This window comes from Sciurus carolinensis, chromosome 7 (assembly GCF_902686445.1).
Source record: "Sciurus carolinensis chromosome 7, mSciCar1.2, whole genome shotgun sequence".
In the NCBI taxonomy this organism is placed as follows: domain Eukaryota; kingdom Metazoa; phylum Chordata; class Mammalia; order Rodentia; family Sciuridae; genus Sciurus; species Sciurus carolinensis.
The window spans coordinates 85,521,915-85,810,272 of record NC_062219.1 but is presented as its reverse complement, the minus strand read 5'-3'; the positions used below and the strand labels follow the sequence as shown (position 1 = coordinate 85,810,272).

Below are 288,358 nucleotides of genomic sequence, written 5' to 3'. Positions count from 1 at the left end.
AGGAGGATCGCAAGTTCAAAGCCAGCCTCAGCAACTTAGTGAGACCCTGTCTCAATAAATAAATAAATAAAAGGACTGCAGATATGGCTCAGTTGTTAAGTATTCCTGGGTTCAATCCCTGGTACTAAAATAAATAGATAAATACCAATCCTATCATACTAGGGATCACCCATGTGACCTTCTTTTATCTTAAATACCTCTTTAAAGAACTACCTCAAATGTACACTCACATTCTGAAGTACTGGGATTAGAATTCAAACATGAATTTGGGAGGACACAATTTGGCACAGAAAAATGTTCTTTCCTCTATTTAAAATACTCTTTCCTAAGAACTTTCATGGTTCATTCTTCATATCATTCCATCCTTTACCTAATGTCACCTCTTTAAACAGGCCATCTTCTCCACCAATTCACAACAGCACACATACACTCTTCACTCTATGCCTTACCCCACTTTAGTTTTCTTCAGTACACTTCGAAGCACTGTGAAACTTTTTAAATTTCTTTATTTCTTCATCCCATTTCCAGCAAAAATGCACAAATGTTCACATGCACTTGCACACACACTAATGCATGATTTATGAAGATTTTCTTAAGAAGGGATTTTTAATTTGTCTTATTTATTACTGTAATCCCAGGGTATAGAGTTATACCAGGAATATGTAGGAATTCAACAAATATTTGCTTAATGAACTAACAATACTTCATAGATTTTGCAAAGAAACGTCCATGAGGTTTTTCTAAGAGCAGGGAAGCACTAGGTAAAATATAATTAAATAATCTCTTATATAGACCATGCACAAAATATGAATATGCTTGTTAAAATTAATGTTTGCTATTGGCAATTTAACAACAAAATTAACATAATGTGTTTTACCATGGTTGATGTAATTTATTAATAATATATTAATTTAAACTACATATTCTCAATCAAGAGTTATTTTGTGCCCTCAGAGGACATTTGGCAAAGTCTGAGATAAATGTGGTTGTCACAGCTGGGGTAAGGATGCTACTGATTTCTAGATGCCAGGGATACTGTCGAACATACAATTCAAAAGTTAGGCTGGCACAACGAAGAATTACTTGACCCAAATGTCAATAGTGCCACTGTTGATAAACTTTGCTCTAAAAATTTTTAAATAACAGAGAATATTTAACTAATTCATCCCTAATTCTTCCCACATTTTTGGCATAAATGATAAATCTTATGTAATAAGATCTTTTTACCTTAATCTTTTTTTAAATACACCTTTATCAAAAAAATTATATGTTCCCAGATGAAATTGCAAATTAATTAACTTAGTCTTAAGTTTTTCACTTTGTCCCTTCTGCCTTACCCCTCTTTTGATCCCTGTTCTTGTGGGCCATTAAAGGTCATTAATGTCTCCCACCCAACTCCATTTCCCAAAGGTCAGAGCTATCACTAGATGACTCTGGGTTTCACCAGATGCATACTGGGTTCTAGCCTCACATGGACTAAGTCCCAGATTGCCCAGCAAATTTCGTCCAAGTACCTAAGTCAGCTCAAAATGCTAGAACACTATGAACAAACTAGCATGGGAAAATGTATAGTTCTGCATTTAAGTTTCATTAACTAAATCTTACCAGGAAAGGATTAGGAAGAAGGTTTAGCAAGGTTCATATTGAAAGATCTGAAATGTTTATTAATCCCCTACAAACTCAACATAAGACCGTACTGCACTGGAACCTTAATGCCCCAATCCAAGAACATATTAGACCAACCATACGTTAGTTCATACGCAGTGTTCGGAATGTACAAGAAAGTGTTGGGAATCCAGAAAGACTGTGTTTGAATTAATTCCTATGGGTACATTGGCAAATCACTGTATCCTGAGGAACCACTAAAATGGCTGGAAATTCCAAAGCCACATTTTATATGGAACAACTAAAGAAACTTGAAATGTACAATACAAGAGAACATTTAGGATAGATAAAAATAATAGTCTCTAAGTGTTTGTGCAATGGATATCAAAAAAATTTTCCCCCTTACTTTAGAGGAAAGAAGAGCTAATAATACTGAATCAAAGTTATAGGGTCGGGTGGGGGGCCTGGGTTAGGCTCAATATGGAAGGATTTTATGACATCTTGGCAAAATGTACTGCTTCACAAATAGTGTGTTTCTTATTACTAGAAATATGCAAGCAGAGACCACGGGACTGCTCAGGGACACTGCAGAAAGGATTCCTACAAGGGGTAGAATGATTAGAAATCAGTACATGTCCTTCCAATTCTGAGATTCCACAAGTCCAACCTTTCCTTTATTGGAAACAAAATATTTAACTCTTCTCTCCCAAAAGAAAATGTTGTAAAATCAAATTTGTTTTTCTCTTTACTCTCAATAGCTATAAGAAAATCTTTAAAGATCTATATTAACTACCATATTTCAAACTTAAGACAATCACAGAAGAACAAGTGATTGAATTAGTGCCCTAGTTTGATGTTACAATAGAAATTATAGTTGATGTTATTTTTTCTTACATATTAGCATAGTTTAGGCATTAGAGTAACAGTACATAAAATGTTTAGTAACAAAATCCTGCCTTATTTATCTCTTTCTTATTTTTATTTAAATGTTTTCCTGGATATATTTTTTTCCAGTAGGTATGAAATTTTTAATTTAGATTACATTTTTTATTTAAGAGTTTATTAGAAAATAATCAAAAAGCAATTATTTAGATAAGAATAAATAGGTGGCAGGGTTAGTCACTAGTGACTGCTTTTTTTTTGTTCAATTAATGAGTCTATGTTTTCTTCATAGTTAAAATTAGAGTTTGAACTAGATAAACCCTAACATTTCTTTGAACTCTTAAATTTCATGATTTTACTTCATATCACAGAGAAAATTATTAAAAGCTACCATTATAATCCTGAAGATTTCCAAAAGTAATAAAAAGGAGATAGTCCAAGAAATCGAAGGAGTGGGACAGACCCCCGCTTCTTCCCCATCCCAGTGTTTCATGTGCTATTACCAACATTTAAAGATTTAACAACTATTGTGTGTCCCAATCACTCAAGAGCAGATATTACAGATTCTTTAGGGTCATTCATTCATATGGTTTTGTATGATAAGATAAGAAATGTGGGCAGAATGTGTATGTGCATAAGAGCAAGAGAAATAGGTCCACTTCACATTTGTTCTCTTCCTTTTATTCCATTCTTTTCCAAAGATCCACTACCCCACTGCAGTCAAAAAGAATTAAATTTCTTTGCCACAGGAAGAAGTCATTCGGAAATATCTATAGATATACTCACTGTGCTGATTAAAACTGGTTAGGGTACTAATTGATGTTTTGAATTTGGGTTTCTTCAATGCCACATCAATGTGACTGTAAAACCACATTATAGCCAAAGCCAATACTATAAGTTGGCTAGTGAAATAGTAGAAGTCACAGTAAAGGGTAGTCTTCTTTTCTTCACTAAATGAGACTGCTTTACTTTGATCAAAATAAATTTCCAACCTCAATGCCTTTGCATAGCATATATATTAGTCAACTTTCCATCACTGTGACAAAATACCTGAAATAAACAACTTAAAAGTGGAAAGATTTGTTTTGGCTTATGGTTTCAGAGATTTTGATCCATTGTCAGCTGAATCCATTATTTCTGGACCTGTGGTATGGCAGTATATCATGCAGAAATGTCCAATGGAGCAAAGATGCTCACTTCATGGTGATTTGGAGGCAAAGAGAGTGAGGAAGGGACCTGGGACAAGATATAGTCCCCAAGGTCATTCCCTGATGACTCACCCTCTTCAACTGGGTCCCACCTCCTTCAGTTTCCATCACCTTCCAATAATCCATTCAGTTATGAATCCATCAATGAATTGATCCATTCATGAGATTAGAGGTTTCATGATGCTATCCTTCCCCAAAAGCCTCACCTCTGCTTTGTTGCGTCATAGTGTAAGCCTTCAACACAGGAGTCTTTGGGGGAACATTCCAGATCTAAACTATTACGGCATATGTGTCATATACAATTGATTCAACATGGATTACTAAGAAGCTACATTTTTTTAAAAAATAGCCTTGTATTTTCTCATTGAAACTGTCTCCACATTATCTGAAAACTTAACAAGTTATACTCTTGACAAGAACAAATAATTGTACTCTAACAACTTCCTGGACTTAATAATGAAATGAACCATCATTCAAATTTTTCCTACCAAGAAAACTCACCAATATGATTTAAGTTGATAGTTTGTTGGCTATCTTCTACAATAACATGTGTGTCAGATTTTGACACCACAATCTACAATATCTGGACATATGTTAGATGCATTACTTGAAATTGAGAACTCACTCTATGACTCTGATGATGAGCTGGCCACCTCAGCTGGTCTCCCCACTATTCCCTAGAGGTCCACCCCATACAACCAGTGAACTACACTATATGAATGAGTGAACCCTAGGGTCCCCTGACTTTCAGTTGGGTTCACCAATAGGGAATTCAAGCAGGTGCTAGGAAGGATGAGAATAGAGTGACTCTAGGGCATGCATTCCCCTGCCTCCCTTCCCATAGGGTCATTTCAAGCTGGCTGTGATTCTCCACTGAAAACCACTAAAGATGGCTTTGCTCACAACACTCTCCTCCAAGTTCTGGTTATAGTTTCCTTTCCTGTCCCTTTAGGCACAAGTGATGGCAACAACTTCTCTGTGACAACCTGGGTATACTGTGTTACTCCTTTTGAATTTCCTACTCCACACCTTTGTCTCAGTAAATAGTACCTTTTAAAAACCATCCTGAATTTGACCTGAATTAATTTTTTATTTTTTTCTGGAGCCCAATCTTGTCAGATGCTTAGGCAAAATTTAATGAAAATGTGTAATTTCTTCTCAAAGAAGCTGTTTTGGGACTTAGTCATTCTTTTAACAATTTTTGTTTTCTCTTTTATTAGGTTCAGATTTTTATCAGTTAATTCCCTACCCCAATTTCTTTTGGTTTATTTTGCTGTTCATTTTTGTATTCATTTAGTAGCTAGTTATTTTATTTCACTTGCTTTTTAATAACAGTGATATATAGCATTTTACTTTTTTTTCTGAAGCCCACTGATTGTTTGGTTTCATTGGATTTGAATGAAGTATGCCTCTTCCAATTGGTTTCTAGAAAATCATTTATGTTTCTGTAGACTTTTTGGTCCATATATTATATAGCATTGGTTCTTAATTTTTAAGAATTCAAAATTGTTAGACAGGTTTCCAGTTTATTATTTACTTCTAATTTGACTAGTACATATGTTCTACAAAGTCTTACCTTTTTAAAAATCACTAAGAATTTCTTTGTGGTCAAGTATGTTATTATTTTGTACTGTGATGCCTATAAAAATATACTCTATTTAAAGAATATAAGATTTATGTTTTAAATATATCAACTTTAATAAATAAATACTTATCTTTATGCCTAATATATGGATCCACTTCTGAGAGACACTTAATAAAAAATCTTTCACTATTATTGAGCTCATATAGGTTTTCCCTGCATTTTTAACAGTTTTGACTCTGCATATTAATACTGTGTTGTTTTATGTGTGTGATTTTCTGATTGTTACATTTATTTCATCAATTTTGATTTATGCCATTACACAATATGCCTGTTTATTCTGTCAAGAAGTTTTAACTTTAAATTTTGTGTGGTATTAATACATCATTCCAGTTTTCTTTGGTTTGGATTTCCTTATATTGCCCAATCCCTTTATTGGAAAGAAAGAGAGAAATAGAGATTTTACTCTTAACATGAACTTCTTTGTGAATGCCTGAATCTGAATGCTATTTAACACAGCAACAGTTTCTGTCTCTTAGTGGATGAATTCCATCCATTCACACTTAGTTCAAGAGATGGTGTTGCTGATTTTATTCCCTTCATTTTACTCCATTTTTTACAACTGGTGTTTCTCTATCTTTCTTCTCCTTGGTTTTGTTAGGGTGATTAAATTGCTACTCATTCCTCTCTCCCCCATGTTAATTTAAAGACTCTGGCGTATTTTTCCATTCCCTTAATGGTTACAATCTCTGTCCCTGGTCTCTTAATCAGACACACATGTCACCATGATTGTTAGGAAAACAAAACACTACATTCCCATATCCCCATCACAGTGCTTTAATCCTACCTGCTCCCCACCTGCACAATATAGGGGTAACTTTTAAAAACACTTACATTCCCTCCACTCATTCTTCCTTACATAGTTCCCCCAAATTTTGAGATACTTCTATCTCGATTTTCTTGTCCCCACATACCAGTGGTGCTCTGAAATATTTTAGTGCTTACCATATCAAAATTTCCATAAAGGATTGTCTCTTCTATTTCAAGAATTCTCCAAGAATTTTTCTTCAACAAATATAAGGATAATAATAAGATAACATTTACTGAGTACATATCATGTGCCAGATCCTCTTCTAAGTATTTTGCCTTTAGTAATTCTTGATGCTTTGTGACCATTCTCTGTTATAAACCCTAAAATAATTCCCATTTTCTATTTTACAGATGAAGAAACTGGGGCAAAGAATTTTCTAATTTCACACAGCAACTACATGAACTAATTAGGAATTAAATCCAGGTATGCCGCTCAGAGCCTGTGCATTAACTCCTGCACCATACTGTCTCACTACCATGACTGTATGTTTCTTTATCTAGACTTAGGTACCTCCTTGTGTAACTTGTTGCTTAGTTATAGTCTTTTCTCTTGTTTTTTCCTCACATGGGGAGCTTGAGTGAAAAAATAACACCCCTGGTCTAAAGAGAAAACCTGAATCTGCTCTGTTCACTGAAAAAGCTACCAACAGCCAGTACATTTTGATGGCAAAGGGTACGCATCTAGGAATGTTCCGATGGATAAGAGAAATGTCTTAAAAGCTTCTAGATGAGAAAAAGAGGAGGAAGAAGCACTAGGAAACAGGGAGGGGTAAGAATGGGAAGAAGAGAGGAATTGGTGGAAAAGGAGAAACAGAAAGGGAAATCCTGAAATGAAATCCAAGGACCACCAGGTGGGAGGGTGGAGATTCAAAGACAGCAGACAGCAGGCACTGCTGTGATCACGCACAGCGCATGACAGATGCAGAACACGGAGGCATCTTGCCTGTTTCAAATTACCATAGACAAAGGAAAACGAGTCCTGACCATTTATGTTTGGGTTTCCACACAACAAAATATGCCATAATAGGTTTCAAAAAGAAAGAACTAGATTCAATTTTGAAAAAGAATCCCCAAACATAGGTTAATTACAGTTGTCCACAAATTATAGTGCCTGTTTATGCACGTGCTAGTGCCACAGTGAGTTTTGTGTCATCCATTTATATCTAACAAAAATACCTAAAATGATTAAAGTAAACCTGCACCTTGTTTTATGATATCCATATTCGTGGCAGTTTTAAGTATTAATTTAGACAACATAACTTTGAACTACATGAAAGTTTGAACTGGCACAAAGCAATATTTACTTTCATATTTTTATTCATAAAAGAGAGACTTCTGGACAAGTTCATCTTGTAACTAAAACTTCATAAAACATGTTTAATTTTCACAAATTACATATTATTTTATTAAAGATCTTATAGTATGCTATATAAACCAAAGATGCTAAATTCAATTAAAATTTAGTACATATCATCAGCGGCCATCAAAGACCTCGTTTTTCTGACTCGTTTACCGACTGGCCAACTCAACAAAATAGGCCTCGGCTCCCCCAGTCCTCCCTGGAATTAGTTAGAACTAAGGAATCGTGAATGCACTTATACTTACATCCATTCAAATGTAGATTTTTCCTCAGTTTACAAACAACTGCATTCAGGATGTTGATATTGCCCTATGAATTGAGTCACATCAGGGTCTGTTTGTACATTAACTTCTGTAATCCACTCTTCAACCCACTGATAAGACTGTGCACTGTTCCCACCCAAATGGTTTGATGAATTGCTTTCCACCAGTTTATTGCTTCTAAATGACACTTGATCCTTTATTTGATTGTGTAACAATTAATATTTTAGGATTCCCAGGAACAATCTAACAGCTACAAAGCCCACTTAAGAATAAGAATTATCGATATTGTTGAACTGAGGTATATACATAGATTATATATATAATAGTCCCACATACCACCAGTGCTTTGCCCTGTGACAGCAGAAGGAATCAAATTTCATGCTCTTTGCAAGTATTTTTCCTGAGTTTAAATTGTCTATGTGGCATGTTATAAACCAAACATTCAGTCAATCATTTTTTGCTTCAACACAGTTATTTTTGGTTTGTTACATAGATAAATACTGAGTCAACAAATAATGTTACCTTCAAAGAGTCTTAGTTCTCTTTCAAGTTAATCATTATTTGTCGAAATATGTCAACATATTAAAATTTAATTCAGGATTCTTTCTTTCTTCTTTTATGTAAAATTCTTCCTAAGATATTCAACTAAATATGTTTCTAATGAAATGCTGGCGGTAATGTCATAAAGTAGCAAAACCTTCCAGGCAGTCTGAGATTTTGTTTTCCAGGAAGCATGAAATATAAATGGGTGGAATGTATCTCAGGATGAGGAATATCAGTGGCATGCTTATGTAAACAGAGGAGATAACTTTTCCAGTTTGTTAATATACTAGATCTACAAGAGCACATGAACACAGTTGGCATTATATTATATTTTCTTATTCCCAGTGTGCTGAATTGAACACACTGTGTTCTGCCCTAAATTACTAACTCTTTCCCATTCATGGTTAGTCTGAATACTTTCATATAGCCACAGAACCACAGCTGCCAAAAAATGCATGTAGGCACACCCTCATATTCTTAAAATGGATATATTTACAAATTTTGGGCTCCCTCTTTTAATGTCTTAAGATGTTCTGCTATCAATCTTCTATTCAATTTCAAAATAAACTTGTCTGTGAAGTTGTTCAAGATTTAAAAGTGTTAGTGTTCCTAAAATCCAAATCATGATCTAAAAGCAATCTCACTAATTTTTTTTATTGACTTGTTGACATTTGTTCAAATTAGGGCCTTCTATCAATTTGGATGAAGGCAGATGTCTATCAAAGGCAAGAAGTATTTGGGGAGAAAGAACCTTTACTCTTAACACTTGCACAGCCCTGTCTTTTTTCCCATGGTCATTCTTTCCTACCCATTGACTTTGGCTGGTTGACACTTTCACATAAGGCAGGTAAAATGACCTTTGCTACTAAAGGTAATGAAGTCAGCAGTGCTGAGATCTCTTCACTCTCAGAACTGGGTCCATCGTGATTGATACATGGGGTCAAGTGCCAAAGTCAGGTTGACTATGACTAGCAGAAGTTCCCTCAGTTTATTTAAGCTGAGGATACTTGTGGTTGAACAGAAACTGCAGCAACCAGAAGCCCGCCAATACCTCTTTGTGCTTTCCTACTCATCTCCCATCTCATTCTCCATGTCCTGTTCTTATGCTCTGGCCTTAATTTGTTAGCTGCTTTTCCCATTGGCCAGTACTTTATGCAAAACACTTCATGAAACACTGGCCAAGCTGGGACTGGACACTGTTGGGGGAAAAGCCCAAGTCTAACACAATGCAATAACTTCTCTGAGCCTGGAGCAGAGAGCGCAGTAGTTCCAGCAAGATGGACAGCAGCAGCATGTGATGAGCACCCTGACTGGCAGATGCTGTGCAGGTCACCATCTCTGAAGCATCACAACAGGTTTTACAATGTTGCATGCTGTTGGGGGCTGTGCCAGCTAGAACGACACCTGATCACATTGGCAGTGAGGAGGTTAATTAACATAAGCACACTCAGGTGATTTATCACTGGCCGTATTAAGTCCACGCACACAACGTGTGTGCACAGGTGTTCCCTAGCGCGCCTGCTTGGGCCTGCTTGTTTTAACCCTTGCCATGATAGGGCAACTGGCGTGGCCCCGCCCTCCGCCTCCTGGAGGGAATATAAGTAGGCAGTGGGTAGGGGCGCCACAGTAAGGAGCAGCAGCAAGAAGAGCAGCAGCAAGCAGAAAGAAGCGGAGTAGAAGCCATTAGCAGAAAGGAAGAAGAAGCGGCAAGCAGATAGAAAGCACCTCTGAAAAGAAGCACCTCAGATAGACGCACCCTTAGTTCACAGGATGCAGGACACACCTTTAAGAAGAAGCAGCAGAACTAAGAAGAAATAGATCTCTGATAAGTGTAGAAGCCTCTTTCTCTAAAACTTTCTCTCTAAGCAAAGTTTCTCTTCCTGATAAGCAAAGTTTCTCTTCCTCTAAGCAAAGCCTATCTTTCTCTCAAAGTCTCTCTTCCTCTATATATTAGTGAATATAGGAAAAATAGTTTATTTCCAGGCCCCTCCAATAAATACCTGCGCAATTGTTGCCGCGGGCAGCAACAGCATGCCCTCCCTGATAGGACTTTGCACTCAGATTTTGAGCCATAACACATTGGTTACTCCTGGGTTTGGTCTATCTGATTTCCAGCAGAACTTCAAATACTGATTTTGGTTGATAAAGTCCCTATTTTGTTTTTGGTAGCCAGTCCACTGAGTTTCTCTGAATGGCTCTAATTCAGATAAGCACAGTTTGATACATAGGAATTCTAGCTCTTGGACCGGTCAGAGGTACACAGGGATAGTACTTTAGTTTTAAATTAAATTTCCCTAAAATCAGACCCCTCCCCAAACAAACATTATACTAAGGTAGGTATTCACAAAATGACATCACAGAAAGGGAAGTCAGGGGTTTTCAGTAAAGATTATGGAAGTTGCCTGAAATAATGGCTCTTCCTCAGTTCTTTCAGGTGGTGTAGAAGTGACAGTACAGTGAAATTTGATGTCTTACTAAGGTGACTTTAGGGCTGTGCTGCTCTCTTGAGTCATGTGCTTGTGTGGAGTTGATTTTAGATAGACACACAAAAGAGAATGAGTTAGAGAATTTCAATCTCCTAAAGAGAGCACATTTTTGTCTCCATTGTTTAAAATTTTATCCTCAGATATTAGATATTTTAGTGTTAGTCAAAGACTTAGCAGATTTCAGGGTAAGAAAGACACAAGTTAATGAGATAAAATGACTGATACCAGGTGACAAAAGATAAAGAAGGAACAAACCAGTTCTATAGACTGGATTCTCAGTCATTGGATGTTAACATATAGGAGAAGGTGATTCTCTTAGACTTTAGAACTGAAGGATAACAACAAATTAAGCAAGAATACTCAAATAAAACTTGATTTTATTCATGTATATAATTTCTTTTCATTTAAATAAATCACAATTCAAATGAAATATTCATAGCATGAATTCATAGCATGAATATTTTGCTATGCTCCACCTGAAAAAATACACTTTGTATTTAGACTTTTACCTTCTTGCCAAATATTAATGTATCTACAAATATAAAATATAAACACAGAGATGAATACATGCTCACCTACATTTGTAATGTTTAAACACAAAACAATCATAAAATTTAAGTCCCAAATATTAAGAATATCATGTGTGTTATTCTGGCTGTTGGCATGAACATTATGATCATTTCTAACATAGAAAACATAATCAAACAGGAGAGAAGTGAACACTGTAGACCCTAAAAGAAATTTAAGAAACAGGCTATAATTGTAACTTTAGGAGAATGCTTATGAAATTATTCCTCCATATACATAAACAGCTCATGAATCCTAGACAGATCAACAGAAGGAGGTAGTATGTGGTTACAAAAATACATGCAGATTTTGCTTCAGTAAAAACTACACAATTATAATTTTAGTGACCCTCTCCAAAACAACTGTTAGATGCACCACAGTGAATCAAAAAAGATGGAAAAAACCTTCTGTACAAGTTCTATATTCCTAAAGTGAGGCAACTAACTAGCAAAATAGATGTGATGTGTGAACTACTAAAAAGAATGAGGGAAGAGAAACAAACAGGGAGATAAAAGACACCCAGAGACCTTGTATGAGAACAAGTTTAGCAGATGAATCTAATCACTTAGTACTGCCTTTGAGAGTGTAAGATGATAGAAGCATTTCATCAAGGGACAGTCTACCATATGGTGATAATACTGAGTGAGGAATTGCAGGAGGCAAGACAGAGAATGAAGATTTGGACCTTAGCACTTCTGTCTCAAGAGATGGAAGCCTGCAGTCATAATCAATGGATTCCTGGATTGCCAATAAACTTCAGGGAATATCAAAAGATAATGTAGAGAGGGGAAGTGTAGAAATATTAGGAAAGAAAGAAGAAACTGAGAAAATAATAATCTGAGACCTGAACACAGAAAGAACCAAAGAACTGGTTTTTGTTAGTAACCCATTCTGCTTGGGTTTCTAGCCACTCAACCTTGCACATTTTAGTAATTCTACCTTTATATTAAATCCCCCACAAACATCCACATATGTTTCTCATTAGACCCTATCAAATATTAATCATTACCATCATCTTTTCTACCCTCCCAAGAGTCTGTGAATAGACTGTCTTCTCCAACCATGCTTAGCCAAAGTGGCTAGCAGGACCTACTTCACACTGATGTTAAGACATTTACGGAAAAAAACAACCAATGAAGACATATTGAAAAATATATGGTATCTAAATTAGCAACCTGAAAAAGTCTCTTCTTTAAGTTCAATGAAATGTAGAACATAAACAACTTCTTATATTTTATTTTTGGCTATAAGTAAAATTTTTATATGCAGACTGATTTAATTAGCTTGTGCTTTGACATGTTATTTTATAATGAAATTTTTGTAATATAATTAATTGCATAGATCTCTGGCATCCAGATTTACAGATATATGACATAAGTACTGCTTAATAATATAAATGAATCTTATAGGTAGACAGAAAAGGAAAGTATTGATATTAAAAGCTTATATATTTATCTAGCATGAACAAGAAAACATTCAAAGTTAGTAAAATGTTTAATCAGTAGCTAACAGTTGACTTTTTTCCCTCTGATATTTCCTGATGTCAAGTCTATCATGAAATAATCAAAAGAGGGGCAGAAGAATTCATCAAGCATCAAGTTAATCAGGTTAAACCTAAAAAGTTCAAACAAAACTCACTCCAGATATTGACCTCACAGAAGGGACAATGAGGCCATGGGTTTCATTTGTTGTTGTTGTTGTGTAATAGTGATTTTTTTCAATTTTTTATCTGTTCTTATTATAGTTATATATAGTTATTATAGTTATAGATGGCAGTAGAATGTATTTTGACATATCATACATACATGAAATATAAATTTCCCTTTTTGTGGTTGTACATGATGTGTACACTGGTCATGTATTCATATATGAACAAAGGAAAGTTATGTCCAATTCATTCTACTGTCTTTCCCATTTCCATCCCACATCCCTTTCCCCCATTCCACCCTGTTCAATCCAGTGAATCCCCAACACTACCCCCACCTATTATGAGTCTACATTCATATATACCAGAGAGAACATTTCACCTTTGGTTTTTTGGGACTGATTTATTTCACTTAGCATGATAGTCTCCAGTTCCATCCATTTACTGGCAACTGCCACAATTTTATTCTTCTCAATGAGGCCAGGATTTTTGAAAATATGATTGTTACCAAAATTTAAAAAAGAAGTTATCTCTATTAGTTTTTGCTGTATAACAAGCTACCATTACCCCAAACACCAAATGGTTATTATTCCTCATGATTCTGTGTGTGTGCTAAGTGGTTCTCCTGACCTTGGATAGCTGGTTGGATCTCTGCAATTCTATGTCAGGTGGAATGGCTTCCTTTCAAGGACTGTACTTGGCAGGTGGTTGATCTAGGGAGGGCCTTGGCTGTTAGGCCTATGTCAGTGCTGTGTGGTCTCATCCTCAGTGGGCTAATTCACCAGTCCCGTGCTGCTTTCAAAATTCAAAAGAACAACAAAAAAGAATAAGCTCAATGCACAATCACTTTTCATGTCTGTTTGCATCACATTTACTATTATTCTGTTGCCCAAAGCATAATCACATGGGCGTATCCAGATTGAAGAGATGCAGAGGTATATTCCATCTCTTTATCAGAAACACTGAAAGGTCATATTTCAAGAGAATATGGGTAATTTGTGACCATTGTTTGTAAACTATCACATGAACCCAATTATAAAAGTACAAATTTAAATTTATGTGCCACATATTCTTTGATTATCTGTTTACCCATCCCCCCCAAAAATAGTTTGCAATGGAGACATGTGAGTACTCTACAGTGCACAGTTCATCTTGTGGGAGAACTGATGATGACCAGCAGTGAGGACCACCCAGGGATTAGTAACACTGAAGGAAAATCTGTTTGCTGGTAGTAAAGAGTGCTTGTTTTCTGTTCACAACTTTTTCACCTGCTTTTACTCAATATCTCCTGTCCTCACTTGAAAACAGCAGTCAGTAACAATTTAATAAAATGAGTTCTCACTCTATAATTTCTTAATTAATACATGAGTTTCTCTAGTCTCCTCAATCTCGCTCATTTTTTTATATTGTTAATTGCCTCTTCCCATTATTTTCAAAAATCTAAATCCTAATTCCCTTCAAAACTATGATATTCTTGATATTTGGAGGTCTTGTGGTTTCATAAAAAACATTCATTCATTAAACAAATACTTACTGATTATTGAGTGTATCTTAGGTGTTTTTACTATGTGAGGCACTGGGATTGAGCAGTGAGAAAAAAATAAGATATTACTCCTATCTCATGAAGCTTGTAGATACACTTGTGAGATAGAAAAAACTTAAAGAACTGCACAAGTTAAATACAATTTCAGCTGTGGTATGTGTAAAATGGTGAGGTCTAAGATGATCTGACAATTCTTACTAGAGTACTTTACTAAGTTGGAAGGACAAGGAGTAGTTCCCTGAAAATTGTGATGTAGGCTTTAATAAAAATAACTGTCTGATAAGATGTACACAGTGTAATCATCTGGAAAAAAAAGAGACCTCAAAATAGCCAAAGCAATCCTTAGCAAGAAAAGTGAAGCAGGAGGCATCATAATACCAGACCTTAAATTATACTGCAGAGCCACAGTAACAAAAATTGCATGGTATTGACACCAAAACAGAATAGAAGACAGAGAGAGAAACCACATAAATACAGTCATCTAATACTAGACAAAGGCACCAGAAACATACATTAGAGAAAAGATAACCTCTTCAACAAATGGTGCTGGGAAAAATGGAAAGCCACATGTAACAAAATGAAATTAAACCCCTATCTCTCACCCTGCACAAAACTCAACTCAAAGTGGATCAAGCACTTAGGCACTAGAACAGAGACCATGCTCCTAATAAAAGAAAAAGTAGGACCAAATTTCCACCATGTCAGCTTAGGAACTAACTTTCTTAGTAAGGCAGGTAAAGCACAAGAAGTAAAATCAAGAACTGAACAGACATTTCACATAAAAAGAAATACAATTAATCAACAAATATATGAAAAAATGTTCAATATCTCTAGCAATTAGAGAAATGCAAATCAAAACTACAGTTAGAATGGCAATTATCAAGAATTCAAGCAACAATAAATGTTGCAAGGATGTAGGGGGGAAAGTACACTCATACATTGCTGGTAGGACTGCATATTGATGCAACCACTATGGTAAGCAGTATGGAGATTCCTCAGAACACTTGGAATGGAACCACCATTTGACCCAGTTACCCCACTCCTGTTTTTACTTAAAGTTAGCATACCACAGTGATGCAACTACATCAATATTTATAGCAGCTCAATTCACAATAACTAAGCTATGGAACCAAACTAGGGGCCCTTCAACAGATGAATGAAAAAAGAAATTGTGGTATATATACACAATGGAATATTATGCAGCTTTAAAGAAAAATGAAATCATGGCATTTTCTGGTAAATAGATGGAACTGGAGAATATCATGCTAAATGAAATAAGTCAATCCTAAAGAACCAAAGGTCAAATGTTTTCTCTAATGTGTAGATGCTAATTCACAGTAAGAGGGATGGGACTAGGGAAGAATAGAGATACTTTGGATTAGGCAGAGGGGAGTGAAGGGAGGGGAGATGGGGCAGGAATGATAGTAGAATGAATCTGACATTATTACCCTATGTGCATATATGATTGCACTACTGATGTAACTCTACATCATGTTACAACCAGAAGAATGAGAAATTACATCCATTTATGTATGATGTATCAAAATGCATTCTGCTGTCAAGTATAACTAATTAAAACAAATAAAAAAATAGAAATATTTTTTTAAAAAAGAGATGAGGCTCAATGAGGTGAAAATGAGTGTCTTTGCTTGTTTCTTTCCAAATGAAAACTCTTTACCAGGAACCGACATCTATAGCCATCAAACATGCTCCACTATTGGACACAATTTCTGAACTCTCTCTTGAGAGTCATCTTTATTTGTTTTCTTGCAGTTCTTATTTCTACTTCATACTAGGACCATAATATATAGTATACCAGCTGTTCACTGTACAAATCTATAAGTTCCATTCCTAGTCTATAATATTGTCCATGAGCTTGTTGTGTTGCAGCAGTGTCTTTGCCTTCTATTCTTTTGTAGCATAACAGTAGCATTAAAAGATATTTATTTGTTTGTAGGATTTTTGTCTCTTCTCATGTCTCATTTGATATAGTAATTCCTTAAAGTCAAAAGAATTTAAAGCTGCCTAACTTGCATGACAAATAAAATTTAAAAATAGAACTCGAAGTCAGTTTCTTATACAGAGTCACACCTCTTCCAAGGTAGCCTACATCCAGTGACTAATTATGTAGAAATGTAAAGGCTTGGCACCCTTTCCTATCTCCAGACAGCTTGTAGAAGCCATTCCATCATATGAACTTTGTTATGGCTTAAATATACAGGGTCCCCAAAAAAGCTCATATGTGAGATGATGCAAGAAAGTCTTAACCTACTCAGTTTGTTAATCCCATGATAGAGATAAACTGGGTGGTAACTGTAGGCAAGCTAGGTCTGAGTGGAGGAGGTGGGTCATTGGGGCCATGCCTTGTGGGTGTATATTTTGTCACTAGCTGGAGTCTCTGTGTCCTGGTGTGATGTCCTAAGCTGCATTGCTCTTTCATGATGTTCTTCATCTCTGACCCAGAGCAATGGAATCAGTCATCTATGAACTGAGAACTCTGAAACCATGAGCACCAAATAGACTTTTCCTCCTCTTAAAAAGATCTTGTCAGGTCTTTTGGTCACAGCAGCAAAAAAAAACTGATTAAAATAAATTTCTTTTATTTCCTTCTGAGTCTTCTATTGAGACTACATCAAGGATTCATTTCTTGCTCTCTTCTGTTTTCTTTCCTTCCTTCCCATGCATGTTACTCTCAAGAGCACTCACTAACAATCCTCCTACATGCTAATCTTCATCATTTCTGGTGGAACTCAAAATGAGGCATCCTTGAATTCCAAATTCATGCTTTTTTAAGCAAATCATACTCAGCATCCTTGTGAAGTTTGTCCATAATGGATTCAGATCAACTCAATCATACAAGAACAGATGAGCACTTTTCTGTCATTTCAGGGTAAAATAATATTTGCCTTAATTTTTCTCACCCCAATCATCTCTTTCTCATAATCAATTCTTGAAATCTCTTTAACAAAGCAAAAGCTCCATTCTAAAATCAGAGAATATTTTAATGAAAATGCCCACATAAGATTCATACAATGCATGATATTCTAAATTAAGTTTGGGATCCATTTATAGGCTAGGTATGAGAATAAATCTAATTACAATTCAATCTGCCTTATAAGTTGATATGTCACCTGTTCATCATGAGCTCCGAGTCACATTTGCACACTGCATAAGAGTCAGTGTTTCCATAAGACTTATGCCTTGCCTCTCTACATCTAGGCTTCCACTAAAAAAGGTGCAACAGCTCTTATTCATGATGATTTGGGTATGCCGGTCATTTAGCATTAGTACATAACAACACCAAGTCATGAAGCTGGACAGATGTGCAAAGTCCATCAGATTCTGTGCTTTCCTAATTATAAAAGAAAAACAATAAAATGTTGTCTTTCTTTCCCTCTTCACACAACAAGAAGTGAATGAAATGAATCAAAGCTTAACCATGCTTCCTTGCTCATTTGCTACTCTCAATAGAGAATATTAATTATAAGGAGACATGGGAATGCAGGTCATCAGGAAAGGGAAAACTTTTATCATCCAGTGCCTGTATGTAAGCACACATACATGCACCTGCTCATGCATGCACATACAAACACCCACCCCTGCTAGTTCCTTATTACTGCCTTGTGATTTGTTGTGTTATTTGCATAATTACAATTTTGTACCAGTCATTGCAGATAAATTTATGCTTTAACAAAGAACAATCAGAATAGCTATAACAACAAAACTAGCTTTCACTAATACTACGCTTCCGTCATAGATCTTCCCCACATTCTCTACATTCAAGGACCAGGCTAAAGGAACAGCTCAGACCTATTCTTTTAGACATTTGCTAATATATTGACACAATATGAAATAGAGGAATGAAGTTTTAATTTCTATACTATGTTCCTGGCATAGGAAACAACAGGTTGTTTTTCATTTAAAAAAAATTAAGAAACTGAGCAATAATAGGCTTTCCTAGATGTAATATTCATAACATGGAAAATGGAATTTTGTTTTCTGGGTTGAAGACTTTTGCTTATTACACTCTTAAGGATATAGTGCTATCTACTTTGAAGTATAGAGAATTCAAATCTGGAATCCTTTGTCCTTTCACTCAAGATCAAGATAAAGGTGATTATTCAAAGCAATACCAGTTGACAATTTACAAAACCTGCTATCTTTCATTTTTGTTCCTACGTTCTCCAAGTTTGAGTCCTGTTTTAGTTGGAATGTTGAAATTCTCCAAAGACTCAGGCATTGAAGGCTTGGTCCCCAGTGCAGTAAGGTTCAGAGATGGGGCTTCTGAGGAGTGACTGGATCATAGGGACTCTGACTCTGATCTCATCAGTGGATAGGTTCATAATTGAAAGGCCTATTGGGGGTTAGTGCAGGTAGGGCCTGGTTGAAGGAGGTGGGTCCCTGGAAGGGTATATCTAGTTCCCAGTGTGTTTTAATCAGCTTTTTCCCTGCTGTGAATAAACGATCTGACCAGAAAATTTTTAAAGGGGGAAAAGTTTATTTGAGGGCTCACAGTTTCAGAGGTCTTGATCCATAGACAGCAGACTCCATTCCTCAGGACTCAAGGTGAGACAGGACATCATAGTGGAAGAGTATGACAGAGGAAAATAGCTCTCATCATCATGGGGAAACAGAGAGAGAATCTCCACTCTCGAGATCCAAAATATATGCCCCGTAGCCAAGCCCTAATTCCCAGCTCCTTCAGCCATACCCTACCACATCAGTTACCACCCAGTTAATCCCTATCAGGGAATTAAATCACTGATTTGGTTAAGTCTCTTATAACCCAAGCATTTCTCCTCTGAACCTTCTTGCATTGTCTCACACCTCAGCTTTTGGGGGATACCTCACATACAAATCATAACGCAGTGCCATCTTCACTGTCTCTGCTCCCTGGTCACCATGCAGTGACCAGTTTTGCTGTGCAACATTCTCCCCACCATGATATTCTGTTTTGCCACAGACCTAGAAACAATGGAGCCAAATGACCATGAACTAAAACCATGAGCCAAAATAAATCCTTCCTCCATTAAGATATTTATCAGAATTTTGTCACAGCAATGGAAAAGCTGACTAATGCAATTCCCAAACTGATTACAAATCTTTGGTCTCATACCTGTTGAGGAACACGCCTCAGCCCAGGTTTCATGGCCCCAATCAGTGACTCCTCTAAAAACAAAAAAGAAGTGATCAAACAAACAAAACACTTGAGAGTTCTAGTTCAATAATAGCTCCTGATATTACAGGTTGAGCATCATCACTCTGAAAATTAGAAATTTGAAATCCTCCAAACTCTAAAACTTTTTAAGCACTGACATGACATTGTGAGTAAAAAATTCCACTCCTGATATCATGTGGTAGGTCACAGTCAAAAGGCAGGTACACTAAAAATTTCATAAAAATTACCTTCAGTCTATATGTATATGGAGTATATGAAACACATATTAAATTCATGTTTAGATTTGTGTCTCACTCCTGAGTTACCTCAGTATACATGCAAGTATTCTAAAATCTCAAAAAATTTAAGACCTGAAATACTTCTGATCCAAAGCATATCTTTTTTTTTTTTTTTTTTTTTTTGCAGTGCTGGGGATCGAACCCAGGGATTTGTGCTTACAAGGCAAGCACTCTACCGACTGAGCTATCTCCCCAGCCCCCAAGGTGTTTCAAATAAGATATAGTTAACCTGATGTTTTAGCTTTTTCTGAAAATTTTGCCTAAGCTTATCTTAATTTTGAACTTGGAATTTTCCCATTTTAAAAAAAAAGAAACTCCCTCTTGCCTCTGTTTCTTTTTGTTTGTTTATGTGTTTGTTTTAATACTGGAGATTTAATGCAGGGGTACTTAACCACTGAGCAACATCCTCAGTTTTTTTGTTTTGTTTTTTAAGTCAGGTTCTCACTAGGTTGCTTAGGGCCTCAGTAAGTTGCTGAGGCTGGCTTTGAACTTGTGATCCTCCTGCCTCAACCTTCTGAGTTTTCTGGGATCATAGGCAGTACTACTGCGTCTGGCTCCTGGTTCTATTTCTGAGCTTTGTGTTTTACCTATCCTTATCCAAAATGCTGTGTGAATTCAGGGATTTGCCCTCAATCTTTTATTTAGGCTGTAACACTGTAGGGATTCTGTGTCCAAAATTCTGTTTTCTCAGTAAATAGCCTGAGATAGCTGTTTAAAGAGAAACTCACAGGAGGAACAGGAAAGAGAGGCTGACATTAAATAAATAAATCAGTCAATTAATTCATTAATTAACAATTAAATAAGAAATAGAAAAGCAGTCAAAAAAGAGTAAGAACAAGTGGCCTGAATGAGTATTCCATGAGAAGATTTAAATGATAAGGAGCTTATTTTAATGGAGAAATTGAAACAAACTTCTCAAGAGGAAGTTTGCTTGATCTAAATACCAAAAAACTACTCCTGGGACTTCAGGGTAAATGTAGCATACAAGTAACCCTTTATTCCTGGGCATAAAGAGAAGTCACTCATATCTTGATCCAAGAATCATAAATTACTGATAGTACTACCCCACCTTTGATATACTATAGTACCTAAATATGTCTCTTCAGGTTATTTAGAGCCATTGATCAGGTGTTAATATGATTATTGTGTTTTATTCTCATTTTTCAAGGTCCTCAGACAAAAATAAAAAAGATTCCTAAAAAATGAGAAAAAAAAATTTAGGTACAGTAGCAGCAGTAAAGAATCTTCTGAGAAAATTCACATCCTACTGACCTTAACTTCCTTCAGTTTCTTCCAAAAATCACTTCAAATACATGGTCCAGCAAATAAAAATAGTGTGTCTATTCCAACTGCATCTTCAAAGCAAAATTGCAGATCTCTCCATCCAGTCCATTGCCATCCTTCCTTCTTACGCACATTCTGCAAGCCAGCCCTTGGGCTTCCATCATGAGCACAGCCACGGGAGCCGCACCTCTGCAAACTCCAGGGTGGAGCTGGGGGTCTGAGGAGCTGGCTGAGGGAAGCTGGGGAGACAGCTATGAAGGTGGAAGGCAATCTTTCCAGCCATGGCAGTATCACATTGTTCACAGAAGTGATGGTAACAAGAATCCAAAGGCACTGGGGGAGCACAGTAGACACCAGTTGCCACTGGGCAGTGGCCATAAGAAAATGAGCAGCACCATGTTGGGGAGGTGAGTGGATACGCTCAGGGCAGGGCCCCAACCAAGACTTGGGGGCTCAAGAATAAGATTAAACTCCCTAAAAAGAGGATGATTTTAGTGGAGGCACCAGGACCCCTGTCAAGACAGCCACCTTACCCTGTTTGATAGAAAGACCAGTGGATGACACAAGGAAGCCAGCATACACATAAGTGGGTCAACAAGTGGGGAAGGCTTTTGTTCAACTAGTGCCATGCTCAAGACAGTCCCACTCAAGGCCTTTCCAAAAATTAACTCTGCCAGGCCCTGCCACACTTTATTTAAAAACCAGACTATGTTTAGTCCTGAATGTAGGCCTAATGGTAGTACTGCCTTGGAGAGGTTAGGAAGAAGAGTTGAAGAAATGGGCTGGACATTTTTAAATAATGTACAGTTTACAACACATATTCTGAGAAAGCTCTTTTATGGATGTAAATATTACATTTTTACATAGACATAAAAATTAAAAAGAGCTAATGTTTCTTTGGTTTTCCTAGGTTTTCAGAAAGAAAATGCAAATGCAAGCATATGTTTCCCTAGAAATTTCATTCTAGAACAAGCAGTTACTTTATTTCCTGTCCTCTTAAAGCATTAAACAGTAATCTGAAAATACAGTCACACTCAAATTTGACCCAATGGTAACATTCATAAGAAACAAATATTTCCACTTGTTTGATGTTATTCACCTGATGTTTAAAATTTAGCATGTGGTCTATCATTCACTTCAGCTGTCTATATACCTCATTATAAATATTTAAACCAATCCACACTTGAACATCTCAAGAAACTTTCCCCTAGGTTTGTGACTATGTATACAGAAGATCTGGGGGAAAAAAAAAACATGATACATTGACAGTGGATAAAACAAAGGCCTCTCTAGAGGGCTAAAAGCAGAGCTGCCAGTGGAGGATGCAGGGGGAGCCAAGAAAAAAGTTGATGAGAAGACTGGGTAAAAAAAATGCATGTGTGTTTCCATTTAGGAGTCACATTTAATGAAGCGACTATCATACACAAAGATGTGAAGTCTCTTTCAGATGGTTCTCTGCCCCTCTTAGGGCTAAAAGATATTAAAAGTTAGAGGGAATGACTTATGACTCATGTTCCATCTTGGTTCACGTGGAATTTTATTGACTGTAAGAAGAAGGCCAAACACACATTGTATCTATCATGTTCATAAAGCTACTAATAGATTTGAGCCCCATTCCGTGCTGATAGTAAAATGCCTTGGAAACACGTAGGCTTGCTGTCCTCACAGTAAGAAATAGTCAACCTGCTCAGGGATTCCAGGATTCAAGGGGATTTGGTAGTCCATAACCAGCTCCACTGGATGTTCCTTTGTGTGTATGAGGACATGTGCATAAAACCTACACATGATGAAAAGGAGAGAAACCACTGTAGGATAAAACACTATGCGAGATTGGCAAGGTCTGCCAACAGCACCAGAAGCCAAGACGAAGGCATGAAATGGTCATTCCCCTGCAGCCCCCAGAGAGAGCATGGCCCTGCTGACACTTTGATTTTGGATTTCTAGCCTCCAGAACTGTGAGGGAATAAATATGCACTCTCATAAACCCACTCAGTTTGGGGTCCTTCGTTTTAGCAGTCCTAACAACCTAATACAATCCAGCACTTCTAGACCAAGGTACAAGACCAGCAGTACCCCGGTCCTGTCATTTCTGGCCACATTCCGCCTGTTCAGCAATGTCCAAACTTCCTCACTGTCTGGGTTACTGATAAATGCTCCTTTCAACAGCTACTACTAATTTTTCCCAAGTAGTTCCAGTTACTTTTTCCACATCTGGCTCACTCCGAAAAGTTCCAGAGGTTTATGAAATGTTTGGAAAACCAGAGGTTTCTTTTTTCAAAAGGAAAAAGAACTCTCTCATCTTAAACCTCTCTCCCAGAATGACCTTAAAAGGGATGAAATTATAGGTTATAATAGATAGCTAAAAAGCTCACATTTGAAGACTTGTTTGGGGAATTTCCCTTCTGTAGAGGACACAGGGAAAAAAGACAAGACATTCCTACTCCAGGCTGGCTCTTAAATGTCCTTCAGGGCCACTCACAAACCATAGTACATGGCTTTCTCCACAGAGTATCAAAGAAGCAAGAAACATTTTCTAAATTAAAACCACTCACCTAACAGTTGACTCAGTATAGAAAAGAGGTCTCTTCCCACATACACGTGATCTGAATCAAGTCATTTATCCTCTCTGGGTAAGTTTCATTACTGCTTAAGGTATTGATGTGGCTCTTTATAAGATCCATTGCACCAGGAAAATATGATTGATTTACACACTTCTTGGTCAAATTCTTTTTTCTCATGTCTTCTAACTTAGAGCATTAAAATTTTCATTTTTTTCTTATAATCAGTAACACATTAATTTTACAAAATAATAGGTTTCTTTGTGACATTTCCATACATGCAAATAAGGTATTTTGATGATATCCTAAAAGTGTCTTTTCTCTGGGTTTGGTGTATACACTTCATTAAAGGTTTAGTTAATTGTTTAGGCCTTTATTACTTCTGTCACTTACCAGAAGAGCCTTCAGTTTTTACACTCTATAATGTGTCCCTAGGGCTTTATCTCCCAGTCATTGTCAACATGAATACAAATCATATTTTTATGCAAGTTCTCCAGTCTACATAATCTGAGTGAAAGATCTGAGATATATTTGCCACCCTGGACATCCATAGACATGAACTTTTACCCAAACAGGTAAGCAGAAGTGACATTACCTGGAAGAATTGTGGATGGAATAAAGCCAAGAGGAACATGAAGCTCATACCAAAACTGCTCTCACTCATGCAGAATCGCAGGTATATTTCTGGGAAAACCATGGATTTGGGAAAGGAAGATGTTCATTTAGTAACATTAGCGATCCTGAGAGGAAAATGCTTCCATGAACATACTTACCATGTCTCTGTCAAAATCTGTGCTTGAAATTTGATCTAAATTAGCTGCTTTATCAAGAAAAATATGAGAACCCAACCCTACTGTCTGGGAAATGGTAATTCACTGGAAAAAAATGCCAACCATACCAAGGCCAGAGATCATTCCCCAAAACCTAGAATTCTCTTTCTCTTTTATTGTGTAGAATTGGGTTAAGCCATATTATAACCACTGGTCACATGTGACTATCTAACTTTAATTAATTAACATCAAAAGAAATTTAAAATTTGTCTCCTTAGTCTTGGCAGCCATACCTCAAATGCTCCATAGTCCCCTGTGTCTAGTAGCTACTATGTTGTGCAGCACAGATACATCTCCATTCAGAAGAGGCAGTGGATCCAATAGTGAATTCATGAGGAGTTCATAGCCTGGCACCAGCATGCATTGTCTTCTTAAATTTTTTTTAAGATTACAATTCAAGATTATATAATAATGCATATATTAGATTTTCTTCCTAACTAGAAAAATACGTAATATTATTTATCAGAATTTTCCATTTAAACATGATTTTCTCTTTCTATGCTCTTATAAACTAAGTGTCAAAAAAATACCTGGTCTTGTCATTTCACAACAAAAGGAATTTGAGCTTGCTCTCCTCATATTAGAATATATAGTTAATTTTATTTTTAAATATAAGACATACTGAAAATAGAGTTAAGTACCATGAAATAAATCACCTTTCAAGAAAACTATTCCCCTCTCCCAGGAGATGTTCCCTTGGAGAAAGCAGATGTCTCAAAGAAATTGATTAGCTTTCTGATAAAAAGCATACCTTTCCTGGACACTAATCAGTAGCTGCTTCCTGCATGAAATAACATAGCTTTCCTCTGAGTCACTTAGAGGTAGAAGAGCATCAAACAGTACTTAAATAAAACTGCATGTATGTATGTCTTCCTGCTCGTGTTTCTTCTCAATTTGCTTGTAATTTCAACCTCCTTGAACTTAAAAGAGATTTTTTAAAAGAATTTATATACATGTGGCAGTTAAAAATTATACAATTTTGGACTATTATAAAATAAAACAATATATGTATTTATATAGTTGGTGTCATGCTATGTATCATCCCAATTTTAATTTTACTTTATTTATTTATTTATTTATTTTTGGCAGTGCTAGGGATTGAAGCCAGGGCCTTACTCATGCTAGTCAGGTGCTGCACCACTGAGCTACATCCCAGCCCCCACCATCCCAATGAGAGTCGATTATATGCTTTGCTTTGTACTTTGCCATATTTCAAAACTTACAGTAGTGTCATGCTCTAACATTCTGATGGCAAGGCATCCCCATGTAAATTTCAAGCCTAAGAAGCAGTAACAATTCTACTTCTAGATTATTGGTTGTGATAGCTGAAATCTTATTTTAAAACTGTCAATACTCCATATAGATCTCCATTTACAGTAAGTTCAGTGTTGTCAAAAGTAAAACAGCAAAATGAAGATTGTGGTTGCCCTTATTTAGATCCTGAGATTCCCAAATAAGTAGAAATAACTAGGATAACCCCTCTCCCAGGAGATGTTCCCTTGGAGAAAGCAGATGACTCAAAGAAATTGATTAGCTTTCTGATAAAAAGCATACCTTTCCTGGACACTAATCAGTAGCTTCTTCCTGCATGAAATAACATAACTTTCCTCTGAGTCACTTAGAGGTAGAAGAGCATCAAACAGGACTTAAATAAAACTGCATGTATGTATGTCGTCCTGCTCATGTTTCTTCTCAAAGGATCATACTCTGTAAAAACAACCTAATCTTCAAGAAGTATTTAATGAGTGTCCATAGAGAGCTGGATCACTCTTCTATTAAAGATAGTGTGGACCACAAGCATTGTATGTGTATTTAGTCATGACTGGAAAGACTGCTCTGAGACCAAGAACATAAAACAGAGTCCATGAGTGAAATGCGTCTACTTTCATTCAATAAATATTTAATGAGACACATGTGCTTCATGAAAATATTAGGGCCTGAAAGTGGGTGAGGAAAAAGATGAAGTTGAAGAAAATCAGAAGATAACGTTAATTTTCATTACAAGTATCTAAGTCAGCTTGATTTAAAAAAATAAATAAATAAATGTTAACTATTCTCCTTACCAAACATGGAAAAGTGGATGATACTACCTAGTAAATAAAGGTTATTGATCTGAGTTAGGTTTAATTTTTATCTCTAACTTTTCATTAAAAAGTTAGAAAAGTGACTGGAAGATAATTTCAAAAATATCAGCCGTGTGAAATGGATAGAAAATGCACAGCATATTCATGTTGCCATGTGCAGAAGGCACACCAACAATCTGGCTGAGTCTATGTTCACAGTGGTTATTTCCATGTTACTGTCCTATTCAAATACTCTGCCGAAGTAGTACCTGGGTGAGGAAGTTTTAAGATACAGGAGAAGCTCTTTATAGATAGCAGTGTATCACATATCTTCTAAAATGATTTTGTCAAAACACAAAAGACTGAATTGCTTTGTCAAAAAAGAGGACATCAAGAATACAAAAGAAGGGGCTGGGGAGACAGCTCAGTCGGTAGAGTGCTTTCCTGGTAAGCACAAGGCCCTGGGTTCGATCCCCAGCACTCCCCCAAAAAAAAAAATACAAAAGAAAATCTTTATAAATGCTACTTGAGCAAATTAAATGTTTGTGTCTGCAAATTATTCTCATGTTCCAAAGCTTCCAGAACTTTAATGGGTACGCAAATCACTCAGATCCTGTTAAAATGCAGATTCCAATTCATTTGGTTTGAGGTGAGGCGAGGCCTAGGATCACACTCCTCTAACAAGTTTCTGAGTTGAAGTAAGTGCTGCTGTCCTTCCTCACTTCGAAGAGCACTCATTTAAAGAGTATTTTTGTGAGCAGTGATTACAAGCAAGATCTCTCCGTGTAGATTGATGGCAGGGCAGTTATTATTTTGTTGTTGCTGTTGGCAGGGGGTTTTCACAGTTAATTTCAAAATTCAGAATCTCAGGTTATCCGTATGAACAGAGAAGAGAGTGGCCCATGATTGTGAGTTAGAGGGCATTAGAAGTGCATCTAATCTCCCCCAAGAAAGAAAAAAAAAAAAACAAAAAACAAAACAAAAAAAAACCATACCAATCATAGAGGATAGCACATAATTATCAGATTTTCAAATTTTTGCTTAAAATAGTTTTCCCAAACTTGCCTGAAAATGATACTAAAGATTCCCAGAGCCTACCATGAACCACTAAACCTAAATCCCCAAGGGTGAGGTCTGAAGATGTATCTTTAAGTCATGGGTGGTTCCTACCATCAGACAAGTTTGGAAAACAAAATTACTTCTTCAAGTGTTTTATTTAAAATGCAAATGCTACTGAGGTAAGTCACCAAGCAAACTGACACCACTTGTAATTTATCCAACTGTGTTTCCTGTGAAAACTTAGATTAGGGCTGATGTGATAAAAAGAAGGTGAATAACAGACAATTTGAAATACTGTGGGAAAGACTGGGTAAGGTATAGCAAGAAAGGACTCCTGAGCATCAGATAATGGGAAGAAATCAGAGAAAGCAGAAATAATGGTTTCATTAACTAAGAGTTTAGCAAGTGGCAACAGCATGCTAAGCATCACATGCAGTGACTCCTTTGACCCACACAACCACATCAATATCAGAGGGCAGGTTGTACTTTTAACTCCAAAATGCAGATACTTTTAGCTCCATGCAGGACATGGAGGCAAAACCAGCTGGAAAGTGGCAGAGTGAGTATTCAAACCCAGGCATCTGAGTTTAATTATCACGTAAGTTTAATTATCCACCAAACAAATTCAGATGACTTTATAAATCAGCTCAAAACCAGTCATACTTATCCAAATTAGTGTCTGAGAAAGGAGATGTTTTCAACCTAGTCGCAATATGATGAAGCTGGCGTTTTTAGGTTAAAAACAAATACCAAGACCAATTTATGTGACTCAATCTACATTAAATGTATCAGTTCCCATCTGAGTGTTTCTAGAGCTTTCTCTTTCTGCCTAGTCCTAGTCACAAAAATGTTCTAAGGCAAATAAATCCCACCTCCATCGACAAAGACAAATACTCCAGGTATAGATATCAATGTTTTGCTGGGGTTAGCGATAAGGTCACATGGCTATTTTGGGCTAGAGTGATTGAAATTAATAGGTTTTGGAGCCTTTAATCTATTGCCATCCTCTCTCCTGCATAGTTCCACTCTCCTAGAAGTCAAAAACATAAAAGAAACAACCACTCTCTGCCTAAGGGTAAAAGGATAGAAAGCTTCAAACAGCATAGTACACCATCTCCTCTCACAGCTTGCAACCTGCTGTCCCACAGACCAACTAGGAACCAGAAATGTTTTATTTGGCCTACAGAATATTTTTCTTTTTTAAAAACAAACTTAAATTAAATGGTAATATTAAAATGTGAGCAACGTTTCTCCATGAACAACTGGATCACTGATTCATCTTGCAACACTGGAAGAGTGGGCATGCCCACATCTCCCATGATGACAGCTGGCAGAAGAGGATTAGCACAGGGTCCTCTAAGACCTGCGTGTGCTCTCTAGGGTCCCCATGAGCCCAGCTGCCCTCTAGACCTGCAGCACTCTTGAGTCAAAGGATTTGAATCTCCCAGATCTAACTGTTTCCCTAATGTCTTCTACCTCTCAAAAGGGCCTCAAGCAATTCCACAATGTTCCAGAAACTGGACGCTATGCACAGAAAGAAGGACGTAGGAGCACAGACTTTGGAGCTAGATGGAATGAAGTTCAAAGAGAGACCTGCATTTTAAGAAGACCTCAGGAAATGGCTCATGTGATAGCAGCTTCACTCCTGAGTGAGTCACAGAGACAAGCCAGTACACAATCTCTTCTGCGTTTGATCTTTTTCATAATTCTGCCTTGTTCTCACCCTAGTTTCTTCAGTGTATACAGATAATTGCTAAATCTGGGAAGTACCTCATTGTTTCATCTTTCACCTCATTCTCTTGCCAGAATAGAATGTTTTCCCTACTGTGCATTTGGCCTAAGTTGGTTAGTGCAATACCTGCCAGTGTGACCAACAATACCTGTAGCTTCGTGAAGTCTATTCAGAATCAGTGCATCCTTTTCCAATCTTCAGCAAGACCTCTAAATTGTAGAAGTTATTCTTTAATTTTACATCTCTTGGGTCTACTAGGGCTTTGTTTTCTGAACTAAATCTACAAGGAGACTACAGTCTGCTAAGTATTGTACTTTCTGTTCTTACCTATCAAAAGTAAAATGTAATGTCCTACATTGTTCTTGAGTTAATTTCTAAACTTAGTTGCTCAATCTAGATTTAGAGATCCTTATGGGCTGAAACAATTCTGATATGTCTTTCATGCATTCCTGAGCACTTAAAACAGTACCAGGCACATTAGAGGACCTCAAATAAATACTTCTTGGTCACTGACTCAATTTCAATCATTCCATTTCATCCATTTGGAATTTAATGTGGATGGTTTCATTTGAGATAATATTTCCTTTATTTAAAATATAACCAATAAACAAAAAATTATGAAATTGCATCAAAAATTTACAGATCTTCTGTGTTTTTGTTTGGGATTTTAGTCTGGAACACAATTTTGGCATGCCATTCACATTAGAAGTGATACTTTAGACATGGGAGCATAAAAAAAATGTATTAGTAAGCCCTTCTGCCTTAATGGAAATAATACCATGCCTACTTTGAGAAGCACCTATCAAAGAAACTATTTTGGCATGAGTGTTGTGAAATGTCTAACAAACTAATTTGTTGTATATATCTTTAGAAATGTTTATAAGCTTGAAAATGTAATATCAACATTTCCTGGCCCCATTTCTTCCCCCAAAATGTTTACAAATATGAGTAAAGTCAGATATATCTGCCATCTTGTGATGCTCAGTCACACAAAGACAAAAGTGTTGCCATGTGGACAGGAAATTGCTAGCATCTCTGTTTTTTCGAGAGGAAAGTGGAAATCGGACGATCAGAAGAATGGAGTCAGATAGGTAACGAACCACCAAAGAAAAGGAAACAAGCAAGAGTCGAATGTTAGGAGGGGTAGGGGGAATGAGGGAGTGGTAGAAAAAGTTGAGCAGTCAAAAAGAGACCAAGCCAGTTTAGACTATCAAGCCCTACATCTGCATCTCCAGAGTAAGGATGCAACAAAAGATAGATTGTAACATATGACAGCCAAGGCCGGCCTTCTTAATGACGATATCAGCAACTGCTCAGAAAGACTGAGACGAGACTACCTGTGGTGGCTTCTTAAGCCTTCAGCTGTCTGGTGAGGTCTTAGAAAGGGAGAAGTTACCAAAACATAACTGAAATTGAAAATGTTGCACATTTATAGATTACAGACTCCTAAACAGAGTTTAGTTGAAACCATTAGGTGATTTCCACACCTTGCTTTATCTGTTTGTTGTTGTAAATCTGTATCATTCTATACCCAGAAATGGCATCTCTACCACTGGTTTCAAGTACTGCAGTTACAGAAACAGCACAAGCACACTGTCATCAATGTTATTTCTTAGCAGTGACATGTATTCTTTGTTTTCAATTGCTAATGCAACACCTGTGGAACCTCAATAATTATTGCTCCTATCCTAACAGGTAACAAAAGTATTACTTTATTTCCCCAATCATATGTTTTTCCTTTATTCAAGATTATAAAGTTGGCTTCACCACAACAAGAAAAAAAATTTCTATTATTTGACATACTAATTCTAAAACAACTGTGAGTAATCTGATCAATCTTACATACAAATAAACACTGCCTGGGTCCATAGTCACTGAAAATACTCTTTTGGTAAGTAGAATCCTCCCAAAGAATAACTCAAAGACCACATAAAGTACCCTCTCTGCAAAGAAATAAATTACATAAATTTTGTCACAAATCTTAATCAGTATCTTACATTCCTTATCAACAATTTAGATAGATAACTAACTTGAAATTTTACCCTCCTTTTTGTTTTTTTTAGTGCACTATAGTCAGAATAAGAGAATTATCTAATAAAACAGATTTGAGAGCCGTTTAAAGTGGACATAATAGTAGACTATTCATTTAATTTCACTTTATTTGCCTTTGATGTTAAACTTCTTGCATCTCCAGTATTTTATACTTATTCATTAGTGAAAACTACTGTTTGAAGTCCAAAATGCTTTTGACTTGGAAATGGTTCAATTAATGCTTTCCCTCACCTCTCCAATCCCCCAAAAAAGACACTGGTACAGGAAAAGCAAATGACCAGTAGGTAATATAGAAAACTACCTGCTCTGGTAGGACAAGATCTTGCATATAGAACTGGAATAATATTATATTTTATATTATACTTTTTAAAAAGTAAGACTTAGTAAAAAGTGATTTTTAGCATGCCGCACACCATAAATAAATAAATATTTAAAAATAGAAAATATGTACACTCATTTCTATGATTAAAAATCATAACAAATGCCACAAAAATAAAGAGTTGGCATATACCAATGTTAAGGGAGATAATTTAGCAGAATCATTTTTGGAATTTATTAGCTTAACACAAGGAAAGAGCCTGTACTTATTTCAACACAAGGATATTTCCTCAGACCTAGAGACAGCTTTCCAAAGAGTAGGCAGGAAAGAAGAAAGAAAGGAAATGACTGTGCTAAATATTTTAAAGTATGCACTATGTATTGTTTCTTAAAAAATCATTTAACCTGGGTTCATTTTTTTCACTTCTTAACATGAAAAAACAAAAGTTCTTTTTCATGTGACCATAGCAATGATCTAATTTTCCCACACCACCCTCTTGTTTCTCAAATCTACGCTATGTATCGCCATCCTCCCAGGGCAGATTCGATGATGTCACCCTGTACTTCATCTTTTATACAAATTCTGCTGCCACAATGATTGGGTCCAAACTTCAGGCGGCCGGCTGTGTTCATCCACATTTCCTCACCCACACTCTCGCCACATCTATGCATGTTCTTCCCTCTGAAGAGTCCTGCCCCACTGGACTGTTCAGTAGAGAAGAGAGGATCTCACATTTTTACAAATTGTTTCTTTCTATAGTCCCTCTTCCTACCTTCTTCCAACATGTCTATCCTACTACACTGAGAATTTCTCTCTCATACTGTGAACTTCGTGAGTCCTGAAACCCACTTCTGTTTTCTTCTCACCACTTTATGCCCACAGCTGGCACAGCATCTGCTGCCATCAGCACTCTGGAGGCAAAGCCCATATCATTTATCCTTGTGTCTGACACCTTGTCCCACATGCAATAAACGCCCCACAAATGTTCATTGAATTGAATAAATTTCTATTCCACATTTTGAAATTCTGCTATTTTTTTTAAAGAAACACCCCAGAGGTAGCAAACCTGGAGGTCCTATCTATTCCCTCCTTTCTGTACTCTCCTGGCAGATTGTTAATAAGCCCTTCTGTAGCACTCTGGGTTGTACTTGAGTGGTTATTTATGTATCCTAATTCTACAATTTTAAATAAATCAGGTCACCAGTTGTTCTCGGAAGACAGATTTGATGATGTCACCCATTCTTCATCTTTTATACAAATCTTGTTACCAGACAGAATTGATTTAGTAATTGATTTAGGAATTGATTTAGAATTGATTTAGGAATCAGAATTGATTCCTCACCCCTGTAGGAGATTCTATTCTGCCACTCAAGTAAATTTGAGCCATCAAATCTTCCCAGTGTCTTGGCATTTTTTATGCCAGGTCTAATCTGTACACTACCCTGCACTTCTCTCTGAAGTGGCACCCACTCTGCCCTCACCTATAAAATAGTGTGATAACAATTGTGCAGCAATGTAAGGAGAATTAAGTGTATATTATACATAAATAGGTAATAGATAGAGATTATCCATGTGCATATGTAATGTATATATACCTACTAGCTACACTTAGGATAGGTAACATATTTGTTCTCTGTTTTCCTCTTCCTTCTTTTTCAAATTTTCATATCTATTATTCTTTCTTTCTTTCCTTCTTTCTTTCTTGAACCAGGAATTGAACTCCCAGGGGCACTTAACCAATGAGCCACACCCTCAGCCCATTTTTATTTTTTATTTAAAGATAAGGTCTCGCTAAGTTACTTAGGGCCTCTCTAAGTTGCTGAGGCTGGCTTTGAACTAGAAATTCTCCTGCCTTAGTCTTCTGAGCCACTGGAATTATAGGCATGCACCACCACACCCAGCTATACTGCCTATTTCTTGATACTTGGTTTTAATGAACCCATTTAATTTAGACACAGGGACATTTCCAAATACTTGCCTTTAATAATTCTCAGGTAACTAAATTTCCATTTGACCAAAAATTTTCTCCTCTCTCTCTCTCTCTCTCTCTCTCTCTCTTTTTCCCCCCAAAGGTTTTATATTTATATCAAGGAAATTAGGTTTAAAGAGTACTTGCATGTGGAATGGATATTGTGGATAAACAGAGCTCACCCTCAAAGGTCTAAGTTCATTAAAATCAACTTTCATGAACTTCACTCATGATTACAGTCAACAAGTACTTACTGAGTCTATTCAAAGGACAGGGCAATTGGCACTGACTTCAGGGAACGCTATGGTAAGACTGTCCATTCCCTAAAGGAGCTTCCAGTCAAATGAGCTTATCTTATTTACCCAATTAACTTCTCTGTCTACACAAGAATTTATTTTTCTGAAGAGGAAAGTTGCCAAACAGTGACTAAAGTGAGGAAATGTAATGGAAATAAAAGTATTATTATGTGCAAGAAGGAAGATGGCCAGCATGTCTCAGAATAGACCATCCTGATTTTTGAAAGCTGCCCTTCATTAGCTAATAGTCTTTAGAAAGACATCCAGTTGTACCACACACTGGCCCTGCCAGGAAGTTTTGAGAATATGAACTTTCTTCTAATCACAACTGAAAGTGGAAACACACTGTTTAGGAAGAGCTTGATTAATTCTGGTGTTCTAATCATGATTTTGTTCAAATGCATTATTATTATTGGGTATTCAAAGGTTTTGGAGAAAAGTCCAGTGGTTTCTTTGTGAATTGATTTGTTCAAAGTATGCATATCACAGACTTCTTGAAGAAAAGTAGAAAACAGAGGTTTGTCTTGCCCATAATTCTACCAATTACACAACCCACAGAGCAAGCTCCACAAGGATTTTTATAAAGGGAAATCGTGCTTTCCAGTCAAAAATTAAAGTGGACCTGCTAGCTCAGAGAATACAGTCATTGAAATTGTAATGGGTAAAGGTCTATTACCCTCAGGAAAGGAAGCAGTAATTTACATTTTTCACTTATTGGATAAAAGTATACATTTCCCAAACCTGCCACCATGCTGGGTTCTGTTAGTCTTTTTATTCTTTATCAATCTAATCAATTGAATATTATAATTTGATGTCCTTACTTGCATGACACAGTGTGATGTTGAATATAATCCCAGGTCTATTGGTTCTTCTTTCTATGAATCATCTGTGCTCTTTATATGTGTTCTTAGTATGTTCAACTTTTTGCTTACTGATGTTGTTGCAGTTTTTGAAAATATTTTAGTGCAGTCAGTGTCTGTTTCTTTATTTCGGCTTTGTGACCAATGCTCACTAATACAGACTTTGGTTCACTAGTAAATAATATGCATGCAAAATGGACTATTACACAGCATTAAAAATAATTATGTAGATCTCTTCAAGTTTTGTTATCTCATTTGTGTGAAGTATATGGGTAAGTGTTTGAAGAACATCATTTTCTAGAGTTTATTTTGTTTTCCAAAAGAAGAAATCCAGTACAGACTTTAGATAATTTTTACTTTTTAAAAATATTTTTCTCTAAGGTGGACTGTGTTTTACAAAAGTATATATTATATTATACATAGAATAAATAATATATTTTTATTTTTGAAATAAGAGGAAGAGATTTTAGGCAAAACAAATTTATGGGTCTTAAGAATAAATCACTATCAGTTTAATTGACTTCTTAATGACATGTTTTAAAAACAAAGATGCTGTTATGGTCATCTGGAATTGTTTGTCTAGTCACAAGGGTGGATTTGGGATGATTCTGTCCTACATGCATCTCAGATACTAAAGAGTGTTCATATGTGTGGTAATACACTCAACTAGAGGTCACTTGGCAAGGGGATAAAGGGAGATTTGAAGATGAGGAACCATGGGATTGACAGACAGCTGGGTACATTAGGATCAATGGACCAACATCTCTTCCCCCTTTCTTGACATACATCATCTAGCCACTTCCTTAAAAATTGTATGTAACTCTTCACAATAGTTGCCATTATTTCAAAATAAGAGGATAGTAGGGACGTGTTATTGAAAAAAAAAAAAAAACTATCTGACTTTCTTCTTACAGTGTATCTCACTGTGTCATTTATATAAATTCCTTTCCCTATGCTTGCTCAAAGGATCCTTAAGAAATTCTAAAACAAGCTTCAACTTGGAAAAAAATGCAGCTGAGCCTGAGTAACCTAGGATCTGAGGGAGAACATCTCATCAGCATCTGTACACAAAACCAAAGACACAAGTTTTGCAAGAGATTTTCTCATATGGTGGCACTTATGGGCATTGCCTTCTTGGGCAAGCAAGAACTTGGAAGGAGCTATGCTGATTCCAGCAAAAAGGTTTTATTAAAACTGTACGCAAAATACAAATGGTATTCATATCAGAGGGGATGCTGCCAAAGGCCTCGGGGGCAAGGAAAACTGAGTGCAGAGTGGCACCACAGTCCTGTGACTCAAGCTTAGTCAAAGTGTTGTGTCGAAGTCTTTCAAGGTTACTTTAAAAAAAAAAAAAACTAAACATCTGGGAAGAACAATCGGTTCTGGACAAAGAAAATATTAGAGTAGAGCTAAAACTGAAAACAAAAATAAACTTCCACTTAAGGAAAGTTCAATAACTCAAGAGTCCATCACTCAAAACTGTCAACAATAATCATGGTAAATCATCCCACATCCTTGGCACAATTAAAGCAGTTTTCAGTGGATACAATAACTAATTTTAATCAAGGTGGCTGAATGTGCCAGTCCTACAACAGAGACCAGCCCAGTGCTGAGAAAATCTTGTTATTCAGTGTTTACTGACTTCTAATCTAGAAAAAGAAATGGAATTCAGGCAGAATTGATGTTCACAAAATGTAGCTTATGACCACTTGTATGTTCTTAAAGCCACCATAACCATACACATTTCAGATTTTATTTTGATAGGTGTGGAAAGGTAATTTGAGATAGTAAATATATAAATGCATACCATAATTCCAAGGACAATATTTTTCAAGTGTTCCTATGAATTCCAGGCAAAAAGTCACTCAACCTATTTAGACCCACACTAGGTACCCAATGGACACTTGAAAAAGAGGCACTAAAACAATTAAGTTGGCTCTCCCCACTTACAGGCGTATTGGTTCTGCTTTTTCTTAGATCATAGCCAATAATTCTAATAGATTTGTATAGCACTGAATTACACATACACATTGTTTAACTTGAAGAGACTTCAGCAAACAAGAGCCAGTACTTAGGTTATACTGAGATCACTATAGTTGTTACTCATTTACTCCTCACAAAAATCATACAAGCTGGTACTATTACTATTCACATTTAACAAGAAAGAAACTGAGGCACAAAGAGTCAATACATTCATAGTCATGTTGTAAGGGATCCCACGAAAACCATGCCAGACACGGGAAATCACATAAGGGAGTTTATTAAGCAAACAGAGTGTCTCCCTGCAGGGTAAGAAAAAATGAGAGGAAAAGAAAGGGAAAGAGAAAGGGTGCACGCTAGAGAGAGTGGAAAAGCAAGGAGGAGAAAGAAAGTGAGTCAGGGGGAGAGAAAAGCAAGAGAGAAAAGACGGCGGTGAAGCTATCTTTAAGAATCCCGCAGGACTAACAGGGGACCAATAATGGAGAAGGATACTTGCAAGCTGACTGATGAACCAATAGCTAGCTAGGATGTTCACAGACTGACAGTAGTTGGGAGGCGGGGAAAATGGCTGCACCAGAAAGGGCAGGGAGAGCAGCATTGAGACTGACAAGCTAGGTTGTGATGCAACAGAAAGGGCGGGGGAGCAGCTTTGTATTACACATGTAACCAGGAAAAGCAGAATAGGGATCTGAACCCAAGCAGCCTGTTTACAGAGGTTGTGCTCCCTGGCATCCTCCTGCATCTGGATTCCAGCTACTGTTTCTATAGTAGACTCAGAGAGGTTCCTTGGCTTCCTGAAGTCAGAAAGCAGGCTCTGCCCTCCTAAGCCCAAAGTCAATGCTCTTGCTTTCTAAATTTGGATACAGCCCAACATGCAAATAAACAAATTCCCAGAGAAAAATCATTATATTTATTTACATGATTTCCAAAGGAGATTCAGTGATTTATGGAACCACATAACAGCCCTCTCTGGCAAGTCCTTTTCATCCAGCCTCGTCATTGGTTCTTCATTTCAGAGCAGCCCTCCATGGAGAATCTCATAGGAATGGTGACAAGCCCTGATCAATGTACCTTAGTTTTTCATCAAGCGGTCTTACTGAACTTAGGGAAAACAATCTTTTGTGCTGCAATTCCTTACCTAGAAAATAAATAGATCTGACATATCTCTAGAAAAAGGGATGAAGGAAGAAGGGAAAGAGGAAAGGGAGGAAGAAAAGTAAAGGAAGGAAGAATAGGCCCTCTAGTTGTTAAATATGTATAAGGCAGAGAGCCTAACATGGAATACAAATACTAGACCCAATGATTGGTTGCAGTAAATATTCTTTTGACAAGATATTCAGTGTTTGAATGTTCATTTTTACATTTTTGAATTATGCCTCTTTAAAACATTACTTATTTTGACTCATTTTTCCAGTTGGGGCATTCCCCTGCAACTGGATCAGTGACATCAGTAAACAGCCCTCATCTAAAAAAAAAAAAAAAGGAATATGCTAAAGTTACACTCATTCAAATTTCTAACACTACGATGGTTAATCAATGAATTTTTAGAAGCTGTGAGTAGTAAAATTGAAATGCTTATAATGCTGAGCTCATTGGACTCTAGCTGACTCCACCTCTTATCAAACACTCCAAAGTCCTGGGATCCACATCTGGGTGGCCCATTGTGGGTCACGTTTCAGCACACTACATATACTCAGGGCATGTAGAATGTCTGACTCCCCTTGAATTGTAGCAAAAGAAAGAAACTGAGAACCACTTTCACATCAAATTTGTATCCAATAGTAATTGCCCACAGAGAAATGCAAGTTCTATTGCAACAGAAGAGGAATACTGGAGAAACAAAGAACAAACAAATGTGCACCCAAAATAGTAATGCATACATTCTTTCAGATTTTCTTTAACAAAGCCACTAAGTGACTAACCATTTGCTATTTCTGATGTATTGTGATCTGGCATATTGTAATCAGATTTATTACTACAATCTTCCTGCTGAACCTGAGAATAAAATATTTGTACTGCATTTAAATAGTCTTTATAAAAAGAATTCAGCATGGCCTTTTTGTTCATTGTTTCCAGATTTTGCTTGTAAAATAGACTTGCTTCGAATTTCACAATCACATTAGTATATTAAACTGTGTATAATTTTTCAAAAAAGAAACTTGTTTCACCTTGTTTAGTCCAAACTTATTTAACCATGGAACAATTATTTTATTTATATTTTACTATGCTTTTTCATAAAACAAATAAAATTTAAAAGGAATCTTTAACAAGGCATGCATATCAGAATAATTTGTGGAAAACTTTTTCAAATACATATGTGCAACTCCCAACTCCAATTAGTGGGATTGAGAAGAAGTACGAAGAGGCTATCTGTATTCTTTAAATATTTAGAGGTGACATTCACTCCTAGTCAGAAATCAATGATCTAAAGGAATACCAAAGTCCTGTAGCATGAATTGAGCTCCTTCAAATGATACGTAAGAAATATTGGCCTCTTTGCTCCTTGTTATTCAAAATGCAAAGCCTTGCCCTTAGAGATCGGAAAGTATACATAACTAATAATCTTATATTTTGGTAACTTGTACTAGAAGGTATAATACCTAAATAATGTTTATTTTCTATATAATGCATAGCCACAAAGAAAAAATTCTGCAATAAAATACAACAGTGAAATTGGGTTGTTATTTTTCATTTGGAATAGAGTCACCTAAAATTGTTATTTGAAAGCAGCATGCAATGGTACACACCTGTAATCCCAGCCAAACAGAAGGCTGAGGCAGAAGGATTGTGATCTTTACCAGGCTCAAAACAAAAAATTTTTGAAATCTCATTCAGTTTTATGAATCATGCGTCAGTGTCAGAAATGTGCAGTTACTGCTACCTAGATTTCATTGCAATTAAGGATTTCATTAATGATTTTATTTCCCTTTGTTGTATTTATGTACATTATATAGAGTATATAAAAAAGGATAAACAAATAAATTTATATATCTTTTTCACAATTGGATTAAACAAGGTGATACCAATTTGTAGTGAATAGCTCATTATGAACTCAATTATATTTTTAAAACATTTATAATATGTTTCTCCTAATTTGTCCTGGTATGTTTTTTCAAGATGAGTAACTGTCATGTTCTGGTTTTTAAATTCATACATGCTTATATTAAATGTTTTCAGATACAGAAAATGTAAAAAAAAGAAACAAATCAATTCTGATCTCATATTCAAAAATAACTAAATAATCAGTTATATTTCTTTCTAATAATATATGTAGAATATGTATAAATGTACATAGATTATATATTTTCATGTTTCTATAAAACATAATGATCATTCCTTATATCTCTGATATTTTTTGAAAGCATTATTTTGAAGGTCTGTATGATACCCCAACATGCAAGTATACCATATTTCAGTAAACATGAATTATTTTATCACTGACTTGTAAAAAAAAAAAAAGCAATTTTTAGAAAAGTTCAGACATTAAAATTGAGCAGATACTTCAAAGAGTTTCTATGTGCTGGGCATTTCCTCCTAGTAAAAACATTGTCCATGAGTATATTAGTTTGTTGAAATTAAAATAAACATTGTTGATACATTATCAGTATCTAAGTCTATTTGTGCTTCAGATTTCCTAGGTGTTTCCCCATCCATGGTTCCTTTCAGATTGTCACATTGCATTTATTCATTGTGTCTCCGCAGGCTCTTGGTTGTGACATTGTCTCAGATTTTCCTTGTCATAGAAGATGACCTGGACGGTTCTGAGGAGTTTGTTTTCTGGACAGACTCCTGGGGTTTTCCTGATGCTTGTCTCATCGTTAGACTGGATTTTTGAAAGTTTAGAAGGAAGATCACAATGACAAGAATAGGATCCTAATTAGAATCAGTTATACTCCATGTATGTATAATATGCCAAAATATACTCTACTGTCATGTATATCTAAAAATAACAAATTAAACTAAATAAATAAATAAATCACTATGTTCGACTGGGGCTAATGTAATTAAAACATTTTTAAAAAGGAAGATCACAGAGATAAATCGCCACTTTCATCAGATATCAAAGGTGCATACTGTCACCATGACTCATCCCTGCTGATGTTGACCTTGATCACCTGGATAAAGCCACCTGTGCAGGTTTATCTGCCATAATGATGCACTTTCCCCCTCTCCCCACACACATTGTGCTTTGGGAGGCAGTCATTGCACACAGTCTTAAGGATGAGGTGTTTCTCTCCTTCAGGGAGAACTGGATACATAATTTATTTGAAATTCTTCTGAAAGGTAAATTTCTCTCTGCCATTTATTAACTTAAGTAATCATTTTATTTAAATCACTATGGACCCATGAATACTTATTTTATTCATTGCTTTATAATCTAATACTCATTTGCTTTTATTTTATTACTCAGCTTTGGTCACTGGGAACTTTCTCATTTGACTCCTGCATCTTTTTGTCTATCGTTTTAATATAGTTAAATTTGATAAAGTTTCATAAATATTAATTCATTCCTATTCTTATAAAGAGTTGTTAATGTTCTATTATGGATTTAAATAAGAAAGTGTCATTTTTAATACCATTATTATATGAAACATATAATTTTGTTATTAATATAAAGTACATTCTTTTTGTTTAAATCCCTTCTTGTATTTCTAGGATAAATCCTCTTTGATGTCAATGTTTATTTTCTAATAGATTGATAACATGATTTACTGCTATTTTAATAATAACATTCTTGCTGAAATACATTCATATTGAAATATGAACTTAATAGTTTCCCTTTCATTTCCCCCCCAATATTATACTTGCTTCAAAAACTAAATATAAGCTGGGCATGGCGGTACATGCCTATAATTCCAGTCAGCCAGGAGGTTGAGAACTTACTGACCCTCTGTCTCAAAATCAAAAATAAAAATAAAAAAGAACTGAGGATGTAACTCAGTGATAAAGCATTCCTGAAATTCAATCCCTAGTAACATCGAGAGAGAGAGAGAGAGAGAGAGAGAGAGAGAGAGAGAGAGGAGAGAGAGAACTAAATGTAAATATTTTCATCTTTTTCTATATTTCAACAACAAAGATAGAAGGGAAATAGTTCTAAGTTTGAACCAACTTATCAATGAGACCATTTGACTTCACTCTAATTTATTTTTATTCTGTCCCCTTTTATTTTATAATACTTTAAAATACTCTGATCTACTCAGTTAATTTCATGATTCCTTATTCACCATAAGACCCTCGTTTACAGAACACTACTACAGCTCTGTTAACTCCAAAAAGTTTTAAGTCTCCTTCATAGAAATTTGCATAGTGTCAAAAACCATAAGATTATTTGGGGGAAAGTATTCATTAATGTGTTTGCAATGTTAAGGTGTTTGATTATGCGCCTGTTATCATCATTTAAATTGCAAAAGGCATGGCCAAGATTTATTTCTCTTTTAGTTTTTGGTATTTCTAGTCATTTACATATTCTGTGAAGCCCTCTGAACAAGAAGAAAAATTGTTCAATGTCCTATTTTCTGGCTCCTAGTTTCTTAGAAGATGATATTTTATCATCATTGATAAACCTTAACATAATTAAAGTATTAAAAGCATTTTCCCCCCCACCCTACTTTGTTGGCTAGAGGTTGTGGTTTGTATTAACTGTTTTCCTTCTGGCTGCACACGTGATCCCTCATCCTCTTCCCCAAGTGCCTTCACAGCCTGCAGTAGGCTAAGAGGGAGACCTTAGTTAAAATGGTGCATGACCTTCACCTGGAGGACAGACTCGGCTATAAGGTTTAGAGGGTGTTATCAGGTTTCCCTCCAGGAGGGGGGAGGGGGAGGGGGATATCTACTCTCTGATGTAAGCTTTGGGTTTTGGATCAGGCCCCACTCAGTGTTAGCTCTGGAATCTTCACTTCCCTGCTAGGGGGTTTGGTCCCTTTGTTCACTGTACCTAGATCATTAATTCCCCATTACACTGACCTTCAGTTAGGGAAAATATAAGGTCACCTATTTGGGTTGCCTCTGTCCAGATTGGGGAAAGAAGAGAAAATTCTTAGCATCCTGTGAATTCATCCCTGAAGAGTAAGGTGGGTTTAGGAGGCTTACTATTCCAGAATCATGTTCTTTCCTAGTTGTCGCTCTTTAAAGCACAGTATTTTGCATTTTGTCCCTTTTGGACTTTAATCACTACCGTGGGCCTTTTTTTTTTTTCTTTTTATGTGGATGGTGGCTGGTTTTTACTTTTCTGCATTATGAATTGGAGGAGGGTGATTCCATAGGCAACTTATTTTACTGTTTTACCCAGGAAATTTCTCTTGAATTTTGTAACCAGGTTTGTTATCCAGTTCTTTCTAACCCAATTACTCTGCTAGTTGTAATCTGGTTATAGAACTTCTTATCTTATCTAAATTGAAGTTGTAGAGTTCCCATTTTGAGAAAAAAAAAAAAATGGGAACCAAAAATCTAAGGCCCCTTTCAAACAAGGAATATGCTTTAAGTAAAGAAAAACCCACAAAGTCATTTGGTTCTTTTAAAGGAAACTTTAATTTTTTATGTAGGGCTATGCTGTACTCATCTTCTTTCCTAGTAAGGGAAACTAGAGGATACAGAGTAGTTGTGCCTGAGCCAAACTAAGGACTTTTTTTTTTTAATGTTTGTATGTTACCGACATTATTTTTCTGTTTCCTGTTATTCAATGTCAAAAAAGATAAGGATTTTACTTTCATTAAATTCTTTTTAATATAAAAGTCTATTTTTATCCATTTGAACTATAAACTTCTAAATGTTTTTATAAATGTAAAATGTCATGAAATAAGTTTTACTTGAGTGTAGCAATTTACAAACTGTTGACAAAAATACATAATTTTTGAATTTTCAAATTTTCTCCCTTAAACCATCTCATTTCTACCAGCACCATAAAAACTACTCTGCCAGTTTCAGTGTTTGAAACAGCCGCTGTCTCTGCTGTGACACGTTTGAAACAAAAATTGTTTCTAAAGGAACAAATCCTGTAATCATTCACGGATGTTTATTCTTCAACAAGGTCAGCCTGCAGAAAATAATTGTTATTAGACTATTAATTTTTATTATTTTCTTCTCCCTCCCCTTTATCTTATCTTCCTGCTGTTCTATTTTTATGCTCTTTTCCTTCATCTGAGCTTCTTAATACCTATAATTTTCAGCTCCTTTTTCATAGTGGTCAGGTCACTCTGCACCCTACCAAGTATGCCAAATAGTATAAAAAACTTCTTTCTGACTTCCAAGGTAAACAAATCTAAGCAGTATGCCTTTGATGAGTCTGCAAATGGTGTTTATACTGTCCTATTGATTTCTATATGTTGTATGTTAAGTTTTGTTCTTTGAACTTATCTTCAAATAAGGAAATCTTTATAAATACTTGATGTTTTCAAAAACTGAGGGATACAGTGATCATTGGTCCTGTTCATTCACCAGTCAGCTTCTAATCAAAATCCTAAGTGAGGCTTCTGCTGAGAAGCAAGTTAGTAAGTATAGTTCCTAATCTAATTTCTGGTGCTGTGCAGGCCTTTATGTGGTACAGCTAGGCTTAGATGAGATTGTTTTCCAGTCCCACCCTGAGATGTCTGATATTTTGAATAGATTGTGTACATTTATAATCGATAGAATCCACCACAACTAGAATTCTTCTTGTTTACACCCAATCCACCTCTGCTCTAAATAGTCCTGGACACAGTGGTCATCCTGCATCTTCTACTTGATTCCTAACTTGTGAGAACTGAAATCATTTGTGCCCACTCAACTTCACTATCAGAATGAAGAAGCCAGGCCACCTGTGTCAACATGACTTCTCTACTCTAGGACATTAATTTAAAAAATAAAAGGATGCAAATAAATTTATAATTTCACTGATGGCTGCAGTATATTTCTACAAAGTACTTTATCAAAAAACATCCAAACAAAATCTAGGCAAACATTATGCCTAGAGAAAGGTTTAGCTACTAAGATACACTCAGTCAAAATCCTCACTCTACTGTGATCCTTGATCTTCAACTATTATATCATAAACTTTGCTCCATTCTAACATCTTCCCCACATTGAAATACCAGCCTTAAAATACTTGAGCCTGGACCCTAACACCTTATAAATATTCTCCCTGACCTCTCTCTTCTGAGACTTTTCTAAGATGATGAAGGTAGCATTCATCTTTATTGCATTAGGTTGAATAAATTTAGTTTTGCTGGGTATACAGATGTTCTGGTAGCTTTCTGAAGAGTTGACATCTTCTAGAGATATTATAACTAGAAAATGCAATCATGAAATTCATTTGGAAAAATAAGAGATCCAGAATAGTCAAAGAAATCTTTAGCAAGAAAAGCAAAGCAGGAAGCATCACAATACCATACCTCAAACTATATTACAATGCTATAGTAATAAAAACAGCATGGTATTGGCACCAAAACAGACACGTAGACAAATGGTACAGAATAGAAGACACATAAGACAAACCCACATAAATACAGTTATCTCATACTAGACAAAGGCACCAAAAACATTCATTGGAGAAAAAATAGTCTCTTCAACAAATGATGCTGGGAAAAATGGAAAGCCATGTGTAACAAAATGAAATTAAGCCTCTATCTCTCACCCTGCACAAAACTCAACTCAATGTAGATCAAGGACTTAGGCACTAGAACAGAGACCTTGAGACTACTGGAAGAAAAAGTAGGCCCAAATCTTCACCACGTCAGCCTAGAATCTGACTACCTTAATAAGACTCCTAAAGCACAAGAAATTAAACCAAGTATCAATAAATGGGATGGATTCAAACTAAAAAGTTTATTCTCAGCAAAAGAAACAATAATGTGAAGAAAGAGCCTACGTATTGGGAGAAAATCTTTACCACATGCATCTCAGATAAAGCATTAATCTTTAGGATATATAAAAAACTCAAAAAACTTCACACCAAAAAACCAAACAAACCAATCAATAAATGGACTAAGGAACTGAACAGATCCTTCACAGAAGAAATACAATTGATCAACAAATATATGAAAAAATGTTCATCATTTCTAGCAATTAGAGAAATGCAAATCAAAACTACTCTAAGATGTCATCTCACTCCAATCAGAATGGCAATCATCAAGAGTACAAGCAACAATAAATGTTGGCAAGGATGCGGGGAGAAAGGTACACTCATACATTGCCTGTGGGTGCAAAATGGTGCAACTACTATAGAAAGCAGTACGGAGATTCCTCAGAAACCTTGGAATGGAACCACAATTTGTTCCAGCTATCCCACTCCTTGGTTTATACCCAAAGGACTTAAAATCAGCATACCACAGTGATGCAGACACATCAATGTTTATAGCAACTCAACTCACAATAGCTAAACTGTGGAACCAACCTAGGTGCCCTTCAACAAATGAATGGAGATATATATATCTCCAATATAAATATATATATTTATATAAATATATATATTTATTTATTTATCAGCTTTAAAGAAGAATGAAATTATGGCATTTGCTGGTAAATGAGTAGAGTTGGAGAATATCTTACTAAGCAAAATAAGTCAAATCCCCAAAACCAAAGGCCAAATGTTTTCTCTGATGTGTGGATGCTAATTCACAATAAGGGGTTGGGGGGCTAGGGAAGAACAGAGTTAATTTAGATTAGGTAGAGGGGAGTGAAGAGAGGTGGGAAGGGGTAAGGGAGTAGGAAGAATAGTAGAGTGAGACAGATATTATTACATCATGTACATATATGACTACATGACCGATATGTACTACAATATGTACAATCAGAAAAATGAGAAGTTATACTCCATTTATGTATGATCTATCAAAATGTATAAATGCGTTCTACTGTCATGCATAACTAATTAGAAAAAAATTTTTTTTAATTTTTTAAAAAGAACATGGAGGTAACTATTTGGTTCAGTAGAACTTCCCACCACAATACCCTGCAGAAAATGCAGGTGACCCAGGCGCTGACAATGGTCTGCAGAGGGGAACAGAAGGAAGCCTCTTTTCTGCCCTAGTTCTGCAGGCTCCACGTCCTCTGGGAAGAGAGGGCAGGACAGGTCGCTTCGCATGCCCAGGGTCTGACTGCCTGAGGCCTGTTTTCCCTTCACAGACTCAGACCAAGTGGCTGATCATGTGAAGGACGACACTATTTGGTTTCATTCCTACTACTTTTCATTTACATTACACATTGAGTCACGAGAAACAACTGTCACTCTCTAAGGGTGGAAACTGCCATGATTCACAAAGTCAAGAAGTAATTTTCTTGTAAATCACAAGATGACTCAGGATGGACCATGAAGTTGTTCGGCTGGAGAAGCAGCACGTGTGTGATGTGTATGAGAGCATGGCCCCCTACTTCAGTGACCTGCGGAGCAAAGCCTGGCGTGGCATGTGGCAGCTCCTCCAGGAGCAGAAGCCTGGCAGCCTCATTGCTGACATCGGCTGTGGAACTGGAAAGTATCTTAAAGTGAACAGCCAGGTACATACCCTGGGCTATGACTACTGTGTGCCATTGGTAGAGATTGCCTGGAACAGAGGATGTGAAGTCATGGTATGTGACAACCTTAAACTCCCCTTTAGGGATCACAGCGTCAATGCCATCATCTCTATAGGAGTTATACATCATTTTTCTACAAAACAAAGAAGAATCTGAGCAATAAAATAAATGGCCAGGGTTTTAGTTCCTGGAGGACAGATGATGATTTATATTTGGGCAATGGAACAAAAGAACCAACACTTTGAGAGGCAAGATGTGCTTGTTCCATGGAACAGAGCCTTCTGTTCCCAGTTCTTCTTGGAATCCAGCCAGTCTAGGAGAAAAAGGCAGTATGGACACCCAGAAACAAGTCATCCCTACCACCCCCTTGCTCAGAGTATGGCTATTGCATTTGTTTTAAGGAGTGATGTGATTCCAAAGGGTCCCACAACATGGACTATGAACCTGTTATGGCTAGAACCTGTTGTGGAAACATTTTGAAGGAAGGTGAGAAAGAAAATGGAATCTATAACACATTAGGAAGATCCTTCCATTCCTGGTTTTTCTCCAGATCTTTGAATGAATTCACCCTGAGGAAGCAAATTGAAAGAGTAAGACCCTTGAAAACCACAGAAGTTTGGGTCAATAGCACATCAGTCCCCCTTCTAGACATTCCAGTTTAGACTTGGATCACCAAGAGCCATTTTCAACAAAAGTATCAAGCTTAGATGAGGAAGTGTTTGTAGAAACTTCTCGAAAACACTTGGAGTGACCGAGAGCTTCATGTACCTCAAAGCACTTAAATGGAGACCATCAAGGAGAAAGTCAGAGAATTGGAGAGGGGAGCTTTCAGGACAGCACTAATACTAGTGAGAATCATGTGGCTGCAGGTAACTTAGAGGAAGGCAACCCTTCTGCCAGGAAAATATTGAGAAGTATTTCTACCTTCAACTCTACAGATTCCAACCCAGATGACACAATTTCTGTCCAAAAACAACAGCCTGACATTTTGGATTCCAGAGCCTTCATGCGCTACTACCATGTGTTTCATGAAGGTGAGCCCTGTGACCTGCTGCAGGAGAATGGGATGAAGCTCCCTATTCTGAGCTCTGGGAATGATCACGGCAACTGGTGTATTATTGCAGAGAAAAAGGAAAGTTGTGATTAATTGGATCATTTTAGACAACGTCTCCAAAAGATGAACCATGATCCTTTCACTAAGTTAGATATGATTAACTGAATTTGTGTTCAATTTTATTATTTTTAAATCCACATATGCTTTGCTCTGTAAGTAATATGAACTGATAATCTTATTAATCTTTGGGTAAGCATAGCACCCAGAACCCAAAGCATTTGACATAGGATATTTGTGGTTAAGTGTATATGAAAAGATCTGAAGAAGCAATAGAAGATGCCCTTCAGTACAGTTTAGATTTTATTCCCCCCCAAATGATGAAATTTTATAAGAGTATATGTATATTAGTTTTCAGTACTATACATTGATTTTAAAAGATTCTGCTGTTAACTATACCTTTAAAAACAGTATTTTTATAAAGTAAGGGGGTAAATTTTGGTTCTCAGGTAATAATTTAGATCTATGTGTAAGATAACAAGGAAACCTATTGTGTTTCTCAGATGAACAGAATATTGAAACATGATGGGAAATTTTATTGTCAAGGCCTGGCTTCTATTTAAAGTCTTCAGAAAACTGAGAGACAATGAAAGGAAAAAGAAGAGTCCCAGGTAGGGACTTTTTTATAAGGAAACTTTTCTTATGAAGCAAAGGAATATACAGGAGAGTCTAGTTGAAGCATTGAAGCACTGATTATTTTACATCTGGGGACAAATAGAGTCCTAAGGTTCCAGATATTTGGCCTAGGTTGCAGGTATGACTAGGATATGCAATTGGATTTTTAAAAACAATATCTGGGCATTGATCTTGTTGAAGATGACCACATTCTATTAGTTATATTAGTGATTTAGGTAGGTCTAACTCCTATTACTAAATGTTGAATTTCTATTCAACTATTACTAGACTATTCATTTCATTACAGGGAAATGAATAGTTTGGGTATTGTGTGATACTACATCTATTTAATTTAATTTTGGAGGTCTGGAGGATGCAGATCATTTTAGAACATTTGCTTAGCATGCATGAGGCCCTGGGTTCAATTCCCAGAACACCTAAAGAAAATAAAAAAGATTTTAAAATCCGTGTCAGGGATTCTGAGACATAAAGATAATCAAGATAGAACTAGATACAGGAGAAACAAATAAATTGACCCCAGAGTATGGTCTTAACTTCTTAATGAGGAGAAAATGAAAAACCTTTTTACTTCAGGGACCACTGTAGTCCTGTGTGAAAATCCAATTTTGTGTTATTTTTCCACTAAAAAATTAACTAAAACAATCGTGAATGTCATTTGTTTTGGATTTCTTTTTTTCCATCAGCTATTGTACTGTAACCTAAAATTTTGAAGAAATTTTGAGGATTATTTTTAAAGCATATCTGTAAATTATTGATACTTCTAATTTTTGGCTTCAAAATAAGATTGCATCATCACTGGTTTGGTGGGTGAGGTTGTCTCATGGAAATGACACATATGATTGGTATCATTTGGTGCATATTTTGCATTAAAGGAACAAAAAAAGCAGACATACAAGTGGAGTATAAATTAAAATTTAATTTAGTGTGTCTTCCATTTTTTAAATTAGGACATTAAATCATGAGCATAAGTGGTTTTCTTGGTGAAAATAAATTATTCTGAGTCAAAGATGTTCTTAAAAAAATAAAAATTAAAAAAATAAAAAGAACATGAAGGGAAAAGGAAAGTAGAACAGAATTTTGGCTTCCTCCAAAAGTATGACTGGAAGAACCAATCCATGAGTTTTTGAGCTGATTCACTCCCTTGGACAAAATTGGGGATTAGTAAATGAGGTAGATGACATCCATTATTTCAGATAGGCAAGATTGGGTGTGGCAAGACACAGCTAGGCTAGTCACATAGTTGGTATTGCTATCAATCTGAAACAATCTTAATGTCTTTGAAGAACTTCAATGATTTTGCAATAGGTTATTTCTAAGAATGATATGTAAGTTGTATTTTGATTTTTACTACATTTTTAGTTTAAACTATTTTAGAAGAAATCAGAAGAGGGCCATAAAGGACTTTTTGGCAGTTGTCATTGTAAACCATAAATTTGTATTTCTTTTCAAAGTAAAATATCTGTGTCTATCATTCAAATTAGTCTTTTTCTTCTGTTCATTAAACAAATATTTACTATATCATGCTAAGTGAGATAAGTCAATCTCAAAAAAACCAAAGGACGAATGATCTCACTGATAAGCGGATGATGATACATAATGTGGGGTGGGAGGGAGGCAAGAATGGAGAAAGGAGGGACTGTATAGAGGGAAAAGAGGGGTGGGAGGGGTGGGGGGAAGAGAAAAAAATAACAGGATGAATCAAACACCATTACTCTATGTAAATGTATGATTACACAAATGGCATGCCTCTACTTCATGTACAAACAGAAACAAGATGTATCCCATTTGTTTACAATAAAAAAATAAATTAAATTAAAAAAAAATATTTACTGAGTAGCTACTCTGGGCCAAACATGTAAAGGGTATTGAAATTTCTTTTCTTGCCCTCAAAGACAATAAAATGGAGTAGTCCTGTAACAGATTTTATATATGTTTTCTGTGTAAACAGATATTTCTGTTAAAAGTGGGATTGAACAGAAGGTATGAAAAAAAAATGTACCAACTATTTAAACTAAGATCAAAGGTTCCTGCCTCAAAGTTTGAGTTTTATAAAGGTTTCATTTCAAATGACTTATTTTATCATCCTTCCTCTAAAATAGTCTCATAAATGGTCACTTACATAAACACTTGAAAAAAGTTGCAATTTGTTCCAGGCTCAAAGTGAATAAGGACTTCGCTCCTCTTCCTTTTCATGTACCTCCATGTCGGAAGGCAGCCCCATTAAAAAATTACGGAGAACTGGTGGTTTTTTGTATTTGTTGGAAGTGATTTTCATATAAATTCAGTAATCACATCCTGAAATCCACTTACACAAGGCCTACATTATAAGTATTACTAAAGTGAAAGTGACTTCTAAGAATTTTTAATAATGTGCTAGTTTTCCCATCAATGATGTAATTTATGTTTGACCAACTTCCAGAGTTGATATTAATAGTCTAGATCTACTGTAAGCTAACAGCTAATAAAAAAAATAAGAAGGTCAGGTTAAGCCAGATTTAGACTTAGAATTAATACCAGTAAAAACAAAATTTATAAAGATATGAGGGGTGATGTCACCAGTGTGTGAGGATCTTGTGCCTCAATATTTCCAGAACAACTTATATAGCAAATGTTTTGACTTGTCATTCTGTGAAAACTACACACAACACTTAAGTTAGTTTGAGTCAATATTATTTCCAAGTTCCTCTACAATATAATTTCCATGGAGTAGAATCCACTGTACAGAACTAAATCTCCCATACTAAAGTGATTGACACTGCACAGAAAGAATCATAATGGATTTTAGTTCACCCTTCTTGGTGTGAACCATCCTGGTGCTGCTGAATAGTGCAAATGAACTTTTCATCTCTTCCTTAACGCAAAAAAAATAAAGAAAGAAAGTAGGGAGGACATGTAAAAGTGTTATATATAAGACATGGGAAGTTAGAGAATGCTCATGAAGATAGGAGATGACCCAAAGAAGGAGATTAAAAAACTAAAAGCACATATTTCATTACCTGAGAATTTGCTTAGATTTGGCACTGCATTGACTAGCTTTTCAGCTCATGAACAATAAGCATTACATAGAAGTTATATTCACAATTTGATTCCACTGACTATATGTATCAGTTACTATTATAAGGAGAATGTTTTCTAGTTGTTCTCCATTACCTAAGTATAGAAAAAAATGGATTATTATGATAATTTTTTTGATAATCGAATCTATGATAATCTAATAGTAAACTGATTATTCAGAAAGGAAGGTATTCTTTTCACACCCAGAAATTACTCAAATTCTATTCTGGCCTCAAGAGTATTTACTCAGGCCAAGTTCCACAAGCTAAGTTTCAGTCATGGTACAAAGGCATGAAGACATCTGTGGGCTGGACTGTCTCTCCCTTTGGAGATGATCTGTATTCTCCCTTAAATATATCTGCATTCCTAAATAAACCTTTGTGTCTCTGACACATGCTGAAATTCTTTTCCATCATGTAAGCAAGGATCCTGCTTGTCCTGAGTCAAAGTCCCCTCTCCTTCAATTCCTCAGACCTCCAGTGACAACACTTTGACCTGTTGAATATTCAGAACCAAAGCACCAGGATCAGAACTAAGACATCTCTGACCCTCTCCCACCCTTCTGATATAGCTGAGGAGCAGAGGGGCATTCCCTGAAGTTCTCCTAACTACCTAAAGCCTGGATTCTCCAGAAGATGCTCAGTTGTTCTGAATCTCTTTCCAAACATCTCATCAGCCAGGCAGAGGATATTGATTCATATCTCAGGAGAGAAGACTAGAGTTGACAGCACATCCAGAGTCTGGATGGATTTTGTTCTCTGAACCCATTCTTCTGCCCTAGAAATCATTTACTCTGTCTATAAATTGCCTATGTCCTTCCACAATTCCCTATCTCCTATGAAGATGGTGCATAAACTTCTAAATCTTTGGGGTTAATGGGTACTCACTCTCCTTGATTGTTCCCTCTCCCCTGCAGGTAATAAATACGTATACTTTTTCTTGTTTAAAAAAGAAAGGGAGGGAGGGAGGGAGGAAGGAAGGAAGGAAGGAAAGAAGGAAGGAAGGGGAAAAGAGAGCAAGAAAATGAAATTTCTATGTGCTGGCCAATTCTACAGCCATCTTGATATTAAGATTCAGAACAGACTTTACTCAAAATAGTTCTAAGGAATTCTTAATAACCAAACTCTGAAACTTGACCTGAAGTGGAATCTAGAATTCCTAGTCCACCTCAACATTAATCCATACTCTGAAATTAAGAGACAAAATAATTTGAAAGTATTAGCTCGAATTATCTATATGCATGTTTTAAACAAAAGGCAGAATTTCCTAAAAGAAGTTATAAAATTCCCATTGGCAAATATTCTGCATTGGATAAAGTAAATGAGAGTCTTGAAGCCAGGGCTGGCCCTCAAAGAGTCACCACCAGCCAGAGACTTTTCGTGACCAAGCAGTGAACTGTCATTGAATGCAAGTTGACATGAGAGAATTGTGCTGCCCACTGCCATAGACATTTCTATGAAGGATATTGTCTTGTATTTGTGCTTTTATCTAGTGGAACTATGCAAATCATAATGCAAAAGAACAAAGTGAATGTGCTCCCCTCCCTGAAAAGTGGTAATGATACATAAAAAAAGAAAAGGAAGGAAGCTGGAAACTAAGGAAGTAACTGATGAGGAAAGAAATAGTAGCCAAGCAAATGAGCAAGAGACTTGCCTGAAAATTTCAAAATGAGCTCATCCAAACTGATGTGATAGGAAAATCCTATTAGTATCTGTATTCCACAGAAATGTAACTGCAGGTCGACCGGGAGCAGGGAGGACTCTGAATGTGAGATGAAAGCACAGATTTAATGTGCAAGTAGAAAGGGAGCATATACAATATTGGTTCCTAAAATCTTCAAAGTTACAGAATCAAGCTTTCAGTGTGCAGATGTTGGCATGAGCTGGTTTGAGACCTCTCAAAATAAGAAATTCCTGGAAGCAGAGGGAGGAGGTTGGTAATGAAAGAGGTGGAGGAATTTTATTAGCCAAAGAAAAGGCTTTCTCCAAGTTGGAACTTCCTTCAGGTTAACTTTTCATGCCAAGAACTTATTCATGCCAAGGGTTTTTCAAAGAAGTCTCTGAGTGAAATAAAAACACCTGTCATGACTATGGGTGAACCCTTCAGGACAAATTGGCAAAAAGAGATCCCCTTTCTCTGTGGCATAGAAAGTGATCGGTTCACACTATAATTATTGAGCAATCTGTTGTGTGGAAAGCATAGTCCATAAATACCCTTCCTCTAATGACAGACTGACCTGGCACCTGAATTGTCTCACTAAATTCTGAAGCCTTTATCTTTAAGACATGAGAACATGTTTTCTGTTTGCATGACCTAGTTGGGAAGGTTGACTACAACAAAATGTGCAGCATTGGTGCCCAGTCAGGGCTTGCCCTCCCATCCTTCTGTGACTTCCACAAAGGGACAGTTGCATGTGTGAAGCCTACAGATTTCCCTAGTGAAGTCCACGCAACAGGCTTCAGGCTCCATGGGAAAATTCAAAACATAAGCAATATTAATCTCTTCCTGCTATCTTGTCAAACAACAGCTACTTCAGTCACTCATGACCAAAGCAATACAGCCCCAGAGATCTAGGCAGCTTCCATGATTTTAAACAGTTCACCCTTTTCCCCTCAAAATTGCCATAAAATTCACACTGACTGGGGGGTTAGCACTTGCCTAGCACATACTCCGCCTCTAACTCCAAAAAAAAAAAAAAAAAAAAAAATCACAAACTGGTTGCAAGTCAATGAGTAAGTTATTCATTTTGGATTTCCTCTTTCATTAATAGTATATGATTTTATTTATATGAGATTCTAGAACAGAAACAATTAGCCTATGGTAATAGAAGTCACAATAGTAGTTGCCTCAAGGGCAGATGAAGGGCTGGGAAGTTTTAAGTGACCCAAGAAAACTTTCCAGGTATTAGAAATTCTTTATACTTTGGTTCAGGGGTTTCATTAGTGTATACATTTATCAAAATTCATTGAAATACATAAAAAAAACCTGACCATTTTTGTGTAGGTAATTACACCTGAATTTAAAGGAGTATTATAGAAAAGATAATACTTCTTCACTGATTTGAGATGCTTCCTTGTCATTTATTGTCTTTCCAAATGCAATTGAGTCTATTATGGGGCTTTTAAATTCTGTTCCACTGATTTTTCTTTTTATTAAAAGGTCATTACCAAAAGGATTTCCTTCTTTTAAAAAGAAGAGTATTGGTTTTATACATTCCATATTCTGGATAAGCTTCCACATGGTGAAAGGATTCTATCACTTAAGATTAGTCATAGAAACCTAGAAAGAAAAAACTTCTAAAAAATTTTTTAAAAAGAAAGAAGAATCAAGAGGTGGTATCTTGAAAATAGCTGGAAAATCAGGAATAGGAGTGAAACATCTAGGAACTATACCCAACATTGCAGCACAGAGCTACTCTGGTGAAGAAATAGACAAAATGTTTTTGTCCCACCCCAAAACTCATTTTGAAATTCTAACCCTACTGTGATGGTATTAGGGTTATTCATAGGGTTATTGTGCCTTAATGTCCTTGGGTGATAATTAAGTCATGCCTGGGGATCTTCATCAGTGGAATTAGGGTCCTTACAAAGAGACACCAATGAACTCCCTTATTCTCTCTCCACCATATGTGAACATGATGAGAAGACAGCAGTCAGTAGCTCTGAAGAGAGCCTTCACCAGTACCTGACCTCAAACTTTCTGCCTCTAGAACTACGAGAAATAAATTTCTGGTTTTTTATAAGCCAGTGTATAGTATTTTAAAATAAATTCTCTAATGTGATATCTCACTTCCTATTTACCACAAACCAAAGAAAGGGATACTACCACAATGTTTTCTATATATGAGCAAGCTAAGTCGCAAAGAGGCTAAATTACTTGTACTCAGTTACAAAACTAGCATATAGTAGAATTGGGAATTACAATAACATTAATTTTTGACCCTTAGTGAGAGAGGTGTCCATATATCTTCTAAGTAAACATTTCTAATTGGAATTGAATAAACAATCCTAACCCTGAGGAAACAGTCCAAAAGAAGTGAGTAACCAGTCGATACAATGAACTCTTTAAAAGATACCATAAACCACCTAGGCATTTCACACCAATAGCTGACCTCTGGCCCCAGCTGTATCATTAATAAGGGGCAAGATATCTAAGTAAATTAGAGCATGAGACAATACATATAATTTTCAAGGACCTTCCTTTGGACAGTTTTTAAGATCCACTAGAGATGTGTGAAAATATGAGAACAAAAGAGATTTCATCGCAGAGAAAAATCAGAGAGAAACATATCCAAACTGCAAAGAATTCTTCTTGTTTCCTTGTAAAGAAACAATCATGGGATTTACACAAAAAAGCAAAGTAAGAAAGTTAACAGGAAAAATCACCTCTCTCTATTCCAACTAATAAGTTCTGGTCCAAATTCAAACAAATCTAGTCATTTGTAAAGGTAATTATAAAGGTTTCGGTCACTCAACTGCAGAGGTGAAGTTCACTTGGAAAGATAACTATGAAGTTTCCTCTTGTCAATAAGTGTTATTGATCCATTCTGTCTCCTAGCCGGGTTAACTAAAGGAAAACCGTCACCATGTGTGGAAGAGTGACAGTGAAGTAAAGGGACAACTAGAAACAGAAGAGGAAACAAACTCAGAAGAAACTGAGACAAAGTCAGAGTTAGAGTATCTCTTTTGGCCATGAAATAAAATGACTTTATGAACTTTATGGTACGTAAAGCTTTATTGTGGTATAATATACATACCATAAAATTCACCCATTGTAAGTGCACACATCATTGATTTTTTAGTAAATTTAGAGTTTTAGAATATTGTCATCACCTCCAAAAATTCCCTCAGCCCATTTGCAATAAATTCCTGTTACCACCCTTAGCCCCAGGCAACACTGCTTTTATTTCTATTTTTTCAAATTCAAATTTTCTAGAAAATTTATATAAATGAAATCATAGAATATAAAACTTTTTGTGTCTGGTTTCTTTCTCTAATTCATCCATGCCACAAAATTTATCGATTTGTTCCTGTTTATTGATGAAATGTATTCTATTATAATGATGTATCACATTTACTTACCTGTTCGTTAATTGACAAACATTTGGATTGTTTCCAGTTCAGAACTATTGGGAATAACACTACTGTGAACATTAATCCCTGAATCTTTCCATAGACTTCTATTTCCATTTCTCTTGGGTAGAATTGGATAAGATCACTGTGTCATATGATCCTATGATTCTAACAGCATCCAAACTGAAATGATCACAGAACAGTTTTTGTGCAAATGTGAAATAAAAAAATTAAAAGTAGCCAAATTCCTGTCCCAAACTGCCATACTCATTTCAGACAAGCCCAGCAGAGCTATTACACATCACATTGTGGAGCCTTCTGTTTATTCTTTGAGAATGGCCTTTTCTTTGCCACTTAGAAAACAAAAGAAAGCAAGAAAGCCAAACTCATCACCCTGGTTCTTCTTTCCCTCACACACTTCACCACAAGGACTTCATGGAATTTAGACTTCTTTAAAGTAAACAGGGGACTGGTTGACCCTTCATAAATTTAGAGGGACTTGAAATTGCACAGAAACATCTCTGACAATTCTAACTCTTCTACAGCATTCTCCACTTACTTTCATCCCCTAAATATCCATATTTCCTGGGGAATCTATTGCCCGACTTCTCTTCTGGCCTCCCTCAGACGTTACAGGTTACCATTCTTCACGCACACAGAACTCCCCAGTCCATAACCCCCAGTCACCTGGCCCATGTCAGGACTTGAATTTGTACCTTCCTTCTTAAGTGACTACTCAGTCACCAACTGTAACTCACCTTTCCAGAAACAGAATTCCTCATCTTCAGTCACAGATACTTCCCCTACACTATCTTCTTTTTAGGAATTGGGATCACTTTCCACCCCAGTCTGAAGCATAAAATACCTCCATGTTTACTAGTCCTCCAGTTTATCTTTCCATGTGTGTAATGAGACACCACTTCTGCTGGGTTTTACCTGAAGCTTAATGTCTGATTCTCTCCTCCACTTTAAATGCAGATGGCTTGATGGTAGGCTCTTTTCTCTCACCTGGATCACCCAGGGTCCTTGCCCATAGCCTATTTGTCCTATTTTTTATTGCTTTCTATGGCAATTTTATACAATGAAAACTTGATCATATCTCTATGTACTTTAAAAATCCATCAGTGGCACCCCATCCCTCTCAGAAAAAAGCCAGCCTATTAAGTATGTATGTGTGCTAGTCTGTTTTTGTTGTTTGTTTGCTTATCATAACAAAATATCTGAAACTAGGTACTTATGAAGAAAAAAGGGTCATTTATCTCACAGTTTTGAAAAAAGTATGGAAGTTCAGGATTGGGAAACCCATTGTTTGGCCTCTCTTGAGGGTCTAATTGTGGATGGCATCATGACCTGAGTGCATGAAAAAGGAAGAGATCACATTGCTAGACAGAATTGAGAGAGAGGGATTCAGGGTTCAGTCTTACTGTTACAACTCCCTTTCACAAGGACTCACTCAGGGTCCCACAAGAATTTCCTTCACCTCTTCCGAGGGCTGCCCCCAGTGATCTAAGACTTCTCACTAGACCCTACTGCTTACCATCCCCACACTGGGAATCAAACTTCCAATAGATGAACACCTTGGGGACAACCACATCCAAATCACAGAAGAATGACTTCCATGTTCTCTATAATCTGTCCACTGACAATCTCTCTCACTTTATAACCTGTCACTCTGGAGAATTCACCACATGATTTAAAAAAAATGAAGTGCAATTCTTCAAAAATAAAATACCTTCTTCTCACATCATGGGCATGTCTTTGCATGTGCATTTCTTTCCGCTTAATGTGCTTATCTTCTGCCATTTCCCCAAGCTTCCTCTTGCAAACTAAATTTGGGTGGTCTCCCTTGTATCCCCAAATGGAATGGCTTAGGTACTCCTCCTTCCTACTTTCAGTGATTTTCCTAAATCTTATAATGACAATCACTATGCCAAGTTGTAATTTTTGATAGTTTGAAATTCATAAGTGCGTGGATAGTATTATAGTGGAGCTTTAAGAGCGGATTCTTAGGTTTGAATCTTGACTCTTCCTTGTACTATTCCCATAACCTGGGCAGTTATTTAAACTCTGTGCCTTGATTTCCTCATCAGGGAAAATAATGGTATATTAATAGTATCTACCTCATATTATGATTGGGAAAATACAATCAGTTAAACCATGAAAGGTATTTCAAAGGTTGATATTCTTCATCATTGCCAGCATCATCTCTCTATGTACCACTTTCCAGCTAAGTATGTGATATGTGCTATTTGTGGAGGAAATTAATAAACTAACAATCTCTATAGAAGTATAAGTTTATCTTCCTCCTTCTCCAAGACAGCAAAGACATACATATGTACAAAGAGCATAGATCCAATAAAATCCTAAAGAGCACCTATTGTCACCATGGGTGATACAGTGTCCCAAGGGCAAGGAAAAAAGATTGTTTGAAAATAAAGGGAGCTGGTGATTGATTTCACATGTTTTAGAGATGTCAAAGATACAGAAAACAGAGGCAGGCCCATTGGGGTCTAAACCCTGGGCACTCTCTCCAAGAAGAGTATACTCTTAGTGAAATGGGAAAGAGTGGAGTCACACCACTGGAAGTGGAATGACTGAGAAAGGGCTGGGGACATAAAAGTATGGGTGCAGTCCAGCTCCTTAGGAGATTTGACAGTTAAGAGGAAGGTGATTGTGATGGTGGTAAAGTTCAGGAAGAGTTTACTTTCCTAATCAGTCCATCATCTTGTTTTAACAGTCTTCCTTTTGAAGGGGTAAATTAAATAAAAGCTTGTCACTTTGTGCCAACTTCTCCATTTGGTGATCAACAGTGTCTTGCCAAAAATAAATAAGGTAATAACATAGGGAACTGTCTGACTTTTAAAATTTTATTTATTGTTTGTTTGTTTGTTTGTTTGTTTTTATTTTTTTAGCAGTGCTCCATTCAGTGAAGAAATCCATTGTTTTGCTATTTTTGCCACATTTTAAAGGTAAGGAAACAAAGACAAGAGAACAGCAGGGATGTCACCAGCTTGCTAACACTTGTAAGGAATGCACTGAATGTTTGAGTCAGAGATATTCACGAAGACATTAAGCAGCTTTACATAGCTCATCTTGAAACATTATAGGTTTAAAAATTCTGAGACTCTGTTGCTAAGGTAAATAATGAATGCTTCCTTTTAAATGGTACTGTTTTTTTCTATTTACAAAACAAAATCAAACTTCATGTAAAAATTATCAAAATTACAAAGTATAAAAACAAAGATTAAAACTTTTGTAATCCTACCACCCAAGAAAAGCATTATTGACACTTTAATATCAATACTTGGTGTGTATGCAGACTCATACACATGCACAAAGTTTTACAAAATTTTAACATACTCTACATTCTAAAGGATACATTCTACCCTGCCTTGTCCCTTTCAAGATCAGAGCATAGGTATTTTTCTGCGTCCTTCAACATTCCTTGAAAACATGACTTGTAATAACTACATAATCCATTTCATTTTGTCGTTTTATTTTTGTTGAACATTTAATTGACACTACAAATAATGCTGCTAAAAAAAAACTTGTTAATCAATGTTTGGCCCTGAGTATAGTAATTTCTTAAGAAAAATTCTAAGAATAGTAAAATCTTAAATATAGTAACTCCTTAAGAAATGAATCCTAGAATGATTATAGTAATAAAGCGTTCATCTTCAGAACGCACACACTGGCTTATGTCATCTTCCAGAAGTTAATAACTATTGACATTCCTGCCACCAATGTGAGATGGGATCAATCTCCCTGCAGTCACCTGTGCCAATATTTCTAGTGTCATTTTTCATATGATAACTGAGATATAATTCCCATTTTTTTTGCATTTTCACTTGCTAATAAATTTTAACCTTTTGGACATCCATTATAGTGCATTTATTCCTTTTATTTTTATGTTGTTTGAGCATTATTTCATTGAAGTTTTGTTTTTCTTAATGATTTTATAGTTCTCCTTATGAAAATGATATTAACTCTCCTACCACATTTACATCTTTTAATTTTGATGGTTCTTTTAATTTTGATGGTACTTTACATGCCTGTATAGCTAAATATTGTTTGTGGTTAAACTATACATTAGAATGTTAATTTAATTCAATTATTCGGTACTTCTTTATGCCTTTTATTCTTAGAATTCTCTTAATCTAAGTCGCATGAATTTTTTCATTCTTTTCTTTTAAAATATGGTTTTATATTTTATTTTTAATTCTTTAATACATCTGGAATTTACTTAAGCATATAAAATAAATTTTTACCTTTATATTTTCCAAATATCCTCCAATCATCATAGCCCAATTTTATTAAATTATAACCCACAAATCCTTTCTACTACTGACTTGTAGAACAATCTTTATGAATAATACATTAACTCTTCTATATACTGAGATTTACTTCTGTATTTTCCATTCTGTTCTATTGATGCATTCATTGATTCTGGTGACAATAATGTAACATTTTGATGACTAGCTTTAGAGTACATTTTTGTGCCTACTAAGGACACTTGATTAAGTTTAGTTACCTCTACCTTTACTCCCCAAGAGACAAAATCTGTTCCCACGTTAAATCCCAAAACTCATACAGAAAATACTAGTCTTTGATACCAAATGGTACCATTCAACTTTTCAAAGTGATGCGTTTGTTCCTTGTACATGTTCTTTCTCCGGTGATGAAGTCGTACTGGGCCCTGCCATCTTCCTATCAGACAAGACTGAGGAGCCAATATCTCTGAAGTAGTACAGTATCATTTCGAGCACAGTTTCCCAACTTATGTATTGAAAAGATGTGAACAACAAATTCTCAAAAGGAGGATTGCTAAGTTTTCAATAAAATAAACCAAATAGGTTTCTCCTTGGTTTTTCGGCCTTGATTGAATTAAAAAAAAAATCTATTTCTTTTCATTAGAGTTCACAAAAAAATATTCAGTTTGTTAATTGGTCCTATGAAAATTAGAAGTTTTACTGTGATTATACTATTATTTTTTAACAAAACTAATTAAGTTTCCTCAATAGTGTAAAAAGCACAAAATAGTGATTCCTTCTCAATTTTCAATATGATTCTAGCAAATGAAAATTTTCCTTGACTGGGAGAATCATAATTAAGAGGCTGCTCCTTCCCAGAAAGAAGCAAGAACATAATGGTTATTTATTGAAAATCTACAACTCTCAAGTTCTCTCAGCTCACTCATCCAAAGGAGAGTTTCTTAGAGAGAGCAGCAAAAAAAGTCTACATTCATGATCATTTCATTAGGATGCATTTCTTAGTCATGACCATAGTGCTGACAAATGCTTTTCTGGATATCAGAAAATTATATTCTTAGACCTTGCCAGGTCACTTCCTCAACTTCATTGGCTAGCACACAACCTTTAAAATATCTCTTCCCCTAAATCAATCCAATCTAAACACACATTGACTAACCATGCTTGTGCAGCCCAAATGTCAGCATTCCCCACCAGCTTAATAAAGTATTCTTTGGTCAGGAAAACTTAGGAATTTGTATTCCAGGGAGATTGTTTCCATCTAGACGCATTAACACTGGTTAACCCTATAAATAACTCTGTTTGATAGAAGAAAGCCAAAATTTTGTCTTGATTCAAACTTTTGTGGCCTCTCTGAATGTACTCCAATAAACAATCTTAAGACTTACATATTAAAATATAAAAAAGGACAGTACTTAATTGAACTCAATGAGCTTCTCTTCATGACATTTTCCAAATAACTGAAGGAAAATTAGTTTACTCTTATGAAAAACAAACTTATGTAAGATAATATTCCCTCTCAAGATACAATTTTCAATCTTCCTGTTATAATAAGAGAGACCTTGAAGACATATTTAACATATTTTTGTTTCTATGTTTAATGCCTTATGTTAATCAGCCTACAATTTCAAAACTCACGTCACTGATTCGAAATTTCTGAGAAATCAGCAGTAATTTGGAATTTGTTTGGGTTGACTATGACTTAATAATAAACTTTCCTACAGATTCTTCTCAAATAGTATTTAGGCTAAAGTTTTACATAAACACTTTTATAAGAGATTTATGGTGAAATGAAAAAGTGAATATTCCTAGTAGAGGTCAGTTATACTGTTGAATGATCTGTTAATTTGAATTAGTTAGATAGAGCAGTTGACTAAAGGGAGATCCACTGCCCAGAACACAGAGTAACAAAGAAACAGGCAACAATAAATTAATAAACTAGAAGACAGGTAGTAGAAAATTTCTAAAACAAAACATGAAGGAAAAAAATATAGAAAATTCAGGATAGAATGTGAATCATATAGGTTACAATGAACACATGTACATGTGTCATTTGGGCCCCTGGGGGATAAGAGAGAAAGAATGAAGCAGAAATAATATGTTAATAGCAATATTTTTATCTAGTTTGATCAAGATAAAAACAAAAGATTCAAATTACTAGAACAATTTTAGTAATTAATATTACTAAATGTAGTAATTTCTAAAGAAGAAAAGAGGAAATTTCTACAAACCTTCAGGGGGAAAAAAGGATTATATAAGCATATTATGAACAACTGCTAATAAGTTAAAAAAATGAATTGAGTTATTAAGAAGACATAAATTGCTTAAACTAACTTAAAAAGAAATAGAAAATCTGAATACACCTATAATACATAGATAGATTCAAATATGAAGTCTAAAACCTACCAAAAAGAAAATCTCAGATCCTTCCCTGGTAAATTCAACCAAACATCTAAAAAAGAATTAATACAAACTCTTAACAAACATTTTCATCCAATAAAAGAGGAAGGAATAATTATCAACTCATTGTATCACACAAATATATTATCCTTAACCAAGACCAGACAAAGCTATAACAAGGAAAAAAATACAAATTAGTAACCCTTACAAATCTGTATATATAAAAATTCTACAAACTAAATGCAGAAAACTATAAAATGGATTGAACTTGAACATAAAGGATGATCGAGTGGAATTTATTCCAGTAATGCAATGTTGGTTTAACATTCAAAATGTAATTAACATAATAAACCACATTATTAGGAAAATATAAAAGCATTAGGAACAGTTCAATAGTTACAGAAAAAGCATCTGATAAATTTAACACCCTTTCATGATAAAAGCACTCAACAAACTAGAAAGAGAAGAAAAATTCTTCAACTTGATTAGGGACATTTTTAAAAACCTACAGCTAACACTATGCTTACTGATGAAAGACTAAATGCTTTCCCTCTGGATATGAAACAAAACAAGAATATTTGTTCTCATCACTCCTATTCAACATTGTCCTTGAGGTTATTACCAGGACAATTACAGAATAAATATAAATAAAAGGTAGATTTTATTTCCAGATCTCCAGATTAGAACAGAAAAAAATTACTATCTTAATTCACAGAGCATGGTATTATATAAAGAAAATCTCAAGTACTTTATCAAGATAATAAATTAGAATTGTTCAAACTAATGAAAGATGTAAGTTATAGATTCAAGAAGTTCAAGAAATCCTAAGTAAGATAAATATAAACAAACATTTTTTTCAGTATAAACACCTAACAACCAAGAATAAATTTAAAAAATCATAATAATCATACAAAAAGATATATTATTTTTTAAGAAGCAAAATTAAGACCAACTGACTTCCCACTTCTGAACATAAAGGATGTAAACCATAGAAAAATGCATTCCTATAATGCTAAAAGGAAAAAAAAAAAAAAAAAACACCCGCAAAGAATTCTATACCCAGCAAAGATAGTTTCTAAGATTAAGGTGACATAAAGATGTTTCCAAACAAAGATTGAAGGAACTGTTTGCTAGAAGGACTGAGGGAAAAAATTTTAAATGGAATTCTTCAGGCAAAAACAAAATGATCCTAGATAAAACATGGAAATGCAGTAAGGAATGAAGAACAACGTAAAGTGCAAATACATACTTACATTTTTGCCATAGTTACTAAGCAGAGCATATACGTATATTCTATGAACAAGTAATTCCACCTCTAAGTATAATGTCCCTCAGAAATGCAGACTTACTGCACCAAAATTTGAAAGGGTAAAGAGTAGGACTAATAAAAACAGGCAAATACTGAAAAAAATAGAGAGGTTCACAATGATCCTTGAAAACCCTGTGTGGTCCTCCTATATTAGCCCCCTGGTAAATCAAGCTTTCAAGTGAACCTTAAATGGTGTGAAACTATTATGTCTGGACCTCTATTTCAAATGTGTCATTTTGAATAAAGGACCTAGTAACATCAAAAATAGAATTCAGCCCTGATAAGCATTCATAGGTCAAAAATATCTAAAATTGGATTTTTCTTAAATATTTAATTTTAAAAACCTTTTAACCTTTATTACACCCCATTAAAGAGGACAATAATAATGTCTTTATTAAAATTGTGAAATAAGGCTGTTTATACATATTGTCTCTGAAGGAAATGGGGCGTCAATGAGAATCATTAACATTGATTGCACATGGATGTGGCTAATATTCATGCCAAAATAAGCTATTGCTCACTTCCTTAAAAATATGCATTCTGTCTACAATAGACAGGGTGGCTCCCTACACCCCCAGGCTTTGCATGTAAGTGCAGGTCCCTGTAATCTCCCATAGTACAGAATCATTAGATGGGCCTTCCATTTGCAATTACTTTGTACACACCCAAATTCAAACTGGAGCCGGAGAAAGAAGAGAGAAAAAGAAGTCCCTGGCTTAAAAGACTATCTTTATGGTTAATCAGGTGTGTTGCACAGGCAGAAACTAGGGAGTATGCCAAAGCCATTTTTTCTGCCTCAGATACTCCCCCTCCTTTTGTGGTTGGGTATAATATATATCATCATCTTTGAGCTTGTTTGTTCTGGCTACAAAAAACAAATTCACACTCTTCTGAGAGAGTAAGTAAAAGGGGGAAAAAAATCTTCTTTTTCCAATGTCAAAAGAGAGCCAAACCTTTGGCTGCATCTATTTGATATTTTCTGGCTAGGGCTCCATCTCATGGCCTAAACCGTATAAGCAAAATCAAATGCTGATAAACTGCCACATAGAGAAAGGATCCACACCCCAAATGTCTGCTGGTCCTCTGGACCAAGCCCAGGCCTACCTCTCTGTGCTATAAAAAACTTTTGGGAATCACAGATATATTCATTATCTTGATTGTAGTGATGGTTTCATGAGTATATGCAAATATCAAAACTTTTCAAATTGTACACTTTAAATATGTACAGTTTGCTATATGTCAATTACACCTCAATAACGATGTTTAAATAAAATATATAGACTTACTTCATTAAAAACTTTCCCTGCTTGAATCCTGTAGTTATGTGGCTCTGCAAAAGAAAGAGCTATAATTTTGTTTAATGGAGCACACAATATATTAGGATAAAATAGCAGAAAATATATGTAGATATCTTTTAGTTTAGGAATTTGCACTTAATAAGCTCAACAATGAGTAGCCTATAAAAGGATTATTTCTTCTTTACAAAAGATTTATAGGGTCAGAGTTATACTAGATAATGATAAATTTGGTGGGAGAGTTTCAAGGTATATTGGAGGACAAGATTTTAAACACTTGAAAAGTATGTCAGAGTGTTTGTATTATCCCTGATTAATGAAATAGAAGTTGAACCAAAGTGCTACCTGGAAGATTTGCAGAGGGGAAGGAAAAAAAAGTGTCTTCTCAGAAGTAGAGAAGGTAGGGAGAGGAGGCAGGTTTTGAAGCTGCATGATCAAAATGGAAGTGCTCTTAAGAGAAGCTATCACAGGAGCTGATTTGGAAACCAACAGTGTTAATTGATTAAAATTCATAGAAACACTTTTATTCATTTAGTGATTGGATTTACACCAAAATGGTTTACCTTAGGAGAGCTTAGATATAGAAATTCCCTGGTAGATCTGTGAAGGAAAGTTGTTTCTTCTTCTCAGAAAGCCCCCAAATCATTGTCCTACATAAAATATTCCTATATGTATTATTTTTTTATCCAATCTCTTTTAAAAATCAGAGCTGACAAATATACATAGAGTATCATGAGAAGTTTATAGTTTCATTGGGACATGAGAAGAATTAGAGTGCTTTCCACACAAAGAGAACTTATATTCTGCCAGAAAAGATCATAACAAAGTCCAACAGATGTCATGGTAAAATATTGTCATTCAAAACAATTTTTTTTTAAATTCTGCATCATTCACCCCTTAGATATAAAAGAGTCTATTCTGTTCATAAAATAAAAACAGAATATTTTTAAGGGACAGTAAGAAACCACCTCCTCAAGCAATAAAGATAGTATGAGGATAGAATGGAGACAATTTTAACATTCGTTGTTTCTAATTACTGATTTCCTATATACTCCAACTCAAGAAGTTATTGGAGAATATGCTTCTTTAAAATGTTAGGACAGGGCAGAAAAAGACATGGAATAGGAAATGATATTCCAATGCAAGAGTAGGGAAGAGAAAATTCATGAAACTTCATACAAGAGAGTCCCAGATTGACAGTTATCATCCCACATAGCAAACCTAGATTACAGCAAGATTGCAGAGGGCACCAGAAGTCTCCAGAAAGAAAAAAAAATGAAAATTATAGATTACCTGAACAGTTTTGCCATATAGGAAGCTGTCAAAAGTGATAATTAACAGAGCAATTGGATGATGTAAGGAGACTAAGTTTTAGGTTCAAAGAAAAGTAAGCAAATGAAAGAATTGAGATCATTATTAACTCCAGGAAACACCAACAGCAATCAAAGAAAGGGAACACAATCATGTACATTAATTGATTGAAGATGGAATAATAGGTACTATCACCATGATGATGAAAATAATCAAAATTTATGATATAATAATGCTGGTAAAAGTGAGATGCAACAGAGTTAGAATTCTTGTATATCACAATAGGAAGTCAGTACCCAATGTCTAAAAGTGCTAAATGGGAGAGAGCTCTGTTGTGGATATAAGTTGTTCCCCAAAATCTCCTGAGTTGATGCAAGAATATTTCCAGGATGTGCTGCCTCACTTGGGTCTCACTTGGGCCTCACTTGGACCCAGAGCAATGAAGTCAGCCATCTATGTACTGAGACTTCTGAAACCATGAGCACCAAATAAATTTTCCCTCCTCTAAGTTGTTCTTGTCTGGTATTTTGGTCACAGCAATGCCAAAACTGACTAAGACAAGCTTAGTAAATGTACTCCTATTTGAAGTTATGCAGCTAATTTTTTGAAAAAGCAACTGAAAGAATTAAGAATAACTTTTTCCTAGAAATGGAATGGGATGAAAAAAATAATTGCAACCATTTTTTTTTCATTACAAGTTTTCAAGCAACATTTAACTGTTCAAATTATATTTGAGTACTGATTCCTTCATTGTTTATGAACTCTTCTATAAAGGGCAGTTTATGTAGTCATTCTCCCCTCAAACAGTATGAACCATAAATTAGTTAATAAACAATTCTAAATTTTCTTTCCAACTTTTACCACATAAACCCTGAAGAAACTTGTCTTTCTCACTGGCCATAGGGGTCTGTCTTGCAAATTCAGAACTTATTCCTAAACGTTTTTTAAAGTTTTTTTCAAGTGTATTTTCTGTCCCATTAGCAATTTACCTTGAATTTTGCTGTGTAATAATTATCATATTTGAGGTTACCCAGAAAGTTCCATTGAAGAATCTTTGTATTGCATTAATCTCTAATGCATCAATAGCAAGACTAATTTAAAGTACAGACAAACTTCAGTAACTATGGAAATCTGATTATATTTAGGCAGTTAATTTTGCTTTGCTTTGTTTTGTTTTTGTTTTGTTTTGTTTTCCAGTTCTAACTAACTAAAATTTAAGAAAATTGAAATTGTGTCTTACAAATTTTTTAATATGAAATTACCTTTTAAAATTCTTCTGGGAATCACCTGAAAGCTTTTACAATTCTTTCATTGTTCATATTGTGCCTAAACCCATGCTAACCAATACTGTCCATTTGTGGTGTTTTTACAACTAAAAACATAATGTACTTTTTATTCAATTCTAAGGGAATGCTCAAATGGAAGCATCAACTGAGACCCAAAGGTCAAAAAATATCAGATGCCAAAATTATTTATGAAATAAAAAAACTTAGAGGAGTTTAAAGTAGGTATTTTAACATCAGTTAGATAAATAACATAGATAGATCTGGGACTGTTATGAATTGTATTCTATCCCCTCCCCAAAAGATATGTTGAAATCCTAACCCCCAGTACCTCAGAATATGATCTTAATTGGGAATTGGGTCATTTGACATATAATTAGTTAAATTGAGGACATGAAGTAGTAGCATGACTGGTATCCTTATAAAATGTATATGTAAGACAGAGAATATTATAAGACAGAATTAGAGGGAAGCCTCTATAAATGAAGGAATGCTGAAGCTTGCCAGCAAATGACAAGAAGTTTTTTAAAAAAAAAAAGTAAGGGGAAAACTACCCTACAGATTTCAGATGGAATGTGGCACCTTGCCAACATTCTTCGACCCTTCAGAACTGAGACAATGAATTTCTGTTGTTTAAGCCACCCAGTTTGTGATATTTTGTTATGTTGTAGCCCCAGGAAAACAATGAAAGAGTAAAAATTGTTAAAAGGTAGAATTTCAGAGATTTTTTAAAATTTTTGTTTTTGCCTTTTAAAATAGGGACTTAAAAAGAGTTGCTAGCTACAAGGGTAAGTGAGAGATACAGGGTGTGATTTTCCCCACAGGTTGAGGGACATCAAAGAGACCAATCAGAAGGCTTGGTGCATGTTTTCTGGAATCTGGGGGATCATGATGGATTGATATGTTATATGTAAAAGCACCAAAGAAATCTGGGTATAACTATCAGCCTAAGATAGTGTGGTAGTCAGCTTTTTACAACTGTGACCAAAATACCTAAAAGAAGAACTTGGGGAGGAAAAGTTTATTTTATCCTCATGATTTCAGAGGTTCAGTCCTTGATCAACCAGCTCCATTGTTCTGAGCCCAAGGTGAAGCAAAACAGCATGGCAGCCAAGAAGCAGAAAGAGAAAGAGCAGTAGTGAGAGACACAAAATATAATCACCAAGGAAGTGCTAAGGGGGACAAACTTCCTCCAGTCATGCCCTACTCCCCACCTATACTTACCACCCAGTAATCCATTCAAATTATTAATCTATTAGATGATTAATTCACTGATTAGGTTACAGTTCTCATAATTTAATCATTTCACCTCTGAACATTTCTGCATTGCCTAACATGAACTTTTGGGGAGACACCTCACACCCCAACCATAACAGGGAGTAAGTAAAAAATGGCAGAATGTGTTAAAAACCAGTTACATTTTTGCTAACAGCAGAAGCAAGGATTCTGAGTATTTCTCACGAACAAGATATGGGATATAAGAAAGAGACAGTCCAAAGTCACTTCAAATTCTGGCACAGATGAATACCTGGAAAGGCAAAGGACTCTAAAGAGAAAGAGACCATTCAAGAGACCACCAGAAAACCAAAGGACTAGAGTAGAGTGGTCGCTTGAAGAAAAATACACTCGCTACAACCAAAATGGACAGGCAAACATTTTCAGTGAATTCTCAGAAGAAATTATCAAAATGTCCAAAAAATAGTTAGTTTTCAATTCCTATAAGATTCAGACAGAATAAAATCATCTTATTACACTAACAATCCTGTGAGAACATACATGCTCCCTTTATCTCCCTTGTGCCCAATCATTTTGAAGGTAGTTAGCAAAATATGGGGGAAGGAGAAGCAAAAGAACAAAAAGTACTGTGGTGCACATGGACAGCTTATGGAAGTGTCAGCCAGGGTGGACGCAGTGGAAGGACTGTCAAAGGAAAGTTTAACTTAAATTAGATGTTGGAGAACTTCAGTCTATGCTAAACTTGTTTGTAGCAGACTCAGTCAATACAAACAAGAGAAGATGACTAAGTATAAAAAATATATATTCAGGGGCAACACAGAGATACGAAGGCCTCCAGCACTTGAGGGGTCAGGGTCCTACACAAATGGGCAGTATGTCATGATGACTCTGAAATTCCAACCTGCTTTCCCCAGAAGATTTTCTCATGTTAAGTAAAATGACAAAAAAAAAAAAAAAAAACCACTAAGGAGGAAAACAGAGCTTCCCACAGTTTCACAATGTTGAGAAGACAATTGAGGTTCAAGGGTGCCAAGGAAGGAGAATTTGAATTTCAAAAATTTTGAAGAGATAAGAATAGCTGGCATTCTGCTCCACTTTTTTTTTTTCTAGCAGCATCCGCCAATTCTCTAATGGTGTGTAGGATTCTAGTAAACTCTCCAGAATTTCCATAAAAACTTGTGAAGGACTACATCTTAATACCACTTCCTAACTGTAAATATATAAGACCTTATAAAAACCTCAACTCAGACTTGAGTTGGCTCCTTCTGTGAACATAAATGATCGTGTATTATTCTAATTACCTGGCAGAAGCTAAAATTAATCTTCTCAGGTATAAGATAATAGTCTCCAGAGTTTTTATATTTTTTACACATAAAATTAAACATTAAATTTAAAAATTACCAGAAGCACATAAAATGGGATCAAGTAAAAAAAAAATGAACAATGGAGTAAAAACTGAATTACATATTAGACTATCAGGCACAGATTTTTAAATATCTTTGGTTTATTTGTTAGAGAGTAAATGACAAGATAGGAAATTTTGCCATAAAATTGGAAACAAAAAAAAATATATCTAATGGAAAGTCTCCAATTCAATGACAAATTAATAACAAAATTAATGTAATTCATGAATTTAAACAGATTATATTGAGCTGAAGAGCAATAGAGACGGGTCAGTTCAACAGAAACTATGCAAATGTGAAGAGACTAGATTATAGAAAATACAGATATTCACAGTACATGCTGGAAAAGTAAATGGAATTTTATAAAAAGAGTGAAGAGTGAATAGGGTAGCAGCAATATTTGAATATGCAATAGCTAATTTTACTAAACTGGTGAAAGTCTCTAAGCAACACCATGAAAAACTCTCCATATGTAAGAACACAAAGAGAACAAGTGTCAAGTCACATCATAGTAAGACTGCTAAAAAAGGATAATTTGTTATTATTGTTTCACAGCACTGGAGATTGAACCCAGAAGTGTTCTGCCACTAAACCACATCCCTAGCCCTTGTTTGTTTATTTATTTATTTATTCATTCTTTTTTTTTTTTTTTTTAAATAAATTCTCACTAAGTTGCCCAGCCTAGGCCAAACTTGTGATTCTTCTGCCTCAGGTTCCAAGTTATTGGGATTTCAGGTGTGAACCACCACCAAACCCAACAGGAAAAGGACAATCTTGAAAGCAACTACATAACCAAGTGAGGTGGTACCTGACTATGATCCCAGCTATTCCAGAGGTTGAGGCAAAAGGATGGCAAGTTCAAGGTCAGTCTCAGCAACTTAGTGAGATCCTGTCTCAGAATAAAAATATAAAAATTATTGAAAGGCTAGGGATGTCACTCAGGGTTAAAGTGCCCCTGGATTCAATATCTAGTATCAACAAGAGAAAAAAAAATAAAAAGAAGGAGAAAAAGAAGAAAGAAAAAAAGCAGTCATAGCTCTTTTTGTAAACAGTAAACAACAATAACAAACCATTTCCTTCATAGAAAAATGAAAACTCACTCCCAGACCACATGTTGGTAGTCAGAAAATCCTGGAATCATAACTTTCAAGGGCCGAAAGAAAACAGTTGCACACTTTATATTCTACATTCTAATTATGCCCTTCAAACATTATGACAATACAAAGCAAAAAAAAAAAAAAAAAAAAAATGGAAGAGGGCTCCTCAGGCAAAGAGAAACAATTTGTACCAAAAATATGGTAATAAAGGAATAAGTCTAAATCAATATGATAATAGAATACAGTAATAATGCTGTGTGGGCTTTAAACTATATGTAGAGTTAAAATAGACAACACAAACAACAGATGGTGGCTGGTAAGTAAAGTTCTAAGATTTTAACACACAGAAATCTGGTAAAAATGCTCACATTAGACTCTAGTAATTGAAGGAAACATGCTTTAGTTCTGGGTTAGTAACTAAAATAATATATAACTAACTATATGTAGCTAAAAAGGTAATAAGAAATATGAAATTTAAAATAAATCTTGATCCAATAATTGCACCACTAAAAAATAATGGTAAAAGAAGAAATCACAGTAGAAATGACATAAACTTCAGAACTAAATAATATATAGCATGCAAAAACTCCAAGACTGCAATGCCAGCCTTAGAGGGATATTTATAGCCTCAAATGTGTATTTGAAAAAGGGCAAAAAATAAATAAATAAATAAATAAATAAAAATAAACAATTACCTACCACTGAACTCAAAAAGTTAAAAAATTAACAGAATGTAAACTCAAAGTAGAAGAAAGGAAATAAAAAGAGGAGAAATTAATAAAATTATAGCAAAATATAATTCAAGAAAAATCAATAAATACAAAGATTGGTTTTTCCATAGATTACTAAAATTGATAAGCCCTAACAGATTCACTGGAAAAAGAAAAAGGAGAGTCTTAGCTGAACATGGACTAGGAGGCTGCATTCCTTGTCGCTCCGTAACTCCGATTTCAAGCAGAGGATATCTGTTTCTTGGTGAGGCAGTTTTTGCTGCTTATCCATCCCCCGCTGTTTACCCCATTTGTCTACTGTCTGCCAGCATATTGATGCCTTTTTTGAGTGCACATTGCTCACTGTCAGGCACCTATCATCTGCCATTTGCCTGCCTCTTGCCTGTCCATCGCCTGCCTTTCACCTACCCATTACCCACCACCCAATGTTCACCTCCAGATCATCCGACAACTGCCAGCAGACTGACTGCAGACCGCCAGTGGAGCACCAGCTGCCTGATGTTGCCTGGAAGTTCTCTGTCACAGTACCTGCAAGTTTGGTTATACATGGCTGCCGCCATTTTAAGACAACAACCAGGCCCTGTAGGACCCCTGGCCAGACTGACTGAGCCCCATCTCCAGGATCCCTCAGCCCGACCGATAACTCCCTGCCTCCAGGGCCCTTACATAGACTGACTGCTCCCTGCCGCCAGGACCCCCAAACCAACTGACTGCGCCCTAACACCGGGACCCCAGACTGACTGACTGCACCCAGCCTCCAGGATCCCACAACCACACCAAACACACCCAACTTCCAAGACCCCTGCCTGACCAACCACATCCAGCCTCCAGGACCTCCAGCCGACCACGTCCACACCCTGAGCTGCAGCTTCCCATTTGCCAACACATTTGGAAGCCAGAGTGGCCATCTTGGATAATCCTGGAAGCCAGAACTCGGATCTTTAGGTGGGGTAAATCCCATCCTGAGACGCCTGCTGGAGACTTGAAGCTCATTGTCAGGTACCTCTCATGCATCAGGCTACAGAAGACTGGGAGGTTTGAATACTATATGACTGTTATAGTGTAGATTTTCTTTCTTCTCCTTATTGAACAATTTTAAGTTTTTATTTCTTTACTTTTTTTTGGCTCTCTTTTCCTTTTGTTTACCTGTTCCCTCAGAGTCTCTTTCTCCCTTTTTGCATGCTAACATCCATTTTTTTTGATTACACTCTCACGCTTTCTATTATCTAGAAATTCTGTATAATCTTTTCTTATCCCATTAACAGTTACATCCTACATCCCTCTGCATCCTCTTTGTCCTCCATTAGAAACTGCAGACCTTATTGCAAATCTCTTTGTTATACTGAAGATAATATTTGAACTCATTCTGTTTATTATGACAGGGGCTATTTGGTCTAGGATTGCATAGTGTCTGAATTGGGCACTGCTAATATTGATCTCCCCTTAAAGAAAAGGTTTTGGAAACCTATAGGGCACTATAAGCCTATGGGGGGGATTTTCAATACCCCAGATCTGCACTGCTAGAGGGGAAGATACATGAACAACATGAAAAAACAAGGGAAGAAAATGATTCAAACAAATCTAGATTCTATATTAATAGAATCCAATGACAGTATGTTAGAAGAAATGTCAGAAAAGAACTTCAGATTATACATGATTAAGATGGTTCATGAAGCAAAGGATGAGATAAGAGAGCAAATGCAGGCAATGAATGATAATACCAATAAGCAGTTCAAAGAGCAATTGCAGGAAGCAAAAGATCATTTCAACAAAGAGATAGAGATTCTAAAAAAAAAAAAAAAAAAACAGAAATCATTGAAATGAAGGAAACAATAAACCAAATAAAAAACTCAATGGAAAGCATCACCAAAAGACAAGACCACTTGGAAGACAGAACCTCAGACAATGAAGACAAAACATTTAATCTTGAAAATAAAGTTGCCCAAACAGAGAAGATGGTAAGAAATCACGAACATAATCTCCAAGAACTATGGGACATCATGAAAAGACCAAATTTAAGAATTATTGGGATTGAGGAAGGCACAGAGATACAAACCAAAGGAATGAACAACCTATTCAATGGAATAATATCAGAAAATTTCCCAAACCTGAAGAATGAAATGGAAAATCAAATACAAGAGGCTTACAGAACACCAAATGCACAAAATCACAACAGATTCACATCAAGGCACATTATAATGAACATACCTAACATCAAAATAAAGATAGGATTTTGAAGGCTGCAAGAGAAAACCATCAGATTACATATAGGGGGAAACTGATATGGATAGCAACAGACTTCTCAGCCCAGACTCTAAAAGCTAGAAGGGCCTAGAAAAAAACAACATATTTCAAGTTCTGAAAGAACATGGTTGCCAAACAAGAGTCCTAGACCCAGCAAAACTAACCTTCTGATTTGAAGATGAAATAAAATCCTTCCATGATAAACAAAAGTTAAAAGAATTTACAAATAGAAAGCCTACGCTACAGAATGTTCTCAACAAAATATTCCATGAGGAGAAAATGAAAAACAACAATGGAGGTCAGCAAAGGGAGGAACTACCTTAGAGAAAAACCACTCAAAGGAGAAACCAAGCCAAATTAAAGACCAAAAATAAGCCAAATGACTAGGAATATAAATCATATCTCAATAATAACCCTGAACGTTAATGGCCTAAACTCATCAATCAAAAGACATAGACTGGCAGAATGGATTAAAAAGAAAGACCCAACAATATGCTGCATGCAAGAGACTCATCTCATAGAAAAAGACATCCACAGACTAAAGGTGAAAGGATGGGAAAAAAACCTACCACGCATATGGACTCAGTAAAAAAGCGGGGCTTTCTATCCTTATATCAGATACAGTGGACTTCAAGCCAAAGTTAGTCAGAAGGGATAAAGAAGGACATTTCATACTGCTTAAGGGATCCATAAATCAGGAAGACATAATGATAGTAAATATTTATGCCCCAAACAATGGTGCATCCCTGTACATCAAACAAATCCTTCTCAATTTCAGAAATCAAATAGACCACAACACAATAATTCTGGGTGATTTCAACGCACCACTGTCACCACTAGATATATCTTCCAAACAAAAACCAACCAAATAAACCATAGAACTCAATAACACAATCAATAATCTAGACTTAATAGACATATATAGAATATTCCATCCATCAATGAGCAGATTCACTTTCTTCTCAGCAGCATATGGAACCTTCTCAAAAATAGACCATAGGTTATGCCACAAAGCAGCCCTTAGGAAATGCAAAAAATAGAGATACTGCCTTGTGTTCTATCAGATCATAATGGAGTGAGAGAAGAAATCAATCACAAAATAAAAAACAGAAATTACTCCAACACCTGGAGACTAAATAATATGCTATTGAATAAAACATGGATAACAGAAAACATCAGGGAGGAGATAAAAAAATTCTTAAAGGTCAATGAGAACGATGATACAACATATCAAAACTCTGGGATACTATGAAAGTGGTACTAAGAGGAAAATTCATTGCATAGAGCGCATTCCAGAAAAGAATGAAAAGTCAACAACTAAATGACCTAACATTAAAACTCAAAGCCTTAGAAAAAGAAGAACAGAATAACAGCAAAATTAATAGAAGATAGGGAATAATTAAAATCAGAACTGAAATCAATGAAATTGAAACAAAAGAAACAATTCAAAAAATTGACAAAACAAAAGTTGGTTTTTCGAAAAAGTAAACAAAATAGACAAACCCTTAAACACACTAACAAAGAGAAGGAGAGAGAAAACACAAATTACTAAAATTTGTGATAAAAAAGGAAATATCACAACAGACACCACTGAGATACAGAACATAATGAGAAGCTACTTTGAAAATCTGTATTCCAACAAATTAGAAACTACTGAAGACATTGACAAATTTCTAGAGACATATGCTCCTCCCGAACTGAACCAGGAGGACATACGCAATTTAAACAGATCAATATCAAGCAATGAAATAGAAGAAGCCATTAAAAACCTACCATCCAAGAAAAGCCCAGGACCAGACGGATTCTCAGCCGAATTCTACAAGACCTTCAAAGAAGAACTCATTCCGATACTTCTCAAAGTATTCCAGGAAATAGAAAAGGAGGGTACCCTACCAAACTCATTCTATGAAGCTAATATCACCCTCATACCCAAACCAGGCAAAGACACATCAAGGAAAGAAAATTTTAGACCAATATCCTTGATGAAAATAGATGCAAAGATCTTTAACAAAATATTGGCAAACCGTATCCAAAAACATTAAGAAAATTGTGCACCACAATCAAGTGGGGTTCATCCCTGGAATGCAAGGATGGTTTAACATCCATAAATCAATAAACATAATCCATCATGTCAATAGACTTAAGGATAAGAATCATAGGGTTATTTCAATTGACGCAGAAAAAGCGTTCGACAAAATACAACACCCCTTCATGCTCAAAACACTAGAAAAAATAGGGATAGTAGGAACATACCTGAACATTGTAAAGGCTATTAATGCTAAGCCCATGGCCAACATCATTTTTAATGGAGAAAAACTGAAACCATTCCTTTTAAAAACAGGAACAAGACAGGATGTCCTCTTTCACCACTTCTATTCAACATTGTCCTCGAAACTATAGCCAGAGCAATTAGACAGACTAAAGAAATTAAGGGAATAAATAGGAAAAGAGAAACTTAAGCTGTCACTATTTGCTGATGACATGATTCTATATTTAGAGGATCCAAAAAACTCCTCCAGAAAACTTCTAGACCTCATCAATGAATTCAGCGAAATAGCAGGCTATAAAATCAACATGCATAAACAGGCATTTTTATACGCAAGTGATGAAACATCTGAAAGGGAAATGAGGAAAACAACTCCATTTGCAATAGACTCAAAAAAAATAAAGTACTTGGGAATCAATCTAACGAAACAGGTAAAAGATCTCTACAATGAAAACTACAAAACATTGAAGAAAGAAATTGAGGAAGACTTTAGAAAATGGAAAGATCTCCCATGTTCTTGGATAGGCAGAATTAATATTGTCAAAATGGCCATACTACCAAAAGTGCTATACAGATTCAATGCAATTCCAATTAAAATCCCAATGATGTACCTCACAGAAATAGAGCAAGCAATCATGAAATTCATCTGGAAGAATAAGAAACCCAGAATAGTTAAAGAAATCCTTAGCAGAAAGAGCGAAGCAGGGGTTGAAGATCGCAATACCAGATCTTCAACTCTACTACAAAGCAATAGTAACAAAAACAGCATGGTATTGGTACCAAAATAGACAGGTAGATCAATGGTACAGAATAGGGGACATGGACACAAACCCAAATAAATACAATTTTCTCATACTAGACAAAGGGGCCAAAAATATGCAATGGAGAAAAGATAGCCTCTTCAACAAATGGTGCTGGGAAAACTGGAAAATCATATGCAACAGAATGAAATTAAACCCCTATCTCTCACCCTGCACAAAACTCAACTCAAAATGGATCAAGGACCTCGGAATCAGACCGGAGACCCTGCAGACTGTAGAAGAAAAAGTAGGTCCAAATCTTCAACACGTAGGCTTAGGATCAGACTTCCTCAACAGGACTCCCATAGCACAAGAAATAAAAGCAAGAATCAACAACTGGGATAGATTCAAACTAAAAAGCTTTCTCTCAGCAAATGAAACTATCAGTAATGTGAAGAGAGAGCCTACAGAGTGGGAGAAAATCTTTGCCATTCATACTTCAGATAGAGCACTAATTTCCAGAATATATAAAGAACTCAAAAAACTCTACACCAAGAATACAAATAATCCAATCGACAAATGGGCTAAGGAAATGAACAGACACTTCACAGAAGAAGATGGACAAGCAATCAACAGATATATGAAAAAATGGTCAACATTTCTAGTAATAAGAGAAATGCAAATCAAAACTACCCTGAGATTTCATCTCACCCCAATTAGAATGGTGATTATCTAGAATACAAGCAACAATAGGTGTTGGCGAGGATGTGGGGGAAAAGGTACACTCATACATTGCTGGTGGGGTTGCAAATTAGTGCAGCCACTCTGGAAAGCAGTGTGGAGATTCCTTAGAAAACTTGGAATGAACCCATCATTTGATCCAGTTATCCCACTCCTTGGACTATACCCAAAGGACTTAAAATCAGTATACTACAGAGATACAGCCACATCAATGTTCATAGCTACTCAATTCACAATAGCCAGATTGTGGAACCAACCTAGATGTCCTTCGATTGATGAATGGATAAAGAAACCGTGGTATATATATACAATGGAATATTACTCAGCTATAATGAATAATAAAATTATGATATTTGCAGGCAAATGCATGAAATTGGAGAAGATCATGCTAAGTGAGGTAAGCCAATCTCAAAAAACCAAAGGACAAATGATCTTGCTGATAAGCAGATGATGACACATAATGGGGGGTGGGAGGGGGCAAGAATGGAGGAAGGAAGGACTGTATAGAGGGAAAAGAGGGGTGGGAGGGGTGTGGGGGAAGGAAAAAATAACAGAATTAATCAAACACCATTACCCTATGTAAATGTATGATTACACAAATGGTATGCCGTTACTCCATGTACAAACAGAAACAACATATATCCCATTTGTTTACAATAAAAATAAATTTAAAAAAAAGAAAAAAGAAAAAGGAGAGAAGGCACAATTGTCAATATCATGAATAAAAAAAGGAAAATCACTACATATCTTACAGATATTCAAAAGTTAATAAGAGATATTTGATTGACTTCAGACCAACAAATTTAGCCCTTTATGAAAAAGAGCATTTGTAAAAAGCTACCAAAATTTATACAAGAAGAAATAGAAAGTATGAATATTTATGTTTCTGTCAAAGAAATGGAATCTGTCAATTAAAACTTACCCACAAAGAAAATCCCAGTTCCCACTAAACAGTGATAAACAAAAACCAAGTAATTAATTTGAGAACTAACACTCCAATAGCCCAAAGAGGACCAGACACAAATTTGAAAACAATAATATGTAGCTAAAACAAAAATAAGATTGCTCATCAAGGGCCTGGGTTGTAACTCAGTGATAGCATGCATGCCTAGGAAGTGTAAGACCCTGGGTTTGATCCTCAGTGCCACATAAAAATAAGATAAAGATATTTTGTGCACCTACAACTAAAAATATATATTTTAAAAAGATTGCTTACTAAATATTCTCTATTATCAATATCAATGTACCGGTGAAATAACATTGTTTTCTTTCAGATTTGGTTCAGATAAAAATTTCTTTTGAAATCCTTTCTAGTTATTATCTAGCATACAAATGTCATATTTTTATTTTTGAGGTCAGGCCTACAGCCAGCATATATATGATGTTGGCTGATTTCTATTTTAGTCTTTGTAATTTGTGAGGATTTAAAAATACTACGTCAGGATATCTGTCCTGGAAGGGGAGAAGCTGGTAATGATGAGAATATCAGTGAACATGCACAAAAGTTTGTATTTCCAAGGAGGCAGGAGAATAAGAATAAATGTTCATAAGAAAAATTCAGTAAGTTATATTTAACAATATCCAGATGGATTTGCAAGAAGTAATTCCATTTTTACCTACAGGTTTCCAGCTACCATTTTGTGAAAATGTAGTATAAATACATGAGCTAATTAAGCCTTGGATTTAGCTGACTATGGGGCCAAATTGAAAGAGTTCACACTTTTTCTCAATTCTTTCATCCTGCCTGGCTCCCATCTCAACAGCAGGCATGAGTTTATATTGGCAATCACATGCTCACCACCAGAAGTGCTGGAAACCTTATTTATATTAAAGACAGGAACTCTGGATTAAATAGAAGCCACCAACTCTGGCATGCTGAAAATTAGAGTCTAGATAAATCAGATTCTCCTAGTAATTCTTGAAAGGTTTAATATGTCCAATCTATGGCAAATATACTGTTCACTACACTTCTATTACTTCACTAATTTAATAAACCCTTCCATTGTGGTTGACTGGTTAGGTCTTTTATGAATTGCATCTCTTTTAAAAGAATCAATATAACTGCATTTGAGCAAAAATTTCCACTCTATGTATCCTAACTGATGCAAAATTAATTTACATTTCATTAACAGGCTCCATTGAAAAGTGTTTAAATTTTATTTTGAAAGTTACAAGACAATATTCATTTGGTTATGAGACCTTCCTTGGAGTTCCTTTAAAGGAAGTATGCATCAGTCATCAGTTGCAACTGATGTATACAAATCTAGAGGTACAAAAGAGCCAAACAGAGAATGGCATTCACATACAAAAGTAATCAAACTAGAGAACTGTTAACTATCTTGTTACCATTATGCATTTATGATACCTTGTGATTTATCAAAAATATGATTTACCTACTACACATCTGCAATATATGTACAATCCTGTACTGCATAATGATGTTTCAATTATTGACCACATATACAACTATAGCCCCATAAGGCTACTACAGAACTGAAAAATTCTTATCACCAAGTGATGCTATTGCTTTCATAACACTGTAGCACAATGCATTAGTCTCCTGTTTGTAGTGATGCTGGAGTAAACAAGCCTCCTGCACCACAGGTAGTATAAAAGTGTAAAACATACAATTATGTGCAGTATATAATGATTGATAATAATCATAAGCAACTGTTATTGGTCTGTGTAGGTACTATACTATTATCATTAGTTTAGATAACACTTCTAATTATAAAAAATGTTCACTAAAAGCAATATGACACACAATGGAAGTGTATCGATCTGGTCCATAAGGAAAAAACAAAAACAAAAAACTTCAATCCCATCCTATTCTATACTGATGAGAAGGAAAACTGAGCACTATTGCAACCAGTTTCAGTTTTGGGCCAATCTGGCCGGCAGCTCAGTGAGCAATGCAAAAAGATGAAGGAACTGAAAAATCCCAGCCCTTGCTCTCTTTCTGCCTTGGTACATAGCTCAAGAAGAAATGGAAAGAAGGATAGTCAGATATATGCAGTAAATATTCAGTGGAGATAATTCACAATTATTTAATTTTTCATTAAGAAGCTTTGTGTGTGTGTGTGTGTGTGTGTGTGTGTGTTAGACACATGCACATTTACTTCCCTTTTTTTCTTATTTTTGAGAAAATGTTTTGTCAAAATTTTTGAGAAAATGAGAAAAAAGGAAATATGTGTGTGTGTGTGTGTGTGTGTGTGTGTGTGTTATACACATTTGTTTCCTTTTTCTCATTTTTCCTTGTCTTTTGAAGGTAAGGGTTTTTGGTTTGATCATTTTTGTTTTGTTTTACTGATGTGTGTTTGTTTGTCTTTCTCTCCTTTATCTCCTGCTAACAGCCAAATTCTGGGATTCTTTCTTTCTCCCTTTACTTTGTTTTTTTCTGTTTTTCTTTTCCTTTATAGCCATCACTTGCTACATCTCTTCTGAATTCTCTCTTTTCACACATTGAACATTCTAAACTTTCTTTTGTCTTTCACATTTTCTTTTCTCTTAGTAAACTGCATTTTTACCACCTTTTAGAACTATTTGGTTTATATAACTCCTTCCTCCACCATCCTTTTTTTGAAGTTATTAGTACAGTGGATGGCATTGTTGACACCTGCTATGTTTACTATGTTTACTATGTTGCCAGACCAAGTTCACAGTTATTTATTGTTTTTGCTATTGGCAATTGCTGAACCTACCATTCCTAATTTGTGGTAGTGTTGTACATCACATAGGAAGCCCTGGCATTTATTTTAATGTTGTATATTGTTTGCCTCAGTTGTTGCTCTAGTTTTTCCCCCTTTGCTATTAGGTGCTGGAAATCTTGCAGGACATTACAAGTTCATAGGATAGAGAATCTGTTGCTGAACTAAACCCAGTCAAGAGACATCAAAATTTGCTCCACACACAAATTAACCACACTTGAACCTCAGCAATATTTTAATACAAAGAATAGAAGAGGCAAAATCCCAACCCTAATGACCAGGCCCCAAGTAGAAATGACTGAGCAGGGGGAGGTGGCCCTCAGGCCCCACTCATGGATACCTATTCTTACAGCAAAAACAGAGAATTAACTTCAAGTATGTGAATACCACACCTATGGGAGATCTCAATCTAGACCATTCTAGGACACACTGGAAAGAGAAGGCTGTAACTTAATGAGGCTCACATATAAGAGTGGAATAAAAAGTCATCCCAAAACATGCATAAAACCCAAAACAAGCCAGGAACAATGGCACATGCCTGTAAAATCAGTGGCTCCAGAGGCTGAGGCAGGAGGATTGCAAGTTCAAAGACAGCCTCAGCAAAAGTGAGGTACTAAGCAACTCAATGAGACCCTGTCTCTAAATAAAATACAACATAGGGCTGGGGATGTGGCACAGTGGTTGAATGCCCCTGAGTTCAATCCCTGGTACAAAAACAAAGAACAACAAAAAAAATCAACCAATACAAGAATATAAGAATCATGAAAAAAAAAAAAAAAAAGATAATGAAATGACTCTTATGGTTCATAATTCACTAATTAACCAGAAACAGACATTAAGATAGTGAAGTGAATGATTTATCAGATAAGGAATTCAAAATAATCTTTATAAGAATGATCAACAAATTCCAAGAGAAGACAGAAAATATTTGAATGAATTAAGGAAGTCAGAACCAGATATAAATGAATATAAATTGAATATAAATATAAATTCAATTGAATTGATGAATATAAATTGAATATAAATATAAATTCAATAAGGAGCAATATTGAAAAAGAACCAATCAGAAATCTTGCTAATGAAAGACACAATAAATCAAATAATGTGGTCAGTTGAAAGCCTCTCTGATAGAGTAGGCCATGCTTAAGAAATACTCTTAGAGCTGGAAGAAAAAGTGCCTGGCTTTGAACATTCAAGCAATATTAAAGAAAATAAGTAACTATGACTACAATAACAAAAACTGGTACAAGACAAAGAGTTCAAATTTAAGAATCACTGGAACTGAAGAGGGTTGTGAGATGCAGGCTAGTGGCATGAATATCCTCTTCAGGGAAGTAAGAAGATAAAAAATTTCCAAACCTTGAAAATGAAACAGACATCCAGATTCAGGAGGCATTCAGAACCTTAAACAGACAAGATAATAAAGAAACCTCTCTATAATACATTATAATTAAAATGCCTTACATACAGTACAAAGATAAGGCCAGGTCACATTTAGAGAAAAGCCAATCAGAATCACTTTTGATTTTTCAGCACAAACTCTGAATTCCAGGAAGGCTTGGAATGATGTGTTCCAAGGCATGAAAAAAAAAATCATTGTCAGCCAAGATTTACATCTAGCAAAGCTATTCTTCAGAATCAAAGAGATAAAATTAAAACCTTCCAAGATGAACAAACAAAACTACTAAAAGAACTACTTCACACAGAAGAAATCAAAACCAAACTCCAGAGCTCACAAATGAGAAATACCATTTGAAGCGTAGCTTGGCAAATGAGAAACAAGATCAAATTAAACATTAGAAATAAATCAAATAATAATAATCCCAGCATAATAATCCCAGCAGCTCAGGAGGTTGAAACCGGAGGATCATGAGTTCAAAGCCAACCTCAGCAAAAGTGAGGCGGTAAGCAACTCAGTGAGACCCTTTCTCTAAATAAATACAACATAGGGCTGGGGATCTGGCTCAGTGGTCAAGTGCCCCTGAGTTCAATCCCAAAAAAAAAGAAATAAAGAAAGAAATTAAAAATGTCAGGAATAAACATCTCTACATAATAATGTTGAATGCAAATGGTCTGAATTCTGCAATTAAAAGACATAAACTGGAAGAATGTATTAAAAAATAAGACCCAACTGTATGTTGTTTACAAAAGACTGACTTCATAGGCAAACACAGCTACAGAGTGAAAGTAAAAGGGTGGAAATTGATGTAACATGCAAATGTAGTCTGAAAACAAGCAGGAGTAACTATTTTTATATCCAACAGAGCATATTTCAAGCCAAAATTAATCATAAAAGAAAAGGAAGGACACTTCATACTGATGAAGAAAACAATCCAACAAGAAGATAAAATGATAGTAAATATTTTCACCACAAATGTTTGGGTACATTACATAAAACAGACACTATTCAAATTAAAGACTCAGAGAGACACCAGTACAATAACACTAGGTGATTTCAACATAATTCTTGCATCAATGACCTATCTAGGTCATTCAGATGTAATCTCAATAGAGACCATTTCTGCCTAAAAAATATTATAAATCAAATGGAGGAAAATGAGGGGTATGGAGGGGGCAGGGGGAAGGAAAGTTAATAGAATGAGACAAACATCATTACCCTATATACATGTATGATTACACAAACGGTATGACTCTACTTTGTGTACAACCAGAGAAACAAGTTGTATCACATTTATGTACAATGAAGCAAAATTTTAAAAAATTAAAATTAAAAAGAGGTAACAAATATAAATAAATAAATAAAATGGACTTAACAGATATTATAGAATATTTTGTCCAATAACAGCCAAATCCACTTTCTTCTCAGATTCTCATAGAACCTTCTCCAAAATAGATTATATTTGAAGCCACAAAGAAAATCTTAGCAAATGCCAAAAAAATTAATATATTCCCTGCACCTTGTCTGATTATAATAGAATGAAATTAGAAATCAACAGGCAAAAATAAAGCCTACAGAAACTACACAAACAAATGGAGATCGAATGGTAGATGTTCTAATGACAAGGGGAAAATAAGTGGGGATAAATTTTAAAAATTCTTAGAATCAAACAAGAATAGTTATACAACATTCCAGAACATCTGGGACACGCTAGAGGCAGTTTCTAAGAGGAAACTTTATAGCTATGAATACCAACAAATAATTCAGTAAACACCAATTTAGGAAGTAGGCAATAACTTTAGAAGGTAAATTTTCACCTTGTCCAGACATCTCACCACAGTAAAAATACCCAAGTTACCTTCTGAAAATAACTATATTTAAAAAAAAAAAAAAAGTAGTGTTCTGGAATCCTGAACAGAAAATGGGATGTGAAAGAAAATTAAGTTCTTTTCTATTTGGTCCTTTCTCTCTTTGTAGTTAAGTAGTTTATCTGTATAGTATATATAGAGAGAGAGAGTCATGGAATTCTAATTATAGGGAGCATATTTTTAAAAAGACATTTGGGAAAGCTTCTGGAGGTTGAATTTTCAATGTTTCAGTGTTGGTGTCAGGAAAGGAAACATGACTTTGCTCAAAATACCCATTAGTGCTGTCAGCAGAAATCAGGATGAGTTGGTTGGGTGAGAGCCTGCACAGCGTGGCATTGTACCTTACCTAGTCCAGAAGGGAGGAATAGGGCCCAAGAGTGAGTGTGGCATGCTGAGGGAGGGTTTGACTCAAGGATGTGGAGTTGGAGACACAAACTGCTCCATTACGCACACAGTCAATACCCAATAGCATCTGTAAAAGGAGCCATAAGCCAGGGTAGGTAGACAAACCTTCTGGAGAAAGGAAAGCCAGAAGTACTTATCAGGAATATTCCATTACCCCTTCCTAGAAAAAAGTGCCATAAAACAGTTAAGGAGATTCCTTTAGATCTGCGTATTAAAACCAATTGTTCACTCTGAGAAATTTTAATTGAGAGTTCTGCGGCACTCAAGACTGAAAGACTTTGCGAGCCAAATGTTTCCTGCTTTATTGTTGCAGAAAAAGATGAAGAAATCTGAAAGAAGTTCCAAAGAATTAGGTAGGCACATTTCAGCATCAAAAAAATGAAAACTTTTTGTTTGTTTTTTTAATTTTCTCAACTTTTATCAGTTTGTGAGTTATTTAGCCTCTGTCCTGGTATGGAAAGTTTTATGTGTACTCACATGTAATACACATCACTACAAACAAATTCTGTGTTATCTGCTTTTCTACTTTCTCCCATTAACTTATAAATGATCATGTATTATTTTTTTCTTCTCTCACCCACATTCTAAAATTAACATTTCCAATTGCCCCACAGTCTAAAACAAGGATACAATAGACGTGCTATAAAAAACAATGTAAACAATCCAAATTATAAACAAGTTATAGAAGCATCGTATACATGGGTCAAGAATATATCAAAAGTTAACCCAAGAGTTTCCTTTTATGTAGTAGCTGAGGCTTATACTACTCGCCTTAGGAGGTTTTGCTTTGAGTTCCACTGTTTTCTGACAGCTGTGTTTATACAGAGAATGTCCTTGCCAAATTATTTGTTGCTCTTTGCTGTCCAAAGTTGCTTTCTTCTTAATTCAGAATCTCATGTTCTGATTTAACCTTATTCATTCCTTTACTTCTACTTATAGTTTCTATTTTCCTAACATTTACTGCTTTTTGTTTTGGTCACTCTAAGTCTTTCAGGATTCCAAAACAAGCAAACAAAAAATACAGTTCAACTCTTTGTTACTTTATTCCTTCGTTTACCAAAAACATGCTTGCTAAATGCAAGGAAATGTTGATTGGGACATTTAAAAACCTTTTATGCCCGTGATATTACAACAACATCCTAGCTTTTATCACTTCAAACTACCTGTAGCCTTCTGCCAAACATTTTAAAAAGTACTTCTTTCTATTATGTCACTTTCTGTGGGGAAGAATATCTGGCAATTCCCTCTCATTTCAGGTGTAAATTTCTCTCCTTTATTATAATACTTAATATGAGCCTCCCTGACCTTACCAATACAAAACTATTGCTCCTCACTGTTTTCAATGTCTTTTCCACTTCAGGCAAGCCTCTTGCTGTTCAGGAAACTTGGCAGCTGCATCCCTGCTTCTGGCAGATTATTTGTGTTGTTCTCCTCTGGAATGTTCTTCAACTTTCTTATATTTCAAGAGCTGCCTTCCCCTTGAAATTTTCACTATTGCCTTAACATTCAATTTTTCACTTTTTTATGCATTCTCTTAACCACCAGTCATTTCAAATGTATAAATCATATCTCATTTAAATTAGTAATTTATCTACTTAAAAAAAGAAGATTATATAGAGCTAATGAGATGGCCATAAAGGGGCAATCTGACCTTTGCTAATAGAAATGTTAATTGCTTTAAGTTATAGGAAAGTAATTTAGTGGTAACTATTAAAACTTATAAGTACTTATACTTTGATGCAACAATTCTACTTCTGTTAATCATCTTAAAAGAATAAAATTCCATTATGGAAATGTATGATTATAAGAATGTTTATTGTTGATTTACTTGTTATAACAAAAGTCCAGAAACATCCTGAATATCCATCAGTAGATTATTTAAATAAACTGTAATGCTCTCATGCTATATTTTGTAGTGACTAGTACGATCAAAACATTCTGACCTTAGAGAATACTCACACTATCTTTTTAATATATTTTTGTATGCGATTTGCTAAAATTTTGTTGAGAATTTTTGCGTCGATATTCATTAAGGATATTGGTCTGAAATTTTCTTTCCTCCATGTGTCTCTGTCTGGTTTAGGTATCAGGGTGATATTGGCTTCATAGAAGGAGTTTGGGAGGGTTCCCTCCTCTTCTATTTCATGGAATAGTTTGAGGAGCATTGGAATGAGCTCTTCTTTAAAGGTTTTGTAGAACTCGGCTGAGACCCAATCTGGTCCCGGACTTTTCTTTGTGGGTAGGCTTTTGATGACCTCTTCTATTTCATTGTTTGAAATTGATTTATTTAAGTTGTGTATGTCCTCCTCGTTCAGTTTAGGTAATTCATATGTCTCTAGAAAATTGTTGATGTCTTTGAGGTTTTCTGTTTTGTTGGAATATAGATTTTCAAAATAGCTTCTAATTATGTTTTGTATTTCACTTGTGTCTGTTGTGATATTTCCCTGTTCATTCCGAATTTTAGTAATTTGAGTTTTCTCCCTCCTTCTCTTTGTTAGTGTGGCTAAGGGTTTATCAATTTTATTTATTTTTTCAAAGAACCAACTATTTATTTTGTTAATTTTTCCGATTGTTTCTTTTGTTTCAATTTCATTGATTTCGGCTCTGATTTTAACTATTTCCTCTCTTCAACTACTTTTGGTGTTGGTCTGCTCTTCTTTTTCTAGGGCTTTGAGCTACAGTGTTAAGTCATTTATTTGTTGATTTTTACTTCTTTTGTTGAATGCGCCCCATGAAATAAATCTTCCCCCATGAAATAAATCTTCCTCTAAGTACTGCTTTCATAGTTTCCCAGAGATTTTGATATGATGTGTCTTTGTTCTTGTTTACTTCTAACAATTATTTTTATTTCCCTCCTGATGTCTTCTTTTATTGATTCATCATATAATAGTGTATTATTTAATCTCCAGGTATTGGAGAAGTTTCTGTTTTTTATTCTGTCATTTATTTCTAATTTCAATCCATTATGATCTGATAGAATACAAGGTAGTATCTCTATCTTCTTGTATTTGCTAACAGTAGCTTTATGGCATAAAATATGGTCTATTTTAGAGAAGGATCCATGTGCTGTTGAGAAGAAAGTGTATTTGTTCTCTGTTGGATGGTATATTCTATATATGTCCATTAAGTCTAAATTGCAGAAAAAGCATTCGATAAAATACAGCATCCGTTCATGCTCAAAACACTAGAAAAAACAGGGATAGTGGGAACATTCCTTAACCTTGTAAAGGCCATCTATGCTAAGCCCATGGCCAATATCATTCTAAATGGTGAAAAACTGAAAGCATTCCCCCTAAAAACTGGAACAAGGCAGGGATGCCTCTTTCACCACTTCTATTCAACATTGTCCTTGAAACTCTAGCCAGAGCAATTAGACAAACCAAAGAAATTAAAGGAATATGAATAGGAAAAGAAGAACTCAAACTATCCCTGTTCACTGATGACATGATTATATATTTATAGGAACCAGGAAATTCCACCAGAAAACTTTTAGAACTCAAAAGTGAATTCAGTAAAGTAGCAGATTACAAGATCAATGCTCATAAATCCAATGCATTTTTATACATAAGTGATGAATCTTCAGAAAGAGAAGTTAGGAAAACTACCCCATTCACAATAGTCTCGAAAAAAATAAAATACTTGGGAATCGATCTCACAAAAGAGGTGAAAGACCTCTACAATGAGAACTACAGAACACTAAAGAAAGAAATTAAAGAAAACCTTAGAAGATGGAAAGATCTCCCATGTTCTTGGATAGGCAGAACTAATATTGTCAAAATGGCCATACTACCAAAAGTGCTATACAGATTCATTGCAATTCCAATTAAAATCCCAATAATGTACCTTACAGAAATAGAGCAAGCAATCATGAAATTCATCTGGAAGAATAAAAAACCCAAAATAGCTAAAGCAATCCTTGGCAGAAAGAGGGAAGCAGGGGGTATCGCAATACCAGATCTTCAACTCTACTACAAAGCAATAGTAACAAAAACGGCATGGTATTGGTACCAAAATAGACAGGTAGATCAATGGTACAGAATAGAGGACATGGACACAAACCCAAATAAATACAATTTTCTCATATTAGACAAAGGGGCCAAAAATATGCAATGGAGAAAAGATAGCCTCTTCAACAAATGGTGCTGGGAAAACTGGAAAATCATATGCAACAGAATGAAATTAAACCCCTATCTCTCACCCTGCACAAGACTCAAATCAAAATGGATCAAGGACCTCGGAATCAGACCGGAGACCCTGCAGACTGTAGAAGAAAAAGTAGGTCCAAATCCTCAACATGTCGGCTTAGGATCAGACTTCCTCAACAGGACTCCCATAGCACAAGAAATAAAAGCAAGAATCAATAACTGGGATAGATTCAAACTAAAAAGCTTTCTCTCAGCAAATGAAACTATCAGTAATGTGAAGAGAGAGCCTATAGAGTGGGAGAAAATCTTTGCCATTCATACTTCAGATAGAGCACTAATTTCCAGAATATATAAAGAACTCAAAAAACTCTACACCAAGAATACAATTAATCCAATTGACAAATGGGCTAAGGAAATGAACAGACACTTCACAGAAGATGTACAAGCAATCAACAGATATATGAAAAAATGGTCAACATCTCTAGTAATAAGAGAAATGCAAATCAAACTACCCTGAGATTCCATCTCACCCCAATTAGAATGGCGATTATCAAGAACACCAGCAACAATAGGTGTTGGCGAGGATATGGGGAAAAAGGTACACTCATACATTGCTGGTGGGGTTGCAAATTAGTGCAGCCACTCTGGAAAGCAGTGTGGAGACTCCTTAGAAAACTTGGAATGGACCCATCATTTGACCCAGCTATCCCACTCCTTGGCCTATACCCAAAGGACTTAAAATCAGCATACTACAGAGATGCAGCCACATCAATGTTCATTGCTACTCAATTCACAATAGCCAGATTGTGGAACCAACTTAGATGTCCTTCAATTGATGAATGGATAAAGAAACTGTGGTGTATATATATATATATATATATATATATATATAATGGAATATTACTCAGCCATAAAGAATGATAAAATTATGTATTTGCAGGCAAATAGATGAAATTGGAGAATATCATGCTAAGTGAGATAAGCCAATCTCAAAAAACGAATGATCTTGCTGATAAGTGGATGATGACACATAATGGGGGTGGGAGGAGTTAGAGTTAGTGTTAGGGTTAGGGTTAGGGTTAAGGAGGGTGGCAAGAATGGAGGAAGGAAGGAATGCATAGAGGGAAAAGAGAATGAATCAAACAACATTACCCTATGTAAATTTATGATTGCACAAATGGTATGCCTTTACTCCATGTACAGAGACACAACATGTATCCCATTTGTTTACAATAAAAAAGTAAAAAATAAAAATAAATAAAATATGTTCACAATTAAAAAATGAGAATACTCACACTACATTGCTGAATAAGAAAAGCAAAGGGCAGAGCAATAAATATATAGAATGACTGTGTATTTACAAAAACATGAAATGTGGAAAGTCAGTCACTAAATGAACACAGATTACAAAAGGAGGTAGAAAATTAAAAGAAAAAAACAAGAATAAAAAGACTGAAACAAAATGGAAAAATACATGTGATATTCATTCTGCTCCTCTATATTTAGTTCTCCTCCCCTTTTGTGCACATGAACATTGAATTTCTTGCCATTTTTGTGGTTGTGACTAGTTTTCACCAATTAGTTGTGAGTGGAAATAACAGGAGTGTGACACTTCTGGGTTGGAGAACCTAGTTACTGATGAGATACCTTCTGAGTTTCCTTTCTTATGCTGAAATGATTGTGAAGGTTCATCTGACACACAGCACCCTTCCCTGGGTTCTTGGTGACTACAGAATTACAAAAATCAGAGATCTGTGCTGATCCGTGTTAGGACATGATGCATATACAAAAGTATACATATATATGATATATATGTTGATATCTATATATTTCAATGATATATATATCATTGAAAGTTTGGTGTTATTACTGAGGTATAACCTAGTCTATCCTCACAGATAAAATACAAATGACATAAAATAGTTTTTGAATAATTTTTTTCAAAATTTCATGCAGGCACATAGTTGAAAATTTCTAATAGCACTAAAAAGTTATTAAAAAATAATAAAACTTGTAGAGTGTGATGGGATAAGAGGGGCAGGCTGTGGAAGGCACTCATCAACTAGTGGACTTCACCCCAGGGCGACTAGACAGCAAGACTGATTTCTTGCTGAGGTTCTTCCTAATATCAGAATGCCTGAGATGGGTTTTCAAACTCCTGCCTGGAAAGTGTGCCTGAGAACCAGCATCCTGGGAGGTAGACAGATGGGGCAGTGTTGCTTGCCATTCAGTTAAAAAGTCCTCACTTGATTCCTTTTTGCAACCTAGAAGCTCAGCCCTACCCTCCTACCCTCAAACAAGAGTCAGTCTCCTGGCTTCTGACTAGTAGAGAAGAAGTACTCTCCAATGCTCCAGGAGGCAGTAAGTCCTGAGGGTTCATCCAACAGAAATTTTCAATTAACCCTCCTATTTTTAGCTCCATGACTTTTACAGATGGAGACTTTGTTGCCTCTATCTTCTGAGCCTCTGCTGGGATCTGCAGAGAGAATTCAACTTGCTTCCCTGTGGTTCTCCTTTGCAGACACGTTCAACTGCATCCTTCCTTTACATCAGCTCTACTGAAATTCTAACTTCCAAAATCTTTTTGATATCTATCACCTGCTGTCACCTTCTTCTATTTCTTTCCTTTTGTGTTTGTAGCCATTTTATTGCCTTATCATTATTTTACTAGGTTTTGAAAAGGAGCAGATATAAACACTTGCTCCAGTAGAAGCCATCTTCTACTGTTTATTCACAAATATAAAATTTTAAATAAAATTAAAGAAAGAAAATTGCAAGCTTTTTGAAGACAAACCTCACACCTTGGTTGACCACAGCACCTATTGCAGCAAGAGGCACACAGGTATTGCTCAGTAAGAACTTGAGTATATTAAGGGGTGTTTGCAGGTTAAACATTCACTGAATGTGAACTGGCATTTCCAAAAACTGGAACAAAGGATTTCTCACTTATTGTGATAGGGCCTCTTTTCTGGAGGCATTTACAGTAAATTTGACCAGATCCTTCTCCCACTCATTCTTCTATTTGTTTTTCTGTAGGATAAAAAAAGAACATTTTGTTTAGTCTTTTTCTTCTGCAGACGTGTGTATGGGTGGGAAATGGAAAAGGGGTTCAGTTTTCATTACTCACGTGGTTTAAGTGGCCTGGGAACACATGCACGTGTCCTGCCAAACCCACAGACTGCAACCCTCAGAGTAGAAAGCTGCTGTCCTATGTATATCCAGTACCAGAGAAATGAGTGATATCCTAAAGATGTTGAAGCTGAACTGTTCTAAAGGACAGCAGTGGAAGGAGAAGGGCACATTTTTCAGTGATCTGTTGTTTGTCCCTATTACCGCAGTACTGGCTTCTCCACAAACTGACACAGGGACGCAAGAGATGGAGGAATGTGGTTTTAAGTTCTCTGAGTTAATTGTACTTTTCTCTACTCCCAGCCCTCAGATTTAGATATCAAAGATGCCTGAACTTTTCATCGAAGTAAACAACCCAGCTATTGCTGGAGGAGCATATCTGAGCGATGTCTAAGAGATGGATCCATCCATTTTACGCCAGTTTCACCACAAAATCCTTATGTATGATTCTCTTCTTGGAATGATTTTAATACTTCTTGGGTTTAACTTATTATAAGATGTGGAATCTGTATTATATAAGTCCTCATTCAAGAGTCAGTAAACAAAGATCTGTTCAAAAAAAGTTTACAACAAAATTTAATCAAAGGAGCATTCTTGGACTTATAATTAAAATTCCAAAAAGAAACACAAATTCAGCTGTTTCTTCCTCAGCTCTAATCCTACCCCATCCTATCCTAAAAAAAAATCATCATTGAGCAATAATAAGCAAAGGGAGAGTGAAGGAAAGGAGAGAAAGAGTAGAACATTTTCCTCTGTTCACAGATAACTAATTTTTTTATTTATAATAATATTAAAATATGTGGAAAATAAGTAAGTCATCGTTTACTAAATATTTTACCTAGGTTTCATAAAGGCCACATCTGGAGGTTGGATAAAGATTCAATTCACAAAACTCTTTTTAACTCCAGTGCTATAGGGAAAGAAGGATCTGGCATTTACTTACCACCTACTTGGTGCCAGAACTTTGCTATTTTCTTTCATATGGCTTATTTTATTTAATCTTCACAGCAACCTGGTAGGATGGATATTATTGCTCCTTGTCCCGGCCCGCGGGACATCAACACGGACGGCAAACCTAAGAGAGAAGGAATGAAGGGACAAGAGACGCAGGGAGAGACAGCAAGACAGGAATTCTGATCAAGCTGCAAATTTTTATTGTTCACACAGGGGTATTTATATGCTCAGGGAATGAGGGGTATGACGAGGTGCAGCCTGGTTGGTTGTATTCTTTTGCTGGGTTCCTGATAGGGTGCAAATTCGCGCTGGCGGGAAGGTGAAGTTCGCGCCGGCGGGAAAGTGTAGTCCCAGAAGAGAAGCCGTGGGTGCCATAGGCGCCATACTGTCAGAATTATCAGCCAGGAGGGGGGAGGGGCGCTGCTGCTTATTGTAAAGGTCAGAATGTTCTCAGAATGAGAACTTCTTGGTCCCTGACAGCTCCTATTTCACAGAGGAATACTGAGACCTTCTTTCCAGACTTCCTGTTAAAAGTGGAACCTAGACAGGATTCAAACACAGTCTTTTATTATTTGAATTAAGTGAGAGACAGCATGGCATAGCAGTGAAAAGCACAGATTCTAGATCAAGATCACCTGCATTTAATCCTGACTGTGCTCTTTCTAAATGACCTTAGGTAAGTTGTTTTACTTCTCTGCAGTTTAGTTTTCTAATCAATAAAATGGTGGTGAAGAAATTAATAATCTCAGAGGGATGTTGTAGAAATTAAATGAAGATATGCAAACTTCCTTTGAACAATACTTTGCAAATAGTAAGTTCTCACTCTATTTTAACTATCATCATCATCATCACCATCATCATCATCATTATTCTTGCATTATCTGCCTCCAAAAATTTTTTTTCTCATTATTTCTGTTATGCAAAAAAAGAGAAATTTTATAAATAATTGAAACTGTGACAGTGGTCTCCCAAAATGTCACTTCATACATAATTGGAAATAAATTTGTCCAGGCATCCAACTAAATTGTAAGTCACAAAATCAACTTAGTCCTGTTAATTTATATATCCCAAAGAACTTCCAATATCTCTTTCCTAAAATTTCAGTATTTTGATTGGGTTTTGACATGCACATTGTGATATTTTAATATTTGAGCCATAGAGCTAGTTAGGAAGTAGAGTTGGTTGACATTATGAATAGATTTAATTACCTGTGATAAAAAGAAAAAAAGGGTTACATTCTCAAGGACAGAATTTTAGACCGGGGAATGACCATTATAGACAAAGTAGTACAGGAAGTTATGCTCTTATTCTCAAATAGTTCTGTACTAATACCTGACAAAATGTTTGCACACACACACCTTTCAAGAGACCTGTTTTTTTCCTGACATGGCTATCTGTTCTTTACTTTTATAATTCTTATGTTGGGAAATATATCAGATCAAAACAATCAAGAAATCTATCAAATACCTTAAAGAAGGTAAATTTTATACGTCTTAGTGAATGTTGACTTTCTTAGAATTGATGAAATTGACCAAGTATTTATAGTCTGCAGGCCATTTTTCCAACCCATGGAATGGAATATTTGTGAAACTCTCAGGATCCCATAAATAATTGACATTTGCTGTCCTACTGCAACCTCCAGTTAATTAGTAGGCAATCAATGGGCCAATTAAATGGGTGGCATGAAAACTAGGAAAAATTAAAGAAAAATCAAAAGAGAGAGTTTTTAAAAGGACTGGGTCCATACATTTTAATATAGAATAAATAAGATGTGCTCTTACAAAACATCAGAACAAGTAAGATTTGTTTGTTTAATTGTTTCCAAAGGAAACAAAACAAAGTATTCTCACTTGTCATTTTATTTTCATAAAATACCTGTTTTGAAATTTAAGAGAACACAACTAACTTACACTATATATATCTATGCTGTGTGTGAGTATATGTGTTTGTGTGCATGTGTCTTCTCAAAATCAAAATATAGAGATGAATCTCCAAGAAAAGAGTTTTATTTGGAAAATAATAAAAAACAATTCACACATGTACAGGCCATTTTGCTTCTGGTATCTCTGAAAAACAAAAGACATGTTGAAGTTTTAAGTGAGAAAAGAGAAGTTACACATGGCATTTTCAAAGAAAGTTCACTGGCACTTGTCTTCCATGGGAGCTGGTGCGCTCTCATTGGTGAGTGGCCGCAGATCCAGGACAACTAGTTATAAAGTCATAGTGGGATATTTCCTTGGATGTGGCTTGCCAGACAGTGTATCAGACCAATGACTAAGAAATTAGCTGTTCTTGTGATAGTTCCTGTTATCAGGGATGTCATATGTGAGAACTCTCCTTTCATGACCTTCTTCCAAAAATTGATGATGCCCTGGATGGAGATGACTGTGAACCCAGAGTTGGGAGTCACGGTGAGAAAGGTGAAGGATTTCAGACAACCATGAGAAAAAAACAGGGATGAGGGATGGTAAATCCTCAGAGTTGATCTTTGAATCTACTCTTCTATTTTCAGTGCAGCTCATGAAAACTGCCCAAATTCTGTGTGACATAATAACTCTGGATGTTCCTTTAAAATACAGTCTGCTCAAATACTTTTGGCTCTAAAGACAAGCATTAATCTTTGTGTATACCCACTTTTACCAACAGACTTTAAGAGACATGAAGCCCAGGAACACAAGCAAGTTGTAACATCTGTTTTCTAAATAGAGTAGAAATGACAATAGTAACTGTCAGTTATTTTATAACTGCAAGGTTTCAGGATTGGAAAAAAATGGCCTGCAGACTATAAATACTTGGTCAATTTCATCAATTCTAAGAAAGTCAACATTCACTAAGAGGTATAAAATTTACCTTCTTTAAGGTCTGATAGATTTCTTGATTGTTTTGATCTGATATATTTCCCAACATATAACTAAATAATTGTTAGTTATTTAGACATGAATATCAATCCTCACAATTATGCTTGCAGGTGATTTCATTTCTCCTTTGAAGATAAAGCAATTTTACTTCCAAGAAACAAAACTGTTAAAAAGCCAGTAAGCAACAAGACAAAACAAGATTTCAAACTCATGAGCTTTCAAATCTAAAACCCATGCATTTTCCATTACACCTGATTGTGATTAATGCTTTTAGAATCCCTAGGATATATGAGCTTTTTTCAGGAGCAGGTAAGTTGAGAACACATGTGAATATTTATTTTTCTTCAGTGTTTTCTCTGTTGTCAAAAATAATTTGAAGTGACTTCAAATGAAGAGTAGTGAAAATTTTCTATTCAGTATATAGAGTTGGAAGAAGTGTTCCAAAAGTGTTTAGAAATATCAGGTAGCAAATATTCAAAAGCAAAAAAGGAAAGGTTACAGGGGCCAGAAATTAAAAAGAAAACTCAAAACAAGAGTCAAATGCAGACGCTGAACAGTTCATGGAATTCTCACAAGTTTATGAACATATGCCCAGGAAAGCCTAGAAGAACACAAGTACATGGCATGGGTGAAGTTGGGATTAAACTAGAAATCCAGAGAAAGTTTATTTGTCCACAAAAATAAGAATTTCTGCCAACTATGCTAGAAAAAAACAGCAGGATGGAGGTAGACAATTTTCCACAATTAAAAAGGACAATTTTCAAATTGGAAGAGCCAACCAAGTTGTGATCAGAGGACAAAAATTTCATATATATATAAGAAGCCAAAAAACATTCAAGACATAAAGAAAATGCTGAAATTTACTCAAAGAAAATGGCAGATTAGCCACAAAGAAATATATTAGTAACAAAAACTAAGAAAGATAAATCACTATTCAGAAAAAAATTTTTTTTGATAGCCTAATGTCTTCCATATAAAGTAAGACTGATCAAAAAGAAAGAAAAGGGCAATAATTATTTTTTAAGAAATTAAATAATAAAGGAAAATAAATGGCTGCTAAAAACAAAAAAATAGGGAAAAAAAAGGATAGAAAAGTATCTGGCAGGTCTATGGGAGAAAATGAGAGACTGAGAGAGAAAGTTTTTAAAACACTACATTCACTGTAATTCCAGAGACAGGAAAACTTTTCAATTGTAAGAAAATGAGAATGTATCAATCGATTTATATCAGTATATTGAACACACTAATTAAATGGATGAGTCATTATGAAAGTGTAAAGTGTAAATAAATAAAATTGACTCAGGAGGTGGTAGAAGACCTACCCATGGAAGAAGTAAATAGGCAAGGATCTTCCCCTTTTATAAAATGCAACAGACCGAGGTAGTCCTAAAGGAAGTTTCTACTATGCCTTTATAAGATAAGTTATTTATATATGATTTATTATATAAACCATTCCATAACATTAAAAAGTATAGTATCTCAAATCATTATACAATGAGTAAAGTAACCATTGTACCAAAGCCAGAAAAGGACAAGGACCCCATACAAAAATGAATCATGATCTGTTTCCACTCTGAGCATTGTTAAGAAAATTATGACATAGAGTAACAGAAGATTAAATCATTTTTGTATATATCACAAATATACACCAAATAGAGTATAACTGTAAGTGGGATTAGAGGGGAAAATAAATATATGACCATTCTGATAAATGCAAAAAATAATTAGATAACCTAACAAACCATAACAGCCAATACTGATTTTAAATTTCAAAATACATTAAAATTTAAAATTAGCTACAAGAAACTCATAGCAAATTTTTTTTAATGATAAAACATAAGAAATAAATCCTAGAAGCCTGGGAAAAGGCAGGTTGTTCACTCTCACCTCTTGTATTTAACCATGTAAGGAAGGTTCTAGCCCTTAGAGTAAGACTGAAAGAAATGATAGATGCAATATTGGAAAAGAATACACAACGTGTCCTTATTTGCAGATGAATTCATTACCTATTTGAAAGTGAAACAGAGGAAAATGTATCCAGCAGAATGGCTGGAGACAGATTGTCACAACAATTCAACATTCTTTACACTTGGACAATGACTTACTAGAAAATTTAATAAGGCACAGTTAGCAAGCAATTACAAGAAATATATGAAACAAAGTATAAAATTTTGCTAAAAGTCATCTTAAAAGTACAATGCCAAAAATTTTATATTTTCACTTATTTATTTATTTACTTATTTATTTTTTGCAGTACTGGAGATATGTGCTTTAGCACTGAGCTACATCCCCAGTCCTTTTTATTTTTTATTCTGAGAAGAGTCTTGCTAAGTTGCTGAGGATGGTTATAAACTTGCAAGTTGCTGGGGTCATAAGCACAGGCTACCACATCCAGCCATGTTGCCATTTTATGTTCTTTGTCAGAAATAATTAATATTGTATAAAAAGGCTGATTCTCCTCAAATTAAATAACTACACATAAAAATATGCCATCAAATTATAATTTTAAAAATATAATCTCAGTGCCAACATTTTTTAAAAGAAAGAAAAATGTAATACAGAGTTTATAAGGAAATCTGTACTGTGGGTAAGTGAACTTTGGAAGAACAGTTTTCCTGACACCCCTGAGCCTCCATTCTGCTGCCCTCCTGCTCCTCCCCATGACATGCATTCCAAGGAATGCTAGGAAGATAAAGAAAAGAATGAGCTGCATCTATTTCCATACATTCACGAGGGGAATCTGCACCAAAAAAAAAAAAAAAAAAAAAAATCAACTCAAAGTGGATTGAAGACCGAAGAATTATATCAGAAACTGCAACTTCTAGAATAAAACATGGGGTCAACTTTCCAAAATCCAGGTACAGATAATGACTTCCTCAACAAGATGCTAAAGCTCAAGAAACAATTAATAAATGGGATGGCATCAACTTTAAAAGGGTACAGCAAAGGAAAAGAGAACCTATAGAATTTGTTATGGTTCGGATGTGAGGTGTCCCCCAAAAGCTCACATGTGAGACAATGTAAGAAGGTTCCAAGGGGAAATATTTGGGTTTTGAAAGTCTTAACCTAATCAGTGAATTAATCCCTAATGGGATTAACTGAGTGAAAATTGGAGACAGGGTGTGACTGGAGGAGGTGGGAATTGGGGTATATATATATTTGTATCTGGCAAGTGGAGTCTCTCTCTACTTCCGATCACTGTAATATAAGCTTCTTCCCTCCACCACCCTCTCCCACCATGATGTTCAACCTCCCCTTGACCCCCTAGGAACGGAGTCGGCCTTCTATGGACTAAAGATCTCCAAAGAAACCGTGAGCCCTCAAATAAACCTTTCCTCCTTTACAATTATGCTAGTTGGGTCATTTAGTCACAGCAGTGAAATAGCTGACTAAAACAGAATCGAAGAAAAATCTTTGCCAATTACTCTCCTAACAAAGGATTAATATCCAGAACATATTCAGAACCTAAGAAACTTAATGTAAAAAAAATGCAATCAATAAATGGGTAAATGACTTAAGCAGACATTTCTCAAAAGAAGAAATACAAATGACTAACAAATATATGAAAAAAAATTCCAACATCTTTAGCAATTAGGGAAATGCAAATCAAAAGTATCTCACTCCAGTTAGAATGGCAATCATCAAGAAAACAGATAATAAAAAATGTGGGTGAGGATGCAAGTAAAAAGAAAGACTTATAGACGGCCGGTGAGATTGTAAATTAATACAACCACTACAGAAATCATTGTGATGATTACTCAAAAGGACCAGGATAAAATCACCGTATGATCCCCCATACCACCCTTCAGAATTTGCCCAAATGAATTAAAGTTGGCATACTATAATGATACATAAACATGCATGTTTATTAGTAGCACAATTCACAATAGCCAAGTTATGGAACCAGCCTAGGTATCTGTCAACAGACGAATGGATAAAAAAAATGTGGTATATATACACAACAGAATTTTACTCACATAAAAAAAAGAACAAAATTAGGTCATTTGCAGGAAAATTTGTGGAACTAGAGAACATCTTGCTAAGTGAAGTCATACTCAGAAAGTCAGTGGTGTATGGTTTCTCTCCTATATGGAAGTTAGACAGTTAAAAGGGTGGGAGGGATGCTTTCATGAAAATGAAAGGAAGACCAGTAGAGAATGGGAATCAGTGGGGAGAGAAGAAGGATGAAAAAGGCTAATGAAATTGACCAAATTATGTTATGTGCAACTCTGAATACATCATAAAGAATACCACTATTATGATGCAACCAATAAAAAAAAAGTTAAAGAAGGATCCTAATAAATAATCTAACTTTGCATCTCATAGAACTAGAAAAAGGAACGATAACCCATAATTAGCACAAGGAAGATTATACTAAAGATATCAACAGATAAAGATAAAATATAAATTACAAAAACAATGGAAAATATACCCAATAATTGGAGTTTTTTTTTAAATTAACAAAATCAACAAATACCTAGTTAGACTAAAATAAATAAAAAAAAATAAAACCAATAATACTTCAATTGATGACACATAAGTAAAGAGATGAGACTACTGTGAATACATTCACACTAATAAAATGGATTACCTTGAAGAAATGAATAAATTTCTAGGAACGTAAAGCCCATCAAGAATGAATCATGAAGAAATAGAGAGACTAAATGGACTTATGACTAGTAAGTAGGTTGAATCAGTAATCAAAAGCTTTCTCCCCCCAAAAAAAGCCCAGAAAAAATGGTGACCTGGGTGAAATATCCCAAGGAGGAATTAACATCAGTCCTCAAACTCTGCCTAACATTAAAGGTGGGGAAACACTTCCAAACTCATTTCACAAGACCAAAATTACCCTGTTATCAGACAAAGACATCATAAGAAAAGAAAGCTACAGCCAGTATTTCTGATGTACACAAGACAAATTCTGGTCTGGAAAATCACTTAATGGATATAACACTGAAAGCACAGGCAAAAAAAAGCAAAACAGACAGGTAGGACTACATCAGACCAAAGAGCTTCTGTTCAGCAAAGAAAACAGTTAACAGGGAAAAGACAGTCCATGAAGTGGGAGAAAACATTTGTAAACCATGCACCAGATAAGGAGTTAATTTCCAAAATACATATTGAACTCAATAGCAAAAAAGTAATGGTCTGATGTTAACGTCATCTATCTTTTATCCAAAGAAAACGTACAAATGGCCAACAATTCTAAGAAAAAGATGTTCCATGTCACTAATCAGGAAAACACAAAGAAAACCACAAAGGAGATATCACCTCACACCTGTTAGAATGACTATCTTAAAAAAAATAAATAAATAAAACAAATGTTGATGAAAATGTGGAGAAGCTCAAACCTGTAAACACCATTAGGAGGAATGCAGCACATGTGGTCACTGTGAAAACAATATGAAGAATCCTCAAAAATTTTTTTAAAAAAAATAGAAATTAAAAATAGAATTACAATATGATCCAGCAATTCTATTTTGAGGTGTTTATACAAAAGAATTGAAATTAGGATCTCAAAGAGACACATTAGGATTCTAATGTTCATTGCATCATATTCCCACTAGCCAAGCTGTGGAAATAACCTAACAGATAGATGAAAAAAAGATGTATATACATGTAACGGAACATTATTCAAACTTTAAAAAGAAGGAAATCCTGCAATATGTGAAACCATGACTGACCCTTGAGGGCATTGCACTAAGTCACAGAAAGACAAATACTGCATGATTGTGCTTATATGGTATATCTAAAACAGTGAAGTTTTTAAAAATAGTCAACCTTGCAGAATCAGAGAGTATAATGGTGGTTGCCAGAGGCTGGAATAACTGGTAAATGGAAGCTGCTAAACAAGAGGCATAAAGTCTCAAATGTATGTAAAATGAATAAGTTGTGTTTTGTTCTTCTGGTTTTTTTTTTGGGGGGGGGCGGTGCTAGGGATTGAATGCAGGGCCTCACACGTGCCAAGCAAGCATTTTACCACTGAGCTACATCCCCAGTACAAGATGAATACATTTTAAAAATCTGCTATATAACATTGTCCCACACAAATGGTATGCCTTTACGCCATGTACAAACAGAGAAACAACATGTATCCCATTTGTTTACAATAAAATAATTAAAAAAAATTGTCCCTACGTTAATAATAATGTATTTTAGACTTAAAAATTGATGAATGGATAAAGAAACTGTGGTATATATATATAATGGAATATTACTCAGCCATAAAGAATGATAAAATTATGGCATTTGCAGACAAATGGATGAAATTGGAGAATATCATGCTAAGTGAGATAAGCCAATCTCAAAAAAACCAAAGGACAAATGATCTCGCTGATAAGTGGATGATGACACATAATGGGGGAGGGAAGGAGTTAGTGTTAGGGTTAGAGTTAGGGTTAGGGAGGGGGGCAAGAATGGAGGAAGGAAGGACTGTATAGAGGGAAAAGAGGGTTGGGAGGGGTGGGGGGAAGGGAAAAAATAACAGAATGAATCAAACAACATTACCCTATGTAAATTTATGATTACACAAATGGTACGCCTTTACTCCATGTACAAACAGAGAAACAACATGTATCCCATTTGTTTAATATAAAAAAAATGTATGCAGGTAGATCTCATTCTAAGTGTTCTTATCACAGGTAAAAAAGAAAGTAATAATAATAATGATGTTGATAACAGATTGGTGTCCCCTCCAACTCTGACATTCTACAATTAGATGGTTTTTAATAGTCTATTTCCATTTACAAGAATCGTAGCACAACTCTAGATATGTTTTGAATATTCCATACAAATTCCTGATTTTTCAGGTGAAAAAATAGCTAAAAAGACATTCTTTTATAATGTGCTCCTTATATTTATTTGCCTGCCTGCAACAAAGACTAAAAATTTCCAAAGTAAAAGTCTTATAATTGGCATAGCTCCAAATAACTCCAAAATTAAAACACGTATTTTCTGTACCTTGGTAGCCAGTGCTATCCAATACATAACAAGTTATCTAATAGATATTATTATTGACAAAATAACTAAAAAATAAAACTTAAAGAAGGTTTAGTTTTATTGATAGGTCTGAAAATAATCCATGAGTAAAAATGTTAAGGTAATCAAATGAGTAAAAAATGTAAATAAATATATTGAGGTAAAAAAAGTAATTATGTCACAAACATACTGGAGAATATTCTAAATGAAAAGAATTAGTATGGAAGCTGGAAAGATAAAACTCTTGATAAGATAAAAATAAGAAAAAGAAACATTATCCACATTTTCTTTATCCAATCATCTTTTGAAGGGCATCTAGGTTGGTTCCATAGTTTAGTTGTTGTGAGTTGAGCTGTTATGTTCCATATTGAAAAGAGGAAACTGGAAGCTTTGTGTCCTAAAGTTGATCTAAATTCTCTTACATCTCAAATCTCACTCCCTACTGAGGAATCGTTAAAGTGGTGTAACATTTTTCTCCTTAACAAATATATTTAAACATTAATTCTCCACTGAATGAAGCAGAGCTACATTCAAAAATTAAATATTACACATAAAGCTCTTATCTACAGAAACCTTCCTTAAAATGCTGCTTCTTACTGGATGGTTCCCTAGTGGACAAGGCCTCCCATTAACACTGATTTGGAGTATGGCAGGAACTCAAAAGTCAAGAGCCAGCACTTAAAGAAATTACAGGTTATTTTAGTCCAAAGTGTTTTTTATTTGTTCTAATTAGTTATACATGACAGTAGAATGTATTTTGACACATGATATATATAGAGATGGAGTGTGACTTCTTATTCTTCTGGTTGTATATGGTGCAAAATCACACTGGTCATGTAATCATGTATATATTTATTGATTCTTAATTTTACTTCTTGCACTTTAGGAGTCTTGTTAAGGAAGTAAGTTCCTGAACTGACATGGTAAAAATTTGGGCCTACATTTTCTTCTGTTAGGCATAGGATCTCTGTTATAGGGCCTAAGTCTTGGATCCACTTTGAGTTGAGTTTCATGCAGGGTGAAAGATAGGGGTTTAATTTCATTTTGCTACATATGGATTTCCAATTTTCCCAGCACCATTTGTTGAAGAGGATGTCTTTTCTCCAATGAATGTTTTTGGTGCCTTTGTCTAGTATGAGATAACTGTATTTATGTGGGTTTGTCTCTGTGTATTCTGTTCTGTACTATTGGTATACATATTGGTTTTGGTTCCAGTACCATGCCATTATACTACCATGCTCTGTAGTATAATTTAAGGTCTGGTATTGTGATCCTCTTGCTTCACTTTTCTTGCCAAGGATTGCTTTGGCTATTTTGGGTCTCATTTTTCCAAATGAATTTCATGATTGCTTTTTGTAGTTCTATAAAGAATGTCACTGGGATTTTAATAGGAATTGCATTAAATGTGTATAATGCTTTTGGTAGTATGGACATTTTGACAATATTAGTTCTGCCTATCCAGAAACATGGGAGATCTTTCCATCTTCTAAGGTCTTCTTCAATTTCTTTCTTTAGTGTTCTGTAGTTTTCATTGTGGAGGTCTTTCACCTCTTTAATTAGATTGATTTCCAAGTATTTTATTTTTTTGAGGCTATTGTGAATGGAATAGTTTTCCTAATTTCTCTTTGAGTGGATTCATCACTGATGTATACGAATGCATTTGATTATGGGTGTTGATTTTATATCCCGCTACTTTGCTGAATTCATTTATTAGTTCTAAGAGTTTTCTGGTGGAATTTTTTGGCTCTTCTAAATATAGAATCATGTCATCAGCAAATAGTGATATGTGAGTTCTTCTTTTCCTACTCATATCTTTTTAATTTCTTTTGTCCAATTGCTCTGGCTACAGTTTCCAGGACCCTGTTGAATTGTGATGAAAGAGGTCATACTTGTCTTGTTCCAGTTTTTAGAGGGAATGCTTTCGATTTGTGTCCATTTAGAATGATGTTGGCCTCAGGTTTAGCAGAGATAGCTTTTACAATGTTATGTTCCCACTATCTCTAATTTTTCTGGTGTTTTGAACAGGAAGAGTTACTGTATTTTGTCAAATGCCTTTTCTGAATCTACTGAAGTAATCATATGATTCTTGTCTTTAAGTCTATTGATGTGATAAATTACATTTATTGACTTCCATATGTTGAACCAACCTTGCATCCCTGGGAACCACTTGATTGTGGTGCACTATCTTTTCATAAGTTTTTGCATGCAATTTGCCAGAATTTTATTGATAATTTTTTCAGTTGTGCTTATCGGGGATATTGGTCTGAAGTTTTCTTTTCTTGATGCATCTTTGTCTGGTTTTGGTATGAGGGCAATAATAGCCTCATAGATTGAATTTGGAAGGGTTCCCTCCTTTTCTATTTCAAGGAAATTTTTGAGGAGTATTGGTGTTAATTCTTCTTTAAAGGTCTTGTAGAACTTGACTGAGAATCTGTTTGATCCTGGGATTTTCTTGTTTGGTAGGCTTTTTTTAAAAATTGCATTTAAAACATTTTTTATTTGTTCTAATTAGTTGTACTTGACAGTAGAATGCATTTATACATTTTGATAGATCATACATAAATGGAGTGTAATCTATCATTTTTCTGATTATACATATTGCAGGATCACATCGGTCATGTAGTCATATATGTACATGAGGTAATAATGTCTGTTTCACTCTACTATCATTCCTTCCCCCATACCCCTTCCTCCTTTCACTCCCCTCTACCTAATATAAAGTAATTCTTTTCTTCCTTGTCCACCTCCCTTATGGTGAATTAGCTTCCACATATCAGAGAAAACATTCAGCCTTTGGTGTTTTGGGTTTGGCTTATTTCACTTAGCTTGATATTCTCTTACTCCTTCCATTTACCAGCAAATGCCAGAATTTCATTCTTCTTTAAAGCTGAGTAATATTCTAGTGTGTGTGTGTGTGTGTGTGTGTGTGTGTGTGTGTACATATGTCACATTTTCTTTATCCACATTTTCTTTATCCATTTATCTATTGAAGGCACCAAGGCTGGTTCCATAGTTTAGCTATTGTGAATTGAGCTGCTATAAACATTAATGTGGCTATGTCACTGAAGTATGTCAATTTCTACATCCTTTGGGTATAAACCAAGGTTTGGACTTTTGATGGTGTCTTCTATTTCATTGCTTGAAATTGATCTATTTAAATTGTGTATGTCCTCCTGATTCAGTTTGGGTAGGTCATATGTCTCTAGAAATTTGTCAATGTCCTAGAGACTTTCTATTTTATTGGAGTATAAATGTTCAAAATAGTTTTTAATTATCTTCTGTATTTCAGTAGGGTCTGTTGTGATGTATCCTTTTTCATCATGAATTTTAGTAATTTGAGTTTTCTCTCTTTCTCTTCATTAGGCTATAGGTTTATCAATTTTATTTATTTTTCCAAAGAACCAACTTATTTTTGTCAGTTTTTTAAATTGTTTCTTTTGTTTCAATTTCTTTGATTTTGGCTCTGATTTTAATTATTTCCTGTCTTATACTGCTTTTGGTGTTGGTTCATTCTTTTTTCCAGGGCTTTGAGATGTAATATTGTCATTTATTCATTGTCTTTATATTCTTTTAATGAATTAGCTCAATGCAATGAACTTTCGTCTTAGCACTGCCTTCATAGTGTCCCAGAGATTTTGAAATGAAACCCTTCTCAATTTCAAGAATCAAATAGACCACAACACAATAATATGGGGTGACTTTAACACATCTCTCTCACTACTGGAGAGATCTTCCAAACCAAAACTAAAGAAAGAAACTATAAAACTAAATAATGCAATCAATAATTTAGACTTAATGAACATATGTAGAATATATCACCCATCTACAAGTGAATACACTTTCTTCTCAGCAGCGCATGGATCCTTCCCTAAAATTGACCATATGTTGTTATGCCATAAAGCAACTCTTAGCAAATACCAAAAAAATAAATAAAGATACTACCCCACTCTATCAGATCATAATGGAATGAAATTGGAAATCAATGATAAAACAAAAAATAGAGGCTACTCCAACACCTGGAGACTAATAATACACTATTGAATGATAAATGTGTAGCAAAAGAAATCAGGGTTGAAATTTAAAAATACTTAGAGGTCAATGAGAACACTGATACAACATATCAAATTCTCTGGGATACTATGAAGGCAGTGCTAAGAGTAAAGTTCATTGCATTGAGTTCATTCATTAAAAGAATAGAAAGTCAACAAATAGATGATCTAACATCACATCTCAAAGTCCAAACTTGTTAATGGAAAATTAGGACCAGAGTCAGAGAGTTTTGAGTTTCAGGTAAAACAACTGTTGAGTGGCAAGATCTAAACTTGAGTCCAAATTCCCCAACCTTTAATCTGGTTCTCTTTCCACTCTGACCTTCTGAGTTCTGCTCTGGTGAAAAGAGTTCCATATGACAAGTCATAAATGGTTGTCAGTTTTACTTTGATCGTCAGGAATAAAAATTCTACAGAGGAGAGCTTCGATCCGCAAGCAGCCTCTGGGATCAGGGCAGGGCAGCCAGAGACCTCTTCAGGCGGCTCTGCCCACTCCGGCTGCAGGCTCTCTTCACGGGGGCGATCCAAGATGGCGACCTAGAGGGAGACTGCACCCCCAGTCGCTCCAGAACCCAGGAGTTAAGAAGGGGAGGCATTGAGAGACTCGGACTGAAATAGAGCCACAGGTGAGTCTGCCCATTGGGTAAAGCTCGGCCCGGGTGGCAGGCCCAGATAGAGGGGCTTATCGGAGCCGGGCAGGGCAGCTAGAGTCATCCACAGGAAGCCCTGCGCACTCCGGCGGTGGACCCCGCCCACACAGCCAGCTTCTCCAGGTTCTCAGAACGGAACTGGCCCGCTAGTGAGAGCCTTTCTGACCAGAACAAGCTCCGAGTCCCGGAGCCACTGCAGCGCAGCGTACTCCGGCAACGAACCAGCGGAGAGCCTCGATCCGCAAACAGCCTCTGGGATTAGGGCAGGGCAAACAGAGACCTCTTCAGGCGGCTCTGCCCACTCCGGCTGCAGGCTCTCTTCACGGGGCGATCCAAGATGGCGGCCTAGAGGGAGACTGCACCCCCAGTCGCTCCAGAACCCTGGAGTTAAGAAGGGGAGGCATTGAGAGACTCGGACTGAAATAGAGCCACAGGTGAGTCTGCCCATTGGGTAAAGCTCGGCCCGGGTGGCAGGCCCAGATAGAGGTGGCTTATCGGAGCCGGGCAGGGCAGCTAGAGTCTTCCACAGGCAGCCCTGCGCACTCCGGTGGTGGGCCCCGCCCACACAGCCAGCTTCTCCAGGTTCCCGGAGCGGGCCCGCTGGTGAGAGCCTTTCTGACCAGAACAAGCTCCAAGTCCTGGAGCCAGCGCAGCACAGCGTACTCTGGCACACAAGCAGCTTCAGGGACCAGGATAGGGCAGCCAGAGACCTCCCCAAGTAGCCTGGACCCCTGCGGTGGGAGGTGCCTTTCAAGGCTAGCTTCTCGGAGCAGACCGCCCAGTGAGAGGTTTTCTACATAGAACCAGCCACAAGCCCCCGAACCAACGGAGAGCTTCGATCCGCAAGCAGCCTCTGGGATCAGGGCAGGGCAGCCAGAGACCTCTTCAGGCGGCTCTGCCCACTTCGGCCACAGGCTCTCTTCATGGGGCGATCCAAGATGGCGGCCTAGAGGGTGACTGCACCCCCAGTCGCTCCAGAACCCAGGAGTTAAGAAGGGGAGGCATTGAGAGACTCGGACTGAAATAGAGCCACAGGTGAGTCTGCCCACTGGGTAAAGCTCGGCCCGGGTGGCAGGCCCAGATAGATGGCTTATCGGAGCCAGGCAGGGCAACTAGAGTCTTCCCAAGGTAGCCTTCCACACTCCGGCAGTGGGCTCCTCCCACACGGCCAGCTGCATGGTGCAGGCCCACAGTGAGAGCCTTTCCGCACAGAGCCAGTTCCAAACCGTGGAACCAGTAGGGGGCTAGGGGCAGTTTTCTTCGAATGCGCTGCTTTATCAGATTCCTCCAAGACATCAGGCTACTGAAGGCTGGGAGGTGATACACTGGAAATCTATCGGGACACTATAAGCCAATAGCGGAAAACTGCAATATCTCAGGGTCCCACTGACAGCTGACCAATATGAGAAAACAAGGGAAGAAAATGTCCCAAACAAACCTAGATACTACATCAATAAAACCCAATGACAGCACAGCAGAAGAAATGTCAGAAAGGGAGTTCAGAATGTACGTAATTAAAACAATCAGGGAAGCTAATGAGGAGATGAAAGAGCAAATGCAGGCATTGAAGGAGGAGATGAAAGAGCAAATGCAGGCACTAAATGATCGCACCAATCAACAGTTAAAAGACCAAATACGGGAAGCAAGAGATCATTTCAATAAAGAGTTAGAGATACTGAGAAAAAAACAAACTGAAATACTTGAAATGAAGGAAACAATAAACCAAGTTAAAAACTCCATAGAAAGCATAACCAATAGGATAGAACACCTGGAAGACAGAACCTCAGACATTGAAGACAAATTATTTAAGCTTGAAAGCAAAGTTGGCCAAACAGAAAAGATGGTAAGAAATCATGAACAGAATCTACAAGAATTATGGGATATCATGAAAAGGCCAAATTTAAGAATTATTGGGATTGAGGAAGGCTTAGAGAAACAAACCAAAGGAATGAACAATCTATTCAATGAAATAATAACAGAAAATTTCCCAAATCTGAAGAATGAAATGGAAAACCAAGTACAAGAGGCTTATAGGACTCCAAACATACAATATTACAACAGACCCACACCAAGGCACATTATTATGAAAATACCTAACATACAAAATAAAGACAGAATTTTAAAGGCCGCGAGAGAAAAGAATCAAATTACATTCAGAGGGAAACCAATAAGAATATCAGCAGATTTTTCAATCCAGACCCTAAAAGCTAGAAGGGCCTGGAACAACATATACCAAGCCCTGAAAGAAAACGGATGCCAACCAAGAATCTTATACGCAGCAAAACTTACCTTCAAATTTGACGATGAAATAAGATCCTTCCATGATAAACAAAAGCTAAAGGAATTTACAAAAAGAAAACCAGCATTACAGAACATTCTCAGCAAAATATTCCATGAGGAAGAGATGAAAAACAACCATGCAAATCAGCAACAGGAGGCGCTAGCCTAAAGGAATAGCCAAATAAAGGAGAATCCAAATCATGTCAAAAACAAATATGAGTCAATTGACTGGGAATACAAATCATATCACAATAATAACCCTGAATGTTAATGGCCTGAATTCATCAATCAAAAGACACAGACTGGCAGATTGGATTAAAAAGAAAAATCCAACAATATGCTGCCTGCAAGAGACTCACCTCATAGAAAGAGACACCCATAGACTAAAGGTGAAAGGATGGGGAAAAACATACCATGCACACGGACACAGCAAAAAAGCTGGAGTATCCATCCTCATTTCAGATAATGTGGACTTCAAACCAAAACTAGTCAGAAGGGATAAAGAAGGACATTACATGCTGCTTAAGGGAAGCATAAATCAGCAAGACATAACAATCATAAATATCTATGCCCCGAACATTGGCTCATCCACGTACGTCAAACAAATCCTTCTCAATTCCAGAAATCAAATAGACCACAACACAATAATACTAGGCGATTTAACACACCTCTCTCACCACTACATAGATCTTCCAAACAAAAACTGAATAAAGAAACTATAGATCTCAACAACACAATCAACAATTTAGACTTAACGGACATATATAGAATATACCATCCAACAAAGAATGAATACACTTTCTTCTCAGCAGCACATGGATCCTTCTCTAAAATAGACCATATTTTATGCCACAAAGCTACTGTTAGCAAATACAAGAAGATAGAGATACTACCTTGTACTCTATCAGATCATAATGGATTGAAATTAGAAATAAATGACAGAATAAAAAACAGAAACTTCTCCAATACCTGGAGATTAAATAATACACTATTATATGATGAATGGATAACAGAAGACATCAGGAGGGAAATAAAAAAATTCTTAGAAGTAAACGAGAACAAAGACACATCATATCAAAATCTCTGGGACACTATGAAAGCAGTACTTAGAGGAAGATTTATTTAATGGGGCGCATTCAAAAAAAGAAGTAGAAATCAACAAATAAACGACTTAACACTACAGCTCAAAGCGCTAGAAAAAGAAGAGCAGACCAATACCAAAAGTAGTAGAAGATAGGAAATAGTTAAAATCAGAGCCGAAATCAACGAAATCGAAACAAAAGAAACAATTGGAAAAATTAACAAAATAAATAGTTGGTTCTTTGAAAAAATAAATAAAATTGATAAACCCTTAGCCACACTAACAAAGAGAAAGAGGGAGAAAACTCAAATTACTAAAATTCGGAATGAACAAGGAAACATCACAACAGACACGAGTGAAATACAAAACAATTAGAAGCTATTTCGAAAATCTATACTCCAACAAAACAGAAAACCTCAAAGACATCAACAATTTTCTAGAGACATATGAATTACCTAAACGGAACGAGGAGGACATACACAACTTAAATAAATCAATTTCAAGCAATGAAATAGAAGAGGTCATCAAAAGCCTACCAACAAAGAAAAGTCCAGGACCAGATGGGTTCTCAGCTGAGTTCTACAAAACCTTTAAAGAAGAACTCATTCCAATACTCCTCAAACTATTCCATGAAATAGAAGAGGTACAGAGATACAGCCACATCAATGTTCATTGCTGCTCAATTCACCATAGCCAAATTGTGGAACCAACCTAGATGCCCTTCAGTTGATGAATGGATAAAGAAACTGTGGCATATTTATACAATGGAATATTACTCCGCAATGAAGAATGATAAAATTATGGCATTTGTAGGCAAATGGTCGAAATTGGAGAATATCATGCTAAGTGAGATAAGCCAATCTCAAAAAACTAAAGGATGAATGATCTCGCTGATAAGCGGATGAGGACATATAATGGGGGGTGGGAGGGGCTAGCATTAGGTTTAGGGTTAGGTTTAGGGTTAGGGATAAGGAGAGCGGTAAGAATGAAGGAAAGAAGGACTGTATAGAGGGAAAAGAGGGGTGGGAGGGGTGGGGGGGAAGGGAAAAAAAATAAATAAATAAACATCATTGCCCTATGTAAACGTATGATTACACAAATGGTATGCCTTGACTCTATGTACAAATAGAGAAACAACATGTATCCCATTTGTATACAATAAAAAAAAAATACATATTTCCTTTTAAAAAAAAAAATTCTACAGAAAAGTTAGATAATGGCACTCATGATCATGCAGACTATGGTAGTTTTCCATTGCTTCTGCAAGAAATTATCATGCACTTAGTTGTTTAAAACAATACTAATTTATCAATTTGTAATTCTGTAGGTTAGTAGCACTACACTGGTCTAGGCTGACATCAAGATATTGTGGGGTTGTTTTATTTTCTGAATGTTCTAGGAAAGAATCTACTTCCTTGCCTTTTTCACCTCCTAGAGATTACTTACATTCCTTGGCTTATGGTTCCCTGCCTCCATTTTCAATGTCCTCAACATTGCATCTTTCTGATTGTTCTTCCCTGGTCACATCTCCCTCCTATTCTGCCCACAGCATAGGAAGTTTCTCTGCTTTTTGATATTCTTTTCAAAAGATTGGATACATCTGTATCATCCAGAACCATGTGTCTTCTCCCAGGGTCTGTACCTTTGACCATATATTCAAGGTCTTTTTTACAATGTAAAGTAACCTACTTACAGGTTAGAGTGAGCATCTTTGAGTCATTATTGTTCTTCCTGCACAGGCCCTTGGCACATTTATGAAGACAGGAATTTTTTTTTAGCACTTCTTATTTCCTTTTCTTCACCCATCCTCATGCCTATCTGTCTGTTTCTTTAGTAGCTAACACCTGGAATTCCAATAATTATTTCAGCAAAATTTGGTCAAAAGAAAAGAAATAATAAGAAGATAAAAGGAAAGAAGGACAAAAGGAGGGAGGAAGAAAAATTTGCCACTACTCCATGTACACCTGAATTTTAAGTTCAAAGTCTTGAGACTCCAGCAGCTAGAGGTCAGTACTTACCATCACTGATGGAATTCTGGGTATAAATTCTGGGATTTTTCTCCTTTTAATATTGCATAGCATACACTCCCTTCTGTCAGATAACCATGTCTTTCAGACACCATTTTCAAAATTGGATAGAGGCTCTTGGATCTTTAATCCAGAAGGCCCTACTCCTGGGCCTCCATCCAGAAGTTTAAAGTTCCTTCAGCAGGCCACTTCTGGGTTACAGTTTATCTATCTACAAAATGTGAGAGGAGAGATGATTGATTATCATCATCTTTGAAGTCCCTCCAAGTTTTAGCTTCTTGAAATCTACTGATTTTTTTGCATTTCAACTATTCATTTTATTTAGTTTCTATGACTTACAGAGCATAGAGAGAGGAAGGTAAAAGTTTGGGGATGATGGAAGCCTAGGAGTAGGACCTTCTGGATTGAAGATCCAAGAACCTCTATCCAATTTTGAAAATAGCATCTGAAGGATATGGTTATCTGATGGAGGCAACAATTGTCCCTTTCCCCCATTCCAGTTCCATGTCAGAGAAGTGACAGGCTAGAATACAAAATGGTTGTTCCTCTATGTTTCAGTTTCCCATTGTGGAAACCTCTTCTCTGGGATTTGGAAATTTCCACTCTGACCTTAATGACTAATAGACAGTAAACACTTTTCCTTCTGGTAAAGAAGCTGGAAGGGGAATATAGATGTATTTGATCATCTCTGGCTAGAATGACCTTATGGATATGGAGTAGGATATAAGATTACTTACAGGGAAGCTGGAAGGCTCTCTTTTCCCCCTATCCCCACCCACACAAATTATTCCCAGATTTTTTTAAAAATATTTTTTAAAATTATCAAATAGAAATCATTTACATTTATGGTGTACAACATAATGTTTTGAATATATATACGTAGTGAATAAAGAAAATGTGGTATATATGCACAGTGGAATATACTGTTCAACCTTAAAAAGGAGGAAAATTATGCTGGAGCTTGAAGATTAATGTTTGTGCTTACTCAAAGTTTAATGTGGATGCTAACCGACTGGGTAGGGCCACTTCACTACAGATTTATAAGACCAAATCCTGAATCAATGACTGAGATCAACCAGTGACTAAAACAGTCCTCAGGTTCAGACAGACATAAGGATGCCCTGAAAACACTAACATTGAGCACCCCTTCAAGTCCAAGTAAGCAAATCTTTTTTTGAAGCTTTTTTTTAATAAGATAAAGAAATAGGAATTTTCTACCAGGAAGTATTGTATATTCTTTTCTCATGTTCAAAATAAAGGATTTGTTACTGCATTTATTTCATATACTTCTGGGCCCGTCGGCACCTCAGGAGGCATATGAAAGAGTTTAACTTAAGATAATAAAACAAACCAATCATCTTGGGAAATAACCTTTTGTCATATATTATTTGGTTTCAGAATAACAGCTGGCTATGCCTGACAACTTCAGAAAAGGAGAACTTTCTTGTCTTTTAGTGAAGTGACTTGGAATTATTCCATAAGATTCATATTAATTCCTAACAAACATGAATAGGCATTGGTGAAAAGCATTTTAGTTTCTACTCGGAACAGGTTATCTGCTGAATCAAGACCACTGATATTTCATCAACTATTTAAGTTGCCATGAGACCTGACTTAACTGGGGATTTCTTCCTTATTTTAGTGATTTTTTTAACACCTCTTAATTTGGGTCTTGTTCACATTGTTGATGACTCAAGCCTTTGAAATCTGAATGTCCTGACTAAAATCAGACCCCAACACCTCCTTAAATAGTATAAATATAAGAACTGCTTTTCATAATAGTACTTGTCTACAAAAGAGAGGGTTGATGTTCCATTTCGAGGATATCATTAATTTTAAGAAGACAAAATAAAAGCTCTTTCCCAAAAAAAAAAGGAAACGAATATCTTAAACTGGTTTTTGCCTTGCATGAATCTAAAAAGACTCCCTTAAGGACTCCATACAACGGTTTAAGTTCTCAGTCTCATAAAACAACTATTTTAATTAAATACAGAGATTCTCCACCAACTTCAGTCCTCAATTATTTAAGACTTTAAGAAAAAGGCATTAAAATGGCATTAATAAAGACGCTGACAAACTCATGACCATGGAGAGCAGAAAATGAGTTTTCAATGAAAATGGTGGTTATTATTGCTATTATAATAAATGAGGTCCTATAACTAGGACGGTCTGGGCACTTCCCTCATACTGTTTAAATTAATCCATAAAACTCTACATATGCAGTTTGTTCCACACATACTCTGAAAAAATGTAACTCCAAAAGGCAATGTAAATCCATATGTCTCTGACAGTGAAGAAGTCTCACTTAGGACTCTTTTTTAATGGCCTGGGATATGAACAATTTAAGATTCATAACTTGAGATAAAAAGAAACATAATGGATGCCTCTCCACAAATCTAAGTGCTCAGGAGTCTTACATCTGTTGAAAGTAAAAGCAAAGAAATACTCTGGGCACAATAATGGCTTTCACAGGGAGAATTTCATTTCCTGGTTGTAAGAGTGCCTGTCACCTTTGTATATCTCAACCACTGATGCCTCTTATGAATTTGGTGAAGAAATTAATGTGATCTTGTGTATAAAAGTTATGTTAACTTATTTATATCACTTGATTTTTTTAATCCATGCTTCAAAAAATATTATTATAATTACAGAAAAAAATTCTTTGTATCCAAGTAATAGTAACTGGTAAATAAATAGAACATGCAGCTTTTTTAATAAATGTACCCAAAAATTATTTCAACCAGACAGGAAAAAAAAATCTTACTGAAAGGGAATTATGTGGAAGAAATTCATTCTCCTTCCAACAAACACACATCAAAAGTTGGCATTCTACAATCCTTAGGCAAAACTAGCATTCCATTAAGAATCAGAGATGCAAGCATTTTTCCAGATAAATGAATTCCATTTCTGGCCCATTACTTTGAAAAGGCTAACAACTTAGTCTAGTACATGGCGATGCAGGCACACTATCGTTAACAAGTTCCAAGCCACACATTCTGGAAGAATAACATCAGCCCTTCTTTCTAGCATTTCTAATTAACAAAACAATTATGAATTTTCCATGTACATTTCCAGGTCATAAAAATATCCTACAATAACCTCATAGGGACATTTGAAGGTTTTTAAACAAGATCTGAATGATTACCATTGAGAAGGACAAAACTTACCCCAAATGAGAAGGTGTACTATCATTAAAGTGACAATTTTACCTTAAAATAAAAACATAAGAAATTTCTATTAGTAATCTATAAGAAGGTACACAGTTAAGTATTGATGCAACATTGCAGAGGTTACTCTGCCTCTCTCTAGAGTGACGGAAGCCCCAGTCCTTGGGGTCTCCCTCAGAATGCCCTGAGTGCTAGTGAAATAGGTCAGCCAAGGGCCCATCATTTAGACAGAATCATAAATGTTACAGTGGATCCACTTGTTCTTGTAGTGGACATGTTTGGTCCAAGGATAATGTCAGTCAGTGAGTTGTTATTGAAGATTAATATTCCCATAGTACACTGGGAATAAGAGGCATCAACACCCTGGATCTGCACCACATTGCAATGGATATGTTGTGACCACTGCCCAGGAGTAAGCCACGAGTGGACACCCACGGAGGCAATTAGCAATAGTAAGAGATATTATCCAAAGTACCAGAACAAGAGGATGAAGGGAAACCACCAGAACCATGTGGTCCCTAAAAAGTTCAACTTACAAGGCAGGCCTGCAGTGTACTTAGGATGAATACAAGCCTCCCACAGGGTACACAGATGAACAAGGGTGTTTCATTGTAACTGCTGTGCTTAAAAACAGGCATCATCCTCTGAAGCTTTCCTAGATCTGGCCTACATTTCTCTACCAAAGAATTCTGGAGGACTCTTCTTTGTCTTTTTAATTATTATGGGGGTCCGGCAGAGAGGACAGTCTTTAAAAACATTTGTTCTATTTAGAATATTGGGGTCAAACATGGCACCAAGTGCTTTAGATTAATATATAACCACAATTGCAGAGAACTCTATATCTTAGGGGAGAGACCCTGGGGACAACATTTTTTTTTAAATCCATTTGTACTCAATTAACTTTGCAGATACACAAAACTAAGCACCTACTGGAAATACAAGGTTAACTTTCCAGCTTTCTTATTACCCACAGGGATTTGTTGGTGAATTGATCACAATCAATGTAAGTCAAGCTAAAAAGCACTATGGTATGGCATAAGAGAGATTAAAAAAGAGAGACTTTAAAAGGATTTGTTGCAATGATCCTCTGTACCAGTCTCAGTGCTAGCAGGAAACAGATGGCACAGTTAAAAAAAGAAACTATGAGCAGAGTTAAATAAAAGGACTATTTAGAGGTGTAGGCAGGGTGTAGGGAAACCACAAGAGCCTTGGGGCTAGTAGTCCTAGTTACCACTCCCAAGCCTGAAGAAGGAAGGGAAGGCAGTGGTTACTAAGAGAGGGCTGTGTGGAAAAGGCTCTTATAAGAACTGCTATCCTAAGTTGAGACACATAAACAGCCAGGTAAGAATCCATGAGGAGAGAGGACTGAGGTTCTTCCTCTGGTCTCCTGTTGGTACCTTCCTACTCCCAACCCAACGCATAACCAGAGAGCAAGGGTGACTGCTGGTGTAACTCAAAAGGTCAGCCTGCTCAACACAGAGTAGTGCTGAGTGAGGCAGAGTGACTCAGAAGGGACAAAGATAAGGCACCCAGTACAGCATCTGTCTCATAATGCAATGACTGTGAAAGTCTAAGCTGGTGATCTTGTTTAAAACTAAGGCAACACACAGTATCTTTTGGCATAGTGAAAGGAATATAAATATCTTTCAGATCACAAACTGAGCAGCACAAACATGCCTGTGGCAGTGAGGTCAAAGGACAGGGATTCATTCACTGCTAGGGAATGTGTCCTTTCCAAGAGCAAAAAGATCATGAACTTTGGACTCAGCTTCTCCTAATCTGTTTGTAAGAACAAAGAACACTACCAGCGTCTACATCCACAGGGTCAGCACAAGCCTGTAGCTCCATTTCCTCCTCTGCTTTTCTGATGGCATTTGACTTAAAGAGAAAATTACACAGGAAGGGACAAGAAAGCATGGAAGATGACGGTCCTTATGATTATTACAAGACAGGTGCATGCATTTTAAGTGTTACTTGTTTCTTCCAGGAAAGGGTGCGTTGCTGACTGCATGTAGGTGAGAGTAGTATGATGATCTCCACATTTTCCAGTAATAACTCTGAGTGTCCAGGATGGATCATGTCTGTGTGAAGGCTGTTGACCAGGTACTACCCTGTGGACCTGGACTCGCTTTCCTCTCATTGTACCATTTGAAGAATAATCTCAACTGACCTCCAGGACTTGTTTAGACTGTAACATGACATGTCACTGTTAGATTTGAACATATGTAAGTTCAAGATGTTAACCTAAGAGTGTCATGCACATTAGCACCTATATGAGGAAATGTATGTCAGATATATTTTTCTTAACTCCCTTACTATTCTTTTTGCTTCAATTAAAAAATTAAAATTTGACTTATTTCTTTCCTTCTTTTTTTTTTTCCTTTTTTATTGCACTGGGGATTAAACCCAGAGGCACTCAACCACTGAGCTCTATCCCAGCTCTTTTAAATTTTTTTTTTTTTTTTTTTTTTTTTTTTGAGATAGGATATCACTAAGTTGCTCAGGCTGGGCTTCAACTTGTGGTCTTCCTGTCTTAGCCTCCCAAATAGCTGGGATTATAGTCATGCTCAAACTTTGGCTCATTTCTTACACTAAAGGGATTAAACTTCCATCTAAGAATTTCCCAGGAAAGTTTACACTGTACCAAGAAAAAGTCATTTTTCATTAATCAGATACATGAATAAATAAATACACAAAATAGGTCATAGATGGCTTCATTCTAGAGATCTCACCAAGCCCACATTCTCATTGTTATGAGAGGAACTTTTGGTCCCTGGAGCTTAGTTTGTAAAAGAGTTGTCAAAAGTAGACTAATGCAGAGCCTCAGGTGGTTTCACTGGAAAGTTCTACTGAACATTTAAGGAAGAAATAGTAATAATTATGCACAATCTCTTCCAGGAAATAAAGGAAGATGAACGTTTCCCAGCTCACTTTATCAAACTAGCATTGCCCTGATACCAAAATGCACAAAGATATTACAAGAAAACTACAGATTCAAACTGCAGGTCTCATGAACATAAACCAAGGTTCAGAAAACTCCACCCTATGGGTTGGCCATCTGTGAATAAAGTTTTATTGTAACACAACCACGTCCATCCATTTGCTATGGCAGAGTTGAGCAGCTACAGATGTGACAGAAAACAGGTGGCCTGCAAGTAAACAATATTTACTATGTGATCCTTCAAGAGCTTTGCCAATTCCCAATATAGATACAGAATTCCTTCTCAAAATAATAATGTTAGGTCTAAAATATATAAAAGCATAAAATATATACTGACCACATTCACACAGCAGGACATGGTGGAGTGGGTACCAGAACCCAAGCAGAGTGAGGAGGGATCTCACTTGTGTGGGGCAAACCCACATAAGGTATTTAGGGCCCAAGCTGACAAATATTTTTATGGGTTACTGTGGTCTGTGGTGGGCTTTAGGAATTCAAGTAAAATGAGAAGGTAACCATGATACAAGAGGAAATGGCAATAGGAGACAAGTTACATACATGGGGAACTGAGAAATATATAAACATACAAAGAAAAATCTTGCAACAGAAAGTAATCACAAATTCTACAATTTTTAATCCTTAAAGAAAGTCCTAAAATAATCATGAGGATAGATCAAAAGATAATAGACATGCCATGCACTTGACCCTAGGTGTTAACCTAAGACCTAAGAATGTCATATACTTTAATTACTGTGCAATGAAATGCATGTCAGATATATTTTTATTGTAATTCCAGCAACTTGGGAGGCTGAGAATGGAGGATCCCAAATTTGAGGCCAACCTCATCAACTTAAGGCCCTGTCTCAAAATTTAAAATAAAGGATTGGTTATGTAGTTTGGTGGTAGAATACCCCTGGGTTCAATCTCCAGGACTGAGAATAAAGAAAAGGTAATAGATACCAGCTTGAAGGGCCTCCCACTTACCAAATTGTGGATAATTTGAGCATCAAAAATAAATAATGATATTAGTAAGTATAATTCATTAAATAAAAAGGTACCAATGAGTCCATACTAAAATAAACAACACACACAAATAAATAAAAAGAAGGCTTCTCAACATAGTGCTAATTGATTCAGTTAAGAAACATCAATAGATATTCAAACTAGAGTGTGCTGGAGTCAATTGTTAAATCTTCAGGAATTTCATGAGTCAGTTGTTAAAATGACTAAAATTTCAATTATATGAATATTTGAGTAAATTATATTAAAAACAAGGCTCATTGTTCAGGCTCAGACAACCCACTCCAGGCCACTGCAGCCTGAGTACTCATTTGCTGTGGCTCGGACACCATGCACGATACCACTCTTTCCCAAGTAACCATGCACAAGCGTCCTTTTAACCCTGCACCTATTCTGCCTCCCTTCCTCCAAGGTGGCTGCCTACCTCATTTCCTTCATAAAGGTAAAATTGTTACCTGCAATTCTGAACTTAAAGTAGGTCAACATCATCCACAGGCAAAAATCTTTCTTTCTCAGGAGGTCTAGCAAATGATCCAAAGTTGTCACTAATTGGCTCAGTTTAGGTCTCACAATCTTTCCTCAGCAGATCCCTGTAGAGGCTGTGGGACAGAAGGAATGGAATGGAATATGCTGATTATTTGGGCCAAGGCCAGGAGCTAAGCCCTGGAATCAGAAAGTAGGTCAGCCCTTCCAGGACTGCATGGTTAAGGATGATATGGAAATTGGTTCTCAGTGAACAAACATCAAGGTGGTAGAACCAGGAAAAGAATGAAACCAGGTCAATCAAGACAATCCAAGAGATTCACACAGATTTGGGAAACAAAGGAGAGAGTAGAACCAACAAAAGAGGTAAGAAAGAAGTTGGGCATAGTGGCATATACCTGTAATCCCAGCAGCTCAGGAGGTTGAGGCAGGAGGATGGCAAGTTCAAAGTCAACCTCAGCAATTCAGTGAGGCCCTAAGGAACTTAGTGAGACCCTGTTTCAAAGTAAAAATAAAAAATAAAAAAGGGCTGGGGATGTGACTCAGTGGTTAAGCGCTCCAGGGTTCAATCCCTGATGCCCAAAAAAAAAAAAAACAAAACAAGAAAGAGTAACTATTCAGGAAACAGAACTGCAACATGCTAAGGTCATGGGAAAAAGGAAAGAGATTTTCCAAAAGGAGAGGGAGGCCATACGTGTTTTATGCAACAAAGATCAAGGAAAATATACACGAGGAAAAAAGCATTTGTGTGTAGCAAACAGTGACTTTCCAGGGGGCCACTTGGGTAGAACAGGGAGATGTAGGTCACATTCTTTGGAATCATGGCTCAAGTATTGTAGAGGAGACTGAAGCAACAGGCAAAGATTGTACATTTCTCAAGAAGTTTGGCAGTGTAGGAAAAAATTAGATAAGGTATGTAAAGGCATGATCTTAAGAGAGAAATCTGACATGTTTATAGGCAGACAGGAAGGAACTAGTAAATTATACCACATTTGATAACTCTGGAAATTTATTCAGATGAAGAATCTAGATAGCTCACTGGCAACTATTTCAGCTGTGTTCCAAATGATGTTACCTTCATATTTTATTAGAAATTATCCTGCATGATAAACTAAAAAAAAGTGTGAACAGCAAGGAGTATCTTACTCATCTATTTACCAAAAGAGCCTGGCACAGTGCCTCTGAATAAACTACTTAATAGTTGAAAATAGTTTAAGTGTGCTCTGTTGAAATAGAGGGTTTAAGATTGACAACTTGTACTTGAAAATTCTGATTTTAAATCTTCACTACCAAGCAAACAGGAGCCAGCAAAAACAAAAACAATCTAAGCAAAGCTGTGAAAATCCCATGGAGAGACATGTTCAAGCAGTTTACGCTCTATACAGGAACCCTGAATCTATACAAGGTAAATCATTCATTTCCCAAGAGGATATTTGTTCCATTATTTATTTAGCAAATACTTGAAAGCCTACTGTGTGTTTCAACACGTCTGTAATGTGGGTTTCTATTAGTGTAGATGAAGAGGCTCTGTTGTTTTATTTTCAGATAACTGGTTTTTCAGTAAAATTTAAAGATATCAATAACTGGGACAGTAATCCAGTTTGGAATTTGGGTACATTCTCAAACAAGAACATCCTAGGTCTGGGTTGGTATGTGAGTTTCCTTGTCTCCTCTTTTCTCTCATCCTTCTTGAGGGTAAGACTGGACTAAAAGAACCATTGCCCCTTGGAACAGTGAACTTCACTGAATGCCCAAGAAGGTCACTGTAAGTCTCAATCTACACAATCCTAATGAAAGATGACAGCAAGAAAGAAGGGAAGAAAAGTCCCTTAATCATAATATGACACCTCCATGGGGATTTACAGGGCTTGAGTTTCCATTTAGTCAGAATTGGCTAGAAAATTGACTTGTATCTTAAATACTGCAAAAGGCACAAAAAAAGATGCACACTAAGGGAGAACCATTGCTCCTCTAGTCTACTGATTCTATAGAAACAAACACATTGACAACAGACAACAAATGTTATTGGCAAGTTTAGCTTTCTTTGAATTTTAGAAAGCAATCATCATCCCCAAATAAGAAAGACCCTCTAAGTAACCTAGTGCCCCAAGTCTCATTCTGTCCCCTTTCTGCCTCTGTTTCACAGCCAATGACTGGAAGGAGAAATTCCAGAGTGATTGCAAGGCCAGCTGTGCCAGGAGAAAGCCCAGATTAAATACATGGGCACCTCTGGCATGTCACACTTCGTCAAAATCCCTAACACTCTTCCCATCACTTTCAAGCTCATCCTCAAAATAAACATTTCTCAGCAGGATAACAAGACCCAATCTGGTTCCTGTTTTCCTCTTCTGACCCACCCCTGTACCTACCCAGTCTTCCATTCCCCAACTTCATGTTCCTTTACACATTTTTACAAGTGGTTCCATCTGCCAATATTACCTTTCCTCCAGGAAACGTAGATCTCCTAGTTATATTGCAATGTGCTAATTTGAGAAAACAGTAAAATCCCAAAGGTACTGCCCCATCTGTAAGTCTTGAAACCTACAAAATGAGCCTAAATTTAAATCTGAATTTTACTTTGGATATTTTCTAAGTAAACTTAAACTCTATTTTGGGTAATCTACTTTACATTAGTAAATCATTAGAATCCTAGGGGAGTAATAACACTAATGAAACATCAAGGCAAACACTCAAGATGTATATATTATGCACATAATTTGACTTTTAACTTAAATGTATTTTGAACTATATTATGTGTCATATTCAAAACCACATCACTGGTTTCTTTCACTCAGTTATAACTGAAGTACTACAGAACTTGTTAATACCAACAGGTGTAGTTTTAGTTAGTTTTTTGTCACTGCAACCCAAAGACCTGAAAATAACACAGAGGGAAGGAAAAATTGATTTGGGAGCTCATAGTTTCAGAGATCTGTCTATAGATGGCTGACTCCATTGCTCTGGGTCAAAGGTGAGACAGAACATCATGGTGGAAGGGTGCAGAGGAGGAAAGCAGCTCAGGACATGTCCATTGGGAAATAGAGAAAGTGTTCTGCTCACTAAGGACAAAATATGATCCCCAAAGTCAGTGACTTATCTCCTCCAACCACAAACACCTGTGGGAAGTCATCCTTATTTAGCAGAATCAGACTAGGTCAAGCCTCATGATGCAGAGGTCTGATTTCCCGGAACTGGCAGATACTGGAGGGTCTGTCCCAGATTGTTGGCCGGTATGTGGCACTGGGGGAGTGGTTCCCTGTCTGGTTCTACAATTTCCCTAAGAAAATGGCTCCCCTAGCTCCACCCCATCTTGTCCATCACAGAAGAAGCCCCTCCTAATCTGGGCCCCTTTACCTGTGTGACTACAAAATAAAGGAGAGTTGAGTTACTCCATGTTGTTAGAGGCCAGAGCTGGTATGGCCAGACCTATCATGCCTCCTCTCATTTCCAAAGAGTATTGGCTCTTGCGTTTTTATTGATTAGATAAGTTTATGATAATTGATTGATAGCCAACATCATCCTCTGGTAGTTAACCCTTTTCTCATCACATGGGTTGTGGCTGAGAGACCCCCACACACACACCCTACCTGTCTACAGTTACCACCCAGTTAATCCCTGCCAGTGGATTACTACACCCAGTAGGTTTAGACTCTCATGATCCTATCATTTCACCTCTGCACTTACTTGAATTATCTCACACGTGAACTTTTGGCAGATACCTCATATTTGAACCATAACAGGTGTCATCAAAACTTTCTAAGCAAAAAGCCATTGAAAAATTATAATTAAATCCCATAATTTAAAAGGTCTTTAGAAATTATCACTTAAATTTCTGAGACACTGGGGACCTAAGAAATTCATTTCAGCTCTCATGACTATCATATCATTTCTGTAAAGACAACTGTAGCACCAGAATAACCATTAAATATTTGCATTCTGCAAATTAGTAGAGCTAATCATTCTAATATTTTCAGAAAATAGGATTACTAGATGTTCCTTTTAATCTATGATAAATATAAGAAAGAATAGTTATACTCATCAGAAGTTAGAAAATTGGTCCACCAATCTCTTCTCTTGTGTTTCTCTAACACACTGCTTACATTCCCAGGCTTTGATGGACTCCCTTAAAATCAGGTTTTATATTAATTTTCCTAAGATAATTTCTCGATGTTTTGGGGAGGAACATGAGCTGCGGATTAGGGAACAAGAAAAGTGAAGATGTCAACAGAATGAAGTGCCTTGAATAATGATAGTATAAGTCAGCCCTCTGTACCTGTGGTTCCACATCCACAGATTCAACCAATCACAGATTGTATTTTGTGGAAGGATGATATATATACTGAACATGTACAGACTTTTCTTTCTTGTCATTATTTCCTGAACACTGTATAGTAACTATTTACACATCATTTATGCTGTATTAGGTATTATAAGTAATTTAGAAATTATTTAAAATATATGGAAAGATATGTGTAGGTCATGTACAAATACTACACCTTTTAATGTAAGGAACTTGAGCAACTGCAGATTTGGGTATCTGTAGGGGGTCCTGGATCAAATCTTCCATGGATACCAAGGGACAACTGTACATGCCAAAAGATGACATACTAATAGTACAAAACATTTGGGTCTTGCTCTGATGTGCCAAATCTGAATTGATTCAAGATGCTCTTGAAATAAGGATCCTTTTCAAACTTTAATGTGCAGATGATGCTAATTGGAAATAAAAAACTCCAAATGAAATCAAACATAACTGATAAAAGCTGGAAGAACTTCAAAAAGCAACCCCGGTGTTCTACAGTGTCCCTCAGCTTTGGAAGTGGAAGATTCTTCTACCTAGAGAAGCTATTTCAAGGACAGACATCAATTAAATGATTGTACTCACTCTTGGTGAGATGTCTCTGCTCATCCCAGTTGGCCTTCTTTTCTTCCTTCTTCATGAGGAATGGAAAATAATGAGCAAAATCAAGTGGTGGTCTTACTCCCTTTATTCAGATTTTTAAAACTTACCATGTTAGATAACTATACTTGAGTTTTCATCCAATATTTATATGAACTTTATACATTTGTGACATCCTCAGCATTTCTTTTAGGGGTTCTTAATTTCAAATTGAATACTCAATGAAGAGTTCTCAAAACTGTCTCAAACTGAGATAGTTTTTCTTTTTTTCTATATTAAGTCAATAACCTGACACACTATAGCCATCAGTCTTTTATGCATTGTTGAACAGAATTTCTGCCTCTCCTCAAATATATGTCTTTTGTCCACCAATTTCTTAATTTGTTTTCTTCTTACTTTCCCTCAACAATCTCTCATTCATCTCCACCACATATATTTTGGTAGCTTGCCTTTCAAAAAGATAATTATACATTAGAAGCTTCCAGGGAAGCAGAACTCTGCAAACTTAATAAATAATTCCAGTTTTATTAAAAATGTATCTACTTTTTCAATGAAACACAAAGCAATAGTAGTTTTTAAACATTTTTCGTCCTGAGAACTGAAGCAGAACAATAAAGAACATTAAAAATAAAGAAGAGAAAGCAGTTGACTAGGAGTAGCAAAGTGGAAAAGTAGAATCTGATAAAACCTGAGGCCTGGAGATGAAGACACCAGGACTAGATGTGGATTTAGAGTTTTGGAAAAGAAAGTCTACAGGGAGCATGGGATCTTCAGGCTGCAAGTCTCAGCCCATGTCAATAATACTTAGTCAATGACTTATTTTTCCTTAATTATAACATTTGGAAATGCAGGAAAAGGCTGCCTTCTTCAACATGAACTGCCTGTGCCATCTCATCAGTTTCCCTTATCCAGAGGTAATCTAGCCTTATATTACATGTGACTTGAAAGAAAGTGCTCCCTTGGGGTTCTTTCGTGAACATAAAAATCCCCAGCAGTACCTGAGATGGTTTCCAGTTTAGCTTGCTTGTGTGTGTACCTGCTCCCACTACTGAAAAATGACATGGCTTCTCATCCAGTTCAACCTTCCACTTCCTCTCTCAGCCATTTATTCCATGCTTGGTTTTGAATCAGAGGCTAACTTCCTGTCCTTTTAACATAAAATGACATACTCATAAAAGTAAAGCATTTTCCCAAAGACCACCAAACTAGTTAGTGGACAATTCACTTCTAATTTCAATTCAATGTTCTTAAATTGTGTCTCTTTGTATGACATTCAGCATTCCAGAAGAAAATAAATTTCTCCCACAAGGTATAAATAATAAGATTTTAATAAAGAGATGATTTAAAGAGGTGTAAGCAAGTTAAACAAAGGATGGTGAGGCATCCAAAAACAGAAACAGGAACGTGCATTACCTCCAACACACACACACACACACACACACACACACACACACACACACACACACATATACACACACATACACACACACACAGTAAAGAGAGGGGCCAGGAAACATCCTTGTGGGAGCTCAGTGAGAGCTGGAGCTGAGGAGAGGAGGAACCCTGCAGGAGGTACAGTGTGGTGGGACAGAGTTCCTGCCAGAGATGAGACATCAAAGAATAGCCTTCTCCTCCCTCTGCTCTCCTGCTGGTGCTTCTCGGTTCCTGATCCCAACCCAAAGTGGGCCAGTAAAAGATTCTAAGTGATTTATTCCTAAAGAGTCAGTTCCCAGAATCTGAGAGTGCAGAATAGATCTGAGAAGTAGGATTAGAGGTTGGAAAAAGGAATACTAACCAGCACACTTTATTTAGGCACTTTTGTGAATTAATGATTCCACTTTCTAAAATAATTCATGCCACTAGAGGTATGGTTGTTCCAATTTAAGAGTCCTCTTAACACTTAACTTGAAATTTCATCCTTGTTAGGTCTTGTTAATAAAAAGAGGATATGACTCAAATATTCCTAAAACTATAAGACTTTTTTCCTGACCAACCAATTCTTTAGCATCAGGAAATTCAAGTTACTAGCATGGGCTTTCCTGGGAGAATCTAGGGAAACCATGTGGAAACTTTTAATGCTCCTTCTCTTGAGAGATTCCAAGCTGGAGAGAGCCCCCATTTTAGTCAGCCTTTTTGTGCCTGTGACCAAAAGACCTGACAAAGCAATTTTAAGGAGGAAAAGCTTAAGTGTGGGCTCATGGTTTCAAAGATTGCAGTTCATGGACAGCCAGCTACTCCATTACTTGGGGCTCAAAGTAAGAACATCATGGCAGTAGAGCATGACGAAGGGAAGCAGCTCAAGACATCACAGTAGGAAGCAGAGAACTCTGTCTTATTAGGACAAAATATATACCCCAATAGCACACCTCCAGGAACCCATCTCTTCCAGCCACACCCTACCTGCCTATGGTTACAACCCAGTTAATCCCTATCAGGGAATTAATTAACTGATTGGGTTATGGCTTTCATAACCCAATCATTTCGCCTCTAAACCTCCTTGCATTGTCTCACAATGAGCTTTTGGGGGACACTAATCTAAACCATAACAGGCCCAAACCTGTAATCAACCCAAGGCATTCCAGTTGCAAAACTAAGACTTCCTAAGCACTCACCATCACCATGTCCTATGAACTCCTAGCTTCACTACTCTGAAAACTCAAAGGACCCTTGTGTCTCATCCAAGAGGAACATCCTTCCTTCCCAGATCTCTTCCTTCCCCTCTGGTCTACAGCACTACTTGTCCATACTTTCTATCCTGCGTCTCTAACTGTGTTTCTTATTCTGTCTCTGACATATTTTCATTAACTAAACCAACTATGCAACTCCAATGTATGCAATTTGTGTTACTAACAGAATAAGTACATTGAACCTAAATTCTCAAATAAATTCATGCACTTCCATCTCTCAAGTTCTAATATGATCCTCATTCCTCCCCCAGGCTAAAGGTTTTCCTCAATAATCAAGAATCGCTAACCTAGAGTCATTGGGCTACACAGGGGTTAAGCATTGATCTTATTTTAATAGCCTAATACTCGCCTGCGAATAGCCCAGACAGAAGAAATTTCCCCTGAGTTTTCATGATTTGGCCTAACCTGGGCCTGTCATACATGTACAACTGGCACAACCATTGGCTCCAAGATTTCTCATTAAAATGGAACAAAGACATTCTTGGCCATATTTCTACCATATGGTGTAGAAATTTTATCTGTGGAATTCATACCTACAGAAGTGTGGCAACCCAAGAAAAGTTCTGTGATATTCAAAGGGAGACTTTGCTAACTCTGATATTTCTTTCCTCAGTGCCTAGCAATTCCATTCACCTCCTTTCCACAGGTGCCTAGTGCTTTTATAGATTCTTCCCCATTTTCCTAGTCAAACTTTTTTCCAATATTTATTTTCCCTGGAGTATAGATCACTAATAACAATAGCATATTTTCCACCCCATTTCCGCAGTAGAATTTCAATTTAAGCAAGGATTAAAATTAGATAGGCAAGGAGTAAGCCTACAATCTGTGGAGGCTGAGATTGATCCCCCAAAGCAAAAGTCTTTGACACCATATTCCAAATTTCTGACCATCGCTTGGCCTTGACTACTTTGACCTTCTCATGGTACAATTTTACAAACCCTCTGCTTCTCTCCCCAGCTCAGATCCTGGCCTCCTTTGGGTTTTCATTTTTAGTAGGATGTTTTTATCGAGATCTCCATTTAAAGTGTACAATTCAATGATTTTTACATAGTTAGTATATTTGGTAACACTTAATATGTGTATGTATGGCATGGTATATTATTTAGTATACTTCCAGAGGAGTTGAACCATTAAATGTTCTCATCTTCAGTGTGTGGTGATTCTGATTTCCCTGCATCCTTGCCAGTACTTGTTATGATCTTTTTTATTACAGCCATCTTACTGGTGATTTTTCACCTGCACTTCCCTCATGGATAATGAGTTTGAAAATCATTTTGTTCCTGTTAGCCATTTTTATATCTTCTTTGGAGAAATGTCTATTAAGATTCCATGCCCATTTTCAATTGGGTTACTATTCTCTTCTTTATTGAATTGTTTAAGTGTTCTTTATATTTTTAAATATAAGTCCCTTATCAGGTATATGATTAACAATTTTTTTTTCTTCAGCATTGTTTGTACTCTCTTTACTTTCTTGAGAGTATGTTTTGAAGCACAAGAGTTTTTAACTTTATGAACTCCAAGTTATCTACGTTTTATTTTGTCCCGGACATTTACCCTTCTATTTACTTTTAAGAAGGTTATAGTTATATTTGTTAAATTTGGCTCTATTATCCATTTTCAGTTAATTTTTGTGTACAATGAGGAAAGAGTTCAGTTCCATTCTTTTCTATAGGGTTGTCCAGGAGTCCCAACACCATTCATTAAGAATATTCTTTTCCCATTTGATTGTCTAGCTATTATCTGGGCACCGCTGTCAAAAGTTAATTCAACATAGATGTAAGTGTTTACTTATGGATTTTCAACTCAACCTCATTGTTCATTATATCTGTCTTTATGCCAGCACCTGCTTTCCTGATTACTGTAGCTTTGTAGTAGGTTTTGAAACCAGGACATGTAGGTCTTGCAACTTTGTTCTTTTTCAAGATTATTCTAGCTCTTCTAGGTTTCTTGAACTTTCATTTAAATTTTAGGAGCAGCTTGTCAATAGGAGCTGGAATTTTATAAGGAGGATATTTAATTTGTAGGTCTATCTGAATACTGTAGCTACCTTAACAATATTAAGTCTTCAGATTCATTAATATGATATATATCTTTCTACTTAATTAGGACCTCTTTAATCTTTTTGAGTTGTTTTAATAATCAGATATAAGCCTTGAAATTCTTGCATCAAATTTATACCTAAGCATTTTATTCTTTTTGATGCAATTTTAAATGAAATCGTTTTCTCAATTTAATTTTCAGATTTCTCTTTACTAATATACGAAACCCAATTGCTTGCTATATATTGCTGAATATTGCAGCCTTGTTCAATTTGTTTATTACTTCCCATAGTTTTATAGCTTTTTTAGTGGATTCCTTAGGATGGACTTTTTTTTGGTAGTGGGAATCGTGCATGCTGAAAAAGTGTTCTATCCCAGAGCCACACACCCCAAGTCTCTTTTTTTAAAATCTTAGTTTGAGACAAATTCTCAGCAAGTTGCTCAGGCTAGCCTCGAACTTGGAATCATCCTGCTTCAGTCTCCCATGTACCTGGGATTACAGGTGTGTGCACCACCATGCACAGGCTTGAATTTTCTTTATTCAAGATTATGTCATCTGAAAATAGATATAGTTTTACTTCTTCCTCTCTAATCTCAGAGACTTTTATCTCTTTTTCCTGCCTAATTGGCCTGCCTCCAAACCTCCAGTATAATACTAAATAGAAATTATACAAGAATAGAAATTACAAGAATGCTTAAGGAGAAAACATTTAGCCTTCACCATGAAGTTTGATTTTAACTGAGTTTTTGTAGATTCCCTTAATTTAGGCTGAGGAAATCCCCTTCTACTCCAGGTGTGTTGAATGTTTTTATCCTGAAGTGAATTTGTATTTTGCCAAATGCTTTTTCTGAGTATACGAAAAAGATTTCTTGGTTTTTGTCCCTTATTCTATTGACATGCTGGGTTTAATTTGTTTTAAAATGCTAAACTCTCCTCAAATTCCTGGGATAAAATCTACTTGATAATGTTGTACAGTTTTTTTGTTTTTTTGTTTTTTTTTTTAATATATGCTACTGAATTTGGTTTGCTAGAATTTTGGTATCTATAGTCATAAAAGATATTGGGCTGCAGTTTTGTTTGTGCTATGTTTTAAATATATTCTCCTCCAAATTTCATGCTGAAACTTAATCCCCACTGTGGTCATAGAACGAGGAGGGGGTTTTGGGGAAAGTGATTAATTCATGAAGGTAGAGCTGTCATGAATAGATTAGTTCTTTATAAAAGGGCTTTAGGGAATTCACTTTTGCCCTTCCTCCTTCTGTCATGTGAGGACACAGCATTTGTCCTTCCTGGAGCATGCACTAACAGGGCTACATCTTCGAAGCAGAGAACAGGGCCCTCAACATACACCAAACATGCCATTGACTTTATCTTGGACTTCCCAGGCTCCAGAACTGTGAGAGATAAATTTATGTTCTTTATATAGTCTCAGATATTTTGGTATAGCAACACAAATGGATAGTTTGGTTTATTTTCTTATGTTGTCTTTGTCTGATTTTGGTAAATGGTACTACTAGATTCACAGAACAGATGGGAAATGTTTTCTAGTAATTTTCAGGAAGAATTTGTTTTTAAAAATTGATAATAATTCATCTGAAAAGATTTAGTAAAATTCACCTGTGAAATCATCTGTGCCTGATATTCCTTTTGTAAATACTTTCTGATTATTAATGTAATCTCTCTAGTTCATGCAGGTCTGTTCAAATTGTGTGTTCTTGAGTTCATTTGAACAGTGTGTGTTCTTCTAGAAATTTGTCCATTTAAATTAAATTTCAAAATTTTTTGGCATGCAGTTGTTCATATATTTCCTTATAATCCAATTACCACACAGTCAGTGATAATGTCTCTCATTCCTGATTAAAGTAATTTGAGTCTCTTTGTTCTTGGTCAGTTTAGCTTAACATTTCTCAATTTTGTTGATGGTCATACTACACACACTACAGTAGTGATGACATACCCAGCTTGACTGGATTTTTTTCATTCACCTTAAATGTTACCTTTATATCATTGGATTTATACCTACCATTTTTGTCTGTTTTCTCTCATGTCTTTTGTGTTCCTCTATCCCTTTTTTATTCTCTTCATTTTACATTAAGTATATATTTTTCTAGTGAAAAATTTTAATTTCTTTAATAATTTTTGTGTTATACTGTTTGGTGTATTAGTCATTGCTCTAGTGCTTACCATATACATCTCAAGTTATCAGAATCTGCTTTATACTTATATGATTTAATTCTAATGAGATATAGAAACATTGCTCCTAAATAACACTATTCCCTCTTTCCCCTTTTTGTTTATATACATAAATTATACACATATAATTCATTGCTTCAATTATTACTTCATATAATTCTATGTCTTTTAAAGAAATTGAGGTAATACAGGAGAGTAAATGTATATTTATAGAGCTTGTTTTATTACCCTTTTTAATCATTTTTGCTTCTTTTGATTTGTTCTTTTAGATTCAAGTTTCCATTTGATGTCATGTTTACTCCAATATAGCTGTGCTCCCAACTACCTCATTTGTTCTTTTATTGTCAAATATGTCGCATTTATATGCTATCCACCCAACAATATTAGTATACACACTTTTTATTATACAATAGCTTTAATTCATTTGAAAGAATTATCTTCTACAAATCTTTTTCCAGTGCTTTTTGCTTTTACATGTGAATTTGAATAACTATCTGGGAATAGATGCTTTCAACCTGAAAAATCTCTTCAGGATTTCTAACAAAGTGGGTCTTCTAACCACAAATTCTCTGTTTTGTTCATCTTGAAATGTCTTTATGTCATCTTTATATTTGAAAACTAATTTTGTTGCGTGTAAGATTCTTGGTTGTCAGTATTTTTTTCTTTAAGCACATTGAGTATGTCATTCTCTTGCCATCTGGCCTCATTGTTTCTGATAAGAAATAAGATGTTCATCTTATTGTATATGATGAGTCACTTTTTACTAACTCCTTACAAAATTTTCCTCCCTCTGGTTTGGAAATTTTGACTACAATGTGTTGCTGTATGAATCTCTTTGCATTATAATACTTAGAGTTCCTTGGGTATACTCTTGGGAGTATAGATTAACCAAAAGTGTTAGTACATTTCCAAATCCTGATTAGCATGATTTTGGACCAATAGTGTTGACCCATGTGCTATAAAACCCCTAGACTAGCACACTCTGGCAGGTAACCTTCATGGAGGGGTCCCCTCTCTACTTGTAGTAGTTCTGTTTCTATGCTCACTTGAATAAATTATGCTCTTACACCCACTCATCCAGGTCTCTAGATTTCATTCTTCAAATTTGTGAGACAAGAATCCAGAAAGAAGAATCTAGTGGTGAGCTGCTGGTGTCTGTTGCAACACTGGAATCGAGTTTCATCTCAAAACTCTAATCTCATTATCTCTAATACAACATTGCAAAGGGTGGCATTATACCCAGTTATATATTACAAAAATAAAAATCAGAGAAATGAGTTGCTCACTCAAAGCAACTAATAGGTGTGTCCAGGTTCATATCCAGTTCTTCCTGGCTCCAGAGACTTGCTTTTACCACTATTTCACTACCGGCCCCCAAGTGGGCTGCTCCCTTCACATTTAATTCTTAAAATATTGACCTTTCACTTCACAACTAAAGAATACACTGTTATTTAAGGAAGACATAATTCTAATGACTTTAAAAATTGTGAAGCAATTCTCATTAACAAATTCTGAAGAGGTTAAAAAGAGTATTCCCAGAGTTTTCTTGTTTTGTACATCTATTCCACTTTCCTCCTCCACATTTTTTCATGTGTTGAAGTCAAAACAAAGAATATTAAAGTCCTCTGGTGTAAAATCCTTACCAAAATCCTATACAAATGTCTTCATGACCTTTGAGTAGCACCAAGAAATCTAATTGATACATTAAGATCAGAGCTATTAACACTGATGTGGTTGCATTACTGTAGTATGCTAATTTTAAGTCCTTTGGGTATAAACTGAAGAGTGGGATAACAGGGTCAAAAAGTGGGTCCATTCCAAGTTTTCTAAGGATTCTCCACACTGCTTTCCAGAGTGACTGCCCCAATTTGCAACTCTACCAGCAATGTAAAAGAGTGCCTTTTTCCCCACATCCACACCAATATCTATTAATGTTTGTGTTCTTGAGAGTAACCATTCTAATTGGAGTAAGATGAAATCTTAGAGTTGTTTTAATTTGCATTTCTCTAATTACTAGGGATGTTGAACACTTTTTTATATATTTATTAATTGCCTGTATATCTTCTGTAAAGTGTCTGTCCAGTTCCTTGGCCCATTTGTTGATTGGGTTCTTTGTATTTTTGGTGTAAAATTTTATAAGTTCTTTATAAATTGCAGCTTAATTCACAATAGCTAGTTTGTGGAACCAATCTAGATGTCCTTCAGCAGATGAATGGATAAAGAAACTGTGGTATATATACGCAATGGAATATTATTCAACCATAAAGAAGAAGAATATTATGGCATTTGCAGATAAATGGATGGAATTGGAGAATATCATGCTAAGTGAAATAAACCAATCCCAAAAAAACAAAGACCAAATGTTTTCCCTGATAAGTAGATGATGATATATAATGGGGGTAGGGGCAAGGGGGTGAGAGAAGAATGAAGGAACTTTAGATTACATAGATTGAAATTAAAGGGAGGGGTATATGAAAAAATGGTGGAATGAGACAGACATCATTACCCTATGTACATGTATGATTACACGAATGGTATGAATCTACATCATGCACAACCATAGAAACAAAAAGATGTACCCCATTTGTGTACAATGAATCAAAATGCAGTCAGTAAAAATAATTTTTTTTAAAAAAGATCAATGCTATTGGAAGGATATAATGGGAGAGAAGAGAGGAGTTATTTAGTGGCCAGTATACTAAATATAGTTGCATTATTATCTTTCCTCATTCTGGTGATAAGAATAAAGAAGAGATGGTAAGTTATTGAGTTATGAATGGAGAAGCAATGCTAAAACATAAAATTATGGAATAGAAACTGAAAAGAAAGCAATAATGCTGCAGCTGCAACAGTGAACTGGAGCAGCATTCTTATGAATAGGAATAACTACTGGAGAAAAGCTTCTAATGGACATCACAATACCTGATCTCAAATTATATTATTGCATGGTATTGGCATCAAAATGGACATGAAGGCCAATGGAATAGAATAGAAGGCGCAGAGACAAACCCCACAGATAGTCATCCACTACTTGACAAAGGTGCCAAAAATATATTTTGGAGAAAATACAGACTTTTTAACAAATGATGCTGAAAAAACTGACCATCTATTTGTAAAAAAATAAATAAATAAATAAAACTAGATCCCCTGTCTCTTACCTTGCACAAAAGTCAACTCAAAGTGGATCAAAGACTTCGAATCTAATTAGACCAGAAACCATGCAAATGCTAGAAGAAAACATAGAGTCAACACTCCCTCATATAGGTGCTAGGACCAACTTCCTCAATAAGACCCTTAAAGTTCAAGAAAAACCAAGAATCAATAACTGGGATGTCATCAAATTAAAAAGCTTCTGCACAGCAAAGGAAACAAAATCAAGAAGAAAAAAGCTATATTATGGGAGAAAATATTTATCAGCTACTCCTCTGACAGGGGATTAATAACCAGAATATATAAAGTACTCAAAAAACTCAATGCCAAAAAACAAATAGACCAATCAATAAGTGGGCAAAAGAACAAAACAGACATTTCTCAAAAGCAGAAACACAAATGGCCAACAAATATATGAAAAATGTTCAACATCTCTAGTAATTGGGGAAATGCAAATCAGAACTACATTAAGATTTCATCTCACTCCAGTCAGAATGACAGTTATGAAGAACACAAATAATAATGAATGCTGGCAAGGATATTGGGGGAAAGTACACTCATACATTGTTGGTGGGACTGAGAATTAGTACAGCCACTCTAGAAAGCAACGTGGAGATTCCTCAAAATACTAGGAATGGAATCACCATATGACCCAGCTATCCCACTCCTTGGTATTTATCCAAAAAAATGATAATCAGCATACTATAGTGATAAAGTCACTTCAATATTTATAGCAGCACAATTCACAAATTATAGAATCAGTCCAGATGTTCATCAATAGATGAATGGATCCATACACAATGGAATTTTATTCTGCCATAAAAGAAGAATTGAATTATGGCATTTGCCAGTAAACAGGTAGAAATGGCGAATGCCATGCTAAGTGAAATAAGCCAGATGCAGAAAATCAAGGGTCAAATGTTTTCTCTCATATGTGGAAACTAGAGTAAAATAAGGGAAAGATGGTGGGGGCAGGAGAAAGGACTGGCTATCAGAAATACATAGGGAAGATCAGTGGAGGAGAAGAAGGAGATCAATAGGGAGGGAAGATAGGAAAGGGGAGGAAATATGGAATGAATTTAACAAAATCATGTTATATTCTTATGTAAAAGTATAACAGAGTATTCACTTTTATATAAATGTAGAAAATACCAATAAAAAAGAAAGAAAGAAGGAAAGAAAGAAAGAAAGAAAGAAAGAAAGAAAGAAAGAAAGAAAGAAGGAAAGAAAGAAAGAAGGAAGGAAGGAAGGAAAGAAAGAAAGAGAAAGAAAGAAGTGAAAGATGAGTAGAGGAGGGAGAATAGGGGGAGGGAGGAGAAGAGGGAAAGGGGAGGAACAGAGAGGAAAATCAAATTCCATGCATGTGTGATTTTTGTCAAAATGAAGCCAACTACTACGTAGAACTGTAATGCTCTAAGAAGAAAAAAGAAAGAAAAGCTTTCTAATGCCTTCTTACAAGATTTGTATTGAGCTAAATTTTTTAATATGGTAAGGAGTATAACTAATACTGGTGTTATTCTTCCCATATTCTACAGGTAAGCATGAGGCCCAAGTTTTCAGGACTTGAAAAGAAACCTCTTAAGATCGCATCTATACCAATGTTCAAATCCAGGTCTATCTCGCAGCAAAGTTTGTACTCATATACATAGACAGGATTATGCTTGCATCCCCACAGGGAAACAGTAAGGCTGCCGAGTGTCACAGTGTCATAGAAAGGGATAGATTGCAACCTCCTCTCTTTACTAACTGCATGATTTAAAATAACAGATTAATTTTCCTGAAATTCTTTCATCTCATCTGCACAATAGGGATAATAACGCAAGATTATCTAAGGGAGGGAGGGCATTAAACATAACAAGAAGAAAATAACAAAATAAGGCATAATTCTGATTTATTTCCTGTCTTTATACATGGAAAATAGAGCTTATCAAGAGTTATCTTGGACTGAGCAGCACACCTGAGTGGGCCCTGAGTTGACAGGTACACTGTGCTGCAGGGTCGGTGAGCGAGCGGACTGGCAAGCGAGGGATGCAACCATGATCACCTCAAACGCTGGAATTATTTCTCTTCTGGATGAAGAAGAACCACAGTTGAAGGAATTTGAACTACACAAGTTGAATATAGTTGTCAATGACTTCTGGGCAGAAATTTCTGAGTCTGTAGACAAAATAGAAGTTTTGTTCGAAGATGAAGTTTTCCGGAGTCAGCAATTTGCAGCCTCAGTTCATCTAAAGTGTTTTAGATGCGGGCTTTGGAGGAGTCTCTGAATTACGCTCTTGGAGCAAGTGAACTCTTCAATGTCAACGATAACTCTGAATATGTGGAGACTATTATAGCAAAATACATTGATCACTATACCAAACAATGTGTGGAAAATGCAGATTTGCCTGAAGGAGAAAAAAAACCAATTGACCAGAGGCTGGAAGGCATTGTCAATAAAATGTTCCAGCGATGTCTCGATGATCACAAGTATAAGCAGGTTGTCTGCATCGCTCTGGAGACACGGAGACTAGATGTCTTTGAGAAGACCATACCGGAGTCGAATGATGTCCCAGGAATGCTAGCTTATAGCCTCAAGCTCTGCATGACTTTAATGCAAAATAAACAGTTTCGGAATAAAGTACTAAGAGTTCTAGTTAAAATCTACATGAACTTGGAAAAAATCTGATTTCATCAATGTTTGTCAGTGCTTAATTTTCTTAGATGACCCTCAGACTGTGAGTGATATCTTAGAAAAACTGGTAAAGGAAGACAAACTCCTGATGGCTTATAAGATTTGTTTTGATTTGTATGAAAGTGCTAGCCAGCAGTTTTTGTCACCTGTAATCCAGAATCTTCGAACTGTTGGCACCCCTATTGCTTCTGTGCCTGGATCCACCAATACAGATCTGTTGCAGGATCAGAGAAAGACAGTGACTCGATGGAAACAGAGGAAAAGACAGGTAGTGCGTGTTCAGGAAAGACACCAGTTGCCAGTCCACAGCCCAAGAACCAGACTTTGAAAATGATTAAAATTTTAAGTGGTGAAATGGCTATTGAGTTACATCTGCAGTTCCTAATACAAAATAACAGCACAGACCTCATGATTCTAAAAAACACAAAGGATACAGTATGGAATTCTGTATGTCACACAGCAACTGTCATAGCAAACTCCTTTTTGCACTGTGGGATGACCAGTGACCAGTTTTTGAGAGATAATTTGGGATGGTTGGTCAGAGTCACTAATTGGGCAAAATTTACTGCTACAGCCAGTTTGGGTGTGATTCATAAGGGTCATGAGAAGGAAGCATTACAATTAATGGCAATGTACCTTCCCAAGGACACTTCTCCAGGATCAGCCTATCAGGAAGGTGGAGGTCTCTATGCATTGGGTCTTATTCATGCCAATCATGGTGGCGACATAATTGATTATTTGTTTAATCAGCTGAAGAATGCTAGCAATGATATCATTAGACATGGAGGCACTCTGGGTCTTGGTTTGGCTGCCATGGGAATTGCACGACAAGATGTGTATGATTTGCTAAAAACAACCCTTTATCAGGATGCTGCTGTGATAGGAGAAGCAGCCGGCCTGGCACTAGGTCTGGTTATGTTGGGCTCTAAAAATGCCCAGGCTATTGAGGACAAGGTTGGGTATGCACAAGAAACTCAGCATGAGAAGATTCTACGTGGTCTTGCAGTCGGCATTGCTTTAGTGATGTCTGGGAGGATGGAAGTGGCCGATGCACTCATTGAATCTCTGTAGTGATAAGGACCCAATTCTTTGAAGGTCTGGAATGTATGCTGTCGCCGTGGTTCATTGTGGCTCTGATAACAACAAAGTCATTCGACACCCACTGCATGTTGTTGTAAGCCGTGTTAATGACGATGTCAGGAGGGCAGCAGTGGAATCACTCGGGTTCATTCTATTCAGGACCCCTGAACAGTGTCCGAGTGTTGTTTCTTTGTTGTCAGAGACTTACAACCCTCATGTGTGCTATGGAGCTGCAATGGCCCTGGGGATCTGCTGTGCTGGTACAGGAAACAAGGAAGCAATTAATTTGCTAGAACCAATAACAAATGACCTTGTGAACTATGTGAGACGAGGGGCTCTCATGGCTTCTGCTCTCATCATGATCCAGTAGACTGAAATCACTTGTCCAAAGGTGAATCAGTTCAGACAGCTATATTCCAAAGTCATCAATGATAAGCATGATGATGTCATGGCCAAGTTTGGTGCTATTCTGGTCCAGGGCATACTGGATGCAGGTGGTCATAATGTCACAATCTCTCCATAGTCCAGGACTGGGCACACTCATAGGCCTTCTGTGGTTGGTGTCCTTGTCTTTACCCAGTTCTGGTTCTGGTTTCCTCTTTCACACTTTCTGTCATTGACTTATACCCTAACCTGTGTCACTGACCTTAACAAGGACGTAAAGATGCCAAAAGTTCAATATAAATCCAACTGTAAACCATCCACATTTGCATACCCTGCCCCTCTGGAAGTACCAAAAGAAAAAGAGGAAAGAAAAAGTTTCTACTGCTGTATTATCTATCACTGCCAAAGCTAAAAAGAAGGAAAAAGAAAAGAAAACAAAAAAAGAGGAGAAAATGGAAGTGGATGAGGCAGATAAAAAAGAAGAAAAAGAGAAGAAAAAAGAACCTGAGCCAAACTTCCAGTTTTTGGATAACCCAACTCGAGTGATACCTGCCCAGCTGAAAGTCCTAACCAGGCCAGAGACCTGTAGATACCAGCCTTTCAAACCACTCTCTATTGGAGGCTTCATCATTCTGAAGGACACCAGTGAGGACATTGAAGAGCTAGTGGAACCTGTGGCAGCACCTGGCCCAAAAATTGAGGAAGAGGAGCAAGAGGGAGAACCCCCAGAGCCATTTGAATATATTGATGATTAAGAACAAGAGATCTCAATTGCTCATCTGAGGACAACTCTCCAGGTTCATATTGGAAATGCCTAAATGGAAGTTTTTCTGAGATCTGCTACTCAATGCATGCATCATTGCCTCTGTGCTTACCCGAAGAACCTTGACTCCAGGTCTTTGGTTGAAAAGAAGATGTATGACTATTTAGTGTGCTCTTTCACAGAACTTGGTTTTCAAATAAATATATTAAAATCTCCTGTGGGGGAAAAAAAAGAGTTATCTTAATATCCATTTTAAAACACATTTGCAGTCATTATATTTTGATTCTGTTCTGAGTGTCAATTGAGAAATTAAGAAATGAAAAGTTGAAAATAAGCAAAATACATTTTATTAGAAAATCTAAAGTTAAGAAGAAAAATGTGTATATTATCTTTGTTATTAGGGCTCTGCTCAAACTACTTTAAACAACATGTTCCAGTGGCATTTGCTTTGAGTAATCTAAACAAGAGAGATTTAAAGTGATAAATATTTTACATCTGCTTTAATTTGGCAACCATAGGAAATGTTCTGATTAAAGATATTTACCATTTGACGTGCTTGGTTTGTCCTATTTGGGGATAACTTCAGCTGCAGTCGGAACCTCCAGTGATTGACAACACTTTCCACCACTCCCTCTCTCAACAAAACCAGCTCTGTAACAAACTCCATTGTCTAACCATCCTGCCAGGTGTTGACTGGGGAGTGGCTTGGGCAAGAGAACTCTTTTTAATGAAAGAAGATAAAACATCCTTTCTTCTCTATGGCATATCTGGAACACCTGAAGCCTTTTTTCATTAATAACAAAGCTTTGGAGCAGCCTATATGTTTATTTTCCAGTTAAGTGCCTTGAAAAAGAACAGAAGATGAATTTTTTTCTGTACTCTAGCCAATTACACCTCTCTTCCTCACTCTCATGACCTTCGGTTCACAAATATAGGCTAGTACCATTAAGAGAAGCACAAGTGTGTAATAGCCCAAAGATAGGAAGAATCGAGACCTTGCTTGTCATCAATGGCACCCACACAGGGTAAAACACCCTCAGCGGCATCCTCCTCTGCTCCACGAGGAAGTGAACATGAAGAAGTCCCACTGCACTGGATTTATTCAACCTTTATACAGCATTTTGACAAATTTTAAATAGAGCCTAGTATATCAGGGAAATGAATATTTTTCACCTAAAATCATTCATTCAACAAATATTTATTGCATACCACATAAATGTCAGTATTGTGGTGGCTACTGAGTATACAAGAGTGAACAAAATAAATAGGGTAACTGTCCTCATAGAAACTTGTCATCTGCCAGGGAAGACAGATTGAATAAAGAATCATTAATATGAAAAAAGAAAGTAAAGGAAAGTAAGTACTGTTGAAGACGTTGTAGGATCTTGAACTTTGCAAGCCACAGGAAAGGCATCCCATGGGAAGTGAAACTGCCACAAAAAATTAACAGATGAGTAAAGCTTGACCAAATGAAGCTATGTAATGTTTTAGGTGAAAGAATAGCACCCATGATGGCTCTGGGTTACAAAAAGGTAGGGCAAGAAGTATGGTATAGTTGGAGAAAATCAGTGGAGGACGTAAGTGAGGTATCGTAATGTGAAAAAAATGAAGAGTCAAAATCTCTATGCCTTTGAGTTCTGATAAGGTTTCTAGATGACATCAATTAAAGATTTTAAGGAATGCAACAATGTGACCACTTTTGCATTCTTAATTACCATTTTTACTGTTATACTGTGTAAAAAGAATGGATTGGAGGGAATTAAGAATGAACAGAAGAGATCAGATAGAAGCCTGCTATGTAGTCCAAACAAGACAATGAGGCCTAGAGGAAGAGAAGGCACATGCTGAAGGATGTAACAGGGGTAAGCAGCTGAAGGATTCTTAGGAGACAGGATTAAAAAGAGCGATTGATGGGATGGGAGATGAGGGGTAGAAAAAAGTCATGTTAATTCCTTCACGTTTCTGGATTGAGTAATTGAGAGGATGGTTGTGTCCCTTGTCACGAGTGGCAAGGAGGAGTCAATGAGAGTAAATTTGGTCCAAAATCAATTGGCTTTTATTTGATGCTGATCACACAATTATTATAGTTATTCTAAATTTTAGTCACACCAATATCACACATAACTTAATCACTAAATTATTATAAGCCCCGAATAATCAAGACTCATTCCTTACTGAGACCCGTTCCTAAGGTCCACTCCTGTGTGACGTATCTTGAGTCGAAGGGCAGCGACTCCCAGAGGTCAGTCAGGAAGACAGTCATGAGATCTCGCTGGGGAGCTCCCTCCCTCCGGAGTCCTGATAGGTGAGGACGGTTAGAAGGAGAAGGAGGGCTGCGAGGTCACAGCAGGCAGGCGGGGCGGAGACGTCTCAGGCAGGATGCACACAGGCAGCTCCACTGTCACTTCCACAGGAATGTCTCGGTCACAGTCAGGATGATGGATGTTCCAGCAAGCAACCATCAAGTCAGTGAGTCCCCTTCAGGCTTGGCGCAACACTGGTGTCATTGGTGTAAAATGGGGACTGGAGCTAGGCTCATTATGAGTCCTTTTAAATCCTTTTTATCAGACCCTGCCAGCCAGTCTTGGTCCAAGGGAAGTTAGTTATCTTACTCAGGGTCAGTTGTACATGTCTCCAACTTGGGGGCAACGTCAATCCTATCTAATCCTATCTAGGGGCAACACCATATCATTACCTCATTACAACACAAGCAAGTTGTTTTTTGCAAGTTACACAGCACAGAGTAAACAAGTTGTTTTTTGTAAGTTACACAGCACAGAGTAAACAAGTTGTTTTTTGTAAGTTACACAGCACGGAGTAAACAAGTTGTTTTTTGTAAGTTACACAGCACAGAGTAAACAAGTTGTTTTTTGCAAGTTACACAGCACACAGAATGTCACACATTTAATTTTGCTCCTTACATCCCTCGAAAAGACAAATAATAATAATAATAATAACATTTGTAGGAAAGCTAATGTGGAGGGAAAGGTAAAGGCTTTCACTTTGTTCTGTCAAATTTGAAATGCCTATAACCAACTAGAGATATACCAAGGCAGTTAGGTATACATGCTCAGAAGAATGTACTGGGCTAGAAACACAGTTGTCAGCATAAGGATGATACTCAAAACCAAAGAGAGAAGAAGTAAAATTTTCTATGCCAATGATCATGTGACTCACTTAAAGAATATGTTAAATTTAGTTGGACCTCCATCTCTAACACACTGAATGAGAATCTCTATATAGTAGTTTGGGTCCTAAGCTATATTTTGTTACTACCTAAGGAGCTTTTAAAAATCTTTATCATCAGTTCCCACCCCAGCCCAATTAACCAGAATTTATGAGGGTGAGATTCATGAACATTTTTTAAACTTCTCCAGGCAATTCGGGTGTGTGGGCAAGGTTAAGATCTACCACTCTAGGGATATAGATGGTGATTTATACAGTTGTAAAAGCATTCAAATTATGCAATTACCAGGCAGATTACCAAACATTCAGCCACTCTTCACTCAGGCCTCTACTCAAAGAAGCATTTCCCAAGAAATCCACCTAAACTGGCACTTAGACCGTGTACACTCAACATTCTCTCTCCTTGCCCTGCTTTATTTTCCTTCTCAGCTCTCATCACCCTCTGACTATATATGTTGTGCCTCTTTATTTATTACCTGTTTTGCATTCTAAAAGTGTTATCCTCATAAAGAAAGAGGCTTTGCCTATGTTTTCCTATGTTCACTGTAGAACCCAGTACCTTTTGAACGGCACCTAACACCTCATTAGGGCCTACTCTTTCCCTGTGGAAGGAGGAACGAAAAACCATTCAGAGTTCAAGGAGTAGAGATGAGACACTCCTTTTATTGAAACAGGAGGAAAGGAAGGATACAGAGGCAGGTGGTTTTGTTGCCAGATGTAGAAAGGTAAAGTTATAATTTACCTTCTCATTCCTATATGAAATAACCACTTCTCTAAGAAGCAGCATGAAAATTTGAAAAATTTTGGAGACAGTTGAGAATTGGATGAATCAAATTACTGAGCAGTGTTAGCAAGCAAATTGTGGTTGGTCATCATGAATTTACAGATGAAACAAGCTTCCCTGATGGATGATCTCCTTCAATTGTGCTCAATTTCTCCTACAGCCATGGAGAGGACAAAGAAGGAGGAATAATCTGGTATCAAAGGTTTGTTACACAGTGTGACAGAAAGATAAATGAGCAAGGGAATTTGGCTTATTTGGGTAATAAGATATTAAATGGAACTTTTCCTCTCAACTAAAAGTTGGGAAAATGGTTACAAAGATGAAAGCAGTAATTACCTACCACACACTTTCTAATGAAAGTCACAAATCACATTCCCACGTGCTTTCTAAGAATTGAAAGCATAGGCTCCGCCATCCAAACTATCACTTAGTCATACTCAAGTAGCCTATATTTGCAAACAAAGAGAATCAGAATCCCTTGAAGCAGGTTAATCACTCTTGAATGAGTTAAGGAAAGAATGCTTCAAGTCTTTACCCAAGTGAATCACATGGCAGGGGGGAGTATCACTGGTAAAGATCGAGGCATGTATCCAACATGGGCATGTTATTTTGTGGGTGGATATCTATGACACAATAGACCTACTGACCTAACCTATGTGCCTATGTATTGAATGACACCCAACAAAGCAAAGACAGGGAGCACTTGTGGGGACGTACTTCTTTCATTTGACTTGACTAGCATGCCGGAGTCTTCTGTGGTCAAATAGACACTTAGAGGGTGACCAGACTTGGGTTATCTTGCAGTAATCCCTGACTTCAGGTCAGGACAGAGGACCTTAGCAATACAGAACATGAAGTATTCCATGGAAGTAAAATCTGAGTGGGCATTGGGAGTGGTCATTTTGGAAACAAATGGACAGTGGACAGAGACCCCGCAGACCCCCTGAAAAACATACACAGACTCCTTAGAATGAAAGCATTAGCCACTTGTCACTTTGTAAGCATTGACATTCAACAGAGGATACCAGTGGCACAGGTTAAATGGACACTTAACTTCCCTTTGCTCAGTCCTGAACCCTGGAGAAACTAGACTGAAAGAGCTGGTATACCATCTCTATAGTCCAAGTTCCTAAGTAGTCTCAGGTCTGACTTTAAAATAGAAAAGAAAGCAAATATTAAGCTGGATCTGAGATTAGTGTTTTCAGGTGGATTATACTGGACTGGACTGAGGTGGAAAAGGAATGATGCAAAAGAAATGGGATCTGTTCGAGGTATGATAAAGGGTAGAAAAAGAATTATCACAGAGCATAAGTGAAGACAAAGGCTTTAGTTAAGGGGATAAAACTCATATTTGTCACACCTTGAAGTTAAGGCTCTTCAATAATTGGTATGTTACCATACAAGGGAATACAAACTGTATTAAGAAGAAATGAAAACAAAGAGGGATTGATGGGTGGGAAGGACATAGAAGGTTCACTGCATCTGGTCATGATGAAGCCAAAGATTAGTTGCAAAGAGGGATTTAGACAGATGAGCTAGAAGGTCAAAAAGGGTGGAGTGTCTAGAATAGTGCTTTCAAGGTGGTGGCAGTATATAATGAATTCAAATTAAAACCTTAGCGAGACTGAGAAATCAAAGTTGAGTAAAGAAAAAAAATCCTTAAAGTTGAGAAGGTCCAACATGGATATTGAAATCCCCCCAGAATATGGCAGATGTTGGGGTAGAGAACACAGGGAGGACCACCTACCAAAATGCCTATTGAGTGGACAGAGTGGCCAGGAAGGAAATAGGTGATAGTGACGGGAAGTCAGACATGATCTTCCAATGAAAAGGCTCTTTGCAAGAGAAGGAACAATTGTTGGTTTGTTGTCTCAGGAGTGCCTTCAGGGCACTGAAGTAGACACTGGGATGGTTAACTGAAAAGGCTGAGGATTTAGGAGAGTTGCTAAAAATGTAACAGAGATTTCAGATCATCCAGTGAAAGGTTTCGTGAGAAAAAATACAAACATGGAATTAGTGGATAAAGTCAAGATTTGCAGAAAAATGTGTTCACCACTTGAGTGTCATGCAGGGGACACAGACATGTTAGTCTTGAATTTTAGATAAATCACTCTTCGAGCTGTGAGGAAGATGGTTTTGATGGAAGTCTAGGCTATAGGAAGGGAGACCATTTAGGAGAATTTTAATTATTTAATCATGTTAAGAAATCCCAAAGGTCTAAAATAAAACCAAAATTATTAACATATATGTAGGAATTCAGAGTTACATATAGATTTGGACATTGTGTCAAAAACTAAAGCTTGAGTTGACTTTGAGTTGTCATTTCCCTTCTTACATATAGAGTAACTGGTTTTAATTTGGCTCACAGCCACCAAAAATAAAGATAACATTTTTCATTTCTCATTTCCCTTTATAGGTAACCTAATGACCAAGCGCTGGCTAACATCATGTAGCATAAATTGTGTTTACAACTTCCAGGAACTATGCATAAAAGGAGAATATTTTCCTTGTCCCTTTCTCCTTCCTGTGGGGGAATATGAACATAATAACTATAGCTCCATGGACTATCATGGACCATCATGGACCATAAGCTTTACTTGACCAGAGCAGTAAGATAGACCCTGGGTCCTTTCCTTCTCAAACATGAGAAATAAAGAAATCTCTATTTCTTGAAACCACTGTCATTTCTTAGCTTTCTGTTACAGCTGAACTTAATCCTAACAAATACAAGATGTATTAAGTTTGAGGTTTCTGTGGAACTTTGAGGAGGGATATATATATATATAGGGATATATATACTGAGATCAGGGTTACAGAGAGGGAATATAATTCATTCCATGAGGGCATGTGATTTGTTTTCCCCCCAAACCTCCAGCAGCCTAACCAAAGAGTGAAAACATCAGTAAACATTTGTTTGGACAAATAGTCACATCTAAATCATAAGGTAATTCAGGACTCAGTATTATTTTGTATTCAAAAGATTGCCTTTGACCATCACCAAGAATACAAACAATAATAAATGCTAGAGAGGATGTGAAGGAAAAGGAACACTTTTACGCTGTTCATGAAATTGTGAGTTAGTACAACCCCTATGAACATCAGTATGGAGTTTCCTTAAAAGACTAGGCCTGGAACCACCACATGACCCTGCTATACCACTCCTTGGTATTTAACCTGAAAAATTAGTTCTTCCTATAGTGATACATGCATACCCATGTTCATAGCAGAACAATTCACAATCGCCAAACTATGGAATCAGCCAAGATGTTCATCAAAGATGAATGGACAAAATGTGATAAATACACAAGATGGAGTTTTATTTGAGCATAAATAAAAATGAAATTGTCACAGGAGAGTGGAGAGCTAAAGCTCCAAACCTTGGTTCATGTGTTCAGATGAAAGAAAATTTAAAGTCAGACATCAAAAGCCATGCAAAAGAACTTTATTGTAAGTGAAGGTAAAGTAAGGTTCAAGCAAAGGCACTCTTGAGAGAGAGTGGGCTGTCCATGAGCAAAGAATAACAAAGGAAATGCTGCTTCCAAATTTATTGTTGTTTGATGGTTGCCTTGAGAACTGGGGTCTATCTTCTGCACTCTTTGCCAGTCAGGTGTTCAACTCCTCCTTCATGCTGGGTAGTGGAGCTTTTGACCTTAGTTGGTCCTCTCCAGAAGTGACCTTAGTGGCCATCCTGTTTAACAGGGGGTGACAGGGAGGGTGGTTTGTAAACTACAAGTCATTTCTACGTTACTATGGCTACTGGGGTCAGTGACAGGTTGCCTTACTGCACTTGCACCACTAAAGAATCACCCTTCTGAGGTAGAAGACACTTGGTGCCATATCTTCTAGTTTTGACCTTCTTGGGTCCTATCAGGAGTTAGTCCCATAAATTCTTCTTTCTTGAAGTATCTCCCTTCCTATTATCTCCTTTCACTTTTGTTTGTCTTTCCTCAAGGTTTGTGCATCAATGTTTTCCTACAGGATATTTACTGCAAGCTATTCACTCATCTACCTTGGAGTAACTTTAAGAAAACTGTAAGAAACTTAAAGAAAACCTGGGACCTTGCTATACATTCTACTGCTCATTACTTACTACTACCTAACAAAATTATGTCATTTGCAGGCAGGAAAATGGATGGAATTAGGAACCACATATTAAGCAAAATAAGCCAAACTTGGAAGGTCAAGGGTCATATATTTTATATGTGGACACTAGAGAGGGAAAAAGGAAAATAAATGTGGGGGGACACCAACCTCATGAAAATCAAAGAGAGATCAACAGAGGAAAGGAACAAAGGGGCACAAGGTGGAGAGGGGAGGGAGGAAGTACTGAGGAGTGATATTGGCCAAATTATTTGGTTATATCATGTGCATGTACAAATATGCAACAATAAATCCCATCATTATGTACAACTATAATGCACCAATAAAAAATTGTGGAAAGAGAAAACAAAAAAGATAACCTTAGAAAATAAAAAACTTACCAGAACAATTCTTTGTATAATTGGCTTATCTTGATAAGACACTCTGACCACATGAGAACCATTTAATCAAAATCCATTTAATTATGAAGAAATAATGACTAAAACCAAATAAGAAAGAATCTGATATGTTGTGAAATATTATTCAGTCATAAAGAAGAATGACTTTATGACATTTGCCAACAAATGGATGGATCTTGAGAGTATCATGCTAAGTGAAATAAGCCAATCCCAAAACAGCCAAAGGTCAAATGTCCTCTCTGATATGTGGAAGCTAACACACAATAGGAGGGTGGGAGGTAAGAATAAAAGTTCAGAGGATTAGACAAAGGGGAATAAAGGGAAGGTAGAGGGATAGGAATAGAAAGGACAGCAGAATGAATCTGACATAACTTTCCTATGTACATATATGAATATACCACAGTGAATCTCCACATCATTTACATCCACAAGACTGGGATGCAAATTAGAACAAAATTTACTTGATGTTTGTGTAAATATGTCAAAATTGATTCTACTGTCATGTATAACTAAAAAGAATTATTTTTTAAAAAGTTTAGTAGGAACAATGGAAAGTTTTGCCTAGAATATTTTTCTGGGGGATCAAGAGACTTAGACAATGATTAACTTAGAAGAATAGCACTATTTCCTCAAAATCATGTGGTTTAAAGTTACATTGAGATACACATTTATTATTCTAGCTTTTTTTTTTTTTCCTAACTGTAGTTTTGCTAAGAAAAAAACAATGCAGGGTGGACCATGCATGAGAAAGAAATATCATAGTATAAGATGAAAGTTGAGATACAGATGAGTGGAAACGAGGGAAAAAAGGATCTGATGTAAAAAATACAGTGAAAAAGATGTAACAGATAGTAAATATTTAGCAAAAATTACAGTGACCTTCTTATACAGAAAATAAAACATTAGTTTGAACAAATACACAGGCAGCAAAATTCTTTATAGCCCCAAAAATGAATGTGCATGTACTTGAGAAGATATGCATGCAACCTCCACATTACACTTGCTAAATTGATAATTCTGTTGTATAAAATATTCTATAAAATACTCAGAAAATTAGGATCTGTGTAAATGCTATTTGTAAATCTTGAAATTTTTCCCACTATAGAAATCATTTACAGCTATGACCTCTTCCCAAAGTTATTTCAAAGTGTTTTCTTTAAAATAACAACCTTAACTTCAATTTTACAGAATGAATTTCTTCAGGGCTTCCAAATTAAAGGAGGAAAATAGATAAGCCAATACCTATTCATTTGATATCCTGGGATTTTACCCTGAGTTTTTGTTTTTTGTTTTTTGGTGTTTTTTGTTTGTTTGTTTGTTTGTTTGTTTGTTTGTTTTTTTGGGGGGGTACGGGAGTGGGTACCAGGGATTGAACTCAGGGGCATTCAACCACTAATCACATCCCCAGTCCTTATTTTTTTTATTTATTTTTTTATTTTTTTTTGTATTTTAGAGACATTTTAGAGACAGGGTCTCTCAGGGTTGCTTAGCACCTTACTTTTGCTGAGGCTGACTTTGAACTCAACTCAACGATCCTCCTGCCTCAGCCTCCCAAGCTGCTGGAATTACAGGCATGCGCCACTGCACCTGATTTACCATGAGTTTTTAAACCTAAACGACTGTCCTCTTTTCCATAGATTAGTGTGTGCTCAATCAAGGATTACAAACAATTTTAACACAGAATTAGGCAAACATAATTAAGAAGGAAATATAATATGAAAATAAAACCCACAAAATATACCTTAATTATTTCCTACTTAGCCCATGATTAGCCTCCATTTCATTCTCCTAGCACCAGTTGAAGGCAGGGAAGCAGTGAGCTGCAGAATCAACCCACATCTGGCCAATAGTTCCTTTGGGCCTCAAGTCCATGAGGCTCTCTGGGAACTCCTGAGTGAACCTCACAAGGAACGGTCTTTAGGCTCCTCATACAGGGGCTCTTCAGCAAGGAACATCAGAAACCCAAATGAATCAGGAACTAATAAAATAAATTGAGAGATCTTTGAAGTTTGAAAACTCCCACCCAAAGAGTAAGTGTTCAGGAGCAAGAATAGAGGAGAATCAGGCGATAAACTAGATTAAGAACCAGAGGGGTAAAGTCTTAGTCTTATTCTGATACTATTTAGTCTGTTTCTTATTATGTGCAGGCCAAAGACTTGAACTGGGATAATCTCAGTGGTCTCTTCTAGTTGTAAAAGTGAACATGTTGAGAATTCCGAGTGAATGCTATACATTTACCAATGTGCTTGAAGCCTCCTAAATGTAATACACTCATGTATCATCACTTCCTTTTGATATTGGACTCTAGGAAATACTTAATACAAATGTTTTGTTTCATGGAAAACTTTCTATTCCCTCTCACTCTCTTCAACTGATGTTTTTCAAGCCAACATTTACATTGTTTTCTACGATATTGAGAATAGTTGTATAGCATTTGTAAGTGGAAAATAAATTCATCACTAAATTTAAAATTTTTCCATTAAGTAATTTCCCTTTTTTCAATTAAAGTTGCTATTGGGCAAAGCATAGTATAGTAAAGTAATTAAATGCACGGCAAAACCATGTGGGTTGTTAGAGATTATTTGGTTGTTTGGGGTCTCCTAGGATACTTAGTTGTTTTCCACCAACCCACACATCCTCAACATTCCTAATAAAGTCTTGGGAATCTGCTAGGTTTTTTAAGGTTCTCACTACTCTTTCTATGACTTCACCATATCATTAAAAACCTAAAGTTATTTAGCATAATTTAATAGTATTAGCAAGATTTGTAACAGTATGTATCCAAGGACATGAGTTTGTTTGTTGTAACAACTGCCTGAGTGGTCCAAAAAAAAAACATACCATGTGAAATTTTCAGTAGTTTTATTGAAAAATGCCTCTTTTGTTTCAGAAATAAATAATATAAGGCAGTGAAATTCACAATCTGCAGTTAAAATATAAAAGCAGCAATTCTATGTTCATAGTCTTGCAAACATTTTCCAACTGCTTTTGATAACTAAGAAACATTATGTTCTGAAAAAAAAAAAGTTCATACTAAATATACAACACAAACATGCAATTCCATCTCTGCAGAATAATCTGCAATTTGGCATAAATGTTAGTGTGTCTAAAACAGGGAGGTTTAAGGCAATATGGAACTGTATCCAGTTGATACAATAGCTTCAGCTATGGAACTTAAGATCTGTGGTTGCTAAAGGAGATGTGTAAGAGCATTCTGTGCCCTAATGTATAACAGAAGATGGAAGAGGAAGAAAAATTAAAATAAAGCTCGACTTTCACTCCTTTCTGATTTTAGGAAGGGAATTACTTGAATCGTGGTGTAACTGAATTGCAGATAAGTATTGGGAAAGCTAAACTGCCCTCTCGAAATACACAGTAGCTCCGGGTTCCAGACTTACTGCTTGCTTAACCAAAAAGTTTCACTGAGGCTGCCCACGCAGGGCACGTTCTCTCCTTGCAGCTTTTGTGAACAAAGCATTTTGCGAGCATTTGAAGGGCAAGGGCATAGATGCCTACAGACTGAGTGTCGCAAAATAGGCTTCCTGCAGAAACAAAGGTTCTCTACAGTCAAAAAGGGTACTCGTGGATGAAGCAACGGTGGAGAAGACATCACAGAAGACATAACACTGCTCTATCTGACCTGTAAATGAGAATCCCAACACCTCCCCCCCGGCTTAGCAGGCGGCGCGCGGTCTCAGGTTCACTGCCCGGGGCCGCGCAGCGCAGCGCGCCGCCAACGCGCGTGCTGAGGATGCTCCCCCGCAGGCTCGTCGGCGCCGTAGTCTTCGTATTCCGCGGTTCTCTCGGGCTCCACCGGCACGATGAAGGGCTCGCGCTCAGGCAGGTAGGCCCCGCCCTCGGGCACGTAGGGCTCTGTCCGATTCAACATCACAGTTATGGCATGATCGGAAGGCACATACACAGCAAAAGCAAAATCGTCATCGGCCGTGATGGCACTCCAGTCTTAACCTCAGTACCATAAATAGATAAATTACAATGATCTGATTACTTCCATTTGCAGAGAGAATTTTCTGATCGAATAAAGAAATGGTACTTTAAGGAAAAAAAAAAAAAAACCTTCAGAGATCCAGCAGTAAATACAATCATTGCACAAATACCTGGGAAGGACCAGAGACTGGGCCAAAGAACTGTAAACGCAATACCTAGGCAGGATTTTTGCAAATCCCCAGGTAACTGTTCATGACTTCAAACTCCTCAAGTCAAAGAACAACTTGGAAAGATGAGGAGGTGAAGAGAAGTTTTATTGACTCCTAGAAACTGAACTCTGGAGGTGAAAATCAACCATCACCAGGTAATATACAGTACATGACATTTCCTGTGTCTGTCGCTCACACAGACTGAGTTATGGCTAGTGGGTAAGGAACACCAGTGACTATAGCAAAAGAGGAAGAAAAAAAGGTGACTTTAAACTTTGGTTTGAAAATTGCAGTTACAAAACCCAAATGAGAGTACACGTACAAAAAAAAAAAAAAAAAAAAAAAAAAAACACTAAAAAGGTCACATGCCCTGAATCAGACACATTGCTAACAAGCAAGAGATGAGGAGATTCCATTCGGTGTTATTCCAGCATAGAGCAAGCAGCAGGCTTTGATGCAGAAGCTTTTGTAGAATTGTTAAGTAATTTTAGTGGACAGGATTACATACAAATCATTTACAAGCCACAATTAGTTTATTATTTACATAAGACATTTCTCTTTAACCAGGTTAATTGTTTTTCCTAAAATGGCATAATCTCCGCTGGTTAGTAGTTTTATTATGCACCTCTTTCAAAACTGATGCTCTTCATGGCTGTGTGTTTGAACTTTTTAAAAAAATATTTGTCTACATTATTACTGAAACGCATCAGGCTGACACCACTGCTTTTGTCTCATTCAAGTTAGTATAAAGAGTCTCCACCCTCCTTTATGATGTCGACCCAGTTCGTTAACCATATCTGTGGTGAGATTTCCATACAGACTCATTTTCTAATAAGCACGTGCGCAAACATCTCAGAAACAGGATTTTCATGTATTCAAACTGTAAGCAGCACTGGCGACTTAGAAAATTTGTTAGCCGGAACCTGAAACAGGTCAAAGATGATAGTTTTTAAAAGTTGAATTACTATGCAAAAATATATACAAACACATCCATCTAAGTATGTATGGTTAAAATATATATATATATATATCCATATATTCTGTCAGTCACACATGCCATAAGGTAATGGTCATTTAAATTTATTTTATGAAAAATTAAATTATAATTTTGCAAATGGGTTGCATGAGAAATATACATTATTCACTATTACTTTGGGTTATATGTAATTATGCACATAAATATATAGATATATAGATATTCAACTACTCATGCACTATTTGCTAGTAGCAAACCATATCAAACAGCAGTATCATTTTTAAAACTTGCAAGATGCTTGAGGGTGCACTAATGAAAAAGTCACTGTTGACTACAGCATGACTGTTTTGTATCCAGATCAGCATATCTCCCAGTCCTCATATTCCCCAAAGTCAGATTTAAGAGATTTCTGCCTCTTACACCTGTCAAACACTAGAATTTCAAACAATCCTTTTTCAAAAACTCAGTCCCAGATTTTATAAGTATCAATTCCATGGACAATGTGGGATGGAGAATTATTTTCCCTGTCTGTACAACATTACCAAATAGTTTGCCTACAAATTTAGATTCCCACAACAATTTTTATGGATGTTCTTGGCATTCTACAATTGTATTTAACAAATCCCTATTCCTTTAGATTTAAAAATAAAAGTCAATTGATAACGTTCTTCAAACTCCCAAAAGAGGTAAGGAGAGGTTTATGATATGATTTGGTAAATGTAGAAATATAGAAGGAGAAAATAATTATTCAAAGTCTAACAATAAGATGTTTTAGGCTTTAGGAGACAGCTCTATTCTTAATCAAAATACAGATCTGAAAGAGTTGATATCTTCAAGAAATCCTCAAATCAACCTTCCTTCAATCCTTCATTTCCATAAAGGTTCTTTACTTCAGGAAAATTGGATTCCTACAATGGCAACAACATACCTGGATAGCCTTGCCCATTGTATGGGATGCTGGCACACTGGGATGAATCACAGTATCCAGGAGGACCTGGGGGTCCTCGGATACCTGAGTTTCCAGGACGACCTGGGGGGCCGGGGGGACCTCTTGAACCTGTGGACCCTGGTGGACCGGTTCTGGATTCTCCTTGTGGGCCTAGGGTGAAGTTAAAACAAATATATTTCCCCTCTTGTTAAATACTCCTCCTGAGGACCGTCAGTGATACTTTAATTATCACTAAGGCACCTCCACTGACCTGAGAGTATTCACTAGTGGATGATAAGAAAATATTTCCTTAATAAACCCCTAATATGAACCAAAATGTGGTGGAACTTTCTTGCCAGTGACTCATCAAGAGTTAACGCCAGAAATCTACAACATTAACAATTTCATTAAGGGAAAACTGATTTAGCAAGAATTCAGCCAAACCAAAGATATCGGTGAGTTCTCAGGTTTGCTCCTACTCTCACAGAGATAAGAGCACCTGGAGGAAACAACTCTACTAGACAACCACTCTAGACTGCTATGAAGACACAGAAGTGTCTCTTCCATACATCAAACTATGTGAAGTCAGCAGTGTTATATCTGCTCAAGTGATAGATATGGCTAACAAAAATATAAAGATCCAGCCATGGAGCTGACCTTGGTTGCAAGGGTCTCACAGACCTTCTTATAATGAAGGGAAAAAAATCATTTTCAACCTAATAAACCAAATGCTTAAACAACCAGATCACTGTTATTTCTTTGCAAACTATTAGAAGCTATACATGAAATTTTGCAGTGTGTCAAGGCTTCTAGAGAGGAATACATTTTTCTCAGTCTAGTAGCCCCATATTAAAGATTATTAGAAGAAACAATAAATATAACCATCCTTAAAAGGGTATGAGAAGGCAAACAAAACAAATAGGAATTCCCTAAAATTGAAAATGGTAACCTTCTGTGTCACTAAGACTCATACCCTCAAATATTACAGTTATAATTGCCTAATAGAACTTGCTCACTTTTTTAACAAGTTATGCAAGTTGAATTTTTTGCTAAAAGATATGCCATGTGGTATGCATGCCTGAAGCTAATGAGATGAAGTTGTGGTTCTCTTGGGGACTGAGTGCTTTTTCAGCATCTATGCCCTTTCCCCACTTGAATACTAGCAAACCTACCTGGGGGGCCAGGCAACCCTCGAGGTCCTGGAGATCCAATACCCCTTTCTCCTTTCTCCCCTGGCAGGCCTAAAGAAAAACAAGAGGAAAGCACAGGGAAGGATTATATAGAAACATGGAGTTTTAATCTTACATGATAATACTTGGTTTAAGTAATTCATTCCCTTAGTGAAAGCAGAACATAATTTTTCACAGAAGTTCACTCTTCAAGCCAAATTCTTTCTAGACATTTGTGTAATTCCAGATTCATGGCCAAGAAACAAATCTGGCTACAAGACAAGGGAAAAATTATTTGAAGGAAACAAACATGTCTAATATATTTTAGATAGTAACCAAGAACAGAAATCTTGAATAAGTAGTTATAAATTGTTGAAAAACATCAAAAAAGGTATCTTATCTTTAGTAGTTCTACAGGGCATGCAAATCATCAGAATCATATGTAAGTTTTCCCTTGAACACTACACTTTTGACCAACGTGGGCATCCAAGAGTCCTGAAACATCTGGAATCAGAAAATCCTGGCTTTTTCTTTTCTTTCAATTTCACTTATCTACCATGAAATTAAAGTCAAACAAGCATATGAGATCAGTGCCAGGCCCTGAATAAAGGAACAGAAAAAAACTGGATCTAAAGCTATCGGGCTGCTTAAGTGCATTCAATTGCTGTTCAACTCTTGCCACCGTCACAGCAATTATTAAGATTTTGGTGCTGATTTAGCTCGCCAAGATACAGAATTTTCCCATTTTGCAAAACAGCAAAAATTTAAAAACGACAATATCTCTACTGAGATCTTCTGGACAGAAGCATCCTCTTGTCCAAGATATGGATCTCTATGACCTGCAAATTGCCTACAAAGGGAGACAGTTCATGGATAGGTGGCTTTGGGAGGACTGTCCTGATAAGACCAGTTAAAGTAGTTTGCCAACTTCAGTCTTCCAGATGCTTTCATTCTGGCCCTGTTCCTATACTTGAAAGTCCTTTCTATAGCAGTCAGAAATGCCCACCTCGTTCACCAGGGGGTCCCTGCATCCCTGGTGTTCCCGGGAAGCCAGGTCGCCCTCCAGGCCCTGGTTCTCCTCTGGCTCCAGCATTGCCAGGGGGACCTGGGGGACCTGGTGGGCCTGGCTGGTTGCGATTAGAGTGGTAATCATTTGGAATCTGATTCAGCATCTGGTTGAATCTGCTCATCTGGCCTGCAAATAGAAATTAGGCTTATTAGTAAGAAATCCAATGCACTGGTCCCTGTCTCCAAGGAGGGGTGAGAAAGTGAAGTTGTTTTCTTTTATTGTCTAATAAAATCCATCCCCATTTCTCTTCCCTGCAAGAAACATTCTAATTAAAATCCCAATAATAAAACTAGATACTCTAGTCACCCAATACAAAATGATCCCTGAGAAGTAATCATTTCCAAAAAAGCTGACCAAAAAAGCTACCATTTCCAAAAAACCACAAGCATTACCATATATATAAAAAGAATTCTTAAAGATTAATGTGGCTCTCAAATAAAGACTTGAGATGCTCCATCTGATGTAACTCAACATAGAATAATTTTAAATTAAGAAATTTTACCATATTTTATGAACTTAAGGCAGAAATAATCAGATTTTGATGCTAATTGGAATCGCCTGTGAGATACATCACTGGAAATGGTGGCACATTCCTGTAATCCCAGTGACTCAGGAAGCTGAGGCAGGAGGACTGCAATTTCAAGGCCAGCCTTGGCAATTTAGCAAAACCCCAAGTAACTTAGCAAGACCCTGAAAAATAGGCATTTCTGAACTTCATCACCAGATTTTGATTGCTAAATTTAAGCCATGGCCCAGGAGCTATCATGTCTAACAAACAACATAGTGATTTTAAGGTAAGTTTTCCTCAGGACCGCACTTTTAAGAAACACTATAAAACCTCCCAAAGGGAGAACCCTGAGTTTATAGCTTGCAGGAACTGAGATTTGTTACTGAAAAGGCCTCACGACATAAGAGTCTGTGAAAAATAGGGAAGCAAGGGAAAGGTTCCCATCAAAATTGACTTTCTATGATCCAATTAATCTTGGTGGGTCTCCTTCTTTAAAATCACAGGATAACTTAAAGGCTATAATTTAAAAGTTTCCAGTGCCTTAGTACTTAAAATGTTTGCTGCTTCCAGATATACTCTGATGAAGCTCACTAAAAATTCTAACTGGGTAACTAAAAGCCTTTTAAAATGTGATTCTGTTATCGGATTGAATATAGAAATAACAGGCTATTATTATATTGCCTTGGGTTATTATTTTACCTTAGTGACAATCTTTAAAATATCATTTCCTTTATCTAATCAAATACAAAACTGACACTGTGTTAAAAAACAGAGCCTATCAATCAAAAATTAAATAGAAACATATTCACTTAGAAAGTGTATGGCTCAAACTCTGCTTTCCTGCACATAATTTTAAAATCATTCATAGAGTAAGAAGAAAATAAATTTTACCACTTATCAATTGTTCACAGACTTGTCTTGCAACTGCTCGCATCATGTTCTGGGAAGCGATGTCTCCCTTGTTAATTAAATCAAGAGAATCATTAGCATATTATTTCTACAGTTTCAAGCTGAGCACAGAAAATAAACATGAGCACTAAATGTTACGAAATACATACCCTATCACCTTTCTCTCCTTTTAATCCAGATGGACCCTAAAATAGAGAAATTCATGTTTTAGAAACTTACAAGCCTGGTCTAAACAATGGAGGAGTGGCCGTGATGATCAAAGAGAGTACGGTCTGTTGTCTAATGAGTTAGCAAACTAACACTATCACAAGCCTATCCACTTTACTCACTTTTCCTTTTCTGTAAAAGGGAATCTAATATCACTTTCTCTCTGTCTCAGAAATACATGCCTTCCAAAACAGTGCCCAGATGCATATTTTACAGTCACCATATAAACGTTATGCCCAATGTAAACGAGATTTTACAATGTCATTCATGATGCAGCCTTGGAACTGAAATACACATGAAACCTGTGCTGTGCCATCATACTGGGCATTATCATGGATGGTTGGCCCAGCTCGTTATTGTGCAATGTCCTTTCGGTTCCACAAAGAACCAGTGGGCTTTCGTCAGACCCCCCAGCTAAATATGTATCTCAGTTTTCTTCTAATGAATCTTCATGTGTTGGGTCAAAATGGAACCGGGTGTCTTCCTTATTAAATAACTCCATGCAGGTGATCTCACATTCATACACAACCACAGAATCTTTGTCTCATAGCCTCTTCCTGGCTATGAGAGATCTTGGTGGAAAGTTTTCCTTAGAATGCATCAAGCTTTTGTCTTTCAAGTTACAAATTTCCAGACTATCATGGGAGAAACATACAAATCACTGCAAACTGGATGTTCGGATAATATCTCAAACCAAACCACTTCTTACCATCACCATGGAAACCACTGTAGTCTAAAACAAGATTCTTACCTAAGCTTTGCCAATATCCTCCTAATTGCTCTCCCTGCCTCCCATATTGTCCCTTGGCAGTCTTTTCTCCACACCAGGAGCCAGAATAATGTTGTGGGGGTGGGAGAGTGTTTGTTTGGGAAAGTTGGATCATGTGTGTCATTTCTTTGACTCCAAGAGCTTCCTATCACACTTGGAATAAAAGAGTTCCCTCTCATGGGCTAGATGGACCACATGGTCTCCTTTGCCCAATATCTGACCTCATCCTTCATTCCCTCCCCTTCACTCCCTTCACACTGGGTGACCAGGCCCCTTGCATGTGCCAGACTCTCCCTCACTCAGGTATTTCATTCATGTTGTTCCTTCTGCCTGAACCCTTTTCTCACAGATCAGAGAGCTCGTTCCCTCCCTTCATTCCAATGACACCTCCTGAGAGGTCCCCTGACCACTGAGTCTAAAACAGCTACCTCCCACCACCACAGCACTCTCCAACACTTACTTTGATTTTTTGTCTCTTCCTATCACTGGAAACCATATTATTCATTTACATGGTCTTCATCTGTCTACGCCTCTACAAACTCTAGGCAGACAGGGACTGTCTTGTTTACTGTTTTATCTCTGGACCTTAGAACACTAGGTAGCACAATGCATGTCAATTAAATGAGTGAAGTATTCCACAGGCAGTTCCTAGAAACATACACCATACAACATCAGGTTTTAAGTTAACAAGAAGGCATTAACTAGTTTTAATAGCTAACAACATAGGCTAACGGTGATCCAGTCAAGCTCTCTGCTTTAACTGTCCATTTACTATTTTTGGTTTCAGACCTCAGAGAAAGATAAGAGAGAACAAAGAAGAAAAGGAGAGGAAATCTGCCACCTTAGAAGGATGAGAAAGATAAAGGGAGAAGACATGAGGTCCAAATAAATAAATACCAAATTGCAATTATCATAAGAAAAATTTCAGTTTTGCTATCCTGCCAAAAGTATTAGATTTTTGTGGAAACACGAATATTATTAAATTTGGAACTTTTATAAATTACAGGGATTTTAAATTTTTCTGCTATTTTGAACTTTTTCTAATGTTGTGTTTGGTTTCATTTGGTTTGGTACTATGAATTGAACTCAGAAGCACTTAACCACTGATTCACAACCCCAGCCTTTTTCTTTCTTTCTTTCTTTTTTTTCTTGAAACAGGGTCTTACTAAATTGCTTAGGGATTCGATATGTTGCTGAGATTGGCTTCTAATTTTTTTTTTTTTAATGTGAAATTGTCCAATTGTGTGTGATTTGTAGAGGTCATCTTTATGGCCAGTATTTGAGATCACATTTCAAGTAAATGCAACAAACATTTCTTTCAGGCCTCTAGATATGTCAGTTACATTAATAATCCTTACATAAGACAAATACAAATAAGGTAGAGCATTGTATAAGATAAAAGCCCAATAAGTCATCACGAACACTTGTGGATAGGTTAGAATTTTCACATTCAGTTTTAGAGGTATTAATTTGAAAATTCCAAATATGTACAATACTATCTCAACTATTATTTGAGGCAAAACATCTGAGTAAGAGAAAGTTAGATTGGATATAAATTGGGAAAGAATCGTATTTAAAAAGTAAAATGACAAACTTGATAAATTTTCTTTTCATAGTGCTGGGAATTGAACCCAGGGACTTAACACAAACTATTCTACCACTGAGGTACACCCCCAGCCCAGTAAACCTTTTAAGTCTGGAACTAATGTACTAGCCTCCACACCCAGCTGGGTAATGCTGCGGCAGGGTTAACATTTGGCCAACTAAGGATGGAGGCGCCATCATCATGAATTTTTCTGTCTTAAACAGCATACCATTTCTAAATAAAAAGAATCGTTTTGCTGACCCAGCTCTGAAGCTGTGAGTGTTTATACAGTACAGAAATATGTGTCTTGGCTCATATCCCTTTCTCCTGTTAAAGAAATGCAATGACCACAATTTTCATCCCAGAATATTATAGAAACCCATAGAGAAAAACTTCAGAACTAGTACCAAGTCAAATCCATGGATTTAGCATAGTTTCAACAAATGCTTCAAGCACATTTACAGCAAAGATAACCTAAACATGGCAAAGCCTCACAGTTCTCATTATTTATGTCCACAGGGAAATGGAGGTAGGTAGACACGCGAGCTGCCACTTACTGGTCTGCCATGGTCTCCAGGTTTTCCTGGTTTCCCACTTGGTCCTGTGACTCCCGGAGAGCCTGGACTTCCCTAAAACACATGAAGAATGTTATGACAAAGGGAAAATCCCAGCCACAGTAAACTAACGCACTGCAGCCAGGTTTAAAAGCTTTTAAAAGCAACAGCACATAATTACCCATTAAGAAGAGTAAAACCAAAATTTAAGGTAACATGAAGGAAAGAAATTTTGAAAATTCCAGTTCAATTTTTGTGGACTGTACAATTCTATAATATATCTTGAAACCAGTTGAAAAACACATGCACATATATAATCAGTTTCACAATTTATAGACTATGGTCCCAGTAAATCTGTTACAAAGTGAACTTGCAGAAAGCAATTCCTACTCTTTAGTTTATTTCTATTATAAAACCAGAAACCCTCCAAAAGACAGGGGTTGAAAACTTTGGCTGAGGAAGAATTAAGATGTGTCTGATTTTGTGCTAAGTTGAGCAAAATGGGGGCAGCCTTCCCCTACTGGGAACTGCACTCAGACTAGAAATTCAGTTTTTTCTTAAGCATATTCCCCTCTCTGTGCTACAGTTTGGATATAAGGTGTCCCCCCAAAACTCCTGTGTTAATACAGGAATGTTCAGAGGTAAAACAACTGAATTGTGGGAACTGTAACCTCTTCAGTTCACCCTACTTTGAATGTACTGACTGGGTGGTAACTTTAGGCAGGTGGGGCATGGCTGGAGGAGGTGGGTCACTGTGGGTGTGCCCTGGGTTCATCTCCCCTATGGCCCTGTTCCCTGTTTCCTAACTGCCATGGAGAGAAGCAGCACTCCTCCACCACATCCTTCCCCTACCATGTGCTGCCTCACTTTGGACCACAGCAATGGAGTTCATCTTCTACAGACTGAGACCTGAAATTGTGAGCCCCAGATAAACTTTTCCCCCTTTAAGTTGTTTTTGTGGGGTATTTGCATCACAGTGATACAAAGCTGACTAACACACTCTATTTCTATTCTCTTCTAACACATCAGGATCCTTCACCTCACCAAAATCATGTTTCTCCCTGTTGCTTTTAACACAACTTCCAGAAATCTTAAACATACATGTAGTAGAATATTTAAATATTCAATTCATCATGTTCTAAAGTCTAAAATTTCCTTAAAATAGAATTATCAGATTTTATAAAATAATACTCCATTAATTATGGAAATTTTAAGCTCTATCATGAATAAATGATTGCTCTGCACTTAAATCCTCCTTCCATAAATATGTATGTACTAAACATAAATAATAAAAGTATTTTACACATGTTTGCAAGTCTTCATATCCTGCCATACAGACATAGAGAGTATCCAACCCCTCAAATAATTTGTGATCTGACTTGGATGCAGGGATACCAACACCAGTTTCAAAGTCACTAACTTCAGTATTTTTCCTACAAATATTAATTAGAAGACCCTTTTTTAGTTGTGGATAAAGCTTACTTCCTCATAACTACTGACAGTGTTTAGTAATAAATGTCCTTAACATTCACATATCATATGTCTCAGAATCTTAAAATTCTAGAACATGGGTAACCAATGAAATCATGAACCCAACCACTCAATGTAAGGAGGACGGAACTGAGGCACTAACCAGTTAGTGGCCAAATTAGTTTTGGATTTTTTTTTTTCAAATATAACTGGAAACATAAAGACTATATTTTGACATATCTATTCTCTAGGAAAATGAAAACAGCTCCCTTGACTAACATACACCCTAGGAGAGACAGAATGTTCCCACAAGTCAAGCTACCTGGCTTTTCTCCAGCAGTACAGGAATAATGCATAAGGGGATCAGGGAGATGGGGGAAGATAGTCATATAACCCATTTAGTTCTTACCGGTGGCCCAGGTGGGCCCCTGGGTCCCATTGCACCATCTTTTCCAGTGAAGCCCTATTTTAAAAATGAATTAAATACAGATTAGGGAGGTGACTGAAGAGCTAAGAAGAAAAGATGCTAAACATGTTATGAAGGATCAAAAGTGATGAGAATTTGCTGTTGGGCAAGTAAACTTTCAATATAAAGACAAACAGGCCAAAAAATCATTTCAAATTATGTTGAAATGAATATGTTGTCTACTGAATAATTCATTTCTATGTCCACTTATTTTGTAGTTATAAATAAAGCCATTTTAAAAGTCAAAGTAATCTCTAAAGAAGGCAGATTTCTTTGATGAAGATACTGGTTTTTTGCTTCTGAGAAAGTATGAAGAGGGCTAAAGAAAGAAAGACCCTTTCTATTAAAAAGCCAAGGTCCACAAAGTGGTCTGGAAGGATCAAAGAGGGACAAAAGGAAAGTTACTGAGACAAGTGAGTAGTCTCATGCAGGATGAAGAAAAGTCCATCCACCTGATTCTTCTGTTTCCTGAGCAACTGCCAAACAACTAGGGCCAGACATTTTGTCTCCACTGCTGGTGAAGTCCCTCCTCCCCACAAAAAGAAGCAAGGCTGTGTTAACCACTCGACACCCACAGGAGAGGAAAGTGTCAATCCTCATAATAAGCACTTAAACCTTTTAGTGGCCTCTGTTTTTCCATCACACATAAAGGTAAGAACTACATCTGTATCAGCTGGCGAAGAAAGAGGGATAGAGCGCATCGCCCCACAGGCTCACTCTCCAGCTGGTGCACCAACATTCATATGGTGCTTTTTTTCCTCCCTGTGCACTGCCAAATGAACTCTGCCTGGAATGAGTCACCCTGCTACCTAGTTAGCATTCATTCCCAAATGCCGATCTCTGAAATCCAGCCTAGGATTTCTGAGTCAGGTTGTTGTTTATGGTTGTTGCATTCCTCTGTCACAGGATATTTGTCTCATTTTCTGCAGAAAAATAGTTCATCCATATTCTTGAACTACAGCAAAAATCAGAATTATTTAGATCTCTGCCTGCATTAGATAGCCACACTTCTTTTTAATCCATTGATTTTACAACATAAGTTTAAATTTTTTCTTTAAATTTTGTTAGAAATATTTTCCTTCCCCCCATAGAAAATTTTTTTCAGAAACTGATAGGGATAAGATTTCAGGCTATTTTCTAAAAGATCTAGGCCTACTTAACAAAAAACAGACACCAAGTCCATCTGATACAGCATTAACATTACTTCTGAGAGTCACTTAAGAAATAAAAATGTTCCAAAGAAACTGCTTGGACAATTTGAACAGCATTTCTTTCATCTAAATTTCTCCAACTGCTACATAGTACATTTTTTTTTTTATTTTTTAGATAAGTATCAGAAACTTCTGATTGATCATTTTCTTCTAGGAGAAACATGTTGGGGTGAGGAGGATTTTATTCTGATATCCTCAGGATTACCCACTGAACCATCTGCAGAACTTTGTGCTATAATTTTACTTTATTACTCACTTTTTGTTGCAGCAATTAGTGCTGTGTCCACCCATGTGGGGGTGGCTTAAGAAATCAATGATCATTTTCATATATACACATGTACAAGATATCTGTACATATGGTTCTTTTATTACTTCCTAATAGTCCCCAAAGCTGGTCCTCATTTGGAGAAGTATCTGTGCTGAAGACAGTCCATGCATCATCTCATTCCTAGTCATCAGGCAATCCTAGTAACAAGTCTTCCTTCCTCACCATGATCCATGCCCACCCACTCCCCAAACCCCATCTATCTCTGGTGCTTTCTTCTCACTTCTATCTCAGAATCAAATTTATTTTCTTCTTTCTTTTTTTTTCTTTCAGTTGAGATCCCCATACCCCAAATCTCTCTCACTTTCCAAATTTGTTTGTGTCATCAGCTGTACACTCTCCTACTCTCCTTTCCGCTTCAGTGGCAGTTTAGTAAGCAATAGGAAAATGCACAAGACTGTGGAGGAAAGAAGAGAACAATTTCTTGAAAAGTTTCCACACCCTCATCCCAAGAGACTTGGGTGGCCTCACCACAAAGCTGGACAAAGATTAGAGTTTGAGAGTGAAAATGCACAGTCCCTCCTGATCCCTCACTTTACAGGGATGCAGCGACAGTGGCTGTGGCTGCCTGTGTGGATGGGGTGTGGGTTTGGGGCCCAGCATTGTCTGTGTGAAGCCCACACCAGGGTGTGTTGATGGAAAGAGCAAGCCTTCAGTAAGAGCAGCAGCAAGCCAGTCAGTCTAGCATCACTTATTGATTGCAATATTTTTAGTTTTGTTTTCTAATTGAACAGATTAACTTGTCACCATCATATTTTCACTCTTGTCCTTCATTGTAAAATAAAAATTCACAAAAACCCTTGAGGTTCCAGTCTCAAAAAGAGTCAGAGGAATGTATATGTTGGTACCACCTCCAGATTCCAGATTTCAGAAAATAAAATTTTCTCTTTGACCACTGGTGCTCTTTCCTCCAAGTTCAGAAGTAGGCATGGGAGCAAATAAATAAAGTTCACTGGCATATTGTCCACTATTTTGTATCATCTGGGTTAACCTTTGCTCCTTCTGAATAACCACCTCCCTGCCTAATGGTGTTCTGGAGGTATTAAAGTTAACAGAGCAACATGTTTAGTGAAAGGTATTACATCTCTGCCCCCCCTCAGATACCATTGCTAGTCATATGTTTTAACTTGACTAGTCAAAGTACATAGTTATCTAAACCATAAGATGTTGAAAAAACATTGTTTTTTGTTTTGAGCAATTCTAAAAGCTCTAGGTTGTTCTGCTGTGGGACCAAATGTTCTGTAATATGAGTGAACAGAGCAGAGTGGTCGTGCTCACTGAGCTTTTCATTTACTTGTCCTAGAAAGATGGGTTTCCAAGGTGTGGGCACTTCTTCTACCCTAAGTTAAGAGTGAACATGAAATCTGCCACAAAGAGGAAAAGACCCTATTAAATATCAGCAAACATCACTGAGGCCTCAGAAGAAGCATTTGAGTTCTAAAGATGTAATAAGGATGTCCTGACTTGGTAGAAAATGACATGAAAGTCAAGGTTACTCTCTGACTATAAAAAATTTGCTTCGTAACAAAGATTTTTATTTCAGGATTTATAATCATTTGCTAAGAATCTTGACTTCCTCCTAATTAGCTAATGTTCCTTTAATGAACTACTTTTTGTGAATCTAACACAATTTAAAAATCCCAAAATTAAAATGTCAAAACTTCCCTGAAGTCCCACCAATTTGTTTCAGAGAGCCTGAAATTGACCTGATGTCAGATGGCCTTCTCACACAGACCCTGTAGCCTTCCACAGGTATGTGGTCTCCTCATTTCCAGTCATGCAAACCAGATTATAAGGGTTCCTAACTAATAGACCAGTTTACTATCTATTATCAAGAGAGCCTGCCCAGGAAAACTTACTCTGTCTCCTGGAGGTCCCATTGGTCCTGGTGGGCCAGGTAATCCTGGGGTCCCCTACATCAGAAGGAAACAAACAACTGAAACACAATAACATACTTCCAGTGTGGGAAAAAAAATTGTTATTATTCTCCAAAATATTTTTAAAGTAAAATTCTAAGGACTCTGAAAAGAAACAGGAAACCAGAGCCAAGCACAGTCCAAGGAACATAGATGATCAGTCAACAAACAGATCCCTGAATTGAACAGCATGAACATGAAAACTAAGACCAGGGTTTGAAATGGAAACAAGGTGAAGCACATATCCAGGCTTGGGCTTCGCTACCTTACCTTGGTTCACCTTCTAAAGCATAACAAAGGCAACTTTTCAAAAAACTTCATGGCAGGTGAAAGAAAAAGGCAACTTGTGGAACAACTCACTGTTCTGCCTGGGAGTCCTGGCTCTCCAGCATCACCTTTCATGCCCTGGCGACCCTGGAGTAATGAGAAGATAGTTCTCAAACATTTTACACAGATTAGGCAAAAAGGAAAGATATAAGCCACTTATGAAATTTTCCACATTTCATAAATCCAGAATCAAAGATTGACACACAGGAGTATTATTGAAGGGAAATGGATATATTATTTTTTGGACCGATTCTCACTTTTTAAACTATAAATGCTATATTACAATTTCCACTTACTGTGTTATGAGGTAACTTTATGTAATTATGGGCTAATATAACTACTTTAAAAAAACATAGTTGAGCATAAAAGATATACACATTACTTATAAGAAGTTTTGTAAAGGTCAAACACATCTAGCAATATATTTTATACAGTTATATATTATTAAATATACTATTTACGTATCAAAAATCATCATCATATGATGTCATCTAAGAGATTAATCTTGTTGAATTTTCTGAGAAAATATTTGAGTTTGTCAAATACAGAAAATGTTTCAGTTAAACTCCATGTTAATTATTCTCATTTACTACAGAAAACTTTTGTGCTTACTTGTTCTCCTGGAATAGAGAGTCCATTGGGTCCCTGGGGGCCTGGAGGACCCTGGGGGCCTGGAGGACCTGTATCTCCACGAGGACCTGGAGGCCCCTAAAATATACAACAGAGAGATGACCACAAGTAAGGTAATGTCCTCCAGTGCTAACAGAAACTTGTCTTCATAACTCTAAGACATCAATCATACAGTCTGTGCAAACATGTCAGAAATCTATACATCTATGAAAGTATTGATATTATCCTTTTCTTCCCTTTAATATTCACTAAAAGAACACCTGGGAGGTGGGCATGGTAGTACATGCCTGTAATCCCAGCTAATTGGGAGGCTAAGCCAGGAAGATTGCAATTGAGGTTAGCCTGGACAACTTTAGTGAGACCCTGTCTCAAAATAAAAAATAAATAAATAAAAAGGGATGGGAATGTAGTTCAGTGGTAGAGTGTTTGCCTAGCATGCATGAGGCCCTGTGTTTGATCCCCAGCACCCACACTCCAAAAAACAGAAAGTTGAAAATACAATAAATTCACAACAGCATTTATTTTTTCATATATTTATTCATATGAGCTCAAAGCCTAAATTTCATTGGAGTTGATTTATCCCTTTATCCTCAGGGGATGTTCCAAGACTCACAGTGGATGTCTGAAACTAAGGATAATACTGAACCCTATATTTACTGCATTTTTTCCTACACATACATAAAGATAAAGTTTAATTTATAAAGTAGTCACGGTAAGAGATTAATAACAATAACTCACAATAAAGTTGGATAATCATAACTACCAAATTATAATAAAAGTGTGTGCTTTGGGGTCATTCAGTAAAATAAGGGAAACTTGAAAATAAGCCCTGCAATAGTGTGATAGTCAATCTTATAACCAAGATAAATACATGACTAATGGATGAATGCAGCATAGATAGACAAGACAAAGAGATGATTCACATTCCAGGTGCAAGATTTCATCATGCTACTCAGAAGGATGTGCAATTTAAAACTTGTGAATTGTTTATTACTGGAATGTTTCATTTAATATTTTTGAATCCCAAATGGCCATGACTAACTGAAACTAAGGATAGGGGTGAAGAATTATTGTATTTTAAGCTAATCGTTATTTCTCTTAGACTTGGACTTATTTCTAGGACTAAAGAATACATAAATCAAAGGAAGGAAAAAACAGATATCCATGGATTGGACACTCTAGGTTCGAGTTCTTTTTGCAATTTGTCTTGTTGGAAAGGGCATATACTTGGAGTTGGGCAAACCTGGGTAAGCAGCCCAATCTTACTCTTTTCTGACTAGGTTAGCTTATCTTTAATGATATTGTGACCAAAAAATTCCACATTATCTTCATAAAATAGTCTCCAGGGAACTTAAGTGGTTTTAGAGAAGACCAGTGTGGAACTAGCAGAAGGGGCCCATGACCCCTAGTGAATAGGGACAACTCAGCAATTTTTCTGAAACAAGTGAAAAAAGAGCAGCAGAATTGATCCCAAACTGCTCTGGCTCTCTAGAAAGTCTGTGCTACCTGTAAGATCTTTCAAATGATGGCCAGTTCACCCTTTATCCTTTCCTATGTTCCAGCAGAGCTTTTTTATGGACTTTCTGCAGATTCCCATGTGTCCTTGCTACATCATGAAATACACTGTATGCATTTCTTTCTCCAACTATTCTCATCCCTCACTTGACCTCCAGAGATAAGACAGAGGTAATTATATTGCCTAAGGCTTACTGCTATAGTATGAATATGAGGTGTCCCCCAAAAGCTCAAGTGTGAGACAACACAAGAATGTTCAGAAGTAAACTGATTAGATTATCTACCAATATGGATTAACTGGGTGGTAACCATAATCAGGTAGGGTATGGCTAGAGGAAGTAAGTCACTGGGGGTATGCTTTTGGGGTTTATATTTTGTCCTGGGGAATAGAGCACTCTTGCGCTCGCTCGCTCTCTCTCTCTCTCTCTCTCTCTCTCTCTCTCTCTCTCTCTCTCTCTCTCTCTCTCCGCTTCTCTGCTTCCTATATGTAACTCTGAGCTGCTTTCCTCTACCATGTCTTCTGCCATGATGTTCTGCCTTTCTTTGGGCCCAGAGTTATGGAGTCAGCTAATTATGGACTGAATCTCTGAAACCATTAGTCAAAATTAACTTTTCCTCCTCTAAGTTGTTCTTCTCAGGTCTTTTGGTCACAGCAAAGAAAAACTGACTAAAATACATACCAAACCTGAACTAATTTGCTCAAGGTCCCATACCCCCTTAATGAAAATTTGTACAACCAGACTTCAACATATAGTGAACATTTAAATGCACTCTAAAATATACTTACAATTGCTCCATTGATACCTCTTTCACCTCTGGGACCTTTAGCACCTGGTCCTCCCTAAAATACATAGTAAGGGTACATTTTAATTTGAGGATAGTAAAAGGAAGTTGATATATAAAAATTGCTTAAGGAATTAAGTCTCAAAAAATCATTACTTCCATAGCTACTTGCAAAATACTGAAGTAAAAAATTCACTTCAGGGTTGAGGTCTCAATGGTAGAACATGTGCAAGGCTGAGTTCAGTTCCCAGCATCACACACACACACACACACACACACACACACACACACACACACAAAGTCATGTCATTGAACTATGTGGAGGAAGAGAATTTCAAAACTTTGAACATTCTAAATGTCTTACTTTGACATTTTATATACCTCAATGATATCAAAATTTGAAGTTCATTTGAAAATTTGAGGTTTATTAGGAAAAACAACATTACTTGACTACAGTAAAGAGAAAAATATGTTTAGGAACTCTGTGAATTACATTTTTCAGGGAAAATAATATCCAAAAAGAAGGGGATCTTAAATCTCTCAGAACCTCAGAAAATGTACTTAACCTAACAGGAATTCAGAAACCACTGAGCAAAGACAAAGTAAGTCCATGAATGTGACCTCATGACTAAAGAAAAAACTGCTCAAAAACATCTGTCACACATAAAATATAATCTTGTATCTATAAATGTAATTCAGGTAAGTCACTGTCACTTAAAAAAGTGATAACTCGATTGACATTTTAATTCTGTATTTGAAAAGCTATTTTGCTTGTTATTTGCTACAACCCAATTATAATAAAATTTGGTGTTCTGAGAATTCTTGAGCTGTTCCTATTTTAATTATCCATTTTCTTAAAAGAAGTCAACAGGGTTTAGAGTTATCATTTCATTCCTCAAAAGTGGCCCAGGTTTATTGTTGGCTTGACTAAATGAGATCTATCACTGCGTTTTGCCTTGTGCTTCCCTATTATCCATGAGTAGACCTGGCCACAGTTTTCTCATTCAAGTTATTCAAAACTTCAGTATTTTCACCCAGAATTTATGGCATAGCACATGTGAAATGCCCTCTTTAAATAGTATGATCATGAAATGTCTATTTCATAAGATGCACCTGTTCTAACTTCTAACTGTGGGCCAGCCTCTCAATCACAGCTCTACTCCATTCATACAAAAACTTCCAGGAGATGGAAGGAATTTTCAAAGTCATATAATTGTAGCTGGAAACCCATCTATAAGTTTCCTGTCTTTAAGAGAAAACCTCTCAAAGACTAGCCAACTAGCCTATTGAACTTGCTCTGTCCCAGAAAACAGATGTGTAGAAGAATTTTATGAACTCCATACTGGCAAATAGATGATCACTCCAAAGACTTAAGAAGCAAAAACAATTTCATTTTCCTTACCGCAGGTCCTGGAGGCCCTGGAGGTCCAACACTGTCCTGTGTGCATGTGCATGCATTTGGAAGAGCAGGGCATTTTGCTTCATCTCTCTGAAAATTTGAAAAGAATATTTACTTTGAGATTTGAAAGTGGGGGAGATTTCCTATCTCCCACTCCCAAAAAAGTCTGTTTCCCAACTTGAAGAAATAACTTCTTGTTAACATTACAAATAGTCTTAAACTGAAACTTGCTTGACTCCTTTATGTTTTCATTTTATGCTTTACTTTAGGAAACGACACATGACATTACAAAACCAGCAGGACCACTAGCAACTTAATCCAATTTTCTTTAATCCAGTGTTAGAGAAGCACTGTATATCAAGTCCCATTTAATTCAGAAAAAGAAACTCTTTCCATGACCTACAACTCCCTCACGTTCTGCAAGCCCACTCCCCACCATCAAGTCCATCTCAATGCCTACCACTTTACCCCCTCACTTTCACTTTGCTCCAGCCCCACTGATCTACCTCCATCGAGTTCTCAGCTATTTAGAGTACATTATGGCCTTAGAACCACTTACAATTTCCTCCAGTCAGAATGCTCTTCCTCCATTATCCAAATAGTTTTCTCCCTCACTTCATTCAGGCTCTGCCTAAATCTCACCCTTATCACTGAAGGCTGATGATACTTAAATCATTCCATGTGCCTTTACCCTGATTTGTATGTCATCCTAGGACTCTCACTCTATAGCATAGTACAATCAACCTTCAGTATCTGTGGGGGTTAGGTTCCAGGGCTCCTGGCAAATTCCAAAATCTAAGGATGCTCCTTATATCAAATGATGCATATTTGTTTATAACTTAAGCACATCTTCCTGTGCACTTTAAATCATCCCTAGATTATTAATAATACCTAATGCAATGTAAGTACTATAAACAGTTGCTGTACTATACTGTTAAGGGAATAATGACAAGGAAAAATGTCCACACATGCTTAGTATGGATGCAATTTTTTAAATATTTTCAATCTGCAGTTAGTTCACAGATGCTGAATCCACAGAAAGAGAGAGCCAACTCTATATATCTCTTGTTAATTATTTTTCTCCCCCTGCCTTTCACTAGGCTACTTACTTTTTATTGCTGTAACCCTAGCAACAGAACAGTGTCTGGCTTATAATGAATACTCAATAAATACTTCTTGACTAAATAATGTACACTTGTCTTGTGGATGTATGCAGTTCTTTGCTTGCAAAGCTTCAAATCCATTATGAACATTCAAACTTTGTTATTACTACCACCTACACAGATGCTAAGGGGGAAGGTGAGCATCTCAAAAAGAAATATGGTTATTTCTACCATCTAAAAAGCCTTAAATATTCAGAAAGGTTATGATTAATTCTGTAAAATGCTCAGATTTTATAAGGAATAGGAGGACTTTGCAGTAAGTAGGTTTGTCAAACACATTGACTCAGAAGGACTTTTCTGACTTTTACAGAATTTCCAGATATGGTCTTGTGCATTTGTAGCTTGAAAGGAAGTCACACAGGCACTGGCCTGGGCTGTGTCACTGATGAGTAAATGTTATGTGTCCCGTGGCTCCAATTTGGAAATGCAGCTGCTGAGTGGCACTTCCTCTCTCAAACCATCTGCATCACAAGGACTGAGTCCTGGGGGACCACTCAGTCATTCCCTTTTGCTTACCCTAGAAGGAATATCACAGCATCTGTCTCTACTGGTCCACACTGGGCTGCAAACAATGTCAAAACTCTGGATTTGGAACTGCAAAAAACAAGAGCAATGTCAGCTACAGATGGACGAAGAACAATTTATATTAATATTTCCATGTTCTACTCTTTGCCAACTTCTCACACAGATTCTCCCAAGGGTGCCAGACCTTAAGAGAATGTGGCCCTTACTTCATAAGGAAAGAACATAAAAATATATGCCTGAAAAAGATAATAAGGTGAAATGAATATATGAAATTCCCACTCCTGATTCTCTTCTTCAGCTAAAATGCAATCACTGATTTTCTGTCTTAAGTGAGCTTTTAAAGTAATGTTTGAGTTTTTGTTTTTGTTATTGCTGTTGTTTATGCATTTTTATGCTTAATTTTAAGACTACATATATTCAAATCAATTTTTAATAATCCACCCTTGTAGAAAAGTAACATTGAATAAATGATTTCTCACTTACACTAAAATTCATGTGTTTTTTAAAAAAAATGTTGACAAATAACTTTTCCATTGGCCCTCAACTATTTTAACATAACATATACCTTCAAAAATATAGTTCTTTTGACAAAAACAAAAAGGTCATCTAGATGTAGTCATTCTTTTAAAAACCTGATGTAACTGTTCCATTTAAATACCAAACCCAAAATTCAACAGTTTGGCTTTTAATAATAATCTCATTAAATTTTGAGCTAATTCTTTCTATGTTATACACTAAAAATTTTCCCTTTGAATCTGATAGAAAACCCTGCTCATGGAACAAAGCCAAATTAAATAAATAATGCCATTAAAAATAATAATAAGAGAAGCCAAAGAACTTCATTAGCTTTTAGGCCAATGTTTCTTGATGGACATTTAACATGAATTATCCTCATACAGTACAGTGAAAGCTTTAGATTGAGGCCTTTACTACTAAACTGCACTGTGAACAGAGTTGGCACATCCCTGCCCTAAACTTGAGGCAATGAAACCCAAGAGTAAGGCATCAGTTGGCCACCCTACTACACTGATCCTTTTGGGACAGACCAATGGCTCATCTATGAGCAGACCCAGGCTCAGGACAGTCACAGTTAGTGTCCACAAATGTTTAATGTCCCAATTGCACAAAAGTGCTCTAAAAAATGTTATCTTTGAAGAATAAAAAAAGAACTATTTTAGATTTCACTGGGTGGGCCGGTAATTCTGCATTGTTTCCCTACAACTTGATGCTGTTTAAAGACAACTACACAGTATTTCTTGGTGCCTAGATAACTTCTTTTGTTTCTAATGGTAAGGCGCAATGTTATGGGCTGCTGATAGCATATTTTCTGAATGTAACTCTTCCAAAGTTTCAGGTTTGGCAATTTAAAACTCACTGAGAAAAAATAAATAAAATCGACTGAGCTACTTAGAAAATTTCATATCAATCTTAACACAAGGTATCAAGAAACAAAAAGATGCATTACTTACTGTGGCTGATTTCCTTTCTCCTTTAAGTAGTTTTCCAAGAATTTCATAACCATCTGTTGTGATATTTCCAGCTTCCTTTATGTCTTTTTCTATAATTTCATAGCAGTCTATGTAAATCTTAACACTTTTTGAAGTTACTACAATATGAACCTAAAAAGAAATTGTTTCCATTATAAAAATTTTACCAAAAAAATTAGTTGTCTTCTGCATACTTCAAATCACAGAAATTTTTAAAGGTATTTCTTAAACTATTCTCATCTCAAACCAAGAGTCTTAAACTAAAAACCCAGAACCAGATTGCAATGTCAATAATGTCATTTATTAACAATATGAAACTAGATAAGTCACTTAGTGGCTGGTCTGTTTCTGTTATCCACATGCATACACATACTTTCTTATTTTCCCACTGTTTACTCTGGCTGAGATGACCAGAATTTAGGGAGTGGGTGAAAGGACTTTGCAAACTATAAAGAACTGACAAAACAGGGTTAATAAATTGTTTATACATTATACTCAGTACAAAGAAGTTTCAGATGTCTTCCACTGATTTTGCTCAATTCAATTTTTAACTTGTTATTTCCCAGTCTCAGCCAAAAATAACTTATCAGCCATAAAGTATCTTCTGTAGAGATTCAACTCTGGAAATTAATAGAACTTTAGATTCATTTCCTCTTAAGGAAAAAAGCACTTATGTTAATCGATTTTGTGTCTGCTTCTGAAGACACAGAATGTTAAGAAATCTACTAGTACAGATAATTAATAAAGCATTTGTATTTCAACAATATAAGAATGGTCGTGGGTAATCTTTGACTTGATGGTTATGCTCGTAGTTTCCACTTACATCAACACAAATACTTACTTGATGATTACTTCAAAAAGTTTGGCAAAAAGTTATAAAGAACAGAAATTCTCTTAAATGTTCTGAGTCAATAGGCTTACAATTCCTAAAGTTTCATTTTTAAAGTAGATATTTTCCCACATGGACTTACCACCAAAAGATTACTTTATCATATCTATGATAAATATGAATTACATATTGTTTTTATATACAAGTGATATATAACTTACTAAAAATGAAGTTTAAAGGCCCTCAGGGCAATCAACTAATATTGAACTCAAAATGAACATTGTATAAGCATTTCAAGGATATTTATTATATAATAGGAATTAGACTTTTATGTGAATTTTATTGACTCTTTATGTGCTCAACCACAGAAGCAAACATTCACCATATGAAAACCCATAGTATCCACAAAATTATATCAAAATAAAAATTAAAACAAATTTGTATCAGAATCACTCCAAACACAGGTGTCATTTTATGCTAACCATAAGGAAACACAACCTAAAAACACATTTTGCGATTATTTATTCAGTATGTTTTCCTGCATTTTAAACACATACGTAGTTACATCTCAGACTGAGCTGGTCATCTGTAGATCACTGTCTCAAGTATTTAAGGTAACTGACTTATTTCTCAACTGCCACTCATCTACCTTCCCAGGCTCTGACACTTCCTAAAACTGCATTTTTCACCTACTCTATTTCTTACATGGATCTATCTCATCTATTATCAGTAGAACACACACACACACACACACACACACACACACACAAACACACACAGTTTTTCAAAAGAATGTACAAGAAGTGATAATTGTCAACCCTAAACTCATTTAGTTATTCTCTTCTCTCCCAAGGGCCCTCTTCCTGCCATCATCACTAACTTTCTTCTGCTCATTCCCAGCCAAGGTTGAAGAACTTCAGTTCAGGAATTAGATGAAGAGTGAGAGAAGAGAACTTTACTCCTTGGCTCAGTAAGAATGCAAGTAGTTGGTGGCGATCCCAGGCAGCATGTGCACTGATGGAATACATGAGATGGGGAAAAAGGAATAGGCGGGGTGTTGTACACGTGCAATTGCTATTTGCTTAGAGGCTAGATCTTAAATCTTTTCAACACACATGCAAAACAGTAACCATGCAGAAGTAATGTTAATTAATATTAATTAGCTTGGTTGTGAAAATCGTTTCACAATCTCATATATCACAATATCAGAACACTTCTTCGTATTCCTTAAATATATACAATTTTATATATCAAAAATATTTCAATAAAGATGTTTTTGAAAAAAAGAACGAGGTGAAGCTGTGAAGGAGGAAAAGGACTTAGTAAAAAGGGAAAGTAAAAACTAAGGACAGATTATGAAATAAAAAGAAAGAGAATTTAGGGAGAGAAAATGAAGTTAGTAAGAAAGAGAAAAGGGGGGTGTTATGTAAGACCCAAGAGTGCTATACCTCCCTGGGAAGACAAATAGTAAGAAGAAGGGAATGTCAAAAAACTTATCTTGATTTGTAGTAATTCATGACTGTTGCTATAGATCTCTGAAAATTACTGCCTTTTTTGGCTCAAATAAAATGAAGCTTTCCATGAAAGCTGGAAATTTTTAAATAGTTACTAAGTGGTTTTTGGTTGTTTAGTAGAAGACGATTCTCAATATCTTTAGTAGATATAAAAGAAAAAAAAATAGTCCTTCTTAGCATGTTACCCAAATTTAAATTATTAGGTCTACCAATGGCCACAAAATGGCATAAGAACTATGCCAGATTCAACATCTATTTTCAGATAAGGATCAACTGAAACCTATAACATCCAAACTAATTTGTTATAAAGAATTTATACTGTACTACATGAAAGTTTATAAATTTTTAAGTAAACATACTATAGTTAGAGGGTTTTTTTCTTTTTGGTTACTAACAATGTGCACATTGAAGCCTCTTTCAACTCAATAAAAGTCTTTTACCATCCTTATCATGAATCTGATTTATGAATTAGAAAAACATTCTGGAAAGAAACCAGGTTTCCTTGAGAGTAAAAACAGCAAGAAATCATAGTAAACCTACTCAAGTTAGAGGAAGTTCAGGTCGAAGTGGAAATATTTATATTTTATATGCGGGGCTAATCTTTCTGCATGCCATACTTGGAAAAATTTTAGACCTTTTGTGTAATAACTGGTATTCCTGTTAACATACTCCAGTGCATGAAGGGATATCATTAATAAGTCTATTCCTAACCTAGACTGACCCTTTTGTTTCTAATGCTCCCAACTTCAATACTTATTTGTCAACTAGTTGTCCATAGTTACATTTCGCTAGCATGTTTATAACTTTTCAATAAGCAAGCAAGCCAAAAGCTCTGTTCTGTATAGAATATTATCAATTAAAATATAATTTGCTAAATTATTAAACTTTTCAAGTGTGAAGACATAAACATTCACAATAAAATAAGTATAAAAATTGGTGAACAATATTATAACCATCTGATTCAGACTTTGAAAATATATTAAAACATTAATGGATTAATAGTAGTTATCTATCTTCTTTCCATTTCCCTCTCTCTCTCTCTCTCTCTCTCTCTCTCTCTCTCTCTCTCTCTCTCTCGCTCGTACTGGAAATTGAACCCATGGACTTTGCTCCTGAGTTACATCCCCAGTCTTTTCATTTTTTTTATTTTGAGGCAGGGCCTTGCTAAATTGACCAGGTTGGCCTAGAACTTGAGGTCCTCTGGCCTTAGCCTCCTAAGTGGCTGGGATCGCAGGCTGCACCACTACACCCAGCAGTAGTTATCTCTTGACTAATAGAATTATTGTCTTAATTTTTTTCTTGAAATCAATCAAATTATCTAAAATAATATTATCTTTTCAAAAGACATAGCTAGAACTCTACCAATTTAACATGACATTTTAATAAGTAATAAAAGAAATTTGTTTTTATTTTTAAGTCATTCTTTTTCTAGAAATGAGACTCAGATAATCTTACATTTTTACCTTATGAAAACTTCCATAAAATAAGGTCTTTACTTCATCTGTGTCAAATGTAACAGTTTGCACCTCGCCTCTTGTATCCTTGTTGAAGAATGATAATGTCTTACTAGAAGCTGTAAGCAATGTGAGATTGTTATTAAATTACATGCATGGCATACTTTTTATTGTAAGTATTAGCAAACCAATCTTACTGGAAAAACTTCTAAAAATTCAATAATTTCCCTTGCAATAATATACAAGTAGAATATTTACTGATGTGTTATATTTTTAAGTTTAATTATAAAGCATATACCAAGTATATATATGTATTTTTTTAATATATATTATTCAAATTCTGAATAACCAAGTACTGAGCCTGAACTTGGTTATATTCAGAAGGTCTCTAGACAGAAAAGAGAAGAAAAGAGAAAAACAGGATCAAAACTATGTCTGCATGTGCCTTAAAATAGGATAAAATCCTTACGATCTGCAATCACTCCAACTTGTGGTTTGTAGTCTCTGTCTGTAATTTGCCAAATTGCAAAAGGATCATTGGGAGTTTCTGGGAGAAGTCTGAACAATAGTATAATTGTGTATGAAGGAGGAAGTCCGTTTGGATGTAGGTCTCTGTGAGATAAAACAAAATAGATTAATAAATAAATAAGGACTTTTTTTTTTCATCAGAAACAGAGAAAACCATTAGACCAGAATCCCATTATGGGTACTAGGGGATGTTTACAATCATCTGATTCAATAATAGAAGGAGAAAATTTTAGGAAATACATCAAAAGAATCAATACTAAAGACCCATTATGCAAATAGTAGTACATCATTTATTTGATAAAATCACAGAAGTCTGGGAAATTACTGAATAGTCTTTTGTTCTACTGTTAATAATGAATTTCTTCTAGACACATAGAGGACTATAAAATCACATAATAATTTTAGGGTGATAAACATTATTACATAGATATCATGTAAAGAGAATGAATCTTATTAAACATACTTAATTTTCAATGTCAAGGGGATAAGATCACAGGCAAAGAGGGTTATTGCTTTAATTTCTCTCTCCCTATCACTGTTAATTTCTTGCACTTCCAAATTCCTCTGTTGACATCAAACAAATCACCTCAAGAAGCTCACATATTCCCCAAATGAAAACAACTGTAAATGTTAAGGCCATGTACATGTGCAAATGTTTAGTGCTGATAAAGGGATGGGAGTCAATTAAAAGGAAACATTTCTTGGCTTTAAGGCTGGGAGACAAAAAATTCGGTCCCCTGTGTCCTTCCAGAATTGAGTCAACCATTGTCCTGGAACAATTTTTGAAGCAGAATTGATGCTTTTCTGTCTGAGACCATGTAACACATTCTCCCTGAAGGAGGGAAAAAGGCCTAGATAATCAAATCTTGGACAGAAAAGAAGCTATGCCTCTATAAATTTTGGCCTACGGCACAGAATGTGTCTTGTGACTGCATGTCCTCCTACAGTGTCATCGGTACTTCTGGACAATAATACTGCTATGCATTGTCAAATGCTCTGAGCAAGCTGGCAAAATGCCTTTGATGTGTTCAAGAACGATCTATCACATCCAGGTTTAAAATAATATTTTCTCCCTGTTACCTCATCTCTCAAGTAGCCATTTTTCTTCTTCCCTATTTAACCAGCCCTTGTGAAAATAATCATTCAATTACATTCATGTTTATTTCCTTTCATTCAAAAGTTCTGACTCTTGCAAACACAATAGGATGTTGTAAGTTAAAACGTAAGAGTCATATCTTGAGGTGACTGAAAGAGTTGAACATTGGTTATTAAGGTTTGCTGAAAACCAAGCACTTCAAACCAACATGGCTAACCATAAGAGTCAGGAGTTACAATGTAGTCGAACTACAACACAATCTGTGCCTTCTTAAAATAATTAGCTTTGGTTTTATTCTGAATTTTCCATTAGCTTAACCAGAGCCATTTCAAATTTCAGATGTTATTTTCTGATCCTATCCTAAGTTTCTGAAAGCTTTATTTCTTCTTGTTCTTTTCTCTCCATTCGTTGCCAAACACATATTTTCAACATTAAACATTTTAATTTTAATGAATAAAAAATACATATTTCTGTTATCATATCCAGGTGCAAACTTTCATGAACTAAAATAACAATCTCCAGAGCTACCCAACAGATTGCTAGAGTATTATCCAATAAAAACTGACTGCTGCAGGTCTGATCATAGACAAGCAAAATTACAGCAGTCTTTCATTTTCTAGAGGTATGAAACACTAAAAAGAATTCCTGCTCTCATTCTTTGCCTACTCCATCCAGTCATTCTGCTCCATAGGGGGATACATTCCCAATAATAAGCTGCCGTCCTGTTTTAACAGCCTCTCTTAGAAGGAGCATACCTACAATCCTGGCCTTCAATTCAAAAGGATCAGGCTGAGATTCTTGGATCTGGGAATCCCAGTTCCCTGCTTACAACCTGCCACATAAACTGATGGAAAATTATTAACCCAACTCTATTTAGGGAAAACAGACTAGGTCATCTATAATGAGTCTTCTAACAGTTCTAAAGTTCCAGGATCCTAGGAAGTCAGCAAAGAGTCCACAAACCTCTTGCCCATTATAAGAAAAAGGGAACCTCCTGTTCTCACACTTACGCAGTAGGTTGATTCACAAAGGCATTCTTCTGAAGCCTGTAAGCGGAGTAGCTGGGGAAAGACCCTGACTCCAAAGAGACTCCTTGGACAGAAGCAAAATTCTTTTCTGTCAAGTTGTATGCTTCAAGCATCTTAAATCCTTTATATCAAAGAAGAAATTACTAAAATGAGTATATTTTAATTATTTTATTCCTTAAATCTAGAAATAAGTTAGTCCAAGGACATAAATGCTTACCTGGTGAGGTGTAGCCATCCAAGTAAATGAGAGGACAACCTGCAATGTACAGAGTTCTTTAAGTATGACTCACCAACAGTATATACAAATTCTACAAACTCACAGAAAGTAGTGATGTGTGCATAACAAGTCATGAAACTGTTCATTCATTTATAAAAGTTAACTTGTCAATTTAACCTTTTATAAGTTATTTCTTGTAGGTTTCTTATGTATAAGAAAAATACACTATTAATCAGTATAACAAAAGTTTTCTGAATATTCTCTAGTCCAACTGGAATTTTACAATTTTCTTAAAAATAATAAAATGGAATTGAAAATATTTTGCCTGTTTTTCAATAAAGAAATTCTCTCCCCAAAAAATGTGAGATTTATGCAAAGGGAGAAGACTTCATTCATTCCTAACCCCCTTTTCTGCCAAGCCTCCAGCCTCTCACTGCTTACTGTACATAACAGTGACAAGTATACCACAATTTTCACCCTGGACCTCCCAAAGCCAGAGGTACCAGACAACTGCATCCAGGAGCGGAAGGGAGACAATTCCAGCCCTCTACCCACTTTCACCACAGCAGCTCACTCTGGAGTTCAGCATAGGTTTTCACAGTAAAGCCCGGACATTTATTCACTACTGCCAGCTCAAACCAGAATTTTATATTTATGATGTAAGATTTAATAGGGGAAATATGGCATTTGTAAACTAGAGCCCTGCCTAGGATTAGAAGTGTAAACTGGTCACATAATGGTCTCCATTATGTAATATCCCAAGAATTACTGCTAATGGATGAGGAAGATGATAAATTGACTTAATCGATCTTTAGTCCTTCATTGTAGTTTCAAAGCTGAATATGGTATAAGAAAAATCTAAACCCAAACAAACGAAAATCAGCTGAATTTTCATGGAGCACACAAGGACAAGCCAGTTGATCTATTGCTTTCTTGAAGCATGAATGTTGACAGAATACCAACTGGCAATAAATAGGAAAAATCTTCATCTCACAGAAGAGTTTCTATATATGCAATTCCAAGCTGAAGATTAATTTACCTAAATGTCACAGCCCTGAGGTGTTGGGAAGAGATTATATTAAAATGTTTAATTTCCATATAAGGGTTATTATATCCTCAAGGCTAAAAACAGATTTCTGTCAAGCACACATTTAGCATGATCTCAATGGAATAATGACTCATCAGGTTTTCAAGTGATTTCCCAGGATCTATTTTTGCAGAGTCTTGATCCCATATAGTGGGATTCTATTTAGTCTATAAATAACTATTTCCTAAGACAATGAAATTATGAACCTATGTTGACCATGACTTACTTGAAGTGGCAGTTTCACAAACAAATGTAATAAGGTTGTCCTCAATCTTCTCAAAAGATTCAAAGTCATCCACAATGAACACATGTCGTTCACTTGGCTTGCTGGCAATATTGGCAAGCTCATTGTAGTCAACATCAGCCACACCAACTACAAAGACACTGAACCCTGCAGAGTAGCATTTATAGAATGAATTGTATGTTCTTTTTCTGTTCTTTATTGTTTGAATAATTCAAAATAAAATCTTATCATTTTCTCAGCATGTGCAGCAAGTCCTTATATTTGACAAGAACTCTCTTTAATGGATAAATATGTTCTTTTAATGAATATGTGCACTGGGTATGGTGGTACACTTCTGTAATCCCAGGGACTTGGGAGGCTGAGACAGAAGGATTGAAATCAGCCTCAGCAACTTAGCAAGGTTCTAAGAAACTTAGTGAGAACCTGTCTCAAAACAAAAAATAAAAAAGGTCTGGGGATGTGGTTCAGCAGTTAAGCACCCTTGGATTCAATCCCTGGTACAAAAGAAAAAAAATTCAAATATGGTGATGAATATGTGCTTGTTGCCAAGGCATCTATTTTCTGGTTTATAAAGTTTGATTCATTGGATCTCCTAATATAATAGCCTAACAATTAAAAGATAAAGCTTTTAACAGCAGAGAGACTTGGTGTGGGGCACACAACCTCCCACAAATCCATTGTCCTAATGTATACAGGAATACTGTAACTTTCTTAGGTACCACTAAAAATTTATGCATATGTGACTCAGAAACCAAGAATGGGCTATTTTAAATCTGAATTCTTGGACCTGATTTTTCTCAACAAACTCAGGCTCAATGGCAGCAATTTGACCACCTTCAAAATAAAATCTGCAACTCCCAGTGGCAATAAACATTCCTTTATTTAGACTAATACAAATAAACAAAGTTTTTATTCCAAAAGTTTAATTCAACATCAGGAAGAAAAAAAAATAGGCTATGAAAGGAATGTAAAGTGTGTGTGTGTGTGTGTGTGTGTGTGTGTAGTAACTAAAAAAAACAAGCATTCATAATCCCAAATCCCAAACTTAAATCAACTAGGAACCCAAAATATGCAAAAAATCTGCTGAAAGTGTATGACCTAATGAGAAGACATTAATAATTAGTGCAAAGAAAAATCTCCATTGAAAGAAGACAGTACGAAGGCACTAATCATGACTCATAATTTTAGCCAAAGAATTATGTATGTGCAGATGACTAATTCCATGTAACAAAGTGCCTTACAATTTGCTGCCACAGATCATGCATGGCATAAAATTCCTTCTAAAATACAGACCTACCTCAGATCCTGCTTAGGATCACAGGGACAGAGAGGGTGTTAATGCAAGTACTGAAAGACCTAGTTTCATCTCTAACAATCCTAAATAACTAATCCAAAAGGCAAAGGGCTCCCAGGGTGTTTTGTTGGCAAGATCTTACCCAACCCCGACCTCAGGCCCCTAAGAGATAGCTTCCTGAGACCTTAGTATTTCTTATTTGCAGAACATCTAGCAATCTGCTTCAGGTCTGCCTCTGTAAAGAGAGCTACAGCTGAAGGAATCCTATGTCTCTCCTTGCTTAGGAACCAGCCTCAGGATTCATTTCTGCCATGGCAGGGAGTTGCTCAAGGATTATCCCATTATCATAGCTTTCATTTTTGAGTAATTATCTGACTATTCCATAATTAAATTTAAATTAACATTTACTCTGTACAGAGTACAGAGTAAAAAGGAATTATAACATAAAATCAGTAATTCGGGTTTTTTTTAAATCATTGCTGAACATTTAAAGGTTAAAATAATGAGTTCAATCAAATCCATGCCTGTGATTACCTGACTGCTGGATGACAAATGCCGCCTTCTTGACCTCATCCTGTGACCGCCCATCCGTGACCACAACCAGCACCTTGGGAACATTCTTCCTCATGCCACTCTCCCAGGTCAAGACCTTCTCCTTGATAAATGTGAGGGCCTTGCCTACAAGGTGTGGCATGGAACATTTTAGTATCACCTCAGTAAAAAATACCTAATTGCCATTAGTCATGTCCAACTGATAAGCGTCTGAACATTAGGGTGAGATGGATGATACACTGTTCTGTCACCCCGACTGCTTTGGAGAGTGAGAGTCCACATAAACTCTGATTAACTGTACCTGTTCTTGTGTTTCCTCCTCTGTACCTAATATTCTGGAGAGCCCCAAGGGCTAGGGCCTTGTCATTGTACGTGTTCAGCTTGAACTCAGACTTGACCTCATCACTGTACTGCACAAATGAAACCTGAAAGAAAATGTTGTTTACCAGTGAGTATCAGTTGTCTAATTTAACATTTCAATCTTTGAGAGCTTCCTCTAGCTGCAGAATGGAGAGAGGGGTGCCTGAGACCTGGCAAAATATTTTAAGCTCTTTATGGTTAATATTTTGACACTGACTTCTGTTGTCTCATTAAACTCTCTACTTTTCAGTCCTTCAAGGAAATAGTCATAATTGACATTAACAATGAAAATATGCTGTAATTCATATGTGTCTTTCTCTAGGATGTAGGCAGAGAAAGGTAATTCTGTATAACACTGAGGTCCCAACATTAGCAACAAGGACACATTATCCTGAACTCAAATGTTGGAGTTCTGAGCCTACCATATCGTCTCATTGACTACATTCATTTTTAATAGTAATACAGAAATGGTGTAAGGGTGATGACAACCAGAACTCATGACAAACAGTGATAATGTCATTTGGGTAGAAAGAGTATAAGCTTTAGAGTAGCTCAAATCTTGGCTCTATTCATTAATACTTGTGTGACACCGGCCAAGTTCCCCAAGACTCTGGGCTTTAGTTTTATTGGTAAAGTGGAAATCATTATATTTACCTTCTAGGGTTTCTTTAAGGACTAGAATTATCACGTATACAGATGAATTGGTACACAGAAGTTAATAAAATACAATAGCTGTCTCTATTAGAAATCTTGATTTCTAAAAAGGATGAAAACAGCCTATTACCTATAGCTAGACTCTTAGATTTCTTTCAATAGAACACTTATTTTTAAGCCAAGGGAAAAAAACTGCCTAATTATTCACATTAAATGAAGAATATGGTCAGACTTTATTCTTCTGGGGTTGAACAATGTCTACAGGATTATTTCAGGGTTTGAAATTTAGTATATTTCATAAAGTACTATTTAATTACAAGGATATGGTTTCCTTTTGAAATTACTTGTCATTTATTTCCAAATAACTTGTTTTTTATAATGTCTCAAAGATGCCACAATGACATAAACACTGCCAAAACAAAGAATAAAATTCACCAAAATGAATAGAGAAGAAAGGGAAAAAAATGATTTTAGATATTTAGATAGAAAAGAATCACACAAATAATGACAATATAAAGTGATATTTGCTGTAATGGTAATACAGAAAAATTACTTCAGGAGCATGGAATGCCTAAAACCATCAGGAAGCCTCACCAGAAGGGTTGGAATTGGAAGGGGTCTTCAAGGAATAGCAATAACAGACTGAATCAGATTCTCAAAGGAGTTTGAGGAGGCCGCCCAAAATAGTTTAGAGCCACTAGGCCTGAGTGTTTCTCTGTTCATGGGTATGTTGGGAATGGTGGATGAAATTCTCAGCTTCATAGGCTGGTTTTGACAAATTGATGAATTATTCTTGGAGGTCTCTCACAGAAATATAGCTATTCTCACTTCCTAATCTAGTACAACAAGTAAATCCGAAGCAATTTACCAGCAATATAATTGGAAGTTATCATTTTAGGAAAACAAATTGAATACCCTTCAGGTCAATAATAGACATTCTTCTGGACAGAATAATATCTGTAATGTAATAATAGAGGAGGCAGCAGAGACCACACAGTCACTCCAATCACTACATTCTTCTCACTTTACAGGATGTGACAATCACAATCCATTTGATGTCCAGAACTTTGGATGACCTTTTATGGAAATGTATCCTTGCTGGAAGTTTTAAGCACATTGAAATCAGAATGCCCTAAATTCTCCAGCAGGAATATCATGTAACCAAAGATAAAAATGAGAGGGATATTTATTTTCTATTTATTTATCATTAACACCCAAACCCTTCCTAAAAATACATACGTAATAGCAATAACAAAGAGTAAGGGTCAAAATAGAGTTTTTGATGAAATAACTTTCTAGTTGAAAAGGAAATAGCAAGACACTACAAATAAGTAACCACTGGTAGAAAGATACTCACCTGAATCCCAGCAGGACTGATTTCATCAAAGGCTCCCACAGTATTGAAGATGAATTTTACAACTTTGTTAAAATTGTCATCCCCAATACTCCAAGAGGCATCAGTCAAGAATACAATATCTGCCTTGGCCCCTTTGCATACTGGGGGAAAAAAAAAAAAGAGTAAACCCCAAGTCTCATTAACTCTTCTATTCAAATGAGATCATGTAATAATGTAGGAAGACACCTTGCTACTTAGAGTGTGGCTCAATGACAAGAGCACAAACTGCAAGCATGTCAGAATGCAGAATCCTGGGCCTCGCCCCAGACTTCCTGAATCAGAATCAGCAATAATAAGATGCGCAAATGACTCAAGTGCACAATACAGAAGCACAGGTCTAACAGACCCTGATTCTTGCCCTGAGATCATTCTTGTTTAGGTCCATTATGCAAAGATATGCTATTTGCTCAGAAAACTCTTCCAGTGGCTTCAAACAATAAATGAATTGGAACATCAAATGAAGTGTTGGTGAGGATGTGGAGGAAAAGGTACACTCATACATTGCTGGTGAGACTGCAAATTGGTGCAACCACTATGGAAAGAAGTATGGAGATTCCTTAGAAAACTTGGAATGGAATCACAATTTGACCCAGTTCTCCCATTCCTCAGTTTATACCCAAAGGACCTGAAAATCAGCATTCTACAGTGACACAGCCACATCAATGTTTGTAGAGCAGCTCAATTCACAGTAGCTAAATTACAGAATCACCCTAGAGGCCCTTCAACAGATCAATGGATAAAGGAAATGTGGTATATATACACACTGAAATATTACTTAGCCTTAAAGAAGAATACAATTATTGCATCTGCAGGTAAATGGATGGAGCTGGAGGATATCATGCTAAGTGAAATAAGCCAAACCCCAAAAACCAAAGCCAGAATTTTCTGTGATAAGTGGATGCTGATCCATAATGGGGTGGCGGGGGGGGCATTGGGCTGAGGGTTAGGAAAGAATGGAAGAACTTTGGATTGGGTAGAGGGGAGTGAAGGGAGGGGAGGGGATGTGGGGGTTGGGAAGAATGGTGGAATGAGATGAACATTATTACCCTATATACATGATGATTACACAACCAGTGTGACTCTGCACCATGTACAGCCAGAGGAATAAGAAGTCGTGCTACTTTTGTGTATAATGTGTTAAAATGCATTCTACTGCCATGTAATTAGAACAAATTTTTAAAATAAATAAAATAAAGAAATATATTTGAGTCTTTTTAGACTTGGAAGCTAAACAAAAATTCTAAAGAAAAATTTAACATACAGAATTTATAATACCAAGAGTGAGTCTTAACGTAAACCACAGACTTTGGGTGGTAATGATGTGTCGATGTGACTCATCAATTATGACAAATGTACTGGTCTGATGAGGGATGTTGACAGACTGGGGATGAGAGGGTAGGACACAGGTGGTTTATGGGCATTCCCTATACTTTCTGCTCAATTTTGTTGTGAAACCAAAATACCTTAGAAAATAAAATTTATGTTACAAAAAAATCATTTTATGTTTTGTGGTTTTGTTTTTCAATGCTGGAGATTAAACCTAGGGCCTCATGTCTCTTAGGTAAGCCCTCTACCACTGAGCTACACCCCTAAACTCCAACATCATTGTTTTAGCCGAGATTATTTATTGAACTTCTCTCAACAGTCCAATTTAAAGAAAACTATTATTATTTTACCCTTTAATAATACACTTTTATTTTTTAATTTTACTTATATAACAGGTTTAAAAAGTTGCAGTAATCTAGGTTCTTCTAATATGAAATGAAAATACTTCTGAAATCTGAAATGCTTTCTGAAAAACAGAATGTAAAAAAAGAATGAACCCAGTGGTTATTTAACTTAAACATAATCTGATGGAGCTCTAAAGAATTGCCCCCAAATAACTGAGACACCAGTTCAGAGTGTCTTTTTACCAGTTCACCACACTGACAGTTATGTCTCAAACTTTAGTGAATGGAAATTTTTTTAGTTTTGTGTAATCCAGGGTTCTTCTCAAGTCAGAAGCCAGAAATTCCAAAATCAAAGCCTTAGGGATTAGTTTGCAGATATAGCCAAAAAAGGTTCACAGTGCCTCTTGATGCCAGCAGCAGCCAGCAGAAAAAAATCCCTACACATGACTATGGACTTTGGAAGGTATTTCTAGATCTCAACCTGCAAAACTGAGAAAACGGAATTCCAACCAAAGAACTAGAGAAGGTTATGACTGATTTTATTCACACTAAAATGTGCCAGGAGAAGGAGAGGTACAAACTACTGGTAATCTTTTCTTGCTATCTGAAAACTCTTTATCAGGAACAGTAAATCAGGAATGTTCCCTATCAACTATAAATGATGTACATAAGGCATAACTAAGAACTTGCAAATCCCTAAATTCATTGCATAGTTCGTTTTCTGAACTTACCATCCCGGGCTGGTGGAATAGTGGGAGGAGGAGGAGGTGTGGGGGGCTCTGTAGGAGCTTCAGTTGGTTTTAAGGCTAAAATTCAAAAACAATAATCAGAAAAATACAACATGTGCCTATTTCATATCCTAAAAAGTAAATCATAAGAGCAATTTGAATCCTCAATAACAAATCAAGTCTTGTAAAATAAGGCTCCAGGCTCATTGGCACTGAATACGGGGAATTCTATTCTATCCAAACTTGATGTCCTTGAGTTTTCACATGAACTACGGCTACTGACACAGATTCAGTGGGAAAATGCAAAGCCTTCAGAGAGTGCTAAATGACTAAAAGTCACTAATAAGGATGCACAGTCGCCTTCTCATGGTCAGAGCTATTTCCTCCTATTAGCCCTTTCCTGAAAGTAGCACCAATTCTGTAACAGGGACAACCTGGAATGCCTGCAGATGAAGGTCCTGAGACGATCATAGTCTACTCTGAGGAACCATCATCCCATCAATTACTGCCACTCACAGGAAGAAGGGCCTGAGCAGGTGTCTCTTAAGTCCTCCACACCTCAGTGTTCTATTCTGCAGCCTTATGGAGGATTTTAAAATTGCTCAAAAACTTACTAGTGTGTTCTCTGACAGGGACACCTGGCCCCTCGAGATTTGGTGTCTGCACAAAAACAGTGACCCCATATTCAGCATCTGGTGAAAGGCCAGTGAAGCAGTGACTGGTTTCTGATCCACGCACTGTAATTTCTTGTCCTCTGGTTCCTGATTATGACAATGAGAAATGCCAGTATTATCATCTATTACATTTAAAGAATTTTATAATCATTTTATAAATAAAATAAAATATTCTTTACTGAAGTTCAAAATGTTTTCACTATGGGCTCCAGTTCATTTTTTTTTAAACACACATACCATCTGCAGGGCTTAGTTTCAGCCTGTAGGAGGTGGCTGCCCGGTGAGGTGACCATCTGACACAGAATGTATCCCACCCAACCTGGTAAGTTTTCAGATCTGTCACATTTAAATACACTACAAAATAAAGAAAGGGGGAAAAGATAGATTAACTCTGAATAATATCAAAAACCACACTTTTCATTATAACACAATTTTTAAATTTTCACTGCAGCTGAAAAATAAATGTCTAAAATCTTAATGTGTTTTCCTTATAAGAAAAATACATGAAACATACATGAAGGAAGAGCCAAAATAGACCTTCCTTTCTGTCACTGATTTTCAGGATAAAGGAAAATCATAAATAGGAATGTCGTTTCATGAAAAACAATAAATTTTCCTGGAAGGCTATCTACTAAGTCCTAAAAAAAAAAAAAAAAAAACTCTCTGTGGGACAATTTAGAGATTCAATGACTCAATCAAATAATGCATTAATGAATATCTTAACACCAAATGTCAAGAAGAACTAGTATCACAACTTTATACAGATTATACATGGATGAAATGCCAAATTCTACAATTTTAACATTTAAGATTCAAAATATAATATTCTGCATAAAGCAAACATCATACATTCATATATATTCAACTCCTTTTCATATGGATTTATAGAACTATCTTGTTTAACTGGATACAAAATGGCCTGCCTATGTGCAGCTGAATATGCATAAATTAAGAAAAAGTGAAGTTAAAACAGGCTGGACTGGTAGTTTTGACCACTCATTCTTACAACCATGAAGAGAAGCATGACTCACATGTAGTGCCTTGATCTGTGAGGGGAACACTGAGTCCAGAGTCATACTGAGCATAAACACTCACATCATAGGTGGTGCTGGGATTGAGATTGTGTAACGTGTAGGATGTCACTTCTCCAACAAAGGCTTCCATGGGCTCATTGGAACCTTTACAACAACCAAAGTACAATTTAGAAAGATGCTATCATAGCCTCAAATTTCACTCAGCACTACAGACCCTAAAGACAAATAGTATGGAGCATCAATAATTCATCCACTGGCTGACCAAGGCACAGGCCACATTAGATAGTGAACATAAAACTGTAGCAGGGACTGACTCAAAGCACATCACGGTACCTTGAATACAGTAGGTGCATAATCTATGCTGTCTTAGTAAATAAGTTCTCATGCCTCTTTTCTAAGCCCACCTTTCCAGCATAGTGTTTCCATAGAGGAGGTACTCAATAAATATTTTTCTATATATCATAGAGACGATCCAAGAACTTCTATCTTGGACCTCATTCCACATTTTTTTAATCCTCAGTTATCAACTCCCTTTTCCTCTTTAAGTTCTTTTTCTATTCTTACAGAGGTTCACTTTTTCTTTCTCTTGCTTTCTCTACTTCATTTGTTTCTAGATCACAGTCTTCCTGGGTACATGGAAAATGCCCTAGGAAGTTTGATGCAAAGATCATATTTCTTCCAATTTTAATAAGCATATAGGCAGAACACTGAAACAAAGATAGCAAATAATTTACCAAGGTGATACTGATTTTGGTGAAAATGTCAGTGGAGACTGGAAAGCAAGCTTGTCATGAAAAAACTAAAATGTACAAAGTCTATGCCCAAAATAGAATAATACCTAGACAAAAGGGGAAAGTACTAAAGTTCATATTGATTAAACTTTCATTCTTTCATGACCATTAGAATATGTAGAATGACTAAACATGAGTAACTTTGATTTATGCAACTTTACAGATCAAACTCTTTGATCATAAAATTTAGATAGTATCATCTACACCCATAGTAACAGTGATACTTTAGTCTGCTGACTTAAAACATTAAGATAAAATTACTTCTGGTAATAATGAACTTGATGTGATAATTGAACTGCCTGGAGAATCCAACAGTTGAATGCAATAGAGAATATTCTAACATGCAAATAATTTTCCAATGCATTTCTATTATGATAAAGGTACTTCCTTACCCACTGGCTTATACACAATTTTATATCCAAGAACTGGAGAGGGTGAAGGATCCCAGGACACTCTGAATCTTGTATACCATTCATCAGAGATGTGTATGTTCTGAGGAGGAAGTAGTCCCACTAAAAACAAACATTAATTCATCTCATTAACCTTTCATTGCCACAGAGAAAGCACAGAACCTTATGAGTATTTTTACGGCAGCCTTATTAGTTTAATTAGTTTAATTTTCTTATTCAGAAAATAATTAAAAGCCATTGAAGTTCAAAATAAGCTTGGTACTTTACAAAATTCAAATCCATTCAAATGGATTCAGGACTGGTGATTTTCAGAAAAGACTCCTAAGCAGGAGGCATGATCCAGAATTGACCTGTGATAAGACTCAAAATTATACAAAATTGATATCAGATCTGTTTTAGAATATTATAGATTGGATTGTCAGAACCAGAACACGATTTAGAGACTAGTCAGACAATCTCATCACATAAATAAGATATAATTTGTCCAAGACCACACAGTTAGCTAGTGACTGAAATATCATTCCTCCCCTCCCCTACCCTCTTCCACCAACATAACCTAGACTGCCTTTCCAATCCTCCAGATGCACTGCCCCCAAACCTACATCTTGCAAAACAATGCTGTTTAGATGGCGTGACAGGTAGTTGCTATTATACAAAGCATTACAAAAATAATTCACATGAAAAACTTTTTTTTCATAAGAGAGACTAGACATGGCTTTGGCCTTTCCTAGAAAATTCAGGGCGCATTAAATATTTTGTTTTGTGTTGTTTTTACATTTTGATAAGCACTAAATTCTGAAATGTGCTATTTTCCCAAAAAAGTACTAAAATGTAGTTTAAAAAGTAGAAAAGGGGAAGTTGTTGGATTAAAATCACTTTGAGTCAGTAGACTAAGTCTCCAATGACTCAGTCCTACAGATGATAATAAATTAATATACAGATTCCTGACCCTGTTGAATCAACTCTAACCCTGCTTTTCTCTTAGGAGCTTTCAAATGTTCTCTCTTCCAAATTCTGTAACACTGTCAAGAACCTTTAAGCACAATAAGAATTCCAGCAAGTAATGAAGAAAGAAACCTAAGATTTTTGCTGAATGAAGTAGAAAAGTGGAATGCCAATATTTACCAGTAATAGACCGGGAATCCAGCCTGTCTTCCTGCTAGACTAGTGGCTCTCAGCCTTGGCTACACATTAGAACATCTGCAGGCCCAGCCCACACCTCAGACCAGTTACATTAGTATCTCTGGGAGTGGCTCCCAGACACCAACAATTTTTAAAACTTCTTTAGTGACTTCAATGAGCAATCAAATTAGAGAATTTTTACTCTAAACCATAAGAAGTTGCCATCAACATAAGTTAGAAAGGGGCTTGAATGTTGATAACTTTTTGCAAATCATTTAGTATAATAATTTTTAGATAGCTAAATTTTTAGGAAGATGATGATTGTTAATCATTTTGCTTCTTTTTTATGACTTAAGGTTCACTCACAGCAGAGATTTTTTTAGTTGACATTTAATAGCTATAGTCCTGACATCAAACTATAACATTATACAGAGAATATGTAATGGTTTTCCAAAGAAGAAATAAGATTATCTCAAGCAAAGAAAAATGTACAAGTTTTTGTCTTCTTTTATCCTTCTTTTTTTTTAATGGATCTTTAAATTTTTTAAAATAAATTGTGTTCTTATGTCATCATTTGATGAAAGTCAATGTCAAGTGTGAATGTAAATGTAATGTTAATGAGATGCATTGGTAGGGACAAACTTAAATATTTTTAAAGGTATAAGAAACAATATTAAAATCTTGACAATTTCAAAGCAAAAAAAAAAAAAAAAAGAGGGGTGTGAGTCACTAACCAGTTCTCCCGTTTCCTGTTAGATGGGCACCATCTCCATCTTCGTAAATAGGAATAATCGTGATTTTATATGGAGTGTCAGATTGCAGGGGCTGCAGTATTACATTGTTTCTTCTGCCTGGGACTGTGGTCTGTAGGAAAGTTAAATTATATATTTATTGCAAGCTAGAGTACTTCAAGATCAAAAGTCAATGTTTTGTGCATTCCCATAAACAGTAATGGTTTCTTTATAGTTCCTTTTTGTTTCACAACACTCAGGGAAAGACAAATTGACTACACCGCCTCTATGAAATATAAGAGAATGGTTTTGGAGTCCAACAGATCTGGGTTCAAATCCCAGATCAGTCAGTCAATAGCCATGTGGCTAAATATTTCTGAAGGAAAACCTGAGGAGTAAAGATAATAACACACACAACTCAGAAGACACTGCTGAGTAGAGGAGCAGTCTGTAGTAAGTTTGTCTGCGCCTATCACCATCATGCATCAAGTTCAAGTAGTCCTTCAACAGGCGTGTACCTGGTCCCCATGTGAACCAGGCATGGTACTAGCTATTGGGGTCCATTGGTAAGCAAAAATGGACTGTTTTTGCCCTCAAAAATATGTTTTGTTGACACTAATAAGGAAAAGAAGATGGGATACAGGAAATAGAAAACACATTCAACAACCTCCTCAAAGAGTCATCTCAATTTCTTGTCTAACCCTGTGTTTTGCTTCCACAAACAATATGGGTCAGTTATGACAGTGATTCTCAGCACAGAATCTCATAACTAAAATCAGTAAATTGACAGAGTAAATCATATTTTAATGTTATAATAAAGTAAATACAAATTGCACATTTGACTACAGCAAAGCTGAATGAACACTAAACATAAGCTTCTCTACTCTTGAGAATGGTTAAAATGATCTATCTCATTTTGATCAGAATCTCTAAATGGCAGTTATGCATGTTTCTTATTAATAAAAAGGTGACTTGAACTAAAGCCTGCTATACTGAGTTCAAGTACCTGAAATGTTTTATCATATGAAGTTCATTAAGGGAGAATGATCTAAGAGGATGTATTGGCAAAAAAGTGCAAACCTCAGTCCTAACTTTTTTATAATCAATATTGTGGGTGATCGTCTATGAGCTTATCACAGCAATTAATCACTAACGTTCAATATAAGTGCTTTCCCATCCATGATATACAAAGTGAGGGCTATGTGGAAGCTACAAGAAACTGGAGCCAAGACCTGGAGAGAAAATACACACTCAAAAAGTTTAAAGAGGTTGAGGGTATGGCTCAATGGTACTTGCCTAGCATGCTCATGGCCCTACATTCCACCCCCAGTGCTAGGGGAAAGGAAAAAAAAGTTTGGAGCTAATAAGAAAATAGATACATCCCAAAAGTGTACTGAAAAATGTTAAGTTTAGAGAGAAGATAGAACAATTAGCATTGCAGTATTAAAGGGAAGCCTTGAAGAGGAATCAGATTTGAAGAAGTTTGAATAATCACATCATCTGAACATTTACTTAGATACTCCATTATAAGAGTAGAATATTTCACTAAATTTTGTTTCTATCATTAGGTGATTGGAAATATGCAGGTGATCATGAGACAAGACAGTTTTCAACATGTCTTTAGAATAGAAATGATCCCAAAATCATTGTTTCTCTGTGATGAGAAAGGATAGACCAGGCACATTTGAGTGATCCCCATATATATCATTTATAGAACCTGTCTATCACACAAGACTCAGGGATCAACTCTACTCACTGCACACCTCTTAAGGAGAAGTTTGACTTCACCCTCTAATCAGCTGAATATCAATAAGTGTGTCAATTGAGTTTTTACACTTACATATTCATCAATTGGATCACCAACAGTGGGAGAATAAATAATCCTGTATTGCTGAACTGGCCCATCAGCATGGTCCCAGGCTACAGAGAGGCTATTGGTTGTCTCTCCAAAGACTCTCAGATTCCTTGGTCCACTTCGTGGAACTAAATAAATAAAACACGGTAGAATTTGTTTCTTGCTTGATAGTATTATGCAGAGCATTAAGGAAGGTGCTTGCAAGTATCTCACCATTCATGATGATGTTCACTCCCTTGTGAGAAGATGTCCATGTTTTATGTTTTTTTTTTTGTTTTGTTTTTTGGTGTTTTTTTTAGGGTGGGTTTACCAGGGAATGAACTCAGGGGCACTCAACAACTGCGTCACATCCCCAGCCCTATTTTGTATTTTAGTTAGAGACAGGGTCTCACTGAGTTGCTAGCACCTCTCTTTTGCTGAGGTTGGCTTTGAACTCACAATCTTCCTGCCTCAGCCTCCCGAGTCCCTGGGATTACAGGCATGCACACCACCACACCCGGCCCATGTTTTATGTTTTTAAAGTGAAATCATAAACAGTGTAAAGTGCTACATTTCAGAACTACAGTTACATGCTAAACTTTCAGTGACACAGATCTGGATTTGAACCTAGTGTAGAGACTGGGAAAGAAAGGGGTTATCTTAACCACTATAAGCACCTCCCTTTAATAAAACACAGAGGTGGAGGTTTCACATTTCCAAAGTGCCCATTTGGTGAGAAGAACCACTGCAGAGCAAAACAAGGAGGACTCCCTTCTTTAATTTAGGTTCCAGATTAAAAAAAAAAAAAAAAAAAGAACTGAATGAAGTTCATTCAGCACAAAACAGAATCCTGGCCCCAGAGCTTCAGCCTGGTATGTGAAGTGGGGAAACCCAGGCACAGTCTCATGCAGAGGGTTGCCCTGACCTGCACCAAGGGAAAAAGCTCTCCACACCCCTCACTCACACCACCCACCCCTCACTCCCTGGGAGAAGCCTGACTAATCTAAATACAAGGGAATGGGGTGGAGAAAGAATTTCCTCCTCACGTGTTCGGCCCTGGCTGGGGCTGGGATTTCCCTCTCCGTCTGAGTAGAGAGCCACAATGTTCACAGAGTAGAGTGTGTCAGGAATGAGCCTCTCCAGGTGCACCGTGCGGGTATTTCCTGGCACCACAATCTGCAGGGAGAGAAAATGCCAAATTCTGCCTGACAACAACCCAAAAGCTTACCAAGACTTTGGTTAGTCAGCATAATAATATTTATAATAAAAGGCTGAGCCCAGATGTGTCAGAAGCCAAGAGTGCTTCCCCGTATGAGTTGCCCAGGCCGCATCATTAGACAAAATTTATGCTCAGAAATTCCCTTTCCAAAAAAGCTAATTCATCCTTCACCCTTAGTTGCTTCAAATATCTCCCATTTACATTTATATAATATCTAGTACTCATGATATTTAGCCAAAGAATATGCTGGGTGTTAGATACATATAAGACAAGTCACTCACCACATTAGTGGGAGAGATATTCCTTATTAAGACTGATAGATAAGGGTGAAGTTATGTGAATATATCCAACATACACAGCATCATGAAAATCAATATTCATACAGAATACACACATTGTTTATCATTTATCTTTATTCATCATTTTTGTTTATTTTTGCCAACTTGTAAATTGAATTAGTCTATAAATTTATTCTCACTTAAGTATCCTGACACTATTATTATTCACATTAGTAATTTCAGAGTTCTAATTTATTAATCTATTTACAAGCTGAGTTGTATTATAAATTAAAGATAGGTTGCAATTTGTAAGGGCCAGTAAAAGCAATCTTTAACATATTTTCATAATAAAGACATTTATCATTTACAATGAAAGCCCACATTGACAAGGTCTACTAATGTTTTATATTTATTACTGAGGTTTTTAACTCATATAGACAGTTAGCTTATATTTTCCCAAAGTTCTTTTTTTTCTTCTAAGTAAACCAATCATTAAGATGCTTGCCTTAATTGATCAAAACCAATCACTTAAGTATTATATACCAGCATGATTATGGCTTTTATTCTCACAGGCACCAAATGTGTCACAAACATGCAACTGCATGCATCAGGAAACACAGCTTCCTCCAGAGGCAATGACACACCAATAATTGACTTATTGTTCTTAGTCAGCTGCCATGGCAGAAGCCACAACAGAATCTACAAAATTCTTTTGCTGAGCTCTACGATGACAAAATTACTTACAGATTCTGAGGGTCTTGTGCCAGCCACAGGAGAATACACAATGCGATACTGCTGCACAGGCCCAGGAGCAGGGTCCCAGCGAACATCCAGGCTGTTGGGTGTAGGATTATACACTTGGATGTTTCTTGCCAGACCTCTCACCACTGAGGAAATGAAAGCCAATGCCTGTTTCTTAAGTCTGTTTATGCATGTCAAGTTTTCATCACTTTTCCACAATTTATACTCTGTAATATAGTAAGAACTACCCCCTCTTTAAGCTTCTAATTATCTACACATAAAAGGAGATTAAAACTCTCCAAATCCAAGCTCAGTCAAAGCTAGCCAGCTGAGGTCTTTGTTTATATGGAAGCAATGTTGTTTTCAATAAACAACAGTGTGACTAGTAGAACTGAAATGGCCATAAATGGACATGGGGCAAGGGAAAGGAAACAGGAAAAGGAGCTTCCATTTCCAGTACAGACAATGGAGAAAGAGGAGGAATTTTATACAGTCTGTCTTCTAAGGAAAACCTGACCATGGAGCCATCTAATTCAGCTAATTTCAATTTTTCATTCTTTCATTCATTCCAACTTCATTCAACAAATAGCTACTGAAAGCCCTTTGTGATTTAGATAAGGGATGGGGAGAAATAATAATATACTCAGTTCTCAATTAACTGCCCCAAAAGGGACTTAGAAAAATTGCAAATTAAATCCGTGTACTAACCCCAAACTCTAGCTTGGCCAATAACATCATCTCTCTAGACCATTAGTGTTTTACCAGAAAAAGCCATGCAAGCCTGCTTCCTTCTAGCCATCAGCAAGTATATTAAAGCCAAAGAAATACTTGTAAGTATGCACACAAGCCTTTAAACAAATACTACAAAGAACAGTAAACCATTATAAAATGATTTCTTATGACGTTAATGGCAAATGAAAGCATGCAGATATTTAACTCCCAAAAGCACTTCATTAGCAAACCAGAGATATGTGCAATCAACTAATGTGATGAACAGATTTCAACAATTTACACAATTGCCAGGCATGTTGGCGCACGCCTGTAATCCCAGTGACTCGGGAGGCTGAGACAGGAGGATCATGAGTTCAAAGCCAGCCTCAGCAAAAGCGAGCACTAAGCAATTCAGTGAGACCCTGTCTCTAAATAAAATACAAAATAAGGCTGGGGATGTGGCTCAGTGGTCCAGTGCCCCTGAGTTCAATACCCAGTACCCAAAAAAATAAAATGAAATGAAATAAAAACAATTTACACAATGAAAGCCAAGTGCAAAACAGGGCTTTCCACAAATAAATAAGGCACAAAAAACTACTCAGGGAACTGTGGTCAGTGAGAGACAATAACTAAAGTAGCATACTGGTGAGTATATACACATTCTCAAATCCTGAAATTATTATAATTGTCATTATTAATATGTTATTTCCTACACTAAGAAGTTAGCAGTCGATGGTGTTTGGGGGGTGAAACTGTGGGTAATTTTTGTTTTTAATTTTACCAGTCTGAATTTTCCTTTCTCTACTGGGCCTAGATAACCTTTACAATGAAAAGCAAAATTTATAATGCAAAGTCTTTCTTCTGCTGGTTTACTTACATGTCCTTGCAGTATCTGATGTGCGCCCCCCATCACCTTCAGTATAGACTGGAACTACTGTAACAGTGTATGGAGTATCTGGCTGCAGATTCCGAAGAATGGCATAATTGGTATTCCCAGGGATGGGTACCTAAAGATTTTAATTAAAAACTTTTAATCTGAAAAACTTTTAAAGGAAATAATACTTCAAACACCATCATACTGATTTAACACCAAGTCAAGAAGTTCTGAAATATTTTGATATAATAATGTTCCCACAAATGAACAGTTACAAGAGGTTACAAATTTTTCTCTCTATGCCGTCACTTTATTTTGTTAGAACTTCCTAGAATGACTACTTTTTGTCCTACCCCCATTCCCACAATTCCCCTACTCTCCAGACTCTAAGGCACCAACTGCTTACCCTTTGTCAAATCCTATTACAAGAATATGAATTTCTTCAGCTATGAAGCAAACAGTTAACTCCTTCAGTTCCACTTATATATAACCACAGGCAGCTTTAAAAGTAGTTACCAATTCCTCTGGGCCACCTGCTGTTGGAGCATAGAAGAGTTTGTATTGGCGAGGATTTCCCTCTGCATGGTCCCAGCGAACATTCAGGGTACTGGTAGAAGGATCATACACTCTTAGGTTCCTCACAGTATTCAGAGGTTCTGAAATACACAGAAATCACATCACTGTATGGTCCCCAAAACCAAGCACACCTGAAACACAAGTGACGTTTCCCAGAGACTCTTAATATACCCCGCAAATACTTTCATGGCTCATTTATCCACAGGACATTTGGGCCCCAGTGACTTTTTTTATCCTGAAAAGTAATAGTCTTTCTTCACAAATAGAAGCAAATAATTCCAAGCAAGAATGTTAAAAAAGCAATCAATACTACTTTAAAAGATTAGAAAAACTCTATGTCACCCCAATGTTTACATATAAAAGTGAGATGCCAATTCAATGGGAGTTATTTAAGAAGCTACAGGCACTCTGATTTCACTTACTGGTTTTGCCTCTTCCAGTCATTCGACCACCTTCACCATCAGGGTACAAGGAGGACACAGTGATTGTGTAAGGAGTGTCAGGCTTCAGTTTCTGCAGGACCACACTGTTCTGTCGTCCTCCTATGGTGGTCTTAAATAAAACAGGCCTTAATAAACATTAGCTTTGTTCTCTCCATCTCACTAGTATGTTAGAAAATTCTTTCCACTGGGGAACCATCTGAGACCCCTGCCAACTTCTGGAATCATGCACCACAGTGAAGGTTTAAATATATCTTATGGTATACTTTTAAATGTAAAGTATGGACCTCAAATCATAAAAAGGATTCCAAGCTTCAAACTGGTGACCTCAAAAAGATATTTCAACTTGCTAGCCGCCAGCACTGCAAAATTTCATCCAAAACACATTTCGCAGAACTCTTCCAAAAAGAGGCACATTAATCTTAAGTGAGCTACAAAGGAACTTTAAGATACCAAAGAACTGCATAACTTTAGAAGCTCCACACCATTCCGTATTATTCTTACTTTTTTACAGATGTTTTTTATTTGCTTTAGAAACACATTAAAATGATTCAGCAAAAGATCTAAAGCTCTTGGTGTTTCCCCCAAACACTGCCACTCTAACAGCATTAGCTGTGTAAACGACGTGACCAGACCCTTTGCCAAGCCACACTCAGGCAGGGGTTCCCAGTGGTCTCCATGATACCAAACTTGTGGTATGAAGCTCCTCAATTTATTCCAATTAGGGAGTTTGCAATTTTTTATTCATTGCTTAAGGCCATCTAGCTATCTTGTTGAAAGAAAATTTGTTCGATTTGTTAACAGTCTACCGAATTCAGATGTTTATGCCATATTAATTAAAATTGCATGAAAATGGCATGCTGCCCACAATGAGCACACATTGGCTGGATGTGCTAGTACAGACCAGATGTTTCCAACTTAGCACCCATCCACTCAAGTTGTCTGAATTCCAGAGAAAACCTCAGTGAATCACTGCAGTCATCCTCAATAGGAGCCAATTGGATTACAGTGGCTAATTTCAAATAATTTAACATTTCAGGTTATGGGAGAAAGGTATCAATATTAGTACAAACCACTTTTATAAAATTTTGATACTTAACAAATTGGAAAGCATCTACTTAGGAGAACTAGTCTCATGAGTAAGTAGAGAGGTGTCTCCCACTTTTCTCATTGAACTCTCCAAAATAATTCCAGCATTCATGCTGCATTACTTTGATTATTTCATGGACCAGCATTGAAACAAGATGGAAAGGTTTCTGATCCAGCTAAACCCATTCAGGGAGGAGCAGGGGGCTTTAAACACATACTGTTAATCACTGACAGCCTCAACCTCTGCTAGCACCTTTAAACTAGCAAGAGGTATGAACCATCTGCTTGTTCTCAGGAAGTGTGATGATTAAATTAAAAACTCATGTCTCTCTCTAAGGCTATGTAAGAAAATATTATAACCTACCAAAAAAGTCAGCAAAGTTCTATATCTCACCAAGAAAAGTTTTTGAAATAACAACAGAAATATAATCCTATTTGTGTAAAAATTGTGGTGCTTCCTGACCTAGGAGAAATTATGCATTTCTACTCATGCAAATCATAAAAGGTAAAGCTGGTAAAAGCCCAGAGACAGAGAGCTGAAGTTAGTAAGGGAGAGAAGCAAGACTCTATTAATTAAAGGAGGATTCAGAAGATAAAGACGATGGCTCTGCGTTTACAGTTCTATCATCTTTCTTGGGTACCTCCCTTTGGTATATAAAAATGATAAATATTTTGAATTGGATGAATGACCTTCCAAATCAGATCTAGAAGACATCCTGTGACATGCAAAACCAGAAAAATAGGGATACAGAAAAGAAAAGAAGCTTTATTGGTGAGTTTAGCAAACTTTCAGCACTTGATTAGGTCGGAGAGAGATAGATTGAAGATCTACACAGTCCCTGAAAGTATCTTGATATCTTCATGGATAATCCAGCACTAATAGTTTCTGAGGGAAATGTGGATGCACTGAGGTGTGTGCCCAAGGCTCCAAAGCTACTGTGAAGAGCAACTATCATCCCCTGTGAGAACATCCACTAAGTCTCCATGATGCCCTCCAGATGTGAGTGCTGGCTAAGGGGTCAAATGATCCCATTCAATACTGGAAATCTTTAAACCCTTAAATAAGCATGACTTTACATTGACGGTGAATGGAGTTTGAAAAGGAATAAGTAGAATTTGTCCAAATTACAGGTTTTGCAAAACAAATTACCGTCTGCTCATTGCCCTCCCCTGTTGAAGGCTGATAAGTGATTCTGTATTTCTGCACACGACCACTAGCAGGGTCCCACTTGACAGTCAAGCTGTTAGATGTTGTATTGTACACCTGAAGGTTTCGCGGACCACTTTTTGGAGCTGAAAGAGGATTGTTAAAGACAGCGTAAGCACACAGAACAAGGCCTCCCTACAAAAATATGTATGATTCCCAAGGAAATCAAGATAGCTGTGTACCTCTAGATTTAGAATTAAATTCAAGCCCATAATAAAGACGGTCATTATCTCTTAAATGAGTACATAGTATGGCTTAAGTGCCTGAGTCCCCCAAAACCTTGTTCCTCCATATGTTGAAATCCTAACCCCCAATATGATGGCATTTGCAGATGCGGCCTTTCAGGTTAGATGAGGCCATGAGGTTAAGGACCGCAAAATGAAATTAGTCTTTTTAAGAGGAGACATCAGAGTCTGTTCCCTCTGTCTATGCCATATGACAACAGAGGGAGAAAAGAACTGCCCACAAGCCAGGAGGAGAGCCCTCATCAGCAACAGAATGGGCTGGTCCTTTGATCTTCAATTTCCCACTTTCAACAATTAAGAGAATATAAATTCATGTTGTTTAAGTCATCTAACCTGATATGAGTTTAATGCTAACCCTTATATCCTCAACAAGTAGTAATAAAACCAAGTTTTTCAAGAAAAGCCTATTTAAAAGAGTACCTGTTTAAAACTTACAATTAAAAAACAGAAGGTGTATTCAAAATGTTATGTTATTCTATCATTCATGCATTCATTTATTATTTGTTCACTCAAAGAATTCAGCAAATTAAAAATTCTTACCTTGTGTTGTTAAGGGTATCAAACGCACTAAAAGAAAACAGAATTTGGGGAAACGTTATGAATATAGCTCTACTTTTTAACAATGAACTTTAAAATATCAATTGTGAAAGCTGAACACCTACGTGTACGCTCACTGCCACTCAGGTCATCACTCTCTGACTCGTCAGGATAGATGGCAGTAATGGAAACTTCATAGAGAGTGTTGGGGTTCAGGTTTTCAAACACTAAGGTGTTTTCATCTCCATTTAAGATGGTCTTGGGGAAAGAAGACAAAAACGTATGTTCACAACATTAAGTCTCCATTTATATGATACACACTCAATGGCATTTCATTGACATCATTTAGACAGATGTTCTTCCTGCTTTGATGCATGCCATGAGCTCAGATGTCACTAATAGGAAAGGCTGCATATCTGGCAATGGAAATAATGTATATTTCAAACAAGCTTCCTTATAATTAATTGGGAAATGAAAGAGAGGAAGAAAAAGAAAGTATATTAACACCACCTCCATCTTATCCGAGCTTCCAAAAGGTGCCCAGGTTATTCTGTAGAGAGACACATCTGAAGCTCCATGATCCCAAGTTCCTCTGAAACTCTCTGGTGTTACTTCAGTAAGCCTTAGGTTTGTTGGGGCTGGAACAGTTCCTATCATGAAAAAAAGGCAGGACTAATTGTGGTACTGACTTCTTTTAATAGAATAAGTTCGCTTTGTTTTATTTTAATAATGAATGTGAAGAAATTGATGAACTATGTTGCTTTAAGACCAAATATTTTACCAATTCAGTTCATTTGAAAAATAAATACAATACAGGGCAAGTACTATATGGATATTAATAGGTTGTTGTTGACATTCTATTAAAATGATGATTTTAGTGGGGGGGCAGGAAAATATGTTTTATTCAAAGTCAGCTTTGAGGAAGATAAAGAAAACTTTTTTTTTTTTTCAAATCTTCATCTTAGGAACACTAAATGACCAGGAAAGCTTTTATAAGAGAAAAGGCAGCAAAGTGGGACACAAAGTAGGAAAGATGCATATGCAGATTTAGTTAGCCAAGAATTTGTCAATCTCAGTTTCTTGAGCATCCCTTGGGGAAGAGGACAGCCCTTCAGCTTTACTCTCACTATGATATTTTTAAAGGTGCCACTTAGCAATATTCTAACTCACTGGCTTCTAACCTTTTGGGTCTCTGAATCTGTGAATCTGGTTAAACAAAAATATACAAAGAACAAAGTCTGGCATATACCATCAGAGAGTTCACAAACCTTATCCAGTCTGTCAGTTACCCCAGAGACAGACATGGACTCCCAGTTAAGAGACCCTCTTTCTTACCCAAGAATGTCACAAACTAAGCAGGCTGCTATATTACACTTCAAGAAGATGCTCAGGAAATAGGTACTCATTTGTTCTACAGAACTTGTTCTAATACCCAAAGGAAAGTGCTTCATTTTATTTTTTGAAAGAAATGCATACATCACTGTAGTTTAAAACTGAGAACGTCTACCTTGATTTTCAAACACCACTAACATATTACATTCTGACATTTGTTTGGAACATACCTACCCTAATATATAGCAATTCCAAGCTAAGAGGATTACCACAAGAAAGAAACTCTGAACATGTTTTGATCTAAGTAAGCACATGCTTTTCTCTACACATCATTAAACTTAAACATGACATGAAACTGACTGTACTGATTCTAACCAGAGAACAGAAACCCCGGAGGCCCTGATAAATTCTAAAATCCTACCACACAGTCCCTCTGCTGGCCAAGCACTCTGTTCAGTGTGTAGCACAAGCAGTCTGTAATGTCTGCCACCATCCTGGGCTTTCATTATCAATTAATTTCCTATCTCCTAGTAACCAAAACCCAGAGCCATCAAAACTTTGTTCCTAAGTACAATGAAAGAACCACTGCAATAAATCAGAGGGTAATATTGCTTCCACAAGCACAACTGCAAAACAAATCAATTACTAAGGATGCACTTTGCATGTTCTAGAATTTATTAGGTCCAGGTGCAGTGTCACACACATGCAGACCCAGCTACTCAGGGGCTGAGGGGAAAGGATCACTGGAGCCCAGGAGTTTAAAGTAGGCCAGGCCACATAGGAGACCCTCATATCAAAAAAAAAAAAAAAAGAAAGAAAGAAAATATATTTGGAAATCTTAAGATTGAATACATATATTGGAAATATTAATCTAGTATACCAAATTACTATTTCACTAGTCTTTTTCTTGACTTTTTTCTATTTAAGATACCTGTTGTGTTTATACAAAGCTGCTGGTCTATTCATATGCATCAATCTTCATTATGGCCACGACCCTTACTAGGTGCCAAGATGACAACTGAAATTGCTAAGAGATCCCACATGGTAAGAAAACAGCAGTCAAAAAGAGAGAAGTGGATATGTCTGCAGTAAGGAAGCAGGCTGTGACATTTGACAAGATGCCCTGATCAGATGTAGACAGCTGGGCACTAAAAAAGAAGCTATTGAGACTGGTAAGGGATATTGAATAGGAGGTGAAAGTTCCAGACTATAGCACTGGAACATTAATTGCAGACTAATACCACCTCTAGATTACTAAATAAGGCCATGCAAGTCATTTAAATTCTCTAGACCCATGGAAACCACTAGTCACATGAGGCTATTAAGCACTTAAAATGTGGCTATTTTGAATTGAGATGGTCTACAAATAGAAAATATACACTGGATTTCAAAGAATTCTTACAGAAAAAAGTGAAATGTCATTCATAATTAAACTGAAACATTGAAATGATAAAAGATTTGGTTAAATTGGATTGAATAAAACATATTCTTAAAACTAATTTCACCTTTTTATCTTTTTAATGCAGATTCCAGAAATTTTTAAGTTACTTATGTGGCTCCCATTGTATTTGTTTGGAACATTTCTGGCTCTAGACTTCAATAATTTTGGCCCTAGATGGATTAAGTTATTACAGGTTAATCATTGGATTAGAAAACTGTATGCTGAGCACTAAATTAAGCAATTATGTGCCAGGCCCTGGAGATACACAGTTGAGCAAAATAAACATCTCTGCCTTCATGAGTAGAGAGTAAGAGGAATGCAGAATAGCTATTTAAAAGTCAAGCAAGCCAGGCATGGTGGTGCACAACTATAAGCCCAGCTTCACTGGACAATAAGACAGGAGTACCAGAAGTTCTCCTAGTGAGAGCCTTTTTCAAAATAAAAAATAAAAAGGGCTGGGAATGTAGGTCAAACTTAGAGTACTTGCCTACCATGTGCAAGAACCTGGGTTCAAGTCTTAGTACTGAAAGGAAAAAAAAAAAAAAAAAGATACTTTTGTTACCCTGATAGCACTTTACAAATAATGAGATCTCGAAATTATTTGAAAACTAATTCATGTTTTCCAGAGAAAATGTCCAACATGTATCAAAAGTATGCTTTTCTCCCTACCCTACTATACCCATACACACCAGTTAAGTAACAAGAAGAATTAATGGGAGTGGCTCATAGCATAATAAAGGAATGGATACAAAGAAGATAAGTAAAAAGATAATTTAAACTGGGCACAGTGGCACACGCCTGTAATCCCAGTGACTCAGGAGGCTGAGGCAGGAGGATGGCAAGTTCGAGGTCAGGCTCAGCAAATTAGCAAGACCCTAAGCAACTTAGCAAGACCATGTCTCAAAATAAAAAGGGCTAGGGATATGACTCAGCTGGTATAGTGCCCCTGGGTTCAATCCCTAGTACCAAAAAAATTTTTTAATTATTAAAAAATCAATCTATCCAACGATTATTAAAAACTAGCAAAAAGAACATTAAGAATGAAATGCTCCAGGAAGTTGAAGCACACATGCATGCAGAGTGTTGCTTTCCAAGTATCAATAGAGCAGAGGCACAACTCACGGGTCGTCTCTTGTGCAGTCACTGGGGGAGACTCCCCCTCGTCATACACTGCAGAAACACTGACTGTGTACAGGGTTTGTGAGGAAAGGTCTTTGAGGGAGGTGCTGGCCCGTGATCTGTCCACCTCGACCTATAATAACAGAGCAGTGGGACTATTTTTTACAAAGGATTTGGTTTGAGAATCTCTCCATTGTTTACTGTACCTCTCAACACAGGAACATCAGAATTGTAACATGAAAAAAGCAGCAGTATTTTTCAATTTGTAAAAGAATCCCAAGGGTTGGATACAGTCTGAATGTTTCCAAAGTGGAAAAAAAAATGTGTGTACTAGAATCAGATCTGACCCCATTGGCAAATGATGACTGTGTATGGATTCCCATGACCTAACCATTTTTCACCTCTCTTCGTATTACTACGTAATTTCTTTCAGAAATGTTCTCCTATGCATTGTCTCTTTCACTTTGCACAATATCCTTATGAAACCCACTAGATCTTGAAATGGAAACTAGAATGACATGATTGTGTGCATGTGTATAAATTAACTTTGGCATAATCTACAAAGTACCAGCATTTACAAATGCCTGGGTGCTAAGAGGAACTATTTCTATGTTCCAAAAAGGCTCCATTTGCTCCCACTTTGAATCAAGTTGTCTGAAAAAGAGCTCTCCACCCCAAAGTCATGTCAAAAAAGATCAATCCCAAAGGGGTGCTCTTCTGACAACATATTTCTCCTTCTTCTCTGTTCTGCTCAACTGTCCCATCTTCCCATCATCTTACAAACTTCCTCTCTTCTCTCTTGCATCCTTTTAATATCTTTTATTTTTAGAAACATGATGGCATTTTTTAGTCATTCATAAAATGAGAGCACCATATAAGGCCTCAGATGAGAAGGAAATACCATTTGAATTCTATAACTCTTTATCTACAAAGGGATAAAGATCACACTGTTTTTGAGATTAATATCACACAGCAAAACATTTCTGAACTAAATGTCCAAGACAGATCAACATATTATGATTTTTAAAAAGTGCTTTATTAATATCACAAGTTTTCAACCCCATATTAGTAAAATGACAAGTGTTTAATTCACACCGTCATCTGTAATTCATAGTTATTTTGTTATGCCTTCTGAGAAAGCAAATATTTCATGTCCTTTCTGATTTTCAACCTACCTCTTTGAAATCTTCTTCCGGTGTTCTGTATCGAACAATATATTTACGCACTTTTCCAAGCACAGGTTCCCACAAGACATTCATGGTGCTGTGAGTCACATCTCTGAGTTTCACATCTTGAGGTCTGGGTAAAGGCACTGGAGAAGCATGAGATATGAGACCCAGATGTGGCTCTCAACCACAAACTCCAAAACATCCACTAAGATTTCAAGAATTTGGAGAAAACTTAAAGGTGTGCAGCAAAATAACTGAAAAACTGATTTTAAAGATAAAAGTACCATGATTCTACCAGACAGAGCTGAATACTTCCTATGAATACTTTTTAAAAATAAGATACATTTTATCACAATACTAACTTCTTATTTATATGTTAATTTTCTTCCACTCTAAATAACTTGCTGCTCAGCCATAATGAATCATAGTTCATCATAAATGCACAACTCATGTTTCTTTATCAGATATTTAAATCAGTTGTGATAGACAACAAAATTGAGTTATGCTCCCTTAAGAATGTGGTAGAAAAACAAGTAGTTACAAGAGTAAAGAACAGTAAGCATCCAATGAGCTTCTAAGAAAAGCTACAGAAGCCTAAATGGTTAGAAGAAAATCCAAATGATAGATCTTTTACAAAGTCCAACAAATTTTACCTTAAAAAGGAGGAAGTGTATAATGTAGAGAAGTAGAATTTCTACTTCATCAGGAACTTAAAATACCTTGATCTTAACCCTGAATATCTTCTCCAAAACCACAGTCACCCAATATTGCCATTCTCCTATATACTGTATTTCAAGGGTCTAAAACAACATCAATTGTAAGATGCACCATTATTTCATGTTCTGTGGCTTGACAGAAACATCTTACCAAGAGCAGCAGTAAAACCCTATGGCATGATAAATATCCCCCAAAAATGTGCATCCTAGAATCGATTTAAATTTCTACCATAAGTCTAGAATTAATTTATTCTCAAATTCATTTGTGTAAAGTAACAACTCTGTAACTTATGCATGAATTATCAAATTATTGCTGGCATCATGTAAAAGAAACATTCTAATGTATGTCAAGTTTATAGCAATAAAAAGGGAAGGAAAATTAGCAGCATCTTACAGGTGACTTCCCGAGCAGTGACAGGTTCACTAGTGAGGTCATGCAGAACAGCCTGAACTGTGACCTCATACTCAGTATTAGGGAGAAGGTCAGTCAGTTGCACATCATTCACTGTTGGCCCCACACGCATCTGCATATGAAAATGCCAAAAAGCATATTAGACAGTCAAATCCATGCTTCCATTTGCTGAGGATATCTAGTTGAAGCCTATTTGTATCCACTAGATTGCAACACAGCTTTTATTATTCATTTATAAGAAATGCATTTCTTTTTTCATGCCAATGTTTTCTAAAAGATGTTGTGGGTCACAAGTCAAATTTTCTACATTTCTGTTTTATGTGTAAAGTTATGAACTAATTCATAAGTAACTGAAGTATAATGGGGACTGTAAAACTGTAAGGTCTCAGAGGGTCCAATGATAAAGAAACAAATATGTGTCACCTCTTTGGGTTTGGTTGGTTCTGGGGCATTAACAGGTTGGTGTGACAAGGTGTAGCCAGTAGCTCCTCCCACGGGCTGCCACTGCACATGCATGGTGGTGGGACCAACATCATAAATATTCAAGCTAACTACAGGAACAGGCACTATCAAAACATAAAAGCAAAATCATAAGTAAGTAAATCAGGCCTCAGTTTACTTCTTTTCATTCACTTTTCTTTTTAACCTTTGTTTCTTACTTTATTCATATTTGTATACACTAAACAGAGAATGGGTTACATAAGAAATAAATGACAGTTAACATAATCCTTCTCCTCCCCCAGAAGAAAAGTTTCAATCTCATTGCTAATTGCAATTAATTCTCAGAACTGCATATACAACTAGTAAATGGAGAAACAATTCTAAAGTTTAGATTGCAAATTGCATTCCAGTGGATCCCTATAGAAGTCAAAATACATAATAACTTCCTGAGACTTTAATCCCCCTTTCTAAAATATAATTAAGCTGGCTCTTTTTATTCTTCAGTCATAGAACTTCAGACATAAGTAACCAAAATAGTAGATTATTTCATCTTTCTCCAAAAAAAATACATTTAAAATGAGTATGTTGTACATTAATAGTGGAACATAGAGATTTGTAGGTTTTTTAAAGATAGGTTTGTGAGGCAGAATAACAAATTTGCAATCTCTTCTTCACTTAATACTCATATAGTTTTCAACTATTTTTTATTCAAAGATTGATTTAAAGGTTTTAAGAAATTATCACATAAGTCCTATGGATTACAAAGTACATTACAAGAGAAGAGACAAGGACCTCAGGAACTGAGCAGTAAGTGGAATCAGTTCTTGCCCTACAAAATAATGATGTCACTCCTTAAAACAGGTTTTTCAGTCAGGCATGGTGGTGCATGCCTATAATCCCAGTGACTCAGGAGGCTAAGGCAAGAGGATCGCAAGTTCAAGATCAGCCTCAGCAACGGTGAGGCTCTAAACGACTTAGTAAGACCTTGTCTCAAAATAAATAATAAAGGGCTGAAGATGTGACTCAGTAGTTAAGTGCTCCTGGGTTTAATCCCCAATACCCCCCGCCCCAAATTATCTTCTTGTCCCTAATGTCTAACCAAGGGAAGAAAGAAAGAGTAGCTTCATATGGGCTTGGGAACTCTCCCAGGAACAGGAGCAAGGAATACCTCCCCCAAAAGCTTCACTCAAAGTCAAAGCCTTTATAGTTTTGCCAGCAAAGTACAATGGACAGGACAAAACAGGGAGACCTTGTTGCCAGTAGAAAGGTCTGGTAATCAGCAGAGGTGAAATAGATCATCTCTGCACAGTAACTCTTCCTCACCTAAGCCGCACTCCCTACTTGTCAATTTTCTGGTATCTTGTCCCTGAAGATTTTAGTTCCTCAATAAATAGTTTGATGTAACAACTAGAGTAAAGTTGGAAGTATTATCCCCCTGAAAGGTATATTTGCATTTTAAGGGATTTTCTTGAAAGCAGGAATCCTCAGTACCCTGAGAAGTGTATAACAGTATTAAAAGGATTTTCCTTGCAAATTATTTTAAGGCCATGGCCACCTATTCCACCAGTGGGGTCCTGTGATGGCATGAGCAATCAATAAGAGTGGAAAAACCACTGTTTTTTGGGCACCTGCACGAAGAAGCATTTGGTAAATATTCATTCAATGAATACTGAATAAAGATATCATTTCAAAGGCTGGCAAAAATCTCACATAGACCATGACTACTTTATCTTGGAAAACAAAACAATGAGAAAATGTGTTTCAGATTTTTTTAAAATCTGACTTACGAGTTTTTTCTGTGCCCTTCAGAGGCTCGCTATATTCATCTTCTACCACAGAATACACATTGACCACATACTCAGTCTCAGGCTTCAGATCTTTCAATACCGTGCTAGTTTCCAGTCGACTCACATAAAACTGGACAGGTGAATAAAAAATAATAGCAACATACGTTTTAATCAGTTCCCTCTTTTCTACTGTAGTTAACTGCCATGAGCTTGAAAATTATATTTCAATGGGGCCATTGTCTTTCATTTGGGCAACAATGAAATCTTAGACAATTAACATCAAATTCTCCCAGTTATTGTTCCTTATTTGTAAAATGAGTGTGTAAAACTAGATTTTTAAATTACAATTTTATGGTTTATCCTTTTTATTGGTATATATTAATTACACAGAACAACAGGTTTCCTTGTAGCATATTCATACAAGCACATAACATAATTTGATCAATTTCATTGTCAGTACCTCCCTTTCCCCCTCCCCTATCCTCTTCCTCTTTCCTATTGTTCTGACTTCTAGCTTCATGGAATTCATTATTTTTCCTTTTTACTCTCTAGCTTCTACATGTGAGAGAAAACATGTGACACTTGTCTTTCTGAGTCTAGCTTATTTTTCTTAATATAATGCTCTCCAGTTTCATCCATTTTCCTAAAAACAACATAATTTCATTCTACTTTATGACTGAATATAATGGCACTGTGTGTATACATGTGCGATATCACATGTTCTTCATCCATTCATCTGTTGACAGATACCAAGGCTGGTTCTATAACTTGGCTATTATGAACCATGCTGCTATAAACATGAGCACACCTGTATCTCTGTTGTGTGCTAACTCTTTTGGATAAATACCAAGGAGTGGTATAGCTGGATCGTATGGTGTCTCCATTTCTAAAACTAGATCATCTTAAATGTTCCTTACCAACTCTATGATTCTAATACAACCTCACAAATAAATTGGTATCCTAAAGTTACTTTAAATTTAAAAATCATATTGATATTCTACAATTCTTAGAAACCATAATAATTTAAGCAAGGGCCTTTCCCTTTCATTAAGCTCAAATGGAAGTACTTGCCTAGCCAGGAACAGAAAGACAGAAAGCACCCTTTCCAACTCAGTTCTGCCCCTCTCCACAGTCCTCTTGCCCCTCATCCAGTAGTTTTCTCACAGCCCTAATGAGAGGGATCCAATCTCGATTTGAGAAAAGAGTGGGTTTAGGTGTTGTTTACTCACTTCTTGACGTTTCCCTCCAGAAACAGGGTAGTATTCCACCTTATATCTATCCACACTGTCAGAAGGGGGCGTCCAGCTCACTCTAAAGGAACGATGAGTTCTCTCAGAAATAACTAGGTTAGAAGGAGCTTCCAAGTCACCTACATGTGGAAATAAAGTGCATGTACTTTTTCATTATTGCAGCAAGGTGATGAAGTTTGAAATTTAATTGAAACAGTATTGAGTACTTTATTTGAAGCTTTTACACACTTCCTTTTACATATTAAGTAAATAATAAGTCAGTATAGAGGCCCTTAAGTCTGCTCTGAATGAGAGTAGTCAAAGGAATCTTCTAGCCTTAGAAGATTCAAACCAGAGCTCAATGTCTTTCCTTAAACTTCATCCTCCTCTTCTTTAAGACATCACTATTAAAATACCTTGACCCAAACCTCTGTATCTTCCTTGGATACTTCCTTCTGTCTTCACCCCTATACGCATAATCAATATAAGCAGTAAGTAAGAATTTGGGTCCTGACAATTTAGCTTCTCTACTGTCTCTATCACCACTAACACCACCAGAGTTCCCTGTTCTCATTATTACTTTGGTACATGTCTGTGTGTATACATGTGTTTGTGTGTATGTGTGTTTATTTTTTTCATGTCTTATGTCCTTAGCTGAAAGTTATGTTCTGTATAGATAAATGTGGTTTTGAAATATGGGAACAAGGCTTTGATGTAGCTCAGTGGTATAGTGTTTGCCCAGTAAGAAGCCCTGTGTTAGCACTGAAAAAAAAAGTTGGGGAACATCCCACTGCCTGTGATTTTGCTCCCACATGTAGATATAGGTGAAATAAAAATACATAACAATATCTTAAATAAATATCAATGAAAATAGAAATATGGGACTAGGGTTTATAGCTCAGTCCAATATTTGATCCCCAGAACTGCAAAAAGCAAACAAACCAAACAAAAACAGAAAGAAATAAGTTCAAAGTACCAATAGGAAGATGTCCCAAATAATAATTTAAAGGAAAAAGAATTAGACCAATGACTCTCTGAGCATGGCAAATCATTTTCATATAAACTCTTTCTCCATTTTTGTAAGCCAAAACTGGGGAGAGCATTTCCATTCTTAGTATCCTAACCTTTATTGTACTTGGGTCATAGTCAAGCTTGCAAAATTATCAAGCAGTTTTACTGTCTGGGAAACTAGAATGAATGCAACTATTACATAGTTGATAAAAAAATAAAGGAAAACAGATAAAAGATGTTTTCATCCCCACTCAAAGTTCTCTCCAACTGAATAAAACTACAACTCTCTCAGTTAATCCAGAGCCAGAGCCTACAAATTCTGGCTGCCCAGTTGGTCTATTTCTCCAGGGAAAAGGTCAGTCTGTTGTTCAAAATCCAAAAAAGAAAATCTGCAAAAGTTTGGAGAGAGAAACTTGAGAAGGAACATTAAAAAAAAAAAAAAAAAAATCCCCAGTACCCAAAGCACATGAACCATTTCTACCACATTATTTGTTAAACTCATTCCAACTTTTCCAAAACCAGAATAAGTTAAAGGATAGTTTTTACCATAATCTATATACACATAAAAGGAAATTTCTCATATAATAAGAACCACAATTTTTATTGTTGATTTTTCAAAAACCTTCCATTATGGTGTTTACCATGTTTTGACCTATGTTTTATACAGATAATAATCATTTTGCACCATCCTTTGTCACTACGAATCCAGTTCTAGAGTTTCATTTCTAAATTCTAATTCCTTATCCATATTTGCTTTTCTCAAAGATCCATTAAAACATCTTTAACCATTTGACCCTGACCAAGTACTTTAACTTCTCTAGATCTCAGTTCCTCCACTGGTAAAGAGAAATTATGTAATTTCTAAAAGTCCAAACTCTAAGATTAGTAATTTCCCTTTATATTCTAGTGTTACAAGGATAAAGTATCAACTCTAACCCTCTATAGTTGAGGCAAAAAAAAGAAAGTCAGATATAAGACCCCTCCTCCAGTTCTACTCAAATTAGGAAATCAAAAAAAAGTACTAAATTTTAGATAACAAAGTTTACGAACAGCCATCTAATGATAACATAATAATTACAGTGAAAATACTTAACTAGAGTTACTAGAGAAGAGATAGCTACCAGAAAAGGAAGCAAATCTCTATATCTCTCTCTCTTTCTCTCCCCCTGTCTCTCTCTCTGTCTCTCCCTTCCTGACCCCTCTTTTCTCTCTCCCTGAGTGTGTTGCTGGGGGCACAAGCACACAAACACAAAGTACATCCTCAGATAAGCTAGAAACCCTTTTCCAGTTTGGTGCCATTCCAAGAAAATAATCAGAAAAAAATAAAAAAAACAGAGGCTAAAACAGTGATTTTCAGCTGGGTACAGTTCCCTACTCCCACTCCCAGCAGCCATTTGACAATAAAGAAAATCTGCAAAAGTTTGGAGAAAATCAAGAAGAAACATTAAAAAAAAAAAAAGGGACCTCACTATCCAAAGCCCATGAACCACTTCTACCATACATTATTTGTTAAACTCATTGCAATTCTCTCAAAACCAGAGTAAATTGGGGATACGAAGGATAGTAGAATGAATAGGTCATTAATACCCTATGTGCCTATATGACTACACAGCCAGTGTGATCCTACATCAACTTCTCAGAAGAATGAGAAGTTATACTCCATTTATGTATGATGTGTCAGAATGCATTCCACTGTCATGTATAACTAATCAGAACAATTTTTTAAAAAAAGAGTAAATTAAGAAAGAAAAGTTTTTACCATAATCTGAATCTATTAAAAGATATTTTCTTAAATACTAAGGACAACCATAATTTTTATCATCAATTTTCCAAAAGCCTTCAGTTTGGGTGCTTGCCATATATAAATACAAAGGTAGTTCTACTCATCTCAACTCAAGGGATGCCTCTGTCCTCCAAAAGGCAGAGATCAGCAATGCTGCTAAACTTCTTACAATACATAAAATCACCCCCTCTCCATCCAAGAAAAAATTCTCTGGCCCAAAATATCAACAGGGTTGAAGATGAGAAGCCCTGGGCTAAGCTCACCTGGCCCTTTGACACTGTTACACAGGTTGATGGTGAGGTCATCCACGATCTTGGAAAGCGACTCAAAATCTGCCACATTGTATGCATGGGTATCATCGGGATCAGTTGCAATCATCTTCAGCTCAACTTCATCAGCATTTTTAATACCTTAAAGCATGGATACATATAAATTAAAAGCACTACTTAGAAAAAAATTGAGGAAATGAAGCAAATATTTTAGAACTTTTTTAAATCAATGACAATTAGGCTAACTATGAAGGTTAATAACTTATTAACTAGAATATATTATTATTATCTTCAAGAATAATATGACTCCTATAAAATAAAAAATAAAAAAATTTTGAAAGGAAATATGCATGTGTATAAAAAGATAAAATGATTACTTGGTAGTTAGAAAATAGAAACAAAAAATAGTATCATCTGAAAGGTATTCTAAAATGCCTTTTTCTAAATGCTTCTATCACTAATTTCCCAGCAAAAAGTGTCTTTTTAGTGTTTTTTCTGGAAAGCAAAATAATGGATTTCAAAGATAAATATAGTTCTGTGGAAAATCAAACAGGAATTTTCCTAAATCCTATTAATATAGTACATTTTTTTCTCTTAATCCATTACTTTTCTTCTGAAAAACACATGAAGTTGTGTCTCATTACAAAGAGAAAAGAAGAAAATGAACTCACTTCCTGGCACATCATTTTGATAAATTACATGATAGGGAATATATGTTCGTTTGTTTTGCTCAGGCTTCAGAGAAATTTTCAACTACAAAAATGTCCTCAGCACTTCTGTAACCCCAGGGGCACCACTGCCCTCTCCAGCATTTACCAATGGCAAACAGCTCCACGCCTTCATCCTTGAGCTTCTTGGACGGTGCCTCCACATCATCTTGTGATTTTCCATCAGTAATGAGAACACCAATTTTGCGAGCACGAGGCCTCATGCCAGCTTGAGTCCTGAAGCTCTGCTGGCGAATGAAATTCAAAGCCATGCCTAGTGGGATTTTTAAAAGAGAATCAGTCACATCACTTCTTGGCCACGTGCTGAACCAAAAGCATGAACCGAAAAGAGTACCAGGGCATCCTCACTCACCTGTGAGAGTATTGCCTCCTTTGTATGGTAAGTTTGCCACAGCTTGCAACAAACTCTTCTTATCTCTGTGAGCATTTAACTGCCACTCTGTTCTGGGGTCTCCACTGTACTGAGCAAGGGCTAAAATAATACCATTGGCATTAGGGTATATAAAAGAACACAATGAAAATATCTAAATGTCATCGGTTTTGTCAGAACCTACCAATTTGTACTCTTTTGGGGCCAATCTCAAAGACCTCCACAATACGGGAAATGAAACTCCTCACAGTTCTAAAATTTGCCCTGCCGATGCTCCATGATCCATCCACCAGCAACACAATGTCTGCTTCAGCTCTGGTGAGACACTCCATCCCTGGCACAGCAATCACGAGACAAGACAGTGAGAAGCAAATTGTTGGCAGGATTTCTCCCTAGCCAAGCTTCTACCACCCACTGTGTGTTCCATACTGCCTGTTGCAATACTGCAGCTCAACTGAATTATTCACAGTATAAGACTCTAAAAATATGCCCATATAACTTATTAACCTTAAAATAACATTCACCAGAATCAATTCCTTCAAAGATTATTTCAGTGGCAAATCTTTCCTTCATCTTTGACTATATCTCCCAGCCTTAATCATAGAACCTGAAGACCTAAATTAGACCACCATTATAAATTTGAAAGACTCACACACTCAAGAGCTGAAATAAATTAGCATGTGTAGCTGTCTGACAATAAAGTATTTATAATTTCAATAAAATTTTAATGTGATCTAAAGATAAGATGCATTCTTCTGTAATATTTAATAGCAATTCGCAGGTAAGTATGAAATGGACTATTTAAATGTGTAAACTAGAAATGGCTTTAGTGAGCTGAAAATATCTTTTAATATAATTTAACTCCCAGGTGACTATTACATGTATTATGAAGGATCAGACACATGATTCTTAAAATATCACCTTTATAAAGATATATTTTAAAAACCTGATATACTATTATATCATTTAGTTATTAATTATTTAAACTTATCATCTACTTTGTATAAAAATCAGGTCAAGACAAATGATAAAGTTTGCACATTTAAAGAATCAAGAAAGAAGGAAGGCAAATTTAGAAAAGTACACAAATATACAAATTGAGAGCCATAGAGACACACAAACACTGATACAAAGCTAGGGTGCTTTGGAAAGAGAAAATAATCCCAATATCCTCAGTGTAAAAGCTACAAAATAAAAATATAAGTCAGTTAATATCATCATAAGAAAAACAAGAAAACATTAATGCAAAACAATAAGATTTGATACTTTCATTTATTTTATGCACATCCAAGATTTCAAGTGTTCTCTTTTCTAAAAGCATGTGTTACCAGCTATGAATTTTCCAGTTCCTTATAATGTTAACAGTTGATCTTGACATTATGAAAAAAGGCACTGAAAAAAATGAAGTAATGCTCATCACACTACAAAGTACAATGTACCATTCACGTATTGTATACAGGATTAAAGACTCACAAATACTATTCCAAGCACCTAAGACTTTGCAAACCAGTTCCTGTTCTGCTTATATCTACTGTTCTTTAATAAATGATAGAAAAAATATTTAGAAGTAAACTCTATCCACCACTTCCACCTCCTCTAAGAATGTAAAAACTATCTCCATATCTATATCAAGGCATAATTGTGGCAGGGGCAGAACATCTAAAGGGCTTATGTTACCAGTTTGCTTCCCAAGTCATGGTTGCCCACTCTTGTTCGTAACCTAACTCTGCTTGCCCATCCCAAATATATCATTGAAGTAAAGATATATAATTACTGTAACAAAATAAAATTGCATCATAGTCACTAGAAAGAAGAAAAATGTTAGAAAAGTATGATGTTGTTATCTACAGTTATTATCCATTAATCTTTAAATAATGCAGTATAATGTACTAACAATATTAAAAAGAAACCTAAAAAATAATCTAAAGTATGCTTGACTGGATGTCTTGAAGAATTTCTTCAAACATCAAAAAGGAGCATGCAAATTATTTAAATACATTTTAGTGAAAAATGTTAGTTGCTTCTCATTGTATGATAACCTTATAGTGCACGTTTGAAATAGTTTCATAATGCTAAATTTTCCTAGGGGACTATAACTCAATGTCTTACCAGAGGATAAAATTGGCATTACAGTTGTGTCAGAAAGAGTTGTCATTTCTTGTCCAACAAGTGGTGAACTTTCTCCTCCATCAAACATTCCAAAAACATTTACTTTATAGGTGGTACCTGCCCTGAAATGGCAAAGTGAATAGTCTGTATGGACTATTGGTTCAAGGCATTATTTTGCTTTGTTGAAGACATTTATCTTGACTAATAAACTTCTACTCAGAGTAACTTATAAAGTACAGCATTTTAGTAGAAGAAAAATAATTTCCATCACTTTCTAGTTTATTTAGCCTGGGAGGTATCAAGAGAAACTAGTCATCTAGCACTCCACTTCAGGGACTCAGAGCACCATTTCAACCTTGCCCTTCTATCATGGGCAGAGTGCTGCTCAGTGTGTCAGAGAAGGATCAGGAACTCTGTTCTGCTGTTTCGAAGCAATGGGCTTTAAGAAAATGAAATGTCGTGCCTCGCAGGGTAGCCTAAAACCCCTAGCATGAAGCCTGGCACATAGTGTGCTTCATAAATTTTATACCTCCTATACTAGAAAAGTCAATAGCAAGCATTTACATAGTTTTCAATATTGCTGAATGAACAGTTAAACAAACTTTCCAAGTGACAATGCACAGTAGTCCATTCTTTTTACTCTAATAAATGAAGGGTGCTGTTCAAACTCAAACTTCCTTGTTTTCCACTGCATGGCCTCAAATTCGACCTTCAGTCAGCCCAGGGTTCTCCTGCCAGCTGGCACCAAACACAGAGAGAGTCCTGCCTTCTGGCTCCAGTGTGTCACACCGGAGGAGGACCCACACTTGGGATCTCACCATGAGTCACTCAGGCCCTTCCAGAAGGCACAGGAACCCCCACATTCCTACATGGCTACAACTGTAGTGAAATGGCTGCAATTTTGGTGAAATGGTGGGATATGGATGTTTTGTTAAAACAGGGTGCTATTGAAAAAAATGTCATTCCTGATTACTTAATAACAAAATCATTAAAAATTACATACATTTTGCTCAGGCCAAAATTCTGTTGCAAGCCTCTGATTAACCTCAACTCCAATATCATCAAGCATAAGAAAGCAGATTTAGTTGATTTTGAATACTCTGCTAACAAAGACACTTACAAGTGATTATTGATGTGAGGCCTATTGATTTACATAAGTTGATTCAATCTTTTAACACAAGTTGATTCAATATTCCAACACAAATGTAATTAATTCTTACCTAAGTTCCTCCAAAACAACTGTGTTGTCATATGGTCCAACGACTAACTCCCCTAGTCTTCTGTCATCCCCTGTAGGATGGAATGTGACTTTATAACCCTTCACCTCCCCAGGGGCAGGCTCCCAAGTCACTCGGAAGCTTGACATAGTTGGGTCAGATGTTTTGAGATTTCTGGGTGACTTAAACCGGGAAGCTGTAACGATAAAAAGAATTTTTAAAATAATATCCATAAGGCTAAGCTTTTGGCATTTTCTATTAGTGCCTACAAAAATGCATATTTATAAGAAGAGTTAACTGTTGCAATCCCTAAAACATGTGCAATAAAAGTCCTGATAAGAGAGCACAACTCAAAGAGTCTAAATAATCCTTACAATTCAAATTGATTTAGCATTTGAACATTAATAGGTAGGAATATTTTACCAGGAGATTGGTAAAAATAATTTTATAATTAGGTATTTCATGTAATAAATATAATTGAATTTATTATAGATTCAATTTCAAATATTCACAAATGAAGTAGATATTAAAGTCTCCTTTTTAAAATGTTATATACTTTCTCCTCCAATAAAAGTATTATTATTTTGTACCTGTTGTTCCTGATCCTTGCCTAAGCTTTCCTTCTCCTGTCTTGTAAACTGGAAGAACTGTGATGTCATATGTGGTCTGGGGTTGAAGCCGCTTCAGTACCGTGGAAGTGACGGTGGGCGGAACTTTAGCAACCATTTGCCGCCCTCCCCCTTGGGGGCGGTATACAACACGGTAGTTGACAACCTTCCCTGGTGCTGGTTTCCACGTAACTCTCATTGTATTTTCTGTTTCCTCATCCACCTTTAACGTTTTGGAATCTTGGGATACTGTGAAATAAAAGGGAAATTAAAATATATACTGTGTTAAAGAAAATATATGTGTGACCACTTCCTTGTTGATGCAAAAAGGAACTATGTGGTTTCTTAAATGTGTACACTGTCCTCTTACTCAGCATTGTAATCTCTCATAAATTTATGATGGCGTGTGAACCTAATCTCAGCAAGATATCAGTAAGATGTTTTCTCTTTATCCAGCTAATACTAAAAAAATGGAAGTTCATATTGCAGGGATTTCCTATTTGCATTCTGGAGACTTCAGTAAAGAAAACATCCATTTCCGGAAATGAAGTTTTAGAATTTTTATTATATTTTCATCTGTAAGGAATTCTTCTAGTAACAATGCCATGGGGAATACTAAAAGCCATGAATGCAGGGTTAGAAATTTTACTCAGGCCTTTTCAGAAGAAGTTGTAGTCTATAAATGACTAGAAAAGAGTTACTATGGTTAACATTATTCTTGTGATTGCCATGTGCATGAAAGACAATGAACATAAAAGAATAGGAAACCCTAACACATAAAAATACCTCAAGGGCTAAAGATAAATTAGTATATACTTAGTATTTTAGGAAGCACTATATGTTATTATTGGTACAATCTGTAGCCAATATTACTTATCAAATTATCTTTTACTAATATTTCACAATTGTTATTTACTTTATCAGAAACAGATACCTAAACAGGCACAGTCAACAACATCTTTTGTATTTTTTGTTTTTTGTGGGGTGTGGTTACTGGGGATTGAGTCCAGTACTGTTTTATCACTGAACTAGATCCCCTGTCATTTTTATTTTTTTTTGAGAGAAGGTCATGTTAAGTTGCTGAGGTTGATCTTGAACCTGGAATACTCCTGCCTCAACCTTCCATGTCCCTGGAATTATAGGTATGTGTGTACCACCACACCCAGCTACAAAATTCCTTTTCTTATACATAGAATTCACAGCATGATCATTTAATTTAGATTTAATACCTTCATATCCAAGAAGTCATAAGCATTTTTATAGAAAGAGATTAAGCTGAAGAAAACAAAATTGGTAAAGAATCTTTACGATCTTAAGAGAAATTTCATATTCAAATAGGGAGAAAAATTGTGAAACAACTAAAAACCCTGATCCCTAAGCAAGAAGGAAGAAATGAGAGTAGACTCTATGATTGACCCAGATTCTAGCACCAGTAGGATCCAGATGAACCTTGGTGGTTTCCCTTGACTGACAATAGGGTGATGAGCTTCTGAGGAGTCCAAGGCAGAATGTGCAAAACAAAGTACCATAAGAGAGATCACATCACCTAAAAACGCCCCCAAAACATGCAAAAGGTCCCCCTTGAATCTTTAATTTAGTATTAGTCAGGGCTCATGCATGAGGAAACTATCCAAAACCAGGGAAAGAAACACTCAAAAGAAATAGAGGGAACTATTTCTGACAAAGGGTCAGAAATGATCCCTACTAGCCAAACAGAAAACCCTATAATTCTGAAGACATGTAGAATCCTCAGGAGGTTATTACCTCCACAATGGAGCAAAATTAGCCCTACACTAAAACAGAGCTCAAAACAAAACTTCAGAAATATCAAACTGTTTTCAAGGAACTTAACTATATTCCAGGAAAAACCTTAAGAATATTTATAAGAATATAAAAAATACATAGCACCCCAAAAGTTAAAACTCACAATGTCTGGCTTCAAATAAAAATTATTGAGCATGCAAAGAAAACAAAAAAAAAAAAAAACTATGGCCCAGGTTATGGATGGAAAGATTGCATCTCCCCCCAAATTTCTATGTTGTTCAATGTAGTGTTTTGCAGACAGGGCCTTTGAGGAGGCCATGAGGGTTAAATAAGGTTTTATAGGTGAGGCCCTAATTTAATGGGATTAGCGTCTTTATAAAAGAGACTGCTGACACCACTGCCATAAAGAGGGACATCAGACAGTTCACCCTCTGTCAGCTTTCTAGTCTCAATGTTTCCATGGTATCAACAGATTGCACACCACACTCCGGAGTTTCAGGTGATCCTGATCCTACAGACATTTCTAAGACATTCCTTTGGGAGCGCCTATGCAACTCTTAAAGCACAATCTGGTGAGTCGTTGAGCTACCCATACCTTAGGATTCATCTGTCACCTCAATGCCCCCTCTCATATGTCTGAAAGTACTCTGTAAATGCCTTTGCTTTCCCCAAAGAGCAAAGCAACACACAACAACAAAACAACAGTAGAGCCAAAAAGGTTCATGTCTTCTATTTACTTAGATATTTAAGCAGTTTTGTATACTCTGAGAAATGAATGTTTCCTTCCTTCCAAGTCTGCTGCTAGTTCAAAAGAGACTTTTCTCTTCACCAGCCGTAAAAAAGAGCCAAAAAATACAATAAAGTTCTCAGATGCTCATCTTCTAAGACACAAAAGCTCATTTACAGTTTCGCTAAAATACTTGCTTTTGGCTAAATCACATCCCTTGTGAAGATTTTCAAACTTAATTATCTGAAGGCTTGGCTACTTTTAGAAAAAGACATAATGGAGAATTTTTGGAAAGAAATTCCTCTAAATGTCCTTAATAATTTCTCAACCATATGAATTTTATCTTACTCCTACAAATAAGTTTAGCTCTTTGTGTGATTATCTGGCCTGAGTTTACAATATGGCTTCTCTCACAACAAATGAATTTCCACCAGAAATAGAGGAGGAATTTCTGCCAGTTTCTTAAAATACATCATCCAATCTATTACAGACACAATATTTCATTTACTACCATTGAAACCAAACATGAGAATATCTGAGAAATATGCCTTTACACATATTTAAATTTCCTATAGGGAGTTTGATTTTTTTTGAAAGCTGGTTAATTTAGACAAATTTAAATTTAAACATATCCAATTGAGCTTGTCAGTGATAAAAAGAAAATGAATTCCTCAGACAACTCAGACCAAAAGATTTTAGTTAAAAGACAATTTTAAATCAGGATGTAGGACTTAACTGAAAATCCCTCAGGGCACTTCCCTCTCTCTTTGCCAGAAAAATCACCAAATTCTTCTACTTCTTTCTAACAGAAGGAAATGCAAAGATGTTCCATTTCTTTCCCCTTTTCCTAAAATCCTCCCAAAACAAAAGGAATAAAGTTTCTTTTCCCCTACAAAAACTTATAAATGCCATGTTTAACAAATGAATTTTTTGTTGTTCATGTTTAGGTTTTGTTTTGGGTTGTTTTTAATAGATTTTATTCTTTACACAGTTTTAGTTTCATAGCAAAATTGGAAAGAAAGTACAGAGATTCCCAAGTATCCTTCCCTCACCCACACATACAGAGCCTCCCCCATTCCTAACAGCCCCCACCAAAGTGGTACACTGGTAAAAACTACTAACCGACTCTGGCACATCATTATCAAACGAATAACTTTTTAGGAAAGAGAACTAAGAAATTTTGACACATCCTGAACCAGTCATGTGATGATAAATGATGATAGATTATTCATAGTTGTTCACAAAAAAATAATACTAATGAGTTAGAGCCACCATAAAACTGAGTGGGTTTTTGGTTTAACTTTACCAAACATAATAGAAATAAAGTAAAGAATCTAGGATTGGTTTTATTATATGAAAATCATTATGTCAATAGTCAGTCATCATTGATCAATTATTTCTAAATAAATAGTCACTATACTTGGTGCTTGGTACATTGATATTTCATTTTATCCTCATGACAACTCTGAGAGACAAGATTTATTATCTGCATTCTACACATTAGGAAACCAAGATTCAAAGGTTAAGTAACTTTAACCAGATCATTCAACTGTAAATGTGCCTGAATTCTGTCTCCCGGGGACTTGATCTTTTTCCTGATTGAGTATCCTATCTAGTTTATCAGGGACAAGTGGGGGAGGAGAGTAAATAAAGGTAGTTGAAAGGGATTTGATATTTCAAAATGTGACTTTTTTTTTTTTTTTTTTTTTTTTTTTGCAGTACTGGGGATTGAACCCAGAGGTGTCCTACCACTGAACTTCACCTCTAGAGCTTTTTATTTTGAGACAGGGTCTCTCTTAAATTGCTGAGGCTGACCTTGAACTTGCAATCCTTTTGCCTTAGCCTCCTAAATCACTGGGATTACAGGCAAGCACCACCCTGCTGGGCTGATATATTTTTTATGTATTAACTAATCTGAATTTAAATCACATTCCTTAAAGATCATAATTGTTCAGTCCTTCTTTATCATAGGAAGAAAAAATTTAAGTGGTTAAACTGCACGTCCTTTGGGCTGATAGCTATTAGATAGCTCCAACACACTCCCAAACACACCTGTGATGTTACCTACATTCAGTTGTGGCATCTCCAGTCAAAGGTTCTCCTTCTCCACTGCTGTAAGTTGCAAAGACCGAAATTCTGTATTTGGTCTCTGGCTGCAGATTTTCTATCACAGTATGAATTGCATCACCAGGAACATTTTTCTCTCCAGCCTCAACATCATCATAAAGAGATTTCCATGAGACCCTGTATCCTCGAACCATTCCTGGAGCAGATGTCCAATAAGCACCAACTGATGTATCAGTGATGTCCTTAATAACTAAATCTTGAGGAGAACCACGTTCTAGAATAGAAATTAAAGGAAAATCATTTTTTTAAAAGACTATTAAATATTTGAACATTCATTAATCCTGACAGACATCCTAACTTGCTGAACACAAACTCAACTTGTCTAAAATTACCCATTTCTCCTTTCTGAGCTTTTTTTCCTGGAGTGGAGCAGATTGGTGGAATAAAACTTCAGAATTATATTTGATTCCTATTTATCAGCCTTATTCACCATGCCCAGTCTGATTGCAAGAACTTCTAGGACAAGGCTATCACCCAAATTTGAAGGAATAGGTGCCTTACAATTTTTTCTAAAGGAAAACTAAAGCATCTAAATCCCAAAATTTTGTCACATTTAAGTCGACCTGTTGACATAGCCCATTGTTTACAAAAATCTTCATTCCTTCCGTGATCTTTTCCTCCCAGATTTAATTTAAATAAGCTCAGTTTCAATGTATGATAACAATAACTGCATCAATCTCATATCACTTGCAAAGTTTAATTCCATAATTTAATTATGTTCTGGAGAAAATTTTGTTTGCTCATAGAGTTAAAAAAAAAAAGTAGAACTAAACTTCAATATAGCTTAACCCTAATAATGTTAAAAAACCACCAATTCTGCTGGAAAACTTAAAAGTGAATAGTCATCAAAATAAAATATACCACTTGTTTTAGCTGATCAAAAACGTCTGCTACTAAATTCTGGCTCTTTCATGAAAAAAAAACGGAAAAATATGGAAACCTCAATTTAATGGGAGGCACAGATGTCTTCCAATAAAATTCTCGCGCTCCATATTTTAAATGTAAGATAAATATACAGGTCACTTTATATTGGCTACCTTTACTACACTTGTGCCACTGTGTGACATAATTATAAAACTATCTGCTTCTTCAGCACACTCTTTGCCAGTATGTTGCATATTCATGCCAATAATATACAATACTCTTACAAGAATTATGGAAGCTATTATTTTATTTGACTCAAAGAGTAAAAATCAGTATATTAAAACTACTTATAATTAAATAAATTTCAACAAAAATAAAGATAACAATGAACAAAAAAAGTAACATCAATAGACAAAGACCTACCATATATCATTAAATTGGGAGGGGAAAAAAAAAAATAAAACAGGAGTTGAACAGACTACCAGATCCCAAGCCTAAATGGAAAATTCTATTATAAATAACTTTAACTGCTGACAGGACATCTCATCTCTGGAAGGAAATTAGTTACATATTTTACTGCAAGAATACTTATTTTCAAGAACACACTGACTTTCTCCCCCAAGTGCTTAAGGCTCATTTTCATTTGAGAGTCTTCTTTATTGTATTTGCTACTTCGATGGTTACACAGCTTTATATCTTTTCTACCTACAGGAAGATAAAAGTGCTTTTTCAAGTACTTTGTTTCATTTGTTTTGTTTGGTTCAGTTATTGGGGGTTTTGTCTGTTACTTATTTTGATCATTGATATTCCAAAAACTAGTCTCCTAGTTTCAAATGTGCAAAACTCTTTTTCCTTTTGTTTCATATATGCCAGTTTTCCATATATGCCTCTTTCTAAATTTCCTAAGTTGCAGTCAGAAATGGCTGCTATGGAATGACCATTCTTGAAAGTGATCTTGAGTTTAAATAAGCTAAATACTGCATTAATAGCATTCCAAAAAATATAAGACAAAGTTAGTTAGAATGTAGGAACTCTGTTCCAAATTAATACTGGGGTAATTTACAAACAATAACTTTAGCTTCTACTTTTCTTAAAGATTGTGCTTCTCAGCCTGTTTTTCTCCCTGCTTTTTACAGCACTGAATTTGTGACATTGTTTTGTTTCCATGACAACAGACATCTCACAAACACAAACACAAGTTAATGATTTCTCTGTGAGAAAAAATAATAATAATAGGAAAAGAATTATGGCTGAAGCAAAAATATATTCACAAAGACATTTCTGAGCTTAAAACAAAAGGATCTCACATCACTAGACAAGTCTCCTCATGGATTTTAACCAACTATTTCTACACTATCAATACTTATAAAGCTAGAAAAAAATTAGTAAAATTGCAATAAAGACTTTGACAGGTTTATCAATGTCTTGAAGATAACCTGCAAGAGCACTTTTTAAGATGCAAATGAAATATCAACCAAAAAACATATCTGAGTTCTCATGAACGTCAAGACATTAATTTTAGTGAACACTGAGTAAGTTCTCAATCACAGAAAAAAAAAATTCTCTAAAAAGTCATAGTTTCTGCCTGTGGAGTGCAAACGCATTAGTTGTAGGCAAGAGTATTACCATTTCATGTTAGTTAAAAAGAAACACAGACTTCAAAGAAAGGTGAAAGATACTTCTATTCAGAAGCCAGGATTTAAAAGACAATTCCTCCACATGGGTTTCTTGGGTCAATCAGTCAGTTTCATAAAAAAAAAATTCCTAAACATTGGTTCATACTATTCTCAGACATTAATTTTTTTCCTCCACAAAAGCAGGAGGGCTGAGTATTTTGTTGCCTTAAGCCCACAAATATGGAGAAAGTTACATATTCATGATACATAAGTTTTATCAGACCTACAAACCTTCAAGTTTTTAAAAATGGATTCTTGGCTCAGCCAAACATTAGATTACCAAACGAATGAAGCAATTATAAGCACCCTGTGGCACAGTTGGCAGGATGCAGGCTGGCAAGTGGTCAAGTTGGTCTTGGGGCCAGGTATACAACGAGCTGAGTGGACCAACAGCAGACTATGCCAGTTCCTGGGGCCCTGGATCCTCAGCAACAAAATAACTGGACTGTACATGATCAGATATATAGAACAGCCTGGAGAACCAAAGGCTCTACCCTGTACTTATGCATTAAATCAGAATATCCAGGGCTAAGTGCTGATGCTTTCTAGAAATCTTTAAAATCTGTCCTGTGGTTCTAATTAATCTATCATTCTTTATTCTTTCCCCATCTCTAATTTTCCCTCTCCTTTTCTTTCTACTGTTTCTCTCTTTAGCCTAGAGAAGCATTTACTTGGAAGGTATGGTTGGTCAGTGGGGGACAGAGCCCTCACACTTTCAATTAGAAAGGGGCTAGATTTTCACAAAGGGCAGAGAAAACAAAACTGGTCCAAACTTGGTCATGGCGATTCTCTGTAGGACTGTTGATGGTTCACATATCATATGACACTGGATAATGGAGAAATTATTTAAGCTCCTCATTGCATCCTTTCTATCCCATAAAATACATAGGAAATTCACCCCTCCCTTCTCCCTCTGTCCTATCTTGAAAGGGAATGGCTCTCAAACACGTGTATTATCGAAGAGTTAATCACATTTTCATATATGAATGAGGTTCAGCAAAAGTGGAACACAGCCAGGCATTTGCTTGATTCAATATGTTGTAGCTTTTGTCTTCAATCTAAAGAACTCCATACATTAGTAACTACAGGAAGAGATTATTTGGCTTCTTTTGGTTTAGTTTGCTTAGACTGAGTTTGGGAAAGAGTTCTTTTTTACCTTATAGGCGAGAGGGGGAAAGGAAGTCAAGTTAGAAGTCCAGTCTCTACCCTGTCTCCAGAAAACATTACTGTTCCTCAAGAGGGCAAGGCACAGCTGGGCACAGTGGCACAGGGCACACGCCTGTAATCCCAGCAGCTCAGGAGGCTGAGGCAAGAGGATTAGGAATTGAAAGTCAGCCTCCAACTCAGAGAGACCCTATCTCTAAATAAAATACAAAAGGCTGGGGATGTGGCTAGTTGTTAAGCACCCCTGGATTCAATCCCCAGTACAAACAAAAAAAAAAAAAAAGAAGAAGAAAGAAAGAAAGAAAGAAAAGAGGGCAAGGCACAGTAGCAGGAATAGTGAGCATAAGCCAACTCTAGCAGACTTTCTGCCCCTTACCACTACCTTTCCCTGAGCCTAGACCCACTTCTGCTCTGGCAGTGGCTCCCTAATTCCCTCCCTGAGTTCCTCAAATCTATGTTTTATGGTGCTGGGGTTGATTCAGTTTTTGTTTTTGTTTTTTCTTAACCCAAGTGACATTTTTTTCGATAATATTTAGCTTCATAGTGTTTACTTTCTTCTGTTCTGAATGACATGCCCGTGTTTCCTACCTTATGTTTATCTCAAAATAGAATTTCTGGCAATTATTTCAAACAAGTCATCTTCTGTAATGATGGTATGCACCCTTCCTATTCCTTTGATTCCATCTCAATAGTTTTCCCATACACCAGCGTATGTTATCAGTGTAAGTGCAAGGAATAACAATATATTCCTGTTATGATATTAGTTTAAGGTATTAAATTCTATCAGGTTTTGAAATTGTGGCACTTAGCATTTCTGTCCTGATTATAAAACACATTCACATATATATTCAAAAGCATTTTTCTCATGACTACTACTGCTGTGGGAAGTAATTCAAACAGGTATATTTCTCCATGATCTGCACATCCACAAGGGGTTGATTTGCACACTTTTGTTTCCGTATACCATACCAAAGAATTAATACTTCATTTAAGTAACTTTCATATATTTCCTTAGCCCTTTTCCATTTGCTTTCTGAAAAGCAAGTTAACATCCAACTCAAATGTAATTATAATACAAATTAGCCAATGATAACTGAAAAATTAATCATTACAAAATGAAACTATATATCATCTTATAGATTGTTCCAGGCAGCTTTCACTGAGTTTCACATACCACTTTCAAAAATAGAAGTTAAATTGAAAATGTAATGTAAACTCTTTTCTAAATCAATTTGTCTTTTCCGTTAGAACTCAGCTCAAAAGCCATCCAACTTTCCACAGCAGAATGCAGAAGACCTGCTTCTGGATAATGTTCATGTGGAAATACACTTGATTTACAACCAATGAACTAGAGCCACCATTCCAAAGGACAAAGTTCACTGTCAATAAGTTAACTTAGTCACTTCAAGTAATACGTAGTTCTTAAAGACCTCTTAACCATTAAATTATAATTCAACTTCAGAGCCTGCACAAGCAAACAAAAAAAAACTTCCATAGATCAGATTTTTCTCTGATCAACAATTAATTCACAGAAAAGGAACTGTGAATTACTGTCCTGTAATTGTCTAAAGTTCCCTGGCAACATCAGAGTTGTTAGGCCCAGAATGTATGATTTTTCAAATTATGAGACAGCAGTAAATCTGGGGAAACATAGAGGCTTTGTTAGTTGCTCTTAGAGAAGCCTCATGTTACTCAACATCATGCAGTATTCCTGTGATGTGCTAAAAACCTCATTGCAACAAAATGTCAGCTGAGTTTGGTTTGATTTGTAGGAAGTCATTCATGTCTAGGGCATTGGCAGGTTGCTATAGCAACTGAAACAAAGAAAATTCTGAAAAGTCATATTTTCCATAGCCAGAAAAACAACACTCCGAAATTTTTTAAAAGAACCATATTATTTCCTAACTGATATCTTCATTCATTTGTGGTATATCTCTGAATAAAAATGAACACTATTCATCTAGAGTTTTATAAAAGTAGGTTTTCCTCTTAAGTATTAACAGTAACGACAAAGGGTCTATCCATATCTAAAGTGCATTTACACGTATAACTGTTTTAGTAACTACATAAGCCTATCTGCTTTAACAACAACAACAAGGGTAAAAAAAAAAAAAAATGTAAATCAAACCTAGTGGTTTGTGCTCAAATTCCTCTGAAGTTGGATCTGAAATAGTAATAAACTCTGCCTTTGTGATTCTATTGCATATAATACTAGAGCCAACCATGAACTTCCCCAATGCCAATGTTAATAAATCTCTCTTCCAGAGACAGGGGAATTTTCTGATCATCAGCTGCATTTTAAAAAATAATAATAAAGTACTAGAACACAGATTCAAGTTAAGGATGATTGTAGGTTATAGTAACTATTTTTTTAAATGCTCTTTTTTTTTTTTTTTTTTTTAATTGAAAGCCACAATGCACTTGAGGTAATCTACACAATTTTCAACCTACAGAAAGTTCTTACAGTTGCCTCCATGCCTCTGGAGAGAAGAAACATTCCTTCAAGGTCTGCTCTTACCACCTCCTCTTCCAGGAGAAAAACAGATTAGAAAAACAGCAGCCCTCAAAAGCAGTTGCCTGGCTCTGTTTCTGGGCTTTCCACTCCCTGCATTTACCATCATATCCTATTCCTGTATATGGTATGTGGATTTGGCTGAGTTAATATAATAAAATGAAATGGAATAACCAGGGGCAAAAGTCTTCTATTATTTTAATTTAGTCACAACTAAGCTTTCACATATTTGTCAGGTTTACCACACATAATGCAATGGGACAAATATGTTCATAAAATCAGGCTGGCAGCATTTTTTTTGTAATCTTTCATTGCAGTAAGGAGATCTAGTGTAAATGGAAAATAATTTTTATTATTACAAAATGAGTAACAAATTAACTATATTTGTAAGTAAACTTGAAAATCATCTAGCTTTCTTCCATGTCAAGAAATGAGAAACTGTAGTGTTTAATTTTTATTTTGTTTCCTGTGTATATCCCATAGAAATAATTTCTGATGAAATACATGTATACCAAGTATACATGTGTATGCATACACTCAAATATGAATACAAGTTGCTAGACTACCTATACCACTTATGCAAAGCTAAAAAGTCATAAACAATTAACCATACATCTGGCCCAGAAAAACTATAGTCTAATAGAACATGTTTGTTGTAAATTTTTAAAAGAGAATTTTGGGCTGGGGAGATAGTTCAGTCAGTAGAGTGCTTGCCTTGCAAGCATGAGGCCCTGGGTTCGATTCCCAGCACCACCAAAAAAAAAAAAAAAAAAAAAAAAAAAGAGAATTTTTTATGTAAGATTTTTAGTATATTATTCTTGATGAAAATACCTTCATTTTTAGAATTTAAAAATGTTTGAGCATGAATATATTTTTAAAAGAAAGAAAGTACCGATGAATACAAGAAGGTTAAAAGGTCAACCAAAAGAAAAAGTATTACATTATTTCCAAGACACTGACATAATTTAAAGGAGAATTTTTCACAAATATAAACAATCTGCACTTATTCTTTAAAAAAAAAAAAGCTCAAAAGTTTACCCTTTGAAAAAATCCAATGAACATCTATAAAAACTTATAAAAAGCATATGAAAAAGAAAACTTCAAAAGGTCAAAAAAGAAGGACCAACTTCTCCAAAATTCTGGATGTTGCTCCAGATACAGAGTTCACATGTTTACGCTATTGTCTATGCCTCTGTAGTTAAGGCAACCTCCATTTCTGCCTCTCATTTTGAAAGCTGTCATGAAGACAATAGCTCTGAAATACTAGCACTGTATTTTTAGATATCAGTTCTAAAGTTAGTAAGTTACTTCTTCTTGATGAATTTTCTATACATATAGTATTTTACAATTCCCAAAGAGTTTCACTTAACATTGTCCCATTTCATTACCATAATAACTCCTGGGAGGAAGGATGGAGGATGATCATCCCCCTTTTATAGATGGAAAAACCAAGGCTTGGAAGAATAATAAGTTTATTGAAGGCTGCTCAGCTAAGTAGTTCAGTCAGTCTTCTGGTTATCAGGACTTTACACACTGGTATATAGTCTTATATTTAAATCCTCTTCTAAGAACAGATTTCATGGACTAATGGGATTAAACTTTTGATCTCAGTTATTTTGATTCAAAAAATTTTTCTTTGCTTTAATTCCTGACTAGATCTTAAAGCATCCAATCAGAATTACTTATTATAGATTTTGTCCCTGCCAATTCCAGTATTTACAATCCTCCAAGTTCCTGAATCCATCAAAGTTGATGGGTGTTTTGCCTAATATCACTGCGATTTTTACATCACAAAAGATAGTTCAGATTCATTTTCTTCCAGTGATGATTTAAAATAAGTAATATAAAATGTGATGATAAAAAAAAGGAAAGCTTGTTAGCTACACTACTAAGCAGCAGCATTGTAATCACCTAGTGATAATGCTTTTTCTTTGCATTGCAATCCATTCTCCTGGTTAACTTGAATTTGTGTTCTCTCTTCCACTACGTATTAGTTGTTGTGGTGAGTTAAACCTAAGCTGCCATTATATCTCAAAAGACCCTAAGAAATATGTAAAGAACCAAGGAGACATTTTTGCTGATAGTTCTTACTAAGTATTGCATTAACTCTGAACTTCTAACATGGAATTGAATTTTAGAAATCACTTAGAAAACAGACAAAAACCTGGGTTCTCATCTTTCTCAAGCTATTATGAGTGCTTTTATGCATGGTAAAGGAGAAGGCCACATTATAGAAAGAGAAAATGGCTCCTATCTGGACCTGATTGACAGAACCAGCTGCACAACCTTCAGCAATTCAAATACTCTTCACCCATAGATATTTCCCAAGGCTCCTTCACTCACTGAATGTTGCACCTTTAATCTCCATTAAACCAACCCATGGTACTATAAATACATTTCTAAGGGCTTACTATGCAGACAGCTCCCCCAAGACACTTCTTCCTGATCAGAGTTTAATTTTTTCAGTTTCTTACTTTCTATATCTCTGAATAACAGACAATTTTCTGGCTATTTATCTTCAATTATAGATTCCTTTTAAGAAAGAGTATTACAAATTTCCATTCTCTGAAAAAGTGCTAAGCTTCCTAAATGTAGAATCACAAACAAGTTCAAGGATTTTCATTTAAATATGACAGGAATTACCTTCCAGTGTTGTTCCTTCTCCAAAAAGGGCATCTCCAGCTCCAGAGGCATACAAAGCTGTCACAGATAAGGCATATTGTGTCCCTTGCTTTAATCTCCTCAGCATGGTATTGGTTGTATCTCCCCTCACAGTGACCTCTTGAGTCTCCCCTCCTGCCACTGGGGTGTATGTGACGAGATAATGTTTGACTTTTCCAGGTGCACCACTCCAAGATAACTTCATAGTTGATGTCGTAGCGTCAGAAACTCTTAAGTCTCTTGGATTCCCTCTGACTTCATTAAAAATGACAATAACAACATCAAAAACAATTATTTAATAAATTGACTTGAAAAACACTTGGTCACTTTACATATGTATGTTCTCTATATCCCCAGTGAGACTAGTCATTTAAACTGCTTACCATTCAAAAAGTTTAAGCATTTCTAAATCTGGACCTACATGTTAGTAGAAACAAAGCAAATAACATACAATTCCTTTTCTGAATTTAGACAGATTAAAATATTTCATGTAAATCCATGTAATTCTCATGTTAGAATCTTTCATGTAAAATATTTTCCTTAAATTTTCCCTAAAAGTGGAAAAAAACTTTACAAAATGCACCCATGTTGATCAGTATTACTACGTAGACTTTAACTCCTCCAAGATGTCTTCAGTACAATTTGTTGGTATAAGGTTATGAATATCTAAAGGTAATATCCAGGAAATAATGCTAATAGGATAAAAGTGATAAAAATGATGCTGTCCATAGGAAAAAAGAGAAGAAACAAGTTGAGACCCAGGGTTGGTACAGCTTGGGAACAGTTGAGAGGGGTCACCCATCCCTTCTCATCTATGGCCTCTGACATCTCCTCACTGCGGGTAGATTGGCCACGTCATCTCTGAAGAGTCTCAAGTCACTCAGTTATCAAGTGGGCACATAGTGCCTAGCCAGTTTTACTCAAGAAAACAGAAAGATGAAGAGTTACTGAGTTGTTTCACGGTGACCAGCACAAAGAATTCCAGCTTCCCAGCAAGTAAAAAGAAAAAGTGAAACAGTGACTTCCCGAAGGAAGAGAAAGGAGGAAGAAGGGACAAGGAAGGAGAAGGGACTATCTCAGAAAGAACTAATGATCTAGACTGCACAGGGAGGGAGGGGAGCAGGCCAGTAAGGGGAGGGAGAGTGACACAGAGGCCACACTGTACTGTAGTGGACATTCCTTGGGAGCATCTGAAGAATGGCAGCAGAGTACACAAACTCAGATTCATGACTTATGAGCTACATGACTCAGGGTCATTATTTAGTTCCCTTGGCCTCAAGTCCTCTAAAACTGGACCAATAACAGTACCTTCATAGAGTCTATGCAGGAATTACATGAGATAATATGCAAAAAACCTTTGCATACAGTCTACTGCAAATAGGGCTCAATAACTGCTCATTTGGGTAATACGTTCTTAGCATTTTTATTACTATTAAAAACAACATGGATAAGGCATAAAATAAAGATTATGCATACCTTATTTTTTCTCAATGAAATATATATTAAACACTAATTATTTACAAATGTCAGAACTGATCCCAGAAATCTAACCATCCCATTTATATAAAAACAAATTAATGTTTTAAAATCTTCCCAAAGAAGTAAAATGTAATCTGTTTTAATGGTGACAAGCAGTTTGATTTTTAATCCCTAGTCATCCTTCAATTTATATAAAAATATTTAATAATATTATTTTAAAAGAATATTTAGACCATATCATATAGCATTCAAGTTCTACTGAAACAAATGACACCATGAGTAAATCAAAATTTTGAATAACTTCAATTTCAAAGAAATACAGTCTGAGATATTCAGATCTTGAGACAAAATGTCTCATAGTGTTATTTGGAAAATTGTTAACTTTCCCCTCAGTCTAAGATTACAGCTGTTATCATCTGATCAGTATATTTCCTCTACCTTCTTCAGTGGCTGCATTTCCAGTCAGTGGAGTGCCAGGTCCTGAGAAATATTCAGGAATTACAGATACTTCATACTTTGTATCTGGAGTCAGGTTCTCCAGTGTTCTCCTCCTCTGGTTGGCTGGGGTGGTAACTTCTTTGCTTTCCCCACCAGTAACTGGTCTATATATAATTCGATACCTTAAAACTCTTCCTGGAGCTTGAGTCCAGGTAATTTTAAAACTATCAGTAGTCTCATCTGTCACTTTTAGGTTTCGAGGTGCTCCTTTTACTGAAACAAAAATAAATAATTTTTTTTTCAAAAAAGTTAGCTGAATTTATATGAAAAATACAAAAAAATAACTTTTATACATTAAATGATAGCATTTCTCTAAATCCACAAGCAATTTCTGGACAAACATCCTGGTTACTGCATTCAGCCAGAATAAATAGATTCTGAAACAATCCCATAACCAACTTCATCTGTAGTCATTTGATTTGGAGAATAATTGGACTATATACATGAGGGAGCAAGCACGTGACAGGTACTTAATGAACACTAGTTAGATCTAAATCTTGAAGTTAAAGTGCAACATGGATAACATACATAGACTCACAGTCTTCAATAAAATTTTCATTAAGCCCAAATGAGAGCATTATTTGGTTTCATGTCTAGTAAACACGTTAAATAACCTATGTGTTCAAGGGGGCAAACTGTCCATATGGATAACATATTGAGAAAAGGTGAACTCAAGGTCACTTTGTTCTCAGTTCACTACAGAGAAACATGCCTGTATCTTCCTACCAATTAGAACTTAACTTAAAAATTCAACACCTCAATAGATCAATCCAAAGAGGAAAAAAGAAAAGAAAGAAATGATGGTTGGCAGACTTAAAACAACCATGATTCATTTTGTATGGCAAGGAAAAAGACTAAATTAGTCAGAACAAATGAGGCGGATAGACTGAGGAGTTTGAATCCTAGCTCTGAAGATTAACAGATATGTAACTGTGAGCTTCACATTACCCAGCAGTAAAACAGGATGACTTATTGGATTATTGAAGTGGTTGAACGAGATAATCCATGGAAAATATTTAGCAATGCATCTGACACATAGCGGTACCTCAGGAAGTGTTATCTTAATGGAAGTATTCAATCAGAAACTTCCCTAATGTTGAAAGAAAATTTGCATCCTAGATTTTGCTACAAACAGTAGAATTAGAAAGGCATTACCAAATTCTGTTGTAATAGCCCTACAGCCAAAATCTAGAATGTATATGAATATAGTCGCCTCTACTCCAAAACTGTTTGTTGGAGGAGTTAATGTGTTTATTTCTACAGTTTATTTTCTTAAAAAAAGTTTCAGAGAAAAAAGATTCTCTAGCTTTTATCAAAATGGTGTGGCAATGTGTGCCAGCTCTATCAGTAAATATTCTGTAACTATTGTAAATTCTTCATGCTGGCCTTTGAGCTCTTTCCCATCTATCTCCAGTCAAAATAGAGAGCCACTGACATCTCTTCTAATATTCGCTGTCTTTATGTTAAGACTAATTGCCTTGTCTTAATCTTCTAACCTAACATTGGTGCCCTTTAAATGTCAATATTATATCAAAAAGTGTTCAACTCTACCCAGTAGACCCATATAAACAAATACTTCTTAAAGCATTGGTAAAATTAACACAACCATGTTCATAGAAGCCTTATTCACAACAGCTAAAAGGTATAAGCCACCTGAATATCCAATGGATGAATATATCAAATGTGGCATATATATAAATGGAGCAGTCTTAAAAAGAAAGGAAATTCTGGTCAGGCACAGTGGTGCATGCCTGTAATCCCAGCAGCTGGGAAGGCTGAGGCAAGAGGATCATGAATTCAAAGCCAGCCTCAGCAAAAGGAAGGTGCTAAGCAACTCAGGGAGACCCTTCCTCTAAATAAAATACAAAATAGGGCTGGGGAACAGCCCAGTAGTAGAGGGCCCCTGAGTTCAAACCCCAGTACCGCCTTCCTTCCTCCCCGCCACAAAAAGGAAGGAAATTCTGATTCCTGCTGCAGGGTGGATGAATCTTGAGGACCTTGTACTAAGTGGAATAAGTCAGATGCAAAAGGACAAATACTATATGGTTCCACTCATATGAGTCACTTGGAGTGAAAAAAATTCATACAAACAGAAAGCAGCGTGGTGGTTTCCAGGGACAGGGAGGATCAGGGAATGGGGGATTATAGTTAAAGGGCTACAAAGTGTCAATTCTGAACATTCTGGGGTGGATGTTGGTGATGGTAACACAACAAATAAACATGCTTAATGCCACTGGAATGTACACTTCAAATGGCTAAAATGATAAATTTTATGTTATGTATGTTTCACCATAATTTTTAAAAAAGAAAAATATGTGGTAATATGTAGCTACAGTTAGCTCCATCAGCAAAATAAGGTAATTGCAGAAGGATTTAAAATTTGAAATGTAGGACAGAAAATGATGGAAAAGCGGTATTCTGAAAGTTAGTTCCACAAGTATTAACAATTCTCTGTCTCTCCTCAAATTCATCACAACAAATACACAGTGTTTTACTTGAAAGTTTTTTCCCTTTTTAAAAAGATTTATGAATAGTTGTATCTTAGAGATACTACATTTTACAAATATGTTCAGAATTCTGGACTATAAAGCAGGTGGTTATAACTGTAACAGTGTTCTGCAATAAATGACTAGTCCCTGACAAACCATGAAAGGAACCCCATCACACCTTCTTCAGTGGTCTCCTCTCCAACCGAGGGAATGCTGAAGCCATCCTCATACTCCGCAGTTACATTGACCAGGTACAGGGTCTCTGGCTTCAGGTTGTTGAGAATGACACTGGTGCTTGAGGCTGGCTCCACCACCGTGATCTCATTATCCCCAGTAGCTTCCTTGTATGTGATGTGATATGAAAAAACATTTTCTCCAGCAGGAGACCAGTTGGTTTTGAAACTGTAAGACGTCACCTCAGAAAAACTAATATTCTTTGGAGGCACATAAGCTACAAAAATAAAAGAAGAAAAAGAAGAAGCAGCTGACTTAGTTTAAAATTGTAAAATTTATAAAACGAAAAGGATCTAATGACTTCATGTTTCTTATATGGCTTCTGTTAATTTGGGAGAGTGGCCATTGAGGCCAACACACTGATTTCACACACAACCACTGAGAGAAGGCCCCTTGCTAAGAGCCTTACAAGAAGGTCCTGATGATTTGCCTTGAGCATCCATAATACTGAGTAATATAAATGCCTAGTTAAAATCAAATTTTGAGCTTCTTAAGGCAAAGCAGTAGTAGAATAGCCCTCCTCCTGTGTGGAATACTTCTGCAGTAGCAAGGTTAAAAAAGAACGATTGTGATTTTCCCAGTCATTCCCAGGACTTGGATATTAACCTTTGGTGGTGGATAGGTAGATATTTGAAAGTGAAACTAAGAAAAAATTTTCCTTAAAAAAGACATTTATTAAACTAAGCATTTAAACTAAATCATAGGATCAGACAATGCTTAATGTACAGCGCCTGCCCTGTATGTATGTTTGACATACATCAAACTGGAGAAATGAGCGAGTGCATAATTATAAATAATAAATAAAGGCAGCACATGTGGATGCCAAGTGAGTGAAAGCAATAGTGAGCATCCCAGTACTAGAACAGTTAAGGAAGGTGAGATGCAAGGGATGGGACTCTTAACTGAACACTGAAAGAGAATTTAGATTAATGAAGAAAAAGAGGATAGGGAACTCCAAATGTGGCCCAAAAATTATCCAGGAAAGTGAATTTCTAAAAAGAATTCAAAAGTCCAGACTATGTTTAGTCACCTTTGGTTCAAAGGAACTGGTTTAGTATCCAGCACATAATAAACACTCAAGAAATTGATGTTTAATTGGCTATGACCAATAGGTGAGATAAAGCTGGTCCTAGCCCCACTTAAGAATCTAGGAGCAAAAACATCTCACAACTTTTATGGGCGAGCATAGCCAACAAAGAAATGAACCATAACCAGGAGTCAGAGCTCAGAGCTAAATAAACTAAGTTCAGTAGTTTTCAGTAATATAGGTAAGTTATTTTCTCCTATTCATAAAAAGAACTGAAGAAGCCTATCATCCACAGGTTTAGAACCAAAAAGCTTTGGTCATGAAGAGATAACTTCTATTCCACATACCTTTTTTCTTGATAGCTGCCAATTCTTGCTCAATTCTAAGGCAGATAGATTGTGTGAGTTCAAAAGATATCCTCTGAAAAGCATCAAAATCTTCCACTGTGAACACGTGGGTCTCAGCAGGAGGAGAAGCGATAGCTTCCAATTCTGAGCGAACGGCATCCTTCACACCAACTGCAAAGATCTCAACATCTGAATTCCTTAGTTTTATGGCAGGATCTCTGAAAGCATCTGATGATTTCCCATCAGTGATAAGAATCATAACCTTTGGTACATTGCTTCTTGAACCCTTGTTAGGCACAAATATTTTCTCTCTGACATAAGTCATTGCTTTGCCAGTGTTTGTAGATCCTCCTCTGTAGGGGAAAGTGTTTATTGCTTTAATTATATCTTCAACTTTGGTAAATTCTTTCAAAGTGAACTCGGTGTGAGGATCTCTACTGTACTGGACAAGACTTATCTGGACCCTATTTGGTGAAATCTCAAAACTTTTTGCAAGAACTTCCAAAAATGCTCTAACTTTAACAAAGTTTGCAATCCCAATGCTGTAGGAGCCATCAACCAAAAACACAATGTCAGCTTTTATATCCACACCACGTGAGCATTCTGTAAAGAGAAGGAAAGTCCATTAAATTTCAAAAACTATGAATTCATTCTTAAATATAAGTATCTGTCTTTCTTAGCAGGCTTCTTTCAAAGAAAACTATTGCAAATTATTTTACTTGAAACCAAGTCTGAACAAGTGGGGCTTAATGTCAAATGGATCTTCACAAGTTCCAAACCCAATAGTGCATGCACTCACCCACTTGAACCTTCATTGGTTGAGTCTTCTCCATTATTGAGATGGCTTCACTGGATGTCAGTCCCTTCATGGCAGAAACACTGATCTGGTATTCCGTGTCTGCTGAGAGGTCACGAACATTGAGCAAGGTCGTCTGAGGCCCCACACTCAGAGCGTGCTGTCGGCCTCCTGCAGCCATTGGTGTGAGGAGGACTTTATAGCCAGTCACTGGACTGGGAGAAGGATCCCAACTTAGCTTAATGTATTTTGATGAGACTTCCATGGCAACCAAGTTTGAAGGAGGTTCAACAACTAAAACGTTCAAAGTAGACAGTGATTAATAACAAGAAGATGCACCTCTACTGATTAGTTGGTTAGGTTTGAACCTTCAGTTCTCCTTATACACAGTAATGTTGAGGTTATGTCCATGACCCTTTCTCCCTTAATTTCACCTGTACCTATAAACCAGTAGTCACTAGTGCCTGGATTTTAGTCAGATTTCTGAAAATTTTAGGGAACTAAAAAGTGCTTGAAAGAAATTAATGATAGGGCACCTGGTGCCTGACTCTTCCCTGGAACCAAGATTTCCATTCTGGTTTTTGCATTTGAACTATTACCTTTATTTTGGATCCCAAAGCAGGCAATAAATATTTGTTAAAGCAATGATTCACACAATTCATTAGAAAATTTTTCTCTTTTAATAATATCATTAAAGAGAAAACTGACCTTTAGAAGCTACTATATATGATTCTAAGAAATAAAAAGCACTTAGCAGGTTCTTTTAATTTTAAACAATTTTAATCCCACTTAATTCCAAGTAAGAAAAAAAGTTCAATTACATTCAAAACACCACAAGCCAGAGGTGAAATAACAGTTTATAACATGCATATCAACATGTAAATATTGATCATGTAAAAAATGTTGATCCTTAGTCACTGTAGAACATAGTCATGCAATTTAAAATTAAGTATTTATGATATTAAAGATATTCCAGACAAGCTTCCAAAATTCTAGGCTTGCCAATAGAATTGACTTCCCAGAAGATAAAGTTCCAAATTTTTATAAATCAGATTGGACAAAGTGAGTGCAAAAACAGGCACAAGTTTATTCATTACCTCCTAAAAACAGGCAACCAAATGTAGTGTCTAAAAATGCTGTTTAAGTGAAAAGTAGCAGGAGGGAAGCCATAAATATTCCAGCTGGAAGTTTGGCAAAAACTGTTGGGTGGTGCAGAGGCAGTTCAGGGAAAAGAAGTCAATGCCAAAGGAAAAGGAGAAACCCTGAAGAATGGTGTGAACAACTGTAGAGTGGCCCCTGTTCCCCATACAGGAGAATCAAGCAGTGGTAGAACAAAGTTTGGCCTACTGTTATGGTTTACCTATGAGAGGTCCCCCAAAAGCTCATGTGTGAGACAATGCAAGAATTTTCAGGGGTGAAATGATTAAATTATGAGAGGTGTAACCTATTTAGTGATTAATCCATTAGTACAGATAAACTGGGCAGTAACTGTAGGAAGATAGGTGATTACTGGAGGAAGTAGGTCACTGGGAGTGTGCCTTTGGGGTTATATTTTGTGCTTGATAAATGGAGCGCTCTCTCTCGCGCTCTCTCTCGCGCTCTCTCTCTCTGCTTCTGGATGTCATGTCCTGAACTGCTTTCCTCCATCATATCCTTCCACTATGATGTTCTGCCTCCTCTTGTGCCCAGAGCTATGGAGTCAGTCAGCCATGGACTGAACCTCTGAAACTATGAGCCAAAATAAACCTTTCCTCCTCAGTGTTGTCCTTGTCAGGTCCTTTGGTCACAGCAACACAAAACTGACTAAAATACCTACCCTTACATACACACAACCGCACCTCAGTGAAAAATTAGCATATTTAAAAAAGAGAGTAAAGGCAGGTCATCCAAGAAAAGTGGATGTGGGGGAGATGGATTTCATAATAACACAGAGCAAAAAGTCAGGCAGTAAAATAAAGAAAAATATTCAGAGTCCATGAAATAATGAGAAGTTCTGAGATAGAATTAGCAACAGTGAACATTGCCAAAATACTTGAGATTTGGAGACTAAAGGATTTGTAGGATTGAGGAAGTAGCTATTCAGAACTTATCTTTAATTATTCATCATTCTCAGACTAACAGGAGAACAATCATGAAAAAATATAAACGCTTTGAATTGTGACTTTCAATGTTCAAAAAGATGTTTGTGAAACATTTTTTTTGAAATGCCTCTTCTTTCTTTCATGTATTTACAAGTAATAACTGATAGAAGTGGAAAAACTTTCCAGATGTGGGAGTATTAAATTGACTGGTTTATGAAATACTCTTAAAAGCTTCGAAAACTTTGAGCAGAGCATCATGATAGACAATCCTTGCCCTAAGTCAATTAGTAGAAACATTGTTATTATTTTAAATTGTAGAATGCTAAAATAAATGTCCTTTCAGTCAGCCAATTTTCACATCAGAATGTAAAGATAATTAAAGCAAGTACCAGAAGAGCCAAATTATGCATAGACAATATGCACAAAAGAATATTAAAGAACAGATCAAATCAAAACTTGTCCCCCAAAATTATAAGAACTTCACAAATTTCAAATATTATATTGAATCTTTCACTGGTGGGATAGGTCAGTACAAAAGGCATTAATAAATTAAGTTCTGAAAAACAAATGGAATATAAAATTGGAAAGTCACTGGAGAATATGTTTAAGTAAATATGACTATTTCTAGAACATCTGTAAAGCTATAGTGCTAGCAAAAAATGGAAAATGCTAACGCATGGGAAATAGTTAACAAAGAATGCACTTACCTTCTTCTCCACTAACTAATTCACCAAGTTGTTCATCAACACCTGAGCACACCTGGGAAATGATCTCATTTTGAATATCCACAATTGCATCAAAGTTGGCCACATTGAAGACATGGTTCAATGAAGGTGTGGATGCAATTTGTTTGAGCTCTTTTGCATCTGCAGCTTTAATGCCTTAAAAATAAAAAGTCAAGAATATATTAAATTGGGAAAGGTGTCTACTTAAAGCTCTTCACTCTCTCAATCTTTCACAAACTGAATACATTTTCAAATCCTTAAGTCATAAGCCAGAATTGCTTTTCTTCATAACGAATGTGCAACTGTTCAGATGACAAAAGCATTTTGTAATCTCACATAAAATGAACAGCCAAAGAGAAAAATGACTGCTTAGTAAAACAGAGCAAGCTCTCATCTCAACCATGCCATCGTTTGTCTCTGACATCTGTAAAGATAATACTTTTCTCTTCCAGAGTACTGAATGAGCTGGAGCCATCTGAATTCTTCAAGTATTACATAATATAAGAAATGCATAAAAAAATACTTAATGTTAATACAAGGAATATCTTTATTAGAATCATTGGTCCAGTTGTCTTTGAAAAGTAGAGAGCTAACAAAGAACGTACATATAACCTCACTTAATACACATGCCAAGGAAGTTATATGAGGGAAAGAGATAAACAGAATTTTTACTCAAGGACAATTTGGCTTAAAGTCACACTATAAAATTGCATTAAACACTTCTTAAAGCATCCTTCTTTGAGGAATTAATCCACATCTTCCTAAGAATTAAGTGTATTAGAGCAGTTCTACAATGAAAATAATGAGCCAAATCTAAATTACCCAAAGAGAAAACTTCAACTCCAATATTACGAAGTTCTCGGGCTGGTATTTCCACTTCATCCTGAGATTTGCCGTCCGTAATGATAATTGCCACTTTAGGAAATCCAACTCTTGCTCCAGCAGATTCCGTGAAAGTATTTTTAACTAAGAAATCAATGGCATCCCCTAAAAGGACAAAGAACCATGTTCATTCACCCTATACTATTCAATTTTGCTGAAGTCAAAAACTATCTGGTTGATTTCAGAGGTATTTAATATATGATTTTACTGAGTAATGCTTAATTTCTTTCCAAAACAAAACATTTCACTTACTAGAAACAGTAATAAAATTTGTAAAACATACCTGTCATTGTGTTGCCACCTTTGTATGGGATTTTTTTAATTGCAGCAAGAAGCTCATCCCTTTGGTAGTACTGATTTAAGTTAAATTCAGTCCTGGTATCAGAGCTGTACTGAACAACCCCCACCCTTGTCTTCTCTTCCCCAATGTCAAAAGCAGACACAAGAGCAGCAATAAAGTCCAAAATGTACTTGAAATTATTTCTTCCCACACTCCATGAGCCATCCACGAGGAAGACTAAATCAGTCCAGGCACTGACAGAGCATTCTGAAATACATTTGATAATCAATCCATTATTAAGAAATACAAGCTAACACTGCCAAAAATGTTGTCTTCTTAAACCATTCTGTTCATCAGAGCTTATTTATCCGTTATTCTTCATCCAAATACGCAAAAGAATGAAAAATTTTATTAAACGGTATAGTAGCATTTTCAGTGCCTTCAAGATGCATTTATGGAACGAGATGCTTTTAAATTGCTATATAAGACTTTATGCAAAAAGAGATAACTAGAGACATGACATGCCTTCTAGGAGACTGTGGTCCTAGTATTTGTGCTATCAATCTATCCACTTTTATGAACTATATCCTGATTCTTCTCTCCAAGTAAAAATTAAAGTATCTGGGAAATATACAAAAGAAATGTAAGTGAAGTGTTTTTATTCCTTGGTATTTATCAACAAATAAATTCAAAATAAGTATACATTCCAAGCAAATGCAGTTGAATTGAGAAAAAGAGCAATTTTTTAAAATATTGTGTTTTTCAATGTATTTGTTTAATTTGCAATAGGGTTAGTCTAAAGGGTTAATGAAACTTAACAGAAGTAAAAATAAACATAAAATACTGCAAAGCAACCAGAATATCTTGTCCTAATTATTGATGTACTCAAATTTGACAAACCTACCTTACTAAACAGAGGAGAAATAATTATTTTATTATAAAATAGATAATTCATATGATATCCTTAAAGTACTAAAATACAAAGATTGGCTTTATAACTGTATGTCATCTTTCCTTCTCTCTATGGTGGAGGGGGTGGGTCAGATTTCATGAAAATCTCTACCTGCAAGGCAACACAGTGGATTTTCCGAAGATACCTTTGTTCTTCAAGACGTGATATTGGTAGTAAAAGAAGTAGCTAGGACGAGGAGAAAAAGGGTCCTGGAAAATTTCGCAAGTCAAATACAAGTGGCACACCTAAATAATTTTGCACACTATTTAATAGCCAATTTAAGTAAAAGTCCACCAAGAACACAAACAATAATAGATGTTGGTGTGGATGTGTGGGAAAAGGCACACTTTTACATTGCTGGTGGAGTTGCAAATTGGTGCAGCCACTCTGGAAAGCAGTGTAAAGAATCCTCAGAAAACTTGGAATGGACCCACCTTTTGACCCAGTTATCCCACTCCTCAGTTTATACCCAAAGAACTTAAAATTAGCATACTATAGTAACACAGCCACATCAATGTTTATAGCAGCTCAATTCAAAATAGCTGGATTGTGGAACCAACATAGATGCCCTTCAACAGATGAATGGATAAAGAAACTGATATAGATACAAAATGAAATATTATTCAGCCATAAAGAAGAAGAATATTATGGCATTTGCAAATAAATGCATGGAACTGGAGAATATCATGCTAAGTGAAATAAGCCAGTCTCAAAAAACCAAAAGCCGAATATTTTCCCTGATAAGTGGAGAATGATATATAATGGGGATGCGGGGGTAGTGAGAGAAGAATGAAGGAACTTTAGATTATGTAGAAGGAAATGAGAGGGAGGGGGCTATGAAAAATGGTGGAATGAGACAGACATTATTATCCTATGTACATGTATGATTACACGAATGGTATGAATCTACATCAGTGTACAACCATAGAAATGAAATGATGTACCCCATTTGTGTACAATGAATCAAAATGCAGTCTGTAAAAAATTTAAAAACAAATAAATAATTTAAATAAATAAAAATCCATTTGGGGCAGAATGCTTTGATTTAGAATAAATATTGATGGTTTGGGGAAAACCAATTAAGACAATGCAAATACCATGAAGATGAACATAACATACACCTGGACTTGGACATGCATTTTCATGGCAGTTGAATTGTGTCAGACAATAACTAAGGGCATTTCTCCAGCCTTACATTTCTCATATATCTCTAAATACCACCTATATTTATCAGTTTGTCTTAGAATGAAAAATTGACTAGAAAGTCAGAACTTGGTTATAAGTACTTGATTATACATTTCTCTTATATTGCTTGTGTTCCTTCCAGATAAACCTTATAAAAATACAGGAATAAGATCAATCTTTGTATACAATTGGCACATCTACTTGTTACTACATTTACAACTTCAAATCCAAGCAAAAGCATATGGAAACACTCACTTTGTATCTCTGTTTTTCCAGGTTTCTTCTCCCCTGGCTTTGGCGGACCACCTGTTTGAACTGAGTCAAAACCTTATTATTACAAAAGGAAATTAATCCAAGCAAATGTTTCATTAAAAGAGAATAAATATATTTATTTTGCCACTGTCTTTCAAAAAAGTATGGTCATGCTCAGATGGTCACACTGCCAAATAAGCAGTTTCTTGCAATAAATTATTTTTAGTGATATTTTAGAGATACTTCAAAAAGACATTAACACTATTGCCTAGAAGTTTAATGTTCTAAATAATGTTCATTCGGAACACTCCTGCTACTTCCACAGAGCAGGGTTATAAACCAGGAATAAATTATTTGCATCCATTAATAACAGCAAATTTACTCTATGTAATAAGAGATTAAATATGAAGATAGAAAAATATATTGCAGGATAAAAATATAAAAGTTGAATGTATATGTGAACTTACTTGTTAGTTGGCCTATAACTGGTACACTTTCTTCTACTTCATCATATGAAGTTATTGTCACCACATACTCTATTTCAGGTATAAGGTCTGATAATAAAGTTTCTGTGGTACTAGCTGCAAGGGTAAATTCTTTAGTGGGCCCATCTGGAAATATAAAAAGGAAAATATGAATGCAATGAAACCTTTTTAAAATATAACACAACACCATATATTGCAATTCACAGATGAATGCAATAAGTGCATTTTTTTCAAGATATCCAAACATTATTTTTAACTCTTCCAAGATTAAGACCTTGAATTTTAGAAAAATTCAATAAAGGCATTGTCTTTATTTGTTACAATCATATTCAATACATGTGGGGGGAGTGGGTACCAGAGATTGAACTCAGGGGCACTTTGGCCACTGAGCCACACCCCCGTCCCTATTTTGTATTTTATTTAGAGACAGAATCTCACTGAGTTGCTTAGTGCCTCATTTTTGCTGAGACTGGCTTTGAACTTGCGATCCTCCTGCCCCAGCCTCCTGAGCCACTGGGATTATAGGCATGTGCCACTGCACCTAGCAAATTCAATACTTTTTGAAGGCTCAGGATTCTTCCAGATTAAAGTATACCAAAATAACACACCAAAAATCTCACTGTTTTTGAAGACAAATGGTAGATTTTTAAAAGTTGTTATAAATGAGATGTAAAGCAGCAATAATTTATTTTTAAATTAAAAATAATTAATTTAAATTAAATAATTTTATTTTTAAATTAGAAGAGAGAGAGTAGAGAAAAAAAGATAGAATTAAATTCAAGGAAAACACAATCTTATAGGTTAAAAAGGCTGGTGCAGCGGCATATACCTGTAATCCCAGTGACTCAGGAGGATAAAGCAGGAGGAGCACAAGTTCAAGAGCTGCTTCAGCAAATTAGCAAAGCAACTTAGTGAGACCTTGTCTTAAAATAAAAAGGGCCAGGGATGTAGCTCCATAGTAAAACAACCCTGGGTTTAATTCCTCAGTATCAAAAAATATAAAAATTTAAAAATCATATTAAATTAACCCCAGAGGGAAACAACTTGCGTGGAAATAATGTACCATACTCAAATAATGGTCCTCTAAATTGATTTAATTATCAAATATTTCAAGATACAGCATCTTGAATGTTTACTAATATATTGACAGTGTACTTTCTTTTAAATTCTCATTCTCAGTTCAATCAGAAAACATGGTATTTCCTAGGAACTAAATGCCTATTAATGTTTTTAATTATTACATTTTCATGAAAACATAATTTAGAAAGGTGGCATATGTAACAGAACCCTGAGAAATGCTCTTGACTCACATATGGAACATGCAAAACCAATCGAGCCCCCAGGGGATATCAAAACACTGGGAATCTGCTGGACTGGGTAGTCATTGGGCCAGGTTTTTGAGTGTTGGGAGCCAATAATTTCTGATATCTGGGTACTGAATAGATCCTATTTGAGGTGCTTTTCCACTTTGGAATAGATCAATTAATTAACTGCAAATATATTTGGGGAGATAAGATTAAAAGAAGAAAAAATAAATTGCTAACCCACTTTTAAGTTCTTCAACCATAATTTTTTTTAAAATCCCTGATAAATCAGCATTTTAAATTATTAATATTTTTAAAGATGAAAAGATAACAGGCTGTAGTGATAAGTTATATTGGTACCACCCACCTCTACTCTCAGTCAATGACATTGGCCACTGTTAAAAATGGTTATTTTCCCACTCCATTTTATAACTAAAAGTTTATCAATAAGAGATTGGTTTTCCACACTGAGGCAACATCATTTACACTAAACACCCTTGGAGCTACAAAACCCACCTAGCAAAGGGAGATTCTTGCACCATGACCATGAATAATGTTTCCTGAGCACCAGATGTATAGGGAACTGGATAAAGCATAACAACTCACTTCATTGTTTGGCATTTTAAATGTTGAAAATATTAAGTAATTCAAGAAGAATTCTATTTTTAAAATTAAAGATTATTAGTAATACTCTGACGAAGTTGAAAAAATGTAAAATTCCATTGTTAACAGATTCCATTGTTTGCTTAGCACAGCAAACCCATGTTAATAAAGCTCAATACCACAAAATATAGAAATGGGTACTGGGGAGGAAATCTGTGGACCTCAGTCCACCAAATGTCTGGGGACATCAACCAAAGACATCAGGTTTGCTAAATCTTGACTTCCTCGTGATGAGATGGGAGGAAAGAAGAAGCCTGGATTTATCATTTTTGATGCCTTTGTCCTAAAAACACAACATCTCAAAACGTACCTGTTGTAGGGTCCACTGTTATTCTGTAACCCACAATTGGATCAACTGGTCTTGCCCATGACATATGAACAGTATTTTCATCTATAATTTTAAAATTCAAGTCTGAAGGCGGGTCAACTGCAAAAGAGAAAGTTGATATTAGTTACATTTTCCAATGTCGCAAAATGGTCAATATAATTAATAAAGAATTGTGTTGAGCAAAGCTTACTAAAGTTGTCTTTGCATAAATTTGTTTCCAACAAATATAAAAGATATCTTGTTGGATAAAAATAAAATTAAAAGCTGACAAGATATGACAAAACATCAGAAAGTATACATATTACAGAGGACAGCACAAAACACTTTGGATTCTTGAGTTGCTAGGTCATTCAAGAATGGCCAGCAAAATCAAGCATAATAGAAACATTTGGTTACAAGTACATACAAGTACAATGAAATCACAGATAATAACCACATATGCAAACAATTCACATAACAATTAAAGGAATTTCAATACATGCTGAGTGCATTTTGAACAAGCATGCCAAATCACAACCTGCTTACAACAATAGAAGTTAATTTAGAACATTGACATAATACTTTTTTTCCATAATGTGGAAAGGAATCAATGATATTTTGGGTTCAGTCTCTGCACTGTTGCCTTATTATTCATTATTGATTGATAAATCTCAGTCTGTGGCAGAGATAAAAACTGTATCTTAATGAAAAGGAGAAATCATAGGAAACTTAGGTATTTCTCACAAGGAAATATACATTTAAATGTATATTCACATTCATATAGACAAATATTCAAGTATAATAATATGAGATGTTAATAATTTTATAAGTATATAGACAGTGATATACAAATATTTGGAAAACTAATATTCTGCCTGTTTACACCGACTTGCTATGTGTTTCCATGGTGTAAACCAATACTGTTATTTCCTTTGCAGCAGGTATCTCCATACTTGAAATGGCATTTTAAGTTAAAATGCCAGTATGGGCCTTTACAAAACAATGGTTAATTATGAAAAGACAACATCAATGTATATTTATGGACATTTATTTACAGAACTTAAAGAAAACAGTGGAGAAGAATCAGCAATCTGAAGACATGACTGTGCATAAAAACTTGAAGAAATCAATGACAGGAATAATTGAAAAGTACAGAAAGAAATAGTTTACATACAAAATCATACAGCATCATGCATTTGTCAATGAAATGTTGACTTGTTTTTAGTTTCCCACGATAAACAAAAGCCTCCATGTACAATAGTCATTACACAAAGACATTTCCAAAATATTTTATAATGATATTCTCTCTACAATGTTCATGCCTCATCATGCAGCATTGTACTGACTCACTGTCAGTGCATGGTCGATGCATTAAAAATTATTACATTTGAAGCAGGGCAATAAAGTAAGATGATTTTTAGCCATACTCTTCTCAAAAAGTTTTAGTCTGAAAGTATTCCTTGTGAGTTAGAATTTTTGCATATGTTTTGAGAGTTTACAATCTCCTTTTAGAGTTTTATAGATGTCAATTGAAACACAGTAGTAGCTAAGACAAGTCATTTAATTTAACTGGGGTTAGAGATTTACATAATATTAATACCACATTTTAATGAAAATAAAACAAATTAAGCAAATATTGCTTTAATGAACTGCTGCTTGCAACTATGGGAGATGGCTTTATTTTTTATTGGATATACTAGCACAGGAATGAATGTTATTTTCTTACTATCCATACACAGGCAGTGAGATTAGAAAAATTATCTACATGCAATGTTTAATTATTGAACATTCTTCAGCCTGTAATCATATCACAAGGTTTAGCCAAAGTCCTCACTTAGTATAATAAGCATGCGACAGATGTTAATAGGACAATAGGTATTAAGAATATCATTATAAAATATTGTTCCAATGGCAATGGCTCAGGACAAATTTAATGCAAAGGCAGACACAACTGGCCTGAGCATGCTTTTAAAAAAAATCAGTACATGGAAAAATAGTACCACCAACCTTGGAAGGAAATTGACCTGAAGCAGCGGACATTAGGTTAAAACTGCTGAAGGTCAGCAGCGGCCCACCTTGTTGATATCCAAATGACCAGGATTCCAGATAAACTGAAAAATTGACTGTGGGGAAAAGTCTTTAACATTTAAAAGGATTTTAAGGTGTTCATAGAAACTCAGATGTGGTACTTGGTAATCAAAAGTAGGAAATGGCCAACTAGCCTGTGTCAATCATAGAGCCCATTCGACTTTCATCTAATTATATCATATATACAACCTTTCAGAATTGTCATTCTATTTATACATTTTTGTGTGTTTCATGAAAAAATAATAGTAAAGTAGGTGTGAATGTGTGACCCATGTCAACTTAAATCAATGAAAAATATATTTTTATTAATTTTGAAAATCTTACATAAAAATAAATCACAAGTACCATTGCATCACCTTTGAGCATAGGTGTTCCCTACAACAATGCTGATGCTGCAATATTTCAAATATGAAGTATCTATATGTGGTTTATAATGGCAAAGAGTCATAGTTACATAGAATGAGAATCTGAATCAAAAGAAATAGAACTAAAATTATAAATAACTAATTAATATCTATTCATAAACCTAAATGCTGATAGTTAAGAGACTAAAAGTTTAAATATTGGTAATTTAATTTTATATTTAAGAATCATACTTTTTGTTATCAAAACATTGTTATGATAGTCTCATTCAGAAGAGGATCTTGTTACATAAGCTGGCAGGATTTAGGACATTTTAGGAATGATAATACTAGATAACATTTGCTGATTGTCTTCCATGTAATAAGTAGAGAGCTAATTATTTTTACATTGTCTACTTTTTTCCTTATAACAACCTAATCTTGGGCAAATTTTTACAGGTGAGATTCAAAAGAGGTTAACACAGTTAATAGGTAGCAACACTTTTATTCCATGGTCTGACTCTATAGTACAGTTTTCTTCTACACTAGATTAAATGCAAAAGAAGAAACATTTCAGTCAAAAATTAACTTTTGAGCACATTATTAATATGCTGTTGTTTGTTAATATATGCACACGTACTTTCCTACTTCATGATAAACCACTATTAGAAGAACAAATGACGCCTGGTCAATGACAAATACGTGGTATGTCAACATCGCCAGTTCTGACAGAGATAGAATTTGGTTCATTAACCTTACATACTTGTTCAAGCAATTCTAAAACTAAGGTGTGTGCCTTGATGTACAATACATAAATAACAATTTTTATGAGGTCACTGAACAGGAGTCTATGACCAAGAATTTACGAACCATGGCAGAGATGAATGGATGGATGGATGGATGGATGGATGGATGGCTAGATGGACAAATGGACAAGTAAGAAGGGAATATTCTAATGTTTTGAGTGGATCTAATGTGTTACAGATAAACTAAAGCTGAGAACATACACTAAAATATCATCTTGATGAACTAATTAAGACTCTTTATCTGGCATTTGGAATAACATTGGAAAGAATTTTACCTTCATGGTAAGGCCCTTTAGAACTGTGCAAAGTGTGATGAGTTTACTCCATAGATATTAATTTACATTTTCCATACAATGTTAGTATATATTTAAAATTTGCCATGCTATCAAAATTCATTTTTGTTTACAAAATGCCAGAAATAACCAGTAGAAAAAAATCACATTTTAGACAAGCAATAGATCATACACATTACAAAATGCATTCTCCCATTAAACTGACTAGGGTGACCAGGTGCTCAGTAAAAATGAAGGATTAAAAAAAAAATGAAGGACAGTGTGGCCAAACCAGCACCAAACAAGTACTAGAAATCCTGGGTTTTATCTGGGTTTTGTCCCTAACTATATTCATTGATCAAGTTATTCAACCTCTTGGTTTCATTTTTCTCATTTGGAAAATAAGAATTATAATAAGTGATCTCTAAATTCTTCTCTATTTTGAAATTTCTATTATATATGAGACAGGATTATAGAAATATGGATTAGTTAGCTTCTTAAACATACACAACATACAGCTTATGATCTCAACTCACTGATGAATTAATAATATATAATTGTTCATTATATATTATAAGCTATAAATAATACTGACAAAAGTTAAAACACTATTTCACAAAGTTTTTCTCCATCTCAAATTCTAGATTGATTAGAAAGATGTACGGTTCTGGACTGGGGATATTCTACAATGGTCACTTGCTTGCCTAGCATGTATGAGGTCCTGGGTTCAAGCCTCATTACCACAAAAAAATAAATAAAAGGTGTGTCCAATTTTTAGGATATATTGACCATTAAACTTTAAATGGAAAGTGTTAAGGTATTACACTTTCTGAAAAATAATTAACAAACTATGCAACATATGAATAAAAAATAATTCACACACATAGGCCACAGAGAGAACTGACCAAGTTATAAGTTTGGTAATGTCTACTGTGTAGTTAAAAACTACAAATACTGAAGATTAAAAAAAAAATAACATTTTCACCCTTATTGCTATAGAAAAAGATACAATGGTATGAAAATCATAATTTCTTATATGAGTATACAGAAGAAAAACAAGGCAAAGGCAGTACCTCTATTTTTAAAAAGGGAGAAATGCAAAAAAGCAAACACCAAAACACTTTTAATTAATATCAAAAAAGTACTGGTTTCAGCACATAAAAGTTAATTAAATAAAAATGGTGAGAAAACAGTATGAATACAAGTGTTCAAGTGTGAGTCATGAAAAAGAAAGAAAAGTAACTCTGATTACTTTAGGACTAAGATCAAAATGGCATAATACCAAACAGAGGTGCAAGTTGAAATTCTGAAATGCTCCCAACAGAAAGATTTCAAAAAAATTCTGTTTCCAGCCCATTGTCCCCAACAGGGCTTTGGCCACAAATTTTGTTGGACCTTCACAAGCTCCTGGGGACACTTAGTTGGTAGTTAACACTAGAGCTGTGCTGTCCAGCACAGAAGAAACCAGCCACATGTGGCTATCAAGTACTTAAAATGTGACCAGTCCAAAATAAAATGTGCTGCAAGTATAAAATACACACCCAATTTCAGAAACTTAGTACAAAGATGCAAAATATCTAACAACTTTATATTGATTACTTGTTGAAACAATATTAAGTTAAAAAAATATATATGGTAAAAATTAACTTTTCCTGTTCCTTTTTCTTTTTCATGTGACTACTAGGAACTTTTTAAAGTTACATATGCAACTTACATTTGTGGCTCATATTGTATTTCTATATGACAGTGCCAAACTAGAAAATAAGGCCAAAAAATGAATCCTATTAAAATATACTGACTTAAGGAGAGGCAGAGAAAAGACACAGTTCAAGAAAGCAAAAGAAAGCATTACCATACCATATGGAAACTAATGCAAATTAAAAAGACTAAATGTGACAAATATGGAAATAATCAGAAGTAACAATTTAGACTAAAACGTTCTTTTTAACTGCACTTTGCTGGCTAACCATTAGCCAATTCAGAATTGATTTTTTCCACTTACATCATTTCCAACCTAATTCTTTTCCTAAGAATTCTCAAATCTTGCATTTTCAAGTAACTATTTTCTTAATGAGCAATAAATGGGCCCCTTCAGTGAATTATCTAAAAATATCTTCAGTAGTCCCTCCAGAAGTTCCTCAAATAAAATTCCTTCCTAACAACCAAAAAGGATAGAGCACCAAAGGCAACCTCATGTTAATATTACTTCACAGAGGCCACTTGAAAAAACTCTACATTCACAAGAGTGATGAGGTAAGAAGACCCAGTTTCTGTTACTTTTCTAAATATGCCATACATTTTGGAGATCATTTTTCCACATCTTAGTTTTTTGTACTGGCAGTTTTAGTGTAGAAAGTTTTCCAAAACATCAGTGTTGTGAAACAGCCAAACTTTCCCCTCACCTGTAAAAAAAATCACAACCCACCCTGAAACTTTGGTAACTGTCACATGCAGAATTTCTCCTTTAGCTTCATCAGGCACATTTTTAATTTAAAAAAAAAAAAAAAAAAAAAAGATGCCTTTTATGACATTACACCAAATTGCCCAATAAGAAGACTAGTTCTTCAATGGTGTTTGAGGAAAGCCCCCATGGACTTAATACATAGAAATAACCTTTTCAGTGAATTTCTTGAAAGTAAGGCATCAAGTGCACCCAACTAAAAGAATAGCATCGGACTGAAAGTCTAACAAAAGTCCTTCGTTTTCTAAAGGGTCACACATAGCTGTTTGGAGACCCTTCTCAGACTGCCTCTCACTAAGGTCAGCTGCGCCCAACTCTCCCGAGAAGGCAGGAGCAAGCTAAGGAAAGACGATGGAGTTGGAGCCCAGCTCCTTTGGCGCACACTTGCTTCCCGGGCTGGGAACCTTGGCCCACACCCAACCTGCTTGAGCTGGTTGTTCTGGGCCACGTGCCTTGGAGACCTTCGAAGCAAACAGGGACGGCAGAGACCCTAGGTCACGTGAACACCCCCGCCCCACGGCGCCACCTCTTTTTGCTGCCCATTCAGAGAGTTGTTTGCCTGCTCACCCCCTTGCCTTGCATGGTCGGTGGGATCCCTACAAAATACACAGACGCTCAGACCTGGCGCTGTTGGAGTCTTTTATTTCGTTTTGTCACCAAGGTCGCACCCCTGACCCAAATGGTTTACCAGCCCAAGTGAGTACGCCCGCGCCCGCGCTCCGAGGCTCCTGGGTACCACCCGGAGGTATCCTGTTGGTAGAGCTAGATGCAGCTGGTCTTTTCAGAAGGCGTCAGTGGAGGTGGCAGTGTGGACAGCACACCGCAGAGACAAGAGCAAGGAGACCACACAGCACTGTACGGATTGGCTTAAGCAGAATACAAAAGAACCGGACCTGAGAGCTGGAAAACGGACAAACCTCAGGAGAAGGGGGCGTTTCTCTGAAGGAGAGAAACCACCCGAGAAAGCTAGAAGTGCCGGGGGAAACAGAGCAAGCAATAGAAACTGGAAAGATGTGCTTTTTTTACTTTCTCGAATTCTGCAGTGTTACTCGGGAAGAGGGAAAGAAAATCCTTTTACCTTCTGCCTCAATGGAAGACAGGAGCAGGGCCGCGCCCAGGGCGGCCAGCGCTGGGGAAAGCCTGGTCCGCATGCTCGAGCTCAGAGTTCACAGCCGCATGAAGATCTGCAGGAGGAAGCAGTAATCGCATCAGAACCCGGTCTGGGCAGGCCTGGAACCAGGTTAGAACTGGAGCCTGGACACAATCCAGAACCGGGCCAAATCTGCCTTAATAACCACAGAGCTCTTAGAAACCACCAGCATATAATGGACCTATTGTGGAGCCATGGAAGTCAAGTTCATCTACATAAGTCTAATCATGGCACCAAGAGGAAATTCAAGTTTAAAGAGGGTCCTATTTTCCTGGAGACCAGTTCTGCATAACATCCCAAGAAGGCCTTCCCAACCCCCATATGACTTCATCCTGGGTGATGGCTAATTCAGAGGTCATTTTATCCCTGACTCAACTAAATGTCTCTTCCAGCTGGGGATTTTATTTGGCTGCTTTTTCCTAGCTGCTGAACTCTTTAGGTAACTGTGCTTTAGTGGTCTCAGGGTAATTTGGAAAAGTATAATAAACCTCTTTTACTCTCTTTTTTCCTCATTTTGTCCTGTCTACAAATATGCAGGTCTTGAAGGTCTGAAATGGATTATACAGAAATGTGTAAGACCCAGCTGACACCTAACCCCTCCTGCTAACTGTTGTTTTCACATCTGATAAACGCTTTACCGAAGATGAGGGAAAAACAACTCTAAAATACATAATAAAGAGAGACAAGGCAATGCAAGAGGCAAAAAAAGGCCCTTGTCTGTTTTCCCAAAATATTTTAATGAAAAATCTGCTAATAATGAATCTGTGCATTTAATTATTCATTTATCCTAGAAAGTTGCAGTTATATATGCTCCAGAACTGAATATTTTCTATTCTGATTTTTTTTTCTTATTCTGTAACCAGATTATCAATTTCTTAAAGACAAAGAGTCATCTTCACCTTTTGTAGTTTCCCAACACCAACACACAGTAGGGAAACATGTCAACAGAATGGAATCTCTTAAAATATTCTAAGGTCCAGTCTAGAGACAAAAGCTACCAAGAATGAACTGAATTAAGACCCTACTTCCAGTGGCAAAACATAAAAAGAGAATTGACTCTAGGTATGCAAATTGTTGTAAGGGAGCAACAGGCTAGGCCTCATGAAAAATGGAGGAGGAAGAAGACTGGTGTTTGAGAATCCAAAAATGAGCCAAAGTTCGGACTCTTCTTGAGAAAAGAAACTAACAATCTCCAACCATGTCTTTCCAAATTATTGGTACAATGCATTAGGATAGCTTTCCTCTGCCTGAGTGTAAATTCCATGTTAAATGTCTGATGAGCAGGCGTGCCAAATTGCCTAGAGCACCTTTTTATGAAGCCAAGATTAAATTTTGGCGCTGCTTGAGGGATCCAAGGGCTCTACAATTTCGTTCTTCCTAATTAACAACTGTTTGACATTTCTAACCCTCTTCTACATCAGTGAAATGCAAGAGGTAAGACTGGCCCGTTGTTCAGGCCTTAACTTTGCCATAATAATTTCCAACCCAGCTGGCAATCGTCCGCGCGAAAAGTTAAAAGCTGACAATCTACCCACGAAACACCGTGTGCAGATTTAAAAAAAAAAAAAAAAAAAAAAAAAAAAATCTGAACTCAACAAAAACTTGAGGCGTGGAAGCGTTTTTCTGGGTCTAGAGCGCCACCTATCGGCTTCCTGACTTAGCATTAAGAATGAATCATCTCGCTTTGGGGTATCTGAAAGCAGAAGTCAGTTCCGCCAACCAGGCATTCTGTCCATATATGTTGAAAAAAAAAAAGAGAACGTTTTCTCTCCTTTTTAGCCAAAACATTTATCTGAATGCTTAGCAACACTTCATTGAGCATTCTCAGACATAAGTATCTGAAAGCGGCCGCCCCTACGTGGCAGTGAGGATTCCCTCACTTCACCCTCATGAATGAAAATGAGTCAGTTGGGGGTGGGGGCGCTATGGGAACTGGTCCCCTTCGGCCAACTCACCCCTCCCCCACTCTCCCACTCTGGAAGAGGCCAATTCCTGAACTCTGGAGTCAAGTTTTTAAAATATGATTTTATATACACACACACACACACACACAGCCCCTCCAGATCCCATCCCCTTCTTCTACCTTCCCTGCTACTTAAGACCCTGACCTTAACTAACAACTGGCTTAAAGCTCTTGTCCTTTCTTGCCCTATTCTTCCCCAGCATTCTTTAAAAGTCTGTCTAGTCCGGGGGGCGGGGAGATGGATTCCAGAAAGCCCAAAACCGGTCACTGGAGGGTCACTGAGGATGCTAGATTTGGGTCTTGTGATCTTCCAAGTTCCAGGTTCCCTCTCCGTACATGATCCGGGGGTCCCACGCTCTCTAATCCAGGATTTGAGGTGGTAAGTGCCTAGGAAGTCCCACCAACCCTGAGTAGAAAGTCTCAACAATGCATTCGGGAAGGGGTCAGAAAGGGAATTTTCTCCAGGAACCCGAAAAAGTGGGCCCAAGAATGAGTGCCCTAGAGCTGGCCTAACCCACTATCTCAGATGCTTCGAAAAGCAGGGGAGGAAGATGTAAGAACACTGCACCAGGAATCTGTCTCGAGATGCCACCCACACCCGCGCAGCCTCGACGAGCTGCAGAGCACTCAGCTGGCCCTCCAAAGAATTCCGCACCATGCGTCACTGAAATACCTTCGCAGAACCCCGGCCGCACGCCGGCACTCCCCTGCAAAGCTACCGCAGAAAGATACTGAGGGACGAACTGCCGCAGGACCCAAGACACGCTCTATTGAAATTGACAGCCTCTATAGATGAAATTCCCCTACAAACGCAAACATTGAATGTGAAGCTATGCACGCAAACAGCCGCCTTGCATCAGCTTTTAAGAAAAGACTTTTTTTTTTCCCTTCTACCTCAAAACCCCAAGTAAACCACAAAACCCCTGTACATCACTGCAACTCTCAAGCGCCTCTCCATTCTTACAAGTCCTTGCCCAGGATTCCTTATGGCTCCCGTCTAAGTGCAGTCTAGAAGCAAGTTTCCCTAGTTATCTTTGGGGCACACAGAGTAAAGCAGATAGATACCAAACTGACCTGAGGCGGTAGTGACGGAGGTAGCGGCAGCGACAGTGGCTTCCAGGCGTCGGAGAAGCCGGAGCTCCTTGTGACCCCCTCACGCTGGAGCGAAAGGCTCTGCGCTCCAGGAGCACCTGGCGGCCGCGGGAATATGAACAGCGGCGGGGAGGTCCAGGAGGAGGAGGATCCAAGGAGGATCGCCCGGCGCGGCAAGACAAGCGGAGACCGCCAGGGACTGCAGCTGCCGGCGGACGGACGCGTCTGGGGCGGCTCGCCTTCGCGGAGTGGGAAGAGACTCCGCGCCGCGGGCTACTTAATAGAGGGCTGTTCCCACTCTCAGTTTACTCGGTTACGAAACGCCTGAGAAGGTGGAAGCCTGCCACAGGGTGATGTATGCTCCTCCGGCGGTGAAGGAGGTCTACTTTTGGGAACGTGTGCATACTTCGAGCATTCCTTCGGCGTGAGGTGGCGATCGCCGTAGTAGCAGTGCCCCGCCGGGGGCGGGGAGGAGGGAGGGAGAGAAGAGGGGGACAGCCGCAGCCGGGTTCACTGCCAAGGGAAGCCGCGTACTCCTCCGCTTGGGGCGGGCTGGGGAGTTCGGGTTTCCCTATCCGTGCTATTTTCTTTAATACATTTATTTTTCTAAATTAAGTACAATGGAGAAAGGGAATGCGGTTCTCATTTTCAGAATTGCTAGATGTGTAACCCATTCACCCCCACTACATCCTATCCCCACCCCCATCATCACTACCTCCACCTTCCTCCCCCTCCGTCCTGGGTGCACTTAAAACCGATTTACAGGGTTTCCATTAACTAACTGTCTGTGCACGCGGCGAGCCTTCTGTCTTTTTCAATCTCCAAGCGGCGATTGGAAACCCGGACAGCCGCCCGCGCCGGGTTCAGGAGATGGGATGGCTTTCCCAGTCCTGCCTCACTCCCCTGGTGCTTTGGGATGGAACTGGGAAGTTTAATTTGAGCCAAGAGGGAGGGAGGGAAAGGGAAGCTATGAAATCTAGGGGTCTTCAGAACAGGAAGCCACTCACGGACAAGTTCCATCCACCGAAGAAATTTCTCACTGGATTGGGAGCAAAACCTGGCCCCAAGCGCAGGCTTCGGACTCAGCCCTGCCTTTAAAATTCCTTGGGGTCAAAGGGACGCAGAGGAGTAGATTGTAAGTGAGTTGAGAAAAGATATCCCCCAAACAACACACACACACACACGCGCGCGCGCGCGCGCGCGCGCTTAATGGGGGCCTGATATTTTGCCAGTATTATTGCCCCTTTTACAGTTCCCCCATTCCTAGCACCCCACCCCTTGGCTCTGAATAGGGAGTCTGACGCTCAAGTTTGCCAAATCCTACAAGGCGCATGGGAAGGAGCTTCCAGCAGTCACATCATGGTATCAGAAAAGCGCTACAAGAGAGATTCTAATTACACTCGTCTGTGCTCTCAGAACAAGTCCAAAGCCTTTTGTCCTCTGAATCCTAGGGTTTACCCCTGTCGGGTTGAGCTACCTGGTATGTGGGCGGGGAACCAACCAGGAGTAGCGTGCTTGGAATTGACTGCCCGTAACAGAAGGAGCCGAGAGTCTGGTTTCCAACGTAAGCTTCTCTTCCCTGTTTGGTCTGACCTCTGAAAATTTTACCTTTCTTCCACTAGGCACGAAAGCCTCCGAACTAGCCTTTAGAATGACAAAAACGTGTAGAGCCCAATTTCCCACCCTACCCCGCGCACCTCGCCCCACGCATAGGCTGCCACCCGTAAGAGCCTGCGGAAGCAAAAGAGAAGACTGCAGCGAAAAAAAAAGTGAGAAAAATGGGAATCGCCACCTCTGCACATTCTCCGAGCACACACGGCCCACTCGAAGTCCAGCTGGGCAGCTCACACAAAGAGCCCACACAGTGCACAAGCTTTCCCCCCTTCAAATCCCCACATTTCTAGTGTCTGACAAAGCCCCAGCGCCTGAGAGTCTCCCAAGAATGGAAAACTCAACATGCCCTACCCAATTGCTTGGTCACATAGGTTTGCAAAGGCTTTGCCTTAGTACCAGTGAGCACCCGTCTCCAGCCCAGGCCTGTCCTATACCCGCTCTCTCACTCCACAGGCACAACACCGAATCCCAGTCCCACTTGGCTCACAGACGCGTGTGGGCGGATGAGTGCAGAAGGACAGAACCCGGGAGCAAGGAAGTCCCAGGGACCATGCTGGGTACCCAGTTCTTGGGGGATGAACGTCCGGGAGGACCCTGCGGCCTGGAACAGCCAGAGAAGCCCCCAGGACAACAGAGGAGTTGTTCAGATATTTAAAAAAAAAAAAAAAAGAGGAAAAAGGGAAACTGCCTTGCAAGCCATGCGAGACTGGGGCTTGCGTTTCGCCCAGATGTGTTCTGTTTTTTTTTTTTTTTTATATATATATTTTAATTGTGATGGCAGTGTTGCTGATTGTGGAGCATGTAACTCTGGTGTTTATCTTCTTCATTTAAACCGAGTTCTCTCCCGTGTATCTCCCGAGAGTTGAGCAGTCACTCCTTAGGGAACCAAGGCCAGTAGCAAGTTTTTCTTTCTAAGGCTGAGACCGCTGACACTGGGTGAAAAAGTAGTCTGCCCCAGAGGACATCAACACTGGGAACTCGCGTGCAAGCACCTCTTGTTCTAGGCATTCTCCCCCACAAACTCAGATATACTGCTTTTGAGAATAATTACTGCAAAGGAGTGCAGTTAACACAAACAAACAACTGCAAACGCCCTTTCTCGGTGAGAGGGAGGGGAATCCCTATGCAAAACTTCTAAGGCAGATGAGAGGAGAAAGTGGAAGGAGGATACACCTGGAGCAGGAAGTACACCTACACTCAAATCCACAAACTAATCCAAGCACTCTTATTCCCTGGGGACACGAATGCAATTCAAATAGATTCAAGGGACACCTCAGGGTTCTTGAGACCTGTTACCTGAGTTCCTTGGTCTCCTCAAGTCTTTACTCTAGACTCCTAGTAGGGTAAGTGACAGAGGCGGGTAAAAAGAACTTTGCCAACTCTCTTCCATCCTCAGTTTTTCAATGGAGGGACCGGTTCTTTAATAGCCCTTGGAATCCGTTAGGGCAGGCAATAAATTCATGGTTTATTGACTGAAGCATAGCTGGTTAGATTAATACAGTTTGTTTGCTTCCTGTGGCTTTTATTCCTCTGACAATACCCCCTGAACACCCTCTCTTCACATTCTGTCTTCTCTGCTCCCACCTCTTCTCCCTCCGAGTCCTGGGTTCCCAGCGGTTCCAGACCCTCAGATTTCTTGTCCCATAGCGCTATCTAGTGTTCATGTAGAACTCTAGCATCAGAGGTCAAAATTATAGAAAACAACTGGGAAAATGTTGACAGTTTTACAAGTCTTGAGATGGTTTTTGAAAAATGTATCATATATTGAACTGATCTTTAGGAATGAAAGGCCACGGGATGGGATAACGGATAACGAGGAAGAAGGGGAGCATAAACTAACTTTCTTTGTACTGGTTAATCAGCTGCCTATAGAAATTCTTGCCCCAAGGCTGTGAGGTTTGGGGATCAGTTTTCTTCCAAGAAGTGGTAGAAAAGTTGGAAGATCTGATTCAGGAAGAAATTATCACTACAGCACTGCCCTTAACTTCTAAATTTGCTTGAAGTCAACTTAGCCAGTCCTTCTAGCAGCAGGTGAGAGTTTCTGGGTATTTCCATTGCAATTTCTGGCTGATCTATCTCATGGGCAGGGAAGGAGAAACTTGGGCTAAAAGAGAACTACTTTCTAACTCCTAGGGCTACATATGGCCCCCCAGAGAATGCTGTGAGGATCTTGGGTGAATAAAACACAGGCACTCCCAGGAGGTAAAGGTGTGAAAGTTGGAGGTGTTGTTCTACCTGTTCTGGTTCTCAGACCCAGCATGACCAGGCCAGCATGACCAAAAAACCACAGGGTTGGATGCTCTTTTAGTTCCCTGTGGGTAACTCAAGTACAGAGTGTGAGCAACCTCAGAGCAAAAAGCCAAAGCTGTATCATACTTATCTTACAATACCAGGTGGCTAGCTCAAACCTCATCTGACTTCAAAATGCTACAGCTGCAGAGAAGACGGTAATGGTTCAATATATTCTAACCATTTGGATTCATTAAAAGTCAAGTTCTGCAGGAGTTGATTTTTCAGTTAGCTTTGACCTCTTTGAGCAAATTGTACAAGATAAAATTAAATAAATTCACTTAAGAGTTAGTAGAGAACCCTCTGCCTCTTCTACCTCTGTTTCCTTAATAGTCAATACTGTTTAAGTCACCCTCATCCTCATGGGAGACTTGGATTCCATTTGTTTTGTCACTACTTAGTTACAAAACAATTTCTAGTCAGGCCACTACATTAAGTGTCAGCTGTCAATATGTGTAAACTGACATACACTTTTAGGTTCCTGGAAAATATGAAAAAACACAGGAACCTATTTTTGTTCTTGAAAACTCTACTTAGTAGACTGAACTGCAGTAATGATGAAATCATAGTCAAACGAGGTTTCATTGCTCTCAACTGGAGCTTCTGTGTAGGTTAAGATGTAACCACACAAAAGCTGCATCTTTAATGCATTTTTATACATTTACTAATTCATTTAGCTACATTTATGGAACACTAACAGTCAGGTAAGTGTTCAAAGCAGACAAGAGCCCAGACTTGGAATGCTTCTAAATCCAATGTGGAATGCGCCCTCTGGTGGAGAAGAGGAAAAGATGACTATTACCTGAGTAGACTCATTGGATCATTTTCATCTTGAGTTTTCATTCATAAATGCTTTTATTTTAGATCGTTCATTGGGAACTATGGAATATCTTTTAAAAGAAAAACCAAAATAATTTCTATTTCTAAGAAATTTAAATGTGATAACAAAGATGATAAATCAACATTTGTGAAAGTCAAATTCACAAGAGTTCTGGAGGCAGTGAATAATTGATAGCTGAAGGATCAATGTGAAAAAAATTGGGGGGAGGAATACAAAGAATAAAGAAGCAAGATAAATGACATCACAGGAAGTGATAAAGTCAATCCATAATGTGGAAAAAATGCAGGAAAAAAAAGATCCCACTTTCTCCTTAAACCAATGACAAGAATAAAGAGAAGAAAGAATAGATTATTAGGCAAAAAAAAATATGAGCTATAGCAACCTAATATAGTAGTAGTAATTGTAAAGGACTATGAGGGATTTGAGATTTTTATCCTACTTACAAGCTAACAAGTTAACCTACTGCAATTTCAGGAATGCTGGCAGAACACACAATGAACCAAAGACAAAGGACTTCATTGTACATGACATTAGTAGTAGTCACAGGACAATGCAAAGACAGCGGGTGACCCTCTCAAACATAGAGAGTTGCATTACAGAAACAGAATATGAGCTTGGTATCCTTTATAAGGGCAGTAAGCCTGCCTGACCTTTGCCTTGGAGGGACGCAGCGTCTTTGCTATATTAGACAGTAAACAAACCTACCATTTGCTCTGGAAGCAGAAATTATCTCTGCCCTCCAAATTGTTAGTATGCAAACCCTCTTGCAGAGATAATTTGGAAAAAAGCAGTAGATGCCTCTAATCAATACACATGCAAAAATGTGAGAGACCCATGGAGAAATGTCTCCCAAGAGTAAGGATTGTTGGAAGTTCATAGAAGGGAAGAAGCAGTAGGTATGCTGAAGTGGTTCCTGAAATGGTTCTGGAAGAGGAAAATTTGAAAGGATTAGGAATTAGGCATTCAAACACAAAGTTCAAAATAAGAAGTTGAAAAAAATATCAAAAGGTAAGAAATGGCTTGGGCAATTAATAAATCAAAGTTGTTTTAGCAGAAAGTTTGTGACTACAGCTGGAACAGAGCTTAAAAGTAACTGAGAATCTGGAATATAATCCTGTAAGTATAATAATAGCAATAATTTACAGAGCGTCCACTGTATACTACAGAAGGCAATTTCCATATCTCAGTCCATGAAATTTAATGTTTACCATCTCAAATCAGAATGGAAACTCAGAGGAACAAGTTATTTGCTAGTCTATGGTATTTCCATTATATTAAAATGAATGATAAAAAAAATAATGATCTTGTAAAAAAAGAAAAAAGTCTAATCTTGCAACAGGGTTCATGGTAATTTGCTGAAAAGAAAGCCTGAAACGAGGAGATGGGAAATGAAGAGGTGGACACCAGAGTCCAAGAGATACTGAGGATCTACAACGTGGTGCTCACAGCAGTGGCACACAAAGAGGAAGATGACTGACTTTAAGATGTAAGGATGAGAAAACATGTTAAGACGACAGAGCCAAACCAGGTGACTGAAATAATGATGATAATGCTATGGAGAAAATTAGAGAAGTGAGATAGGTGTGCCAGTTTTATGTGTCATGATAAATGGCTTTGGAAGTGCTTTACGTGTGATCAAAATCCTTGGATTTTTTTTCCCTAATAGAAGTTTACGTGTGACTTCCTACTATTAATAATAGAAAAGCATCTCAAATTCAAATACAGAAGTTTTTTAGAGTGATATATTCTTTCCTTTTTTCCAAGATTTTGAAAACATGAAAAACTTCTAGAGACGAATTTGCTCTCTGTTCAACAGAGCGTTATTCAAAGGGAAAACAATTGCATTGTTATTCCTTGGCTCTCCAGCAAGGATGCTCATGGCTGACTGAATACATAACACTGCATGTGATACAATAAAGCATCTGGAAAATGCTTAAATAATTTTCTCCACTCTCCCTCTGTCTATCCTCTACCCAAGTGTCCATTCACCAAGCTGAAAGTACATAAAGTACTCACTCTGTTTAAGTTGAGAAAATCATTTCAAACTCACACATGGTCCCCCTTTTCAAGAAAAAAAAAGGGTAGTTTTACTGATAGAATGATTTCTTTTCATGTCTTTTTTACTTTTTCTTGGCAGTAATAGCTGTGAAACATAAGTACAAATTACGCCCATAGTAAAACTTCCTGATCCTGACATTAAAGACATACACCATCATGTTCATAACAGGAAAGTAAATCAGGTATTGAGTATCACGATTACATTTTTACTAATATTTTTTGAAATGAAGTCTTGTGCCATTATTACTTCTATGATGACTTATGAGAGTGAAGTCGGAATGTCTGCTCTGCCACTTTCCAGCAGTGCCAAGGCTCATTCAGATTGGGCTTGCGCTCTGTGGCTATTGTATGGGCTCTGTGTTTGTCCCAGTGATTTCCCTCCATCCTGTACCTCTCTGTGGATCATGTGGTGGCTTGGGATGGCCCTAGTAGGTCTAAACCAATGGGTCAAAAGTCAGACTGCCTGAAATAATCTCTAGGAAAGACTGAAAAACTCTGAACTGATGTCTGAATTCTATCCTCAGGCCAATCAAATCCCATTCCTTGGGTGAACCTGGAACATCTGTGTATTTGTGAATCTGCCCAGGTAATTCTAATAGTCAGTGAGTTTACACACCAGTCTAAGAATTGAGTCAACACTAAGGCATGCTGAGGACTCAGCTGTCACTAGAAGAACAAGAGGAGTCATACTGAACTGGTAGATTAGAAAAACTACCTATAGAGCTGGTCCCCAAATCAGTGGTCCAAGTTGGTTCAGCCTAGTTAGTAGTAGTTAGGGAAATTATTTTAAGGAAATCGAGTCAACTACCCAGGATCATAGAGCTGAACAGTCAAATCCAGAGCCAAACCCATGTCCACCTGCTTTCCCAACCTCTACCCCTCCCACTTCCATATACACCCAGAAAGAATTTAGCTCACTGTTGTCACTGACTTTCAAATGTAAACGAAACAGAAACAATACAGTTTCATTTGGCAAAAGACACTTGAGATGCTGCTTGGTTTTTGTTCTTACTAACACTGATACTAAAATATATATCCAAAGATGAGAAAAAAATGCTTATTTCTTCTGATGCAATACAAATAATTTTTTACCATATTTATAGTCAACAGATGAATTTTTATTTTAAAAAACAATGATGTCTTTTTAAAATTTTTTTATTTGTTCTAATTAGTTATACATGACAGTAGAATGCACTTTGATACATCATATATAGATAGAGTAAAATTTATCATTCTTCTGGTTGTACATGATGTAGAATCCCACCAGTCATATAGTTATATATGTGAATAGGGTAATAATGTGTAATTCATTCTACTCTTCTTCCTACTCCTATACCCCTTCCCCACCCTTCACTCCACTCTACCTAATCTAAAGTAACTTTATTCTTCCCTTGCCCACCCTCCTTTTTTGAATTAGCATCCACATATCAGAGAAAACATTCAGCCTTTGGTTTTTGGGGATTGACTTATTTCACTTAGCATGATATACTCCAGCTCCATCCATTTACCAGCAAATGCCATAATTTCATTCTTCTCTAAGGCTTAGTAATATTCTATCATATAAATAAATAAAATGTAAATTTTAAAAAAGAAGGAATTGAAGTGCCTCAACTCTTCTGTTTAGAGTAAACCACTTTATAAGTCTCTCATAAGACTGTATAATAGCTACTCTGGGTTCACATATTCTGCTCTCTTCCATGAAACAAAATTTTTACCTATGATTGTTCACAGGGAAGGGTTCTTGGGCTAGGCATTTCATTTAAAAGAGAGGAGGGAAAATAGGCATATGGTACCCAATATTTAGGCTTAACATCCTGTGAACAACCATTGTTTGAGAAATTGTTTTGCTTTGCTGATAATAATCTAGGGTGAAGAGTTCGGGTCCTGGAATGTTGACACATCCACCTCAGATTAAATTGACATCATTAAGTCCAATGAACAAGACAGCTGTATAAACTAATTTGTGCTTACTTTTTAACAAATGTTTAATAAATATTTTAGGTACATTTAAAAAGACAAGATATTAACATATTTAGCTGGGAACCAGATCACATTCCTGATAATTTGTTATATTTCATATACACATATGAGTCCCAATATTGGTCATGTTAATGAAGAGTCTGGTAACATCTAAACTGCTGTCTATTTTTAAGAAAAATTTTGCTTAAACATGCATTATACCAGTTACTTAAGACATTTACACCCATTTGTTCAGAACCCCCCAAAAATAATAAGAATCTGGAAAAAAGTATGAAAAGCAATGATGTGAGGTGTAGTGAAACACACTTATAATCCCACCTACTGGGGAGGCTGAGGTAGGAGGATCACAACTTCAAGGCCAGTGTGGGTAACTTAGTTAGACCTTGCCTCAAAATTAAAAACTTTTTAAAAGAGTAGGGGATATAGCTCAGTAGTAGAGTGCCCCTGGGTTCAAATCCCAGTAAAACACACACACACACACACACACACACACACACACACACTCACACACACAGCATTTCATGTTTACAAAATCTGAAACCCAAGCAGTTAAGTAACTTACTCAATACCATGTCCTTATGAGCAATATCGGAACTAGAATCCAGGTGCCAGCTCCCTACCTGGTCTTCCTCCAAGTATTCCTTGTACCCTCTTCCCAGGCATGCCAATAATTTTGTAAAACATGTTAGAACTTACTGCCTCACTATCTCAAGAATGGAATTGGAATGGAGCCTGAAAGGCTGTTGCCTATCACAATATATCTGCATTGGCAATCTTTTAAAGTTAAGGTTCTCCAAGCATAGTGGCACACACCTGTAATCCCAGCTACTCCAGCGTCTGAAGTAGAAGGATCACAAATTTGAGGCCAACCTGGACTTCTGGAAGGAAAGAAGGAAGGGAAAGGAAGGGAAGGAAAGGGAAGGGAAGGGAAGGGAGGAAGAAAGGAAAGAAGGAAGGAAGGAAGAGCAAAACAAAACTTTGCCATACATCGGCAGTGACATATGCAACTATATGTTCCTGGCCCACCCAACACTACCAGTAAAACTGACAGAGCTGTGAAGAAGACAGTGCCACAGTGCCTTTCATTCCTGTTTCAGAACAAGCAAAAGGGAGAGGTAGCTCCAGCGTCCATTTGATGCAGCTTAAGCAGCATCAGATCCATGTTCACAGGTCAATGAATGCAAATGAAAGGACAAACACAATGCAGTAGACTTAGGTCCTATGACAAGTAATATCTACTTTCTTCTTAAGTCCACCTTTGGAAGTCTTTGAGTATATCGCCTCCGTCCTTTGTAATCATTTCTCTTCCAAGAGTGCCCACAAATGACATTCTACTGCCTCAGAGGATTCTGCACCGGGTTCTTTCTACCTCACTACTCCACATAGGAAGCCTCTATTTTAAAGTACCACATGGTCCAGGATGGTCGCTCCAGTCTAAGACATGGCCTATGAATATTAGCCAGAAGCATACAGTAAAGGACAAAACAAGTTAGAGGAAAGGGCTTAAATGTGATCTCAGTTGTCTCTTCTTTTAAAGGCACTAATCCCATTTACAAAGGCTCTACTCTCTTGGCCTACCCACCTTCCAAAGGCCCCATCTCTAAATACTACCACTTTGAAGATTAGGGTTTCAGCATGTTAATTTTGGTAGGATGTAAACATTAGCATTTTATTATGAAGTTAAACAGAAATATATTTTTCTTTTAGAAAGTGAATACTTTATGATTATACTGTCAGTTTGATTGGGAAAAAGTTTTTCATGAATCTCTTTCTTTAGCACATAGTTATTGGTCATTTTCTGTAGGCTGTTGACTTGGGTATTTGATAGCTAAAGAGCAAGCTAAACCAAGCCCTAACCAAGAATCAAATAGTCCTCTTACTGACATCAGATTTAACAGGACTTTAAATTGAAAGTTTGATTCATTTCACTCAGTCTGGAGAAAGAGCTGCCAAGCACAGAGGAATCTCCTTTGCACTATTGTCTTCAGACATTCTTGGCCTTCACACTTAGCATAATTTTGAGATTGGCTCAACTTGAAAGCAAAATCATCCTGTGAGCTAGATGACCTATGGAAACAGCAGGTCCCCAGAGAACAATAGGGCCATGGAATCATCATATGATATCACTGCTGGGACATGTGTTTTCCCTAGCAAGTCATTTATTCCATTAAAAAAAATCATAACAAGCTTCATTTCATCTTTCCTAGCATAGGGGGCATTGAAAGGATTACACAACATCTTTTTTTTTTTAATAAACAAACATTATGCTGGAAAGCAAAAGCGGCAAAACAAATGTAGTTATAAATAGATAGTGAATATAGGCTGCCAGGAAAAATGTGGGCTTTTTATAAATGGCTATGACTAAACTGCCTTGTGAAAAGATGTTGGTGCTTATCTTTTGGACAATGATTAAGTCACAGTAGGAGTCTCATATCCTCTCAAAAATTAAGAAGTTTCCTTCTACCACTTAAAGTTCATTGCAATGTAATCTGAGAGTTCCTTGATCTATCACAGAACCTGAAACTGAAGGCACCTCCCAGTCACATCTAAAACCTGGCAATTTTGTTCTCTGTACTGCAGTGGAAATAAATGTGATGGTGCCCCAGATAACCTGCTCTTAAGTGTGTGGGATGCTTTAAAGGGGCAGGAAAAGAGATTAAATTAATCTGGAAGAAGAATGTCATTGATCTGGTAGGTATAGAGTAAAAGTCAAAAGTCAAAAGACAAAAGAGAATTAAAGGGAGGATGAGTACCTTTAAAACTTGACCAAATAAAGGAAATATATGTATATTGCAATCAAGAGTACCCCTCAATTCAATGCCTATAACAATTGTTTAATGTAGACAGAGTTGATATTATTTTCCACCATCCTAGATTAAAAGAAAAATAATCAGACATTTAAATAGGAATTTACATGATTTGCTCATGATTAGCTCTTAAACCCAAATCCATGGACTCAGCTGGCAGAGGAATAAAAGAGGTCTCTTGTTCTAGTGTCCTACCTCACTGGTTGATGGTCATTTTCTGCTTTTCCCATCTTTGGTACCTCATGCAGGGACCCTCCATCCTGCTGTCCCTGGTCTTAGATGCCTGTACTCTGAGTGACTCTTCCCAGTCAACTCATAGCAAAGCCTGTGGAAAATAATGCTTTGATAAGCCCTGATGAAGTAATCCCATCAGATAAGCTTCCTGGGGACTTTGAATTATAACAAAGTATTTCCAGAAACATTACTTGAATGAGACCACAATGGAGCGATACTTCAGCTTTAAGTATCACTAACTATAACAGTAGACGAATTATTTGGGGAGGAATGTATCCTATTCAACATCTTTCTATTCTGGGAACAAAAATAGCTAGGTTTCAGTACATCTATTCATTTATTTTTGCACATTTTAAAATAACTTAGTAATATCTGACAGATATAAAATCAAAAATCAAGAATGAGAATACTTACAATATTCTTTTGTTTTTTTGGTACTAGGGATAGAACCCAGGGGCACTTAATAACTAAGCCACATTCCCAGCCCTTTTTATGTTTTATTTTGAGACAGGATCTAAGTTGCTTAGGGCCTCAATAAGTTGGTGAGTGAGGCTGGCTTTGAACTTTCAATTCTCTTGCCTCATCCTCCTCAGCCACAGGGATTAAAGGCATGCATCACCACTCCTGGCAGCTGTACTAATTTTTAAAGTTTTTATGGATTGGAAAGTGCATGTATGGCATTTACAGAAATGTTGGTGCATTAGCTTTGAAAAAGTTTAGCATTTTATTATAAAGTTAAACATACACTGTAAAATCCCAAAATCCCAATCCTATATATTAATTCAAGAGAAATGAAATTATATGCACATATGAAAACCTGTATGTGAACGTTTATAGAGCAGTATCCATAATAGGCAAAAACTAGAAACAACTATAATGTCCATCAAGTAGATAAATGCATTTAGACCATGCATATGGCAGATACCACTTAGCCAGGAAAAGAAAGAAGCTACTGATATGTGCAACATGTTAGGATCTCTAGTACATGATGCTAAGTAAAAACAATCAGACACCAAGAAACATAGGCAGGGCTGGGGCTCAATGTTAGAGTACTTGCCTTGCATTCTGGGGGCCTTGGGTTCAATCCCCAATACTAAAAAAAAAAAAAAAAAAAAAAAAAAAAAAAAAAAAAAACAAAGGAATGATTTCATTTATATAAGAGTATAGCACTGGCAAACCCATAAAGCTAGAAATCAGAGCAGCAGTTTCCAGGGGTAGGGACAGGGGAAGAGACTGGCTTCAAAGAAACAAGTAGAACTTTTGGAGGCAATGGAAATGTTCTATATCAATCATAATTATGATGTGGTCACAGGGCTATATGCATTTGCCAAAATTCATTAAAATATACAGCATAAAATAGTAAACTTTATTATGTGTAAGTTACACCTCACTAAATCTAACTTTTAAAGCATATTAAATAAAATGTGGTTTGAGATTTGTTTGAATCTCAGATCTGAGAAAAATACAGTTTAAAAGAAGAAACAGGGGCAGTGGTACACACCTCTAATCTCACTATTCAAAATGCTGAGGTAGGAGGATTACAGATTTGAGGCTGACCTGGACAACTTAAATAAAAAATAAAAAGGACTGGGGATTTGGCTCAGTATATAGAGCTCCCCTGGGCTTAATCCCCAGTACCACAGAAAGAGGAAAAAAGAAAAAGAACTTATTTGCAAATTTTCTATAAGATATTGTCTTAGTTCATTGGAGTTGCTATATCCAAAGACCTTACACAGTGTAATTTATAAATGATGGAAATTTATTTCTCACAGTTCTGGAGACTCAATCCAAATTCAAAGGACTTAAAACCAGAAGAGCTGAGAATGGAACTCTCAGTCCAAGACCAAAGGCCTGAGAACCTGGGAGATGGGGGAGCACTGGTGTCAATGCTGGAGTCCAAAGAACAGAAAATCTGGAGGTGTCTGAACCAGGAGAAGGGTGTTCCAGCTTCGGGGAGAGAATTTGCCCCTTGTCTTCACTTTTGTTCTGTACAGGTCAACGTCCCAAGTCTAAGGTTGAGTACTAGCAGATTTGCATCTGGTGAGGGTTCAACTTCATAGGTAACATCTTACAGTGTCCTCATATGGTGAGAGGGGTTCACAGATCTCTCAAGACTCTTTATAAAAGCACTAATCCCAATCTTCAAGGCAGACTGCTCACCAGTAGCCTTCATGACCCAATCAGTTCGCAAATACTGCATCTCTTAATACTATCACATTAGGAATTAAGTTTCAACTAAGTTTCAACGTATGAATTTTGAAGTGCAGTGGGGGACACAAGCATTCAGACCATCACAGATAGGCACTTTACTGGGATTTAGTAATGAAGAAATTAAAGACATAATCTATGACTTTAAAGATTTTATCCAGTGAGAAGAGACAGAAGTAAATAAAGCCATGACATTGAGTAATAAGTGTGTTGGTTGAGGTATGTACGAAGGGACATCTCAATCTGATTTCTGGAAATTATGGACTCCTAGAAAGAGAGAGGTTTGAGATGACCTCTGGTCTGTAGGAGTGAATTATCTGAATAAGACAAGAACATTTTAAACTAAGAGAGTAGAAAGTACAAAAACAGAGGGTGAATTCATAGATAAGTTCTAGTTTTGAAAGTTGCCAAAATTAATCATGTAATGATTAAAAAGGAGAAAATTTAAACAATGAGTCAGAAAGTAAGTTGTATGGCAGTGAAGCATATTAAATTGTGAGTTGTTCTTTCCAAGGAAGTGGTAGATGACCTTAAGAATCCTGAAAAACATTTCATTCCAATTAGAATAGCAATCCTGAATACAAATAACAATAATTGCTGGTGATAATGCAGGGGGAAAGGTATGCTTATACACTGTTGGTAGAACTGAAAATTGGCACAACCACTTTGGAAAGCAGTATAGATTTTAATCAAAAGGCTAGGAATGGAATTACTATATAACCCTGCTATCCCACTCCTTGGTATTTGTTCAAAAGAGCTAACATCAGCATACTATACTGATACATGCATACCAAAGTTTATAGCAGTGCAATTCACAATAGCCAAGTTATGGATACAGCCTAGGTATTCATCAACAGATGAGTGATAAAGAAAATGTGGTATACATACATACACAATGGAGTTTTACTCCACCATAAAGAAGAATGAAATTATGGTATTTGCTGGTAATGGATGGAATTGGAGATCATGTTAAGTGAAATAAGCCAGACTTACAAAGTCGAAGATTGAATGTTTTCTCCCATTTGTGGAAGCTAGAGAGAAATGAAAAGCAGGGAGTGGTATCATGAAAATAAAAAGGAGAACAGAGGAATAAAAGAGGGGGCCCACAGGGAGAATGCAGGGGTGAGTAAGAGAGGCAACTATGAGATGAAATTAACCAATTTATGCTATATGCATGTATGAATACATCATGATGAATTCCACTTTTATATATAGCTATAATGCACCAATTTAAAAAACAATAAACAAACAGAAGAACCAGTAGAGTATAGGAAGGGGATCAGGGGAAGGGAGGAAGAAAGTGAATGGGGATGTACTAGAAATTGGGAGAAAAGAGAGAGAGAGAGAAGGAGAGAAAGAGAGAGAGAAAGAGAGAGAGAGAATCCTGAAAATCAAGTTTATAAATGAATAGGACTGTTACATATTAAGAACAAGCATTTTTTGTTTTAGCAGAGTGGCTTATTAATTCTTCAATGACTCAAAGATCAGCACAGACTTCACTGATCTGTTCCATTTCTTTTTTTTTAATATTTTTTTATTATTATAAACAAAAGGGATACATGTTGTTTCTCTGTTTGTACATGGAGTAAAGGCGTACCATTTGTGAAATCATAAATTTACATAGGGTAATGCTGTTTGATTCATTCTGTTATTTTTTCCCCTTCCCCCCCACCCCTCCCACCCCTCTTTTCCCTCTATACAGTCCTTCCTTCCTCCATTCTTGCCCCCCTCCCTAACCCTAACTCTAACCCTAACACTAACCCCTCCCACCCCCCATTATGTGTCATCATCCACTTATTAGCGATATCATTCGTCCATTGGTTTTTTGAGATTGGCTTATCTCACTTAGCATGATATTCTCCAATTTCATCCATTTGCCTGCAAATGCCATAATTTTATCATTCTTTATGGTTGAGTAATATTCCATTGTGTATATATATACCACAGTTTCTTTATCCATTCATCAGTTGAAGGACATCTAAGTTGGTTCCACAATCTGGCTATTGTGAACTGAGCAGCTATGAACATTGATGTAGCTGTATCTCTGTAATATGCTGATTTTAAGTCCTTTGGGTATAGGCCAAGGAGTGGGATAGCTGGGTCAAATGGTGGTTCCATTCCAAGTTTTCTAAGGAGTCTCCATACTGCTTTCCAGAGTGGCTGCACTAATTTGCAACCCCACCAGCAATGTAAGAGTGTACCTTTCTCCCCACATCCTCGCCAACACCTGTTGTTGCTTGTATTCTTGATAATCGCCATTCTAATTGGGGTGAGATGGAATCTTAGGGTGGTTTTGATTTGCATTTCTCTTATTACTAGAGATGTTGAACATTTTTCCATATGTTTGTTGATTGCTTGTAGGTCTTCTTCTGTGAAGTGTCTATTCATTTCCTTAGCCCATTTGTCGATTGGATTATTTACATTCTTGGTGTAGAGTTTTTTGAGTTCTTTATAGATTCTGGAGATTAGCGCTCTATCTGAAGTATGATTGGCAAAGATTTTCTCCCACTCTGTAGGCTCTTTCTTCGCATTGCTGATAGTTTCCTTTGCTGAGAGAAAGCTTTTTAGTTTGAATCTATCCCAGTTATTAATTCTTGCTTTTATTTCTTGTGCTATGGGAGTCCTGTTAAGGAAGTCTGGTCCTAAGCCAACATGTTGAAGCTCTGGACCTACTTTTTCTTCTATAAGATGCAAGGTCTCTGGTCTGATTCCGAGATCCTTAATCCATTTTGAGTTTAGTTTCGTGCATGGTGAGAGATATGGGTTTAGTTTCATTCTGTTGCATATGGATTTTCCATTTCTGATATCTTTACTTCATGTCCTGTTTACTTCAATTCATCAATTCAATGGCTTTAAACTTCTAAAAAAAATCAAATGCACAAAAACCTAGCTGTCTATCATGCTGTATCATCCTGGAACATACAAGAATTATTTAGCATATGTCACTTTGTGGTACAAAAGTCCCTTCCCAAGGAATCAGCAAAAACAGTAGAATATGATTATCTAAAGTCTCATGAGATAGGTTCCTACAAGTTATCATACAACGTTTCTGTTTCCACTCCACTGACCAGAACTTAGTCATATGGTGTGATGTTTAATTTTAGATGTCAACCTGACTGGATACCCAAGTACCTAATAAAGCATTATTTCTGAGTATGTCTTTCAGGATATTTTCAGAAGATAATGGAATGGGTAGAGTGAATAATATCCATTCTCACCCAATCACCATTCCATTGGCTGAGGGCCTGATGGAAGAGAAGGGTTAAATTCAATTTCTCTCTGTGTCTCTGTCTCTGTCTCTGTCTCTCTCTCTCTCTCTCTCTCTCTTTTTTAATAGTCCCTTGGACATCAGTACTCCAGGTTCTCTGAACTTTGGACTCCAGCACTTGCACTAGCACCCCACCCCAACCCTGCCCAGGTTCTCAGACCTTTGGTGTTGGACCAAGAGTCCCATTGCCCTCTGATTCTAAAACCTTTGGCCTTGAACTGAGTCACATTACTAGCTTGTCTCATTCTCCAGTTTTAGAAGACCCATCATGGAATTGAGCCTCTGTAACTGTGTCAGCAAATTCCCCCAGTAAATCCCCTCTCGCATATCTACATCTATATCCTATCTCTCTAGAGAAGCCTAATACATAAAGCTAAAGCTAGCTATGAGAGAAGTTGGAAAATGTAGCCTTGATTCTAAGTATGTGTGTACCTGACTATTAAAAAAGGAAAGTATAGGTATTATAGGAAAACTAACAGTCCCTGAATCAAAGATGACCTTCCCCTTATCTCTCAGAATACTGGGGCCATAGCAATAATGCATTTTTGTAGCTAAAATATAGAATTCTAGTTTAAAACTCTAGAATTTGATTGTCAAAAATTTTCCCCTGATTTGGAACTATTTTTTCAGTTAGTATGACAGACAAACAATTTACTTTACAAGGCATGAAGGACAATGCCTCATACAAAGTACTTGATAAACTATTAAAATTATGGATTATTTGTAATGAAGCAATAGAATCTTATAGCTGCAAAGGAGATAATTTAATCTAATTCTCACTCCTCACCCCCATCCCTACCCACATATACAGATGTTCATTTACAGTTTTTGTAACTTAGTTAAAAATAGAAAAGGGTCAGAGTGTGGTGGCACATGCCTATAATACCAGAAACTCAGGAGGCTGAAGTAGAAGAATTGAAAATTTGAGGTGAGCCTGGGTGACTTAGTGAGACCCTGTTTCAAAATTTTTAAAAAAGCTTGGAGCGGGTTGATATAGTTCAGTGGTAGTGAGACAGGGGTGAAAGGCTGGGACAATGAAATAAACCCCTGGGTGCAGAGAACTGTTACCTTTGTAGCAGGCATGTTGCCTCTCTGCCTTGTGCTCTTTTCAATAGATCTGTCATGAGACCCTGATAAAGCCACAGAAGCAAAATTTTTGTACAAGATGAAGTTGTCATTAAGGAAAAAACTTAAATAAACTCTATAGCATCACTTATTCTTAGTGAACTTAAGAAATTCATTTTTTAGGTCACACAGCCAGACAACATGTTATTAGTTTCCCACTAGCTTTTCTGAAGGTAGCATCCCTGATGTGTAGGTTATGATGATAACTGTTGCAGAGGTTACTTTTCAGGAACTTGAAGGTTAAAAACACTGACTGTCCGAGCTGGGGTTGTGGCTCAGTGGTAGAGCGCTCACCTAGCACACGTGAGGCCCTGGGTTTGATCTTCAGCACCACATAAAAATAAAATAAAGGTATTGTGTCCACCCACATCTAAAAAATATTATTTAAAAAACTGACTCTTCACTTGGGCCTGCAGATGTCCCATGAGTGAATAGAACAGCATTTCTGCTTCATATTGTCTGGCCCCTTTGCTGCCTTAACTTTTGGGTCAAAATCTATTCAGCCCTGCATGTAGATATATTGATTGCCCATTGGAGCCAGTATGTATTTTGTTCTTCTTTTCTTCCAACCTATGAGTTGTTTCAGCCCCTAGCAACCCAAGAACCTAAAATCCTCTCACTCTATCATAAGGTTAGGATCAAGTCACAGGCTAGGATATTTTCACAGGATTGGTTGCACTGACTACAAGAGTAACCCAGCAGTTCATGGGACAAGTTGTGACCACCAAGTGGTCCGAGTCTTGAGCAAGAAGAAACATCTTTTGGATCTGGGACCCTGGCAAATGGGAAAAAAAAAAAAAAAAAAAAAAAAAAAAAAAAAAAAAACAGAATTTAGCCCACCCCAGCAAATTAATAACAAGTTTGCATCTCCCTTTGTTCATCAGTCAGATCAGTGCTATTTCCCTTCAGCTGACACTCCAACTAAAGCCTTGCCTGGGTGTGTGCTCCCAAAACTTGACTCGATTTCTTTTCTACCTTCACTGAGTCAGACGTTCCCATCTCCAGTAGCAGTAGAGCAGTTGCCTAAATTCAATTCCCAGTACCACACAAAAATAAAATGAAATAAGTGAATTTGGTAGAAGAGTGCTATACAAACACAAACAACATTTTATAAAATACTTATAAAATGAGAAAATCTTTTTACAGAGTAGTGTTTTCTTTTCAAAATATTTTATTCTCTTAAATTCCATCTCTTAGACCTTCCTTAAACTTAAAGCATTTAAGAAATGCTGTTTTGATGTATATACTAATATTCTATTTTAGTAGATGTTTCCTGATAACAAATTTTGTAAGACAGACCTGAGAAAACCTAGATAACATTTTTGTTCTATTATTTTTATTTTATTAGAAAACATCCTGGGTAATTTCCATAATATAAAATGATCCCAAGGGGAAAAAGAGGAATAACTACGCATTTCCATTCATTGTAAGGCAATGTCAAATAAATACCAGTAAGCGCATTTCCATTGAATTTTATTTTTTTAGGAAATTAAACAGAAAGCAGCATTGAGATTTACTTAGGCACAAACTGTTTTGAGAACTGAATTTAGAATTAGGCTTAAAAGAAACAAATTTGCTTCCAAAAAACCTTAAATATGAGTCAATCCAACAGATCATGGATCAAATTCTTTAGGAAAGTGTCCACTTATTGCTTTGGGAACTCTGAGCAAAGCACCCTCAAGAGACTGGAAGGGAAGACTTGACCCTCTTCAATCTCCTTTTATCAAGAAGGAAAAACTTTCCCAGAAGATTGCCCTCACGTCCCATGGTCTTGTCCTCCCCAAGGCCACACCTGGTAAAGGGAGTGAGATCAATTCCATGGCTTCTCATGCGAATACACGTCTGAGACAGAAACATGCTGAAAGGGAGTACATTTTAAGTAACTTCCTCACAAGGACACCATTCACTTCAGCAGCAGTGTAAACAATTTACATTTCACCAAAGTTTTCATGAAACAACTGCAGCTTATTAGTATCATGCTTCCAATGGATTCTACAATGTCTTAAGGCCTTATTCCTGTTATCTAATGCTGTATAAAATATAACCCCAAGCACAGCTTAAAACAGATGATAATTTATTTTTCTCACCTACCTTGGCTGATCTAATGATCTAATCAGCTAGAGGTCTCTAAGCAATTGTAGTCAGGCTATGGTTGGGACTGGGACCATCTTAAAGGCTTCTTCACTCTGGTTTTCCAGCTTTTTCTTGCCTGCTCACGTTCATAGAAAGATGGACAAACCTGATAGCTGGTAATCTTATTGGTATAGAATAATTTCCCCCATCGCTACTTGGGTAGTTTTGCACTTTACTACTCCTTTGGAGACCAAAATGTGTGAGAGGAAATAAAGTCTATAAGTTTACTAGTTTGAAACACTGGTTGTGAGAGTTCTTGTCCTAGTAGGGTTGCTTTGGGTTGTATCAAAATAACTAGAAGTCCTGGTGTCCTCCCACAAAGACCAGGAGCTCTGCCTTCAAATAGCCCATTCTTGGAAAGGACATCTGTGAAGTGAAAGTGAGAGTTTTCTACAGAGAGAACAATGAGAGATGTGGGACTGAAAGTTCATAGGGCCACAGTAAACCAGAAATACTGGGTCTTCTTGGGAACTTTCTCTTTGCCAAAATAATTAAGAACAGAAGAAATTAACACAATCTGAAAAAAAAAAAAAAGAAGAAGAAAAGAAAAAAAGGAACAGGGTATTTTTAGTCTGCAGGCCTCCCCATTCAAAAAACAGATTGAGGGACTGGGGTTGTGGGTCAAGGGTGGAGCGCTTGGCTAGCATGTGTAAGGCACTGAGTTTGATTCTCAGCACCACATATAAATAAATAAATAATGAAGGTCCATCAACAACTAAAAAAAGTACCAAAAAACCAGATTGAGGTCAATCCTTAAAGGTGCAACTTCTCATGGCCACCTAGAGTTAAATACTAATTTTACAGGATTATTTTAAATATCAAATGACCTAACTTAGGAGGAAACAGTTTACAAAAAGAGAACTGAGTATATTAGTTGTTATATAGTCAAATGTTGGGTTAATTCTGTTTTCCTTATGTAAAACTTTCTACTCAACACTTCAAGATTTCTTTTCTACTCAAACTTCAACTTGTAAGAGAATGTACAGAAGTAAAGAAAGCTTGTGGAATTTATGAACAGCATTAAAAGAGCAAGTATTCAAGTTGGAACTCGAGAAGGAAAAGAAAGGAACAGAAGCTTAGATGAAAATTAAATGATGGAAAAAGATATTTGCTGAAATTGAAAACTGAAAGGAAGCAAGGGTAGTGTTGGGGATCAGAAAATGATAGTCCAAAGCATGACACTTTAACATGATGAACTAAAGAAGGAACCTCAAGGTCTCTAAGACTTTTCCCCAATGCCCATCCTCAATCCTCTTTTAATCCTGAAGCACAAGGAAGAACTTTCTCTGAAGTTCTCTTTTCTACCTAAAGATCAAATCAGACAAAGAGGAATACTATTGTTTCAGTTATATTAAAATTTCATTAACCAAGGAAGATTAAACTTATATCCCAGAATAAGAGACTGAAAATAAAACACCACCCTTAGAGCCCAGAAGAACTTTATCCCAGGACATTGCCTATTTTGGGGGCACATTTATCTCTTCTAAAAAAAAAAAAAAAATTTACTACCCTCTAAAAATTTCTTATAGCCCCTATGTCCTCTTACCTATGAGGAGGTTATTTAAACTTCAACCATCTGGCATTTCTTTGAGTTTTATATTTTGTGTGACTCCCATGAACACTGATAAATTTGTAAACTTTTTCTACTGTAATATGTCTATTGTCAGTTTATTTCAGCAGACTCAATTATTGAACCTTCAGAGGGAAAACTTGAACTTCTCTACAGTAGCTGTATTTATATCCTTACAAAAGGTTTTAAGTTAAAAACTGTAAAAGAAGAAAAAGAAAGTCATTATATTATGATAAATGGATCAATTCATTAAGAAGATATAATAATTGTAAATATATTTTAAATATATATGTGTTCAACCTCAGAGCACTTAAATGTATAAATCAAATATTAATAGACCTGAAGAAAGAGAAACTGCAATACAAGAGTAGTAGGAGACTTTCCACACTTTCCACAATGGTGGTTCATCCAGATGGAAAATAAATAAAGAAACATTGGACTTGAACTACAGTTGGACCAAATAGACCTGACAGACATATATGGAAAATTCTACCCAAAAAGAGCAGAATACACATTTTTCTCAAATGCACATGGAACATTTTTCAGGATAGATTATATGTTAAACCACAAAATAAATTTTAACAAATTTAAGAAGATCATAATCATGGTAGATATCTTTTCTGACTACAGTGGTAACAAACTAGAAATCAAAAGTAGGAATTTTGGTAAATTCACAGACATGTAAAAACTAAACAACATGCTCCCAAAAAAAAGAAGAAATTAAAAATAAACTTTAGAAATATCCTAAGGCAAACACAAATGAAAACACGGTTTACCAAAAATTAAGAGATGCAACAAAAGTAGTTTTAAGAGGGAAGCTTATAGCAATAAATGCATGCATCAAAAAAAGATCTCAAATAAACAAGCTAACATTATATTTCAAGCAACTAGAAAAAGAATTGTTCAAACTTCTTTGGAGGAAGGAAGAAGGAAGAAGGAAGGAAATAATCAAGATCAAAGCTGAAATAAATGAAGTAAAGATTAGAAAAACAACAGAGAAGACCAATAAAATTGCTTTTTTTATAAAAAAGCAACTAAAGTTTGCTAAACTAAGAAAAAAAGAGATAAGACAAATAAATAAAATCAGAAACTAAATGAAATATAGCTGATACCACATAAATTCAAAGGACCATAAGAGACTACTATGAAAAATTACATGTGCACAGATTGGATAACCTAAAAGAAATGTATAAATTCCCAGGCACACAGTCAACAAAACTGAATCGGAAAGATACAGAAAATATAAATAGACCAATAATGAGTAAGGGGATTGAACCAGTAATGAAAAGTCCACCATCAAAGAAAAATTCAGGATCTAATGGTTTCGTTATTGAACTTTACCCAACCTTAAAAGAATTACCAATTCTTCTCAAATTTTCGAAGAATTTAAAAGAAGGGAAAACTTCCAAACTCATTGTATGAGGCCAATATTAGCCTGACACTAAAAGCCAAAAAGGGACACTACAAGAAGAGAAAATTACAGGCCAATATCCCTGAAAAATATAGACAGAATGATCCTCAACAAAATACTAGCAAACTGAATTCAACACAGATACAACTGACACAAAAAACAACATATAAAAAAATCAGTAGCATTTCTATACACTATGACCTATTTAAGGGATCAGAAAACACACCATTCATAGTACAAAGAAAACACAATTGTTAAGAATAAATTGGGGGCTGGGGAGATAGCTCAGTCGGCAGAGTGCTTGCCTTGCAAGCACAAGGCCCTTGGTTCGATCCCCAGCACCAAAAAAAAAAAAAAAAAAAAAAAAAACAAGAATAAATTTAATCAAAGGGGTAACATGTGTGCACTGAAAATTATAAAAATAGGATGAAAGAAAAATTTGATGACAGAAATTGAAGAAGACTCAAAGAAATTGAATGATATCCTAAGTTCATGGATTAGAAGAATTAATATTGTTAAATTGCCCATACTACCCAAAGCAACCCTCAGATTCAACGTAATATGTACCCAAATTCTAATGATATATTTCACAGATTTAGAAAAGAAATCTCAAAATTCAATGAAACCACAAAAGACAATAAAATCAATCTTGAGCAAAATAAACAAGTCAAATCACACTGCCTGATTTGAAATTCTGCTACAAACTATAGTAATAAAAAACACATGATACTGGTATAAAAACAAACACATAGACTAATGGAACAAATTTGAGAACCCAGAAATAAATCCACACATTTATGATTAATTGATCTTCAACAAAGATGCCAAGAACACACCATGGGGAAAGTACAGTCTCTTTAATAAATCATGTTGGGCAAACTGGATATCTACATGCAGAAGAAAGAAATCACACCTTTAGGTCACCATGGACAAAAATCAACTCGAAATTTATTAAACATTGAAATGTAAGACTTGAAACTATAAATTAATAGAAGAAAACTTAGGGGGAATATTCAAAGGTTTTTTTGAATGTTACC

At 36.5% G+C, this 288,358-nt stretch overlaps 1 protein-coding gene and 2 pseudogenes across 2 annotated transcripts; 2 read left to right on the top strand and 1 right to left on the bottom strand.

Annotated features, from left to right (window-relative positions):
* The first annotated feature begins 47,288 nt into the window (after positions 1–47,288).
* On the top strand, positions 47,289–48,645 carry LOC124988131 (probable tRNA methyltransferase 9B; annotated as a pseudogene).
* A 91,197-nt stretch (positions 48,646–139,842) lies between these two features.
* LOC124989161 (26S proteasome non-ATPase regulatory subunit 1-like) lies at positions 139,843–142,699 on the top strand (annotated as a pseudogene).
* Positions 142,700–154,024: 11,325 nt separating this feature from the next.
* Col12a1 (collagen type XII alpha 1 chain) lies at positions 154,025–264,022 on the bottom strand. 2 transcript variants are annotated; one of them, XM_047558679.1, is made up of 66 exons: positions 263,766–264,022; positions 260,657–260,762; positions 253,614–253,730; positions 251,319–251,462; positions 250,855–250,914; positions 248,466–248,729; positions 248,123–248,287; positions 247,283–247,456; positions 244,498–244,788; positions 243,699–244,301; positions 242,269–242,541; positions 239,542–239,814; positions 237,607–237,879; positions 228,689–228,961; positions 224,112–224,378; positions 223,525–223,717; positions 222,305–222,426; positions 220,380–220,529; positions 220,178–220,297; positions 219,914–220,078; positions 219,092–219,238; positions 216,035–216,174; positions 214,806–214,935; positions 213,001–213,143; positions 212,560–212,689; positions 211,456–211,592; positions 210,284–210,413; positions 206,899–207,038; positions 206,514–206,646; positions 206,392–206,418; positions 205,550–205,692; positions 203,293–203,422; positions 202,811–202,950; positions 202,298–202,427; positions 200,713–200,855; positions 199,518–199,647; positions 198,478–198,620; positions 196,641–196,770; positions 194,767–194,886; positions 193,581–193,727; positions 192,787–192,903; positions 192,490–192,636; positions 191,879–191,953; positions 189,439–189,578; positions 187,369–187,492; positions 187,050–187,193; positions 185,204–185,368; positions 183,891–183,929; positions 183,656–183,794; positions 181,491–181,633; positions 181,031–181,140; positions 177,207–177,356; positions 175,729–175,806; positions 174,053–174,139; positions 172,655–172,708; positions 170,335–170,430; positions 169,756–169,809; positions 169,339–169,392; positions 165,887–165,940; positions 164,011–164,082; positions 161,042–161,077; positions 160,875–160,941; positions 159,413–159,601; positions 158,410–158,478; positions 157,238–157,408; positions 154,025–155,049 (listed from the first exon to the last, which is right to left on the bottom strand). In XM_047558679.1, exons 2-66 carry the CDS (start codon positions 260,727–260,729, stop codon positions 154,877–154,879), a joined length of 9,360 nt encoding a protein of 3,119 aa, XP_047414635.1. In that variant the 5' UTR covers positions 260,730–260,762; positions 263,766–264,022; the 3' UTR covers positions 154,025–154,876. The 2 variants fall into 2 exon arrangements, with proteins under 2 accessions (XP_047414635.1, XP_047414637.1); XM_047558681.1 differs by lacking the exons at positions 222,305–222,426; positions 223,525–223,717; positions 224,112–224,378; ... (10 more) ...; positions 251,319–251,462; positions 253,614–253,730.
* Positions 264,023–288,358: the final 24,336 nt, after the last annotated feature.

What these genes read in the sequence shown, in the direction of transcription:
- Col12a1 (XM_047558679.1), bottom strand. Translation starts at nt 260,729, where the DNA reads ATGCGGACCAGGCTTTCCCCAGCGCTGGCCGCCCTGGGCGCGGCCCTG. An exon ending in AGAAGGAACAACACTGGAAG is followed by an intron (nt 228,962 to 237,606) that starts GTAATTCCTGTC and finishes TTTCTATTCTAG; the next exon opens with AACGTGGTTCTCCTCAAGAT. An exon ending in CTGTGAACAATTGATAAGTG is followed by an intron (nt 159,602 to 160,874) that starts GTAAAATTTATT and finishes TTCTATTTGCAG; the next exon opens with GCCAGATGAGCAGATTCAAC.